Below are 267356 nucleotides of genomic sequence, written 5' to 3'. Positions count from 1 at the left end.
TCTATTATTTGTTTACATTCCATCTATCTGGCTGTCATATCATCAGGGTGCAGCAAGTTGTTCTTGGCTAAATATGAAATGGGACATGTATGAAAGTGTCTATCAATCTTATACTGTAACCAAAATATGTACCATCAGGGTACGTTTTATTTGATTGGTTGGGTAAGGGCTAAAATTATTTCTGGAAAGTAACTTTGTTAAAAAAAATACCTTTCTTGACCACATCAAATGTGTTAATGCCTGTGGAAGTAAGCCCAGTGGAATCCAGGATCCTTGGGACATCCCTACCTGAAAAACCTAACCTTAACCCCTGCCCTAATCTGAACCATAACCATAACCCTTACCTAGCCCTAACCTTAACCTTTTTAAATGTCAACTTCAATGGGGTAGGGGCGTCCCAAGGATCCATTTGGCACGCACCCAAGTTAAGATACTATTAACTTAGAACATATAGCAGCAACCTTAGTACAACCTAGCAACTGCTTCAAGAGGTTTGGACCTATTGGAATAATGGTTAAGGTGTTGAACTGATGGTCAGAGTCCCTGGCAGGTTACCCCCGAATTTGCCACATTGGTGTTATGAGTAGGATGGCACTCCAGTGCAGCCTAAACATTTTTTTATGAATATCCAATCAAGTTTAATGTTTCACACAATTCATGTTTTTATTAAATGGTTCCAAACACACTGTCCATTGATGAATGAGGAGTAGTTTGGTGTGAGATGGTCTAATCAAAACAGCTATCCCGAAGTTTCTCAAATAAGTTAAAAATATATATATTTTTCAACAGCAATGGCTGTTTTTGCTGTTGAATTTTATTTACATTTTTTTACTTATTTGAGTAACTTCGGGATAGCTGTTTTGATTAGACCATCTCACATCAAACTACTGCTCATTCATCAATGGACAGTTAACACGTCATTGACTTAAGGATGACTGAATGCAGTACAGTTAGCATGGGTAACCCCATGCAGTCTTAGGCTACGCACCTTTCCCAGTTGGCCCAATGTCAAATGTTTCTCTATAAGCACAGAGGGGTAGTTAGGAATGCCATGTTTTAGGTATAGTCATGACAGCAAGGTCATGGTCATGACAGAGGTGATAAAGAATAATATTTATAATAATCCCCCCACTAGATGGAGTTTGAAATAGCTCACTATTTCTGCCCTTGACACATGCCCTGACCCATCTAAAGAGCATGCTATGCTACTGCACTTAAACCCTTGAGCCCTTAGCCCCTGTAATGCCCTCAAGAGAGATATCTTAACCTACATTTCCTACACTAACTGGCGCGAAGCTGGATATGTTTGTATCCCTCTATTACTCTGTAGTGATAGCAGCCCTAAAATTAATGCGGGGAAATAGCTTGTAGTTTGTTATTGGCCATGTACTCTTATAATCTCCACTGGGCACAGCCAGAAGAGGACTGGCCACCCCTCACCCCTCAGAAGCTGGTTCCCCTCTAGGTATCTTCCTAGGTTCCTGCCTTTCTAGAGAGTTTTTTTCTAGCCACAGTGCTTCTACATCTGCATTGTTTACTCTTTTGGGTTTTAGCCTGGGTTTCTGTATAAGCTCTTTGTGACATAAGCTGATGTAAAAAGGGCTTTATAAATAAATGTGATCGATTAATTGTAATATTATTGTGGCAGATGTGACATCAAACAAACATGATGACAAAACAAAAAAACATATTAAAGTACTGAAAAAGCCTGTTAAAGAGATTTGGATATTCATTCAATGAGATCCAATTTGCGAATATGAGTTGTATATGTGGTACATACTGCCACCTGGTGGTCAGAGTCATGTATAATCTATGGCTCTGTTTACGTTGTTGAATGTTGTTCCTTATACTATAGTTCATTATGTAATCTATGATATTATAGCACCATGCTCTCATTGACCAGATATTATGTCCACTTAATCTATGAATGCCAATGTGATCCTGTCGATCTTGATCTTCAAGGTCATTTCTTATTTTATTGCAGTTTAAAGTACCTGTCATGGTTCAATACATGCTGTTACTTTATTGCCATTAGATTGAAGCAGAGTAAAAATTCTAGCCATAATCTTGATGTAGCTAAAATAATTTGCTTCATTTGATGTGATTCCTTTTTTTTAATAAGATTATAAAATGTATTATTTGCAAGTGATGAATTATATCATAAACATTGATACATTGAAATACACATTTGCTAATATTTTGAATTGAATTACTTTATTTTATTAATTCATTGGCTAATTGAAATATTTACACACTAATCAAACACTAACACAAATGTAGATACTCCTTGCTGGCCTGCCTGCACTAATACCCTCTAAAGATCAGTTGATCATAGCAAATGTATAGGGTCCGGCTACAGTGTATGGCTATATACAAGTACACATCCTTTAGTGCTTTTGGTCCTTCATACCTTATGTTGGACCATGTGATCATGCATTACACTTGAAGTATTCTACAAAATGCACAATATCACTGCTATAACCTATCTATTTCACTTTGACATAATACATTCATTTGTTGTTTTAAAAAAAAGAAGGATTAACATATTGATAGGCTACTACTGACTGATTATTTTAACTTTTGTCAGTATTGTGGATTTCCAAAAACATTGCAATGGAATCAGATTTGTTTTAATTTGATTTGAGAAACCGAGATGACATTCAAGCCTTTTTATGCAGCTAGGCAGTATGTGGTCTGCAGTTTGACAGTATTGTGCTATTTCCAGGCCAATATAAGTAGAATGTTTAAATTGCTCCTGCTACCAAACTTAAGAATTCAATGCCAAACATATTCAAAGCAAAATACCAAGCTAATTCAACAAAACAACTTATATTTAAAAACACCTCTGCCATGTCAGAAAGCATGGAGTTGTTTACAATATGTGCCACATCACTTATCAACAACACCCTAAATACTAGTCTTTCTAGGAAGGAACCCTCTATTGGAGCATAGGAGGGAGTGGATGGAAAAGCAAACAGCAGGGGATGAGTAGGCAATGAGTAGGCGAACAGGTCAAAAGTCTAAACCGCCTCAAGAGAACAAAAGCACAAGCTGGAACCATGTTAACCACGGAACACTGGTCAGTCTTGGACTGATGATGTAAACACACGTCTTCACAGTGGGGCCCATCAGGTTTCTGTGGGGTCGCTGTTTCTGTGACCCTCGTCTCAGGTCGATGATGTAGCTAAGTCCATTTGGCTCCATATCAAGGTCATAAGGTTTCTATGGATTTATTTGGGCCAATACAGTCCACATTCTTACTCTACGTTTCCCGCGCCAAGAGCCAATGGGTGACTGAGACCTTAAATTGACTGTAACCGAATACAATACAACCTCATCCTCAACAATCAGACTCCTCCATAATCTCCATGACCACGGTTCGTTTTCCAGTGAGGATGAGGTTTCTGACCATCTTGTAGTCCAGAGACAGGACGTTCAGACCATTGACAGAGACCACAAACTGGCGCACCTGGAAAACAGACTTTGGTCAAATATTGTACGTACTGAATATAATTTATGAGAGCTGCATATAGCAGAGGAAGACGTTTATTGCGTACCCATCTAACAATATTGATTTGACAAAGCTATCAACCTGGAGGTTCTGGAGCTGCTCTTTACACTACATGTCCCACAATGCCATGGTACTCACCTTCACTCCTACTGCTGCTGCAGGCCCACTGGGGTCCACTGCCTGGATGTGACATGGCCTACTCCCCCTGACCACAAATCCCCAACCCACCGCATCACCCACAATCTGGAGATAGATTGATCAGATTACTTAAAAAGAAAATAGTCAGTAAAATCACAAATATAATGTACTCATGAAAAAGGTTATGGATTTGAATGATATTTGGTTGAGTTTCATGCTTTTGGCATGAATAAGAGATAACACTGTGGTAACGTACTGTAAATGTCCTCTTTATGTATGGGCCTCCTGGTCTCTGCAGCTCCTCTGGACTCACTTGTCTCTTCAGCACTGTCAATGGAACAAACACTTAATCAGCAGGTTCTCAGTGTAATCATGAACAGTGGTGTTTATATTGAATCTGTACAGTAGATAGGACGTGATAGAGCTTTAGATGAAGACCAAAGAGACTCTTACCTGATTTGGGGTTTGACAGCACAGGTGAGGTAGGGGTAAGCGTGGGGCCTCTGTTATAATACCCACTGTTGCCACTACTAAGACTGTTATCATGCGCCCCAGACACCATCTTTCTTTCCTTGGATGGAGTGACTGAGAAGAAAAGAAGAATATATAGAGATATCGCACAGAGAGAACATATACATGTTGTATAATTGCGAGTGATTGACAAAGTGTACTGAGAGGAAAAAGCACTAATAACGAAAGGAAGCCATGTTATTCATTCTGAAATTTCATACACACATTCAGAACTGTTTACTGTGCTGTAGTATCTATAGTAGAACACATCAAATACACACCACACACCCCCCCTCCCCCCGCCTCCCATTTCATATTTGAGTGTTTTGAAAGAACTAAGCGTCTGCTGTTAATCAAATATAGCCACACAATGTGCTGTATCAACACTCCCTGACCTGATTGATATCACAATAACACTTCCTGACAAGCTAATATTTATGTACCAGCCTATCCATGTAGCTATGGATACTGCACTTAGCTACATAACAATCACCAGCATACCATTATGATGGCACATAAAGTAAAGGTAGAATTCACCCCCCGTCAAACTCAATGCGATAATGCTTTCATCTATGTTCTGCATCTCTTCTACATTATAGTTTAATATAATCTATCATTTGTCATCAATAAAATTGTTCTCAATCTCTCCAAAATAACAAATAAATGTGATCATTTAAAAATACTTAGTAGAGCCCAAGTACAAGTGAAAACAGTTCCACATTTACTTGTGGACAAATTCAATATGCCTAAAATCAACACTTTTCACATATTTGCCTCACATAATAAAAGTAGCCCTTACCAGCTGTCCGAGGTCCCATAATACAATTAAATTCACTTCAAAGGTTTGCCAGCCAAAGTGCCAAGTAACTTGGAAAGTTGCTGTCTAATATTTCTGATGCTGCAGTCAGCTATGGTGCTCCGGTGTAAATGTTAAATGTTAACCCCCAGAAAGAGTAAACAGTCTAGGCTTGCTGGGAGGGAGGGAGAGGGAGGGAGGAGTTGAGGGATGCCTTGTTGCCAGGCTATCCCAGGGTAGGAGATAAGAGCTGAGAAAGGCATTGGGATCACTAATGCTCTAATGGAGGTAGGGACAGACACAGTGGAGTTTTCCACTGGTCACTGTGGTCAGGCAAGATGGAGTGGAATGACTGGACATTCTCTGTTACACATACGCACACATAAACACACACATTCTCTGTCATGGTATATGGATGAGAGACGTGGACAGCAGGAAGGTTCAACATTATCAACAACAACAACATCCACAATGACAAATAGACAAACAAACTGCTGATAATGGCCTAGTGATAATGGCATTCTGTGAGATAAATCAAGAACATTCCTAGCTGTTGTCAGCATGAGGTATTTGCTTCTACAAATACAACATTCAACATATTTACCCAATTATATAAAAGGCCTATATAATAGCATTGGTCATTTGAAAACAAAGAAGCTATCAGAAATTTAAGAGCAGTAGCAAATAGAACATAATAGGATCAAACATACTTGTTTCTAGAAACAAAAGTGTCCATGAGTTTGCTGGCTGTCATTGAGGACAATGACCCTGTTCAACCCCTTTTAAAACAATATGATACAGTGATTTTACTGTATAGTTTACTATCACTGTCCTAGATTATGTGAACTATATCCAAGAGAAAGTTTATTGTATAATTCAATGACAAACCAAGATGATCATCAAACCAAGATGATCATTGACCACACACCAACACTGAGTGCACCCTAATCCGTAGTATAACATTAATGACCTCTATCCTGCAATAGCAATGTCTCTTTCCTCTCACATTGCTAAAAGGTAGAGACATACATCAAATCAAATGTCATTTGTCACATGCGCCGAATACAACATGCTTACTTACAAGCCCTTAACCAACAATGCAGTTCAAGAAATAGAGTTAAGAAAATATTTATTAAATTAAAAAAAAAAAGTTTTTTAAATATCAAATCAAAAAGTAACACAATAAAATGACATCAAAATAACGAGGCTATATACCAAGTAAATGTGCGTGGGTACAGGTTAATCTGTAAAGTGACTATACATAGATAATAAACAGTGAGTAACAACAGTGTAAAAACAAAGGGGGGGGGGGGGGGGGGGGGGGGGGGGGTCATTTGAGTAATTGTTCAGCAGTCTTATGGTTTGGGGGTAGAAGCTGTTAAGGAGCCTTTTTGGTCTTAGACTTGGCGCTCCGGTACCGCTTGCCGTGTGGTAGCAGAGAGAACAGTCTATGACTTGGGTGACTGGAGTCTTTGACAATTTTTTGGGCCTTCCTCTGACATTGCCTAGTATATAGGTCCTGGATGTCTGGAAGCTTGGCCACAGTGATGTACTGGGTCGTACGCACTACCCTCTGTAGCGCTTTACGGTCAGATGCCGAGCAGTTGCCATACCAGGTGGTGATGCAACCGGTCAGGATGCTCTTGATCAGGCCTGGGCAACTCCAATCATCGGGGGCCTGATTGGTGTCACACTTTTTCCCCAGCCCCAGCTAACACACCTGATTCCAATAATCAACTAACCATGATCTTCAGTTAAAAATTCTATAAGTTTAAAGCAGGTGTGTTTGCTAGGGATGGGGGAAAAGTATGACACCAATCAAGCCCCCAATGACTGTAATTGCCCAGGCCTGCTCTTGATGGTGCAGTTGTAGAACTTTTTGAGGATCTGGGGACCCATACCAAATATTTTCAGTCTCCCGAAGGGGAAAAGGTGTTGTCGTGCCCTCTTCACAACTGTCTTGGTGTGTTTGGACCATGATAGTTTGTTGGTGATGTGGACACCAAGGAACTTGAAACTCTCAATCAGCTCCACTTCAGCCCCGTCAATGTTAATGGGGCCTATTCGGCCCTCCTTTCCTATAGAACACAATCAGCTCCTTTGTCTTGCTCACATTGAGGGAGAGGTTGTTGTCCTGGCACCCCACTGTTTAGAGATGAGTCATGATCAATAGGCTGATAAAGTCTGATATGGATGACACACTGCCTCTGGTATTTAGAAAACATACAGCTCAATAACTTTATATAGGCCTTATCTTACATACAGATGTACGATCTTCATTTGATCACTATTCTGTTGCCTCAGTAGAAAATGCAAACTTGTAGGCTATTCAAGATTTCAAAAAGCTTCTAAAGTTTGCAATTTCCACTTTAAAATGTCAGACTTGATTTGTCCTAATGAAAAATGCATCAACCCCTACAAAAACCTGTCCATGAATTATAATCCACATAATGATTGACATTTCTTGTTGCTGCAGGATTATTTTCCTTCTGTAACAAACTAGCACAAATTAAGCTCCTACATCTGTAGACTTAGGGCTCAATTCAATAAAACCCACATGTAGCGCAAAGCTCTTTCCCATATGTCTACAAATAAAATAACAGCATATTCCTGGATATTATACTACTAATACTAACAGTTAGGCTCTGTTCAAAGATAGATGCCTCCGGAATTCCAGAAAAGGTAGTGTGTGAGTCACATAAGGCCACTGTTATATAAAGTGCAGTAAGCTGTAAAGTATGTACTATGCTGTATGTGGACTAACGTCCTTCAAGGCATGTCACCGCATGTCAAGATGACCATAAAAGCCTGCACTGAACAGTGACAAAAATATAGACGATAAGCTAAGTTTAGAGAATTGCAAGATGACAGTACAGTCAACATGATAGTATTACCACGACTGTTTATCAGCACATGTAATACATTTGAACCACAAATGTAGTTTAATTTGTCCTTGCTTTGTATCATGTGTAACAGAGTCCACCCTTTCTATTGGCCCACATGATAGCAATAGCAGGCACACAGTGTCATTTCAGTCCTTTTTTTTTTACATTTGCCATTTAAAGTCAGTTGACAGATGGTTGAAGGAATGAGACACTTTCCAAGAGACAATGGTTGGTCAGCTGGATGTAGTGTTGCAGTGCAGGGCTTGAGCAAAAGTGTTAACAATACCAGGGTTGGTGACCACTGTTACGGTGCTTTTTGTATTAGCCCCATGTGGCTCACTTGGTAGAGCATGGTACTTGCAATGCCAGGGTTGTGGGTTTGATTCCCATGGGGGACCAGTAGAAAAATGTATGCACACAAGTAAGTTTCTCTGGATAAGTGTCTGCTAAATTACTAAAATGGACATGTATTATAGATAACATTGCCATCTACTGGCCATAGACAGACTAACAGTGACTACCAAACCACAACCATTTTGTTGATCATGATTATCGAGGACATCTAAATTTGTTTCTAACAATGGACAAGTTAAATAACAAGCAGTCCTGATCCAGCCAGACGTATATTTGTAGTCGTACAGCAACAGTGCTGTAACAAAGAGCATATGACCGACCGTAGGTTACACAGAAGTAGAAATTACGACAGTACCACTATTCACCAGCAGAGACAGTAGGTTTCAGCATGAGGAGTTCAAGAGTCCCAATGCAGATGGTAGTAGATCATACTGTATTTTTCTTTAAATTCAAATCAATGTCAGATTTGACTTGGTAAATTAGTTTCAAAAATACCTATTTTTAATCAAGCTGTCGACGCTACAGCACCAAAGTGCAAATTTGTTTAAAACGGCAATTTGCAGTTCCTACATTTTTTGACTTAAAAATTGATGATACAGTTGAAATCAGAAGTTTACATACACCTTAGCCAAATACATTTAAACTCAGTTTTTCACAATTCCTGACATTTAATCCTAGTAAAAATTCCCTGTCTTAGGTCAATTAGGATCACCACTTTATCTTAAGAATGTGAAATGTCAAAATAATAGTACAGAGAATAATTTATTTAAGCTTTTATTTCTTTCATCACATTCCAGTGGGTCAGAAGTTTACATACACTTAATTAGAATTTGGTAGCATTGCCTTTAAATTGTTTAACTAAATTGTTTTGGGTAGCCTTCCACAAGCTTCCCACAATACGTTGGGTGTCACGCCCTGACCATAGTTTGCTTTGTATGTTTCTATTTTTTATTTGGTCAGGGTGTGATCTGAGTGGGCATTCTATGTTGTATGTCTAGCTTGTCTGTTTCTGTGTTTGGCCTGATATGGTTCTCAATCAGAGGCAGGTGTTAGTCGTTGTCTCTGATTGGGAACCATATTTAGGTAGCCTGTTTTGTCATTGTGGGTGATTGTCTATGTTAGTTGCTTGTGTTAGCACATTTTGGTATACAGCTTCACGGTCGGTTTTTCGTTTATTGGTTTGTGTTCAGTGCTTTCTTTAATTAAAATATCATCATGAACACATACCATGCTGCATTTTGGTCCGCTTCTTAAGACGTTCGTGACATTGGGTGAATTTTGGCCCATTCCTCATGACAGAGCTGGTGTAAATGAGTCAGGTTTGTAGGCCTCCTTGATTGCACACTTTTTCAGATCTGCCCACAAATTTTCTATGGGATTGAGGCCAGGGCTTTGTGATGGCCACTCCAATACTTTGTTGTCTTTAAGCCATTTTGCCACACCTTTGGAAGTATGCTTGGGGTCATTGTCCATTTGATGGCATAGCAGTCAGATGTCTTTTGTCCTTGTTTCCTGTATATATATTTATAACTTTCTTCCCATACCTTTTTATATATATTTTTTTCTTTTCCGTAAACTCATCTTCAAAACACTCTCCTGCAACCCGTCTCACCAATTTATATAAAAAAGAAAAAATATTATTTACCTCATCTGTAATCCTCCACAGAAGCTAGCCAGAAGCTAGTTAGTTTCTTTACTGGCTAATCATTACTATTCCGCTAACCACGGTTTGGTCATCAGCTATCCTTTAGCTTAAATCTATCGCCAGTTTTGTGCGGCGCAGCTCGGACCGGAACTTACCGGACCTATTTTTCTCTCCATGTCCCCGGATTTCAACCGCAAGCTCTGGACATTTATATCTGGATCTCGCAGCTAGCTAGCTGCTATCCGTGTTCCGATTCCGGAGCAAACATCAATTATTCTGGAGCTAGCCAGCTGAAGTGTTCCATCAGTCACTCCTGGGTTACAATCACCTATCCGGACCTGTTTTACTGCCAACGCGGAGCCCCACCGGGCCTTCACAACTGGACTACGGATGTTATTATGCAGCTGGCTCCTCCATCACGACGTTACCTGAACGCACATCTGCGGTCCGCTAATCGTTAGTTGTCTTAGCAGCCGATAGCAGCCGATATCTGAATACACCTATCGGACAATTATTTAATTTTTTTCTTCTTGGGCCTCTTTTTTTTTTTTTTGTGAATTGGATTGATCCCCTCTACCACACGGAACCACACTAATCCTACCGACGGAAACGCATGAGGTGGCAAAAAACAGACCTCCATCCTATGCTAGCTTGCTACCGATGGCCCGGCTAGCTGTCTGAATCACTGTGACCCCAACCAACCTCACTACTCACTGGACCCTTTTGATCACTCGACTAGGCATGTGTAACGGATGTGAAACGGCTAGCTTAGTTAGCGTGGGCGCTAAATAGCGTTTCAATCAGTGACGTCACTTGCTCTGAGACCTTGAAGTAGTAGTTCCCCTTGCTCTGCAAGAGCCGCGGCTTTTGTGGAGCGATGGGTAACGATGCTTCGAGGGTGACTGTTGATGTGTGCAGAAGGTCCCTGGTTCGCGCCCGGGTATGGGCGAGGGGACGGTTTAAATTTGTACTGTTACACATGCCTCTCCTTAATGTCAATATGCCTTGTCCATTGCTGTTCTGGTTAGTGTTTATTGGCTTATTTCACTGTAGAGCCTCTAGTCCTGCCCACTATACCTTATCCAACCTATTAGTTCCACCACCCACACATGCGATGACATCTCCTGGTTTCAATGATGTTTCTAGAGATAATATCTCATCACTCAATACCTAGGTTTACCTCCACTGTATTCACAACCTACCATACCTTTGTCTGTACATTATACCTTGAAGCTATTTTATTGCCCCCAGAAACCTCCTTTTACGCTCTGTTCCAGACGTTCTAGACGACCAATTCTCATTGCTTTTAGCCGTACTCTTATCCTACTCCTCCTCTTTTCCTCTGATGTAGAGGTGAATCCAGGTCCTGCAGTGCCTAGCTCCACTCCTATTCCCCAGGACTTCTGTAACTGTAATAGCCTTGGTTTCATGCATGTTAACATTAGAAGCCTCTTCCCTAAGTTTGTTTTATTCACTGCTTTAGCACACTCTGCCAACCCGGATGTTCTAGCTGTTTCTGAATCCTGGCTTAGGAAGACCACAAAATTCTGACATTTTCATCCCTAATTACAACATTTTCAGACAATATAGAACTGCCAAAGGGGGCGGTGTTAGCCTGAAGAGTTCTGTCCTACTATCCAGGTCTGTACCCAAACAATTTGAACTTCTACTTTTAAAAATCCACCTCTCTAAAAACAAGTCTCTCACTGTTGCCGTCTGCTATAGACCACCCTCTGCCCCCAGCTGTGCTCTGGACACCATATGTGAACTGATTGCCCCCATCTATCTTCAGAGCTCGTGCTGCTAGGCGACCTAAACTGGAACATGCTTAACACCCCAGCAAACCTACAATCTAAGCTTGATGCCCTCAATCTCACACAAATGATCAATGAACCTACCAGGTACCTCCCCAAAGCCATAAACACGGGCACCCTCATAGATATCATCCTAACCAACTTGCCCTCTAAATACACCTCTGTCTTCAACCAAGATCTCAGCGATCACTGCCTCATTGCCTGCATCCGTAATGGGTCAGCGGTCAAACGACCTCCACTCATCACTGTCAAACGCTCCCTGAAACACTTCAGCGAGCAGGCCTTTCTAATCGACCTGGCCGGGGTATCCTGGAAAGATATTGATCTCATCCCGTCAGTAGAGGATGCCTGGTTATTTTTTTAAATGCCTTCCTAACCATCTTAAATAAGCATGTCCCATTCAAGAAATTTAGAACCAGGAACAGATATAGCCCTTGGTTCTCCCCAGACCTGACTGCCCTTAACCAACACAAAAACATCCTATGGCATTCTGCATTAGCATCGAACAGCCCCCGTGATATGCAGCATTTCAGGGAAGCTAGAAACCATTATACACAGGCAGTTAGAAAAGCCAAGGCTAGCTTTTCAAGCAGAAATTTGCTTCCTGCAACACTAACTAACTGTAAAGTGTCCCAGAACTTGGAGAATAAGAACTTCTCCTCCCTGCTGCCCACTGCACTGAAGATAGGAAACACTGTCACCACTGATAAATCCGCTATAATTGAGAATTTCAATAAGCAGTTTTCTACGGCTGGCCATGCTTTCCACCTGGCTATCCCTACCCCGGTCAACAGCACTGCACCCTGAAAGAGCGGCAAAATCTGGACCCCTACAAATCACCCGGGCTAGACAATCTGGACCCTTTATTTCTAAAATGATCTGCCAAAATTGTTGCCCCCCCTATTACTAGCCTGTTCAACCTCTCTTTCGTGTCGTCTGAGATTCCCAAAGATTGGAAAGCAGCTGCGGTCATCCCCCTCTTCAAAGGAGGGGAAACTCTTGACCCAAACTGCTACAGACCTATATCTATCCTACCCTGCCTTTCTAAGGTCTTCGAAAGCCAAGTCAACAAACAGATTACAGGCCATTTCGAATCTCACCATACCCTCTCTGCTATGCAATCTGGTTTCAGAGCTGGTCATGGGTGCACCTCAGCCACACTCAAGGTCCTAAACGATATCTTAACCGCCATCGATAAGAAACATTACTGTGCAGCTGTATTCATTGATCTGGCCAAGGCTTTCGACTCGGTCAATCACCACATCCTCATCGGCAGACTGGACAGCCTTGGTTTCTCAAATGATTGCCTCGCCTGGTTCACCAACTACTTCTCTGATAGATTTCAGTGTGTCAAATCGGAGGGTCTGCTGTCCGGACCTCTGGCAGTCTATGTGGGTGCCACAGGGTTCAATTCTTGGACCGACTATTCTCTGTATACATCAATGATGTCGCTCTTGCTGCTGGTGAGTCTGATGCACCTCTACGCAGACGACACCATTCTGTATACTTCTGGCCCTTCTTTGGACACTGTTAACAACCCTCCAGGCAAGCTTCAATGCCATACGACTCTCCTTCTGTGGCCTCCAATTGCTCTTAAATACAAGTAAAACTAAATGCATGCTCTTCAACCGATCGCTGCCTGCACCTGCCCGCCTGTCCAACATCACTACTCTAGACGGCTCTGACTTAGAATACGTGGACAACTACAAATACCTAGGTGTCTGGTTAGACTGTAAACTCTCCTTCCAGACCCACATCAAACATCTCCAATCCAAAGTTACATCTAGAATTGGCTTCCTATTTCGCAACAAAGCCTCCTTCACTTATGCTGCCAAACATACCCTTGTAAAACCGACTATCCTACCGATCCTTGACTTCGGCGATATCATTTACAAAATAGTCTCCAACACTCTACTCAACAAATTGGATGCAGTCTATCACAGTGCCATCCATTTTGTCACCAAAGCCCCATATACTACCCACCATTGCGACCTGTACGCTCTCGTTGGCTGGCCCTAGCTTCATACTCGTCGCCAAACCCACTGGCTCCATGTCATGCGAACGTGTTTCCACTGCTCCAGATGGCAGCGAGTTTTACACCACTCCAGCCGGCTCTTGGCATTGCCTATGGTGATCTTAGGTTTGTGTGGGGCTGCTCGGCCATGGAAACCCATTTCATTAAGCTCCCGACAAACAGTTATTGTGCTGACATTGCTTCCAGAAGCAGTTTGGAACTCGGTAGTGAGTGTTGCAACCGAGGACAGACCATTTTTATGTGCTACACGCTCTTGGTGGTCCCATTCTGTGAGCTTGTGTGGACTATCACCTTATGGCTGAGCCATTGTTGCTCCTAGACGTTTCCACTTCAAAATAATAGCATTTACAGTTGACCGGTGCTGCTCGAGCAGGACACAATATTGACGAACAGACTTGTTGGAAAAGTGGCATCCTATTACGGTGCCACATTGAAAGTTACTGAGCGAGTCAGTAAGGCCATTCTACTGCCAATGTTTGTCTATGGAGATTGCATGGCTGTGTGCTCAATTTTATTCACTTATCATCAACGGGTTTGGCTAAAATAGCCGAATACACTCATTTGAGAAAGTGTCCACCTACACTATACTGTCTATACAAAAGTATGTATCAGATTGTGTTTGCTTGCTGACTAACATTAAATGTTAACATATTGATGCGAACTCGTCATCAGCTATTTAAATGAACAGTTAAACCTAGAGAGGTTTCAAACTCTTTGGCTTAACAAACTAATTGGGAATTCAGGAATGTGTAAATTATAAAGCCATGAACCATTTTTAAATACTGAATAGGAACCTAGAGGAGGACAGAAAATAGGGTGTGCTGTTTCCTTAAATACAGATACTGTATTGCAAAACAGTGTTTTTATCCAGATACTGTATTTAAGGAAAGGGTGAATACCTAGTCAGTTGTACAACTGAAATGTGTTATCTGCATTTAACCCAACCCCTTTGAATTAGAGAGGTGCGGGGGGCTGCCTTTATCGACATCCACGTCTTCGGCGCCCAGGGAACAGGTTAACTGCCTTGCTCCAGGGCAGAACAACAGATTTTTACCTTGTCAGCTCAGGAACTCAATCCAGCAAACTTTCAGTTATTGGCCCAATGCTCTAACGACTAGGCTACCATATTTAGTGACAAGACATGATATTTATTCAGTATAGATTCATATTTTTCCATATGGGAAAAACATCAGTTTAGATTAATCTATACTGAATAAATATCATGTCTCATCACTAAATATGGTAGCCTAGTGGTTAGAGTGAATATATGTGTGTTTTATTCCATTTAAATAGAGGAATGTTCCTCCCCTTCCTCCAATGACATTCAAGTTCCTAAAAACTGATACAGTATAACATATTTTTTAATCCCACAAATGGTTAAGATTAGAATTGGCAGTAGGGTTATGTGATTTTAGATATGTGGTTAAGGGACCCTCTTCTACTATGTACCTTGAGCATCACAAAGCACAAAAGTGCAAACATATCCCATGGCATCATGAATGTGGTAGTTTTGAAGGGCATTAGAGGACAAACCTTACGTACAGTAGTTCTTGTGCTTTTACCCATTACCAATCCATAGAAAGGTCATTTGGGGGAAGCATGTTTGGCATACCTTTGAAGTCTGTATCCAAAATGACTACTGAGAAATAATTAATTCAATTGGGGAAATTAGTAACATTTTGGCCTTCGTTGTAGTGTCTAAAGGAAGGACTGGGTAAGGCCAAAATGTAACAAATTTCCCAAATTCAATAATTATTTGGGAAACAGATTTCAAAGGTACACCAAACATCCTTCCCCAAAATGACCTTTCTATGGATTTCATTTCTTGAATATCCAAAACAAAGTAAAAATCTTTGGGCCAATCTCATATGGAATCACCTGATGAACAATACTAATTCCATGCTGAAACATGTCTTTTGAAGCTGCTTATTGTGCAGAGCATAGAGACAGCCTCAAACCTGTCAGCCTTTCAAGGAGCAAACTGCCAACGCTCACAATTCTCAAACTTGTGAACTATGGCTTGGCTTTCAAAATACAATACATGAATAATACCCCTCAACTGGCCTCTCAGCATGCAGTACAAGAAGTTCAAATATGTTTTTTTTAGTTACATTACATCGTTTGAACTACAGTTGAAGTTGGAAGTTTACATACACCTTAGCCAAATACATTTAAAATCAAATAAAATTTATTTATATAGCCCTTCGTACATCAGCTGATATCTCAAAGTGCTGTACAGAAACCCAGCCTAAAACCCCAAACAGCAAGCAATGCAGGTGTAGAAGCACGGTGGCTAGGAAAAACTCCCTAGAAAGGCCAAAACCTAGGAAGAAACCTAGAGAGGAACCAGGCTATCTGGGGTGGCCAGTCCTCTTCTGGCTGTGCCAGGTGGAGATTATAACAGAACATGGCCAAGATGTTCAAATGTTCAAAAATGACCAGCATGGTCGAATAATAATAAGGCAGAACAGTTGAAACTGGAGCAGCAGCACGGCCAGGTGGACTGGGGACAGCAAGAAGTCATCATGTCAGGTAGTCCTGAGGCATGGTCCTAGGGCTCAGGTCCTCCGAGAGAGAGAAAGAAAGAGAGAAGGAGAGAATTAGAGAACGCACACTTAGATTCACACAGGACACCGAATAGGACAGGAGAAGTACTCCAGATATAACAAACTGACCCAAGCCCCCCGACACATAAACTACTGCAGCATAAATACTGGAGGCTGAGACAGGAGGGGTCAGGAGACACTGTGGCCCCATCCGAGGACACCCCCGGACAGGGCCAAACAGGAAGGATATAACCCCACCCACTTTGCCAAAGCACAGCCCCCACACCACTAGAGGGATATCTTCAACCACCAACCTACCATCCTGAGACAAGGCTGAGTATAGCCCACAAAGATCTCCGCCACGGCACAACCCAAGGGGGGCGCCAACCCAGACAGGATGACCACATCAGTGAATCAACCCACTCAGGTGACGCACCCCTTCCAGGGACGGCATGAGAGAGCCCCAGTAAGCCAGTGACTCAGCCCCTGTAGTAGGGTAGAGGCAGAGAATCCCAGTGGAAAGAGGGGAACCGGCCAGGCAGAGACAGCAAGGGCGGTTCGTTGCTCCAGAGCCTTTCCGTTCACCTTCCCACTCCTGGGCCAGACTACACTCAATCATATGACCCACTGAAGAGATGAGTCTTCAGTAAAGACTTAAAGGTTGAGACCGAGTTTGCGTCTCTGACATGGGTAGGCAGACCGTTCCATAAAAATGGAGCTCTATAGGAGAAAGCCCTGCCTCCAGCTGTTTGCTTAGAAATTCTAGGGACAATTAGGAGGCCTGCGTCTTGTGACCGTAGCGTACGTGTAGGTATGTACGGCAGGACCAAATTAGAGAGATAGGTAGGAGCAAGCCCATGTAATGCTTTGTAGGTTAGCAGTAAAACCTTGAAATCATCCCTTGCTTTGACAGGAAGCCAGTGTAGGGAGGCTAGCACTGGAGTAATATGATCACATTTTTTGGTTCTAGTCAGGATTCTAGCAGCCGTATTTAGCACTAACTGAAGTTTATTTAGTGCTTTATCCGGGTAGCCGGAAAGTAGAGCATTGCAGCAGTCTAACCTAGAAGTGACAAAAGCATGGATACATTTTTCTGCATCATTTTTGGACAGAAATTTTCTGATTTTTGCAATGTTACGTAGATGGAAAAAAGCTGTCCTTGAAATGGTCTTGATATGTTCTTCAAAAGAGAGATCAGGGTCCAGAGTAACGCCGAGGTCCTTCACAGTTTTATTTGAGACGACTGTACAACCATTAAGACTAATTGTCAGATCCAACAGAATATCTCTTTGTTTCTTGGGACCTAGAACAAGCATCTCTGTTTTGTCCGAATTTAAAAGTAGAAAGTTTGCAGCCTTATGTCTGAAACACAGGCTTCCAGGAAGGGCAATTTTGGGGCTTCACCATGTTTCATCGAACTGTACAGCTGTGTGTCATCTGCATAGCAGTGAAAGTTAACATTATGTTTCCGAATGACATCACCAAGAGGTAAAATATATAGTGAAAACAATAGTGGTCCCAAATCGTAACCTTGAGGAACACCAAAATGTACAGTTGATTTGTCAGAGGACAAACCATCCACAGAGACAAACTGATATGATACTGATGAGACTGATACTTATATTTTTCTTTCATCAGACCAGAGGACATTTCTCCAAAAAATATGATCTTTGTCCCCATGTGCAGTTGCAAACCGTAGTCTGGCTTTTTTATGGCAGTTTTGGAGCAGTGGCTTCTTCCTTGCCTTTCAGGTTCTGTCGATATGGGACTTGTTTTACTGTGGATATAGATACTTTTGTACCTGTTTCCTCCAGCATCTTCACAAGGTCCTTTGCTGTTGTTCTGAGATTGATTTGCATTTTTTGCACCAGAGTACGTTCATCTCTAGGAGACAGAACGCACTTCCTTCCTGAGCGGTATGAAGACTGCGTGGTCCCATGGTCTTCATACTTGCGTACTATTGTTTGTACAGATGAGCGTGGTACATTCAGACGTTTGGAAATTGTTCCCAAGGATGAACCAGAATGGTGGAGGTCTACAATTTTTTTCTAAGGTTTTGGCTGATTTCTTTTGATTTTCCCATGATGTCAAGCAAAGAGGCACTGATTTTGAAGGTAGGCCTTGAAATACATCCACAGATACACCTGCAATTGACTCAAATGATGTCAATTAGCCTATCAAAAGCTTCTAAAACCATGACATAATTTTCAGGAATTCTCCAAGCTGTTTAAAGGCACAATTAACTTAGTGTATGTAAACTTCTGACCCACTGGAATTGTGATACAGTGAATTATAAGTGAAATAATTTATCTGTAAACAATTGTTGGAAAAATTACTTGTGTCATGCACAAAGTAGATGTCCTAACTGACTTGCCAAAACTATAGTTTGTTAACAAGAAATTTGCGGAGTGGTTGAAAAACGAGTTTTAATGACTCCAACCTAAGTGTATGTAAACTTCTGACTTCAACTGTAGGTCAATGGTCTTACATTAGTGGGCTGTGTGGTCAAAATTCTACACAACTCGCCACTACACACTGAGCAATAAACAACATGAATAAGGTAAAACAGTCAAATATTACATCTGTCCATAGGCTATGTGATATTAGTATTATGAGGAACAACTCTACTGGCGCTCTGGTTTTTGTGTCACTGTTTCTTTGGACGAATCACAATTTTGTATGAGTGTACCTACACCTGGCTGGCATCTTTTGGATTTTGGAAAAAGGAGAGGTTCATTTGGCTCTTAGACTTGGCCGAGGCTTTAAGAAGGGAGGGGATGTTGATTTGTCTGCTACCGACTTGTCCACCGTGGTTCTGCCACTTGTACTAGGCGAAACATCTCAGCCTTTCCCCGCAGGCCCAAATCTAGAAGCTGGCGGGAAGCTAGCAGTCAAGCAAGATTTGGTTCTTTTATATGATTAGTCTCCTGTAAAATTTACATGGAATATATATTCCAAGAAAAGGGTAACATACACAAATATACAATGCTGTCTTTAAAGGGACAGTCCACTTCGAAATCATAACGTTTGCAGACCTCAAAAGTAGTCTCATTATGATTCCAATGTTTGCGTAGATCCAGCTACATTCCCCCCAAAAAATAGATGGATAAGCACCAAATAAAATCATATATTTTCCATTCACTTTAACTGAGGCATTTGGACTTAGCTGAACTGTCTGGTTGACCTTTGCTGGGATTAGCTGACAGACACCATCATTGTCAGAAAGAAACCCAATGGCATCAATAAGGTACACTGGCTAATAAAGATCAGAGAAATGCCTCATAGACTGACAAGGAATCTTTACGTTGTTACAGGTGAACACTGTGTGTGTGTGTGGTAGGGCAAATATTTACAAACTTTGTCCAAAGTGCAGTGGTGTGCTCTTGCACATTGTTTGAGAGCAATGTCAGCACAAGCTTATTTGAGTATACTCTTGACCTGACTTCCTATAACCATATTACTTTCAATTTTATTCCTGGGCAATTCTTAATATGTTCAATTAATCTAGAGTAGCAACAATGTTTCCTTTTAGGTCTGTCATAGTGGGTGACACTTTTGACTGTACAAAGACTGAAGCACGGTGGGTCTTGAGCAATACTGCATGTTGAGCAGTGATAAACTCACAAATTCATAATATTCTTCTTTGTCTAATGTATTTTCTTTAACCATTTCAACTTGTGGTGTGTATCTGGAGTTAGACAAAATAAACTCCAGGGCTCTTACATGCAGGATTCTCTGGTCAAAAATTGCAAGATAGCGTTGTTAGAAACCATATCCAATAAGTGTCCTTATAGTAAAGTTAACCAACCAGAGCCTGAGGGGGAACGAGACTGTGTCCAATCCAAGACAGTCTGTCATTTTAGTCCGTGTCGGAAGTTGAATGAAGCCCTTTTTCAGAGAGAGAGAGAGAAAGAGAGAGAGAGAAAGAAAGAAAATTTTTAATTAATCTGGTTCCCAGGTGACATGGAAGTTGAAACCCTATCCAATCCAACTTCCTGTAGGATCAGAGAGGTAAGCATAGCTCCATGTAGCAGAGGTTCACGGTCCAATCAAATTGTTCCATGGCCATGCCAGATAATGCTCCAGAGGCCTAATAGCTTAATTAGACAGGACAAGCTTTAAGTCTTAATGCTGTGTCATTCAACAGCTACCCATGACTCCCTAAGCCTCCAACGGCTGAATAAAAAAACATTGATTCATAAATATTTCAGAACATCAGTGTACATTTTAGGGAGTGGATGCCCTCAAGCAAAGGTTGTCCTGATTAGTTTCAAAACAGTAAAGCAGTGACAGAGAGGCTCCTGTAAAGAGCTTGACTGCCATAAAAATACAGATTTCAGAGTATTGGTAACATTGCCGTCTTTATAATTCTGTGAATCAGAGCCCCTGCGAAATGAATGGAATATAACATTGTGTACTGTACTGTATATCAGCATGCACTGAAAGATGCCCCTGTGGGCGGGTTGAACCCTCTATACTTCTGGGACAGCCTTGAGAGGAGCATTGAGTAACTGTTCCCTTTGCATTGTGACATCCCCCTTTGACTCAGTAAACAGAACAGAATGATCGGTAAACTATACAGAATGGGGAGTATTTGTTGTAGTAAATGAAATCAGGGCCTCATACCTAAAAAGGTATGTGTTACCCTGTCAACATCACACAGGCAATTACAAAGGGCAAGTGAAGTTCTTTTCCATGCATTTTCAAAACATATTTCAATAAGGTGTCAATTTCAAGTCAAATCCCTAGCATCACAAGTAGAGGTCGACAAGGGGACACATGCCATATCTGACATATAGTAGAGGCCTAGCTGTTATCTGAATCACTCTGTGCGATCACCTCCCATGCAAGGGTGTAGATATTTTGAGGGTTATATGGAGAGGTATTTTGAAAACACAGTATAAGTGGAAGGATAAGTGAAAGGCCCCCCATCATGAAAACAGCTTACTTCCTGCATTTCAACACATTTTGCCATGGGGCAGTTTAATAATGCTATTCTACACATTGTGTCATGAATCTGAGAGACAATTTTGCAGTTTTAAAGCAAATTCTGGGGCAGGGATTAAAATCTTCTGTTTTATAGCTCATCTCATGCTATTCTTCCCATGTTGCCAAGAGGATGAGGGGAAATGTTGCAGTTTTAAAGTAACTGTCCAGTGAAAATCTCACTTTTAGAAGTTAATATTCTATAACTCATACCCAAGTAATGTTGTTGACTCATCCTATACTCATATTTGTGGCCACAGCATAAATAGGAGAAAAAAACTCTTTAAAAAACCCACCTCAAACTTGTATCTCAAACATGCTGTTAAAAAATACTTGCTATTTCCTTATAGAGGAGGATGATCTGGCCAATCACCGTTCTACTCGCAGGAATATTTTGTATGACCGGTATACGCTCACACCATTCTGTTGTTGGGATACGCCCACACCATTCCAACACAGAAAAGCTGCTGTAATTAATTATAGGTCATATTTCATAGAAATCTGCAAACACTGGACAGTTACTTTAAAGGTTGACAAAAACGCAAAAATAACCGCTTTAAACTGTATAACTGATCAATGCACCACCATACCAGGTAATTTAATGCTTAAAAATCTAAATAAATGAATGAATAAGATATTTGGCAACAGAAGTGCCATTTCTTACCAATCTCTACAGCTTCCGTCCAAAAACAAATCCTGTGAAATGACATCAAGACATACTGGAGGAGTTACTGGCTAGCTACAAGTTGCTAGCTTAGTTAACAAACTAGCTACGTTGGAGCCCAAAGTAAACTGTTAAAGCAAATTTCCCGCAATTCTATAAATGTTGACATTGCTAATGACATGTCCCTATACTATCTGGGTTGTTCTGACCTCCAAGGGGCTCCCAACCCCCCCCCCCCCCCCCCCCCCCCCCCCCCCCCTAAATAATGTAGGATATATCATTGGGGGGAGGGGGGGGGGCAGTCGACCTTTTCAGAATATTGGGGGGGGGAGCACCTTGGAGGTCAGAACAACCCAGATAGTATAGGGACATGTCATTGTCAACATGTATGGCAATTTCATCTATGCTCCCAAGGCCTTTTCCAAGCAAGTTCTTGGGGTGGTGTTTTCTCAAATTTGGCAGCTACATGATTTTACAGCTGTCATTTCAACATAAACTGTAGTAGAGAAAGTTGTTTTTATAAAAACCCACCCCCTTCTCTCTCTGAGCGCCTCTCTCTACCCTCTCCCTCTGTCATTGCGCGAGTCGAGTGAACCCACAGTTTAGTGCTGACTATGGTTTACAGAACATCTGCCAGCAGCACCCTTGTACCACAGTGCAGCTGTCACCATTTCTTAATCCGCTGTGGTTTGCAGCAAAAAGCAAATTGAGCAAGACAACTCAACAGCGCTGAACCCCTGTGCCCTGGTCATCGATTCAGAACGGTCAGGGGTGGACTTTGCCCACAATTTTTGGACTCTTTTGGGGAATGCTAAAGAGGAGGATACGCTATTTGGAACATGTTACTGGGAAAATTGGTACGGTAAAGTTGTTGCATAATTGTTGTATTCTGAAATGTAGTCTTGAAATTCTTGGATTTCTTTTGGACAACCTGACAAAATGCAAAATGCGTCCTTGCAACATATTGATAGGTGTAGGGAAGAAATTGTACTTTGAATCTTATTGACAGGCGTCCAGATCTTGCAAGATGGCTATTAGTAAACGTATGTAATTATTCATCCTATTCATTAATATATTGTCTTCAACGAAAATAAACAATTAATTAATAGCCTAATTGTCGGTAGGCTACGCCTAATTGTCGATAGGCTACAGTCTGTAAATAGTGGCACACGCACTTGTTTACCCGGGCAAGTAAACAAGCTAATTGGCTAATGATTAATATTTTGAACAGTCATGTACTGTAAGGCTCCATTCTGTTCTGTGACGAATTGTTCTTCATTCCTTTTAAATGGTGCCAGCTATTATTTGAACGTTTCAACGTTTCAACGGAATAGGCAGGCCTGTGTCAGATGTATCAGTTTAACTGCAACAGTTCGGATGAACTTGAAACAATATTATCGCAAATGAGTGACAGGAATCGTCAGTTCAGATTGATTAACCTATAATTAATCACATTCATTTAAGTCTTCTCTTAATTTACTTAAATATCAGCATCTTATTTATTTATCCCCACCAGAAAATGTCACAGATAAAAATATTTGTTTCAATAGCCCAGTAAAAAATAAATAATAATCTAAATAAATACACCTGGTGGTCTACACGGGGATCAAAGTGCCTCGTTCAAAATACAAGAACATGGGGGTAGTTTTTAAAAAGCAACATTTGTGTAGGAAATATTTTGCCATGATAATTAAGTTTTTATACGTAAATTCAGATTTTCTGTTCTCCATTAGGAAAACAAACCTCTCTTCAAACTGCGTCAATCCGTGGGCTGTTTATGGAATAACAAAAGACAACCACTTGTTGTGATGAATTTAAAGGAGTATTTCAAGCTAAAAAAATATTATGTTCCTCTCTTCAATGATTGTTGAATCACATTTCAAGCTGAACACATACAGTACATACTCTAGTAACAAAATATTTGTCAAAATGATGGTGCTATGGTTAGACAAGAATCAAATATAGGCTGTAGGTCAAATAGTTATTAGCCTATTTGAGGTGCACTTGATTTTGCTGTAAATGTGCACTTTTGGGACTATTCCATTGGTTACATTTTACAGTGTAAGATAAATCATGCTCAGCTTGAGTATTTGAATGTAGTTGACATCGACCAGTATACAAATATCTAAGTTGTCACAGTACCTACCTATAACTGGTACTTTCGCACTAGTAGAACATTATTTTTGGAACTGTTTGAATTCATCAGGTGGAATACCTCATGGTCTAGGCTTGACTCCTTGATTCTGATGTTGAATGAACAGCTTTAGGATGACATCTATCTCTTCTTCTCAGTTAGTTGTTCTCTTCGCACTCCTTACCGGATCCGGTGTTAGTGTGGCATATGTCTTTCAAGCAAGTCGACCTGGAGAAGATGCAGGATCTCCGCCACAAACCAAAAGTGAGAAATTCATCTCTGTGTTGACATCTGGCCTGTCCTGCCCTGACACTCAATTGGCTAATAATGCTTTTATTACAGTGGAGTAAAATAGAGAATAATATAACTGTTTTGTCCCTTCAAAGATGGAAACTGTTCTTTGGCATCACCACTGTTCATTTTCTTCCATATTGCACCTTTTTTCTGGAACTGTAGTAACCCAATATTTAAGATTGACGTTTCATTTTCTGCAGCTTGATCGCCTTTAGCCTTTGTCTTGTCATAATTCCATAGCTTATTATGTGCAACACACAAGCTGTGTTTACCAGGCTACATTTTCAATGCACTGACTTATTTTCTAGTGAATGTGGTATCCATACGAGGACACGTCCATGGAAGTTGAGTCAGAGTCACTTGGAGTTGGCGTGTCTCTTTAGCATTGTGTAATGGTGTTCTCTTGTCCCAGCTATCTCAGACTCCCTGTGGGTTAGCTCAGCAGGATCATGTAAGGGCAGATGTTTCGAATTGGAAGAAGCTTTACCGCCAGGTTGCAGATGTGACAACTTGTGCAAAACCTACTACAGCTGCTGCTCAGATTTCGATGAGCACTGTTTAAAAACAGGTTTGTGTACCAGCTTGTCTTTGAACTATTTTCTCTTACGGTGTCTCTTACTGTGGTGCCATGGTATAATTGCACAATAGGCCCGAGGGGTTGTGCTATATGGCCGTATACCACTAACACCCAAAGTGCATTATTGCTATTATACCATGGCTACGGGCTGTTCTTAAGCGTCACGCAACAAAGAGTGCCTGTTTACAGCCCTTAGCCGTGGTATATTGGCCGTATACCACAAACACCCGAGGTGCCTTAATGCTATTATAAACTGGTTACCAACGTAATTATAGCAGTACAAATGCATGTTTACCCATGGTATACGGTCTGATGTAGCATGGCTTTTAGCCAATCAGCATTCAGGGCTCGAACCACCAAGTTTACAATCCCCAATATGAACAGATTATAACCATCCACTACTGTTGAAAATAATTCAACCAAATTAAACAATGGCTGATATTGAATTTGCTTTCTGATTGATTTGTGTCCATGAGTCATGACTAGTCCTGTTGTAGCTAGTTGTTGATGCTGAATACAGACTCTTATGTCCCTTCCCTGGTGCAGCGGGTGGCTTTGAGTGCAGTGAAGATCGCTGTGGGGAGATGAGGAATGATGAACATGCATGCCACTGCTCAGAAGATTGTCTGAAGAAAGGAGACTGCTGCACCAACTACAAAGCCCTCTGCAAAGGTACACACTCAAACTTGGGATGTCTGAAAGGCTGTTGAAGAAAGTTAATTTAGGTCAGTTCATTCCATATTGAGACCCAAATGGGAAGGCAGTTGGTTAGAAGGTGACATAGGATGTGGGCTTTGGGTTCTTGTCTTGCATCTTCCTTTGGACAGAAGTGCATTAGCTTCACATATGTTGTTTGCTCTAAAATGAATCGATAAAAAGTGCAAACTGTGAGTAACTTTCACATTCTTCATGGTATACATGTATTATATGTATCATCCTCATACTCTGACAACCCTTGCTAATCTGCATACTTTCGAAATGAAGAAGTGAAACTTTGCAACAAGCAGTGTGAAGAAAATTCTTATTTTGAATCAAATTCCAATGTACCAGTAACAGACTTTTACTAGATCATGTGTTAGACTTTTCAAATTCTCCTGTTGCAGGAGACACTAAATGGGTGGATGGTGAATGTGAGGACATCACAGGCCCTGAATGTCCTGCAGGGTAAGTTTGAATCAAAAACTCAAGAATGTTTTCTTATTAGTTATGATTTTATCCTCAGAAACAGCGACAATGGCTTCATTATCTGGGGAAAGTGGCAGCAGTTGAGCAGTCACCTCCAACTTGGACTGGAACCAGTAGCCCTGTTGGCACTTTTTGACCTAACACTGCTAGGCCATATGGTTCCCATATAATTTGTGTAAACTAAAGAAGTGACATCTTATCAACATTTAATTTTCCATGACAGCTTTTGAGTATTTGATCATTCTTCACAGTTTTATCCGTCCTCCTCTGATCATGCTGTCGGTGGATGGGTTCCGGGCATCCTATATGAAGAAGGGCAAAGCGGTGATCCCCAACATGGAGAAACTGAGTAAGTCACTCCCACTCACATCCTGACACTAGATAGGCCATACTGTAGCTAATGGCATTGAAGGCAGAAAGGCATTTTAATTAAAATTAAAATGTTTTAAAAAAAGTTTCATTTGGTAGCCACTAGCAACTTGCATGTCAATCACATTTAATTTGTAAAGTCGTTTTTACGTTAGCAGTTGTCACAAAGTACCTTACAGTACCCAGTCTAAAACCCCAAAGAACAAGCCATGCAGAGGCAGAAGCACAGTGGCTAGGAAAAACTCCCTAGAAGGCAATAGGGTCTCTAGGGGGGAAAAAACCAGCTACTCTACTCTATTATGTTTTAGATCAGAATGGATGTGTTTAGTTATCATGCAGTGTGATGAAATATTATAGGCTACTGATCATTGGCTAATTTATTTCCATATAGGAACATGTGGCACTCATGCACCCTACATGCGACCAGTGTACCCCTCCAAAACTTTCCCCAATTTGTATACTCTTGCCACGGTATGTTTACTTATTCCGATGCATGTCCATATGAATTTACACTGTTTTATTGAAACTTGAAATAAAATAGGTTTTCAATTAGATGGTTTCCAATACATGTCCATGTACAGTGTAAAAACATGTAACGACATTATAATAACACTGCAACAACTTTTAAACCGATCAATGATGTTTCTCTCATAACTCTGTGAGTTGTGATGTTTTCAAGGGGCTTTATCCTGAGTCTCATGGAATAGTGGGAAACTCGATGCACGACCCCGTGTTTGACGCCAACTTCCACTTGAGGGGGAGGGAGAAACTGAACCACCGCTGGTGGGGTGGCCAACCTGTGAGTGTATAGATACTGTCCAATTCTTCACACTTACACGTTTTTTTAAACTTAGGGAAATACACCATTACGTTTGCAGGAGCACAATGACATTTATAGTGTAAGAAAGCAACTTGGAGCAGTATCAAGTGGTTAGGAATGGATAAGATAATAAGTGAATGGATTTGTTGCATACTGTATGCCTCATGTTTTATATCTGTGCTTGGAACAATGCTTGTTTCCCTGTATGTCTGTAGATCTGGATCACTGCAGAGAAGCAAGGGGTGAAGGCAGGCACCTTCTTCTGGCCATGGTGTGTTAACTCTCTTAGTCAATTACTTTATGTTTTTTTGACTGTCAGTTTTGCCATTTATGAATGTGTTATTCAGTGCGTTTCTATGGGCTATAGCAGTAAAGGCCAAATTCGATATTGTATCAAATCATTTTTATATATATTTTTTATACCTAAAGGAGTCCTAATATTCCAAATCAAATAGCTAAAGGATCCATGGTATTACCATCTTTAAACAATCCCCCCCCGCCCACATTGAGTGGTGAAACTTAGTATAAAGATGATGATAAGGGTCAATATAAATACAAATAAGTTGTGATTTTACTTGTGAAATGACGCAAATCATTTGCATATCTATGACCTAATAAGCACGAGGGAGCTGGTCCTTCCTACAGCACATCTTTACAAACAATACCCCCCATTCAAGCAGACACATTGGCCATTGAGCTCTCAAAGCATGGTAGTGTAGAGCCCAGCTGGTTTTGCTAGCAAGTTTCGCTAATTAGTATACACACATGAGAGCCACGTTAGACTGCCAGACGAACACTTTGGTTGATATTTCTATGTTTTGGCACCCTTTTGGATTTTTTCTAAAATGTTTTACCCCCATAACATGCAGTTATTCTAGAACTAAACCATGAGATACCTGCAAGTATACTTGACTGACATGTCTGTGTCGTTGCAGGGTGATTCCACTGGAGAGGAGAATCCTGACCATCTTGCGTTGGCTAAGTCTTCCTGACGATGAGAGGTTAGATATTCATCCCCAGTGCTCATTTCATGTTAACATCAACCTGTGCCAACCTCACTTCCACCAATTTGTCCAACCAAATTTCCCCAAGACACTCAGATGGACTAATTTGGGAGGGGGCGGGGGCATTAATATATATAAGAGTATTAATAGATACTGAATAGAGAAGCAAGTTACTGTACTAATTATGGGTCAGTGGTTGAGCAGTGTGTCTGCACTGAGGTCAGTGGTTGAGCTGTGTGTCTGTACTGGGGTCAGTGGTTGAGCTGTGTGTCTGTACTGGGGTCAGTGGTTGAGCTGTGTGTCTGTACTGAGGTCAGAGGTTGAGCTGTGTGTCTGTACTGGGGTCAGTGGTTGAGCTGTGTGTCTGTACTGGGGTCAGTGGTTGAGCTGTGTGTCTGTACTGGGGTCAGTGGTTGAGCTGTGTGTCTGTACTGGGGTCAGTGGTTGAGCTGTGTGTCTGTACTGAGGTCAGTGGTTGAGCTGTGTGTCTGTACTGAGGTCAGTGGTTGAGCTGTGTGTCTGTACTGAGTATTGGTCAGTGGTTGAGATGTGTGTCTGTGTGCTATTTCTAGGCCCTATGTGTACGCTGTCCACTCAGAGCAGCCAGACACCTTCGGACACAGACTGGGGCCCTTCAGCAATGAGGTGAGCTCCTCTGATTGGACCAGAAATAACCTCATCCCCAGGCTCAAATTGGTTCGACAGAGAGAGCGAGAACTGGCTGGTGGACGAAATTAGGCCAAAGATGGTTAATGGTTGCTATGGGAAGGTGTGGGGGATGTTTCACGTAAGAGCAACTCATTTTAAGCGGCTAAATAATGCTGTGCTCTCTAACTACGGTGATATTTACGCATCGATACTGTAAATACAGGTCAAATGTTATCATGAACCATAATTGACAAATTCTAGAGATTGTTCTTGAGGCATGACTTGTAGTAACCTTGGTATGTTTTGTGTGCTGTAGTTGGACAACCCCCTGAGGGAGATTGATAATGTCATTGGACAGCTGATGAACGGCCTGAAGCAGATGAACCTACACCGCTGTGTCAACATCATCGTCGTTGGAGACCATGGTATGGAAGAATAGACCACAATTTTGAATTGTATCTGCACTAGCCTGTCTACTCTGGTTAACTGACTTAATATTTTGTTAATTTAACTAGGCAAGTCAGTTAAGAACAAATTCTTATTTACAATGAGGCCCTACCGGGGAACAGTGGGCTAACTGCCTTGTTCAGGGGTAGAACAACAGATTTTTACATTGTCAGCTCAGAGATTCAATCCAGCAACCTTTTGGTTACTGGCCCAACACTCTAACCACTTGGCTACCTGCCACCCCTGAATAACACCCAAACCAGATGTCTTTCCCTGATGTCTTGATAACATTGTGAAAATATCCATATGTACCTTGTTGTAATCTGGTTATTTGATGTCTCTACAACCAGAAAACCATTTTACAAGCATAAAGTCATGTTTATTTTGTCTTATGTTAACTTGTCTCTTTCCCCCCCTAGGAATGGAGGAGGCCCACTGTGATAGGACTGAGTTCCTCAGTACCTATCCTGTGAACGTGGATGAGATCAATCTGATCCCTGGATCTCTTGGGAGAATCCGGGCCAGGGATCCCAAATCAACCACCTGTGAGTTACACAGTACTGTAAGAGAATGGATGTAGCAGGCTAGATGTGTGAACTAGAATGTGTTCACACACATTTCTTTCTTTCTAGTTTATTTTCCTATGTATCTGTTTTACTTTTTTATGTTTACTTTTTTCAGATGACCCAAAAGTAGTTGTGGCAAATCTTACAGTAAGTGCACATGAAAAAAACGAACAAAACTAAACAATTATTATGTTTTTGTTAGATATTTTGCTGGCTGTGTAGAACTTACAGTAAGTCATCTACATGTGTGGTCACAGAGTCCATCTAATGACCTTGTTTTTCAGTGTAAAATGCCAACCCAGCACTTTAAGCCTTACTTGAAACAACACCTCCCGAAACGGCTTCACTACGCCAACAACCGCAGAATTGAGGCTGTCCACTTACTCATGGAGAGAAAGTGGCACGTTGCTTGGTATTGTATTTTTCTACACTACTAGTACTATCAACTCAACTAGAATAAGTTAAAAGCATTATATGGAATTTCGGGACTAATTGGTATTTGTGTAATGCTTTTTATTTTGTATATTCTTTCTATGTGATGCAGGAAAGTACCTGAAAACAGGAGGCATCCTGGGAGATGTGGTTTCTTTGGTGACCACGGATTTGACAATAAGATCACCAGTATGCGGGTAACCACTTAAATTAACATTCTATCAGTGCAACATTTTTCACATACTGTATTCTATTCTTAGCTGTTTGTGCTTACATTGTTTCCAATGTTTGTTCCCAATATAGACAATCTTTTTGGGCTATGGACCAAGCTTTATGTTCCAGACCAAAGTGGCAGAATTTGAAAATATTGAGTTGTACAATGTCATGTGCGGTACGATTTCTTTCTGTACTTATTAAGTGCTAGTACGAGCTTATTTGTTGGCACCCCTGATTACTCTGAAACCAATATTTACAAGAGTTATTTCATAACCAGGAAATATAAAGTCTCTGTGGAAACTTTGTTGCATCCATCTCATATGCCCTTCTTTCCCAGACCTCCTGGGCTTAGTCCCTGCCCCTAACAATGGAACCCATGGCAGTCTGAATGACATGCTGAAAGCTCCTCCTTTCACACCGATCATGCCAGAGGAAGTGACCGCACCCACCACCTCCGACACCACCTCTGCCACAACCTACGATTTGGGATGTAGCTGTGACAATGAGGTCAGTGGTGAGGTCATGACTGGAAACCAACTCAAAGAGTTTCATAGAGTAACAGGGTTGGGGGTCCATTCCATTTTCATTTCAGGTCATTTGGGAGCTACATTAAAATTGCAATTCCTTTCCATTTATTTCAACTTAATGACACATAAATTCTTGAAATCACTTCTTAAAGGTAACAATTAAGTACCTTACTGTTGTTTTCAATTAAAATGGTCAAAAAGAAACAAAAATAGCTTCTTATCAAAGAGCAATTTCTCAAGCAAGAATTTAGCTAGGACTGTCTGGGACTGGTCTGATTAGGGAAGGTAAACCTAAAAACTAGCTGGTATTGGCAGAGAGGTTTGGAACTTTCTTTCTTATAATGGCGCCGGAGGGGATGGCTGCCGTTTTACGGGCTCCTAACCAACTGTTCTATTTTGTTTGTTTTTTCGCATTGTTTGTAACTAATTTTGTACATAATGTTGCTGCTACCGTCTCTTATGACCGAAAAGAGCTTCTGGACATCAGAATAGCGATTACTCAACTCGAACTGGACAAAGACTTTATTTTAATGAATCCGACGCGAAGGATATACTGCTTTGTCAAGACAAGGCCCAAAACCCCATCATCTGCGGAAGAAAACACAGAGGAAAAGGTGGAGGAGGCCGGGGTGCCTTGTAAGAATTTGCAGACGAGTAGGTAAACCACCACTTCCCTCCGTACTATTGGCCAACGTGCAATAATTGGAAACAAACTGGACGATCTACGATTGAGACCATCCTACCAACGGGACATTAAAAACTGTAATATCTTATGTTTCACCGAGATGTGGTTGAATAACGACACAGATAATATAGAGCTGGCTGGCTTCTCCGTACATCGGCAGGGCAGAGCAGCTACGTCTTGTAAGAAGAGGGCAGAGGTGTGTGTCTATTTGTCAATAACTGCTGATGCGCGATGTCTAATATCAAAGAAGTCTCAAGGTATTGCTTGCCTGAGGTAGAATACCTCATGATAAACATTAGACCACACTGTCTACCAAGAGAGTTCTCCTCTACAGTGGGGCAAAAAAGTATTTAGTCAGCCACCAATTGTGCAAGTTCTCCCACTTAAAAATATGAGAGAGGCCTGTAATTTTCATCATAGGTACACTTCAACTATGACAGACAAAATGAGAAAAAAATCCAGAAAATCACATTGTAGGATTTTTTATGAATTTATTTGCAAATTATGGTGGAAAATAAGTATTTGGTCAATAGCAAAAGTTTATCTCAATACTTTGTTATATACCCTTTGTTGGCAATGACAGAGGTCAAACGTTTTCTGTAAGTCTTCACAATTACTTAAAAATCATACAATGTGATTTTCTGGATTTTTGTTTTAGATTGTTTTAGATTCCGTCTCTCACAGTTGAAGTGTACCTATGATAAAAAAAATTACAGCCCTCTACAAGCTTTGTAAGTAGGAATACCTGCAAAATCGGCAGTCTATCAAATACTTGTTCTCCCCACTGTGTATACTAGGAGGTGTCAGGGGAAGGCCCGATAAATTGTCAAAGACTCCAGTCACCCAAGTCATAGACTGTTCTCTCTGCTACAGCATGGCAAGCGGTACTGGAGCGCCAAGTTTAAAACCAAAAGGCTCCTTTAACAGCTTCAGCCCTAAGCCATAAGACTGCTGAACAATTGATCAAATGGCCACTCGGAATATTTACATTGAACTCCCCCCGCTTTGTTTTTACATTGCTGCTACTCGCTGTTTATTTACTATGCATAGTCACTTTACAAATTACCCCGACTAACCTGTAACACCACACATTGACTCGGTACCGGTACCCCCTGTATATAGCCTCATTATTGTTATGTAATATTCTTGTGTTACTATTTTTATTTTTTAATTTAGTTTATTTTGTAGATATTTCCTTAACTCTATTTCTTGAACTGCATTGTTGGTTAAGGGCTTTAAAGTAAGCATTTCACGGTAAGGCCTACGCATGTGACAAATAACATTTGATTTGATTTGATGAACTAATTTACCGCCTGGTGATGTCACCGGGCAGGCCAAAACTCCATCCCACTAAAACAGGCTGAAATTTCAGGTGTTTTTTTTTAAACAGCACTAAAAGTGCATTATCATAATTTTCACAATTTCACTGTATTATTCCAACCTCGTAGTGTGGAAATATATATAAACTCAGCAAAAAAAGAAACGTCCCTTTTCAGGTCCCGGAATTTCAAAGATAATTCGTAAAAATCCAAATAACTTCACAGATCTTCATTGTAAAGGGTTTCCCATGTTCGTTCAATGTACCAAAAACAATTAATGAACATGCACCTGTGGAACGGTCTCTAAGACACTAACAGCTTACAGACGGAAGGCAATTAAGGTCACCATTATGAAAACCTAGGACACTATAGAGGCCTTTATACTGACTCTGAAAAACACCAAAAGAAAGATGCCCAGTGTCCCATGCCTTAGGCATGCTGCAAGGAGGCATGAGGACTGCAGATGTGGTCAGGGAAATAAATTACAATGTCCGTACTGTGAGACGCCTAAGATACGCTAGAGGGAGACAGGACGGACAGCTGATTGTTCTCGCAGTGGCAGACCACATGTAACAACACCTGCACAGGATCGGTACATCTGAACATCACACCTGCGGGACAGGTACAAGGTGGCAACAACAACTGCTCAAGTTACACCAGGAACGCACAATCCCTCCATCAGTGCTCAGACTGTCCGCAATAGGCTGGGAGAGGCTGGACTGAGGTCTTGTAGGCCTGTTGTATGGCATGTCCTCAACAGACATCACCGGCAACAACGTCGCCTATGGGCACAATCCCACCGTTGCTGGACCAGACAGGACTGGCAAAAAGTACCGGTTTTGTCTCACTAGGGGTGATGGTCAGATTCGCGTTTATCGTCGAAGGAATGAGCGTTACACCGAGGCCTGTACTCTGGAGCGGAGTCGATTTGGAGGTGGGGGGTCTGTCATGGTCTGGGGCGGTGTGTCACAGCATCATCGGACTGAGCTTGTTGACATTGCAGGCAATCCCAACGCTGTGCGTTACAGGGAAGACATCCTCCTCCCTCATGTGGTACCCTTCCTGCAGGCACATCCTGACATGACCCTCCAGCATGACAATGCCACCAGCCATACTGCTCGTTCTGTACTGCTCGTTCAGTGTTCTGCCATGGCCAGCGAAGAGCCCGGATCTCAATCCCATTGAGCACGTCCGGGACCTGTTGGATTGGAGGGTGAGGGCTAGGGCCATTCTCCCCAGAAATGTCCCGGGAACTTGCAGGTGCCTTGGTGGAAGAGTGTGGTAACATCTCACAGCAAGAACGGGCAAATCTGGTGCAGTCAATGAGGAGGAGATGCACTGCAGTACTTAATGCAGCTGGTGGCCACATCAGATACTGCCCGTTACTTTTGACCCCCACTTTGTTCAGGGAAACAGTATTCCATTTCTGTTAGTCACATGTCTGTGGAAATTGTTCAGTTTGTCTCAGTTGTTGAATCTTGTTATGTTCATACAAATATTTACACATGTTAAGTTTGCTGAAAATAAACGCAGTTGGCAGTGAGAGGACGTTTATTTTCACATTTGTGACTGCACTGGGCCTTTAAATATACAAGTCAGTTAAGACAAAATTCTTATTTACAATGATGGCCTACCCCAGCCAAACATGCACTGCCCAATTGGACTCCCAATCACTGCCAGATGTGATACAGCCTGGATTTGAACCAGGGACTGTAGTGCCTTAGACCACTGTGCCACTCAGGAACCCTGAAGGTCACTGTCTTCTGTTACAGAACAAAGTAGAGGAGAACAATCAGAGATTCAGCCCAGCAGCAGATGGTAAGTGTCTATCTTTTAGAGTGTGGTCGGTTACAGTTTACTTGAAGTGATAGTTCTCTTTTTTTGACGTTTTAGCTTATTTTCCACTTACCTAGGGTGTTGTGGAATCATCAAAACCATTTTAAAGTTTGTTAGCAGGTTATTTATCAACTTCCAGAATCTCCTGGCTAACAGTTTTTATGAAATATTGTATCAGTTAGAGGTGCATTGAAAGTATTATAACTGGCTTAGTCTCTCTTGACAAGGTGTGACATGAAATGTGACAAATGCTAATATGGGGAGATTAACTTGCATTGGATTTTGGACACAAATGTCCAGATAAACAAAACCAAAGCATGGATTGCTGTCTTACCTTGTCCATAAACTGTTCACAGGGTAAGGAAACTACGTCATTTTGTAATTTGAGTGAACTATCCCTTTAACTATTCTGAAACTCATACTCCGACATTCCCGTTTTACTGAGTGACTAAGAGCTTAGCAACCACCTGACATGTAACCGGTGGCATTGTGTGGCTTAACAGCTCTGCGTCCTCGCTCACACGTCCGCAACTGGGATTGATCTTATGTCTTCTGTATCCCAAACACGTGACCGCCCTCTTGTATCACATCCATGACGCTGGTGGGGGTATTTCAAGCTGAGGTGTGAGCTTTATCAACTCAACGTGGTTACACTCGCTCCTCTCAGTCCACAGCAACCCCAGCCTTTGAGCTGAGTGCAACTGCAGATCCGGTTCACGACACCACTTTAACCGACGGCATGCTACTTGCTTAACAGCTTTGCTTCCTCATTCACAAGTCCACTGCTGAGAGGGATTGATCTTGCGTCCTCTGTCTCGCAAATACACGTGACCGTCCTCTTGAAACACCTTAGTCAGCTTAGCCACGAAAAGCAATTAAATGGCACAGGTGGTGGTATTTCAAGCTGAAGAGTGAGCTTTACCAACTCAACTCGGTTACAGACAACCCATGACAATGTGAATGTGATTGGTCGAGAACCCGTAGTGCAGAGCGTTTACACATTGTACGCACATGTTCATTTTCCACTCCTGAGTGTCTCTAGCCAACTCCAACACATTTTCCCCATGGTTTTGAATGCGTTAACTAATGCAAATGCTAATGCTAACCCCAATGCTAATGATAACCCTAACATAAATGCTAATGCTAACCCTAATACTAATGCTAATGTGATAATTGCATTTATTATCGTGAGCATCATATCAGTGTCTACATGTGAAAACATATTTTTTTACATTCTGTAATTTAAAAGATGACAACAACCAGAAAATCGTAGTATGCATGAAACATGCAATATTCAGACCATATAACATGAAAAGAGTGCTACACTGTAGAATTCAAATACAAAGTGACTCATTTCGAACCCAGGTTTACTACTGCCCTCCTTGCTTGATTAACTGGTGTTTTCACAGAAGCCACACACCTCCCCTTCGGTCGACCAGCGGTTCTTTTCCAAACGACGTACAGCCTCCTCCTCCACAGTGATTTCATCAGTGGATACAGCCAGGAGCTCTCCATGCCCCTATGGACGTCATTCACAGTGCCCAAACAAGTAGGCTATTCATCACATGGAACACAACAAATGTAACTGACCTCAAGTCATTTAATGACTCGATCCATATGATTTGAGAGTTTGTCCTCAGACCTGTCATGTTTGTTTAGTTGATTAGTGGTTTCCGAATGTTGTTTTTTTACTTGTGACCCACATTCTTGTTACCCATAGAATAGACACACAAAAAAAATGTTATAGCCCCAGGGCTATACATTTTTTTTTGCACCAGTATGTCTGGAGTCACCATTTTGGAAACATTGCATTAGGTCATATCTTTCCAAAGCTCTTTTGAAATGTATCTGTTTACTTGAATGGTTGCAGTGAGTAGCATGCATGAAAACAATTAGTAGTCCTGTTAGGAGATCGTAAATGTAATTTTGGTCTTTGACTCAACTGGTTAATTGCATTTTGTATAAGAATGAGCCTGGTTTTGATTTATTGGGGGGAGAGAGCCTGGATAGGGACTTGCGTAACACTAACCTAACAGAACCCTATACAGATTTAGAAACGATACAGCACACAAATCAACTAATGGCCCCAATCACATACAGAAACACTGTATTGGGTGTTTGTAAACAATGGGTGTTTGCAATTTCTATCTCATTTTACGATGGGATTTCACAATGTGTTACCAATGACAACATGTTCCCTTCCAGGAAGAAGTCACACCCCTCCCTGAGCCTGAGCCAGTGAGTGAGTGTGTGAGAGCAGACCTGCGGGTTCCTCCTGAACACAGCCAGGCCTGCACCACCTACAGCCAGGATACAGACGTCTCCTATGGCTTCCTCTATCCACCAGGTGAGTTGCACACTAGTCCACCCTGGGTCATGTTCATTAAGGCACACTGAAGCAAAACGTTTTGCAATGCATAATAAAAACAAACGTATGTTATTGGACAAGTTCAGACAGTATCTCCTGTTTCACTCAGTTTGGTACCTAATGAAGATGACCCTGGTCTTGGTGGTGTGCAGGCTTTTTTCCAGGCCTAAATGGGAGGTAAATTAAAGTATATATTTACATGTTTTATGCTAGAGCTGGCCCTGTCTCCTGAATCAAAATATGATGCATCACTGATCACAAACACCGTTCCCATGTACCCTGCATTCAAAAGTGAGTATTCATTTATTTATATTTACATATTACATTTTTATTTGTATATTTCCAACCCATTTGAAAATGCTGGTTCGAATGCTTTATAAATCTGCCACTGTGTTTTGTTAAGCAGGTTGTTGTTATCGGTTCTCTAAGGAGATCCTTGTTTCTCAATATTAGTTTTTCTCTGGTAGATGCTTCCCTCCAAAGCTATTACAGTTACCAATCACATAGTTTATAGTACATGTGGCCCTCTGTGAGTGTTGTGCTGTATCTTTGCATGGACTGGCCATGCTAATGTGTGGAGGGAGAGGTAGGAGGGGGAGTGAGGAGGGAGGCTAGTCTGATGACCTCAGGTCTGGGAGAGAAGGGACAGGCTGACACCCATTGTCCTCTCACTGGAGAGAGACGTCCAGTACCCACCCACGCACTCACTCACTCACACACGCACTCACGCACACACACGGGCTTGCACACGCACACACACACACACACACACACACACACACACACACACACAAAGAGAGAGCCTCAGTGAAGCCTGGTGTGGTGAATGATTGTAGAGATGGATGTGAAGAGCAGTTCCCTTGTCTGGGTACTTTTAGAGCAGGGCATCACTTCTTCTTGAAGGAATGTGCATCCAAAATAAACCAGACTTTGGCTTTTGAAATGCTTACAAGGTGCCCTGCTATAATTTAAATGGTGTGAGACCACATTAATAACATGTATTCACAAAACGCTATACTCAGATGCAGTCTAGAGAGTATTTTTCAAGGCTGGCTATAAGAATTCATTTCAGTTCATGAGTCCTTATAACGTCCCAAATGCATTCATGCAACAGGTGTTTTACAGACAATGTTAGAAAGCATTTGTTTTGGTTATTTGTTTTGCTGTACCAAAACAAAACCACATTTGCTTGTACCTTTTTCTCTTTTCCCTTCAACTCTGCAGAAATATGGAGCTACCTCCAGGGGACTCTTCTCAAGCGCTACGCAGAGGAGAATAACGGCATCAATGTGGTCACCGGTCCCATCTTTGACAACAACTATGATGGCCTCCGGGACACCACCGTGAAGATCAAAGAGTAAGAGCTCAGAACAATAGCCTTTGCTGGCCGAGAGCGCTTAGCACCTCTGAACGTAATTTGCGAACCGAGTGCATACCGATTTTACATGTTGAATCCCATGAAAAATGTCGGCAGTCAAACATCTACAGTAGATTCACTTTACTGCAGTGAGCTAAATCAGGGTCACACAGAGTGATTCTTTGAAACAAAAGTATACACCTCACACACATGGCTATGGGCTCTATACCATGTCAGATATAGAGTTGAAATGTATTCAATTTTGAGTTTACATCCCAAAATTACACTTTATTAACAGTACCCGTCAAACGTTTGGACACACCTACTCATTCAAGGGTTTTTCTTTATTTTTACCATTTCTACATTTTAGAAATAGTAACTATAAAATAACAAATATAGAATCATGTAGTGTTAAAATTCTTCAAAGTATTTGGGGTGGCAGGTTGCCTAGTGGTTAGAGCATTGGACCAGTAACCGAAAGGTTGCTAGATCGAGTCCCTGAGCTGACATGGTAAAAATCTGTCATTCTACCCCTGAACAAGGTAATCAGCCCACTTTTCCTAGGCTGTCATTGTAAATAAGAATTTGTTCTTAACTGACTTGCCTGGTTAAATAACTAAAAATATTTAATAAAGTCACCCTTTCCCTTGATGACAGCTTTGCACACTCTTGGCATTCTCTCAACCAAACCATCTCAATTGGGTTGAGGTCAGGTGATTGTGGTGGCCAGGTCATCTGATGTCAGCCCTCCATCACTCTCCTTCTTGGTCAAATGGCCCTTACACAGCCTTGAGGTGTGTTGGGTCATTTTCCTGTTGAAAAACAAATGATAGTCCCACTAAGTGAAAACCAGATGGGATGGTGTATCGCTGCAGAATGCTATGGTAGCCATGCTGGTTAAGTGTGCCTTGAATTCTAAATAAATAACTGACAGTGTCACCAGCAAAGCACCCCCACACCGTCACAACTCCTCCTCCATGCTTCATGGTGGGAACCACACATGCGGAGATCATCCGTTCATCTACTCTGCATCTCACAAAGACATGGCGGTTGGAACTAAAAATCTCAAATTTTGACTCATCAGACCAAAGCACAGATTTCCACTGGTCCAATGTCAATTGCTCGTGTTTCTTGGCCTAAGCAAGTCTCTTCTTCTTCTTCTTGGTGTGTTTTAGCGTTTGCTGTCATTACTGTAATATCACGGGAAAATGTTTTTTTTTATTTCCTGAATATAACGCTTCAGATATTTTATTATCTTATCAATTAGTCTTCTGTTAATGTATTGTTACCTCATCAGGCTAATTTCTGAACATCGCAAACCCTTGGATATTTGCACGAACCCTAGCATCAAATCATGAATCAGCGATATACAAATTGGCTTTATTTATTTCCTAACTAACTAATCAATCCCAAAATTACATAAACACACACACAATTAGTTATACAATGGGTACTAACATGACACATGGAAAAGTCCCTAGTGGACGAAACTGATATGACGGCTTGGTAGACAAAGGAAAAGGGTGGGGACAGCTCAAGAGCGGGAAACTCAGAGTGGACCCACTGTATTACAGTTCATAACTACACTCATGTAAATGCTAATACTTGGAACATGAACAGCCGCTCATTAGAAAATAAATATCAATTTACATATTTGCGAGTGTATGCCTTTGTTGTCCCTTTCTGTGATCGCCGGTCCGTCTGCTAGATAATAGTTCATCAGAGAGTCTCTGGTTGCGTTCCCCAGAAGTCCCAAGATCTTTCGTGGTTGTAGGTTGTTAGAGAGGATACGTCAGAATACCATTCGGAAATGTTCTTAAATCGGATGCATTTATCAGACTAAAGTATTTAAACAGCTGCAGCCTGAATAATCTATCTTTAGTTTGTAGATTTCTTTACCATTTCAGCGTGGGGATGATCTCCATGTTCTCCGGTATTGTGCTTTTGTAGAGTTGTAGTTTAAACCACTTCACACACCAGCATCACCCGGCGTTTTGGTCTAAAGTAGTAGCCATTTCAACGTGGGGACCCTGTTATCTTGACTAAATGTACATTTTGTCACAAGCCATTGTATTCTGGAGTAGAAAAGGGGGCGTTCCATGATGCTGATGTAAATGTCTGTGCTCACGGTGTGTGGTCACTGACTAGTTATAACTTTATATTAGAAGTTTATATTCATTTAGAAGGCTAACATCATCTTCTCACAAATAGTTTCTTATTTTATCATATATTCAGAAGCAAACCCCAAAATTGAGAAGTGTACAATCGTGGCCAAACATTTTGAGAATGACACAAATATACATTTTCACAAAGTCTGATGCCTCAGTTTGTATGATGTGTTACATCCGTGGTTAGAAGGAGACCAAGGTGCAGCGTGGTAAGCGTACAATATACTTTTATTTTAAATGAAAAAACAACAAAATATACATCGAACGTAAAGCTATATGCAGTGCAGAAAGCAACTCCACACAAACAAGATCCCACAAACTCAGGTGGAAAACAGGTTGCCTAAGTATGATTCCCAATCAGAGACAACGATAGACAGCTAGCTGCCTCTGATTGGGAACCATACCCGGCCAACAAAGAAATAGAAAACAACTAGAATGCCCACCCAAATCACACCCTGACCTAACCAAATAGAGAAATAAACTAAAATCTCTCTAAGGTGAGGGCGTGACAGTATTCCCCCCCCCCAAAAAAAAACCTGACTCTATGAGCGAGGATCCGGGTGGGCATCTAGCCACGGTGGCGGCTCCGGTTCGGGGCGTAGACCCCGCTCCGCTTGCTGATCGCTCCGCTTCCGTGGAACCGGACCGTGGATCGCTGCCGGAGGAACTGGACCGTGGATCGTCGCAGGAGGAACCGGACTGTGGATCGTCGCCGGGGGCTCCGGACCGTGGATCGTCGCCGGAGGCTCCGGACCATAGATCGTTGCCGGGGACTCCGGACCGTAGATCATCGCTGGGGACTCCGGACAGTGGATCATTGCCGGAGGAACCGGACCGTGGATCGTCGCCGAGGACTCCGAACCGTGGACCGCCTCAAGAGGTTCCGGACTGTGGACCGTCTCAAGAGGTTCTGGACTTTTGACCATCGTTGGAGGTTCCGGACTGTGAAACGTCGCCGGAAACTCTGGACTGGGAACTGTCGCCAGAAGCTCTGGACTGGGAAATGTCGCCGGAAGCTCTGGACTGTGGAGGCGTACTGGAGGCCTGATGGGTGGGACCCGTACAGGTGGCACCGGGCTGATGACACGCACCTCAGGGCAAGTGTGGGGTGCTGGCACAGGACGCACTGGGCTGTGAAGGCGCACTGGAGACACGGTGCGTAGAACCGCATAACATGGTGCCTGAATGGCGATACACACCCCAGGGCGAGTGCACGGAGGAGACACAGGTCGCACCGGACTGGTGAGGCACATCGGAGGCCAGATGCGTGACACCGGTGCACATAACACCGAACTTGTGTCACGCTCCTCAGCACGCCCGCTCTGCAGCGCTCTCAACGCCAGCACCTCTCTCCGGAATCTTGCGTTGAGCTCCTCACTCGACTTCCTGACTGGCTCTGGTTCAACCCTCGGCTCCGTCGACCACTCCGTGTGCCCCCCAAATTTTTTTTGGGGGGGCTGCCTCTCGTTCTTGCGTCGTGTCCAAGATTCCTGATCTCTTCACCGTTCCTCTCTTTCTGCTTCCGCCTGCTTCCATGGCAGGGTCTTGTCCCCTGCCATTACCTCCTCTCAGGTCCATGATGTCCTCCACTCCAGGGCACGCTGCTTGGTCACTTGGTGGTGGGATCTTCTGTTACGTCCGTCGTCGGAATGAGACCAAAGCGCAGCGTGGAAAGTGAACATCTTTCTTTAGGTGGAAAACAGGCTGCCCAAGTATGATTTCCAGTCAGAGACAACGATAGACAGCTGCCTCTGATTGGGAACCATACCTGGCCAACAAAGAAATAGAAAACTAGAATGCCCACCCAAATCACACCCTGACCTAACCAAATAGAGAAATAAACAGGCTCTCTTAGGTCAGGGCGTGACATGATGGCAATTTGCATATAATCCAGAATGTTATGAAGAGTGATCAGATGAATTGCAATTAATTGCAAAGTCCCTCTTTGCCATGCAAATGAACTGAATCCCCCAAAAAACATTTCCACTGCATTTCAGCCCTGCCATAAAAGGACCAGCTGACATCATGTCAGTGATTCTGTCGTTAACACAGGTGTTAGTGTTGACGAGGACAAGGCTGGAGATCACTCTGTCATGCTGATTGAGTTCCAGTAACAGACTGGAAGCTTCAAAAGGAGGGTGGTGCTTGGAATTATTGTTCTTCCTCTGTCATCCATGGTTACCTGCAAGGATACACATGCCGTCATCATTGCTTTGTACAAAAAGGGCTTCACAGGCAAGGATATTGCTGCCAGTAAGATTGCACCTAAATCAACCATTTATCGGCTCATCAAGAACTTCAAGGAAAGCGGTTCAATTGTTGTGAAGAAGGCTTCAGGGCACCCAAGAAAGTCCAGTAAGCGCCAGGACCGTCTCCTAAAGTTGATTCAGCAGCGGGATCAGAGCTTGCTCAGGAATGGCAGCAGGCAGGTGTGTGTGCATCTGCACACACAGTGAGGCGAAGACTTTTGGAGGATGCCTGGTGTCAAGAAGGGCAGCAAAGAAGCCACTTCTCTCCAGGAAAAACATCAAGGACAGACTGATATTCTGCAAAAGGTATAGGGATTGGACTGCTGAGGACTGGGGTAAAGTCATTATCTCTGATGAATCCCCTTTCCGATTGTTTGGAGCATCCGGAAAAAAGCTTGTCCTACAATGTGATTTTCTGGAGAAAAAAAAATCTCATTTTGTCTGTCATAGTTGAAGTGTACCTATGATAAAAATTACAGGCCTCTCTCATCTTTTTAAGTGGGAGAACTTGCACAATTGGTGGCTGACTAAATACTTTTTTGCCCCACTGTATGCTTTTCCTGCTGAGACGGCCGCAGTGCTTGCGGAAGTGTCCGTAGGGCAAGAGAAGTTCATCTCAACCACAGTATTGCATGACTTCAAGGAGAAGGGAAGTTGCTCATTCACAGAGACTGCTGGCTCAAAATCATGAAAAGAATGGTCAATCAGGTTTGCTATTTGAATGTGTTGAGCTATCGTAATATCCACTTGGATTGGATTCTGCACCAAGAGGTTTCGAGGTCTTTTTCCCAAGGGGTGCTTTCGACAGACACCCCTCGTGGATGACTGCATTGCAGTGGAGAAGATACTGTGACCTGTGACCATGGTTGGTTTTCCATCAAGTCAGCTCCTAGTAGCAGGGTTCAAATTTGAGGATGGTCACATACAAGCGAACAAGCAATACGTCCTAGAAGTGTAGCTTCAGCATGATTCTCAATGTGAGAGGCGAGGTAGTCTGAGTGAAACCTCGAAGTGTAGTGTCGCATCGTTCCGCTTTTAACCCACGTTTAGTTGGCTTCAAAGCCATTTTGAGATCATTGAACAATGTTTGAGAGATGAGCGATATTGTCGTGTCCGAATCAATTAGCACATGACAAGTTAAGCAGTCCTCCAGGACTGTTTCCACGTATGGCCGTTTAGAGTGGCTATTAGTGGACATATTCCCCACAAAGTGGAGTGGTCATCTGCAACGACATGATTTGCCATTTTAGTTCAAGGTGAAAGGAGATCGACTTTTCGGATTTTGAGTGGGCTTGGCTTTAGCGAAGCTTTAGACCTTTTTCTTTGCAGCCTTTGTATCGGAGTCTATAGACAAAGCCTGTGGGCTTGTTTCTTGAGCGAGCAGGCCCTGGATAGGGTCTCATGTGAGAGTGGGAGAAATTCGATTTTTAACGTCCTTGCTAAGGGTGTTAATTCCTGCGGACCTGGTGTCCAGCAATTCCCCGTCTAGTCCTTGTGACTTATCTTTCACCCTTTTCTCCAAATTTTCTCGCTTTAGTTCATCACGTAGCGGAACTTCTAGAGGACATTGGTCTATGTTTTGATTGTCCTTTAACTCTTTGTTACCTTTGTGCTCTGACACTTTGTGTGGGTTGGGTGCAGTTACGTACCGAAAAGGTTGATTGTAGTGGTAGTCATTTCGATGGAGACGTACTGTACAGTTATTTTGACCGAGGTGGTTATTGGAGTCGTGGTTTCATGGTAGAAACCGTTGTTGTGCGTCATTTCTCAACACTCCAATACCTGATAATTTACCCTCTAACTGGATTTAGTGCTCCTGGTCAGGGCTCTTAGCGTTGCGTTTGTTTGAATGGTAACAGCTCTTCCATTCCTGTTTCAGTGAGTAGGCCAAAGTAAGCTGAATGAAGCCTATGATAGTAAGCTTGTGGGTGTTCATTCCGAGCTTATTTGACAGTGTTAGCCAGTGAGCTATTGTGTTTGTGAGTCGCAGAACCACTGAATTCTAATTTCAAAGCTGTGGCAAGTTTAGCGTAGTCATCTAGCATTTGTTGCTGTTGTAGACTAATGAACTTCGTCACGTGTCTCTATTCAACGTTCGCTTCGACTGGTAAAGCCTGTTATAACCCGTAGCATTCGGGTAGCCATCCAATGCGTCCTCTATGTCAGCTAGGAATTTCTCTGTGTCGTTTGGCTGACCTGGAACGAGGTGGGAAAATTTTGGACGAGTTTGTCAAGGCATTCCGCGCCAAGTGGGCAAAGAGGGTTGGCTTCATCCTGTGGGGATGAAAAAAGAGGAGAAGCCAAGCTTTGGCTTTGTTGGCAAAGATGCGCCATATTACTCAGTGCCGAAATTCCAAGAGGAGAAGACTGGGGGACACATGAGGGAGGTAAAGTCTGAAACCTTCTATGGTCTTCACTCCTTTGAGTACTGGGCTCCGGTTGCTTGGTTGGGTAGTCAAGCTGTAGTGTGTGACCATTCTGGAATTCCTCCAGATGGTACCTAAGGGTGATATTCTGCTTCATTGCAGATTTTGGACACGTGAGTGTAGCACTTGTTCCCTTCGGTCTCATACTTATCTGTCATTGTTTGCACATAGAGGTCTTGAGTAAGTAGCGAGAGATTCAGTGATGAGATTTCCCCCAATTCCTTAGAAATCAATATTTCCATCTTCATCATCTGAGTTCTCTCATCATTCATTTGGTCAGCGACTTTAATGAGTTATGCTGATTTGTCATCCAACTTAGTCATTGTGTTCATTAACTAATTGTCTTTGGTCTGCAGCATTTGGAGTAGAACATTGTTACTTTGAGTACCGTTCAACAAAACGGTACTGTTTGTAGATAACTCGTCAGATTAATCTAGTTTTGGCTTGGACATCGTCCTATTTAGTTTTGGCTAAATCGAGTTGTTCCTGTAGAAGACGATTTTGTTCCTGTAGAAGACGATTTTGCTGAAGAGTTTGCTCGATCATCATCATACGTTTTTGCAATTGCATTTAATTGTTCAGTTTTCAACCGCAGTTCTATAGCTAGCATAATATTTTGTCTACCATTTCCTGCTCGTGCTTCAGCTGTGCACTGCAGTATTGGACCGATGCCAATCTCGGATGGCAAAACATCAGGGCTAAACTGGAGAGACCCTTTACAAGGCCTGCGCCCGATGGTTGATTTTGGAGAGCATTTGTCGCGATTTCTACTGTTTTTCCTCTAATGGCGTAGTTAAGGTTGGTACCGCTGATGTCAGAAATCAATCCTTTTATGGGTGAGGGTTCATATAGTATTGTGAGAATCGCAATACAGATAATATTGGCACCTAAGTATCTTGATAATATCATGTTGTGAGGACACTGGCAATTCCCAGCCTTAGTGACAGGTCAAGATGTTGCCCTTTCACTCAGGTTTGTAAGATGCCTCAAAGGGGATCTTGTTTTGTGTTATTGTATTTTTATGTTCATATGGTTATGGCTGTTCCAATGGAGTAATCTGGATTCATTTGTTTGTTTTTTAAATAATTTTTATTTAACCTTTATATAACTAGGCAAGTCAATTAACAACAAATTCTTATTTACAATGACAGCGTACCCCGGCCAAATCCTAATCCGGACGATGCGGAGCAAATTGTGCACCGCCCTATGGGACTCCCAATCACAGCCAGTTGTGATACAGCCTGGAATCAAACCAGGGTCTGTAGCGACACTGAGATGCAGTGCCTCAGACCACTGTGCCACTCAGGAGCCCGAAATACATAATTAATCAAGGGTCTCCAACAGGTCGATTGCGAGCTACCAGTAGCTTGCAGACCTATGAGTAGCCACCAAACAATCATAAAAGTACCGTAATTTCTAGACTATTAAGTGCACCTGAATTTAAGCCGCACCCACTGAATTATTTAAAAAACATGTATTTTGTACATAAATAAGCCGCACATGTCTATAAGCCGCAGGTGCATACCGGTACATTGAAACAAATGAACTTTACACAGCCTTTAAACAAAACACGGCTTGTAACATAAATAAATAGGCTTTTAAACGAAACACGGCTTGTAACAAAAATAAATAGGCTTTTAAACGAAACACGGCTTGTAACAAAAATAAATAGGCTTTAACGAAACACGGCTTGTAACAACAACAAAAAAATAGCAGTAAACAGTAGCCTACCAAGAAAGTCATTGGTCACTATCTTCCTCCTCCTGTGCACTGATTGAAGTCATCTCCTTCGGTGTCGGCGTTGAATAGCCTCAGAATTGCTTCATCCGATGTTGGATCGTTTTCATTGTCGCCTCGTCACTTTCATCCGGAGGCAAATTCCCCGCTGAGCTCATGCTGCCCTCTTCAACATGCAGCAGTCCAGCCTTTCGAAACCCGTTGATGATAGTGGATTTTTTGACAATGCTCCACGCTGTCAGGACCCACTGGCAGACTTGACCATAAGTTGCTCTTCGCATGCGGCCCGTTTTAGTGAATGATTTCTCCCTACTTGTCATCCAAGCCTCCCACTGAACACGGAGCGCCACCTTAAATGCACGATTTACACTGATGTCGAGTGGCTGCAAATACTTTGGGCCATCTGCTTTTCTTCCCTCTGAAAGCTTTTGTTGTCTTTTTGCACTGAGTCAGTTCCTCACGCTGCTGTTTCCAACGTCTTATCATCGACTCACTAAGGCCAAGCTCCCGTGCAGCAGCTCTATTTCTTTTTCCAACAGCCAGATCGATCGCCTTCAACTTGAAAGCTGCATCATATGCATTTCTCTGTGTCTTTGCCATGATGAGGGTGACAAAATGACTACCGTAATCAGAATGATGGGAAGTTTGAGCGCGCTCGATTTACGTCACATTATGTGACGGTGCTTAGTTTTTTGGCGGCATGAATCTTGTGAAAGCGGGAAAAATCCATAAATTAGCCGCGTCATTGTATAAATCGCGAGGTTCAAAGCGTGGGAATAAAGTAGCGGTTTATAGTCCGGAAATTACGGCAATGCATATTTGAACAAGCCTTCATCTGGCTCCCTAAATTGCAAATTTTTACTACTGAGCTCCAGACATCAATTATCTGCAGATTGTCTGAAGATGGTAATTCCTTAGTTAATTAACAATATAGTGAGGAGAGAGCCTCATTCTGGTTCACGCAAATTGTAACTGGAATGCTGTTTATTTACTACTGTTTTTTTTATCGCTTTGGTGCAATTTTCACAAGTATGTGGTACATTTGTTACAACTCTTAGTACAAAACTAAAAATTATAATTAAGAAGGCAGTTGTTTCAAAACTCTGAACAGTACAAGTATAACACAAAATCATACAGTCACCTTTTCACCAAATTTGATCATTGTTTCATCTAGAAATACATTTTAAGATGGCAATACATGTTCTTATAAAGTAATTACTTGTCACAATTCAAAGCTCACATTACTTTTGATACATTGTACTATTACAGAGGACACAGGTATAAATACACAGGGGATAATGGGGAAGATGGGCGACACCTGGAGGGGGGTGGAGACAATCACAAAGACAGGTGAAACAGACCAGGGTGTGACATTTTACATGTAAACTGGTTTGTCTACCACAGATTTTGAAAATGTCTATAAAGTAGAAACATAAAAGTATAATGTATAATGATATTTTGATTCAAAAATACAAATCAAGATCAGAAATGTACTGTATGTAACAAATCAAATGATCTGAAAGTTTATTGTTCGGGTACACAGATTAGCAGATGCTACAGCAGGTGCAGCAAAATGCTTGTGTTTGTAGCTCCTAAAGTGGAGTAATACAATATCAATACAATACCAATACGAAATAATCCAATAAGTTCAAAACAAGAAAGAAATGCATCCACTATACATTAAACATCCACAGTGCCTTCAGAAAGTATTCATACCCCTTGACTTAATCCACATTTTCTTGTGTTACAGCCTGAATTCAAATGGATTAAATAGATTTTTTGTTCATCCATCTACACACAATATTTCATAATGGCAAAGTGAAAACATGTTTTTAGAAATGTTTGCAAATTTATTGAAAATGGAATACAGAAATATCTTATTTGCAAAACTATTCACACCCCTGAGTCCATACTTTGTAGAAGCAACTTTGGGCGGCGATTACAGCTTTGAGTCATCTTGGATATGTCTGTATCAGCTTTGCACATCAGGATTTCTTCCCTGTAGATTTTCTCAAGCTCTGTTAACTTAGATGGGGAGTGGCTGTGAACAACAATCTTCAAGTCTTTCCAAAGATTTTCAATGGGATTCAAGTCTTCACACTGCTTTACTAAAATTGCATTGGCCTATACAGTACTGTAATACCATAATATATGCCATTTATATAGCACACACTTATATCCAAAGTGACAACAGTCCATACATTTTGGTATGTGACCACAGTGGGAATCAAACACAAAACTCTAGTTGCTTGACCCATGCTCTTATGAACTGAACCACATACAGGACCACTACAATACAGAAGTACAATACAATACTGTAAAATACAATACACGATTACAATACAGGTGGAAGGCCATGGATGAGGCATGCAATGATTTCAATCCAGACCTACAGTATGTCAGGCTTGGATTCGCCAGGTTTTTCCGCAGCTGCATGAACAATGAGGATATTTACTGTGATTTCGATGACAACTTATGGCCAAATACTCCAGACAGGCTTGATGCAAACTAGTGCTGCTAAATATTACGTTTTTTTTCTTTCATTTCTTTCAATTCATTACATTGTGAAAGATGTCTTCAATGATCACACCTTTGATCACACATGGGATAGAAATTATGGACCTTTGATGATCAGTACATTTTTATGGATAGTGCAAGTATACTGCCTAATGTGAAAACAGTGTAATGTACTGTAGTTTACAGTACTGTAGCATACTGCATTTAAAGGACCATTTTGGAACATGTATCTTACATATTTTTCTATTGGATTAACTTTGTTAAAATTACTAAATTGCAAAGATATCGTTATGTTTTTGTGATTAAACCAATGTACTCATTATATTTCACAGTAAACATTTTTGGATCAATGGCTGTGTGGTGAAAGATGTCTAGAAACAAAATTAATGCACAATAAAAAAAAAAGTGTTGGATGTAAAACTGGCTGTGTTACAAGTGTTACCAATTTGGAGTTTTGTTCTAAGGTTTAGAAAATTTACCACATATTTGTGAAAATGGTAGCAATGATCAGGTTCCTCTGATCATGTTTGTTTTTGTGTCTGCAATAGTGCGTCTTTCTGTGTAAAAGAAAAGGGTAATAACTAGTCATTCGCACAACTCAGTGCATTTAATCGAAATGTGTCTCCCGTTGAATCAGAGAGTTGCAAAGGGCTGCCTAAATGAACACTTCAGCAGTTCTTGTTGCGGGTTATTTGCTTTGTTCATGAACGGCAGATTTTTCCACCTTGCTGACTCAGGGAATTGAACCAGCAACCTTTTGGTTACCCAATGCTCTTAACAACTAGGCTACATGCCACCCTTCCATGTGTGTGTGTGTGTGTGTGTGCGTGTGTGTGTGTGTGTGCTTGCCTGTATCTTCATTAACGTGACTACTTATGACTGTGGCCCACATATGACCCCCAGATACGCCGCAGTCTCGGCTCCAGTCCCTACACACTACTATGTAGTGATCACCAGCTGTCAGGATGTCAACCAGACGGCCGGGGTGTGTGACGGCCCCCTCAATGTCTTCTCCTTCCTCCTACCCCACCGCTCAGACAACGACGAGAGCTGCAAGGTAATTCTCTCACCACATGGGGGCACTATGTCTATGGCTGTCTCTCTGCTTGAAGAAGCCTACTCAAGAAATGGCTATGGCTTTCCAGATCGCCCAACACTGCTATTTGTAAGGTTAATTTTGTTGTTGTGATGTTGTGATTTTTTAACCATTTCTGAACCTGTGACCAGAAACAAACTAAATAGGGGCAATACTAGAATAAGTGATCTATTGATTCTGTCTCTTCGCAACAAAATCTACAAACTTGAGATTGTTGTATGCCCCATATATATTGCATTCTGTTGGTGGCAAGAATTTGATAGAATCATTTAAATAGAAAAACTCATTGTTGAGTCAAGTGTATTTTTTTGTACCAGTTCATAAACCATGTGCCATGGAATTGGTACATTAAAAATCTCCGCCCATTTACTTTGCAAGCTGTATGGCGCAGCTGTCAACATTTCTGTCCTCGGGTGAAACTGGTATATTTTTCTATTTATGCCAGTTCCTTTCAGCCAATTTGTATCTTTAATATATGGCAGGCAAACAAGTTCCCTTCCTTCTGCCTTTTCCACTTGTGGTAGTGCTGCAATCAGTTGGTTGTAAGTTTGGATTGAGCAGAAATTCCCATATATTTTCAATAACTGCATATGTGACATAACTCCTCCATTTCTATTCATTATATCATTAATAAATATAATTTTTAAACATTTCTTCCATAAAGAATGTTTTTTTATTAATCAATATATTTGAGTTTAACCATAGCATTTGTGGTAATATTTGTTCTTTCATTTCTGGAGGATAAAACTGAAATTGTAACCAGCTTTGTATGGCTTGTTTAAGATGGGGCGATACTTTATAAAAAAAAATAATTTTCAATTAGTCGGAAATTAGAAGTTATAATCTATATACATGAATGCGTGACCAGTCCTTTTTTATGTCCATTACATGCAAGACATATTTCATGGAGTCTTCATTATATCATGTTATATTCCGACAGTAAAAGGAACAAGGAACGTAGATTCTAACGGCCGCTAATGACTGTCAGTAAAAATGTGTCTTAGGCAAGAACTTATATCCTGTTGTATCATACAATGGCTGTGCCAGAGGCAACTGCAAGCCAACACCGGGCACTCTCTTATGGGAAGGCATACTCAAGTTCAAACTCACAATGGATTCCGACACAGCAACGGCACGACAGCCAAGAACACATGCAGTACTGACAATTCGGAGTGAGTAAACCTGTAAAACCAACCCTCTCTCCACCCTACACATGATGTTTTTTATTCCAGAGTCATTGCTCTATCACAGCTGTTTTACACCTAGGTCTATATCATTAGGATCAAGAATATAAAATATAGCATAAATAGCTTATATAGAAATATATAATATACCTTTCTCTCGCTTAGAGAAGTGCTTCCATAAGCCAATTATTGTATTAGTTATACCGTTAACTTTAATCACTATATCCCAGTGTTAACCAGCCCACACACACACTAGAGACAACAACCCTGTTGACAATACCTAATCCATCCATTTGCCAGTGTGTATCGGAAGAATAATCATCCTTTATATTTTTTATACTTACTGTAATTGATGGATTATGTACTGAACTTACTGTAATTGCTCGTCTGAGGCTACATGACCATGACCACTTATCGGTCTGTAACTTTTACTGAACGTACTGTAATTAATCGTCTGAGGCTACATGACCATGACCACTCATCCCACGATGTCAGTGGTGCTGCATTGTGCCCTTCTCCCTGAGTGTGCTGCGCAATCCGAAGCGTCTTTCACTCGCATTGCTCTCCATCACGTGAACGGGTCTTTCTCACAGGCTACAAGTGAAGACAGACACATCTGGGACGCAACTGCGCACGTCCTTATCCAATTCCAAGGTGCATATTGAAGATATTGGAAGAACTGTCCACATTTACCAACAAGATGAGTAGGCCTAACGAACAGCAAAAGCACTAGCCTATGTCAATCTACTATGCCCCCTAGTACAAAAGTCAACCTATTCTGTGTGAGAAATGAATGTTCCAAACATAGTCTGGGACAGTTGTGGAATGTGATAGATCCCAAATTAATAGAACCACTAGCATCAAAAAACTTTTTTATGCAATGTGGCTGAAGCAACAGATCAGAAAGTGTAGCGTAAAATGTTGGTAAACTATTAGGCTATTTTTTTCACATTATAAGCGCAGCAATGTGCACATGGTAGTAGGCTGTAAGCGTGAATGTTCCATTAGCAGAAAACACCATTATCAAAAGTGACTGCAAATGAAAATATGCATGTAATGCTTTAATTATAAAGGTTTTTATGGTGAAATGTATCTTCTCCAAACTTGAAACTCACGTACTGCTTATATATGCCAGTTAGGCTCTACACCCCTTGTAAAGCGGATTCATGTGCTTAATTTTAAGAAGTTATTTGGCCACTTTAGTTGTGCTACTAATCTTATTACATCATATAGGCCTATGGGCTGGGCTACATGAGGTGTAGACTACCACTATGATAGGAAAAAAGTTTTCAAAAAAGGCCATTGCATCATTCACAAGTGATAATATATCATTCACAAGTGATAGGCTAATATTGTCACCAATCACTCTATTCTTGATTTAATCCTGTCTTTACATATACTAAATAATATATGTGTGACATTTGTATTGATTTAGAATGGACCATTATCTTGCACCTGTATCAAAACAGGGGCAGCGGCAAATCTTTTATTTAAAATATGCACTTAAATAGTAAAAAGGATGCTTTTCCCTGTGGTTTATTTTCATGGCAATCAGGTAGGCTATACTCCTGTTGTAAATAGAAGTAATATGCTTAATATTAGGAAAGTTGAGAAATAAATAGAGTAGGCCTAGCCTATAGAATGCTGATGAGATCCTCCTCTTTTATTTTGCGGCCATCACTCTGTTTTCTCCCGCAATTGTATAGCCTATAGAAAAGTTGCACAACATGAGCTCATGGGCTCCCATGAAGTGTTTGATTAAATTTTCGAACACATTTGCATTGATGTCAGAGTGATTACAGGGACAATAGAGTGCTGAGTACCAGACAGTTAGCAAGTTTAGTAGGCTACTAATGACCAGCAGCAGCATCAGAGTTTGGAGAAGGCTAAATACCATGACTAAATGGTCATGTGGAATTTGACTGCCTTCATGACTCGTGACCCGCCGGTGTGGTGATAATACCGTCACTGCAACAGCCCTACTTGTGACAGTCATATAGTGGGTTTCCTATGAGTGCAGCTGTTTTTTTCCGTAATTTCCCCTCTATCAATATTGATGACCTTGTAACGCTGTGTGTAGTCTTTTGAAATGCTTTCTATAAATAATACAGAGATTGAATGAGCCAGCTGATAATGCCCAAATTACATATGATTTATATGTAACACACATACAAAATATGTTCACCTCGTCTTGTGGTGGTCCTGCAGAGCTCAGAGGACGAGTCGCAGTGGGTGGAGGAGCTGCTGAAGCTGCACACAGCGCGGCTCAGAGACGTGGAGATCCTCACAGGGCTGGACATGTACCGCTCCACCACCCTGAACTACACCCAGACCCTCTCCCTCAAGACCTACCTGCACACCTTCGAGAGTGACACCTAAAACAGACACACACAAACTCACTCTCACTGTATCTCTGTATCGTTTTCTCTTTCTTCTCAAATTTCATACTGTGTTTCACTTCCACTCTTTGTCTCTCCCCTCTTTGTCCCACTGGGCACAGATGTAAATTCAACGTCTATTACACGTTGGTTCAATGTAATTTCATTGAAATGACGTGAAAAACAACTTTGATTCAAACCGTGTGTGCTCAGTGGGGTCTCTCTCTTTCTCTTTCTCTCTCCCCAGTACATGTCTGATCCTTAGGTGTATATTTTTTATAGTATTTGTCATATTTATTATGTAGAGGATAATAATGCTGCCACTTCGTCACACTAATCCAGAGAGCTCTTGTGTTCGAAATAGGAGTGGAGTTAGACTTTTGTTGTGTATGGTTTGAGAGAAAGTGTTGTGTTGTGAATTAAGTGTTTGTTTGGGGAAGTGGAGGAATGGGTTGGATTAGGTTAATGGAAGCTTTCGGTTGCAGGAAGATGATGTCATATCCAGTGGTGGAAAAAGTACCCAATTGTCATACTTGAGTAAAAGTAAAGTTATCTTTAATAGAAAATTGAAAGTCCCCTAGTGAAATACTACTTGAGTAAAAGTCTAAAAGTATTTGGTTTTAAATAATTGTTAAAATATACTTAAATATCAAAAGTAAAAGTATAAATAATTTCAAATTCTTTATATTAAGCAAACCAGATGGCACCATTTTCTTGGGGTACACCAACACTCAGACATCATTTACAAATGAAGCATGTATGATTAGTGAGTACGCCAGATCAGAGGCAGTAGGGAGGACCAGGGACGTTCTCTTGATAAGTGCGTGAATTTGACCATTTTCCTGTCCTGCTAAGTATTCAAAATGCAACCAGTACTTTTGGGTGTCAGGGAAAATATATGGAGTAAAAAAGTACATTATTTTCTTTAGGATTGTAGTGAAGAAAGAGTAAAAGTTGTCAAAAATATTAATAGTGAATTAAAGCACAGGTACCCCAAAAAACGACTTAAGTAGTAATTTGAAGTATTTTTACTTAAGTACTTTACACCACTGGTCATATCTATTAATACTGCAGAGTGATGATCTACTATAGCCTGACGTGTCTTTGTAATTGGTGTGAAGACTTTATTGCCACCTCCTACACTTACATAAGGTTTACATAAGGATGACATAGCAAATGTTAAAAACAGTCGAGACACCAATGACAATTTTCTGTAATACTTTATTGGTGACATAAAGTGTTGTTCAGGTTAGCTAACAGGCTAGTGGTGTGCATTGGTATTATGGGTGTTAAAAGTGCTCTTATAACTGTGTTATAACGTAACTTTAGCAACTGGTATATGATGTTTATGACAGTGGAGTCAAGTGCAGTGTTTGGCTGTTTGGCTTTGAGCGTACTGTACTAAATCTACTACTGATAACGGCCCTGCTTGCAGAACACTTGACTCATTGAATGTCCTACAGATTCAGCACAATTAACAAACATTTTCATGTCACTTAATACAACCTCCATTGATGGCCTCAGATGTTATGTTGATGGTATCTGGTTATGTTTTTACCTTCTAAATGGTGTATTATTAACATGTGGCAGGGTTCTGATCAGAATAAATTCTTAAAATGTTGCAGATGAGCATTTGAGTCATTTTTGTTTCAATAACCATGAAATTAAAATAACTGGTTATACAGTAGGAAGCCTGGCACGCCAAAAATAGTTCAGAACTTATGTTATGCATAGAGACATTTGAGAGCACCATCTAGTCAATATTTGAACCCTGGGGGTGTGGTATATGGCTAATATACCACACCCCCTCGTGCTTTATTGCTATTATAAACTGGTTACCAATGTAATTAGTATTCAGGGCTGTTTATAATTGGCTGTTTATCCATGAGAAATGATTGTGCAAGCTACCCACTAAAATCTGGGTGGTTGTTATTTCAGATTTCGATGACTGGCTTTGCAAAGTCCAGATAATGTACGAAGCGCCGTTCCCTCCTTCAGTGGAAGTGTTGATTTCCTTCAAAGAGCCGTTAGGCTTTGTATTTGGTGCCAGTAAATCGTGGTAGTCCTGGTTCATAAATTAATTTGTGGATGATATCGACACTAGTTCGCCGGATGTCAAAGTGTGGCCCTTTTTATTGTATAAAGCACTCAGGCCCGTCCGATAATGTCTGGGTTGTCTTCCACAAAATGCTACAAACAGTCAGGGAGTCAGGGCCGCGGTCACCCCCCTCTTCAAAGGGGGAGACACTCTAGACCCAAACTGTTACAGACCTATATTCATCCTGCCCTGCCTTTCTAAAGTCTTCGAAAGCCAAATGACCAAACAGATCACAGACCATTTCGAATCCCATCGTACCTTCTTCGCTATGCAATCTGGTTTCCGAGCTGGTCATGGTCCTAAACAATATCATAACCGCCATCGATAAAATATAGTACTGTGCAGCCGTCTTCATTGAACTGGCCAAGGTTTTTGACTCTGTCAATCACCGTATTCTTATCGGCAGACTCAACAGCCTTGGTTGTCAAATCGGAGGGCCTGTTGTCTGGACCTCTAGCATTCTCTATGGGGCTGCCACAGGGTTCAATTCTCGGGCCGACTTTCTTCTCTGTGTACATCAATGATGTCGATCTTGCTGTTGGTGATTCTCTGATCCACCTCTACGCAGACGATACCATTCTGTATACTTCTGGCCCCTCTTTGGACACTGTGTTAATTAACCTTCAGACGAGCTTCAATGCCATACAACACTCCTTCCATGGCCTCCAACTGCTCTTAAATGCTAGTAAAACCAAATGCATGCTCTTCAACCGATCGCTGCCCGCACCTGCCTGCCCGACTAGCATCACTACTCTGGACGGTTCTGACTTTCTGAAAACTATACATACCTAGGTGTCTGGCTAGACTGTAAACTCCTTCCAGACTCATGTTAAGCATCTCCAATCCAAAGTTAAATCTAGAATCAGCTTCCTATTTCGCAAACAAAGCATCCTTCACTCATGCTGTCAAACATACCCATCGTAAAACTCACTATCCTACCGATCCTTGACTTCGGCGATGTCATTTACAAAGTAGCCTCCAACACTCTACTCAGCAAATTGGATGCGGTCTATCACAGTGTCATCTGTTTTGTCACCAAAGCCCCATATACTACCCTCCACTGCAACCTGTATGCTCTCGTTGGCTGGTCCTCACTACATATTCGTAGCCAAACCCAATGGCTCCAGGTCACCTATAAGTCTTGGCTAGGTAAAGCTCCCCCTTATCTCAGCTCACTGTTCACCATAGCAACACCCACCCGTAGCACGCGCTCCAGCAAGTATATTTCACTGGTCATCCCCAAAGCCAACACCCCCTTTGGCTGCCTTTCCTTCCAGTTCTCTGCTGCCTATGACTAGAACGAATTGCAAAAATCACTGAAGTTGGAGACATATCTCCCTTACTAACTTTAAGCATCAGCTGTCAGAGCAGCTTACTGATCGCTGCAGCTGTACACAGCTGTTAGTTGAGAATTATCTGTTAACTGAATGATTCGAAAATTCCGCCCTGAAACATTTGACCAGGATCTTACAAATTCTGGTTTTCAGACTAAGAGTAATATAATTAAATTGGGTTATGTACCCTGAGAACATAATTTTCTTATCAACAGCCCATCTGTAAATATCCCATCCAACCAACAACCTCATCCCCATATTTATTTTTGTATTTCTGCTCTTTTGCACACCAGTATTTCTACTTGCACATCCTCATCTGCACAAATATAATTCCAGTGTAAATTGCTCAATTGTAATTACCCCCGCCACTATTGGCCTATTTATTGCCTTACCTCCTTACTTCCTTTGCACACACTGTATACAGATTTTTCTATTGTGTTATTGACTGTACGTTTGTTTATCCCATGTGTAACTCTGTATTGTTGTATTTGTCGAACTGCTTTGCTTTATCTTGGCCAGGTCGCAGTTGTAAATGAGAACTTGTTCTCAACTGGCCTACCTGGTTAAATAAAGTATATACAGTGCGGCAAAAAAGTATTTAGTCAGCCACCAATTGTGCAAGTTCTCCCACTTAAAAAGATGAGAGAGGCCTGTAATTTTAATCATAGGTACACTTCAACTATGACAGACAAAATGAGGGAAAAAAATCCAGAAAATCACATTGTAGGATTTTTTACTTTGCTGGAATTGTGATACAGTGAATTATAAGTGAAATAATCTGTCTGTAAACAATTGTTGGAACAAGTCCTAACCGACTTGCCAAAACAATAGTTTGTTTAACAAGAAATTTGTGGAGTGGTTGAAAAACGAGTTTTAATGACTCTAACCTAAGTGTATGTAAACTCCCGAATTCAACTGTAAGTCTTACAATACATTATGACTGCATCATGATAAATATCTCCTGCAGGCTTTAAGTTTAGTGTTACCCATATCTCATTATACGCCATTTCCATTCGTGAAACATTCAAAAGAAGCTGGATGTTGGATGCACTTACGACAATCGTTTTCCTTCTCTGCAACTCCTTGCTTATCTCCATACTGTACTTGAGAGCTGTCCAGTTCACAGCCTACACAGGGTACTGCTACACACACATTATCAGAGGAATCACCACAACAGTGAACTCTGGAAGGCCGTGAGAGAGAGGAAGTAACTTATTGTCAGAAGAGAGGACCTCATGTTTCTGCCCTGGTAAAATGCAAGATATCAATTGACAGCTTTGGGAACCTGTCCAGATCTCACCTGATATGAATTATAGTTTTAATGATGTTTTGAAGCTACATTGTTTGTTTACAAACATTGGCGCAAAACAAGCTCATATGTTGGGTTATGATGGGGTACAACAGTTGAACTCAGTGCATGAGGCATTTATAATGTAAGTTACATTCTTTCAGAATCAATAGGTACATATCCTTCATTAATACTTAAAAAAAAGTACATGTAGCAACTACCGATTGTCCATATAACAGCATGACTATATAAGATCTGAGAAAGATAATAATACAACGATGGGTATTAAAGTATAAGAGCCTATAAATAGTTCATAACCACTGACTTTTGAACTTAAAGAAAACTTTGAGTCTCTGAATGTTAGATAAGTGTAAAGACTGAATGAACTTTTTTATTTCAAAGCATAATGGAAACAGTAGCCTAATCCAGTAGTGATAACAAAACCCGATATATTACATATTCTCTTTGTCTTTTTCAGTTCACTGTGTCTGAGTGCTATTTTTTCTTAGTGGTATTTCTTAAATTAAAACTCACTCCCTCCTCCACTATCTCCTTATCCGATTATATCCCTGGTACACTGTCTGCTTATATCCCTGACTCCCTGACTGTTGATTATATCTCTGACTTCCTGACTGTTGATTATATCCCTGACTCCCTGACTGTTTGATTATATCCCTGACTCCCTGACTGTTGATTATATCCCTGACTTCCTGACTGTTTGATTATATCCCTGACTCCCTGACTGTTTGATTATATCCCTGACTCCCTGGCTGTTTGATTATATCCCTGACTCCCTGACTGTTTGATTATATCCCTGACTCCCTGACTGTTGATTATATCCCTGACTCCCTGACTGTTTGATTATATCCCTGACTCCCTGACTGTTGATTATATCCCTGACTTCCTGACTGTTTGATTATATCCCTGACTTCCTGACTCCCTGACTGTTGATTATATCCCTGACTCCCTGACTGTTGATTATATCCCTGACTTCCTGACTCCCTGACTGTTTGACTATATCCCTGACTCCCTGACTGTTTGATTATATCTCTGACTTCCTGACTACCTGACTGTTTGACTATATCCCTGTCTCCCTGACTCCCTGACTATATCCCTGACTCCCTGACTGTTTGATTATATCCCTGACTCCCTGACTGTCTGACTATATCCCTGACTCCCTGACTGTTTGATTATATCCCTGACTTCCTGACTACCTGACTGTTTGACTATATCCCTGTCTCCCTGACTCCCTGACTGTTTGATTATATCCCTGACTCCCTGACTGTCTGACTATATCCCTGACTCCCTGACTGTTTGATTATATCCCTGACTCCCTGACTGTCTAACTATATCCCTGACTCCCTGACTGTTTGATTATATCCCTGACTCCCTGACTGTCTGACTATATCCCTGACTGTTTGATTATATCCCTGACTTCCTGTCTCCCTGACTGTTTGATTATATCCCTGACTCCCTGACTGTTGATTATATCCCTGACTTCCTGACTCCCTGACTGTTTGACTATATCCCTGACTCCCTGACTGTTTGATTATATCCCTGACTCCCTGACTGTCTGACTATATCCCTGACTCCCTGACTGTCTGACTATATCCCTGACTGTTTGATTATATCCCTGACTTCCTGACTCCCTGACTGTTTGACTATATCCCTGACTCCCTGACTGTTTGATTATATCCCTGACTCCCTGACTGTCTGACTATATCCCTGACTCCCTGACTGTCTGACTATATCCCTGACTGTTTGATTATATCCCTGACTTCCTGACTCCCTGACTGTTTGACTATATCCCTGACTCCCTGACTGTTTGATTATATCCCTGACTCCCTGACTGTCTGACTATATCCCTGACTCCCTGACTGTCTGACTATATCCCTGACTCCCTGACTGTTTGATTATATCCCTGACTTCCTGTCTCCCTAACTTCCTGTCTCCCTGACTGTTTGATTATATCCCTGACTCCCTGACTGTCTGACTATATCCCTGACTGTTTGATTATATCCCTGACTTCCTGTCTCCCTGACTGTTTGATTATATCCCTGACTCCCTGACTGTTGATTATATCCATGACTTCCTGACTCCCTGACTGTTTGACTATATCCCTGACTCCCTGACTATATCCCTGACTCCCTGACTGTTTGATTATATCCCTGACTCCCTGACTGTCTGACTATATCCCTGACTCCCTGACTGTTTGATTATATCCCTGACTTCCTGACTACCTGACTGTTTGACTATATCCCTGTCTCCCTGACTCCCTGACTGTTTGATTATATCCCTGACTCCCTGACTGTCTGACTATATCCCTGACTCCCTGACTGTTTGATTATATCCCTGACTCCCTGACTGTCTAACTATATCCCTGACTCCCTGACTGTTTGATTATATCCCTGACTCCCTGACTGTCTGACTATATCCCTGACTGTTTGATTATATCCCTGACTTCCTGTCTCCCTGACTGTTTGATTATATCCCTGACTCCCTGACTGTTGATTATATCCCTGACTTCCTGACTCCCTGACTGTTTGACTATATCCCTGACTCCCTGACTGTTTGATTATATCCCTGACTCCCTGACTGTCTGACTATATCCCTGACTCCCTGACTGTCTGACTATATCCCTGACTGTTTGATTATATCCCTGACTTCCTGACTCCCTGACTGTTTGACTATATCCCTGACTCCCTGACTGTTTGATTATATCCCTGACTCCCTGACTGTCTGACTATATCCCTGACTCCCTGACTGTCTGACTATATCCCTGACTGTTTGATTATATCCCTGACTTCCTGACTCCCTGACTGTTTGACTATATCCCTGACTCCCTGACTGTTTGATTATATCCCTGACTCCCTGACTGTCTGACTATATCCCTGACTCCCTGACTGTCTGACTATATCCCTGACTCCCTGACTGTTTGATTATATCCCTGACTTCCTGTCTCCCTAACTTCCTGTCTCCCTGACTGTTTGATTATATCCCTGACTCCCTGACTGTCTGACTATATCCCTGACTGTTTGATTATATCCCTGACTTCCTGTCTCCCTGACTGTTTGATTATATCCCTGACTCCCTGACTGTTGATTATATCCATGACTTCCTGACTCCCTGACTGTTTGACTATATCCCTGACTCCCTGACTGTTTGATTATATCCCTGACTGTTTGATTATATCCCTGACTCCCTGACTGTTTGATTATATCCCTGACTCCCTGACTGTTTGATTATATCCCTGACTCCCTGACTGTTTGATTATATCCCTGACTCCCTGGCTGTTTGATTATATCCCTGACTCCCTGACTGTTGATTATATCCCTGACTTCCTGACTCCCTGACTGTTGATTATATCCCTGACTCCCTGACTGTTTGATTATATCCCTGACTCCCTGACTGTTTGATTATATCCCTGACTCCCTGACTGTTTGATTATATCCCTGACTCCCTGGCTGTTTGATTATATCCCTGACTCCCTGACTGTTGATTATATCCCTGACTTCCTGACTCCCTGACTGTTGATTATATCCCTGACTGTTTGACTATATCCCTGACTCCCTGACTATTTGATTATATCCCTGACTCCCTGACTGTTGATTATATCCCTGACTTCCTGACTCCCTGACTGTTTGACTATATCCCTGACTCCCTGACTGTTTGATTATATCCCTGACTCCCTGACTGTTTGACTATATCCCTGACTCCCTGACTGTTTGATTATATCCCTGACTCCCTGGCTGTTTGATTATATCCCTGACTCCCTGACTGTTGATTATATCCCTGACTTCCTGACTCCCTGACTGTTGATTATATCCCTGACTGTTTGACTATATCCCTGACTCCCTGACTATTTGATTATATCCCTGACTCCCTGACTGTTAATTATATCCCTGACTTCCTGACTCCCTGACTGTTTGACTATATCCCTGACTCCCTGACTGTTTGATTACAGTGCCTTGCGAAAGTATTCGGCTCCCTTGAACTTTGTGAACTTTTGCCACATTTCAGGCTTCAAACATAAAGATATAAAACTGTATTTTTTTGTGAAGAATCAACAACAAGTGGGACACAATCATGAAGTGGAACGACATTTATTGGATATTTCAAACTTTTTTAACAAATCAAAAACTGAAAAATTGGGCGTGCAAAATTATTCAGCCCCCTTAAGTTAATACTTTGTAGCGCCACCTTTTGCTGCGATTACAGCTGTAAGTCGCTTGGGGTATGTCTCTATCAGTTTTGCACATAGAGACTGACATTTTTTCCCATTCCTCCTTGCAAAACAGCTCGAGCTCAGTGAGGTTGGATAGAGAGCATTTGTGAACAGCAGTTTTCAGTTCTTTCCACAGATTCTCGATTGGATTCAGGTCTGGACTTTGACTTGGCCATTCTAACACCTGGATATGTTCATTTTTGAACCATTCCATTGTAGATTTTGCTTTATGTTTTGGATCATTGTCTTGTTGGAAGACAAATCTCCGTCCCAGTCTCAGGTCTTTTGCAGACTCCATCAGGTTTTCTTCCAGAATGGTCCTGTATTTGGCTCCATCCATCTTCCCATCAATTTTAACCATCTTCCCTGTCCCTGCTGAAGAAAAGCAGGCCCAAACCATGATGCTGCCACCACCATGTTTGACAGTGGGGATGGTGTGTTCAGCTGTGTTGCTTTTACGCCAAACATAACGTTTTGCATTGTTGCCAAAAAGTTCAATTTTGGTTTCATCTGACCAGAGCACCTTCTTCCACATGTTTGGTGTGTCTCCCAGGTGGCTTGTGGCAAACTTTAAACAACACTTTTTATGGATATCTTTAAGAAATGGCTTTCTTTTTGCCACTCTTCCATAAAGGCCAGATTTGTGCAATATACAACTGATTGTTGTCCTATGGACAGAGTCTCTCACCTCAGCTGTAGATCTCTGCAGTTCATCCAGAGTGATCATGGGCCTCTTGGCTGCATCTCTGATCAGTCTTCTCCTTGTATGAGCTGAAAGTTTAGAGGGACGGCCAGGTCTTGGTAGATTTGCAGTGGTCTGATACTCCTTCCATTTCAATATTATCGCTTGCACAGTGCTCCTTGGGATGTTTAAAGCTTGGGAAATCTTTTTGTATCCAAATCCGGCTTTAAACTTCTTCACAACAGTATCTCGGACCTGCCTGGTGTGTTCCTTGTTCTTCATGATGCTCTCTGCGCTTTTAACGGACCTCTGAGACTATCACAGTGCAGGTGCATTTATACGGAGACTTGATTACACACAGGTGGATTGTATTTATCATCATTAGTCATTTAGGTCAACATTGGATCATTCAGAGATCCTCACTGAACTTCTGGAGAGAGTTTGCTGCACTGAAAGTAAAGGGGCTGAATAATTTTGCACGCCCAATTTTTCAGTTTTTGATTTGTTAAAAAAGTTTGAAATATCCAATAAATGGTGTTCCACTTCATGATTGTGTCCCACTTGTTGTTGATTCTTCACAAAAAACTACAGTTTTATATCTTTATGTTTGAAGCCTGAAATGTGGCAAAAGGTCGCAAAGTTCAAGGGGGCCGAATACTTTCGCAAGGCACTGTATATCCCTGACTCCCTGACTGTTTGACTATATCCCTGACTCCCTGACTGTTTGATTATATCCCTGACTCCCTGACTGTTGATTATATCCCTGACTTCCTGACTCCCTGACTGTCTGACTATATCCCTGACTCCCTGACTGTTTGATTATATCCCTGACTTCCTGACTACCTGACTGTTTGACTATATCCCTGTCTCCCTGACTCCCTGACTATATCCCTGACTCCCTGACTGTTTGATTATATCCCTGACTCCCTGACTGTCTGACTATATCCCTGACTCCGTGACTGTTTGATTATATCCCTGACTCCCTGACTGTCTGACTATATCCCTGACTCCCTGACTGTTTGATTATATCCCTGACTTCCTGACTACCTGACTGTTTGACTATATCCCTGTCTCCCTGACTCCCTGACTATATCCCTGACTGTTTGATTATATCCCTGACTCCCTGACTGTTTGATTATATCCCTGACTCCCTGGCTGTTTGATTATATCCCTGACTTCCTGACTCCCTGACTGTTGATTATATCCCTGACTCCCTGACTGTTTTATTATATGCCTGACTCCCTGACTGTTGATTATATCCCTGACTTCCTGACTCCCTGACTGTTTGACTATATCCCTGACTCCCTGACTGTTTGATTATATCCCTGACTCCCTGACTGTTTGATTATATCCCTGACTGTTGACTATATCCCTGACTTCCTAACTCCCTGACTGTTTGATTATATCCCTGACTCCCTGACTGTTGATTATATCCCTGACTCCCTGACTGTTTGATTATATCCCTGACTCCCTGGCTGTTTGATTATATCCCTGACTCCCTGACTGTTGATTATATCCCTGACTTCCTGACTCCCTGACTGTTGATTATATCCCTGACTGTTTGACTATATCCCTGACTCCCTGACTGTTTGATTATATCCCTGACTCCCTGACTGTTGATTATATCCCTGACTTCCTGACTCCCTGACTGTTTGACTATATCCCTGACTCCCTGACTGTTTGATTATATCCCTGACTCCCTGACTGTTTGATTATATCCCTGACTTCCTGACTCCCTGACTGTTTGATTATATCCCTGACTCCCTGACTGTTGATTATATCCCTGACTTCCTGACTCCCTGACTGTTTGATTATATCCCTGACTGTTGATTATATCCCTGACTTCCTGACTGTTTGACTATATCCCTGACTCCCTGACTGTTTGATTATATCCCTGACTTCCTGATTATATCCCTGACTTCCTGACTGTTTGATTATATCCCTGACTCCCTGACTGTCTGACTATATCCCTGACTCCCTGACTGTTTGATTATATCCCTGACTTCCTGTCTCCCTGACTGCTTGATTATATCCCGTGACTTCCTGTCTCCCTGACTGTTTGATTATATCCCTGACTTCCTGTCTCCCTGACTGTTTGATTATATCCCTGACTTCCTGTCTCCCTGACTGTTTGATTATATCCCTGACTCCCTGACTATATCCCTGACTCCCTGACTGTTTGATTATATCCCTGACTCCCTGACTGTTTGATTATATCCCCGACTTCCTGTCTCCCTGACTGTTTGATTATATCCCTGACTCCCTGACTGTTGATTATATCCCTGACTTCCTGACTCCCTGACTGTCTGACTATATCCCTGACTCCCTGACTGTTTGATTATATCCCTGACTTCCTGACTCCCTGACTGTTTGACTATATCCCTGACTCCCTGACTGTCTGACTATATCCCTGACTCCCTGACTGTTTGATTATATCCTTGACTTCCTGTCTCCCTGACTGTTTTATCATATACCTGACTCCCTGACTGTTGATTTACAGTACGTACAAAATGTGTATTTCTCTCAAATTTGGTGCACAAATTTGTTTACATGCCTGTTAGTGAGCATTCCTCCTTTGCCAAGATAATCCATCCACCTGACCTGTTTGGCATATCAAGAAGCTGAATTAAAAGCATGCTCATTACACAGGTGCACCTTGTGCTTGGGGAAATTAAATGCCATTCTAAAATGTGCAGTTTTGTCACAAAACACAATGCCATAGATGTCTCAAGTTTTGAGGGAGAAGAGCCTTGGTCTGGGAGGTGACCAAAAACCCGATGGTCACACTGTTAGAGCTCCAAAATTCCTCTGTGGAGATTGGAGAACCTTCCAGAAGGACACACATCTCTGCAGCACTCCACCAACCAGGCCTTTATGGTAGAGCGGCCAGACGGAAGCCACACCTCAGTAAAAGGCACATGACAGCCAGGTTGTAGTTTGCCAAAAGGCACCTAAAGGACTCTCAGACCATGACAAACAAGATTCTCTGGTCAAATGAAACCAAGATTGGTTTCAACTATTCGGCCTGATTTCCAAGCGTCACATCGGGAGGAAACTGGGAGACTAGTCAGAATCGTGGGAAATATGAACAGAGCAAAGTACAGAGAGATCCTTGATGAAAACCTACTCCAGAGCGCACGGACCTCAGACTGGGGCAAAGATTCACCTTCCAACATGACAACGACCCTAAGCACACAGCCAAGACAACGCAGGAGTGGCTTCGGGACAAGCCTCTGAATTTCCTTGAATGGCCCAGCCAGAGTCAGGACTTGAACTCGATCAAATATCTCTGGAGACACCTTAAATTAGCTGTGCAGCGACACTCAGCATCCAACTTGACAGAGCTTGAGAGGATTTGCAGAGAAGAATTGAAGAAACTCCACAAATATAGGTGTGCCAAGCTTGTAGCGTCATACTCAAGAAGACTTGGGGCTATAATCGCTGGCAAAGGTGCTTCAACAAAGTACTGAGTAAAGAGTCTGAATATTTATGTAAATGTGAATTTATAATAACCTTTTTTTGCTTTGTCATTACGGGGTATTGTCTGTAGATTGATGAGGGGGGAAAAACAATTGAATCAATTTTAGATTAAGGCTGTAATGTAACAAAATGTGGAAAAAAGTGAAGGGGTCTGAATACTTTCCGTATGCACTGTATGTGAGCTTTTTTCTATCATACAAGAAAATCTTAGAAATCTCACAAAGGGGAATCATAAAACACGTAGTGTAGCAGAGCGCTTTGAGTGGGGCATAGCTGATTGCTGTGAAGTCAGATTGTTCAGTCTTAACCCGTGTTTTATTTCTTGCTTTCATTAAGGTCTGTAACAGGTACACATATTCCAATCCCAACCCATTAATCTGTGCTCAAGAGCTGTAAGGCAACCAGTAAGCAGCTGTAACAGTGAGCTACAGACCCGTTTCCTTCATGATACCACACAAAGCAGACAACTCAGAGAGCTGTATTGTAAAGCAACCATATCACTTCCAAAGCACTGGACTATTTATTTGTAAAAACAACAGCAAAATACAAGAAAAAATGTACAGGTCTAAGAATTGAAAGTACCGAGAGCTTTGGAATGATTCTGTACTCTCTTTCTCCTACCACTGACAAACACATAGGGAAATACAAAAAAAGTGTTATAACATTGAGAAAACACCTATATTTTAATGTGTTTTGAAGACAGAATCACCATTTGCATGACCCTTTCCCAACACTTGTCAACAATTTTGGTGGAAACCCCTGGTTCACACCTTGATGTGGATTGTGTTTAGTCTGTACTGCAGATTGGATTAGATTTAGGCCGGTGACGCCGTTACGGTTTGTTGTTCCTAGTTCATTGTGCTAATCAGACTCAGACATGAGTAACACCATAGCTGCATCCATTATTTAGTTGTGCCTTAGACAATATGGGAGACATTTGTATTATCTACGAACTAACTTGCAAATCCAACTTGTAGGCTAACATCACCTAGCTTGTAATTAGCTAGCCTGCCTCGCTAGCCTCATCAAATGATAACTGTGCATAACCAGAAGTATCTAGAAAATACACAATACACTTGTATTAACTACGACGACCTAACTAAGTTGTAATGAGGTAGCTACGCAAACATTAGCTAAAAAAAAGTGTTATATAGTTGAGAAAACATCTATACTTTCATGTGTTTTGAAGACAGAGTCACATTTTGGCATGACCCTTTCCTAATACCTGTCAACTATCATGATATTTTGGTGGAAACCCCTGGTTCGTAACTTGTTTAGTCTGTACTCGCATTGTTTTTGTCTGTACCTCAGTCTTGTTGAGTCAAAACCTCTGTAGTCATAATTAGGGTCTGTGTCACTGATCTGTTCTTATACGTCCATAGAATGGTGACACCGCATCTCTAGGGGTTGAACACCACCTGTGGTTCCACCAATCACGTGTCAGAGATGTAGAGTGGATCACAGGACTGGATTTCTATCACGGTAACACCTATTCCGGAACTTCTAAGAATAAAGACTCGCCCAACTGCTGCCATTCACAGAAAGCCTTGAAATGAATGATCTTTTGAAATATACCTATATTTATAAAGGCATTTGATAATTATGATGGAAATGTTTTGTATAATATATGTATATACAGTGAGTGTACAAAACATTAAAAACTCTTTCCATGACAGACTGACAGGTGAATCCAGGTGAAAGCTATGATCCCTTATTGATGTCACTTGTTAAATCCACTTCAATCAGTGTAGATGAAGGGGAGGAGACAGGTTAAAGAAGGATTTTTATGGTAACAACGACTGAGATATCTGTCCTGTTCTGTACAGGACAATGGAACCCTCTGTGCTTCTGTATTCTTCTTTCAGGTGGAATATGAACTTTAAATATATACACTGAGTGTACAGAACATTAAGAACACCTGCTCATTCCATGACATAGACTGACTAGGTGAATGCCATGATCCCTTATTGATGTCACCTGTTAAATCCACTTCAATCAGTGTCGTTGAAGGGGACGAGACAGGTTTAAGAATGATTTTTAAGCCTTGAGACAATTGAAACATGGATTGTGTATGTGTTCCATTCACAGTGTGAATGGGCAGGACAAAATCATTATATAAGTGCCTTTGAACGAGTTATGGTAGTAGGTGTCAGGCGCATTGGTTTGAGGGTGTCAAGAACTGCAATACTGCTGGGTTTCACACACTAAACAATTTCCTGTGTGTATCAGAATGGTCCGCCAATTTTCTGTCATGGACAAAGGAACTCAACGGGTGTGATGATATTAACAAAAATGTTGATCTGAATGTGCAAATAGTCAGGAATGATTCGCAAGGAAGGTGGATACTTTTGAATAGTCGTCTTGACTACTTCCTTGTCTCTTTCTCTCTTGCATCAAAGGTTCAAAAACGTTTTAATAGGAGACAGAATGCCATTGGATCATCATCGAATTGGCATTCACATATTGGAAATTTAATCAAAGTTTACTGGAGGACAACTTATTTTTAACTAAGACAAAATCATTTATAACTGAATCTTTCCAGTATAATATAGGTTCAGCAAATTCACTTATTGTTTGGGATACCTTTAAATGTACCTTCAGGTGTCATTCAATTCAATATTCATCAATAATAAAAAAGCAGTTTCTGGCTAAAGAGACAAGACTAACAAGGGAAATCCATGAACTAATAGTACAGATAGATAGCAATACAAATGATACTACAGAGATACAAAATAAGTTGGAGGAAAAACAAAAAGAACTTGAGGAACTTATTCAAGAACGATCTAATGTAATCTATTACAAAAATAAAGCAAATTGGATGGAATATGCAGAAAAATTCACAAAATTCTTCCTGAATCTCCAATACAGGAACGCTAACAAAAATAATTTGCAGAAACTCATTACTGAAGACGGAGTCATCTATGATTCTCCGAATGATATTTTAAAAGAGGAAGCTAATTATTTTAGGCAGATGTTCTCTTTTCCGTCTCATCCTCTCCCACTGAATGAATATTATGGTAAGAAATTATTTCCATATAATATAAAAAATGGAAAATTAACACATTTACAGAAAGACCCATCAACGCTCATAATGATAAAGTGAAAACATGTTTTATATATTTTTTTGCAATTTTATTGAAAAGGAAATACAGAAATATCTCATTTACATACGTTTTCACACCTTTGGCAGCAATTACAGCTGTGTCTTTCTGTGTACATCTCTAAGAGCTTTCCACACCTGGATCATTCTTTTATTCAAGCTTGGTCAAATTGGTTGTTGATCATTGCTAGACAACCATTTTCAGGTCATGCCATAGATTTTTAAGTAGATTTAAAACTAACTTGGACACTCAGGAACATCCACTGTCTTCTTGGTAAGCAACTCCAGTGTAGATTTGGCCTTGAGTTTTAGGTTGTTGTCCTGATGAAAGGTGAATTCATGTAATTCAAAAATCATGTTAAACACTTATTGCATGCAATTTATTATGTGACTTGTTAAGCACATTTTTACTCCTGAACTTTATTAGGCTTTCCATAACAAAGGGTTTGAATACTTGACTCAAGACATTAGAGCTTTTATTTTTTTTACATTTCTAAAAACATAATTCCACTTTGACATTATGGTATACTGTGTAGGCCAGTGACCAAAACATCTTAATTCAATTCATTTTAAATTCATGCTTTAACACCGCAAAAATCTGAAAAAGTAAAATGGTGTCATCTGTCTGTCAACTCACTTTCAGTGACCGCTGTTGAGGAGAAGCACACATTGTTGGGGAGACCAAAAATGCTGTAACCCAGCAATGACTACTGCCTACTGTATCATCCAGTCTTTGTCAATGCAATAGCAAGAGATCCCTCATGCCAGTGTGGAACTCATTCACTGTGGACAAACCTGTAAGAGTTCCATGTCATTTCATCTAAAGGCCATCATTTTTACAAATCAAGACACATTCATTTGAACTCTCGGTTAGAAGGTCTAACTTTATGTGAATGTCATGATATTTGTGCACCCACAAGTGTTTACATGATCTATTCTTTACCATTAGCTATGATGAGTAAACAACGCCTCTCAGAAATCAACTTTGATTGAAGTCTCTCACAGCTGTTTCCCCCCACTCAATTACAACAAAAACCTCCCGCAGGTTGAGTTCAATAACTAGAGGTAGCTGTATGGTGAGATGCCAGAGGTTTCTGGTGGTAATGGGGTTACCTTGGAAAAAATGTCGGCGTGGTCATACCTTCCGGTGTGGTGTCTTGTATACAACAGCAGTTCCCGGATCCTGGTGCATAATACACAGGGTTTCTCCCTCCCAATATTGGCTGATACCATTCAATAATAAAGAAACACTTTACAAGTAAAAGTTGCGTCTAGTAAAATGTTAATGCCGAGTGGCAGGTCTCTCTCCATTTAGAGACATCAGTATAAAGCCTGTCTGTCGTTCAGGACTCCATCACATCATCTTGCAATTCTCCAAGTGCCGGCTCCATAGATGCATCTATGAACACATACACAGTCACTGTTCCACTGTTCTATTACCAATGGTAGTTAAAATAGGTTAAACAGTATCTGACAAAGAAACATATATGTTGAAGTTTGAACAGGTGAGACTAAACTTACTTTATTCTGGTCTCCCCATCGACGACCGTTGGTGTGCAGGCAAGAGGTGAGGCTGGGCGTGAGGTTTTAGCCTGTGCGCCTTTGATGGGCACGGCAGCATAGATCAGCTCTTGGCCCCATATCAAAGATACTGGTCGATCACACACAGAGCACAGATTACCTTATCAATGGTGGTTATGAATAGTATGGTGGAACCAGCATGATCACTGCATTCACCTTTATATTTCACTTCAGATATCACAAAATGTGAAGTGAAATAGAATGGTAAATGTAGTGATCAGGCTAGTTCCACTAGCCTGGTTATGAAGGTGAATTGGGACAAAACTCAAAACTGTTTTGAACTTAGACCAGGTCAAATGTCACCAATCTGATTCAAGTGTCCTCCCTGTTCCATTTAAAGAAATTCTCACAGCGAGGCATGTCTGCTTGATGCTAAGGGTCCCCTTGCTGGTCTTCTCTATGTTGCATGTTTAGCTTCAAACTGGACATCTCTCGAACAACTGCAGCAGGCAATCCTCATAAACAATTTACTTCCTCATCAGGTGGTGTTGGGTGAGGCTGTGACAGGGTGATACAATTTTATTATAAAAAGGACAAAGCTTTTTGATAATGCACTTCACAACCAAAATGACTACCACTTGTATCTGCTTGTCTGGGTAATTAACCTACTAGTTTATCAAACCAGGTATTTTTTTATACAACTTTTCACATTACACACATTACCGTTGTCGATGAAGACGTCTGTGTCATTCAGGTAGTAACTCGAGTCAAGCTAATTCTAGGTCGTCACTAGTTACCACAGAAACAAAGTCACAAAGGCTGCCAATTTCTACAATTTCCCTACTTAAAATGGGATTATAAACATAACCTTAACCACACTGCTAACCTTATGCCTAACACCTAAATTAAGTACATGTTTGTTTTCATACATTTTCATAATACACTGCTCAAAAAAATAAAGGGAACACTTAAACAACACAATGTAACTCCAAGTCAATCATACTTCTGTGAAATCAAACTGTCCACTTAGGAAGCAACACTGATTGACAATAAATGTCACATGCTGTTGTGCAAATGGAATAGACAACAGGTGGAAATTATAGGCAATTAGCAAGACACCCCCAATAAAGGAGTGGTTCTGCAGGTGGTGACCACAGACCACTTCTCAGTTCCTATGCTTCCTGGCTGATGTTTTGGTCACTTTTGAATGCTGGCGGTGCTTTCACTCTAGTGGTAGCATGAGACGGAGTCTACAACCCACACAAGTGGCTCAGGTAGTGCAGCTCATTCAGGATGGCACATTAATGCGAGCTGTGGCAAGAAGGTCTGCTGTGTCTGTCAGCGTAGTGTCCAGAGCATGGAGGCGCTACCAGGAGACAGGCCAGTACATCAGGAGACAGGCCAGTACATCAGGAGACGTGGAGGAGGCCGTAGGGAGGTAACAACCCAGCAGCAGGACCGCTACCTCCGCCTTTGTGCAAGAGGAGCCCTGCAAAATGACCTCCAGCAGGCCACAAATGTGCATGTGTCTGCTCAAACGGTCAGAAACAAACTCCATGAGGGTGGTATGAGGGCCCGACGTCCACAGGTGGGGGTTGTGCTTACAGCCCAAAACCGTGCAGGATGTTTGGCATTTGCCAGAGAACACCAAGATAGGCAAATTCGCCACTGGCGCCCTGTGCTCTTCACAGATGAAAGCAGGTTCACACTGAGCACATGTGACAGACGTGGCAGAGTCTGAAGACACCGTGGAAAACATTCTGCTGCCTGCAACATCCTCCAGCATGACCGGTTTGGCGGTGGGTCAGTCATGGTGTGGGGTGTCATTTCTTTAGGGGGCCGCACAGCCCTCCATGTGCTCGCCAGAGGTAGCCTGACTGCCATTAGGTACCAAGGTGAGATCCTCAGACCCCTTGTGAGACCATATGCTGGTGCGGTTGGCCCTGGGTTCCTCCTAATGCAAGACGATGCTAAACCTCATGTGGCTGGAGAGTGTCAGCAGTTCCTGCAAGAGGAAGGCATTGATGCTATGGACTGGCACATCTGGGACATCATGTCTCGCTCCATCCACCAACGCCACGTTGCACCACAGACTGTCCAGGAGTTGGCGGATGCTTTAGTCCAGGTCTGGGAGGAGATCCCTCAGGAGACCTTTCGCCACCTCATCAGGAGCATGCCCAGGCGTTGTAGGGAGGTCATACAGGCACGTGGAGGCCACACACACTACTGAGCCTCATTTTGACTTGTTTTAAGGACATTACATCAAAGTTGGATCAGCCTGTAGTGTGGTTTTCCACTTTCATTTTGAGTGTGACTTCAAATCCAGACCTCCATGGGTTGATAAATTTGATTTCCATTGATAATTTGTGTGATTTTGTTGTCAGCACATTCAACTATGTAAAGAAAAAATGTAATAAGAACATTCATTCAGATCTAGGATGTGTTATTTTAGTGTTCCCTTTATTTTTTTGAGCAGTGTATAACCAAGTATGACTTTGTGGCTGTGGAAAACAACTAGTGGAAACCCCTAATTCTATGTTTTACAGATGAAGACTGACTGTGGCTCCAGATTGGATTAGATCTAGGCCGATGACGCCGTTACATTTTGTTGCTCATAGTTCACTGTATTAGTCAGACATAAATTAGCTGCCACCATATCTGCATCTATTATTTAGTTTTGCCCTAGACCAATGGTTCCTAACTCCGGTCCTCGAGTACCCTCAACAGTACACATTTTAATTGTAGCCCCAGACAAGTACCCCTAATTCAGTTTGTTAGCTAATGATCAGGCCCTCAGTTTAATCAGGATTGTTTGTCTGAGACTACAACAAAAATGTGTGCTGTTGAGTGTACTTGAGGACCGGAGTTGGGAACCATTGCCCTAGACAATACTTGTATGAGCTTTGAACTAATATTAACTTGCAAATTCGACATGTAAACTAAAGTTAGTTAGCCAGTATCTGGCTAGCCTGCCTCGCTAGCATTATCTAATTAGAATGTTACATAACCAGCAGTATCTTTGTCATTATCTAGGGAGCAAACTACGCAAACGTTAGCTAAAATATTAGCTAGCCTGCCTCGCTTTGTGAAAACATAGCTACCTAGCTAACGTAAATAACCACATCGTTAGCTAAATTATACCAGAGGTCAATATATCAGGTTATACTCACCACCACCGGTTGTTGCAAACACACAATGCTAGCGTTGCTGGTACAAACTTGGGGACCGACAAACTCCAAGCGCCTATTACGATCATATACCAGGGTCCTTCGACAGTGCATGCAAACAGCCGAATTTTGGCTCAGGGGGCATGGTCAATCCATATAGGGCCATGATCCTTCTTTGAAAGCATTGGGGGCGAAGTTCCATTCAATGAAGGGAAGCAAAGAGGTCGAAAGAATTTGCACGTGGAGTTTGTCAAAACGGAGCCTGATTTGTTGACATGATTGTAATCCAAACCCAACCTTGATTTACTGAGGTTCCAAACTTAGTTTTAGACGAGACTGACTTTATGACCAACGTTATCCTATTTACACTTTGTGGTCAATTGTGACACTAGAATAAATGTTTCAGATTTATATCGATGCCACATCGGCCGGTTTCAAAGGGATTAGCTGCTTTTTTGGACAGTCGCTCTATAAAGGAAGGGTAGAGTGTAATTTGACACATACAAAGTACACGGGCCATCCTTATCAAAACGCATTTAGGAAGATCCGAGGTTCCTCTTGTCTACTCCAATGCTCTCCTTGGATATTTTTAAAAGGATGTGGAGAGAGGACACGAGGAATTCACGAAGGACTAATAATATAATGTAGGTCAAAAATAAATTGTTGCTTTTCTAGTCTTACCCCCTCACTAAAATAACAATCTACTTCTTCCAGGCATCCCAACTGTCAAAATAATGAGGAATATAGTCTTACGGACGGACATACGTCATTGTTTGTGTTATTTCAGATCTCATCAATACATCAGAGGAGTATTGCACTCTGTTGATGAGCAATGTTGTACCCATGTATCCTGAGTTTAAGAGTGCTTACACACTTCAGTCCGAGACAACTCCCTCTTGCTTCCTTTTAAACATTTTTTTCCTCTCTAGGACGCTCACTGCATTCTTAATTTAGCTCGTCTTTGTATATTGTACATTCGGAAAGTATTCAGATCCCCTTCCCCTTTTCCACATTTTGTTACGTTACAGCCTTATTTATATAAGTATTCAGACCCTTTGTTATGAGACTCGAAGTTGTGCTCAGGTGCATCCCTGTTTCCATTGATCATCTTTGAGATGCTTCTACATCTTGATTGGAGTCCACTTGTGGTAAATTAAATTGATTGGGCATGATTTAGAAAGGCACACACCCGTCTATATAAGGTCCCACAGTTGACAGTGCATGTCAGAGCAAAAACCAAACCATGAGGTCGAAGGAATTGTCCGTAGAGCTCCAAGACATGATTGTGTCGAGGCACAGATCTGGGAAAGGGTACCAAAACATTTATGACGCATTGAGGTCCTGAAGAACACAGTGGCCTCCATCATTCTTAAATGGAAGAAGTTTGGAACCACCAAGGCTCTTCCTAGAGCTGGCTGCCCAGCCAAACTAAACAATCTGAGGAGAAAAGCCTTGGTCTGGGAGGTGACCAAAAACCCGATGGTCACTCTGACAGAGCTCCAGAATTCCTCTGTGGAGATGGGAGAACCTTCCAGAAGAACAAACATCTCTGCAGCACTCCACCAACCAGGCCTTTATGGTAGAGCGGCCAGACGGAAGCCACACCTCAGTAAAAGGCTCATGACAGCCCGGTTGGAGTTTGCCAAAAGCCACCTAAAGGACTCTCAGACCATGACAAACAAGATTCTCTGGTCAAATGAAACCAAGATTGAACTATTTGGCCTGATTTCCAAGCGTCTGGAGGAAACTGGGAGACTAGTCAGAATCGAGGGAAATATGAACAGAGCAAAGTACAGAGAGATCCTTGATGAAAACCTACTCCAGAGCACACAGACCTCAAACTGGGGCAAAGATTCACCTTCCAACATGACAACGACCCTAAGCACACAGCCAAGACAACGCAGGAGTGGCTTCGGGACAAGCCTCTGAATTTCTTTGAATGGCCCAGCCAGAGCCAGGACTTGAACTCGCTCGAACACACCTTAAATTAGCTGTGCAGCGACCCTCCCCATCCAACCTGACAGAGCTTGAGAGGATCTGCAGAGAAGAATTGTAAACTCCCCAAATATAGGTGTGCCAAGCTTGCAGCGTCATACTCAAGAAGACTTGGGGCTATAATCACTGGCAAAGGTGCTTCAACAAAGTACTGAGTAAAAAGTCTGAATATTTATGTAAATGTGAATCTATAATAACCTGTTTTTCTTTGTCATTATGGGGTATTGTCTGTAGATTGAGGGGGAAAAACAATTGAATCAATTTTAGATTAAGGCTGTAATGTAACAAAATGTGGAAAAAAGTGAAGGGGTCTGAATACTTTCCTCACTGTATACATACAAGAAAATCTGAGAAATCTCACAAAAGGGAATCATGAAACACGTAGTGTAGCAGAGCGCTTTGAGTGGGGCATAGCTGATTGCAGTGAAGTCAGATTGTTCAGTCTTAACCCGTGTTTTATTTCTTGCTTTCATTAAGGTCTGTAACAGGTACACAGATTCCAATCCCAACCCATTAATCTGTGCTCAAGAGCTGTAAGGCAACCAGTGAGCAGCTGTAACAATGAGCTACAGACCGTTTCCTTCATGATACCACACAAAGCAGACAACTCAGAGAGCTGTATTGTAAAGCAACCATATCACTTCCAAAGCACTGGACTATTTATTTGTAAAAACAACAGCAAAATACAAGAAAAACTGTACAGGTCTAAGAATTGAAAGTACCGAGAGCTTTGGAATGATTCTGTACTCTCTTTCTCCTACCACTGACAAACACATAGGGAAATACAAAAAAAGTGTTATAACATTGAGAAAACACCTATATTTTAATGTGTTTTGAAGACAGAATCACCTTTTGCATGAAACTTTCCCAACACTTGTCAACAATTTTGGTGGAAACCCCTGGTTCACACCTTGATGTGGATTGTGTTTAGTCTGTACTGCAGATTGGATTAGATTTAGGCCGGTGACGCCGTTACGGTTTGTTGTTCCTAGTTCATTGTGCTAATCAGACTCAGACATGAGTAACACCATAGCTGCATCCATTATTTAGTTGTGCCTTAGACAATACGGGAGACATTTGTATTATCTACGAACTAACTTGCAAATCCAACTTGTAGGCTAACATCACCTAGCTTGTAATTAGCTAGCCTGCCTCACTAGCCTCATCAAATGATAACTTTGCATAACCAGAAGTATCTAGAAAATACACTTGTATGAACTACGACGAACTAACTAAGTTGTAATGAGGTAGCTACGCTAACGTTAGCTAAAAAAGTGTTATATAGTTGAGAAAACATCTACACTTTCATGTGTTTTGAAGACATTTTGGCATGACCCTTTCCTAATACCTGTCAACTATCATGATATTTTGGTGGAAATCCCCTGGTTCGTAACTTGTTTAGTCTGTACTCGTATTGTTTTTGTCTGTACCTCAGTCTTGTTGAGTCAACACCTCTGTAGTCATAATTAGGGTCTGTATCACTGATCTATTCTTATACCTCCATAGAATGGTGACACCGCATCTCTACGGGTTGAACACCACCTGTGGTTCCACCAATCACGTGTCAGAGATGTAGAGTGGATCACAGGACTGGATTTCTATCACGGTAACACCTATTCCGGAGCTTCTACGAATAAAGACTCGCCCAACTGCTGCCATTCACAGAAAGCCTTGAAATGAATGATCTTTTGAAATATACCTATATTGATAAAGGCATTTGATAATTATGATGGAAATGTTTTGTATAATATATGTATATACAGTGAATGTACAAAACATTAAAAACTCTTTCCATGACAGACTGACCAGGTAAATCCAGGTGAAAGCTATGATCCCTTATTGATGTCACTTGTTAAATCCACTTCAATCAGTGTAGATGAAGGGGAGGAGACATGTTAAAGAAGGATTTTTAAGCCTTGAGACAATTGAGACATGGATTGTGTACAGTGGGGAGAACAAGTATTTGATACACTACCGATTTTGCAGGTTTTCCTACTTACAAAGCATGTAGAGGTCTGTAATTTTTATCATCATTTTTATCACTTCAACTGTGAGAGACGGAATCTAAAACAAAAATCCAGAAAATCACATTGTATGATTTTTAAGTAATTCATTTTCATTGTATTGCATGACATAAGTATTTGATCACCTACCAACCAGTAAGAATTCCAGCTCTCACAGACATGTTAGTTTTTCTTTAAGAATCCCTCCTGTTCTCCACTCATTACCTGTATTAACTGCACCTGTTTGAACTCGTTACCTGTATAAAAAGACACCTGTCCACACACTCAATCAAACAGACTCCAACCTCTCCACAATGGCCAAGACCAGAGAGCTGTGTAAGGACATCAGGGTTAAATTGTAGACCTGCACAAGGCTGGGATGGGCTACAGGACAATAGGCAAGCAGCTTGGTGAGAAGGCAACAACTGTTGGCGCAATTATTAGAAAATGGAAGAAGTTCAAGATGAAGGTCAATCACCCTCGGTCTGGGGCTCCATGCAAGATCTCCCCTCGTGGGGCATCAATGATCATGAGGAAGGTGAGGGATCAGCCCAGAACTACACGGCAGGACCTGGTCAATGACCTGAAGAGTGCTGGGACCACAGTCTCAAAGAAAACAATTAGTAACACACTACGCCGTCATGGATTAAAATCCTGCAGGGCACATAAGGTCCCCCTGCTCAAGCCAGCGCATGTCCAGGCCCGTCTGAAGTTTGCCAATGACCATCTGGATGATCCAGAGGAGGAATGGGAGAAGGTCATGTAGTCTGATGAGACAAAAATAGAGCTTTTTGGTCTAAACTCCACTCACCGTGTTTGGGGGAAGAAGAAGGATGAGTACAACCCCAAGAACACCATCACAACCGTGAAGCATGGAGGTGGAAACATCATTCTTTGGGGATGCTTTTCTGCAAAGGGGACAGGACGACTGCGCCGTATTGAGGGGAGGATGGATGGGGCTATGTATCGCGAGATCTTGGCCAACAACCTCCTTCCCTCAGTAAGAGCATTGAAGATGGGTCGTGGCACCTGGTAACCTTGGTTAGCGCGCACTGCGCCCGGCCCGCCACAGGAGTCGCTGGTGCGCGATGAGACAAGGATATCCCTACCGGCCAAGCCTATGATTAAATGAGATGACAGGCTATTTTATCAAATTGATTACCTACTGTTTAATTGATTACGTGATTGAATTAAACTAGGAAACAATTAACTCATTAGTAACCTGGGGCACCAAGGAAGAGTGTTCATAGAGCTGCTGTCTTCTGAGAGACTGCCATTGTCCTTTGAATAATCTTTCTGGTCGTAGTGTTGTAGAGCGGACATGTTTAAGTACCCTCAGTTCTTAGGAGATTGTCTGTCCTTTCCTAGGCCACATACGTTTACAGCTGCAGCTGATAACTCGACGTGTAGGATGTATCACTTCTTCTTTAGTGAATAATAGTTAAAAGTTCATACCAAGTTACCAAAATCAACTTGTGCTGTATTCTGGCTAGTGTTGTCGAAATTCACCATTCCAGCATGGTGATCATCACCTGCATGTTGAAATTCACCCTTCTAAACATTAGGACAGTAGTCCTCACATTTCTGGAACTATGTGTTAATGATTGTTACACAAGCTTTTGTACTAGGGAGGAGAAGGGGTGTGTATCATCCTTCTAACCAATGTCTGTGCTCCTGTGGGTGGGGTAACTGATTGAGCATAAGTTTACTTTTGAAACAATTATTTTATTTAGGAGGCTTAAATTACATTTCATCTTTTCTCAAATAGTTTCATATTTAGACATTAACGATATCTCCACTCCCGCTGATCCAAAACAAAATCCCCACAAGGGTGTGTTCTCAGCCCTCTCCTGTACTCCCTGTTCACCTACGACTGTGTGGCCATGCACGCCTGATTACCAACAACGACGAGACAGCCTACAGGGAGGAGGTGAGGGCCCTCGGAGTGTGGTGTCAGGAAAATAACCTCTCACTCAATGTCAGCAAAACAAAAGAGATTATTGTGGACTTCAGGAAACAGCAGAGGGCGCACCCCCCTATCCACATCGAAGGGACAGCAGTGGAGAAGTAGAAAGTTTTAAGTTCCTCGATGTACATATCACTGACAAACGGAAATGGTCCATGCCCCCTCTTCAACCTCAAGAGGCTGAAAAAATGTGTCTTGTCACCGGAAACCCTTAGTAACTTTTACAGGTGCACAATTGAGAGCACCCGGTACGGCAACTGCACCACCATCAACCGCAAAGCTCTCTAGAGGGTGGTGCGGTCTGCACAACGCATCGCCAGGGGCAAACTACCTGCCCTTCAGGACACCTACAACACCCGATGTCACAGTAAGGCAAAAAAGATCATCGCATTACTCATCTCATGTATATACTGTATCCTACACTATCTATTCTATACTATCTATTGCATCTCAGCCGCTCTGTCACTGCTCATCCAAATATTTTATACTTATATATATATATTCTCATCTCATTCCTTTACTAGATTGTGTGTATTAGGTTTTGTTAGATATTAGGTTTTGTTGTGGAATTGTTATATATTACCTGTTAGATACCGCTGCACTTTCGGATCTAGAACCATAAGCATTTCGCTACACTCGCAATAACATCTGCTAACCATGTGTGTGACAAATAAAATGTGATTTTTGATTTGAAGGAAAGTTAAGCTGCAGCTGGCCCAGAACAGAGCGACATGTCTTGCTCTTCATTGTAATCAGAGGGATGATATAAGTACTATGCATGCCAGTCTCTCTTGGCTAAGAGTTGAGGAGAGACTGACTGCATCACTTCTTCTTTTTATAAGAAACATTAACGTGTTAAATTCCAAATTGTTTGCATATTCAACATACACACAGCTCTGATACACACACTTACCCCACCAGACATGCCACTAGGGGTCTTTTCACAGTCCCCAAATCCAGAACAAATTCAAGAAAGCATTCAGTATTATATAGAGCCATTATTGCATGGAACTCCGTTCCATCTCATATTGTATTGCACAAATAAACAGCAAACCTGGTTTCAAAAAACAGTAAAGCAACACCTCACGGCACAACACCTCTCCCCTATTTGACCTAGATAGCCTACGTATAAATGCATACACACAAACTATGTGTGCATTTAAAATAAAATGTATGTAGTTCTGTCTTTGAGCTGTTCTTGTCTATTAATGTTTTGTATTGTGTCATGTTTCATGTTAAGTGTGGACCCCAGCAAGAGTAGCTGCTGCTTTTCAACAAATCAAATTGTATTAGTCACATGCCCCAAATACAACAGGTGTAGTAGACCTTAGAGTGAAATGTTTACTTACGAGCCCCTAACCAACAATGCAGTTTAAAAGAAAATACAGATAAAAGTAACAAGTAATTAAAGAGCAGCAGTGAAATACCAATAGCGAGACTATATACAGGGGGGTACCGATACAGAGTCAATGTGCAGGGCACCGGTTATTTGAGGTAGTATGTACATGTAGGTAGAGTTATTAAAGTGACTATGCATAGATGACAACAGAGAGTAGCAGTGGTGTAAAGAGGGGGGGGGCATTGAAAATAGCCTGGGTAGTCATTAGACTAGATGTTCAGGAGTCTTATGGTTTGGGGGTAGAAGCTGTTTAGAAGCCCCTTGGACCTAGACTTAGTAGCAGAGAGAACAGTAAATGACTAGGGTGGCTGGAGTCTGAGAATTTTTAGGGCCTTCGTCTGACACCGCCTGGTGTAGAGGTCCTGGATGGCAGGAAGCTTGGCCCCAGTGATGTACTGTGCTGTTCGCATTACCCTCTGTAGTGCCTTGCGGTCGGAGGCCGAGCAGTTGCCATACCAGGCAGTGGTGCGCTCAATGGTGCAGCTGTAGATCTGAGGATCTAGATCTGAGGGGGAATAGGTTTTGTTGTGTCCTCTTCTCAACTGTCTTGGTGTGCTTGGACCATGTGAGTTTGTTGGTGATGTGGACACCAAGGAACTTGAAGCTCTCAAACTGCTCCACTGCAGCCCAGTCGATGAGAATTGGGGCATGCTTGGTCCTTCTTTTCCTGTAGTCCACAATCATCTCCTTTGTCTTGATTACGTTGAGGAAGAGGTTGTTGTCCTAGCACCACATGGCCAGGTCTCTGACCTCCTCCCTATAGGCTGTCTCATCGTTGTCGGTGATCGGGCCTACCACTGTTGCGTCATCGGCAAATTTAATGATGGTGTTGGAGTCGTGCCTGGCCGTGCAGTCATGAGTGGACAGGGAGTACAGGAGGGGACTGAGCACGCACCCCTGAGGGGCTCCTGTGTTGAGGATCAGAGTGATGAGTGTGTTGTTACCTACCCTTGCCGCCTGGGGGTGGTCCGTCAGGAAGTCCATGATACAGTTGCAGAGGGAGGTGTTCCGTCCCAGAGACCTTAGCTTATTGATGAGTCTTGAGGGCGCTATGGTGTTGAATGCTGAGCTGTAGTCAATGAATAACATTCTCACATAGGTGTTCCTTTTGTCCAGGTGGGAAAGGGCAGTGTGGAGTACAACGGCGATTGCATCATCTGTGGATCTGTTGGGGCGGTATGCAAATTGGAGTGGGTCTAGGGTTTCTGGGAAGATGGTGTTAATTGGAGTCATGACCAGCTTTTCAAGGCACTTCATGGCTACAGACGTGAGTGCTATGGGTCAGTAGTCGTTAAGGCAGGTTACCATTAAGGCACAAGGACAATGGTGGTCTGCTTGAAACATGTATTACAGACTCGGACAGGGAGAGGTTGAAAATGTAAGTGAAGACACTTGCCAGTTGGTCAGTGCATGCTCACAGTACACGTCCTGGTAATCCATCTGGCCCCGTGGCCTTGTGAATGTTGAGTTGTTTAAAGGTCTTACTCACATTGGCTGCGGAAAACGTGATCACACAGTCTTCCGGAACAGCTGGTGCTTTCATGAATGTTTCAGTGTTATTTGCCTCGAAGCGAGCATATAAGTAGTTTTGCTCGTCTTGGAGGCTAGTTTCACTGGGCAGCCCTTTGTAGTCTGTAATGGTTTGCAAGCCCTGCCACATCCGACGAGCGTCAGAGCCAGTGTAGTACGATTCGATCTTAGCCTTGTACTGACGCTTTGCCTGTTTGATGGTTCGTCAGAGGTCATATCAGGATTTCTTATAAGCTTCCGGGTTAGAGTCCCGCTCCTTGAAAGCGGCAGCTCTAGGTTTTAGCTCAGTGCGGATGCTGCCCTTAATCCATGGCTTCTAGTTAGGGTATGTACGTACAGTCACTGTGGGGATGACATCATCAATGCACTTATTGATGAAGCAAATGACTGATGTGGTGTACTCCTCAATGCCATAGGAAGAGTCCCCGAACATATTCCAGTCTGTGCTAGCAAAACAGTCCTGTAGCGTAGCATCTGCTTCCTCTGACCACTTTTTTATCGATCTAGTCACTGGTGCTTCCTGCTTGTAAGCAGGATTCAGGAGGATATAATTATGGTCAGATTTGCCAAATGGAGGGCGAGAGAGAGCTTTGTATGCGACTCTGTGTTTGGAGTATAGGTGGTCCAGAGTTCTTTTTCCTCTGTTTGCACATGTAACATGCTGATAGAAATTTGGTAAAACTGATTTAAGTTTCCCTGCATTAAAGTCCCCGGCTACTAGGAACGCTGCCTCAGTCAGCGTTTTCTTGTTTGCTTATGGCGGAATACAGCTCATTCAATGCTTTCTTAGTGCCAGCCTCCAGTCTGTGGTGGTATATAAACAGCTACAAAGAATACAGATGAAAACTCTGTGTCACACTGCTTTGCTTTATCTTGGCCAGGTCACAGTTGCAAATGAGAACTAAAATACAAATATTTTAAAAATATCGTGCACCAGCTGTTGTTTACAAAAATACATAGACCGCCACCACTTGTCTTACCAGACGCCGCTGTTCTATCCTGCCGGTACATCGTATAATCGTATAACCAGCCAGCTGTATGTTGATGTTGTTGTCGTTTAGCCACAACTCCATGAAGCATAAGATGTTACAGTTTTTGATGTCCCGTTGGTAGTTTAATCTTCCGCGTAACTCAGCAATTTTATTGTTCAAGGTTTGCAAGTTTACTAGCAGAATGGAGGGAAGTGGGTGTTTATTCGATCACCTACGAATTCTCAGAAGGCAGCCCGACCTTCTCCCCCTCTTTCTCTGCCTATTCTTCACACAGATCATGGGGATCGGGGCCTGTTCCGGAGGAAACAGTGTATCTTTCGTGTCGGGCTCAACAGAGTCCTGAAAGGAAAAATAGGGATTCTGTTAATCCGTGGTGAGTAATCGCAGTCCTGATGTCTAGAAGTTATTTTCAGTCATAAGAGACGGTAGCGGCAAAATTATGTACAAAATAAGTTAAAAAATAAGTTGGCTGGGGGCACGTAAAACGTCTGCCATCCCCTCTGGCACCATCTATCTTTTGCAATAGCTAATGGGGATCCTAATAAAATACCAAACCCTTATGGTCGGTCGCAAAGCAACAGAAACCTCACAAAGCACAAAAGTTTGGGTACACCTGTCTTAGGCTCTTCACTCTCCTGGTTTGCTGCCCTAGATGACAGATAGCTCCTGCCATATGACATGGAGAGGGGTCAATGTCGGTACCCCAGGGCTTGGTACTAGGTCGTTCTTTTGTTCATGCCAAGAGAGGTACACCGCTTGGCAGAGATTGGTGTGCTTCTTTCAGGCAGGTTCCCAACAACTTTAAAGCTGGGTGTGATGTATCATCAGTAAATGGTTCTAATGTACTGGAATGAACTGATGTCAGGTCAGTGGAATGGGTTTTCTAACTCATTCCACTTGTGAATGATCCTAACCATAACATTCTTAGATTGGCAGTTCACTCCCAGTTTTTATCAGGGTTATCTAAATGTTGATAAAACCGTAAGTTTATGCGGGGGTCAGTTCCTTGGCCCTGTCTCCAAATGCTGATTAGAGAAACTCCATGTGATAACTTCCATCTAGTCATGCTGAGCAGATGGGAAATTGTGGCATTGTGGATGCTTGCCATATGTCAACTTGACACATTGCGCTTGAAAGAGCTGGATTGCAGTGCTCTCATTTAGACTAGACACAATCATTCAGATAAACAACTGGTGAAATGATGTACTTAAAATCAAAATGTGTACTTACTTAGTCATGCAATTTCTAAAATCATACACTTGAAGTTAATATATGTCGTAATTCTGTTATTGGTATTATTACGACATAGGACTAATATGATAATCTATTTAAAAAATGAGCAAAAAATAAGCTTTTATGAACTTTGTCAATTTGGATAAGTAGCCTGTAGTTTGGATAAGTGCTGCAGAGAAGGATACTGTAGAGCAGTATCAAGCAGGGTCCTGTCTACCAAACAACATGACCTTGACTTCAGTGGTGTTTAGTATGTACTTAGTATTTGTGCTCCGTGACTGGATATATTTAGCATTTAATAAGTGAGTATTACAGTATCAGGACACTGATGGACAACAGGCCTAAATAGGCTGGATTTCTAATGGGTTCATGTTCAGTCAATACCGTTATGGCATGTGTATGGAGTTGTCATGGTACAAAGAGGCTTCTGTATTAACAAATCCACCATTTTTTTTTAAATAAATGTTCTGAATTTGAGCTAAACGGTAGCTGTCATAACTGTCATACCTATCATAAGGTAGAGGAAAGGAAATTGTGTCCCTGATCTAAGCACATTACCCCAGAATGTCAAAGTGAAATGTAGTTTTTAGAATCTTTTACAAATGAAGTATTTAACCGCGTTGTTATGGCAAGCCTAAATAAGTAACAATGTGCTTAACAAATCACATAATAAGTTGCATGGACTCATCCGGAGTTCAATAATAGTGGTTAACATTATTTTTTAATGACTGCCCCATCTCTGTACCCCACATTTACAATTATCTGTAAGGTCCTTCAATCAAGTAATGAATTTCAAGCACCGATTCAACCACAAAGACCAGGGAGGTTTTCCAACGCCTTGCAAAGGGCACCAATTGTTAGATGTGTACAACAACAAAATATCAGACACTGAATATCCCTTTGAGCATGGTTGAAGTTATTAGACTTTGGAATGCAGTGGAGGCTGCTGAGGGGAAGACAGCTCATAATAATGCCTGGAACGGAGTGAATGGAATGTCATCAAACACATGGAAACCATGAAACCATGTTTCAATATTAGGCTACATATAATTCAATGAAAGAAAGAGAAAGAGACCTTAATGTCTGTGCTGTAAAATACAGTCAATTGCTACATTAAGGAACTGGCAGTCTCCCTCTCTCTGTTTTCTTCTATTGAATTCAGTATACAACCTTTTGTGTTGGTCAAAGAATGATGCTGGGACTAGTTTATGTGGATGCGGATAGATTTACAGTGTTGTGCTTCGTTTGACAATGCTGCTCCCGTATCTTTCTGCCAAGAAGTGAATAGGCCCTTCAGAGAATGAAATAAACAGGAGATATGCGGGACTTTCCAGCCTTCAGTGGCAGTGACTATGTACTGTAATCCAACACCTGAATCACTTGTTACTGCAGCTCATAAATCCCTGAATTGAAATACATGATGACTTGTGTTTAGTAAAACTCCCTGTATAAATATCTAGTAGATGTCTATTGCCTTAGCTATGTGTTATTAAAGCAAATCTAACATCTTGTTAGGCTATATTGGAAGTAGCCTAGTGTCTAAATGTTTCCCCGAATCCCCCTTCCCTAATTAGCCTACTGTGGTAGGTATGAAATACATTTCATACAATATACAGCTTCCATTGGCATCCATGAATACACGCCACTGGTATGCTACATGACCTGTGTCAGTGTGTGTGAGTGTGTCTTTCTCTGTTTACTTCCTACCTCAACAGCACCACAGCAGCTGATCTGTCATTTATCACAGACACAGCACTTGGACCAGCAGAACCAGAACTTTTAGAAAATAAGTAGGTTAATTTCACACATTTAACAGCGTAGCCCTCAAGAGCCCTTTTTAATGGCATCACCTTTCTGCTTTTCTGTTTCGACAGGGGTGACTGACAGAGAGTAAGAGGGGGTCACATGCCACGTTCAAATCAACTGGGAACTGGGAAATCTCCGACTTCCAACGCAGTGCGTTCAAGACTCCTGGGAACTCGGAAATAAACAAGGTCCGACTAGGTTATCCAACTCAGAATTCCAACTCGGAATCTCGGGCCTCTTTCTAGAGGTCCGACTTTCCGACCTGAAGATCACTGATGTCATGATTTGACCTTGTATTTTTCAGAGTTCCCATTTGTATTGAAAGCACCATCACTCTTGCTGATAATGTGCATTTGACTTTGAATGTGAATTTGCACCACCTCAGCTCAACCAATCAAAAAACCGTCCTCCTATGGCTAAACTGACCAAGACACACCTCCAACAGCACATAAAATAAAATCTTGCATAATTCTGGCCATAAACAAGGACAATTTCTCTCAAACAGTGGCATTATTATGGGCTTTTTAGGTGAGCGCTGATGCCGCTTTGTCAAAGGCAGGGACACAAAATATTTATCTTGTCCATTGATCTCAGCACGCTTCTCCAGAGAATACCATGAGTACAAAGCTGTCATCAAGACAAAGCGTGGCTACTTTGAAGAATCTAAAATCTAAAATATATTTTGATTTGTTTAACACTGTTTTGGTTACTACATGATTCCATGTTTTATTTCATAGTTTTGACATCTTCACTATTATTCTACAATGTAGAAAATATTTTCAAGCATGGTGGTGGCTTCATCGTGTTATGGGGATGCTTGTCATCGGCAAGGACTAGGGCGTTTTTTAGGATAAAAATAAATGGAATACAGCTAAGCACAGGTAAAATCTTGCAAGAAAACCTGGTTCAGTCTGCTTTCCAACAGACACTGGGAGACGAATTCAACTTTGAGCTGGACAATAATCTAAATCACAAGGCCAAATCTACACTGGAGTTGCTAACCACAACAACATTTAATGAGTGGCCTACTTAGTTTTGATTTAAATCGACTTGACAAGCTATGGCAAGACCTGAAAATGGCAGTCTATTAATGATCAACAACCAAATTGTCGCCAATTTATTAATGCACAATTAATTTGCCCAAATGGATAATAGAAACATTAAACCATTTCATTTTTATCCTACACTGTTTTTTTTTGGTGTGACATTATTACGTCCAGGCGTTTTTATTGACACAAGACAGTTTAATGGGAATGCACCGTAGCAGGCAATTATTGCATCTATTTCTATGCCACATTTTCAAATGCCCCCCCCCAAAAAAATCACTGGACAAGTTCATGGAAACATAGCTAGTGACAACCTCTGAGGAAAACAACAAGCACTTTTAGCACCTTCAAGGCCAGTGTTTCCCTACTCTGGTCCTCGAGTACTGTCACGCCCTGACCTTAGAGCTTTTTAAGTCTCTATTTTGGTTTGGTCAGGGTGTGATTTGGGTGGGCATTCTATGTTCTTTTTTCTATGTTTTTGTATTTCTTTGTTTTGGCCGGGTATGGTCCTCAATCAGGGACAGCTGTCTATCGTTGTCTCAGATTGGGAACCATACTTAGGTAGCTTTTTCCCACATGGTTTTTGTGGGTAGTTATTTTCTGTTTAGTGTTTTCTCCACCTGACAGGACTGTTTCAGTTTTGTTTATTTCTCTTTGTTATTTTGTTATAGTGTTCAGTTACAATAAAAAGGCATGAACACATGCCATGCTGCGCTTTGGTCCGATTCCTCTTCTTCAGAAGATGACTCCCGTGACAAGTACCCTCAACAGCACACATTTTAGTTGTAGCTCGGGATAAAAAAAACCTGGTTGAGGGCTTGATAATTATTTGACAAGTAGAATCATGTGTGCTTGTCTGGAGCTACAACAAAAATGTGTTCTGTTGGGGGTACTCGAGGACTGGAGTTGGGTAACTGTGTCACCAGTTCTTATGACTGTTTCTTTATATTCTTGACAACTTTGCAACAGCTTTCTTGTGAATTTCTCAATTAATGTTTTGAGGTAAAGTGATTCAGTCAGTTGATTATGCAACAGGTAAACCATAAAGTCCTTTGCCATCCTCCATTATTGTAAAGTGGACACGTGTGGATTCAATTTGTTCAGGGACAGAAGTTCAAGGTAATACATGTGGATAGATACAACTAACAGGTGAAGATTGAGTTGTATTCCGTAAATAGAAAGTCACAGGAGTGAACTGACCTGTGGTGGAGGTGCAGTGATTACAAATGGTTGACTGTGCTCTCTTTACAAAACCTAAAAACACCACAATAACTGAAATCTAGGCAAATGTCCTATGCGTGTATACACAGTTCTGTACCATTCCTTGTCATGATTTGTATTTCTTACATACGGGCACATAGCTAAGTGACAGTGTGTGAAGGAAGAGTGTACAGGGGGCTATTTTCTCCAGCTTGACTTCCCCACAATAATTGTACCAGATTGGGACAGACAACTGTCCGTAATGGGGCCACCAACCAGAACGCACTGTGTAGGAGAATGGGCAGAAGCCTCACCTCGGATTTTCTCAAGCCTCATCAATGGTGTCAGACAGGTAAATGTGTACCAACATTATCCAGAGTACATTAGCTCATACTCTAAACGTCATGTGTAGGTATTTCCTTAGTTCCTCTGATGAAGAACATCTTGAATAAAGTAATTACAAAACAATTGGGTTGTATCAGACTGAACTCCCAAACACCATGTCATTGAATACATGACTAATGTCATAGTCACATAAATCAGTTGTTTATCCATGTATAATCATGAATCATTTTGGTCAATCGACCCACTAGGCACAGATATCAATGCAACGCAATTTAATTGAAATGACGTGGAAACAAAATTGATTCAACCAATGTGTTAACCTGGAAAGTTAGTTAGTGCATCATCATTTGTTCCCTCTAGGGTGTACCATTGCATGTGTTATATCCACAACTAGAGTGACTGAAGATAATGTAATTCAAATGGCACAGAGAAAGGAAGTAGGCTCAATATCTTCGAGGCATTCATGAGAATGAGGTGAATCTGTTGTCAAGTGACACATCTTTGTGTCAAAAGCTCTGAAGAAGTCCATTATAATGTGGGAAAACTGAGTAGAGGGAATGTTAATACATTGAGAACAGATGTGGGGATGTGACTCGGCCTGTGCTTGAAATACAATGACCGAATTCTGTGGTATTCTGGTTACCTAAAATGGGGAAGGTGTCACGCCAAACATTCCCTCTATAGGGTAAAAGGATAGTCAAGAAGTAGGTTGAACAGTTTGATTAGTTTGTAGATGTCCTAACTGACTTGCCAAAACTATAGTTTGTTAACAAGAAATGTGTGGAGTGGTTGAAAAATGAGTTTTAATGATTACAACCGAAGTGCATGTAAACTTCTGACTTCAACTGTATCTCCCTGGCATATTACAGAATTTATCCAGCAGCATACAATACATTTTTGGACTCACCTTGTTGTGCTGTGCTCACTTGAACAGGAAGGTGGCGCGGCGGTCCAAATTTTGTCATCAAAGTCTGGCATTCTCTGGATTTATGGTGCTTTCAAAACAACTGGAGGCCGAATTTACAATTCCTAGTTGGATGACTGTTCAAAACCTATTTTCCCAGTCGGAGCTTGTTTATTCCCAATTTCCCAGTTGTCTTGAACTCATTGAAGTCAAGTTTTCGCAGTTCCGAGTTAACAGTTGTTTTGAGCGCGGTACAAATCATGCTTCATCTACAGCATGGCCAATGTTGAATGTTTATCATTTTAAACTTGGAAAAGAGCCCCTTAATGCCAGATTTGAGACCACACAGCCACTGTCACGGATTCCTTCAAAACCCCTCGTTGAATTTGAGATTTCCAACTTGTGTAACGTTTATGTCCAATGGCTGATGAGCACTGATCTATAATTTCTCTTCATATGACAAGGATTAAAAAGGATTTGCCAGTAGATTGTCGACTTGATTCATGATAATGACTGCTAGCTAAGATTTTGAAAGAATGATGTTGATATAATCAGTCCAATCAAAGCTACTGTACATACAGTATAATGTGATTTGAAGTCATTTTCTGTGGCCAATGACCTTTATCCTTCTTGGATGGGCAAGTACACTGGGGAAAAACCAACAAATGCTAACTCTCAAACTCACTCAGAAACCAAACACACACAGTAAACAATTCAAGCATCAGCATTTGTAGGTTAGCAGTAAAACCTTGAAATCAGCCCTAGCCTTAACAGGAAGCCAGTGTAGAGCACTGGAGTAACATGATCCAATTTTTTGGTTCTAGTCAAGATTCTAGCAGCCGTGTTTAGCACTAACTGAAGTTTATTTAGTGCTTTATCCGAGTCTAACCTCGAAGTGACAAAAGCATGGATTCATTTTTCTGTATCCTTTTTGGACAGAAAGTTTCAGATTTTTGCAATGTTACGTAGATGGAAAAAAGCTGTCTTTGAAACAGTCTTGATATGTCAAAAGAGAGATCAGGGTCCAGAGTAACGCCGAGGTCCTTCACAGTTTTATTTGAGACGACTGTACAACCTTCAAGATTAATTGTCAGATTCAACAGAAGATCTCTTTGTTTCTTGGGACCTTTAAAAGAGTTTAAAAGTAGAACATTTGACGGCATCCACTTCCTTATGCCTGAAACACAGGCTTCCAGGAATGGCAATTTTGGGGATTCACCATGTTTTATCAAAAGGAACACCGACATTTACAGTTGATTTGTCAGAGGATAAACCATCCACAGAGACAAACCAATATCTTACAGGTAAGATCTAAACCAGGCTAGAACTTGTCCATGTAGACCAATTTGGGTTTCCAATCTCTCCAAAAGAATGTGGTGATCGATGGTATCAAAAGCAGCATTAAGGTCTAGGAGCACGAGGAGAGATGCAGAGCCTTGGTCTGATGCCATTAAAAGGTAATTTACCACCTTCACAAGTGCAGTCTCAATTCTATGATGGGGTCTAAACCAGACTGAAGCGTTTCGTATACATTGTTTGTCTTCAGGAAGGCAGTGAGTTGCTGCACAACAGCTTTTCTAACATTTGAGAGGAATGGGAGATTCGATACGGGCTGATTCGTTTTTTATATTTTCTGGGTCAAGGTTTGGCATTTTCAATAGAGGCTTTATTACTGCCACTTTTAGTGAGATTGGTACACATCCGGTGGATAGAGAGACATTTATTATGTTCAACATAGGAGGGCCAAGCACAGGAAGCAGCTCTTTCAGTAGTTTAGTTGGAATAGGGTACAGTATGCAGCTTGAAGGTTTAGAGGCCATGATTATTTTCATCAATGTGTCAAGAGATATAGTATTTAAAAAAAGCTTGATTGTCTCCCTTGATCCTAGGTCCTGTCAGAGTTGTGCAGACTCAGGACAACTGAGCTTTGGAGGAATATGCAGATTTAAAGAGGAGTCCGAAATTTGCTTTCTAATGATCATGATCTTTTCGTCAAAGAAGTTCATGAATTTATCACTGCTGAAGTGAAAGCCATCCTCTCTTGGGGAATGCTTATTTTTAGTTAACTTTGTGACAGTATCAAAAATAAATGTGGGATTGTTCTTATTTATCTCAATTAAGTTGGAAAAATAGGATGATCGAGCAGCAGTGAGGGCTCTTCGATACTGAACGGTACTGTCTTTCCAAGCTAGTCGGAACCTCCAGTTTGGTGTAGTGCCATTTCAGTTCCAATTTTCTGGAAGCTTGCTTCAGAGCTCGGGTATTTTCTGTATACCAGGGAGCTAGTTTCTTATTACAAATGTTTTTTGTTTTTAGGGTATTACGCAAGGTTAAAATGAGTTCCTCAGTTAGGTGGTTAACTGACTTTTGTACTCTGACGTCCTTGTGTAGGTGGAGGGAGTCTGGAAGGGCATCTATGAATCTTTGGGTTGTCCGAGAATTTATAGCACGGCTTTTGATGCTCCTTGGTTGGTGTCTGAGCAGATAATTTGTTGTGATTGCAAACGTAATAAAATGGTGGTCCGATAGTCCAGGATTATGAAGAAAAACATGAAGATCCACAACATATATTCCACGGGACAACTAGGTCCAGAGTATGACTTTGGCAGTGAGTAGGTCCAGAGACATGTTGGACAAAACCCACTGAGTCGATGATGGCTCCGAAATCATTTTGGAGTAGGTCTGTGGACTTTTCCATGTGAATATTAAAGTCACCAAAAATCTGAATATTATCTGCCATGACCTCAAGGTCCGATAGGAATTCACGAAACTCAGTGAGGAATGCTGTATATGGCTCAGGAGGCCTGCAAACAGTAGCAATAAAAAGTGATTGAGTAGGCTGCATAGATTTCATGACTAGAAGTTCAAAAGACAAAAATGCAGCAGTTTTTTTGTCAATTGAAATGTTCTATCATGAATGCTAGCAACTCCTCCGCTTTTGCAGGATGTGCGGGGGAGATACAATGCAATGCAAATGAATTACTTAAAAATCATACAATGTGATTTTCTGGATTTTTGTTTAAGATTCCGTCTCTCACAGTTGAAGTGTACCTATGATAAAAAAATTACAGACCTCTACAAGCTTTGTAGGTAGGAAAACCTGCAAAATCGGCAGTGTATCAAATACTTGTTCTCCCCACTGTATAGTCCGATAACCAGGAGGGGAGGCTCATTTAACACAGTAGTAAATTCATCAGGCTTAAGCCATGTTTCAGTCAGGCCAATCACATCAAGATTATGATCAGTGATTAGTTAATTGACAATAACTGCCTTGGAAGTGAGGGATCTAACATTAAATATCCCTATTTTGACATGTGAGATATCACAAACTCTTTCAATAATGACAATAATTCGGTTTAAGTGTAATACAATGGAGTCGTCAATGACTAGGGTTTCAATTTGTCAGAGCTAATGGTGGGAGGCTTCGGCGTCTCAGACCCCGTAACGGGAGGAGGAGAGACCAGAAAAGGCTCCGCCTCTGCCTCCGATATATTGCTTAATGGGGAGAACTGGTAAAAAGTTTCTGTCGGCTGAATGAGTGACACCGGTTGAGCATTCCTACAACATTTCCTTCCAGAAGCCATGAGAAAATTGTCTGGCTTCGGGGACTGTGCAAGGGGATCTATACTACTATCTGTACTTATTGGTGGCAGAGACGCTGTTTCATCCTTTCCTACACTTAAATTCCCCTTGCCTAACGATTGCGTCTGAAGCTGGGCTTGCAGCACAGCTATCCTCGCCATAAGGCGATCGTTCTCCTGTATAGTATGAGTACAGCGACTGCAATTAGAAGGCATGATGTTAATGTTACTACTTAGCTTCGGCTGGTGGAGGTCCTCACAACTACATCCAGATAAAGTGCCCGGGGTGAAAAAGTTGAGGGACAAACAAAAAATATAAACGGTAATTAAAAAGTAAAAAACGTAAAGTTGGCAGGTAGCAAAGTAAGGTTAGCAACAAGCAGCATGTTAACAAGTCTACAAATTGTTACCGGAAATGACGAGACTGAGAGATGCCACAGGGATGAGACTGAAAATACTAATGGTATTTTCACCAGCCGTGCTTACAGAGGTTCTTCATAAACCTTCCAGCACCTTCCAGGTTTCTTGTAAACCTCGTTTTACCGGCGTCTTATTTAATTGGTCAGTTTGTTATCCAAATGCACATGCGGGTGTAATCAAATCATTTTAACGGTTAAGTACCTAAGAAGGTCTTCTCCTGAGTCACCAATGGAATCAAATATAGTTGCCTACACAAGCGTATTTTTGCAATAAGAAAGTCTGTTGGGCATACTTGAGGAATGATTTGTTAATTATCCCATGCCAAAGGAATGAGCGAATAATTGTTTCCATTTACAGGGGAAATGTACATCAGCACTTTGTTAAATATATACAGCAACAGATTTTTTAAAACAATTTCAATAAGAGAACTTCTCACATACTTAGTCATACTGTCTGGTACTTCTAATGGTCAGGCATTGCCATTGAAAGATTAGTGGAATCTGTGTATGTAGCTGGACAGGTAGGATGACTGACAGTGAAGGTGAACAGGTGGTCACGTGTCAGGTGACAGAGGAATGGATGAGACTGAGGCAGGAATTCCTTTAACCATGAAGTGGTATATTTACTGAGTAGTCTGTGGTGGATTCATGGACGCACAGAACTTCTGGATCAGATGGAGTTAAGGGAGAGAAAGCAGCGAGATCAGGCGATGGCAATTTCCTCCTTTTATGGTGTTGAGATCTGTCGGACATTTCCACCTGACCTAATTAAAGTGCCCCTGGCCCAGCTGAGTAAATGGCAATGAATTAAAGGAGTATTCCACCAACTCCATGGGCCTTTTCTACAGCCATGGTATTTGTATTGTTTTGCCAAATATGGAATTGTTTTAAGATGGTCATACTATGGATCATTTAGCTATTTGATTTAGAATTTTAGGACAGTTGGAATTTTAGGACAGAGGAAGACATCCACATGGGATTTTCATATTGTCATGCTGGTCATTGGCTTTGAGATTGAATTGAACATACATTTACACATTGACATCTTAAAAGGTAGAAATTTTGCATATGGGTGTATAATTATTTTGGTGAGTAATTTACACGTTTGGTGAGTAACTGATCAGTTGTTACCAGCTAAAATATTGTAATCAGATGAACGATACTTTTAAAAAAACTAGATGATTACTTATTGGATTACTTTTAAATCAGAAAGGATGTTTGTGAAAAAATACATTGACACCTTTCTGTTTTCTCAATGACATTCAATTTAGCACTGAAAAAAGTTGCAGTTTTAACTTTGTTCCACCTGAGCAAGTCTGACCACAAGTCACAGACCATTATTATGACGCACCAAATGTCCTTGATGGATCCATTTTGTCTTCTTCGAATGCTTCTTAAGGGGTAAAGTAATCAGATGATGTAATTAGGAACTGTAACATGATTACATTTAGAAAGTAACCTACCCAACCCTGTTTGTAGGCTAATAGCAATTATGCATGGTGAGAGGTTCAGGAAGTTCATTAATATATTATTTGATATGTCCTTCCCCAAGGGTTCCTAGTATCTTATAGTGACATTTCCTCCTATGAATAGACTAACAAGAACAATAACTAGTATTTATTATCAGTGCAATTAATGTATGATTCCATGACTAGCCTAACATCTCAGGCATTTCTAACAGTAAATTAATATGAGAAGAACTCTGCATAAAATGCATATACTATTGAAGGATGGAAATGGTCAATTCAGTAGAATAGGGTCTCTATTCAATCTGCAGAGGCTAATGCTCCTGCTTTAGCAGAGACTGCATTCACAGTAAACGCTGCATATGTCGGCTCAATCGGAAATGATCTTTATAGGAATTTGTAACGTTTCAGCTTGGTTAAAATTGGTTACTCATACCAACGTCAACACGTTTAACTGACTAATAGGCTATGTTAAAATCAACCTCAGTGACGCTTGCATGGGCGCGTCCTTAAATAGGCGGTCTTGTTTCTGGACCAAAGAAATCAAGCATCTATTTGAATCCAAGGAGAGGTGCATTAGCCTACATAATGACGGTATGTAGAAACATATGCTTAGTCTGTATGAAAACTGTATTTTTAGTTCATTGCAATTAATTGAATATGAATTTGTGAACCAAATGATGTATAAACAAAGTGAATGACAACCTGTCTGTTCTATCTCTACAGCTTTTTTTTATGTTGATGCTAGTTAGTGGTGATGGCAGTATGGCACTACACGCCCGAACTTTCAAGAACGATGATCGTTACTCTGGTCTTTCGTTAGTGTGTGACCGCTGTCCACCTGGAACGTACCTCCGCACGCCCTGCAGTGCAACGCGAAAGAGCGACTGTGCGGAATGTCCCAATGGGGCATACACTGAATTTTGGAACCACATCTCCAAGTGCCTGCGCTGCAGCATGTGCGCCGAGAACCAGGTTGTCAAGCAGGCGTGTTCTCCATCCAACAACTGCGAGTGCGAGTGCAAGGAGGATTACTACTTCAACAAGAGATACGAAGCATGCATCAAACATAAAGAATGTCCCCCCGGGTATGGAGCGAATACTACAGGTATGGCTAAAATAGAGGCCGCGTTTTACATACAGAAAATGTTATACGCCAAATGACTATTTCCACTTAATCTATTTGATTTAAACACTTTCTTATCATCACCGTTTACAGTCTATAGTTCCATATGCATAGGTTGCATGTTCAGATGTCTCAGTCTCTCCTGATTGTGTTTGTCTTGGTTTGGATTGTAAAAATGACATTTGGCATCAATAACAAATCTGCGAATTAAGGTGAATTAAAGGGATACTTCAATTATTTCATTTATGTAGATATGGTTCATTACCACGAAAGCAGTCTATAGACATGTAGTGACTGCAATACACACTATGGTTTAGTTAAACTAGCTACGCAAACAATTAGCAAACATGCAAATCAATCCCCCCGTTTAGCATGTATCGAATGTCAAACCCAAATCAAATCTTAAATGGATTGTGTTCCTCATTTAATTGGTAAAACATGATTTTGAGATAAATAACGTGGCACACATTCCAAAATATTTCCTCAGGTACACCACAACAAGATACAGAATGTGTGCAGTGCCAGGCCGGATTCTATTCTGAAGTTTCCTCCGCAAAAGCGACCTGTCAAGCGCAATCAAACTGCAAAGTTGGTGGACTGCGCGTGGTTCTGAAAGGCCAGGACTGGCACGATACACTGTGCGCCTCATGCCATGACCTCAAAACTCGTGGTAAAACACATTTTGAATAACAATATTTATAATGAACTAATCCTTTGTGGCCTCAACTGAGTTTAAGTTTCCCAACCATGTTTTTTTAATTTTCAGATGGAGCTGAATATCTGCATGAAATCCTTCCTACGTTCTTCATTCAACTTCACCAGACGATGGGAATCAAAAGAATGCGTCGGTTAGCAACGAGACTGCCACAAGAGGGAGGCAAGAAACCGCTCATAGGAACGGTCATGAAGCTTAATAGAAGGGGTCTTCACGACTTTATGAACAGTTGGGACCTAAGTGCAGGGAACGATCAGGTTAGGAAACTTCCTGAGGTGTTGAGGAAGATAGGGGCCTTCAACATGGGAGACAAACTAGAGCGTAAACTGGCATATATCGACCAGCAATCCAAACTCTGTGAAGAGTTAGTTGAAGTAGCCCAAAATGAGTTCAAGTAGCCTGTCATCCCCATCTTCTGAATAACATCTTGAGCAGGACAGCAAAAAGTTATTCAGTTCAACAGGTGTCCATTCATTTTAAATGGTCCATATAGGGTATGTGGGCTATACAGTCTAGACCAGGGTTCTCCAATAGGTGGAGGCCAAATTCTGCGCTTGTGTTTTTTATTTGACCACACAAGTTTTCTGGGCAAAAAGAAGATGTTTTTTATAGGCCTATATAATTTTCTTTGTTGGACATAAAATACTGTAAAATCACCAGGAAATCAGCTCAAAGTCATTTTAATTTAGGAAATCTGTTCCCAAGTATTCCTACACATACATAGGGGTATACTGTATGTGATCGTATCCCAATGTGATCAAGGATATTTCAACTGGTGACTATCTGGCAGAATAAAGAAAACAATGTGCTCTCAGTTTCTGCATAAATCTGATAGATTTCTTGATGGGACAAACCAGCTTTTTCTGTTAAGCTGGGCTGAATCGCATTTGGGTATACCTTTTTTTCCATTATTTATAACTGTGTTGCGGCCCTCCGACCATGCACTCAAGGAAAAATCGTCCCAAGGCTGAATGTAACTGGGGACCCCATGTCTAGATATATTGTTTCATTGATTGTTTCATTAAATGTATCATGTTCCTACCTCTGTTGCAATCAATGGTTACGCCTTCAAACACACACACACACACACACACAAAATGTTGCTGTTATGCAAACATGTTTTGTGATTTTGTTGCATTTTAGGAAAGATTTCAAGATTTAAGAAATATATTTTTATTTATTTAAGGCACACTTTTTGGATATGGAAAATGTTCTAATATAGCATAAGATAGAATCCATAAAGCTGTCCTTAAATGCTTTTTGCAATAATGTTTCTTCCTTTTCATGTAATTGTTCATGTGAGACACAAGGACTTTGGGCTACTCTTACATAAATGTCTCTCTACACTTCAAAGTATCATTTTTTTTAATTTGTGAAAAGTTGTCTTTTATATTTTGCTTTAAACTTTACACGGCACATATGTTTGCAGTAATCTCGGCACCCATAACCAAATAGACTATCTTTCGCACACGTAGATATACTATACAGTACAAGTTTCTGATCTGCTAAAGCCATTTTTCACTGAGTGTTACCCATGGAATGTGTAATCAGTTCAATAGTCAATAAAAACAATTCAACATACACGCTTGACTTCCTTGCCCTGCATCGTGAAGAGTTTTCATTATTATTTCAGCTGAAAGATTTCAATTTAATAACTTGACATAAGCATTGCTGTATCCACTCAAATAAAATAAACTCTCAATTTACACAAATAATCTGCAATGAAATAATCCAGTCAATAGCCCAACTATTGTGTGATCTAAATCATCGCTTACTTTTAGGCTACAGACAATAAACTGACATCTAGATCTAAAGACGTTTGCTTCTGAATGTTTTAAAGAAGTGCTCCTCTGTGTTCTCCCCAGTCATCATCACCTAGGAAATATCATCAAATCAAATGTATTTTTATAGCCCTTCGTACATCAGCTGATATCTCAAAGTGCTGTACAGAAACCCAGCCTAAAACTCCAAACAGCAAGCAATGCAGGTGTAGAAGCACGGTGGCTAGGAAAAACTCCCTAGAAAGGCCAAAACCTAGGAAGAAACCTAGAGAGGAACCAGGCTATGAGGCGTGGCCAGTCCTCTTCTGGCTGTGCCGAGTGGAGATTATAACAGAACATGGCCAAGATGTTGAAATGTTCATAAATGAGCGGCATGTTCAAATAATAATAATCACAGGCAGAACAGTTGAAACTGGAGCAGCAGCACGGCCAGGTGGACTGGGGACAGCAAGGAGTCATCATGCCAGGTAGTCCTGAGGCATGGTCCTAGGGCTCAGGTCCTCCAAGAGAGAGCAAGAAAGAGAGAATTAGAGAGAGCATGCTTAAATTCACACAAGACCCCGGATAAGATAGGAGAAGTACTCCAGATATAACAAACTGACCCTAGCCCCCCCAGTGTCTCCTGACCCCTCCTGTCTCAGCCTCCAGTATTTATGCTGCAGTATATATCTATTAACAGCAGTTGATATCAGTGCAATTGGTGAGTTGTAGCATACGTGTTAGAATCAAAAGTGCACAGTCTGATTGTGCAATGTTGGTTAAAATGGTCTGACAAGCTGAAGGCTTTGATATACTGGACATCAGGGGACTTTATGGTTCTTATTCCAGTTTAAAATGGCCAAGTAACTTTTTTGTTTGTTACTTGGGGATATAACCCCACCCACTTCGCCAAAGCACAGCCCCCACACCACTAGAGGGATATCTTCAACCACCAACTTACCATCCTGAGACAAGGCCGAGTATAGCCCACAAAGATCTCCGCCACGGCACAACCCAAGGGGGGGCGCCAACCCAGACAGGAAGATCACATCAGTGACTCAACCCACTCAAGTGACGCATACTCAACACAGTGTTGTACTATTTGCTTAGTCATCACATGCTCATCAGTACATTTGACGTTTTATCAGGCTTCATCACAACCCCTTTTCGTGTGATATACCACATACAGTACGTGCCCACACTTAAGGATTCTCACCCCACATTTTCACCCCTTAAATGCGCAGTCATGGCCATCATTATCACTGACTGTGCACAATGCCATCCACATTACACAGCCTTTTTGTCTGGTTATCTCAGTAATACGGACAGACGCTGCTGGAGGACATACTTTTCCGATGAACGATTAGGGAGTGTGTGTTAGGCAAGCAGTGTGTCACACCACCCTTGTTTTTAGAGGCAGATGGCCTTCAGATGCTTTCTCATTATGTAAACACAGCAAAACACTGAAGGCTTTTTATGAGTAGAAGGAAAAAGGAAATAGTAGCTGAAGGGGAATTTGAGCATAGTAGTATTCACTTCAATGCATAGCAGCTGGCTCTGGGAAAGTACAGTAAAACTGGATTATACCCTGCTGAGAAGTGACAAAACAGCTGTTGTGTTTCAGGATACATACCTTGTAGGGACCCGGGATCCGTATTGGCCCCGTTCTGAGTACGAATTCGGACCATGGCTCGCATGGAAGTTAGAGAGGCGGACCAGTAGCTGGAAGGTTCAAGCCCAGGGCCTGGCGATAAAAGTTTGGTCTCTGCTCCCAGGCACCATTCACTGCCGTTGTGCCCTTGAGCAAGGAACTTAATAACCCAGCCACACTGATCTGCAACTGACACTATGCTACTCCTATCCTTGTGTGTGTATGTAATGGAGGTTGGGTATTGTGACAATGAATCAAGCAATTTCAATTGTAAAAAAGAGAATGTATTTTGATGTGTTTCTACTTTTTTTTACAATGACAACAACAGCACAGTGACAACAAACATCACAACATGACAATAAACAATAGAAGGGGAGGGGGTACCTTTCATAAATACCGACAATTGATATATTAGGCTATGCTCTATGGTTTACCAATCAAATCAAACTTGATTTCTCACATGCACCGAATACAACAAGTGTGGACCTTACCGTGAAATGCTTACTTAAAGCCCTTAACTCTTCCTAAACTGCACTGTTGGGTAAGAAAATATTTACTAATATTTATTTAAACTAAAGTAAAAAGTGATAAAAAGTAACACAATTAAATAGCAATACGAGGCTGTATACAGGGGGCACCGGTACCGAGTCAATATGCGGGGGTACAGGTTAGTCGAGGTAATTTGTACATGTAGGTAGGGGTGAAGTGACTATGTATAGATAATAAACAGCGAGTAGCAGTAGTGTACAAAACAAATGGAGGGGTTGGTCAATGTATCGCTTGCCGTGCGGTACCGCCATGCGGTAACAGAGAAAACAGTCTATGGGTGACTGGAGTCTCTGACTATTTTAGGGCATTCCTCTGGCATTCCTCTGGCACTGCCTATTATATACAGTTGAAGTTGGAAGTTTACATAAATCTTAGCCAATTACATTTAAACTCAGTTTTTTTTTTTACAATTCCTGACATTTAATCCTAGTAAGAATTCACTGTTTTAGGTCAGTTAGGATCACCACTTTATTTTAAGAATGTGAAATGTAAGAATAAGAGTAGAGACAATGATTTATTTCAGCTTTTATTTCTTTCATCACATTCCCAGTGGATCCGAAGTTTACATAAACTCAATTAGTATTTGGTAGCATTGCCTTTAAATTGTTTAACTTGGGTCAAACGTTTTGGGTAGCCTTCCACAAGCTTCCCACAATAAGTTGGGTGCATTTTGGTTCATTCCTCCTGACAGAGCTGGTGTAACTGAGTCAGGTTTGTAGGCCTCCTTGCTTGCACACGCCTTTTCAGTTCTGCCCACAAATTTTCTTTAGGATTGAGGTCAGGGCTTTGTGATTGCCACTCCAATACCTTGACTTTGTTGTCCTTAAGCCATTTTACCACAACTTTGGAAGTATACTTGTGACCATTGTCCATTTGGAAGATCTATTTGTGACCAAGCTTTAACTTCCTGACTGATGTCTGAGATGTTGCTTCAATATATCCACATAATTTGCCACATAATCCACCTCTACGCAGACGACACATTTCTGTATACATCTGGCCCTTCTTTGGACACTGTGTTAACTAACATCCAAACAAGCTTCAATGCCATACAACACTCCTTCCGTGGCTTCCAACTGCTCTTAAACGCTAATAAAACCAAATGCATGCTTTTCAACAGTTCGCTGCCGCACCTTCCCACCTGACTAGCATCATTACTCTGGATGGTTCTGACCTAGACAACGACAAATACCTTGGTGTCTGGCTAGACTGTAAACTCTCCTTTCAGACTCATATCAAACATCTCCAATCCAAAATTAAATCTAGAATCGGCTTCCTATTTTTCAACAAAGCCTCCTTCACTCACGCCGCCAAACATACCCTCGTAAAACTGACTATCCTACCGATCCTCGACTTCGGCGATGTCATTTACAAAATCGCTTCCAATACTCTACTCAGCAAACTGGATTCAGTCTATCACTGTGCCATCCGTTTTGTCACCAAAGCCCCTTATACCACCCACCACTGCGACCTGTATACTCTAGTCAGCTGGCCCTCGCTACATATTCGTCGCCAAACCCACTGGCTCCAGGTCATCTATAAGTCTTTGCTGGGTAAAGTGGCGCCTTATCTCAGCTCACTGGTCACGATAACAACACCCTCCCGTAGCAAGTGCTCCAGCAGGTATATCTCACTGGTCATCCCCAAAGCCAACACCTCATTTGGCCACCTTTCCTTCCAGTTCTCTGCTGCCAGTGACTGGAACGAATTGCAAACATTGCTGAAACTGGAGACTTACATTTCCTTCACTAACTTTAAACATCAGCTATCTGAGCAGCTAACCGATCACTGCAGCTGTACAGTCCATCTGTAAATAGCCCACCCAATCTACATATCTCATCCCCATATTGTTTTTGTTTACTTTGCTGCTCTTTTGCACACCAGTATCACTACTTACACACCATCATCTGCTCATCATCATCTGCTCATCTATCACTCCAGTGTTAATCTGCTAAATTATAAATTACTTTGCTACTATCGCCTATTTATTGCCTTACCTCCTCACGCCATTTGCACACACTGTATGTAGACTTTCTTTTTCTAATGTGTTATTGACTGTACGCTTGTTTATTCCATGTGTAACTCTGTGTTGTGGTTTCTGTTGCACTGCTTTATCTTGGCCAGGTCGCAATTGTAAATGAAAACTTGTTCTCAACTAGGTTACCTGGTTAAATAAAGGTGAAAATTAAAAATAAATAAAAAAATGTAAAATAAAGCTAACTGGATGGAATATGGGGGAAAATGCACCAAATTCTTGTATAATCTTCAACATAGAAATGCTACCAAAAATTATTTACTGAAACTTGTTACAAATTATGTAGTCACCCATAATTCACCAAATTATATTTGGAAAGAGGTAGCAAAGTACTTTAAGTATATGTTTTCGTTTCGGTCTCCTCCATCTCCACTAACCAAAGTTAATTTTAAGGATTTATTTCTATTCATTTTATTTTTTGTTTTAAAACTTCTCTAGGATAGGTGGGACGGAAGCTGGAAAACATCCAGTGAAAATGCAGAGCGCCAAATTCAAATAAATTACTATAAAAATGTAACTTTCCTGAAATCAGCCAACATGTCAGATTTGAAAAAGGTTTTACAGCGAAAGCATACAATGCTATTATCTGAGTATAGCACCTCAGCAAACAAACACAGGCAATCATATTTCAACCCGCTAGGCGCGACACAAAACGCAGAAATAAAGATATATTTCATACCTTACCTTTGAAGATCTTCCTCTGTTGGCACTCCAATATGTCCCATAAACATCACAAATGGTCCTTTTGTTTGATTAATTCCGTTGATATATATCCAAAATGTCCATTTATTTGGCGCGTTTGATTCAGAAAAACACCGGTTCCATCGCGTGCGATGGAGCCGTGAATACTTATTTTTCACCATAATTTGCAAATAAATTCATTAAAAATCCTACAAAGTGATTTTCTGGATTTTTTTTTCTCTCATTTTGTCTGTCATAGTTGAAGTGTAACTATGATGAAAATGACAGGCCTCTCTCATCTTTTTAAGTGGGAGAACTTGCACAATTGGTGGCTGACTAAATACTTTTTTGCCCCACTGTTCTTCTCAGAGAGTATTAAACTGTTAAGAGGAGTAAAACAAGGTTGTCCACTATCGGCATATCTATCTATTATGGCCATCGAAATGCTAGCTATTAAAATCAGATCCAACAATAATATCAAGGGTTTAAAAATCCAGGGTTTAAAACCAAAGGTGTCATTGTACACTGATGATTCATGTTTTCTTTTAAATCCACAATTTGGATCCCTCCACTGCCTCATAGAGGATCTAGATAATTGTTCTAACCTCTCTGGATTACAACCAAATTATGATGTAATTAAGTGTACTATATTACGTATTGGATCACAAAAAAATACAACTTTTACATTACCGTGTATAGTTTACCAATAAAATGGTCTGACGGTGAAGTGGATATACTTGGGATTCATATCCCAAAAGAAAGAAATTCTCGCTACAATGCATTTTAATAGAAAGTTTGCAAAAATAGATAAAATCTTGCTACCATAGAAAATAAAATATCTGTCTATTTGTGGAAAAATAACCCGGGTTAACTCTTTAGATATATCCCAGATTACCTATTTGTTTATGGCCTTGCTTACACCTAGGAACTTGTTTTAAAAATTATATGAGCAAAAAATATTACATTTAATTTGGAACGACAAGTCAGAGAAAATTAAACTGGCCTATTTATATAATGAATATGAATTCGGAGGGCAGAAATCATTAAATATTAAAGCATTAGGCCACTCACTAAAGGCTTCAGGCATACAAAAGTTATACTTAAATCCGAACCGGTTCTCTAGAAGATTAGTACGAATGTCTCACTCATGTTAAAGAATGGCGTTTTCCCCTTTATTCAGAATACATTTTATCACTTTTGGCTATTTGAAAACGAAAACATCTCCAAAATATCGCTATTTTTAAAACAAGCCATAGAAAGTTGGTTGCAATTTCAGTTTAATCCACCAGAAAAGACAAAACAAATATTGTTTCTATTCCTATTCATGAAAATCACAAGTGAAATATATTGAAACACAGCTTAGCATTTTGTTAATCACCCTGTCATCTCAGATTTTCAAAATATGCTTTACAGCCAAAGCAAGACAAACATTTGTGTAAGTTTATCGATAGCCTAGCATAGCATTATGTCCAGCTAGCAGCAGGTAACTTGGTCACGAAAATCAGAAAAGCAATCAAATTAAATTGATTACTTTTGATGAGCTTTGGATGTTTTCACTCACGAGACTCCCAGTTAGATAGCAAATGTTCCTTTTTTCCAAAAATATTATTTTTGTAGGCGAAATAGCTCAGTTTGTTCTTTACGTTTGGCTGAGAAATCGACCGGAAATTGCGGTCAAGACAACACCGAAAAATATTCCAAATTTGCTCCATAATATCGACAGAAACATGGCAAACGTTGTTTATAATCAATCCTCAATGTGTTTTTTAAATATCTATTCGATTTATTTATCCACCAGGACAATTGGTTTTTCAGAAGGAGCGAGAGGAAAAATGGCTACCTCTGAGAGCCATCAGGTGACCACTTGCGCAATGTAGCCGCTTACGGGTATTCTTCAACATAAAGGCGTGAAACTACGTCACAATGCTGTAGACTCCTTGGGGAATACGTAGAAAAAAAGGAATCTGATTGATAGCCCATTCACTGCTCAATAGGGATGCATCGGAACGCAGAGCATTCAAAACATGAGTCACTTCCGGATTGGATTTTTCTCAGGCTTTCGCCTGCAATATCAGTTCTGGTATACTCACAGACAATATTTTTGCAGTTTTGGAAACTTTAGAGTGTTTTATATCCTAAGATGTCAATTATATGCATATTCTAGCATCTTGTCCTGACAAAATATCCCGTTTACTTTGGGAACGTTATTTTTCCAAAAATGAAAATACTGCCCCCTAGTCACAACAGGTTTTAAGGGCTTGTAAGTAAGCATTTCATTGTTAGGTCTACACCTGTTTAATTCGGTGCATGTGACAAATATAATTTGATTTGATATAAGCCCTGTGCAATTGAATAATTGTATACCTTACAAAGTTGTGTTTTTACATATTGCATCCCATCCCACTAAACTGTGGTGAGAGATACACCCATGTCCTCTTCCAATTTCCTGTTCCCAACATAACTGAGTAGGGATGTTGCTGTTTGGGGAAGAGGCCAACCAGCTTGTATAAGGTGGAAACCATTCCTTTCCAAATATCAAATCAAATGTATTTATATAGCCCTTCATACATCAGCTGATATCTCAAAGTGCTGTACAGAAACCCAGCCTAAAACCCCAAACAGCAAGCAATGCAGGTGTAGAAGCACGGTGGCTAGGAAAAATTCCCTAAATAGCAGCATTCCTCAGTTTGATGTCTAGCTCACTTTTAGATCCCACATCAATACCTTTTGAAGAAATACACTTGAATATAGGTTATAATTTAGGCATGTAAAACTAATGGCATCCTACAAGGGTTGGGGTTGATTATATTTCATTACAGTAAATGAAAGGGTCAATTTTTATGAGGATATTCATTCATTCATTCATTTATTCGTCTGTTCCTAAAATTGAGTTTCACTCCAAGAATTGACTGCACTGATATGGAATTGACTCCATACTGAGTGCCTTAAAGTGCTGCAAAGTGTGTGTCCAGAAAAAACACACAAGTGTATCATGCAGTGTTCTATTTTGCATTTTGTTAATGCAGCTATTACATAGCCTAGTGCAATTTTGCTATGTGTAGTTCTAGTTCTGAAAACAGACACAGCACACATACATTTGTTTTGTAAATATATGATGAGGATGTTTTCACTATATGTACACAGATAGTACAGTATAACATGCACGCTGCTATCACGAAAGCTTTTTCCTTGAATAGGGTTGTCTGGTTTCTCAGTGTATAACTGACAGTGCATTCAGTCTATGCAAATGACTTTATAAAATGAAATTTGACTCGAGGTACGTGCTGAGTAGAGCGACATGCTGACTAGACGTCAACTCAAAAATAGAAAGCATTATATTATACCAATGAGATCTAAATACAGCATCAACTCACCTGCAGCCCATACAAATGCACAAATCATACCCTTCTAAGCAAATAGCATGCTTTGCCTGGCTTTGTTTACGTAGAAATTCTATAAAACCATGAAAAACTCAGTCCTTTTACCATCTTGGGTTTCTCAATTTGAAGATGCTGTACTAAACAAAAAAATATTGAAAAAAGTGTTATTCTGCATGTGAATTGATTGTCTGATCCTACAATCTGGTGGTCAATGATCTTTGAGAAACTCAAGACCACCTTGGCCTAGCAGGAAATAGAGTTATTCGGTTGTGTACAGTACTACAGTCTTGTGTATTGTGCCAATTTGAATAGAAAAATCATATGGGCTAAAATTATCCCATCTAATTTGACTGTTGCGTATGCTTATGTCAATGGCTATTCAACCAACCAAAGCCCTAGAGATACAGTGCCTTCTGAAAGTATTTACATTTTCCACATTTTTTCATGTTACAGCCTGAATTTAGAATGGATAAAGTTTAGATTTTTGGTCACTGTCCTACACACAATAACCCATAATGTCGAAGCAAATTATGTTTTTAGAACTTTTTACAAATGAATTAAAAATGAGAAGCTGAAATGTCTTGAGTCAGTAAGTATTCAACCCTTTTGTTATGGCAAGTCTAAATAAGTTCAATATGTAACGGCCGATTCCGGACAGGAGAGGAAACAAGACAGGACAGACGGGTAAACGGACATGAGACAAATAATCCTGAAGCAGGGAAAAGAGCTTGGGAACAGACAGATATAGGGAAGGTAATGACACAAGTAATTAAGTCCAAGTGAGTACAATGATCGCTGATGCGCGTGACGGGGAGAAGGCATGTGTGCATACTGATGGTGGTTTGAGTGCGTAATGCTGGGGATCCTGGCACCAGGGGGAGGAAGAGCGGGAGCAGGCGTGACGTAAGAAGTATTAAACTCCTTTGTTATGACAAGCTTAAATAAGTTCAGGAGTAAAATTTGCTAAACACGTCACATAATAAGTTGCATGGACTCACTCTGTGTACAATAATAATGTTTAACGTGATTTTTGAATGACTACCTCATCTCTGTACCCCACACATACAATTATGGAGATGGGTAAGACATTGAAAATCCCTTTGAATATGGTGAAGTTATTAATTACATTTTGGATGGTGTATCAATACACCCAGTCACTACAAAGATACAGGCATTGTTCCTAACTCAGTTGCCGAAGAGGAAGGAAACCGCTCAGGGATTTCACCATGTGGCCAGTGGTAGCTTGAAAACAGTTACAGAGCTTAATGGCTGTGGTAGGAGAAAGCTGAGGATGGATCAACAACATTGTAGTTACTCCACAATACTAGAAAAGTTCAAGGAAAGCCGCACACTCTAGGAGCTCACCCTCCTAGGGAGGGTGACATGTTTGATGCTGAAGTAACGTAGGGACGATATCGAGTGGTTTGCTCAAAAAAATGGGATACAATACTAACCTAATTGACAGAGTGACTAGAAGAAAGCCTGTACAGAATAAAAAATATTCCAAAACATGCACCCTGTTTGCAACAAGGCACTAAAGTAATACTGCAAAAAATGTGGCAAAGCAATTCACTTTTTGTCCTGTATACAAAGTGTTGTGTTTGGGGTAAATCCAATACAACACATTACTGAGTACCACTCTCCATGTGTTCAAGCACAGTAGTGGCTGCATCATGTTATCGGTATGTTTGTAATCGTTAAGGACTGGGAAGTTTTTCAGGATACAAAATAAACAGAATGTAGCTAAGTACAGGCAAAATCCTAGAGGAAAACCTGGTTCAGTCTGCTTTCCACCAGACACTGGGAGATTAATTCACCTTTCTGTAGGAGAAAATGCTAAAACACAAGGCCAAATCTACACTGGAGTTGTTTACCGAGAAGACAGTGAATGTTCCTGAGTGGCCGAGTTACAGTTTTGACTTAAATCTACTTGAAAATCTATGGAAAGACCTGAAAATGGTTGCCTAGCAATGATCAACTACCAATTTGACAGCTTAAAGAATTTTGAAAAGAATAATGAGCAGTTGTTGCACAATCCAGGTGTGAATTAGAGACTTACCCAGTAAGCCTCAAAGCTGTAATCGCTACCAAAGGTGCACCTAGAAAGTATTGACTCATGAGTGTGAATAATTATGTAAATGACATATTTCTGTATTTAATTTTCAATACATTTGCACACAAAAATACATGTTTTCACTTTGTCATTATGGGCTATTGCGTGTACATGGGTGAGAATAAAAAATATATCTATTTTGAATTCAGGATGTAACACAACAAATGTGGAATAAGTCAACGGTATGAATACTTTCTGAAGGCACTGTACATGGCTCTCAGTCCAAAAAGTATTACATCATATTACAATCACCTTGTACATCAAGGAGACGGACTCATAGTCATTTATAATAATTGATATGTTCGTTCACCTCAATATTGACTCTGTCTGTAAGTCAGAGGCCTGGGTGCCATATCTTGGGCAATATGAGGCGCTGAACATTCATTTATTGTATAAAACTTTTCGTCTTCACGTTTAAAAAAAAAAAACTCTCTTCTAATGTTAGCAGAGTAAAATATAAAAAATATTCTGACATGCTAAACTGAGTGAACTCAACTGTGAAAGGTCCTGGCGTACCAAAACATGTGTTAAGGGAAGCCTGTTTGGATTCTCCCCTATCACATCGCATCAGGAGAATTACGTCATTGACAGAAACAACTTGAATTGTTGCATCTCATTGTGTTGTTGTCTTCCGGTGGCTAGCTAGCTAAAATTGTCCCTTTCCTAAATTAGCCATGGATGGAAATAGGGATTTGGACTGGTGGTTTTACTTAATTCTCAGTACTGGCCAGTGACGGCGATTCTGACCTAACCATAAATGAATACCACCATACAGAATACATTGTGCCCCTGGCCTGAGGGAATGGAAGTTCAATAGAAGGCGAATGTTAAATAGCTAAAGTTGCCCATTAAAAGAAATTAGGCTAGAGAGCAAGGATTTCTATTCTGCCACTGTGCCCAGGTTTTTTGTCTCGGATTTAGGCCTACAGTTGCAAGGTCCATGAACTAATAGGTTTATAGAGCAAACAACACAATTATTTTTTTATTTAAACAGGCAAGTCAGTTAAGAAGAAATTCTTATTTTCAATGACGGCCTAGGAACAGTGGGCTAACTGCCTGTTCAGGGGCAGAACGACCTTGTCAGCTCAGGGGTTTGAACTTGCAACCTTCCGGCTACTAGTCCAATGCTCTAACCACTAGGCTACCCTGCCGCCCAAACACATAGGCTTTTTTTTCAGGCTTGGATTCCTCAGTAATTTTACCCGCTACTGTTTAAGTACGTCATCGTGGTCCTGAGCAATGTCTTTGGGTCAAGGCTGACTTAGTCACTTTAGTTAATGCGTAGGCTGCTACACATAAACTTACCCATATAGAAAAAGTTCAAGAACATTGTATCTTAACCAGCAATGTTTGCCATGTCAAATACCATTGTAATGACTGTTCATTTTGGTGGTCTACAAAGGAAAGTATTTTCTGGGAAAAAGCACAGGATACCTTCACTTCTATGTGCTGAATCAGACCACTGTCTGTTCCAGAGAGTTGTTCATTAAAACCAGACCAGGAAAGGTCATGTGCCAAATGATGTTAATTATTAACAAACTACAAAGTAAACTTCAAATCCACTGTAATTCTTCAAACCACATGGGCCTCCTGTCATCAAATCTACAGAGCTGTTCATTTGCGCACCAGAAAGTATCAAGAATGTTGTAATGAGACCCACTGTGTCAATTCACTTTTGGTCTCCCAAGTGGTGCAGCAGTCTAAGGCACTGCATCTCAGTGGTAAAGGCATCACTACAGACACCCTAGTTCAAATCCAAGCTGTATCACAACTGGGTGTGATTGGGAATCCCATAGGGTGGTACACAATTTGCATTGGCCGGTGTAGGCCGTGAATAAGAATTTGTTCTTAACTGACTTGCCTCGTTAAGTAAAAAAGATCTATATATTGAATACTCCTAAATGCTGATACTCATGTATGGCTTTTGGGGGGAGTGCCAGGAAATTGACTGCAGTGAAATTTGATTATCTTAAAACACTATAAGGATCTGTTGCCATCTTGTGGCCACAAAATGAACAACAATCAAATGACCTATTTGAGTGTGTAAGCAAGCACAAAACAGTCAACGGGATGACAATAGTAAAAAGTTGTTCAAAGCAAGGAAGCGCTTGCTTGTCCGAGCAAAGGCAAATTGCTTCCTCCCTCCCTTCTGCCCTCGTTCACTTCCCTTTATGAACATGAACGAAGGGTCGAACAAAAAAAATTGGTGGGGCAATTCTAACATTAGTAACTTCTTTGTCAGAAAGGATGTTTGATTTTAAGAAAATCATGATGAACGTGGCCATTTTAGGCCCTTTTAGACCTACGTATGACCCTATTATCAGTGAACTGTAGATGATTCAGACATCTTGGTGTCATTTTACTTCTTATATTTTTCTCTCAAATATGGAGTATGTCTAGATTCTGAAATAAAATGTTTCTCATTCATTTATTCAAAATAAAAAATACATTCATATTTAAAAAATGACCCTTTCAGATTTTCCTTCTTTAAAAAAAATATTGTTTGTAACTATATACTCTTCAAACACATAACATTTCCAGAGTGGGCTCTCTGGTACTTTTAATAATATGACCCATTGTATACATAGAAATATAGGTAAATATAGGTAATTAACCAATCACAGCCTTCCTTTAGGATTGCACATTCAGCAAATCACCAGCAGAGGGAGTTCCCTTTGAATACATTTTCCGATTCCCAGTGTTGGTGGTGCTCAAAATATGGAACACTGGAGCTCTGTCAGAGTGGCCATCGGGTTCTTGGTCACCTCTCTTACCAAGGCCCTTCTCCCCTGATTGCTAAGTTTGGCCGGGCAGCCAGCTCTAGGAAGACTCTTGGTGGTTCCAAACTTCTTCCATTTAAGGCCACTGTGTTCTTCGGGATAAAGCTGTAACGTAACAAAATGTGGAAAAAGTCAACTGGTCTGAATACTTTCCGAATGCACTGTAAGTCTAAAAAGGGCCTAAAATGGCCACTTACATGAATCAAAATCAAATAAATTTGTATTTGTTACAGGCTTCATAAACAACAGGTGTAGACTAACAGTGAAATGCTAACCTGTGCGGCCTTCCCAACAATGCACAGAGAAAAAAAGAGAAATCATAGAAAAAAAGGAATAAATACAGAATGAGTAATGTTAACTTGGCTATATATGCATGGTACCTGTACCGAGTCGATGTGCAGGAGTACGAGGTACAGTGGCAAGAAAAAGTATGTGAACTCTTTGGAAATACCTGGATTTCTGCATAAATTGATCATAAAATGTTGATCTGACCTTCATCTAGGCCACAACAGTCTGCTTAAACTAATAACACAAACAATTATACGTTTTCATGTCTTTATTGAACACACCATGTAAACATTCACAGTGCAGGGTGGGAAAAGTATGTGAACCCTTGGATTTAATAACTGGTTGACCATCCTTTGGCAGCAATAACCTCAACCAAACGTTTTCTGTAGTTGCGGATCAGACTTGCACAACGGTCAGGAGGAATTTTGGACCATTCCTCTTTACAAACCTGTTTCAGTTCAGTAATATTATTGGGATGTCTGATGTGAACTGCTCTCTTGAGGTCATGCCACAGCATCTGAATCAGGTTGAGGTCAGGACTCTGACTGGGCCACTCGAGAAGGCGTATTTTCTTCTGTTGAAGCCATTCTGTTGTTGATTTACTTCTGTGTTTTGGGTCATTGTCCTCTTGCATCACCCAACTTCTGTTGAGCTTCAATTGGCAGACAGACAGCCTAACATTCTCCTGCAAAATAGCTTGATAAACTTGGGAATGCATTTTTCTGTCGATGATAGCAAGCTGTCCAGACCCTGAGGCAGAAAAGCAGCCCCAAACCATGATGCTCCCTCCACCATACTTTACAGTTGGGATGAGGTTGATGTTGGTGTGCTGTGTGTTTTTTTCTTCACACAGTGGTGTGTGTTCCTTCCAAACAACTCAACTGGGGCGGCAGGTAGCCTAGTGGTTAGAGTGTTGGGCCAGTAACTGAAAGGTTGCTAGATTGAATCCCTGAGCTGACAAGGTAAAAATCTGTCGTTCTGCCCCTAAACAAGGCACTTAACCCACTGTTCCTAGGCCATCATTATAAACAAGAATTTGTTCTTAACTGACTTGCCTGGTTAAATAAAAAACTGTAGGTTCATCTGTCCACAGAATATTTTGCCAGTAGCGTTGTGGAACATCAAGGTGCACTTTTTCAAACTTCAGACATGCAGCAATGTTTCTTTTGGACACCAGTGGCTTCTTCCGTGGTGTCCTCCCATGAACACCACTCTTATTTAGTGTTTTACGTATTGTAGACTCGTCAACAAAGATGTTAGCATGTTCCAGAGATTTTTGTAAGTCTTTAGCGGACACCCTAGGATTCTTCTTAACCTCATTGAGCCTTCTGCGCTGTGCTCTTGCAGTCATCTTTGCAGGACAGCCACTCCTAAGGAGAGTAGCAACAGTGCTGAACTTTCTCCATTTATAGGCAATTTGTCTTACCGTGGACTGTTGAACATCAAGGCTTTTAGAGATACTTTTATAACCCTTTCCAGCTTTATGCAAGTCAACAATTCTTAATCTTAGGTCTTCTGAGATCTATTTTGTTCAAGGCATGTTCACATCAGGCAATGCTTCTTGTGAATAGCAAACTCAAATTTTGTGAGTGTTTTTTATAGGGCAAGGCAGCTCTAACCAACATCTCCAATCTCGTCTCATTGATTAGACTCCAGGTTAACTGACTCCTGACTCCAATTAGCTTTAGCCTAGTTCACATACTTTTTCCAACTTACAGTGTGAATGTTTAAATGACGTATTCAATATAAACAAGAAAAATACAATAATTAGTTTCGTTTAAACAAAGTATTGAGAAACTTTTGTTATTGACCAAATACTTATTTTCCACCATAATTTGCAAATAAATTCATTAAAAATCCTACAATATGATTTTCTGGATTTTTTCCCCTCATTTTGTCTGCCATAGTTGAAGTGTACCTATGAGGAAAATTACAGGCCTCTCTCATCTTTTTAAGTGGGAGAACTTGCACAATTGGTGGCTGACTAAATACTTTTTTGCCCCACTGTATATATTGTGTTTTGAGAATTATTGCCAGCTTAATAACTAAACTTAGGAAACCATTAATTTAAGTTGTTGAAGTAGTAATCAGCAGTTGTATTAAACTACTGTAATGACTTTGCTGTACTTATGGTAGCCTAGGTCTACTCTTTAGTGGTTGCCTGCACAAAGTGAGAAAGATGTTGCATAATGCCACCAGGCAGGACCTGGCCATTCTGCCACCCTAGGCTAGACACAAAAAAATGCTGCCCCTACTAGAAGTCCCAGTAAGCAAAACGACGTTGAAAAGATGTCTAAAATACTTATTTTCCAGACGTTGAAATCAGGTTCATTTTAGGCTCTGAATTAAAGTTGAAACTACATTTCTAGACATCTATGTTTTGGCCAAATCAAGGCTGGTCCAGACCGGTCAAAATCTGAACAAACATAGACGTCTGCACCAAAAAAACATGTCCAAAAGTGTCGTCCCGTGCTTACTGAAATATAGCCTACAGTGGCACCTGAAATGTAATTTTATGAATGCCCATCCATGTGGGCTTCCAAGTTGCGCAGCGGTCTTAGGCACTGCATCTCAGTGCAAGAGGCATCACTACAGTACAGTCCCACTACAGTGGTTTGATTCCAGGCTTTATCACATCTGGCTGTGATTGGGAGTCCCATAGAGCAGCGCCAAGTGTAGTCTGGGGTAGGCCATCATTGTAAATAAGAATTTGTTCTTTACTGACATGCCTAGTTAAATAAAAAATGTGCTAGGCCCACTGTTTTTAACACTTGCTGTTGCATTGGCTTTATTAATCCTGATTTCTGCAATGAATAGATTTGTCTATTTAAACTCAGAAGATCAGCTACCCAACTATATCAGGAGTTATCCTGAGCCTATTTGCAATGTGTTTACACAGCCGGAAATGCAGAAGTATTTTATTTTTTCGTTATGATCAGGATACAAATTTGAAACACTGATCATGAACAGGCAGTTAACCCACTGTTCCTGGGCCGTCATTGAAAATAAGAATTTGTTCTTAACTGACTTGCCTAGTTAAATAAAGGTTTTTAAAAAATTATTAAAATGACAATTTAGCCCACTGGATTAAACTCCTGGATAGCAGTTGTAGCCTGATTGTCCATTCCATATTGTCCACTTTACTTTGACATGTCCTATTTTTAGGATATTTGGTTTGTTAACATGACGACGCATTTTGTATTTGATTGGGCGCCATTTAGGTGAGGCTATTTGTCGGAGAGACATGCACGATTTAAAAACTTTCCATCTCATTAAGTGTAAAACGTATCATCACTGTCATACATTTTATATCCAGCGTGTATGCTACAGAAAAGGCCACACACTATTTCTACTACATGATTTATTTTGGAGGATACATTTTTTTACAGAATGTTGGTGGAGTGCCGCTGCGAATGTACAAGAGATATATCTTGCATCCCTGCCTTTGGCAAAGCTTATCACAGGGCGGTATCAGCAGTCACCTAAAAAGCCCATATTCCAATGGTTGAGAGAGAAATTGTCATTGTTTTGGGGCAGTATTATGTGAGGTTTTGTGTTGTTGGAGGTGCGCCTTGGACAGTAGCTCAGAAAATGCCGCACTCGTCAATCTGCGGTGATAGGCAGCCGCCTCCTGCCTAATGAGCAGGCCGGCCCTACCACCAGGTGTCACATTTTCCCTACTTGACTTCGGTGAGTAGCCTACCTTTTGTTGAGGAGGGAGGGATCATTCACGAGTTTACTGAAAGTATGTTATAATTTTTTTGCAACAGACTCGCAGAGTAGGCTAGTCCAAGCATAACGTTGTCTTCAATTTTTCTCATGTCATTGTATTCGTTAATTTCGGCTCTTGAGCTCCAAAAGGTACATTGCTCTGACCGCACTCGAGGATGAATGGAGAAAGTAAGCAAAACGACCCCAGGTACTCAAGAAACTGGACTAGGCTACTCGTCGGTGGATAACTTTACATTTTAATCCATGTCGTGCTTAGTCTTTGTGCTTTTTTAACTGCACATAACTGTCCTAATTCTTAAACATGTCTGAAGAAGATACGGGTATTCCTAAGGAGTTGCTGGGTAAGAAACTTTTTAACAGTAATGTCATTTATTTGGCCTAAAATGAACGTTACTACTCTTGCATTGAAAATGTTCATTTTAAATTGCTCAACGACTATGGGGGGGATAAACATGATATGTCAGCTGTTTCTCAAAGTTTCGAGCTCCACCTGATTGCCACATACATTTGTACACAAAGTTGGAGAGAAGAAATGGAGCTGTTCTTCTCTTCTCTTGAGAAATTCCCCCAGAGTGTGATGACACCATTGGGATGACACATGCCTCCTCTAGGATAGACCAATGTATGGATAAACCATTGTCATACTACGCAAAGCACAGGACATACAACAAGCACAGACAGCCATATGAGATTTCTTCCTCAGTTTTCCTCACAGTTCTTTCAAAATGTTACATTTTTCTTTTGAGAATGGACACTGATCAAGTTATGGAACCATCATGAAAACAACTGCAAAAACTGTTTTCAGACATTAGTTTCAGAGAACTGTGGATGCATAAATAGATGTCCAAAAATGGCAGTCTGGGCCATGTTTGGAAATCTCCCTGTCTGTAAATGTTCTGATCTGAGTTGATGACCTCATGTCCAGAGAGTGATGTAATCCAGAGTTTCCCCCACTCTTGCCAGGATTCCCTGAAGAAAAACAAGACTACAAAAAATTTGAGGTGCCTCACCTAAACAGATCAGTCCCTCCCTCAGCTGGTTGGCATCTGGCTTCCCTTTTTAATATAAATTTGACAACGGAATCATGAAACCTGTAAGAGGCAGACGCTGGTTAAAGCTGTGTTTGGTACAAAATTAAGCAATAAAATGACTCTGACTGCTATTACATGGGAGAAGAAAGTGCACCAATGTTGAATTGCTAACCTCCCTAGCACTACCATATGGCCTGGGGGGAACCCACTACCATATGGCCTGGGGGGAACCCACTACCATATGGCCTGGGGGGAACCCACTACCATATGGCCTGGGGGGAACCCACTACCATATGGCCTGGGGGAAAGCCACTACCATATGGCCTGGGGGGAACCCACTACCATATGGCCTGGGGGAAACCCACTGTCTATGGACTGTGGTATTTTCAATACTTATGAGTTTCTTTTTGAGTGTAGTGGTTACGAAACTGGCATTAGGTCCACTGTTGATACAACTGTTAAAAAACAGCTCAATGCAGGCAAAGTGAATCCTAAGTTGGGTTTTTATTTCCTATCAAAAAGCTTTTCTGCTTCTGTTATTAATGATTTCCCAGGCCAAGCATGAGTTATTTAGGATTTTATAAAGGCCTCCAATAAGCCTACATGCAGTAGAGGAAACGATAGCGTGATCATATCAATCTTCCCATTTGTTCCTCCTAGAGAGTCTGAGAGATGCCGTGGGAAGGAAGATCAAGCTCACCCTGAAGAAGAGGTTGAAACTGGAGGTCAAAGGTGACAAACTGGAGAACCGAGTTCTGGTAAGACATCAGGCCTGCATTCTAGGCCCCCATATAATTGGTTTCTCATTGTGCAGTTCTCTAAATGCAGCGTTAAATATGCAGACACAACACAACCCTTCTATGTAGGAGAACTACAACTTGTCATTCTGAACAACCCAGTGTTTGTAATTTAAAATGTTACAGGATGAGCCTCCACAACTGTCAGAGCACTTTCAAAAGAGCGCCAAAACTTAGTGTTTCAATTGGAATATCAGTTGCCTCCATCAAACCCAAGGAAGACCAGAGACCCTTCGGCCTCTTTCCAAACAAAATTCTTTATAAGGTGTTGCAAGCTGATCTTCTTTATCCCTAAGCCCTGGGCCATGTTCATTAGGCATCGAATGGAAGAAAACAGACTAATACATTTTATTTGCGCCTTTCAAAATGCCCAAGAACATTTACAGGGCCTCCCAGGTGGCGCAGTGGTTAAGGGCGCTGTACTGCAGTGCCAGCTGTGCCATCAGAGTCCCTGGGTTCGCGCCCAGGCTCTGTCGTAACCGGCCGCGACCGGGAGGTCCGTGGGGCGACGCACAATTGGCCTAGCGTCGTCCGGGTTAGGGAGGGCTTGGTCGGTAGGGATGTCCTTGTCTCATCGCGCACCTGCGACTCCTGTGGCGGGCCTGGCGCAGGGCGCGCCAACCAAGGTTGCCAGGTGCATGGTGTAGCCTCCGACACATTGGTGCGGCTGGCTTCCGGGTTGGATGCGCGCTGTGTTAAGAAGCAGTGTGGGTTGTGTATCGGAGGACGCATGACATTCAACCTTCGTGTCTCCCGAGCCCGTACGGGAGTTGTAGCGATGAGACAAGATAGTAGCTACTACAACAATTGGATACCATGAAATTGGGGAGAAAAAGGGGTAAAAAAAAAAAAGAACATTTACAGAATAAGAAACTCTTTTTCATTTTCCATTGAAAAAGGTTTTCCATTGCATGCCCTAATGAACACAGACCTGTATAGACACTATTCAGTCTCACCTCATACTTAGCAACTTCATCATCCTTTAACCCTTTCCTCTAAGCCGTGGGCCAGCAAAGACATGAAAAGTATCAGACTCAACTTTTAAAAGACATTTGAGTCCTCAGTCTCAGTGTATTATTGTGTAAGAGGAAGAACAATGGATAAAGTGGTGTGGGAGTAGGCCTACTATTGGATATGGGCCTATCTTGTTTCATGTAACTGCATGTCTCTAAACCCCGTGTGTGTGTGTGGAATATTACTCAGCAGACAACGTATAACAGTGTGTGTGGATTTAAAAAACTAAGCTTCTTGGACACTCTTGGCATGGTAATGTTTGCTGCACCACCCTCAAGAGTAAACGGACAAGAACAAGGTTCTGTTTTAATTGTAAAACATGTGCAGCTGACTAGCTTTGGGAGATACTCTGAAACACCTATGTGTTTCCTAGTTCATAAAAAGGACAAATGTTGGCAACTGATTTTAAACACATAGTATAATGAGGATATAACTGACTTGTTACTCTAAATACACATCCTCAACTCATGAAACTCTATGCCATTTTCACATTTGAAGGCATATCATTTCTGGAAAGTTGTCCTTCCTTAGAGTTCAGTGTGAAATGGGCACATTGTTGGTTCTGGGGGCCTATTGGACACGGTGTAGGCTCTGGGGGCCTATTGGACACGGTGTAGGCTCTGGGGGCCTATTGGACACGGTGTAGGCTCTGGGGGCCTATTGGACACGGTGTAGGCTCTGGGGGCCTATTGGACACGGTGTAGGCTCTGGGGGCCTATTGGACACGGTGTAGGCTCTGGGGGCCTATTGGACACGGTGTAGGCTCTGGGTGCTTATTTTCTTTGTTAAGTTCCACAATTTGGTGGCATGTATGTTCACTGTCTCCTGTCTTGACTTGACACAGCACTTCCCCACAGGACACTGACTGAGCGCATCAGACACTGATTAACACCGCCCACCACATTGGCACATTCCTAGGCCTTGCTAGAATTGGGATTGTAAATTAATCTGCCAAACTCAGTGGTCAAAATTGGGTTGAGCTGTCTTTATTTTTTAAGACACAATGGATAAGTGGGTCTTACCTGTAATAATTATTATGGTATTGTGAAATGTATGTGTGTCTACGTGTGCATGATTAGTGTGTGTGTGAACATGCAATACCCCTCCTCCTTTTTACACCTGAGATACTTGAAAATAAAAAACAAATCTGAAACAGGTTGTCCAGAGCAGAGGGGCGGGGTCTCCTGCCTCACACCCAGCCATTGGCTCACTAAGCCACTATCAATGCTCATATTTGGCCTTGAGTGAATTCACTCCAAAAACCCACATACCACAGCTATCTGATCCACAGACAGTTCTCTCTTTCTCCTCTTGACTATAACTGTGTATTCACCTGTAGCATGATACTTTTGCATGTCTCTAGAAATGAGTTCGCTACCACAGTGTGATTTCAATTTGCTCCAGTGTCTTTAAGAATAGAAAGGTTTAACACAGAATCTATAGTAAAAACAAGAGACCATGTTCTTTACGTGTGTCCCAACTCTAGGTCTCTTTCACTTGGCTCTACAGTTGATATTTAAATTTCTTCTAGACAATAACAGCTGCAAACCGCTGGTGGAAAGGCTTAGTACTGTAACTGTCCAGTTCTAGTTGTACAGTTGTTGACTTCCGTTACGTCTCTGATCTGTCTCGCTCTCCTACAGGCTTTGGCATCCCATCGGGTCTTTCTGCTTACTGCAAGGGTCCCTGCCAAGGTAAGGAGAAGTGTGCTGTGTGTGCGAGGTGAGACGGCGTACATGCACATGTGAGACACTGTGAGTGTTTGAATGTGTGTTACTGTATATCCTGATCTTCCTATGTCTCAAAAAGCTGCGTCCCACAAGCTTAAACATTAGTTTACTAGTGTGCTACATTTGTGCATAGTGCTACGGGAGTTAACATCGATATTACTCAAGGCCATTTAAGTTCTTGTAAAGTTGAAATCGCTGCAACTCCCTTTTATGTACTACGTAATGACAGACAGGGAATTCACTCCATTACGACACATAGTGAGTGGGATGACTTCTGTCTGGATGAATTGAGGATACCTCAATTAGACTGACTGTCTTCCTCCCGCCCCCAGTCATCCATGATGGTCCTACTTGGGAATGTTTGGTTAGTCTATCTCCGAGCGTGCTCCTGCTTGTTTTGGAGGAGCGTTTCTGGAATTTTCTCTGGTACAGTTGCTGGCCCAAGGAGCAAGTCTCTGCAGATCTCTCCCCTATTTCTGTTAAATTTTTTTGACTCTCTCCGTTTTTAGGTTTTTCAGAAAGCATTGACTGTTTTTCTTTCCCACAGGCTGTGTTCACAGCTGCATTGTGGGTAAACATATCAGATGTCATGGCATATGGTGGGACCTGCTCACTTGTGCCAGGCGGTAATGTGCTGGTTAACGAATACCAGTAACTGCAATCTTTGGACTGTGCATTTCATGAATGTGGTTAATTACAAATACAGTGCCTTCAGAAAGTATTCACACCCCTTGACTTTTCCCACATTTTGTTGTGTACAAAGTGGGATTAAAATAGTTTTTTGTCAATGATATACACACAATTCTCAGTCATGTGAAAGTGGATGAAAATTTTTAAAATTTGTTAGTTTTATTTTTCAGAAATTCATTATCTTGATTTAGATAAGTATTCAAACCCCTGAGTCAACACATGTTAGAATCACCTTTGGCAGCAATTACAGCTGTGAGTCTTTCTGGGTAAGTATAGGAGCTTTGCACAACTGGATTGTACAATATTTGCACAACTGGATTGTACAATATTTGCACATGATTCTTAAAATAATTCTTCAAGCTCTGTGAAGTTACTTGTTTTATCATTGCTAGACAGCCATTTTCAAGTCTTGCCATAGATTTTCAAGCCAGTTTAAATCCAAACTGTAACTAGGCCACTCAGGAACAGTCCATGTCATCTTGGTAAGCAGTACTGTTATTGACCTGCTGAAAGATTAATTTGTCTTCCAGTGTCTGTTGGAAAGCAGACTGAACCAGGATTTCCTCTTGAATTTTGCCTGTGCTTAGCTCTCATCTCCATTTATTTTTATCGTTAAAAAAACTCCCTAGTCCTTGTCGTTGACAAGCATACCCATAACATGATGCAGTCACCACCATGCTTGAAAATATGAATTGGTACTCCGTGACGTGTTGGATTTGACACAAACATAATGCTTTGTATTCAGGACATAAAGTTTTTAAAAAATTGCCACATTTATTTTTATTCTGTATAGTAGTGGTCACCAACCTTTTCTGGGTCAAGATCACTTTCTGATCAAAATGCAAGCCAAGATCTACCACTCAGATTTTTTTTGAGCATGACTTAAAAAGCGTAAGCCTATGCAACATTAACCTTTTGAAAACAGTACTGTAGCAATGAGGTTTGTGCAGTGGGCTATAGGACCAATACATTATCACTGCATATTAGCTTTGCATGAAATGCCTTGCCAATGCATTGTTGTTCAGGCCATTTAAAACATATATATTTACGTGTAGGCTATAATATGACCACACTGGTAATAGATCAGTTGTTGTATTACTTGCGAGACACAGCTGAGTGAGCATGCATTTAAATAATTAGCTTTTTATTTTACTGTGCTAATGGCGCCTGCATCTGATGCTCAGTCTCATCGGAGGGAGAGAGCAGCAGACTGAGGGTCCGCCTCTCAACGTCCCGCCGATCCCTTTCCTCCGCTGACCAAAAAGGGACATCGTCTTCCAGCTAATGGCAAAAAAAAATATGGGGTAGTGTGTGTGTGTGTAGGCCATTGACAAATCTAAATGTAATCCATTTTCAATTCAGGCAGTGTAACAACAAAATGTGGAAAAACTCAAGGGGTGTGAATACTTTCTGAAGCTACTTCTTCAATTACTAGTCAAACCCATGCACTTAAACATTTTTTTAAGTTACACTATTTGCAGAGCCCTACAAGTATTCATGCTAATTACTCTTTCGGGTGTATTTTAGTCTTATACTCGTAACATCTGGAAAGGTGAAACCCCTGAGGGGATTTTTGGTAACACTGGGCTACATGCTTATTACAAGTTATACATAAAGTAATATAGCTGCAGGCTAAAGTTTTAGCATTTAGTTTTCCTGAATCCTGGAAAGAATTCATTGTATGATGGTGTTTGGATTATTATACGCTCTGTGTACGACAGAGGCTCAGTTTTTCCTGGGAGTAAAATCTTGCCCATGGAGTTTTGTGTGCCGAGCAAAGACATTGGAGGGATTTAACAGCTGGAGAGGGGAGGTTTTTCTTTCCTCCTTCAGCCTGGGCCTCTAGCGTCAGAAAGATAGCAGCTCTGGATTAGTTTGACCTCCTCTCTCTCTCCCGTGTCATCCTGCCAGTTGTGTGTGGGTGGGTGGGGCTGCTTTGGGGTTTGTCCATCTACACTATATATACAAAAGTTTGTGGACACCCCTTCAAATGATTGGATTTGGCTATTTCAGCCACAGCCATTGCTGATGTGTATAAAATTGAGCACACAGCCATGCAATCTCCATAGAAAAACATTGTCAGTAGAATATCCTTACTGAAGTGCTCAGTGACTTTTAACATGGCACCATCCTAGGATGAGTTCCAAACTGCCTCTGGAAGCAACATCAGCACAAGAACTGTTCGTCGGGAGCTTCATGAAATGGGTTTCCAAGGCCGAGCAGCCGCACACAAGCCTAAGATCACCATGCGCAATGACAGGCGATGGCTGGACTGGTGTAATGCTCGCCGCCATTGGACTCTGGAGCAGTGGGAACGTGTTCTCTGGAGTGATGAATCATGCTTCGCCATCTGGCAGTCCGACGGACGAATCTGGGTTTGGCGGATGCCAGGAGAATCTCCCCCAATGCATAGTGCCCACTGTAAAGTTTGGTGGAGGAGAAATAATGGTCTGGGCTGTTTTTCATGGTTCTGAGTAGGCCACCTAGTTCCAGTGAAAGAAAATCTTAATGCTACAGCATAAAAGACATTCTAGACGATTCTGTGCTTCCAACTTTGCAACAGCTTAGCAACAGCTTGGGGAACGCCTTTTCCTGTTTCAGCATGACAATGCCCCCGTGCACGAAGCCGAGGTCCATCCGGAAATGGTTTGTCGAGATCAGTGTAGAAGAACTTGACTGGCCTGCACAGAGCCCTGACCTCAATGCCATCGAACCCCTTTGGGATGAATTTGAACACTGACTGTGAGCCAGGCCTAATCACCCAACATCAGTGCCCGACCTCAGTAATGCTCTTGTGGCTAAATGCTGTGGAGACTTGCTTCCATTGTTCCAACATCTAGTGGAAAACCTTCCCAGAAGAGTGGAGTCTGTTATAGCAGCAAAACTCCATATTAATGGTCATGCTTTTGGAATGAGATGTCCACATACTTTTGATAATGTTGTGTATCTCAGTGCCTGTTTATGACTTTGTGTCTCTTTTTTTTGTCTGTGTTGGCCTTTTTATAGCTGTGAAAGAGAAAGTGGACACGTGTGCTTCACATGTTTTTGATTTTATCAATGTGTTTTCCAACATTTTGATTCCATACCTTTTTTCATTTTTAGAGTATAGTACAGATTTTTGTTGTTGTGTGGTTTCAGATTGAACAGACCTTCAATTACCTAGATATACAGGGGATCATTAGTAACAAGCCCACTCAGGTAAGATAGTCCTGGCTTTAAACATTAAACAACTTCTGTTGAAACCAAACATGTTACAGACAGTATCAGTTGACACTGTGTTGCGCCCCCTACAGTTGTTGTTGGAGTATGACCGAGGCCAGCTGTCCCTGAAGCTTGGCTCTGTGGATGATGTGGATGAGGTGGTGGCCCACATTGGGAGCTGTCTACACAGAATCTGTCCAGGCCTCTCCCCAGCGTAGGTCCCCTCTACTTTGTCACGCTCTCTTTTTTTACTTTCTTTATTGTCACTTCAATATTCTTTTACTCATACAAGCACTTACATTAGTGAGTCACTCATTCACTCGCTTGCGTGCTCATTCACTCGCTTGCGTGCTCATTCACTCGCTTGCGTGCTCATTCACTCGCTTGCGTGCTCATTCACTCGCTTGCGTGCTCATTCACTTCCTCAGTCAGACTGTCACCCACTCTCACTTTACTCATGTCCGACATGCTAAAGTGACAGTGTGTGTTTTGTCCTCTGGGCTGACATGATAGAGTGACAGAAGTCGACATGGTAAAGTGACCGTTTGTGGTGTGTCCCCTGCACTGTGAAAGGAAGGCGATGAAGAAGTTGACCCTGAAGCCTCCTGAGAGGACGGCCGCCCTACAGTCTCTCTGGGAGGACCAGGCCACCACAGACCTAGGGCCGTGTGGTAACGTTATAATATAGAACATATTTCACAAAAATCCCAACTGTAACGTAGTTGACTTTCTGTATTCACCTCTCTCATTCTCTCCTAGGTGGTTTCTCCCACATGTACTGGTGTCTCTGTGACCAGCTGGGTCTGCCATTCAGAGAGGAGGTGCAGTGGGTTAGTAGATTTCTCTTTCCATTTCATTTAATATTGCTAATTGATCATAGTGGAACGGGGGCAATTTATGGAGGTCCAGTAGCCTGAATATCCTGTTCATGTAGATGGGCATCTGTGCTAAAGTTTCTAACATTGTATTTCTTGAAATACATGTATACTGACCTGGCTTGACATCCTGTGGGTTATTTTAGCTATATCAGTTCAAATGTTGCCGTTGTTTGAGTTATTCCCATCTTGGTCAAGTCTCTCCATGTTGCCCAACAGGATGTGGACACAATCTATCAGACCCAGGACACCAGGGAACTGAACCTGCAGGATTTCGTACATCTTGATAACCGGTAACTTCACTGCTGTCAAATGTACACATAGCGTGAACAACCGTGTCTTTTATACCATTCTGTTTTTGATAATCAATGCTATTTACTTCTCCTCTAGAGATTTGGTGGCCATCATTGTGGTCCTGGAGTATAACCAATGGTTCACCAAGCTCTCCATAAAGGACTACAAACTGGTACATTTCATTCTGAACCGTGCTGGTGACCATTTTCCATTTTCTGTTACACTTATGAAGGGAAAAACGATTTGCCATCGTACAGTTCAACATAGGTAAATACATTGGAGAAACAAGCATCATGCCACTCTTGAAGCGAGGTGGAAGTTAAATAAATTGTGAACACTTTACATTAAGCCTGTACTGAAGGTATATGCATTATGATTAGTGCTGGGCGATTAACTGACATTTCAGTTAATATAATTTAAAAAAACGAATTGACCAACGTCGGTTCAATTATTTGAATTCCATTTTGTTCTGTTTTTTTTTTTTTTTTTCAAAGTTTCTCTAGAGATAAATCAGATCAAGCCCGAACTGTGCGATGTAGAAGGGAGTTGTAGTTTTTAACAGGCCAATATTCTAGGTAGTTTCCCACAGAAAACGTCATAATTAACTACTCTGGTCTGTGTGGGGTTGTTTGGGGTTTCTTTTACGCCTGCTATGTTAGGTTAGTATGGGGTAGACATGGAGAGGGAGAAGAAACTGAGAAATGGTTGCTTCACAAGGGATCTCTATCTCTAGGGATCTCTACTATCTCAGTGATTTGATAGTTTGTATTCAGCAGTCATAAAAGTGTCAAAACTGCACATTTTAGAGTGGCCTTTTATTATCCCCTGCAGATGGTGCAACCTGTGCAATGACCATACTGTTTAATCAGCTTCTTGGTATGCCATGCCTGTCAGGTGGATGGATTATCTTGGCAAAGGAGAAATGCACACAAACAAGGATGTAAACAAATGTTGCACAAATGTGAAAGAACTAAGCTTTTGGTGCATATTGAAAATGTTGTGCATCTTTTATGGATCTTTTTATTTCAGCTCATGGAACATGTGACCAACACTTTACATGTTGCATTTTTTTTCCTTCTGTTTTTGAAGAACTACTAAAATAGGGATTTTGTCAGACAGCATAGAGATGAGATGATGACTTGGAATTAAAATAAGTCATCAAAAATAAAACAAATGTAATATATACAACAAATTAAATATTTTATTAAGGTGATAAATGATGGTTAATAAGTGGTAAGCAGTAATGGGCAGTCACTACCATCATGGGACTTTTATCAATTGTTTTATTCTGTGTTACAGCATTCAACCCACATAAAGCAGGCTGTAGTGCGTTTGTTTAAAAAATGATTGAAATCGAAAACCCTAAATGTTTAATAATCATGCCGAAATGACCTCAAACACTAATAGCTCAGCACTAATTTAGGATGCGGTTAAAATGCATTGTAAGACTTTCATTAAGTGCTTATTTTGTATTGAAACCATTCTTTATTATGTAACTTCCACTGTCCTCTGAGAGTGGCTGAACACGCAATTGTAAAGGGGACACTGTCCACAGCAGGAAGAGGACAGCTGTGTGTGTATAAAGGAGTGTGTGTTCTGGTGGTGGCAGGCAGAGAGGAGGCATGCGGATGAGATGTCAGCAAGCGCTTATTAGTCAGGGATGGTGTGACTGCTGCTGATACTTAGTCATAGGAGGTGTGTGTGTGTTTGCTCGCACACTGTGTGTGTTTTGGTGAATGTGTCCTTGTGTGTGTTTGCATTTGCGTTCTTGTGTGTTTTATGCATTTGAAAGGTTTTACGTTTTTGTACAGTAAGTTATGCATGTGTTTACACAAGCCTGAGCGTGTTACTTTTCACACTGAAGTGTTTGCTTGCAGTCCACAGATGTGTGTGAACAAATTCTGCGAGTTGTGGCCCGCTCCAGTCGCTTAGAGGAGCTGGTTTTAGAGAATGCAGGTCTCAGAAGGTGAGCACTAAGCACTGGTAATAAGCTCTACTGGCTTTATTTTATCCCATATACAAACACACACAGATGCGGGTGCAAACACAAAACGCACACACAGTTTCAGAATGAATCATGCTCTCGAACGCAGCCACCTTCCATGCATGCTGTTCAATGGGAAGCTAAGGGAGCAAGCTCACACACTAGTTAAATACATGACTCACTATTATCAGAAATATACTTCATGTAGAAAATACTGAGAGAACTTATGTAGAGCTGTGGGAAAAAGTATACCCAATTGAGCTTCAGCCCAGCCCAAACGAAAAAGGGGGAATCGGGTGCTCGACTGAGGGACTTGAAAATCCCCAAAACATTCCTTACCCCTGGATACTTCAACTGGTGACTATCCAGAAAAATAAAGAGCGCTCTGTTTCTGCGTCAATCTGATAGATTTATTGACGGGAAAAACAAACATTAGGCTCTGATGAAGGCGATTCATGCCGAAACGTAAGCATGTTTTTCTTTATTCTCCCAGATAGGCACCGGTATCCTGGGGTAAGGAATGTTTTTGAGATTATGTAGAGCTGTGTCTTTTCTTGATATTTTCAGTGATTTCGTGCAGAAGCTAGCCAATGCTCTGACCTGCAACCCTGCCTCTGCACTTCACACCCTCAACCTTACAAACAACTCTCTGGAGGACAAGGGTACAACAAACTCCCTGCTTTCATTTTTTTTATTATGATATTCAATGATTTAGATATATAGGAAACTGCACAGATCTAGAATTCTAGCTTCTATTATTCTGTCCTACATTGGCATGGATCGTCTCAATGGCCAAATGTGTGTCTCAAAGCTTTAAGTTCATGAAAGGTTTAAGTCTGTTCATAAGTTTGTAATGCACTACATTTTTTTCTAGGCATATCTGCTCTCAGTGCACAGCTTGCCAAACTCCCAATGGGTCTCAAGCATTTGAACCTTTCAAAGACCTCCATATCGCAAAAAGGTATTGAAATCCCTAACCAATTTGCTTGACAAATATCATGTGTTATGTCATTTCCTCTGAACTTCCTGTGTATGTGTTGTCAGGGGTTAACAGTCTGTCCCAGGCGCTGAGTGCCAACCCTGCTGTCCCCACTACCCTCACACACCTGGACCTCTGTGGGAACTCACTCCGAGGAGACGACCTCTCAGTATGTACATCTCCTGGTAGAAGTTGCTAGCACAGATCAAGGATCAGCTAATACTCCACAAAGCCTAATCTTAATCATAAGGGGAGGGAGTGCAGAACTGATCTTAGGTTAGTGTTGTATTGGCAACATAATCAAAAGCATAAATGTTCTGTCCTGGCTTGGTTCCCCCTTCATTGTACTCAGTGTTTTGTTGTTTTCTTCATAATTTCTCTGACTCTTTTCACAGAATCTGTACAATTTCCTGGGTCAACATAACAGTCTAGTAACTCTGGATCTGTCCAGCAGTGACTGCTGTCTGGACCAAGTAAGTGAACCCCCATCCAATTCTAAAAATAATTCACACTGCTATAGTTAGGCAATGATTGGACAATTGGACTAACCCTTTTTATGGGCACATTACATACAGTGGGGCAAAAAAGTATTTAGTCAGCCACCAATTGTGCAACTTCTCCCACTTAAAAATATGAGAGAGGCCTGTAATTTTCATCATAGGTACACTTCAACTATGACAGACAAAATGAGAAAAACAAATCCAGAAAATCACATTGTAGGATTTTTAATGAATTGATTTGCAAATTATGGTGGAAAATAAGTATTTGGTCAATAACAAAAGTTTATCATACTTTGTTATATACCCTTTGTTGGCAATGACAGAGGGCAAACGTTTTCTGTAAGTCTTCACAAAGTTTTCACCCACTGTTGCTGGTATTATGGCCCATTCCTCCATGCAGATCTCCTCTAGAGCAGTGATGTTTTGGGGGTGTTGCTGGGCAACACGGACTTTCAACTCCCTCCAAAGATTTTCTATGGGGTTGAGATCTTGCTGATGGAAGGAGGTTTTCACTCAAAATCTCACGATACATGGCCCCATTCATTCTTTCCTTTACACGGATCAGTCGTCCTGGTCCCTTTGCAGAAAAACAGCCCCAAAGCATGATGTTTCCACCCCCATGCTTCACAGTAGGTATGGTGTTCTTTGGATGCAACTCAGCATTCTTTGTCCTCCAAACACGACGAGTTGAGTTTTTACCAAAAAGTTCTATTTTGGTTTCATCTGACCATATGACATTCTCCCAATCTTCTTCTGGATCATCCAAATGCTCTCTAGCAAACTTCAGATGGGCCTGGACATGTACTGGCTTAAGCAGGGGGACACGTCTGGCACTGCAGGATTTGAGCCCCTGGCAGCGTAGTGTGTTACTGATGGTAGGCTTTGTTACTTTAGTCCCAGCTCTCTGCAGGTCATTCACTAGGTCCCCCCGTGTGGTTCTGGGATTTTTTGCTCATCGTTCTTGTGATCATTTTGACCCCACGGTTGTGAGAACTTGCGTGGAGACCCAGATCGAGGGAGATTATCAGTGGTCTTGTATGTCTTCCATTTCCTAATAATTGCTCCCACAGTGGATTTCTTCAAACCAAGCTGCTTACCTATTGCAGATTGTCTTCCCAGCCTGGTGTCCTTTGACAGCTCTTTGGTCTTGGCCATAGTGTAGTTTGTAGTGTGACTGTTTGAGGTTGTGGACAAGTGTCTTTTATACTGATAACAATTTCAAACAGGTTCCATTAATACAGGTAATGAGTGGAGGACAAAGGAGCCTCTTAAAGAAGTTGTTACAGGTCTGTGAGAGCCAGAAGTCTTGCTTGTTTGTAGGTGACCAAATACTTATTTTCCACCATAATTTGCAAATAAATTAAAAATCCTACAATGTGATTTTCTGGATTGTTTTTTTCTCATTTTGTCTGTCATAGTTGAAGTGTACCTATGATGAAAATGACAGGCCTCTCTCATATTTTTAAGTGGGAGAAGTTGCACAATTGGTGGCTGACTAAATACTTTTTTGCCCCACTGTATGTAATGTGCCCATAAAAAGGGTTAGTCCAATTGTCCAATCATTGCCTAACTATAGCAGTGTGAATTATTATATTCTAAACCGAATCAATAATCTATATTAAGTAGATTAGTTTAATTGTAATAATATGCAATTGGCCTCCCGAGTGCCGCAGTTGTCTAAGGCACTGTGTCGCAGTACTAGAGGCGTCACTACAGACCTGGGTCTGATCCCAGGCTGTGTCGCAGCTGACTGCGACCGGGAGACCCATGAGGTGGCGCACAATTGGCCCAGTCCAGGTTAGGGGAGGGTTTGGCTGGCCGGTATGTCCTTGTCCCATCGCGCTCTAGCGACTCCTTGTGGTGGGCCGGGTGCATGCATGCTGACTATGTTTTGTACAGTTTTTCCTCCGACACATTGGTGCGACTGGCTTCCGGGTTAAGCGAGTAGTGTGTCAAGAAGCAGTGCGGCTTGGCAGGGTGTTTCGTAAGACTCATGGCTTTTGACCTCTGCCTCTCCCGAGTCCATACGGGAGTTGCAGCAATGAGTCAAGACTGTAACTACCAATTGGATATCACAAAATTGGAGAGAAAAAGTACAACAAAAAATTATAGTATGCAATGACAGTGAACATATTTGGATATCATGTGAGCACTGTTTATAAGTAGTGTGCTGTCTGCTTTTGATATCACTTATAGTTATATTTATGGATCTTGTTGTTATATTTGTTGCTATGCAAATGGCCAGTCCATTTTGTAAAATACTGTCTGTAGTTCCCTAGACTGTGAGCTTGGATAAAAGCTGTGATGTCACTTGACTAGTCCATGTTGTTCAGATGCTCAACACCTGTCTTCCAGGTCTGCACTTCACTTCTACGAGGTTCTCTCAAGCACCTCTCAGTGCTCAACATGTCGAAGAGTGTTTTCTCTCACAGGTGAGCCATACAACAACAGAATCACTTGCTTATGCTAAAATAAGCCTGTCCCTCAATAGTTGCTGTTGTCTTCTATGTCCATGTGTCGTATACTGCTCAGTTTGTCAAAGTGAGAACACCTGAGAACTTCAGAACAAATAACTAAAGTGTGTTGGCCTTCTTTTTAACCCACAGGAGAAGTAAAGATGTCCCGCATTCCTTCAAGCAGTTCTTTGGCACTGCACTGGCGCTGAGCAGTGTCAACCTGTCTGGAACCAAGCTCCCCCTGGAGGCACTCAAGTGAGCTTGCAGTCTGCTCCATTTAACTGTATTACACCAATAATTAAAATATGATCTAGAAAACTGGAGAATATTCCTGGAGAAACTGTGCATGTCTATAAATGGTTAGTGATGTATCTTTTAGACAGGATGTCATAGTTATTTTGCTTTTTAAATGTTTTTATGTTAAAGTAAGTAGTATGGAAACATTACTTAAAGTTGCAGTGAACAAGAAAGCAATCTAATCACACCAATTATTTCAATCCTGCATACTTCAGTCTGCTTTGATGATTTAACTGAATAGAAAAGGAACCGTTGAGTTTGAATTAGTTTCTTTCTCTTCAGAGCACTTTTACTAGGTCTTGGTTGCAATCCTAATCTCAGTGAAGTATCACTGGATCTCAGCAGCTCTGAGGTAAGAGGCTGAACTACTGCCTTGGCCCTGGCACAGTTACCTGAATCTCCTGAGGGAGAAATTAAAGGGGAAGTCTACTCTGAAATAAAATTCTAAAATTAAATGTTGTCTTGACACCCCTTTATTATTTGGGCTGATGCTCTGCATATTCTGAATTTGAATTACTTAGCTTTATTTACTTGTGTACCCTGAATGACAATCAAATACATCACCAAAATACACTTGTTATCCTTTCTCTTAATGTTTTGTTTGTGTTACTTCAGCTAAGATCTGGAGGCTCTCAGATTCTGGAGGGCTGCATAGCTGAGATTCCCAACATCTCCAGCCTGGACATCTCAGACAACGGTGAGGCCTGAGTAGACACTGTATGTACATTGATTGTGAATGTACCTTGATTTTTTTACTTGATATTGTGTTAAATGTGATGCTCAGGTTTGGATTCAGACCTGACCACTCTCTTGGTGTGGCTGGCCAAAAATCGCTCCATCCGCCACCTCTCACTGGGCAAGAACTTCAATAACATCAAATCCAAGTACGAGACTTACTTACCTTGGAATTAGATTTTTTTATTTTAATTTTAATTAGCCTGTCACTTAATATCCTCCTGTTTGTATTGTCCTCTCTGTCTGGAATGTAACGAAGTATGCATGTCTTCCCACAGAAATTTGTCTCAAGTCTTGGACAACCTGGTGCACATGATACAGGAGGAGGAATCGGTGAGTCGACTCTTATGGTGACACTTAGCCATAACAGCTTAGCATAAAAATGTGTCTTAACCATTCATTACCATCGTTCAACTAACCTCTTTGTCACTTAGCCACTGACGTCCCTCTCCCTGGCCGACTCCAAGCTGAAGGGAGATCTGTCCATCGTGCTGAACGCTCTGGGCAGCAACACCAGCCTGATCCGGGTGGACATCAGTGGCAACGGCATGGGAGACATGGGGGCCAAGATGCTGGCCAAGGCCCTACAGATCAACACCAAGCTCCGGTAAGAGGTCAAGGCTCAAGAAGAGGTCCACAAGGGTCAACTGTGCCAAGTTCCAATACTGCATAATATGGATTCTACTATGTTATATTCTTTGTTATCTCTTATGCGTTTTGTACAGGACAGTTATGTGGGACAAAAACAATGTCAGCCTACAAGGCCTCCAGGATGTGGCAGCTGCTTTAGAAAAGTATGTATTTCTGTGTGTCACAATTGTATATTTATTTATACTCCTCTGCACATCTTCCCATGGATATTTTGGTTAGGATATATGAGTAGGCATACACTTAGTTACATATACAGTACTGTTACCCTCTCTTTCTTTCAGGAACCACACCATTCGCTTCATGCCTATCCCCATCATCGATGCTGCCCAGGCCCTCAAGGCCAGCCCTGAGAAAACAGAGGACGCCCTACTAAAGGTCAAAGTTCACATTTGTCTGCATGGTGGATATGAACTCATAACAGAATTGTTGTCAATTGTCATTGATAAGAAGGCATCGATAGCAGTGTTGAATGCAAAAATGGTCACATTTCCATCAACATGAATATTATTATATTTTTTAAACGTTTTATTTTTGATATCGATCTCTACAAATCAATTCCCCTGCAGATGGAGCAGTATCTCCTAAGGAACCATGAGACTCGAAAATACCTCCAAGAGCAAGCTTACCGGCTTCAGCAAGGCATTGTCACGACAACCACACAACAGGTGACCCCTCTGTTTATATGTTTGATATGCAACTTTGGTATTTTATTTGAATCCCCATCAGCTGTTGCAAAAGCAGCAGCTACTCTTCCTGGGGTCCACACAAAACATGAAACATACAGAGCATCAATAGACAAGAACGGCTCAAGGACAGAACTACATACATTATTTAAAAAGGTACACACAGCCTACATATCAATGCATACACACAAACTATCTATGTCAAATAGGGCGTTGTGCCGCCAGGTGTTGCTTTATCTGTTTTTTGAAACCAGGTTTGCTGTTTATTTGAGCAATATGAGATGGACGGAAGTTTCATGCAATAAGGGCTCTATATAATACTGAATGCTTTCTTGAATTTGTTCTGGATTTGGGCACTGTGAAAAGACCCCTGGTGGCATGTCTGTTAGGATAAGTGTGTGTCAGAGCTGTGTGTAAGTTGAATATGCAAACAATTTGGGACTTTCAATACATTGACTGCATCACTTTTTATAAGAAACATTAGTCTCTACACAACTCTTAGCCAAGAGAGACTGGCATGCATAGTATTTATATCAGCCCTCTGATTACAATGAAGCGCAAAACATGCCGCTCTGTTCTGGACCAGCTGCAGCTTAACTAGGTCTCTCCTTGCAGCACTGGACCACACGACTAGACAATAATCAAAATGAGACAAAACCAAGTAATTTAGTCTTCTCAACTTGTACAACAGCCATACCATTCATTACCAGATTCAGCTGAGGTCTAGAACTTAAGGAATGATTTGTACCAAATACAATGCTCTTAGTTTTAGAGATGTTCAGGGCCAGTTTATTACTGGCCACCCATTCCAAAACAAACTCTTAAGGGTTTCAGTGACTTCATTAGCTGTGGTTGCTGATGCGTGTGTGGTTAAGTCCTCAGCATACATGGACACACATGCTTTGTTTTAATGCCAGTGGCAGGTCATTGATAAACTTACAGAAGAGTAGAGGGCCTAGAGAGCTGCCCTGCGGTACACCACACTTTACATGTTTGACATTAGAGAAGCTTCCATTTAATGAAAACCCTTTGAGTTCTATTAAATAGCTTTGAATACACAAAATGGCAGAGGTGGAAAAGCCATAACGCGTCCGTTTTTTTCAACAAAAGGTTATCTACAATAATATCAAAGGCTGCACTGAAATCTAAAAGTACAGCTTCCACAATCTTATTATTATCATTTTCTTTAATTTGTCTCTGCACTTTTTGGATAAATGTTAGTAGTACATTGAGTTTCCACTGGAGAAATTTAAAGTTACATAATACATTAAGTGTTGAATGCCCATAAACCATTACATCCTCTAATAACCTCTGAACCCTCCTGCCTTCTGCTGCTCCAGATGATGGACATGATCTGTGTAAAGGTGCAGGACCACCTGAACTCCCTGAGGTATACAGAGACCGATGTCGTCCAGGAGGACATGAAGGTGGCCAAGAACCTCATGAAGGACGCCAGGAACTCCAAAAGAGTGAGCTGAGAACCAGACATATTGCTCTCATAGAATCGGTAGAACATACAGTATGAACGCAGAAGTGATAGAGCGTGGATTTCAACCTTTGATCTAGAGAGACAAAAATGACAGGGTAAACATTAACCTCAAACTCTACATGGGACATCCTGGTTAAATAACATTTAGAAAAACGAGGATACAAGAAAAGAGAGCCTCAAACTCAAATGTTTTTATTTTTGTCTCTTCCCCTCTTTCCCTGTCTGCCCCTCCTTCCAAACCCTGCTCATCTACCTAGCTGCTGCCCAACCTGTACCACATGAGGGGATCTCCTGGTGGCATGGGCAGCCCCATTCAGGACAAGCTAGAGTCCATGGCCGGAGAGATAGCCAGGGTCATGGATGGACAGCTACAGGTACGCAACAGTCAACACAGCAGTAAATGAAAAATCTATTTTATTTTTCGAGACAGATATTTTGGGTGTTGATTTATCTTAGTGAATAACATAGTCCAGTCCTCGAAGTTGGATGTTTTTGTTCGGCACAAGTGGTCATGTGCTTGATGATTTAATGATTAATTGAGTAGTTGGCTTGAACAAAACTATGCAACCTGAGACACTGCCCTAGTCCTTGCAGCAACTGAATCCTGATTAAGGATTTTGAGACTGATTCCCTGACCTGTCAATGTTTTTAGTTTGCTGTTTTATGATTTTGTTATACTCTTGTGAATTCTATATTTTTTTACTAGATTACTTGTAGTTTTTCATGTCTGTCTGTAATTGTGTAATTACTTGGTGCTGCCTATCTTGGCCAGGACGCTTTTAAAAAAGAGATTTCAAACCTCAATGAGCCCTTCCTGGTTAAATTTTTTTTTTAAATAAATGGAATAACAACGTAAGCTAGCACAATTAACTTGCCAACCCCGCTTCTCTCTCTCCCCCACTCCCAGACGTTGTTGCAGTCTATGGTTGACACCGCTGAGGGCCTCTGTCCCCATGTGATGAAGAGGAGCAACCTGCACCAGGAGCTGATGAAGGCAGGTGCAGGCAGGATGACCATCCCCCATAGCTTCATCACCACCACACTACTGGAACAGTCAGGAGTCGACATCATCAACAAGATCAGGTGATCACCACATGGCCTGGTCAAGATCGCTAGCAGATGTTCTCATACAAAGTGACTAACAACAAGTGCATTCAGCTAAGGAGAGGAAAACAACAAAACAATAGTATCTCCAAAAGCAGTTTGAAGAGTCATGCTGGGGTCTGGTCCAATGGTAGTCCTGCTGAACCCGGACTACGCATTGCCTGCTTTGTGCCCATCACAAGTGACCTTCAACAGATAAACGCTGGGGGGGCTGGATTGGAGGAGCCCTTTTGAGACCTAATCAGTAAATCATTTCAAGTGTAGATGGTATCAGTTAATGTGAATTCAAACTGAATCAGTTCCTTGTGATCTGATCTGTGTATGACATCATAGACCTAGTGAAATAATTATGATTATGTCACATAGCCTTAGCTGATAACCTTGCAATGTATGTAAACGTCACTCTCAGAAAACTACTGTAACATAGTCTGTAACTATATGCAGCCCAGTCTTGATACATTGCAGGTAGTAGAGAGGTAGTATCTGCCTCATGTTCTCCTCTCTGTCACACAGTGAAGTGAAGCTCAGTATGGCTTCCTTTCTCTCAGACCGTATCGTGGATGAGATCTTGGAATCTCTGTCCCGTTCCCAAAACACTCTGGTCAGTACTGTATATTAAAATAGATTATTTCTCTTCCGCACACATGCATGCACGCACACACAGAGAGACACAATAATGCACTTTTGCTTAAATGACTTGTAATCCTGATTTAGGGTGCTTCTGCACCACATCAAAGCAAATACCGGTGAAGAAACACTGACCGTGTATGCCTTTTCCTCCCTTCCCACCCCAGGCAGAACACCTGACCAGGAAACCTCAACCTCTTCTCCACCAGGAGCCCAACAAGATGGAGGTGCTGGAGGAGACAGTCCTCCAACCTGAGGCCCAGACCCAGGAGCAGAGTCCTCACCATGCTGAGAGGCTGGAGGAGATGGACACATGTGTGGTAACTAAGACTAGTCCATGTGAAGTTTTGTGATCCATATCTGCTGTACTGAAGCATGACTCACCTGCTGACTGTTTTTTTTTCTCAACTGTGTTTGTGACCTGCGGATGACACCCAAGTCCAAGAGGAAGAGCATTCTCTGCAGGATGCTGCGGCCTGTATCTGTGGCCTTTGGTGAGTTTATGTTCTACATCCCAGGTACAGTAGATCTGGTCAAATACATTTAGATTAGAGTAGTAATGTACTATTTACGCAACTTGGAATGAGAGAGGTTTGGTTTTGCCTCGTCTATTGATGGTTGGTTGTTCATCAGAAATGGAGTTTGACTTGGACAAGGCCCTGGAAGAAGTGCCTATATATGAGGAGGATCCGCCCCCTCCTGCCCCATCGGACAAGAAGCCGACTTACTTTGGCGAGCTGCCCACTATGGAGGCCCGAAAGCTAGAGCACCACACCAAGCTCCGCCCCAAACCGAAAAAGAGGACCAAACCTAGCCGAGCACCAGTAAGAGGCCTTCCACCTGCCCCCTCTTTCCACCTGCCCCCTCTCTTTCTCCCTCTTCCACTCTTTCTATGTCTACCTACTATTCTGTATTGCTTGATGTAGGCCTAAATATTTTTGGGGTTTTCAGCGGGAACCAATCTGCACCTCTCCACCACCAGAAGTGGAGCAGAATGACCTCCTGGGGAAAGTGGATGAGGGTGTTGATGAATTCTTCTACAAGAAAATCACCAAACTTAGTTTTAAGTGAGTCTTAATTCCTATTAGGCTGAACTCTTCCCAAAAAGTAAATGACATTACTCAACGTTTTAGAATAAATTATTCTAGTTTCCGTAAGATTGAAATAACTCTGTGTTTTGTGTTAAAGCATGCAGCAGTAAGCCATCAATGGCTAGATTGTTTGCAGGCTAACTAGCTATGGGTAAATGCCAAAATAAAGGAAACACCAAAGTGTCTTAAGGCGTTGGGCCAGAACAGCTTCAGTGAACTTTGGCATAGATTCTACAAGTGTCTGGAACTCTATTGGAGTTGTTGATGGTGGCGCAAAACCCCGTGTCAGGAGCCGCTCCACAATCTCACATCATTTAAAGAAAAATGTATTTAACCTTTTATTTATCTAGCCAAGTCAGTTAAGAACAAATTCTTATTTACAATGACTGCCTACCGGGGGACAGTGGGTTAAATGCCTTGTTCAGGGGCAGAATGACAGATTTTTCCTTTTGTCAGCTCTGGGATTCAATCCAGCAAACTTTGGGTTACAGGCCCAACGCTCTAACCACTAGGATACGTACTGTCCCCATAAGTGTTCAGGAGGATCTGGTGACTGAGACACACACACACACACCCTTTAAATCCCCTATGCTCATTTGAGACCCCCTTTTCAAAGTCGCTGAGATCTCTAGCTATGGTAGCCAAAATAATGGGCAACTGGGAATTTGTATACATGACCCTAAGCACGATGGGATAATAATTGCTTAATTAACTGAGGAGCCACACCTGTTTGGAAGCACCTGCTTTCAATATACTTTGTGTCCCTCATTTACTCAAGTGTTTGCTTTATTTTGGCTTGTTTACCTGTACCTTTTTAATACCTGTATTTAGAAGTTGTTAATTATAGAAGTTGTGAGTGTGTACTGTTCAGCAAAAGCCTTCTTTAACATTTCCAGACGACCCACCCTGAGGGGCTCCTCCAACATCCAGGAGGGGTCGGAGAAGAAACGGGAATCCCGTAAAAGCGGCTTCCTTAACCTCATCAAGTCTCGCACCTCAAAGTCCGAGAAGAGCCATGGAACAGCTGCCATCACCACCCAAGCTGCTGCGACTGTCAGCACTGTGACAGAGAAGCCCTTGTCCCCCAATGCTCCGTTGTGGGACCACTCTGAAATCTCCCCTGACCACTCACGAAAGCCGCCAACCCCTGAACCCACTGAGGAACAGCACTCTGAGAGTGACAGTAAGGGTAGTCCTCATGGTGGCCGGCACTTTGGGGTCCCCGTAATGGGCCCCCTAATGGGAATGGACCTCCTGGCGGAGATGAGAAAAATGCATGAGAAAATAGTCGCTCATAAGGTGGGTAAACTGACCAGATTTAGCTCCTTTTGACTCTTAAGTGTATGAGTCAGTAGCACCCCTTAGCACAGCGGTTTGGTTTTAGCCTTAACACTACACAGCATTTTGGTTTTAGCCTTAACACTACACAGCTGATTCAAAGGAGCAAAGCTTGATGATTTGTTGATTATTTTAATCAGATGTGTAGTGCTAGGGCAACGTGAACCCCTTGGGAGTCCCGAGGATCGAGTTTGGGAAACCCTGCCGTAGCATCATTGAACTACTGAATAATGACCTTCTTTACAGGGTAACACACAACCTCTTCTGAAAAAGTCCCAGAGAGTAAGGAATAAACAGTTCTTGTTCTTTTAAAGTTTTCCTGTCTTCAACTGTAGATCTACCAGTCACTTGGAAAACTACAGATTGTCATGAGTTTATAACTGTGAAGGTGCCGCCCTGTAGTGGCTTTATATGGAACATCCATGTCTCAGCTTGGTTCAGACTGTTGAATACAGAACCATGCAGTGGAAAAAACAATTGTGCCTCTAGAATCAGGTTTAGGACTAAAGACATTGGACATACTGAAAGACGTTTGTTTGTTATTTTTTACAGTCGGACTCTTCAGACAAGGCAGATGATAAAAAAGGTGAGTTGGCATCTATATCCCAATCAGGTAATTAGATTTGAATTTGAATTACATTTAGTGATATCTTAATCTTTATGTACAGAAGGATGGCTCAACTTAATTATGCTACGTCTGTCTTGCCATGCAGCTTGCCAGCTGCCATGTGGTACAATAAAAGTGAACAGAATGTTTAATTAAAATGGAGCCCTAGCTAAGACTTTCTTTAGACAGTCCCTTGTAGAAGCTCTACGAACCATACCCACTGTTGCTGTGTCCAATATGGGTCTTCTTTGTTATGTCTCTCTGTAGGAAAGCCAAAGGGTCAAACATTGTCAATAGCGCCCAGGTCTAAACCCACCGGTGTTACACCCAGATCCCCAGCACCCCAGAGCATCAAGCCCCACATGGGACCACACACTTTGGGACCCCTGAGCCCTCGTGCCAGCAGCAGCCACAGCCCAGGTGGGCATATGACGAAGTATACTTTATTGATGGTGATACTCAGATGGCAAATAAGGGCACCAGAAGCAAAAAATAGATGATTACTTAGTTTATTGTGATTTTATCTTGCCTTAATTTGTCCTATTGTCTATAACCATTCTTTATTTTGTATATTTTTCACCCTCAGATGACACCCCTGACTCCTGTCTTGGAAATGTATCCCCAAAAGGACCACTGCCCGCCCCTCACCTGAAGAGAGAGCCCTCAGACTATGAGAGGGAGGAGGAGAGTAGCCACATTAATGGTAGGTATATCTATTACCTGTGTGTCCTCCATCCAGAAGAATTGATTTAGGATCAGCTCACCACAGTCCAAAGTGTTCATATTGAGAGTAAATCGAATAAACAAAGCTGTTTTGCTTCATGTAAAGACAAAGAGATTTATTTCAATTCACTGAGAACATAGTATGATTTAGAAATAGTCATTATGTGAGTTTGATGGAATTGAATAGACACCTGGTGTGATTGAAGAATAAAAGCATCTTTCATCCTCATCACTCTCTCCGTCAGTTGAACTCACAGGAGACTCCAGCCCATTTGACTTGGACCAAGAGATGGACAGGTCTGCAATTGGTGGGAGACAGTGGTCCTCCCTGAAGCGCTCCACTTCTGTGGTACAGGAAGTAGAAGGTCGAGAACGCACCAAGTCCCTCCCTGCATCTGGTTAGACCAATTACCTTCTCTCCTTCAGCTCTTTAAAAAAAATATATTTAAACTTAAGACTCGTACAGTGTTGTAGTGTTGGGTGTATCAACTAATAGTAGTAAAGTAGGTTGCAGCAGTTTTGGCAGGTCCAATAGTTGCCGTACCTTTTGAATAACATGCAGTGTTACTGGCTGTTCACAGTAATCGTAGTTGTAGGGGGTTGCTCCAGTAGCTATTTGTGTTGGTTTATAAGTACTCACACAGCTGTGACATTGTTTGTAGTACCAGTAGTTATGGTTGTAGGCCACCAGTTGTAGCTTCCTCATTGCTTAGTACCATATCAGCTCACACACCACTCTCTTGCAGTGAGACCTTCATCCACGGTGGACCTTGTCCACTGCCAAAGCCCTGGGGTGTTTGCTAAAGACAACACCGAAGAGGACTTCTCTCCTACCCCTGACACGGACCAAAGACAGGATCTCAGGCCTGACAACATGGAGGACACGATGACGACATCCCAGTTTAGAAAGAAAAGCTACATCTAGATTCTCTCTACTTTCTCTAAAGTGTTTCAAGTAGTGTCCAAGTGTGGAGAACTGTAATGCAGCCAAAGAGGAAAGAACCAAAAAAAAAGCTTATGGACAAAACCATGCCAATACCTTACTCTGAATTCTCTTACTTTAAACAAAGACTGTTGATTGGCTTATTCAATCAACCAATAAGCACTGCTGTGTTTCTATGTCTACTTTGCATGTTATGTATTTATGTAATAACACACTGAAAGCGACATGCATGTGTTGAAAAGTACACTACATGACCAAAAGTATGTGGACACCTGCTCATTGTAACATCTCATTCCAAAATCATGGGCATTAATATGGAGTTGGTCCTCCCTTTGCTGCTATAACAGCCTCCACTCTTCTGGGAAGGCTTTCCACTAGATGTTGGAACGTTGCTGTGGGGACTTGCTTCCATTCAGCCACGAAAGCATTAGTGAGGTCGGGCACTGATGTTGGGCGATTAGGCCTGGCTCGCAGTCAGCGTTCCAATTCATCCCAAAGGTGTTCGATAGTCAAGTTCTTCCACACCGATCTCGACAAACCATTTCTGTCTGGACCTCGCTTTGCACACGGGGGCATTGTCATGCTGAAACAGGAAAGGGCCTTCCCCCAAAGTGTTGCCACAAGGTTGAAAGCACACAATAATTTAGGATATCATTGTATGCTGTCACATTAAGATTTCCCTCCACTGGAACTAAGGGGCCTAGCCTGAACCATGAAAAACAGCCCCAGTCCATTGTTTCTCCTCCTCCAAATTCTACAGTTAACACTATGCATTGGGGCAGGAAGCGTTCTCCTGGCATCCGCCAATCCCAGATTTATCCATCGGACTGACAGATAGTGAAGCGTGATTCACCACTACAGAGAATGTGTTTCCACTGCTTCAGAGTCCAATGGCATGGTGATCTTAGGCTTGTGTGCGGCAGCTCGGCCATGGAAACCCATTTCATGAAGCTCCCGACGAACAGTTCTTGTGCTGATGTTGCTTGCAGAGGCAGTTTGGAACTCAGTAGTGACTGTTGCAACCGAGAACAGACTATTTTTACACGCTTAGGCAGTCTGGTTCTGTGAGCTTGTGTGGCCTACCACTTTGCAACTGAGCCGTTGTTTCACCTAGACGTTTCCACTTCACCATAACAGCACTTACAGTTGCCCGGGGCAGCTCCAGCAGGACAGAAATTTGACGAACTGACTTGTTGGAAAGGTAGAATCCTATGACGGTGCTACGTTGAAAGACGCTGAGCTCTTCAGTTGGGCCATTCTACTGCCAATGTTTTTCCTATGGAGATTGCATGGCGGTGTGCTCGATTTTATACACCTGTCAGCAAAGGTGTGGCTGAAATAACCAAATCCACTAATTTAAAGGGAACTCCACATACGTGTGTGTATGTATGTACAGTACCAGTCACACCTACTCATTGGACACACCTACTCATTCCAGGGTTTTTCTTTATTTTTACTATTTTCTACATTGTAGAATAATAGTAAAGACATCAAAACTATGAAATGACACCTATGGAATCATGTGTTAAACAAATCAAAATATATTTAATATATTAGATTCTTCAAAGTAGCTGCCCTTTGCCGTGATGACAGCTTTGCACACTCTTGGCATTCTCCTAACCAGCTTCACCTGGAATGCTTTTCCAACAGTCTTGAAGGAGCTCCCACATATGCTGAGAACATGTTGACTGCTTTTCCTTCACTCTGCGGTCCAACTCATCCCAAATGATCTCAATTGGGTTGAGGTTGGGTGATTTTTGGAGGCCAGGTCATCTGATGCAGCACTCCATCACTCTTGTTCTTGGTCAAATAACCCTTACACAGCCTGGAGGTCTGTTGGGTCATTGTCCTGTTGGAAAACAAATGAAAGTCCCACAGCGCAAACCAAATGAGATGGTGTATCGCTACAGAATTCTGTGGTAGCCATGCTGGTTAAGTGTGCCTTGAATTCTAAATGAATCACAACAGTGTTACCAGCAAAGCACCATCACACCACCTTCATGCTTCACGATGGGAACCACACATGTGGAGATCATCCGTTCACCTACTCTGCGTCTCACAAAGACACAGCAGTTGGAACCAAAAATCTAAATTTTTGGACTCATCAGACCAAAGGACAGATTTCCACTGGTCTAATGTCCATTGTTCATGTTTCTTGGCTCAAGCAAGTTTCTTTTTGTATTGGTGTCCTTTAGTAGGGGTTTCTTTGCAGCAATTGGACCATGAAGGCCTGATTCACGCAGTCTCCTCTGAACAGTTAATGTTGATGTGTCTTGCTTGAATTCTGTGAAGAGTTTATTTGGGCTGCAATTTCGGAGGATGGTAACTCTAATGAACTTATCCTCTGCAGCAGGTAACTCTGGGTCTTCCTTTCCTGTGGCGGTCCTCATGAGAGCCAGTTTCATCATAGCGCTTGATGATTTTTGCAACTGCACTTGAAGAAACGTTCAAAGTTCTTGAAATTTTCCAGATTGACTGCCCTTGTCTTAAAGTAATGATGGGCTGCAATTTCTCTTTGCTTATTTGAACTGTTCTTGCCATAATATGGACTTGGTCTTTTACCAAATAGGGCTATCTTCTGTATACCTTGACACAACACTGATTGGCTCAAATGCATTAAGAAGGAAATTCCACAAACAACCTTTTAACACGGCACACCTGTTATTTGGAAATGCATTCCATTTGACTACCTTGTGAATCTGGTTGAGAGAATGCCAAGTGTGTACAAAGCTGTCAAGGTAAAAGGTGGGTTACATTGAAGAATCTCAAATATAAAATATATTTTGATTTGTTTAACACTTTTTGGTTACCACATGATTCCATATGTGTTATTTCATAGTTGTGATGTCTTCATTATTATTACAATGTAGAAAATAGTAAAAATATAGAAAACCCCTTGAATGAGTAGGTGTGTCCAGAATTTTGACTGGTAGTGTGTGTGTGTGTGTGTGTGTGTGTGTGTGGGGGGGGGGGGGGGGGGGGGGTTACATTGTGCCACGGGCACATTGATCTAGTAAACCTTTATTAATGACAGGCATAATATAACTTTGATTTATCGTGATTTATATGAAATACATTTATTGTGGGACTTGGTGATGGTTTCCAGTTTAATTGGTTAAATTGATTTGTGCTAAATACATTAAAAAAAACAATGCTTTGTAACAAAAACCTTTTAATGTGGTTGCCAATACTCCTGCATATTTGTACCAATAAATCATATGTATACTGCCACGTAGACTTGCATTAACTTGCATCGTATTGCCTAATATAACTAACCATTTAATTGTATTCATTTTGCCACGCTTTCCTTGCGGACGTTGTCTCCAATTGTTTGGGGGCAATCCCTATTGCGCACATAGTTGAATGTCGTAGTTAAGTTCCCTCGTTTGCATTTGGTGGCGTTTAGAATGAACTGCAGCGAAGGAAACATAATCAATAGTATAGAACACCTCATCAGTCTCATTTCAAATCCACACAGTCAAAACTTCCATTTAATTTCACAATTTTAACATTTTGGATTTGCGCCGGTGTATTGGGCACGAGCTACCATGGACAATGCTTTTGACAACCTGGATGCTGTGGGCTTCCTACAAATTTGGCAACATTTCGATGTTGACGGTAAGATCTTACTCTTCAATAATTGGAACTGTATGTCGTCTTTTAAATTACTATTGATATTCATCTGTACGCTTATCAGGCAATGTTTTTAATCGAAAGTCCGTGCGCAAACTCAATCTGAACTTTACACCATGTCGTGGAGATAAAACAATACAGAAATAGGGTTTAATTCATCTTATGTTATACCTTTATTTGTTTTTAGATAATGGTTATATTGAAGGAAAGGAATTGGACGACTTTTTTCGACACATGATGAAAAAACTTGGGATGAGCGTAAGTAGGCAATTGTAGGACTCCACGGTTTCTTTTCCTTGTCATATGCATACTGTGTACAGACAAATAACTACAGTAAGATTTGGCTACTAACATCCTAGAATACCCTAATTAGAACTACTTTGCTCTGTTTTGTTGGGGGCATTCAAGCGATGTCAACAGTAGATAATCTCAGAATCCAATCATTAGTCCACGTTTTGTCTTTCAATGAAATTACATGAATTCTGTCAGTGATATTGTACAGGTAACACTGAAAGAAATACTCAAACAAGTGCAACTACTTAATTGGGGAGCCCATATGTGGAATGTGTTCAAATGTCTCGGTGTTGTTCCTAAAGGATGAAATAACAGATGACAAAATTAGACGAGTGAAAGAAAGGTTCATGTCAGCTTATGACACCACAGCGGATGGTCGCCTGCAAATCCAAGAGGTATGTTTACTTGTATTTATTCATACATAAATTCTTCCCCTTTATTTGTCTATGGGTCATTTATTATTAAGTATACTTACAATCCAGAGAAGGGGGGGGGGGGGGGGGGTAATTGGATTGTGATCAAAATGTCCTCACAGCACCTTTTTGTGTGAAGCAGCCTTGAAACTACCTAATTGCTCCTTCGTTTGCACCATGTTATTGCCTTGCTTCGTCTTTGCATTGTCTTGTTGTCATTGACCACATGCAATTAATTATGAGTTTATGTCAAATTAAATTGTCTAATCATTTCGGCTTTGACATTTAGTTTTCCTTGTCCATAGCCTGTATTTCCATACATTTTTATGTTGAAAGAGGAGTTATGCCTGTTGAAGCTGAGGGGACACTTACCCCTTAAATTGTAGGAAGAAAATACAGAAGATTTAGTTTATTTTACACAAAATTAGCCATCCGGGATTGAATAATGCCTGCCTGTGATTGTTAACTAATTTGATTGAACATAAATGTTCCAGTTGGCCACCATGATGCTACCGGAGGAGGAGAACTTCCTCCTACTGTTCCGCAGAGAGACGCCATTGGACAACAGTGTGGAGTTCATGAGGGTAAGATCAAAGATCCCATACAGTACGAAGTGTTGCGGTCCAAAAGCATTTGACATATGCATAAAAAATACAATCCTATTATTGGTTGGGTAGTGTGTCCTATATTCTCTTGAGCACTTTCATCACAGCTAAATGTGCCTCTCACTCCCCAACAGATCTGGAGAAACTATGATGCTGACAGCAGTGGATACATATCAGCTATAGAGCTCAAGGTACATTCAAAGAATGCCCTTCTACTAATTTCCATGCTTTCAGTGAGACCACTGCCATGGCCCTCTCAGAGACATTGTCTTAGCTAGTTGTTGTCTACTTTCTAAGTAAGAATCAATGAGTGGCCAGAGTTGTTCTTGTTTACATAGTTGATCTAGGTCTCTGACACGTGTTGCTTTAAGGGTCTTTTGGAAGGATGCCCATTATCCTCTTATGTGGATAGATCAATAGGGTTGGGCCGATTATATGATTAAACCGAATATCGTGATATTTGACATTATCATGACGTGCAAAACGATATATCATGATGTGCAAGGCTATACTCTATTTGAACTTTTCAAACCCAAACTGCCGTTTTCAGGCTGTATCAATATGTTGAAAATTAAGTCTCTAAATTAATTAAATAAGCCTTATTGTTTTGCCATGCTAAGAATAATTTATTAGAATGCGGCTATAATATTGTAAATAAGCAAAAAAATTGCACTGTCTGGAATGATGTAGTCATTAACGGCGCAAAATGATTATATCGGCTGTCGCGATATTTGGAGTAACATATCATAGTGATCCCAAATTTCAACCAACCCTACAAGGCAAGACGGAAGTACTTTTCTTTGAATTTCCAAACACTTGATGGTTTCTCGTTTTATAGTTCACCCACAGTACATTTACTGAAGAGGAATTGTACAGGATGTACAGTACATTATACTATTTATGAACACTTTGATTCAGAATGAGGGACAAAAGTGTTATGACTTCTCCGGACTCCTCCCTCTTCCTGACAGCTAAAGGTCCAAAGCTTCTGCACATGTGCAGGATTCTCTACTTTGCGCATAATCTCTGCTCTGCTCATTTAATAAAGTTAGATCAAAGCTGAATCAATGTCTGCAAGATCACATAATGATAGTATTCTACATAACAGAACCGAATATAATAGCTTAGTATAATGTTACTATAAGACAAAAAAACACCTAATTTGTTTAAGAGATTTTAGGATGGTTGTGTGAATTGTCGCATGTGGCCAAAACTCAAGTGTGCGCCACCAGGCAAAATACACTGAGTGTACAGTACAAAACATTAAGAACACCTGCTCTTTCCATGACATAGGAAGGTGTTCTTAATGTTTTGTACACAGTGTATGCGCTTTAATTGAAACTAAGCACAAGTATGCTACAGTTTAACACCACCGGCTCTAAAATTCACTCACTGTACATAATTCAAAACTGAAGGCTAGTACAAAACAACACTGTATAACTCAAAAAGATCTAATGCATATCCCCATGAAACGTATTGAGATCAAATGGTTGGCCTGCAGATGCTGCATGGGCGTTTCACCGGTAAAACTTGAGCAATTATCATTCACGTTTGACAGTGAGAAATGTGAAGGGAGGGTGCCAACCAACATTTGTGTGTAAAGTAGAGGTAAAGAAACAGATGAACAAAATGTGATTCAGATCTTCAGCTCTGGGGACTAGGGATCCAAGGGGGCGGGACAAGAGCGGTTGCCTACAGATTTGCAGTCTATGCCTTTTTTATTATGTATGTATTTATCCTTTATTTGACCAGGGATGTCACATTAAGAGACCACCTTTTTTCACTCGAGACCAAGGCCCATGTTTATCAAGTGTCTGAGAGTAGTAGGAGTACTGATCTAGGATCAGTTTTAGATTATAATAAATGGATCCTAGATCAAGATATTAAACCTAATCTTAGGTCAGCACTCCTACTCTGAGACACTTGATAAATATGGGCCCAGATCATCAAGTTGGCCGTCTTCCTCTGTGTAACAGGGTTTCCTGCAGGACCTGTTTCTCCAGCACAAGAAGACCATCTCCCCCAACAAACTGGAGGAGTACACCAACACCTTGGTAACAACGAGCCCCAGCTCCTTTATTCTATGTCTCCATTTGAGGGCTCTTGGTCAAGAAGTGTTAAAAGTAGTCAACCTATACAGCCAATCGTCCTCCTCTCCTGGGTCTGATGTGTGTGTGTGTGACCCATCACAGATTGTCTTTGAAGAGGTTGAAAATAATCAAAAGGATGTAGGAGACGGTTATCTATTGTCTCTTAAATAAGTATGATACCCTGTTCAATGGGCAATTCAATTTGGATGATTGGGGGAGAGCTATACATAGAAATGCTACTATGCCATTCAATGTAATAAGGAGTGCACTAAAGGAGTTATTTCTCATTGATGTATGTAATTGGCGGTAATACCCTTGGTAATCACTCCCCTCTATAGTATTAGTAATTGGATGGTACTGTGATGGAGGGTGATCAGCTCTTTAAAGATATTCAGAGGTGATATGATTTTCACTGTTTAGCCATTGTCATTGTGGACCATTTAATTAATTACTGTGTGTGTGCGTGCGCATGTGTTTTTATACATCAGTGTTGAGTAAAATATGGTGTGCACAACATGGGAAATACACTGGCATCATTTGAATTAGGTTCTCTTTGGTATTGTTGTAGAGTGTTACACATGACATGTCACCAAGTCAAATTCTGAGTGTGCAGTGGTGATTTTAGCATGTAAATCTTGGTGGGGCAAAGCCACAACACTAAACAATACATTCATTGCACTATAACGGTGACAAACGGTGCCCACAAACTGTTAGGGCCTACAGTACATAAAGTTGTCCCAACATCTTACCACTGCTTGTCTGGCAGCGAAACAGTTCATTCAGCCTCATTTTCCAGCCTGTTAAAAAAAACATACGGTGGCTGACTTGCATAAACAAATATGTTTTTTACTGACAATTGAGATGTACAAACTATGACATAAGAGGATGACATAAGAGGCAATTCATAATTTCAATTAAGACATTAATGAGCGAGCTAGGATGGACGTTGTCAATATAACTATTCGTTCAGCACTTTTGAAATGTACAGCGACAGAATTCAGAACATGGGCCATTCTTACAGTATTCTCATTGTCTGTACACCAAGTCAGAACAGTATGCTAAGTTATGAGGGAGGGACGGGACCAAATTATTAGGGTGAGGCACATGGGCTAACAGCTTACTACACAACATACACTTAGTGTTACTTTCTTGGCTACAGTATACATATCTCCCTGGCATATTACGTATTTTATGCAGCAGCATACAATACATTTTTGGAGTCACTTTGTTGTGCTTTGCTCACTCGAACAGGAAGGTGGTGCGGTGCGGTGGTCCATCTTGTGGGCTCTAGAAAGAAGCCTGACATCCCAACTTCGAATTCTGAGTTGGATGACCATTTAAATTATTTTCTGTGTTTTCCCAGTCACAGCTAGTTCGCAGTGGTCTTGAACTACCTGATGTCTGAGATTTCCCAGTTTCCAGTTGTTTTGAACACGGCAGAATTCATGCTGCATTGAAAGCATGGCCAATGTATTCAAACTTATCTGGCCCTTGTCGTTACCCTCCTTTTCGTGATACCCAATGGGTAGTTTTGATCTTGTCTCATTGCTGCAACTCCCATACGGACTCTGCAAAGTTGAGTGTCAAGCCACACCTCTTCTTGACACACTGCCCACTTAACCCGGAAGCCAGCCGCAACAATGTGCCGGAGGAAACACTCAACCTGATGACCAAGGTCAGTTTGCAGGAGCCCGGGCCCGCCTCAAGGAGTCGCTAGAGCAAGATGAGACAAGAACATCCCGGCCGGCCAAACCCTCCCCTAACCGGACGCCGCTGGGACAATTGTGCGCCGTCCCATGGGTCTTCTGGTTAAGGCCGGCTGTGACACAGCCTGGGATTGAACCCGAGGCTGCAGTGGCACCTTAGCACTCATTGTTGAATTTGCGATTTCCGACTTGTTGTGTAATGTTTATGTCCAATGATGAGCACCGATTCGTTTTATCTATAATTTCTCTTCAAATGACAAGGATTGAAAAATATTTGCCAGTAGTTTGTCGACTTTGAAAGTATGATGTTGATATGATCAGTCCAATCACAGCTACTGTAGATAAAATGTGATTTGACGTCACTTTATCTGTGGCCAATGATCTTGAGCCTTCTTGGATGGGCACTTCTAATGTAAGTCGATGGCAGCACCCAAGGGACTGGAATTTTCGAACTCTACCTGTAGATGTAGCTGTTACGTAGTGTCTCCATGAGGGACAGAACACTGAACCAATCATGATGCAACTAGAGAACATTACCAACCCCTACACTCCATATTTTCCGCTGGCTGCCCCACCCCCACAGAAAGCACTGAGCTAGGCTGAAACACCTGCATTTTGGAGCTGCCCTACTCAAGAAAGTATTTTGTTTGCAGCTGTATAGCTCAATTATTATTATTTTAGAGTTTGCAAACTGATATGTGACATGTATTAATGCCAAAACAATAACATGCTAAACAGGTGGGGCACTGCCCCACCTGCCCTGAATGATGCGTCGCCACTGTGAGTGTGTAAATGTTCTTGGCGAATAAAGGTGATTCTGATGTGTATGTACTTAGTTTGTCCATCTAATGATTCTGATGCTTTATTCTGTTTATATTCCCAACAGATGAAGATGTTTGACAAAAACAATGATGGCAGGCTGGATTTGAATGACCTAGCCAGGTACTAATTATTTATCAAATGTTCTCCTACAATGCTAGGTGGCTCTTATTGTGCCTAACTGTTTTCCTTCTCCCAGAATCCTTGCTCTGAAAGAGAACTTCTTGCTGAAGTTTGACATGAATGTAAGTATAACATTTGTTGATGAATTTTGCTGATAACTTGCAGTCAGATAAGACTTAAGACATTGTCAATACATGCTCCATCTTCAATTAATTACTGTAGTCATCATTGGCTTGAATTAGAGGAACAAAATTGTGGGTGTTGCGGTACCACTCTGTTTCAGGCTTGCAGTCAAGAAGACCGGAAGAGGGATTTTGAGAAGATATTTGCCCACTATGATGTTGTAAGTCATTATACGTTTAGCCACAACATAATTGTCTTCAACTTCAATTGGGATTGTAAGGTTGATGGTGATAAGCATATTAAATAAAATTACAGTGTTGCTTATGATGATTTGTTGTGATTTTACTGATGCTTCATTGGCCTAAATTATAAAAAAAATATATAATATCAGTATAAATGGGCTAGAACACACAGCTTTATTGGAAGTGGATCAGTACTGGGGCGTAGGCACAGGTGGGCCTGGGGAACCAAGCCTAAACACACACAACCAAAGCACAATGTTTTTGTTTTCTTTATAATCGTTTATGCTCTTTACTTGTCAGTGTTCCAATTTGTCTTTTTACCTAAACATGCAAACACCATCAGATAGAATTCATAGCAAGCAGTCACTGGGTTAGTCAGATTTGCTTAAATATAACTGGCTAGATGACCTGTAATGACATTCACTCTCACTGGATGGGTTGCCAAAAATAACTAATTGAAAGCCACACCCCCAATAAGCAATGAATATAACTGCATTGAGGCATATGCCACTGTTCTTCTATGGCTATATGCACCATGCCACTGCCTATTTCATATGTTCATTTAGCAAACAAGACGCCCTCTGGCAAAATGTGTAGAATAGCATTATATGAGCTATAAAACTGCACATTTTCCTCTGCCCCATGGCAAAATGTGTAGAATAGCATGGGATTAGCTGCAAAACTAAAATTCTTCTGGCAAAATATGTAAAACTGCAGGATGTTGGCTGCTTTTTTGGGATAGGGGCACCCACATTTCTGCAGGCCCAGTACAAAGATGTATTCACAGAACGTAATGCCTATTAAAGATCTAGTGCCAGGAATGTATTTCATCATTAAGCTTCTAATGCCATTATTAACTGAAGTGGTAGTCCTGTTGCAGTGTCATGCTCCTCCGTGCTGCATGATTGTGGATGTGTGATGTAGTTATACATTATCCCATTAAGCAGAATTTAGATGCTGTCCTCTTTTATAATCTCCTAAGGCACATCAGGTGGTCGTCTTCATCTCTTTTTCTGAAGACAGCCATTTTTGTTGTTGTTGTTAACAGAGTAAGACGGGTGCTTTGGAGGGTCCGGAGGTGGATGGCTTTGTCAAAGACATGATGGAACTGGTCACGGTAAAAAAAAAAAATGTTTTGCTATACCTTAATCTACAAATGTACTTATGTTATTTAACTTATTATGTATTAACTTAGATATATGATGCTCCTATATTGATTCTGCGTTATTGTAAGTTATGGTTTCCGAATGTAGGCGTGGGTTACTTTATATTTATATGGATGAAGCAAAGAGAATTGAGTCAAGTTAACAGAACGTCCAACTGTAGTAGACTGTGAAGGGCTTGAGCTGTGATTGGTCTTGAGCTAATGGTTTGAATGTGCTTCCTTTATACCCAACAGCCTACCATTAGTGGAACGGACCTGGACAAATTCCGCAAGGTCCTGCTGGGCCACTGTGACATGAACGGTGATGGAAAGATCCAGAAGAATGAACTGGCCCTGTGCCTCGGCCTGAAATACTCCAGTTAATAGCGCTAATTACCCTAGTTAGCAGCACAGGCTAACCGCTAACTCATTGATAGCATGCCGCAATGCAATAGCTCATAGCTTTTAGACAACCAAAGAGCATTGCATGATGGTTGGTTGAAAGGAAGTTGTTGCATAGAGTAGACCCATTGGGGAATTTGTTTTGTGATCCTTCATTTTGTTTGACTGTATCTGTTGATGACAATTCTGAGTACCTTTTGAGAACGTTGTGTGTGTGTTCTATTTCATTTGCACGTTGCATACGCCTGCCTATAACTTGCAAAAAATATAGTGGTGAAATAAGTATTTTGAGATTTAAGTTGTTTTGGTTGTATTGATTTAATTACCATGATGGCTGCATTTACTTGTCAGAACTGTGTTGTTTTTTATGTGCAAATAATATGGTGAAAGTAAGTGCCATTTAATGGTTTGACATTTCACCTTCTACTTTAAATGGTATTTGTAGAGATGTACTATCAAAGTAAACATGTAATACAATGTAACGTAATGCAATACAGTATGACAATCTCTGTGTCCCTGGGCATCTGTATGTTTCTCCAGTCTGTAACAGCAGTCTGCAAACACAAGCTAATGCAGTTCTATTATTGAACTAATCATCACTATTTTCATAACCACAACTTGATTAATAGTACGTGTCTGGTGTATACCCATTGTATCAGTGCAGACAATGTTGTGAGCCTTGGGCACAAAGGAAAATATTGACACATGATGATGTCTGGGCTTCCATTCTCCATGATCTGCCCTTTTGTGCAATAATGGATTTTCAGAGTTTCATTGCTTTAATGCTTGGTAACCAGAGCTTTTCAAAGGCACAACAGCCAAAATGCTATGGAAACAGATTGAACAGCAACTCAAAGCACCCATTAAAGAGATATACAAAGCAAATATGGTTGATAGAAAGTAGACCAGAATGGCTTTAAAAGCTTTTCATAGGTCCATTGGGCACTGTGTAATTCTGTGAAGCCAAGGCTCATAGTGCACTGTCACTGTTGTCTCTAGTTGGAGGCTGATGTCATTGCTAAAAGCCCCACCAGATGCCTGCCTGACTAAGGCAAGTGAAGTGTCTCTAACCTAACAGCAGCTCACAAGCAGGAAAATTACAGAGGACAGCAGTCAAGAGTCATTATTGTGTCACTTGCTGTGCCCTCTTTGAAACTTGCTGTGCCTTCAAATTCCTGACCACAGTATAGGTGTTTCAATATCCATACGGTATATTACTTACTTAATGAGTATATACTACATACTATTAGTTCAATTTAGCATACTGTAAACGAACAGTGTCCTTTCAGCTGAGCATACTAGCGCTTCACCTTCTACCCGAAGTTGATGCTGTTGCTTTGCAACCTCTTGCTAGTTTATTAGCATAACAAATTACTAGCCAGACTTCGGGTGTGCTCGTAAATTCAATCTGGAGTGCCAGAGTGCCGTCTGGGCGTCGTCAGATTGTCCATTCGTAAATTCAGAGCGTTTCGCTCTCGGGGCGTACACTGGAGGCTGCTCGGGCTGAGGATCAGGGTTGATCCGAGCGTTCTGGCCTCACAACGGCTGTCAAACACCCAAACTAACTGGCTAACTACTTCCAGACACATGAGAGAACACCTCACTCTGGTCATTTTACTCACCCAAGCAGAGCTGGTTAGGTAGTTTAATGATGTTTTTTGTGGCTGAAATTGACTGACATTGGTCACATTCAACAGGTGTTGAGTGTTTCTAAATTCATCAGTTATTTGCTCTGTGTTGAGTGTGTAAATCCATCCGTTTTTCGCACTCTGCCTCTAGCAGTCAGACGAGCGTGCTCTGAAGTTGGAGTCGATAGCCCAGAGCAAATTTAAGAACGGACCTGAACGACTATACCACGTAGCTAAACGATGAATGACAATCAAGTCAATAAACGTTGGGTAGTTAGTTAAATAGAATAAAGTAAATATACTGGGACGTTTGTTGTACTAGTAGCCAACTAACATTACAGTAGGTAGCTAAAATACCCGGCTGTTACATACCAAGGTAAAGACAGTTTCAGGTTAGATATTCGATGGCTTGGGCCCCTCTTGGGGCGAACCCATTCCAGGGCGCCCTGTCCTTGACAAAGAAAAGATAACTCTAGCCCGGGGCTCCCGCCAACTTCTCCAGGATCGGTCGCGTTACCACATTGGATGCCTCGTGGCGCCCGTCTCCGCCAGTCCGTGGACTTTCTGAAAGTAGTTTGAGGTCAGTAGGTCACATTACCAAGGAGCTTTTGAGGTTTGAAAGTTTGAAAAATTAATCAATTAATCATTGAAAATTCATGTAAATTGCTTGCTATGAAAATGGACAAACTAAAGGGTGTGCAATGTGTAGGCTAGCTGAGTGTAGATTCTGAACCTTGTTTGAAGTCAGTAGATCACATGACCAAGGAGCTTTTGAAGTTTGAAAAATTAATGTAAAAAACGTGTGAGATTAAAATGGACCAACTAAAGGATGTGCAATGTGTAGGCCCACTGAGTGTACATTCTGAACTTTGTTTGAAGTCAGTAGGTCACATGACCAAGGAGCCATTGAAATTCAAAAATGTTAATAAATAATTTAAAATAGTGCTAGATGTAAATCGACGCAGGGAAAAGTGTGTGCAATGTGTGTCTATGCCATCGGGTTAGCTAGAACCAGTATTTTTTTTTCTCCCCAATTTCATGGTGTCCAATTGTTTTAGTAGCTACTATCTTGTCTCATCGCTACAACTCCCGTACGGGCTCGGGAGAGACGAAGGTTGAAAGTCATGCGCCCTCCGATACACAACCCAACCAAGCCGCACTGCTTCTTAACACAGCGCGCATCCAACCCGGATGCCAGCCGCACCAATGTGTCGGAGGAAACACCGTGCACCTGGCAACCTTGGTTGGCGCGCACACAAGGATATCTCTACTGGCCAAACCCTCCCTAACACGGACGACGCTAGGCCAATTGTGCGTCGCCCCACGGATCTCCTGGTTGCGGCCGGTTACAACAGAGTCTGGGCGTGACACCCTAGACCCACTCCAATTTGCTTACCGCCCAAATAGGTCCACAGACGATGCAATCTCAACCACATTGCACACTGCCCTAACCCATCTGGACAAGAGGAATACCTATGTGAGAATGCTGTTCATCGACTACAGCTCGGCATTCAACACCATAGTACCCTCCAAGCTCGTCATCAAGCTCGAGACCCTGGGTCTCGACCCCGACCTGTGCAACTGGGTACTGGACTTCCTGACGGGCCGCCCCCAGGTGGTGAGGGTAGGCAACAACATCTCCTCCCCGCTGATCCTCAACACTGGGGCCCCACAAGGGTGCGTTCTGAGCCCTCTCCTGTACTCCCTGTTCACCCACGACTGCGTGGCCACGCACGCCTCCAACTCAATCATCAAGTTTGCGGACGACACAACAGTGGTAGGCTTGATTACCAACAACGACGAGACGACCTACAGGGAGGAGGTGAGGGCCCTCGGAGTGTGGTGTCAGGAAAATAACCTCACACTCAACGTCAACAAAACTAAGGAGATGATTGTGGACTTCAGGAAACAGCAGAGGGAACACCCCCCTATCGCATCACCGGGGGCAAACTACCTGCCCTCCAGGACACCTACACCACCCGATGTCACAGGAAGGCCATAAAGATCATCAAGGACATCAACCACCTGAGCCACTGCCTGTTCACCCCGCTATCATCCAGAAGGCGAGGTCAGTACAGGTGCATCAAAGCTGGGACCGAGAGACTGAAAAACAGCTTCTATCTCAAGGCCATCAGACTGTTAAACAGCCACCACTAACATTGACTGGCTGCTGCCAACACACTGACACTGACTCAACTCCAGCCACTTTAATAATGGGAATTGATGGGAAATGATGTAAATATATCACTAGCCACTTTAAACAATGCTACCTTATATAATGTTACTTACCCTACATTATTCATCTCATATGCATATGTATATACTGTACTCTATATCATCGACTGTATCCTTATGTAATACATGTATCACTAGCCACTTTAACTATGCCACTTTGTTTACATACTCATCTCATATGTATATACTGTACTCGATACCATCTACTGTATCTTGCCTATGCTGCTCTGTACCATCACTCATTCATATATCCTTATGTACATATTCTTTATCCCCTTACACTGTGTACAAGACAGTAGTTTTGGAATTGTTAGTTAGATTACTTGTTGGTTATTACTGCATTGTCGGAACTAGAAGCACAAGCATTTCGCTACACTCGCATTAACATCTGCTAACCATGTGTATGTGACAAATAAAATATGATTTGATTTGATTTGATTTGAACCCGTGAACAGTACAGCGCCCTTAACCACTGTGCCATCCAGGAGACCAGTTAAACCAGTTTTGAAAGTTTTAGGAGTAATAATTAAAGAACTATTTAAATTTGAAAATGTTGATTTGTCAACATGTTGACGGTTCCGAACTGCTGTTGGTGGATGTAAGGAAAACTACAGGTGAATATCCGTCGAATATCCAACCTGAATCTGTCTTTACCTCGGTGCGGTACATATTACTGTAATGAAATGCTATGCGGTTGAAAAGTTGCATGTCATGGGGGCTATTCGATGCTAATGCAGTACGACACAAGATGTTTTTGTGCTGGTCAAGGGCAGTCAGGTCTGGAGTGAACCAAGGGCTATATCTGTTCTTAGTTCTACATTTTTGGAATGGGGCATGCTTATTTAAGATGGTGAGGAAAGCACTTTTAAAGAATAACCAGGCATCCTCTACTGACAGAATGAGGTCAATATCCTTCCAGGATACCCGGGCCAGGTCGATTAGAAAGGCCTGCTCGCTGAAGTGTTTTAGGTAGCGCTTGACAGTGATGAGGGGTGGTTGTTTGACCGCGGACCCATTACGGACGCAGGCAGTGAGGCAGTGATCGCTGAGATCCTGGTTGATGCCAGCAGAGATGTATTTAGAGGGCAGGTTGGTCAGGATGATATCTATGAGGGTGCCCGTGTTTACGGATTTAGGGTTGTACTTGGTAGGTTCCATGATAATTTGTGTGAGTTACCTGGCCCTGACATTGTTAGAGAAGAGGCCATCAAGTGAACACAAAAAAATCAATTTCAGATATTTGAGATGTATTCATTCATTACCTCCTGGTTAATCAAATTGTGGTTATGCCCTGTTCTTTAGGTGACCCATAGCGGTTTGGCATGTGCAACCAAAGATTGAAACCTGAAAATAACATGTCACAATCCATTCCCTGGATGGATCTTCCACCACACTGCTAGACAAGATTTGAATAGATTGTAGTGGGTGAAATGTAATGAATGGGATGGTAGCAAACACATACAACCAAAAGTTATGTTTATAATTGTTTTTCCCAACTAAAAAAATGTACGGACAACATTAATTTGCATGTTTTTGATACTGTCACGTTCATTTAATTCCAGCCATTGCAATGAGCCTGTCCTCCCCATTGATCCCTCCACCACCAGCCACAGTGAGTCTATTTTCTCTCCCCCGTTGCCGTTACAGGTGGGTTCCCCCATACCAGTGGTGTAAAGTACTTAAGTAAACGTTTTTTTGGGGTATCTGTACTTTACTATTTATAATTTTGGCCACTTTTACTTCACTACATTCCTAAAGACAAAAATGTAGCGTTTTCTCCATACATTTTCCCTGACACCCAAAAGTAGCTTAGTTTGTAAATGATGTCGGAGTGTTGGAGCGTGCCCCTGTCTATCCATATATTTTTTTAAACAATATATTTTTTTATACAATATTGTTTGTTTAGTACTGTATAAGGAATGTGAAATCATTTATACTTTAATTTGGACTTTTAATACTTAAATATATTTTTTGCAATTACATTTACTTTTAATACTTAAGTATATTTAAAACCAAATACTTTTAGACTGTTACTAAAGTATTATTTAACTGGGTGACTTTCACTTTTACTTGAGTCATTTTCTTTTAAGGTATCTTTACTTTTACTCAAGTATGACAATTGGGTACTTTTTCCACCACTGGCCCATACAAACGTCTGATTCCTGTTATTCCATCCAGCCCAGCCGGAACTGACCGTAATGACGCTGTGTGCTCTTTGTCATTAACTCCACCGGCTCTGTATTTAAGGTGCCAATCCAGGGCCTCTTTTGGTTTTGCACGCCTCCCTTTCGGACTAAGCCATTCTCAAATGCATCAGAGAAGCCTGTGCCAACACAGAACAGCCATAGAGGAAATGAAGACAGCCTCTAATCAAGATGTCTGTACCAAGGGATGATGGGAGGATTATTAGCACGGATTTGGAGTTGGGAGGAAAGAGGGGGATGCCAATATAGGGGTGCTGTTTGGGGGCTCTGCAGCTGTGCCACATAATAAGAAATAGAGCTGGTGGAGTCTGATGGCTAAATTAAAGACTATGTAATGCTCGCTGATAGCCTGGAGCTAATGATGTGCCTTTCGATTCTCTATGGTTGTTGACCTATTGCCAGGGTCCTCCAAATAACAAATGTTTCATGTTGCAAAACATTTTTACCACAGTGTGTGTTAATGAACAGAACCCTATGTTGGGATACTGACTTCCAAGGGGGAAGCTTGAGTGTACATTGATAACACATTTCCTGCTGTGAGAGAAGTTGAGTTTTCTGTCTCAGTCATACACTATAGTTATGATACCTGTGTGTACTAATAATACTTTTTAAAAGCTGGGAGTGAAAGTTTCATCAGATACAAAATGTAGTAAATGTTATTACACCTGGCTTGATGGTACAAAACATGGGACCTCCAGTAAGAAATTAAATATGTTATTTTCTAGTCATAGAATATTCAACAGGCCTTGTGGGGCTGAGATGCAGTAAATGGCAGACTACTTTGTGGATGGTGTGAGATTTTCCACAAGTGTTAATTTCATTAAATGACATATTCCTAAGGGAACAAGCTACATTCAATTTGATCCCACAAAAATCTGATATCTCAGTCTCAATGTGTTTTTACTGTCAATATTTCATGCCTAATGTGATTGATTGTGATGAAAATACAGTAGCTCTTGTAGCCTATGCCACTTTTGCAATCATGTGAGGACCTCTTGTGGTAGTCTGTGGTACACTACAATTCGTAGCTGCCCTCATTCATAACCAATTACAACCAGAATCCAAACCTATACCTTAACTCTAGCTTCATGTCCACATCCCGGTTCAACCCTAACCCTAGCCTCAACTACAACCCTAACATTAACACTAGCTTCATGTCCACATTCCAGTTCAACCTTAACAGTTCAACCCTAACCCTAGCCTCAACGACAACTACAACCCTTTCCTCAATCACAACCCAAACCCTAGCTTCATGTTCACACTCCAGTTCAACCTTAACCCTCAACCCCAACCCAACCATAACCTTGGTTTATCTTACTCTAACCTACTTTGTACTCTACTTTCCTCTTTGGTGCTGCAGCTCAGCTCTACCTGGCTTTCCCTTTGACATGTGGTACAGGAGGTTGGCTCTGGGTAGCTCTGGCTCAGTTTAACAACTGATCCTCATCCCATTGATGTCATGGCAACATGGCACTGTCCACACCTTAGCACACATGCACTCACTCTCGCAAACACACACACACACACACACACACACACACACACACACACACACACACACACACACACACACACACACATTCATATGCTACATACACATCACAACTCTACCAGAATCATATTATTATTGCTAAATACTGCACAATTTTAACACTTGCCTGCCAATCCCCCCTTCCCAAAAACAACTGTAAATATTAGACAAATTGTGCTTCCCTGTATTATACTTACATGTATGCTAAACATTTTATTATATTTTACTGAACCATTTCCTTTATGTTCGTATTTTATTATTTATTTGTATTCTTGCATTGTCGAGAAGGAACCTGCAAGTAAGCATTTCATTGGCCAGTGTGTATCTTGTACATACCATGTGTATCTTGTACATACAGTACAACTAATACAACTTGAAACTTGATGGAGATAGTGTTACTAGAATAACCACTAGGTGGCCATAGCTGCATTGGTTATACAGTACTGTTCATTTGAACATAAACAAATAGGATAGTGAAAACATTGCCCATTTTGGCTTACCACTGTATTATGTTAATAAGACTTGGTTTAGCTTTGTGTCAATTTACTATGACAAAGAATTATGGCTAGAAAGGAGATGGAATTCTATTTATTTACATACTTTCTCTCCCTGTCCCTAGCCTGTAGCTATCCCTTCTATCCCTAACCTGTAGCTATTCCTTCTCTCCTTGTCCCTAACCTGTAGCTATCCCTTCTCTCCCTGTCCCTAACCTGTAGCTATCACATCTATCCCTGTCCCTAACCTGTAGCTATCACATCTATCCCTGTCCCTAACCTGTAGCTATCACATCTATCCCTGTCCCTAACCTGTAGCTATCACATCTATCCCTGTCCCTAACCTGTAGCTATCACATCTATCCCTGTCCCTAACCTGTAGCTATCATATCTATCCCTGTCCCTAACCTGTAGCTATCCCTTCTCTCCCTGTCCCTAACCTGTAGCTATCCCTTCTCTCCCTGTTCCCAACTTGTAGCTGTCCCTTCTGTCCCTAACCTGTAGCTATCCCTTCTCTCCCTGTTCCCAACCTGTAGCTATCCCTTCTCTCCCTGTCCCTAACCTGTAACTATCCCTTCTCTCCTTGTCCCTAACCTGTAGCTATCACATCTATCCCTGTCCCTAACCTGTAGCTCTCACATCTATCCCTGTCCCTAAACTGTAGCTATCACATCTATCCCTGTCCCTAACCTGTAGCTATCCCTTCTCTCCCTGTTCCTAACCTGTAGGTAGGGGTAGGTTGACCTCAGGTCTTCCCACTGGAAGCCCGGGGTAGGGGGAGCGGGGGAAAAATAAAAAATCTATCAAATAGCGCACCTCTAACTTTTTACAGTACTAATGCAATTAGTAATGCAATTAGTTGTGCAATTGAGTTTATGCGTTTCTTGTTTGAAGTACAATAGTGTAATAATCAGGTTCTCTTCTTTATATGTGTGTTATTGTATTTGTTTATTTGTGTGATTTAGGATTTGTGCAATTTAGTTTTATTTGTCTGATTTTTGTTGGCATTGGGGTAATAGTGCAATAATTTGATTCTCCTTTTTATTGTCACTTCTTTTTTATATTTATTAGTCTTATTTTTGTATATATATTTATATTTATATCGTTTTAAATGTTATGATTACTTATTTGTTTTGTTCCAAATATCTGAATAAAAATTAGTTAGTGCAGAATAATGCTTTTTTGTGGGGCTGAAGGGGAGTTCGCCCAGGGAGCCATACAAGCTAGAACTGCCACTGATTACAAGTATAAGTGATCACATATTTCAAATGAGCCTACTAGTTTGACAAATTAGCCTGCTGATGACTATATCTAGAGGTTTATGGCTCTGTCTGACAGAGTTGTCCCTGGTTCAATCACAATACACATAGTTGTTGGACATGATGTAGGCCAGGATTCCCCCAAAGTTTTCTGAGAACCCCCCCCCCCCCCCCCCCCCCCCAAAAAGGTTGTATAAATACTGAACAAAAATATAAACGCAACATGCAACAATTTCGAAGATTTTACTGAGTTACAGTTCATATTAGGATGTCAGTCAATTGAAATAAATAAATTAGGCCCTAATCTTTCGATTTTACATGACTGGAAGGGGCGCAGCCTATGTTGGGCCTAGGAGGGCGTAGGCCCACCCACTTGGGAGCTAGACCCACCCACTGCGGAGCCAGGCCCAGCCAATCAGAATGAGTTTTTCCCCACAAATGGCTTTATTACAGACATAAGTATTCCTCAGTGTCATCAGCTGTCCAGGTGGCTGGTCTCAGATGATACTGCAGTTGAAGAAGCCAAAAGTGGGCTGGTGTGGTTGCACGTGGTCTGCTGGTTGGACGTAATGCCAAATTGTCTAAAACAATATTGGAGGTGGCTTATGGTAGAGAAATTAACATTTCATTCTCTGGCAATGGCTCTTGTGGACATTCCTGCTGTCAGTATGCCAAATGCAGGCTCCTTCAAAACTTGAGACATCTGTGACTTTGTGTTGAGTGACAAAACTGCACATTATAGAATTACCTTTTATTGTCCCCAGCACAAGGTGCAACTGTGTAATGAATGATCATGCTGTTTAATCACTTTCTTGATATGCCACACCTGTCAGGTAGATGGATAATTTTGGGCCCAACACTTTACATGTTGCGTTTATATTTTTTGTTCAGTATATATCTGTTTTTGTTGGACATAAAAGACTGTAAAAACACCAGCAAATCAGCTCCAAGTGATTTTAATTTTGGAAATATTCCCACGCATAACAAGGGAAATATAATTGATGTGATTTCATACAAATGTAAGCAAGGTTAAAATTATTATGTTTTAGTCAAATATTATATCTATCGGTGTTTATTGCGGTCAATTTGCAGTCTACAAATTATTTGTAATTATGTTCTGGCACCTGAACATCCGCTGAAGAAAAAATCGGCGCACGACTTAATCTACTGTATTTCAGGATCCCTGATGTAGACAGGCCTACTATGCGTTTATGACATGTGAAATCTAAATCTCACATGACATCTAAGGATTACTGACTGTATTAGATGTGATATAAAACATATACTGTTTATTTTTTTCCACACCCTTTGTATTTTATTATGATCCACTCACCACCATGCATGGAAGTACAGTAGCCTAGTAGACTGCTAGCCTCAAAAGGAGGGGCGACGCGGACGCGCGCCCAAGTTTCGCATGCTCACGCGCATGGGTAAAACACTTGCAATTCGTATGTCAGCTGTGGCAAGAAACTTCACGAACCCTCGACTATGCCGTGATAATCCTCGAATTGTTTTCGTTTTTATCTCACGTTTTTCAACACCTGGTGTTTTCTCTATGAGTTCATATTTTCTTCTTCTTTCAGTATGGTTTTAAACGCAAAAACATGGAATTTATCTCTGTGTGGAAACTAACGTGGGGTTTATATCTCACCGCTGTTTTGCTTTCCATCGTTCGGGAGTGCGGCATACAGGATACTGCAGCAAGTCTTTGAAAGGATATTTGCCATTAAAATATACTTTACCATTGAGTTTCTTTTTCAGCCAGTATTGGAGAACAGAAAACACATTTTCACTACAGTTTTGGCAAGATAAACAGTCCATACAGTGCTGAAAATGGAGACTGTCATTGAAAGAGAATGCAGTGCACTCGGAGGACTTTTTCAAACAGTGATAGGCGACATGAAGGTAACACCTTGGGGACTAATTCATGAATTGTGTATTTTAATATTTATTTAGGCTTCGTATTGTATTGTTTGTCTTTTTTATGTTCTATAGAAAAATACGTTTTTGTTGTTATGGCAATACGTGCCCTTATATGTTGGCACCTACTGTAATCGGTGTGACATTGACTGTGATAGATAAATGGCATGCAATTACATTTGATGTTGCAGATAACCATATAAATTCAAAGAGTGGCAGTCTGGAAAATTATTGTGCACATTGTACATTTAGGCTAGCTATTAAATTGCGCTCACTGAGGGACTGCATAGAATATAGGTCCGTCCGCATGGTGGGTGTGTTCTGATTCATTGACATTGAGCGGGTGCATATAAACGGCTAAATGATCCAGGATATGGATTAGAATAGAACGCTCTAATCCACGTCAAGCAAGTAGCAGAAAATGCATGTCCTACGAAGGTTTGTTTCCCCTTGACTCTTGTTCTGGGGAAAGCAAGAAAATATGTATCACTGATGAGATCAGGAACTCATTTAGGCTACGCACCTCTTTTATTTAGCTTCCTCATAAACTCAACAGTTAGAAATTAAATACGTAATATTTTTGTCACAATGTCATCTCAGAAGGAAGCATGACCATTTGTATTTTCTATGCTTAGCCTATTAATCAGTGATAAAAATAAATAAATTAATGAGCAGATTGGCGATTGTGCCCCCAGTCTGCCCCAAAGTGGCAGAGTGCCTATTCACACCTGTTCCCACCTGTTCCTCTGATAACGGGATGCGGGGAAATGGTGGCAGATGACTTCAAAAGGGTGTGAACTGTGAAGTTTTGCTGAGTACAACAGAGAGCCACCATTTGGGTTTGTGGTAGATACATGTTTGATGTAGGAGAATAGAGTTTTAGATTGGGAATCCAACCAACTGAAAACCATGATGTCCATGATCTGGTTTGAGACATTTTTGCAAAGCCATGTAATCAAGTCCGCTTAACAAAAAATGACTTCTGAGAAATTAAGGGCAGACCATTTGAGAAATAGGCTACTTTTGTAGATTTTGATGCCAACAAATGTTTTTCAATTGTCTAACATTAGGTTGAAATACAGTGCATTCGGAAAGTATTCAGACCTTATTCTAAAATGGATTAAAGTCATGTTTTTCCTCATCAATCTACACACAATACCCATAATGACAAAGCAAAAACAGGTTTTTAGAATTTTTTTCAGATATATAAAAATACAAAACAGAAATACCTTATTTACATAAGTATTCAGACCCTTTGCTATGAGACTCGAAATTGAGCTCAGATGCATCCGGTTTCAATTGATCATCCTTGAGATATTTCTACAACTTGATTGGAGTCCACCTGTTGTAAATGTAATTGATTGGACAGGATTTTGTAGAAGCACACACCTGTCTATATAAGGTCCCACAGTTGACAGTGCATGTCAGAGCAAAGACCACGCTATGAGGTCAAAGGAATTGTCAGTAGAGCTTCGAGACAGGATTGTGCCGAGGCACAGATCTGTGGAAGGTTACCAAAAAATGTCTGCGGCATTTAAGGTCCCTAAGAACACAGTGGCCTCCATCATTCTTAAATTTAAGAAGTTTGGAACCACCAAGACTCTTCCTAGAGATGGTCGCCCAGCCAAACTGAGCAAAAGGGAGAACCTTCCAGAAGGACAACCATCTCTGCAGCACTCCACCAATCAGGCCTTTATGGTAGATTGGCCAGACGGGAGCCACAGCTCAGTAAAAGGCACATGACAGACCACTTGGAGTTTGCCAAAAAGGACCTAAAGGACTCTCAGACCATGAAAAACAAGATTCTCTAGTCTGAATGAATCCCAGATGTAACTCTTTGGCCTGAATGCCAAGCGTCACGTCTGGAGGAAACATGGCACCATCCCCACGGTGAAGCATGGTGGTGGCAGCATCATGCTGTGGGGATGTTTTTCAGCAGCAGGGACTGGGAGACTAGTCAGGATCGAGGCAAAGATGAACAAAGAAAATTAGAGAGAGAGCCTTGATGAAAACCTGCTCCAGAGCGCTCAAGACCTCAGACTGGGGTGAGGTTCACCTTCCAACAGGACAACGACCCTAAGCACACAGACAAGATGACGCAGGATTTGCTTCGGGACAAGTCTCTAAATGTCCTTGAGTGGCCCAGCCAGAGCCCGGACTTGAACCCAGTTTACCAAATGTATTTCTGAATACATCAATGATGTTGCTCTTGCTGCTGGTGATTCTCTGATCCACCTCTATGCAGACGACACCATTCTGTATACTTCTGGCCCCTCCTTGGACACTGTGTTTAACCTCCAGACAAGCTTCAATGCCATACAACTCTCCTTCCATGGCCTCCAACTGCTCTTAAACGCAAGTAAAACTAAATGCATGCTATTCAATCAATCACTGCCCGCACCTGCTCGCCCGTCCAGCATCACTACTTTGGACGGCTATGACTTAGAATACGTGGACAACTACAAATACCTGAGTGTCTGGTTAGACTGTAAACTCTCCTTCCAGACTCACATCAAGCATCTCCAATCCAAAATTAAATCTAGAATCGGCTTCCTATATCGCAACAAAGCATCCTTCACTCATGCTGCCAAACATACCCTCGTAAAACTGACCGTCCTACCGATCCTTGACTTCGGTGATGTCATCTATAAAATAGCCTCCAACACTCTACTCAACAAACTGGATGCAGTCTATCACAGTGCCATCCGTTTTGTTACCAAAGCCCCATTCACTACCCACCATTGCGACCTGTACGCTCTCGTTGGTTGGCCCTCGCTTCATACTCGTCGCCAAACCCACTGGCTACAGGTTATCTACAAGTCTCTGCTAGGGAAAGCCCCGCCTTATCTCAGCTCACTGGTCACCATAGCAGCACCCACTCGTAGCACGCGCTCCAGCAGGTATATCTCACTGGTCACCCCCAAAGCCAATTCCTCCTTTGGTCGTCTTTCCTTCCAGTTCTCTGCTGCCCATGACTGGAACGAACTTTAAAAATCTCTGAAGCTAGAGACTCACATCTCCCTCACTAGCTTTAAGGACCAGCTGTCAGAGCAGCTTACAGATCACTGCACCTGTACATAGCCCATCTGTAAACAGCCCATCTATCTACCTACCTCATCCCCATACTGGTATTTATTTATTTATTTTGCTCCTTTGCACCCCAGTATCTCTACCTGCACATTCACCTTCTGCCGATCTACCATTCCAGTGTTTAATTGCTATATTGTAATTACTTCACCACCATGGCCTATTTCCTTAATTTACCTCATTTGCACTCACTGTATATAGACTTTTTGTTTTCTTTTGTTCTACTGTATTATTGACTGTATGTTTTGTTTATTCCATGTGTAACTCTGTGTTGTTGTATGTGTCGAATGCTACGCTTTATCTTGGCCAGGTCGCAGTTGCAAATGAGAACTTGTTCTCAACTAGCCTATCTGGTTAAATAAAGGTGAAATAAAAATAATAAAAATAATAAAAAAACAGATCGAACATCTCTGGAGAGACCTGAAAATAGGTGTGCAGCGACGCTCCCCATCCAACCTGACAGAGCTTGAGAGGATCTGCAGAGAAGAATGGGAGAAACTCCCCAAATACAGGTGTGCCAAGCTTGTAGCGTCATACCCAAGATGACTCAAGGCTGTAATCACTGCCGAAGGTGCTTCAACAAAGTACAGAGTAAAGGGTCTGAATACTTATGTAAATGTGATATTTCAGTTTGACATTTTTTATAAATTTGCTCTAATAAAAGAAACTGTTTTTGCTTTGTCCTTATTGGGTATTGTGTGTAGATTGGGGGGGGAAAAAACAATTGAAACCATTTTAGAATAAGAATATGTAACAAAATGTGTAAAAAGGTGTCTGAATACTTTTCCTTAATGCACTGCATGTTCATTCATGATAGCCTTATACAGCCATTTCAGACATGTTTCTCTGGACCTGTGTAATAAACCATTTTCGTAGGTGGAGGGCTTTTCCAAAGGGCACCATGAATTACACTCTTGTCTACTGGCTCATGTTTACATGCGTGGGTGGGGATTGTCTGTGTGCCTATATTTGCTCGCCAATATTTGTGCTTAAATTGAATCAGCGTGCTGGTTGGTGTGTGTGTGAGTGTTAATACATAATTTAGATACTGTTAACACATCTCTTTGTGTAAGCAGACATATTACCATTCATTTGGTAAACTGGAAGCAATTATCCATGCTTTTTCTGAGCTCCAAACGTATTTTAAACAGAGTATAAAAACTGCAGTATGAATGACAAAAATCATGGAATTCAGTGCTAATTGAATAATGTCAGAATATAAAGGTTCTATAAAGGTTGACATTTATGTTTTATTCGTGAGTTATATGAACATGGGCTTGTTTCTGGTCACAAATTAAGCCTATTCCATGACTAAAATACATAAGCTACTCAATGGAGAGTCTATTTTTAGTCTCGGACTAGATTTAAAACGTGTCTGAGAAACCAGTCCATAATATGATATGATACAATATACTTTATTGTCCATTTACATGGAAATTTATTTTTTGACGTCAGAGTACAAATACACTTGCAAATACGTACATGCAGTATGGAAAATTAGAAAGTTAATACACCAGTCACACACGACAATTTCCACATATTCAAAGTCTCTGCAGCGTACTGTCCAACTGTGCATTGGGTCAACATCTGTCCTATGTCCCACTGTTCAGCAGCCTGATGGAATGAAACTTGCCCTGCTCCTATTCTTACTGAACAGTGGGGACCCTTAATCTCCTTCCGGAGGGCAGCAGCTCAAAATGTTTTATTCTCTATTACCCATTCAGTGTATACATGTTTGAGCACCATTACATTATTAATCTGTTGGCTCGAGGTTGAAGGTAATGCTATTGAAAGCATTGGATGAAGGCCTACTTTGGTTTATTAATCAGTATTTGACGGGTCATCATAATCACTCTGGCTAAAATAATCCTCTCACTGGGGGGGGGGGGGGGGGACACCATAGAACGGAAATGGATAGAACAGATACAAAGCAGAGCTCTAGGGTTTATGACCATAAGTTGATGGATCCATGAGAAGTCTTGTTGAATATGGAGCCATGTTCTTTCTACCCATTTCTGAGATGAGCACCATGCATCAGAAGTGCCTGAATCAAAGCCTGATCTTTTTGTTTGCATGATTCATGCGTTTAAATTCACTGCGTTTATACAGTCATTGCATTGAATCTGAAATGTCATAAGCGATGCTAAAATGATCTCTCAGTAGGAAATCAACACATACTGTAGAAGCCATATTAAGTGGGTGGCATGGTGAATTCATGCAGTGCGTATTTCATGGTATTCCTCGCCCGGTGATGTAAATGATGTCGGCGGGTGCCAGGGAGATTGAAGTGCAGCGTCATTGCCTCCGTCATGTTGCCACGGTAACCACAGTGGAGGGCTAATGCTGTGGAGGAACAAAAGGGGCCCGAGTGGGGTGCACGTCACACGTATTACTCCTCTCCGGGGGGTTGGGCTCGGGCACTAATCAATCACTCAAGAAATATCACCTTGACAATGACAAGTCTGACGGTGTTCTATCTGGTTAACCCCACCGCCCCATAATCTGATTGTTCGGCCCCATTATCAACTCATGTTTGCTATCCTGTCCGATCACAGTAAAAAGGCCTATAGTAAGCATTACCTACTGTGTTTTCTATGTTTAAAACAGTAGGGTTGGGGGCAGTTATTTGAATAATTCAGAAAATGAATTGAAATGCTGATCTTGAATGTAAAATTCGCCATGTTCATGTATTACTCAAAGAGTGGAGGAAATTGAGCTGGAATTGAATTAACCCACCTAAGTGGTTTAACCCCTGTCGTCCTGTGCAGATCTCTTCATCAGTCATGGACACACATACGTGCGTGCGCACGCACACACACACACACCTAAGAAGACACTTGTGTTTGCCCACTCAGCGAGCATGTCACTTCCAGATAGAGGTCGTTCGTTACCTGTTGACCTCCACAGCCTCTAGCCTTCCAGCTGTAGTGAGGCCTTGTTTACCTAGACCCAGACTGCCCTGGTGAGATGTTTTCTACATGGCCCCCCAGACCATATCTGGCTAGCGACCGCTCTGGCCTTTAACCACCACAGCCCTGCATTTAGATGTTAGAGGCCTGGGAAGAGAGGACTATGCGCTTCAACCGGAGGCCAACATGTCTTTAAACAGGCAGGCTAACCTACTGTCAACCTCTGTGATGATGAAAAACTAAGAGAAGCGTCTTGAAGGCTTCTTATGATGTTTGAAGTCTATTCCACTTTTTAGAACTCTTAGGTTTACAGTAGTTCAACTTCGCTCATGGTAGCCTACATTCTCAACAGAGATACCGCAATGCAGTACTGGGACTTTCAATTGAACCCAATTGGATCCTTACTGTATCATATGCATGTGGGCTATTGTTTACGTGGAGTGAGAGTGGGGTCTACAATCTCAGTATGGGTCTATGGATTCACTTTATTGATCTCTCCCATTGTTGCTCTTTTATCTGAGATTTGATCAGATATGAGCTTGCAGACATGTTGCATTATAAGTGTGTTTGTGTGTGTACGCTTCATCCTCACACTTTCTCCTTTTATCTCCTCAGAGCAGTTACCCAGTGTGGGATGACTTCATCAGCAAGGCCGGGAAGCTACAATCACAGCTCAGGTAAACAAACAAACAAACACACACATACTGTGTGTCTCTATTTTTCCGAATACACACACGCATGCACACACACCCTCCATTTACCCAACCTCCTCATAAAAAACCCAATCCCTCTTCAAATGTTCTTCGTTATCTGTCTAGAAGATTGTCACACACACCCCGGCCTGGTCTTGTCTGCGTGTTTCTGGATCATTGGGCTTGGCACCGGCTTACAGTTGTGCACAGTCACAGCTGAAGGTCATGCGAGAGAAAAAATAAATTAACCTTTCATCAACTTAGATTAATGATCAAATCATAAAGTCATTATCTCGGCACGCTAGATCAGCACAGCGCGCCAGAAGCTTTTATTACAACCCAGGGTTACACTGGGTTAACCCGCTGAAAAACGTCTCTACTTCGTCGTCCCGCTGAGGTGTTGTGGGAAAAAAGTGTTCCTGAGAAATCCTACCATTTACTCTCCACAGGTTGAGCAAAATATTACAAACGGTACATGCATTTTTCTAGTTGAATATTCTTAACCACATGGTACACTTTTATTTGTTATTTTTTAATTTAACATTTATTTAACTAGGCAAGGCAGTTAAGAACAAATTCTTATTTACAATGACCCTGGACAAACCCGGACGACGCTGGGCCAATTGTACTCCGCTCTATGGGACTCCGAATCACGGCCAGGTGTGTACAGCCTGGATTCGAACCAGTGACTGTAGTGACGCCTCTTGCAGTTGCGCCACTCGGGAGCCCAAAAATGGTGTGTCTAAAATAGCTTGTGTGTGAAGCAATTTCTTTGCATCGTGCATGTACGTGCTTACGTGACACCCACCAATCTAAAACAGTAGCAGTGCACCAACTGCATGTGAAAGGAAGTGAGTTCCGGTGTGCCAAAGGGCAGATGTCCAAACCCTCTGCAGTTCCAATTGTGTGCGATCTAGTCTAGGTGTTTTCCTAACATCGCTTTAAAGGAGAATTTAGCTTTTTTACATGGCATCTTATAAAAGGGTCCAGACCCTTTTTTAAGCGATTCACTTCCTCATCCTCGTTGTGCAGTACGGGGGTTCTGAAAAAAACATGAATAAATGCTCCAAAAACACCCACATATGTCCTTTTTAGTTTCTCAAAAACAAGTGCCTGGACCTTTCTACAACTTGCCATTTACATCAACAATTTTAATTGGGTGTAAATAAAACCTTTTTAAGTACCTCATCTGAATGTAGAATATACAAGCCTACACTTTAGGTTACCGTGCTCTGCTTTAAATAACTAAGAATGCATGCCTCCACTTAGCCTTGTGTTTTTCTGAGCTCAAATGAGTCATTACTTCATTAAGAATGAGAGAAAAGCAACCTTTCGATTGCACATTGTACAAAAGAGTACCATCCTGCAGCATGTGGCTCAGTTGCATTTCCTGAAATGATTTATGACATCAAATTGGATGATGATACCTTGCCTACCTACTGAATTCAATTTCTTGTCAACAAAGGTCAGTCTCTACTTGATACAATTTCAAGGTCTGGAACAGACAATTTACTCATGGATTTGTTTCTCTGGCTGCATGATAATCTCAAAATGCAGAAATGCAAGAGCATAGAGGTAAAAAGGCCCCAAAAATAATCTAGGTTAAATCTATCGTGACCCCTTTATCCACACTTTTGTACCCCCATGCAGTGTGGTTGCTTTTGGTTAGGGGGTTTTAAATTGTGTAAATATGGGGATGGTTGAAAGTTAACATTTTCATATTGTTGGATGGTGAATACTCATAAAAGGTAAAGCAAGAAAGGGGAATCTAGTTGGATTCAACCCCAGTCTTTCCCCTAGTTCATTTTCCAGACGGGGCGCAAAGACCCCCAAAGCAACATCCGTCCCCCCATCCTGGCCCTCTGGCATCAAATTGTAAATTGAAACCAATAGAAACCCATACTCTTTTAAGTGGGGGGGTGGGGGGGCAACAGAGCTAGATGGAAGGACCCACCCCACCTATACAATTATAGGGGAAACACTGACCCAACCATGACCAGCTTACTAACCCTTTCCCTGAGCATATGGGGCTACTAGTGAAGTGATTCAAACCGTGGTAAATATGAGTGTTGTATGGTTGTTGGCCTATATTGTACATATGGTATGTTCTGCTGTCAATAACAATCAGAATGGTGACCAGCTGTGTCTATGTCATCTTCCAGGACGACAGTTGTCGCGGTAGCCGCCTTCCTGGACGCCTTTCAGAAAGTGGCTGATCTGGCAACCGGCAGCAGAGGTAAGCAGATGTGCATCATAGCCGGGGGGCAATGAAGTGTGTGTGGTTTGGAGGGCGAATGGCAGTGAGGTATTGTGGGGGCTGGTTGTGATGCTAAGGACACGTGTTGCCAGAGGAAATTGTGTTTTCTCCGTGTTGCTGTTGTAGTCTTTCATGTTCTATACATGAGTCTGGTTGTCTTGATCATTTAGAATGATTTCCAAAGATCCACATCACAAGATCCATGTCCCTCTTTAGCCAGCTCTCTACTTAGCCTTTCATTTGGACTTCAAAGAGCCACTAAGAGTCATGCTCACTCACCCTCCTGTTAACCTCTTAACCTCTAACCTGACATGCTGGCAGACACTTGAACCCTGAGGCATCCACATCATTGATGGATGCATGTACAGTATATCCTGGTCTTGGAAACAGATGTGTACATACCCAGTATCCTAATACACTATGGAAGCGTTTTGGTCAACAAACAGCTAAATGTCAACATAACTGGAGCTGCCTTGTCATTTCTGAAGACATGATACTACCTAACTGACGATGTGGTGAATATTTTGGCCATACACACTTTTATGTGGTAATAGTGAGCGTATTACATTTATGACAGCCTTACGAATGTTTATGAATGTCTTCTTAAGGAGTAGCCTCGCTCACCTTCAACAATCTGAACTGTCAAGCTTCCATCAGCAGGAATGGTGGTTAAAAGGTGGTTGACAGAGTGGTTGTAACATGCAGGAAGGGGTGGTTTGTGGCTAGGTCAGGGTTGGTCTGTCTGCCCACAACAGAGCCCTGTCATGATCACTGACTGTCACAGTGACAAAGCGAGCCACAATCAGCCAGTCACTCATCACTTAGCTAATTTAAGGGCCAGTAGGTCAGTGGAGCGTTGTCATGTAATGTGAAGGGTGTCACATTTTAAAGTGGTGCCTAGAACTGTCATGTTCCCTCAAACACTTTAACTTTTTCCAGTGTAAACACGAGGAGATGGTTCAAAAACACGACCGCACCTTCCTGGGCGGTTGAACCGCGAACTGTGGTTGTCGTCGCTTCTGTGACGGTGCAGGTTTGAGACCACTTTTATGTGTTGATACTGAGCGCCTCAAGAGAGGGTTTACAGTTGAAGTCGACAGAGAGTGCATGTCCTGAATAGAATGGACATCCTTTGGAGACTTTTGTCACTTTAAGTGGTAAGGTGGGATACACGACAATGGACAGAGTGAAGTGTGAATGGTGACCTCCTTTTTCTACCTCCTTTCTCTGTCAGAGTCCAGGCTGTTTCAATAACATGTAGACAAACCCCTCTGATTCTTCTCTAATATGATCTCATCCCTTCCGATCCAAATACATGCTTTTCAATACCTCACTCACTTTATTCAGTCCTATAATGTTTATTGGTTCTGGCTGCCATAGATTTTGTTTAATCCTACATAAGCTACATAACCCTATTTATACATGTCCACGTATTTATATCCTCTACTGTGTATTATCACAGCCAGTCAGTCAGACGCTCACAAGTCAAAAGCCACAGTTGGAGGCCTTTCAACACAAAGGATGAAAGGTCAACATCTGACAATACCTTTCAACTGTGTAGGTGTACGGGGATATCAACCCAGCGCAGGGAGGAGTCACAGCGGAAATAGCCAGCAGTAATGAATAAAGCATTTTCTTATACGGAGCACCTCAATCCAGTTTGTCTATGTGATTTCTTTCAAAACCATTTTTTTAATAGGCTATTGTAAGTCTATTATGTAGTATTGCCTAGGAGAGAGATTCTGAACTGGTGGCTCAAAAAAAGGTTTTGAACGTGTCATGGTTGTCTGAGTAAAGAAATGACATAAACTAGGTAGGACGTGTGTAGGAATGTAACTTACGTTTTTTAAATAATTTAATCTCTGAACAATTTCTCTTCAATCACAGTATTTTCAAAATAGAGCTATTGTATTAGCAGCACTGTTTTGGGTGATTTTGTGGTCTTTGTGGTTTATTAACGTTCTTCGCCAAGAATATGGGCAAAATTGTATTATTGACAATGAGAGGTGGGGATGTTGTTCCCTTGTCATATAATACCAATATAGCATAAAGAATTGTTTTCCAGAATGCATTTAGGCGATTCTTTTTCGCGACGCGAACTTTGGGTCGCGACTGAGACAACCTGGTTCAATTTGGGTCCCGAGGCAAAACCACTGGAGAACCACTGGCCTAGGAGAGTAGGTTGAAGAATGAGATTGTCTGCCACAGCGTAGTCCAAATGTGTAGTCGGCATGTGTATGTTGACAGATGTCTTTGTTGTGCGATAGGTCCGTCTTTGCTCCATGTCAACAGGCATTGTCATATAGACATGAAAACGTCATTATGGCAGGTTCCATAGATGCGTCACACTGCACCGTGATTAACCATTGGCTGTCTTTGTGTGTGAGTCCCTAGACGGGGGAGATAGACTGAGTGTAGGGAGGGCCATTTTTCAATCTAAAGTGGAGTACACCTAAAATAGCAGAGCCTTGCCCTCCTTCTTTTTTTATTACTCGGTCTGACTGCCTGGGTGTGGTGTGAGACAGGCCGTATTATGACCACGTACGGTCAGGGTGGTGACCGCGGTCAGGGCCCAACACAACGTCCAGTCACGGCTTTGTTGATGGGACACACAGGGCCACTAATGTTTGTCTTCTTTGTGCCCTTTGTTTGTGCCTTATGCGTCTTACAGGGTCATTTGCTCCAATGCGTGTTACCTATTATCCACTTATGCAGTCACACAGCCTTTGAGTAACTATAAGGTTCCTAAAGGATAGGCCTACAATTGTCAGTGCCCAGCCCAGATGGTCTAAACTACCATTTTAAACAGTCACACTACTCAAGTCCACACCTCTATTCTTTATCCTTAATCCAGGATGAACACTCCTTTAGTAAGCTACGCTATGCCCCAAACTCATTTTCACATCTATCTGCGTCTCAAAGAGGCCGTCACGAGTGGGTGGCCATATCTGCTTGGCTCCTGTCCTGTCCATCCACACAGCAGCTAGTCACAGCCAGACCGGTGCTCATGGCAACAAGTATGGAAATCAGGAGGGCTGGTCCCACCTCTGGAGCCATGCTGCAGGAGTACTTAGCTGCTCAGCAGTGGGATGCAGCATAAGCAATATAAGTAGACCATTATGAAGTGTAGTGTATGACATAAGTGTGTTATGACACCTGACATAGGACTTTGTTTATGTTGATGAGCCCTTCAGTGTGATGGAAATGTGATTTCAATTTCCAATGGATCTGAACACCAATGTTTGTGAAGGTGATGATTTCTTGCACCAGATCATGTGATAAGCCCTTTGTGTTATTTAATGGACATTTGGCACTCAAATCGAATGCTAAGTGCACCATAGAACTAGAAGTTACAGAACAGTCATCACTTCCAAAAGCAAGTATTAAACACATGTTTGCTACTCTAGCACACTCACATTTGAAATTTCAGTTTGCATGCAACAAGCATTCAACAGCTAAATCTATCCTACTTCCTCTGACGCAGCACTGCTAATGCCTTTATATGAAAATCTGGAGACACAGTCATTCTGCCTGCTCTATTTCTATATCCACCTATTTGCTATGTACTGTGTGGGTGTGGTTGCCATGGCGCCCCACTGCCAGGAAGGATTCCTTTCTTGAAAGGCTCGGGGTGTTGTGGCAGCAGCCGCGCCAGATGTCAGCAACCATTCTGTGTTGCCTTTGAGAGGTTTAGATCATGCAGGTAAAAAGGCTAGCCTGGTCCCAGATCTGTTTCTGCTGCCTTGACAGCTCATACATGTGAAAAAAACTAGGAGTGACCAAGACAGCACAAAGACAGTGGCATAGCGCAGTTTCGCACGGCTCCCTGCAAGGTCCGAGCAAGGCCCCCCATGGGGCAGAGAAAAAACTGTGAAGTATTATAGATTATTTCATGCTATTTTACACATTTTGCCCTGAGGCTGAGAGAAAATGTTGCTGTTTTAGAGCTTAGAGATCCTTGAAAGATGGAACAATCTCAATTTTTTCCCCACAAATATTAGTCTTAGTATTAACAAAATGTTAAATTATATATTTTGATAGCTTATACTTTGGTCTATCACACCATGTAAAGGAACAACCTCCTAATTATTATACATTTTTCATCAAACGCAACTAACTGGATTTTTGTCAACTCCGGCAGACACCATGAAAGTCATTTCATTTTGACAATAATGGTCCAACAAGTGTTTAAAGGTCTTGATTGTTTAATTCTAAAATTAGATGATTGAAATAAGTAATAGAAATCTCCAAACATATTTTTATTTTATAGCACTCTTAAATGTTCCAGGGCTAGTTACATTTAGAACATAAAACAACATTTATAAAGCAAACATTATCCCTTAGGTCTAGCATAGCAAATTGTTTAAGCATATGTTGCAGGACAGTGGTTACAATATTTTGAGTCCATCAGAGTTGACAACAGATACGGAAAACATACATTTTTTACTCCAAAAATAAAAGTTCAATACAAACATTTGTAAAATATGGGAAATTATTCACCAATTATTAATTTGAAAATCCCCAATAAAAACACAACCATTTTATCAAATCTTTCAGCACTCTGACAGAGTTTATGTTTTACGGAGACAAAAATGTCTGTTTTCTTCTTCATTCAAGTGGTATACACAGTAGCAGTTGAATTGCTTTGTGGCTCTAAAACGTAATTAAAAGTAACATATCTTAACCAAAATTAATATTATATCAGGCAGATAGTTTAGGATTGTGACCATGGTGATTTCAAAATTGTTTGTTTAAATCTATCAAAGCTAGAGAACTTTACAGAATGAGGACATGAATAAGGGGTCCTTATGGTATAGCTGACCCTGTTCATTCCTGATTCATTTAGGATTTTAGACAAATCTGACAGACTTGACCAAATCTCGGGACACATCTTTTAGGAATCACAGTTTTGAGAAATATTCTTTCAAGTCACAGAGGGCTATTGCAAGAAACTACATAAGATCATTTTCAGTTAATATCCATTATTGCCACTTTTTAGAATTTTAGTGAGAGAGGTGAAAGGGTTTGATGATTCACTAAGATATGTACTGTAAGATGGGGGGTGTGGAGAAATTACTGTTGCAGCAGGACTTGCATCAACGTCACATGCAGTGGTTAAATTTGAAGGGAATGGAGTTCCACCTCCTTAGGTTTAGAGACAACCCTCAAAAATGGTAATTGAAAAACAAGGCCTACTGAGAATATGAAAATGTGAATATCCACATCAAACCATATGCTAGGCCCTAATTGATGATTGTAAAATGTACTACAACATACATAAAACCTTCAGACAGATGATATGTAGTTATTATGTAGATTAATTGGTGGACCACAGTTTCAACACCGGCCCATAAGCTGATTTGATGTGGCCGGCCAAGGCCTTTTTGTTTATGTCCCCTATGGGACATGCAAGTGGGCAGATCACCGGAGGATGCACAGTGAGTGGTCCCCACACAGACAGAAGGACAGGCATGCCAGTCAGTACGAAAGGCCTCGGTGTCATCAACAGTACAGATGGAATCCTTTGGCAGCTTCTGCTTTTATGATTTCATCTCTGCAAAAGAGAGAGATCAAATTCACTGCATCGCGAAAGACAAAGCATTGTTATAATCTCAAGAGATTTCCATTGCAAATGTTCACTGTAAAGGGGTAGATTTGTTGAATTGTTTGTGCTAGTGCAAAGGTAGAACCAATTATTTTCCAAAGGGTTAATCAAAGGGTTTACGATAATATCAGAGGCTTACTAAGGGAATGCCGGAGACCTAAAGGTAAAATGTAAGTAGAGGCAACCTCATGTTTTAGCTTTGTGCTTTGTTTTTGGTTGTCTTTTTTAGGCCCTTTTGAAAATATCAGTGCAAATTTTGACCAGGTAAATCACATACTAAACTTAGCAAAAAAAGAAACGTCCTCTCACTGTCAACTGCGTTTATTTTCAGCAAACTTAACATGTGTAAATATTTGTATGAACATAACAAGATTCAACAACTGAGACATAAACTGAACAAGTTCCACAGACGTGACTAACTGAAATTGAATAGTGTGTCCCTGAACAAAGGGGGGTCAAAATCAAAAGTAACAGTCAGTATCTGGTGTGGCCATCAGCTGCATTAAGTACTGCAGTGCATCTCCTCCTCATAGACTGCACCAGATTTGCCAGGTCTTGCTGTGAGATGCTACCCCACTCTTCCACCAAGGCACCTGCAAGTTCCCGGACATTTCTAGAGGGAATGGCCCTAGCCCTCACCCTCCGATCCAACAGGTCCCAGATGTGCTCAATGGTATTGAGATCAGGGCTCTTCGCTGGCCATGGTAGAACACTGGCATTCTTGTCGTGCAAGAAATCACGCACAGAATGAGCAGTATGGCTGGTGGCATTGTCATGCTGGAGGGTCATGTCAGGATGAGCCTGCAGGAAGGGTACCACTTGAGGGAGGAGGATGTCTTCCCTGTAACGCACAGCGTTGAGATTGCCTGCAATGACAACAAGCTCAGTCCGATGATGCTGTGACACACCGCCCCAGACCATGACGGACCCTCCACCTCCAAATCGATTCCGCTCCAGAGTACAGGCCTCGGTGTAATGCTCATTCCTTCGACGATAAATGCGAATCCGACCATCACCCCTGGTGAGACAAAACCGCGACTCGTCAGTGAAGAGCACTTCTTGCCATTCCAGTCTGGTCCATTGACCGTGGGTTTGTTGCCGGTGATGTCTGGTGAGGACCTGCCTTACAACAGGCCTATAAGCCCTCAGCCTCTCAGCCTATTGCAGACATTCTGAGCACTGATGGAGGGATTGTGCATTCCTGGTGTAACTCGAGCAGTTGTTGTTGCCATCCTGTACCTGTCCCGCAGGTGTGATGTTCGGATGTGCCAATCCTGTGCAGGTGTTGTTACACGTGGTCTGCCCCGCGAGGACGATCAGCTGTCCCTCCTGTCTCCCTGTAGCACTGTCTTAGGCGTCTCACAGTACGGACATTGCAATTTATTGCCCTGGCCACATCTGCAGTCCTCATGACTCCTTGCAGCATGCCTAAGGCATGTTCACGCAGATGAGCAGGGACCCTGGGCATCTATCTTTTGGTGTTTTTCAGAGTCAGTAGAAAGGCCTCTTTAGTGTCCTAAGTTTTCATAACTGTGACCTTAATTACCTACCGTCTGATAACTGTTAGTGTCTTAAGGTGCATGTTCATTAATTGTTTATGGTTCATTGAACAAGCATGGGAAACAGTGTTTAAACACCCTTTACAATGAAGATCTGTGAAGTTATTTGGATTTTTACTAATTATCTTTGAAAGACAGGGTCCTGAAGAAGGGACATTTCTTTTTTTGCTGAGTTTAGTAAATCACATTTTGTTAATGAATTCAATTTTTGGGTTGCTTTTGCTGAATCTACTTTCCTTAGTAGCTAAGCCTGACAGACTTACCTGGCAGTTTTGGCCACTGTCCAATTTGAACAACATTCAACCTAGCAGCTCACCCTCAAAGTAAACCTCCCTGTAGTCCCTGCCGTCTCTCTTTCTAAGCCCACAGCTTCACCTCAAATCTTTGTAGCTCTATGAAGCTCTACTCCCGACCCACCCACCGCTACCCCGTGGGTGAAATCTACAGCAAAGGGTATGTTTCTTCCCAAATCATTTTACATGAGTTGTTTGCCACAAGATCATAAATGATTCAATTAGAGAAACCTCAGTAGATTCCATTAGATAATGAAGTAATGGTTGAGGGATAAATCCTAGGCGTTGCACTCAACCTAAAAGTGTATTCTCCCTGCAGTTCACGGAAAAGTCGGTTTGTGGCAATGGTGTGGCCAGGTCTCTTCCTGTTGCGTGCCTAAACTGCCCTATAGTGTCATGGCAGGCTCGTTCCCCCCTGAACCCATGTCCCATAATGTACTCTGGGAAACAGGAGACCGCTATGTATCTACTCTACTCTCAACTCAGTGGCCACGTTACAACAATCTCATATCCTCCTAACCTCATCTCTTCTTCTTCAGTGCCACTGATCTGAAAGGACTTGTTCCGAACGGTCTCAAATGTCCTCCTACCCTTGTCTCCTTTCCTCTACTTCCACTGACCTGAAAGGACTTGTCTCAAATATCCTCCTTCCGTCATCTCCCATCCTTCACACCTACTGGTCTGAAAGGACTTCATAGGGGAATGTATCAAGGCAAAATCATATTCCATGCATTCACATGTCGGAGGCCACGAATGAAAGGACATGAGGAAAGGAAAGTCGAATGTGTTCCAATGTGTGTGGTCTGGCAGAGTTGATAGGGCAACAAGCCCCACCTGTCCCCCTCCATATAGATTATACAGGCATTAATTGAGTGTGTAATAATATAAATACAAGCAGGCTGATGTGTTCTGTAGCATAGCAACAGCAGGCGGAGTTCCTGACGTCACTGGGCACTTGATCAACTGTCAGTATGTTTGGAGGGGAGGGAATGTGCTCTGCTTCTCTAGATGCATACATGAAATGCCTCCCGCAGATTCAGTGCTATGTGTGTGATGCAATTTACATGGTTGTCTAGGCTAGTAGAAGGATCTGAGGCATAAATGACAAGTATTCTCAGACTGCCTGTGATGTGTGAAGTGGTCAGTGGTAGCCTGTATGAAAGATAGAAGTGTTGACATAAACCCATAGCTTATGGCACCATATGATATACTGTAAGAAGGTGGTATAACGACTCCTTTCACTCTCTCTCTCTCTCTCTCTCTCTCTCTCTCTCTCTCTCTCTCTCTTTCTCTCTCTCTCTCACACACACACACACACTTTCTCTCTCTCTCATCCATGCATGCATTTTGTTTAATCCAGTTGTTATCATTCAACACCCTCAATTGTGGCATCCTCAAACATTTTGCTATCTAATTCTCATGCAAGCAGTGTGTGGTAGCTGGCGAAGCACGCTCAATCGATGTAATAAAACAGCGACTGTCATTTTTTGTTACCAAGATGATCGTGAAAATAGCTGAATACCTGCATCCAACTATCCACGTTGTCCTTTCTCCTGTAGCGTGTTTGGCTATGTTCTCCCCCAGCTGACCGTACAGCCAGAGTACATGCTTGAATTATTAACTAGGATCACCCAGCAGGTGAGTCTCTGTGTTCTTTCATGTACTTCACATCACCCCCACCCCCGTTTAATTAGTTATGAAGCCCTGCTCTCCTCTGCTCGTTAGTGTGAATCAAACAGCATAATTTACCAACCTTACGTCTGTTGATATCTACTATAAAAATGTATTTGCTATGAATGTGATGTGGTTGTCTCACTTAGCTATCTTCAGATAGAATAAGAGCATCTGGTAAATGACTAAAATGTAAATGTAAAAATGTTGGTCTGTTACCAAGGCCCAGTATAGCCCGGTAGTTGTAGCCACAATGGAGTAGATGGTAGAAGTTGGTGATAGAACTGGTCCAGGGTCAGATATTGTATTTAGCTTCCTAATGGTTAAGGTTGGTGTAGGGGAATCTGATGTGTGGTTAGAGGTGTAGATGTATGAGGAGCTCCATGGTAAAAACCTCCAAATAAAAAAATCAAATTTTATTTGTCACATACACATGATTTGCAGGTGTTATTGTGAGTGTAGTGAAATGCTTGTGCTTCTAGTTCCAACAGTGCAGTAATATGTAACAGTAATCTAACAATTCCACAACAACTAATACAGACAAATCTAAGTAAGGGGATAGAATAAGAATATATACATATAAAGATATGGATGAGAGATGACTGGGCGGCATAGGCAAGATGCAATAGATCGTATAAAACACAGTATATATATGAGTAATGCAAGATATGTAAACATTATTAAAGTGGCAATATTAAAGTGACTAGTGATCCATTTATTAAAGGGGCAAATTATTTCATGTCTGTATGTAGGCAGCAGCCTCTCTGTGCTGGTGACGGCTGTTTCACAGTCTGATGGCCTTGAGATGTTTTTCAGTCCCTCGGTCCCAGCTTTGATGCACCTGTACTGACCTTGACTTCCGGATGGTAGCGGGGTGAACAGGCAGTGGCTCGGGTGGTTGTTGTCCTTGATGATATTTTTGGCCTTCCTGTGACATCTGGTGCTGTAGGTGTCCTGGAGGGCAGGTAATTTGTCCCCGGGGACGGCTTGTGCATACCGCACCACCCTCTGGAGAGCCTTGCGGTTGTGGGCGGTGCAGTTGCCGTACCAGGCGGTGATACAGCCCAACAGGATGCTCTCAACTCTCTACAAGATCTTTCAATCGCCAAGGGCACTTGTCATTGTCATGAAATGTGAAGCCCACGTTATGAGATACTACTCTACTTGTTTATACACTATTGCCCATTGTCTGAAGCATGTCGTCACACAAATCAGCAGTCGACTGGTGGAGTCCAACTGTGAGAGCCCACAAGGAGAAGAGATGCCAGGGAGAGTTTAGTGGTCACCAGGGGAGCAGAGCATCTAGTAAAGGTTGAACAGCTCTTCAATAATTCACACTCAATAATTCAATAATTCACACTTGGTTGTGACTTTTGAGTTGCGGGATTAAAAATAAAAAAGAACGTTGAATTTAGGTCAAAACAAAGTTGATAGGTCACTGATCTCTTGATCGACTCCCAGTTTCACCTATCTTTTTGCCAAAACATGTTGTCATTGAACATAAACCGGATGCTCGGCTAGCCAATGCTGGTAGCAACAGAACATAGTGTTTGGGTGGAGTGTAAAAGAGAGCAGCTACCCTCTTCTACCTCAGAAACACTATGTTCCATTTAGAATATGTGGGATTCGAATCCTGCATTGTGACAGTTTACAGTAAACTCGGTAGTGTTTGTGTTAACTCTCACGGTGTACCATTTCCATAAATCCACTGTTGTTGTCTCACATTAGCCTAAATATACAATGTTCCTAGAACACTGCAGCATATGAGAGTACCTCAGGAAGGGACACGGTTACTGTATGGAAGGGGGTAGGGTTGTCTGACAACCTTTTCTCAGTGCTTTGTTGCATACCCCAGTTAGAATACATCCATCACTGCTTTTGTGGTACTTGGTGCACAAACAACACACACCTCGTCCGACACAATTTCCACAAACAGCGCCACTCACATGTTTGCAAGCCTTCAGGCAGCTAGCTAGAGAGAGCATGATTCTATAGATACTGCAGATTGCCCTAGATCCAATATATACTAGATAGATAGATCGCTATACTAGATGCTATCGTCAGATCAAAGCCACAGGTTAGGCAGCGGAGGCCCAAACATAGAGTGGGGCTGTGCCTGAAGCAGGCTCTGTGTGGTAAACATGATGGAACGGTAATATGAATCACAGTGTGCACATTCTGGGACAGTCAATGAAGACGTGTGCGTTAGTATTATATTAAGTGCTTTCTTTGGTTGCTGGGAATTCAGAAATCAGTTGAGTTACTTTGTATGCATTTAGTTTTCTTCTTTGATGGGACTACATATAGGGAAACATGTTCTATTGCTTCAGAAAGACTGTAGTGGGATGAATTGGGTACTTCTAAAGAGGAGTAACTGAGTTCATTTGATCCTGGGAGTAGCCGTACCTATCAGGGCGTAGATGTTGCACTGTCATACTCCCAATGTTCTTCATTTCCAAGTTTTATCCACTGTTTATTAAAGTGTTATAGAGCATGGCCTCAACAGGCTTCAACCATGCAGACCACGCACACTTTGGCTGTGGCCCAACTCTCTTAATAGACATAAAATAACTTGAATACAAAACACCCCTCTCTCTCTCTCTGGTCTGATATGATGAATTCATGGCTGGTTTGTTTAGTAGGCGTTTTGCTTTCGAGGCTAGCCAGGGATCCAGAAGCCAGCCGGTCAGAAGAGTTCAGTCCCGCTCCGGAAATTGGGCCTCATTAAATCCATGCTACCCTGAGGGCACGATCACAATGCACGATCAACCCCGATGCGCTAGCCTGATATTTCCATATCAGACACACATGCGTACATGCATGTGTATGGGAAAAGACATGACGATAGCGCAGGAACTGATTAGGAATCTATCAGGGCTGAGTGAGAGTGAGAGTGAGTGAGTGAGAGTGAGTGAGTGAGTGAGAGTGAGTGAGTGAGCACAAGCAAGCACACTGGATAGCAGGATGTGACCTACATCCTCCTCCATCCTGCTTCTCTGTCTAATTTCAAAGCCCCAACAGAATTAATGAAACAGACAGGATGATATCTTGCTGCACTAGAGGATGAAGGAGGGAACTAGGAGGACGAGGACAGTGCCACATTCAAAGGATCCTCTAATAGAACCGTTTCCATTGGGATCATTTTTGGCGTGAAACGAGTTGGCTGTTGTCTTCATTGTGTCGGAGGGCCTTTTCATTTCTACCTCTCTAAGAATTACCTCAATGTTTTTTCAATAAATGAAAGCTAATTAAAGGCGAGTGGGATACGGGAAGCGGTCCCGTCGGTAACGTTACCCCCACCGCCTCACTCGCGTCTCAAAGTGAATAAACACCAATTAACCGTCTACCCAAAATAAGCGCGCCACCCACCAGCCCCTCGCATGGGGAGATAAGGTGGGTAACAAAGCGAGCGGCGCCTCACCAAATAACTATGCTAATCACAGCTGATTACGAAGGCTAGGTACAGTACAGTGGAATTGTCTAGGTTTTAAGAAGAACAACCTACGTTTTAAGCGCTCTCCTTTCAAACCTCCATTACTCCCTGGTCGTCAAGGTTGTAGACGCTTTATTTTGTCCTTCATTTCATCATGGTTCTGTTTTCTCCTGCCCATTAACTTTTACCTGACTATAGCTCAACATAGGCTTATCATCATAACGGTGTCCCTTCTTGTTCAGATTTGGCCTGGTTATGTGGGTAGGCCATAAAAGACTTGAGTAAAATGGGGATTAGGACCACATTTATTTTAGCCCTAGATGTCTTTCAGCCGCGGTCCGGGTCATCTCGCAACTAGGACTAGACGGTGTCACACTGTCGCTCATTAAATCCGGTGAATAATCCCAGACCCGGACCCAGATATGTGTGTCAGACTGAGGGATGAAAAGAAGAGAACTAGGCCTCTGTGGCAGGGGGCTGGAAGACGACAAATGGAGTGAGAACCAAATGAAGAGATTGAAGAGAGAGGTGTGTGTGTGTGTGTGTGTGTGTGTGTGTGTGTGTGTGTGTAGAGGTAGTTTACTGTGTGTGTGTGTGTGTGTGTGTGTGTGTGTGTGTGTGTGTGTGTGTGTGTGTGATGGATACTCTGGGGCTTATTCTTTTAGCATTCAGCTGCAGTACACACACAGGAAACAGAGCCATGAGTGTAATGCCAATGGGTAGTAGTGACTGAGGCTGCCAGTGGAAAAGTGTTTTCCTTTCCTCACTGGTGGCTTTAGCTACAGATTACTGCTCCAATGAGGGAATTGATTTTGGTTAGAGACTAGTGACAAGAACTGGGTCATATTCATCTGGCCACACCGTAGCAAAACATTTTTGCAACAGAAAACAAAACAAAAACTAGTCTTTCTTATTGGGCAAGTTCAGGTAGTCCCTCCCTGTTTCAGTCTGTTTTCTTCTATTTGATGCGTAGTTAATACAACCCTGGAGTGGAATACAATGATGGGAGGGATGTACTGGATTAATACATAATGTTGTCTTGATTGATTGACCTGCATAGTTATACTGCAATTAAGAAAAAGAAAACAGAATCCTGTCAAACTGAATGTTATTTGAAACCACACCCTAACTGCTGCACTTAACATCAGTTGAATTTCATATTAGTCCCACAGTCTTCCATGTGGCCTGCTTTGGTTTTCACAAGATGTGCCCTCAGTTTGTCTTACCCTCACAGTTTGCGAGACACTTTCTCTCTCCCAGTCTCTTAGTAAATAGAGCCATCCTCAAAAGCCCTTATGAGGAAATACCAAGAGGCTGTGATGTCTCTTCGAACTCCTTGGCCCAGCCAGCCCTACCCGTCCTCTAGGGCTTTATGTCTGCCTGCATTCCTATAGCCGTCCTGTCTACCATCCCTACTCTCAGCTGTCAGTAAGTAGTCCAGTCTCCATGCCCCCCCCCCCCCCCCCCCCCCCCCCCAGCCCCAGGCAGCTACAGGACCACCAGGTGCCAATGTACCTAATATAGAAGGGAGAGCCTTCTTCAATCTGATAGTCTGCACAGTTGCATAGAGACCAAAACCTGGGTTCAAATAGCCTAATATTTGTTTTCTTTTCAAATACGTTCAGGATTTGATTGAACCTGCGGGCAGGGTTTGCAATTTTGCACTTTTGGGACTAAGTACCATTGGTTCCCTTGTGCCACCTTAAAAGCTCAGCTTAAGTATTTGAAAGAATATTTATATTATTTGAACCCAGGTCTGATACAGACTGCACTGCAGTCTATCTTGTAGAGTCTGCACAGTCATACAGGCACCACCTGCTATGGTATGAAGGTTGACTGGGCTCTACAGGGCTATAAACTGGGCTAATGGAGTGATAGGATGAGTGGGAGGGAAGGAGGTTAGGGGGTTCTTTGGGATCTTATTTAAAGAATCTTGGAGGAATGTGAAGACTGTACCCCCACCCTTGAAGCTATTCGGAATGTGCGGTTCATTAGTTTCCGCCCTCACTGTCTTGATGAGGAACACCACGGGTGAGGAATTTTTAAAAGGAGTTAAGATGACCTTGTCGCCTGTAACGAACTGACGTAACACCATCCAAGACTGTCAGAGGGATTTGATATTGACAGCTTTCAGATATTCCACAGTGTCATGATTGGACCTGGCCATCGTCTCTCAGCCAATCAGAGCTTCCTCAGCAGTAATTGTGACATGATCACAATTAGGTGTTTTTGTTGACGTCACAGGTTATCACGACTGTTAGCATAGTGGTGTTGCTGGCGATTTTGCAGTAGAATTTGCAAACTTTAACCACAACCTTTTCCTCAAATGTGAGCTTCTTTTGGAAAAATAGTTCTGTTTAGCTAAAAACATCGGACGTTGGGTGACTTTTCTCTATTTCAAGGCAGCGGCTTATACTCCTTACTTTCTAAATAAAGTTAATAAAAGGTCAGATTTGGTGGAGGAAGGGATTAGTACCACATTGCTCTATCCATTTCCCTGGCTACAATAGGCCTCATGACAATTGCCTCGATTTAAAAAACAAAGTCAAAGCCCAGACACATCAAATCTAAAAGAGTTAGCTTCATGGTGGTGCACTGAATGAAACCACTGCCACATTGTACCATCCTCATCATTCCCATTGTAAGCATGGGGTCTATGGCTCCGTCTGGCCCCATCCCTCAGCCTCGGCCATGTCCTCATCTGCTCCAATTCCCCGTCCCAGTTCTCTGCCTCCGCTATAGTCGCTAGCACTAGCGTAGCGTCACACGTTAACACAGGCTAACACAGAGGGACAGGGACAGTTCCGCCTGCCTTCCCAGACTCCCGTCTTATGAAAGGGCCATTGTAGGACACTGCTGTATCTAAGCAGATATATAGGCAGTGTTGTGTTTCACGATCAAGAAAAGCTGGGTTGTTGGTAGCTTAAATATGGTGCTCAGCCGCCGAGCTAGGGTTAATTTAGTCTCAGTTTCAGTTTCCCTCCCATCAGGGCCTTCCCACGTTTACACCCACAACAATCCATTCAAAACAAACCACAGACAAAACAAAGTCTACACGACTGTTTCTCATCTCCCGTTTGTATTTTCCTCCCTGAGTAGGCGTCTGACTACCAGTAGCAGTGTGGTGAGTCTTCATGCCTGCGGTCTGTGCTTGTTTGCGGCCCTGCCTTGCCTATCCCAGGCCACACACACACACACACTCCACACCACAGCATCCTTGAGAGACACCACACATTCCTCATGCCCTGTCACGTTGTGTGAGCGTCAGTGGGAGAGGGAAAGAACAGCTCCGTGTCTGTTAGCTACTCAGGAGGAGGCTGATGCACTGAAATATAGAGGCAGGTGGTTGAATGGGCTTTCAGAGTAACCTAAGGAAATACACAGCAGATAGAACAACATTCGAAATAGCTAGAAGAAGAATGTGCCGTAAAGCATCACTCTCTGATTGTCCCACTGATCTTGATATAGTAGTCAGTGACATACTATGTAGATTTTGTTCAATAATTTTTTATTTTTTCCCTCACATTACCACCCATCCCCTAATTGTAGTGAACAATAACACTTAGGCTCCTACTTCCAGCTATACATACTATATATATTTTACGGACACAATGCCTTTTACTATAGTTATCTTTTGTTTGTTTTTAATCCCATTCTTCAGCTACCCTCAACCCCTCCCATCTATCTCTGAAGACCGTCCAGTTTTGATTTGTCATATATTTGTAACTCAGCTGTTTCACAAAAGTTCTGAATCTCTATACATATCTTTACGGACACAGTTAGCTAACTATTGCGCTTAACAACTTTGGTCCCTGGGCCAAAAACATACATTGACATCTACATTTGGCTGTCTTGTCTGGACCAGACAGAATTATGGCGACACAGGTTGGTAAACACACTAAACTGTTGGCTCTGGTCTGGACAAAGAGGTGAATCGATCAGGCTGATTGTCAATAAAATGCCACCAACTCTGCTGTGATCAATACGTGTGTGTCAGATGTGGCCTGTTTGGCCAGAGGGCGTTGGCCAGCCTGCAAAGTCAGCACAGGGCGGCAGCACTAAACTACATCCTAAATGGCACCCTATTCCCTATATAGTGCACTACTTTCCACAGGGCTCTGGTCAAAAGTAGTGCACTATATAGAGAATAGGGTGCCATTTCACACAAACCCTACCAGCTTCCATTGCTCTGTATATTTCAAGCACTCTGAGAGCCTATGCTGTAGCTAGCTATGTAGGTTCCTTTCTGGTTTGTAGTATATTGGAGTCATGCTTTCTGTAGGTCCCTTTCAAACTATTCTGGGCCGATTGTTCCGCAACTAGATCCAAACCCTTGTAGATATTTTACGACAAAGCTCATAAAAAAGATTTGTGTTAGTGTTGTTAGTGTCTGTCGATCAAGTTCATTAGCACTCAGTGAATAATTTGTCATCTACAAATCATACATCAGCATAGACAGGTACTAGTTGTCTTCAATATGAATAGGCTATGTCTATGTTTCTACTGAAATGCTCTGTCATACTACAACGACCATACTGACAGATAGAGACATCAGAGGCAATCTTCCTCCTGCATCAAAGAGGAGGAGAGGAGGAGAGAAGAGGTAACTCACTGAAGGTGAGAGAAGGGGAGAGGGAGGGGGGGGGTGTGAGAGGGCGTGAGGAGAGGGTGAGAAAGAAGGAAGGTGTTGCTGCAATGCAGTGCTCATCATGCCACAGGGCCCCCATGTCACAGCTATTAATAAGGAGTGCTATTCCATACATCAGCTATTCAGGAGGGATCCTGGCAACCAGAGCCCCCGCGCCAACCAACCAGGTTATTTATAGATTTGGGGGTCAGGAGATTTTTCTGAGACTGGGAGTGTAGGGGCAGGACTTCACATACTAGGAGTAGGAGACAGTATGTGCGTGTGTGGAGGGGATGTGAGGAGATGGGGGGTGCGTGTGTGTGCCTGCATGCCCATGTGTGTGTGTGTTTTGTGTGCGTGGAGCAGGAAATATGTCCGGAATTTTCCAAAGGTCTTCTGGATTTCAATTAGATGTAAACACACCACCACCAAAGTACTGTAGCATATAAACACTGCTCACTATGTAAGATTGTGAGCGAAAGACTGTGTTGAGAAAGAGTTGAATTGTCAGAACTGTGGTATAATGCATTAGGGAGGAGCTGGAGCTTTATTACAGATGGATGCCGCTCAGCAGAGGAAGTCCGATACATTTGTTCTGTATGTAGAGAGAGATAAGGAGTGAGATGGAGAGAGATTTATGATTTATATATTTACTGCCGCGGTCTCCATAGCAACCCTCGAGCATCCTGGGGTGGAAAAATTGTATTTTCCCAGCCGTTGCTGTCTGGCCTTTTGCTGGAGACCTGTCATGTTGACAAGGCACTGAAGAGCTTACGCTAGAAAAACATAACTTTTCACTGCTTCTACTGAAATGCAGAGATTTGAATGGCAGTGGAGCGAGTGATAGGATAGGATACAACTGTATTAATCCATCTGCAGCTAACTTCTGAGTTTGGCAGCATAAGCTCCTATAAGAGACAAACCTTACAGTTATAGATCTGGATGTCCAGTGGGTACTTGAAAATAAAGAGCTCCATGTTACACACAGATACATAATAGGACAGGAGTCATTATCCCCTGAAGGAGCAACAAGGAGCACTTTACAGATGTAGGATCCTAATTTGAGCCAGTTTGTTACAGCAGGAAAATAATCCTGCAGCAACAAGAAATGTAAATTATTATGTGGATCATAATTCATTTTTATAGGCGTTGATCCATTCTTTCGTAAGGGGAAATCAAGTCTGACATTTCGAAGTGGAAATTACAAACTTCAGAAGTGGTTTAAACCTCAAATACACTACATGTTTTAAAAGTTCTCCTGCAACAGGGGGATCAAATTAAGATCCTATCTTTACATAATACTGTAACATCTGCTTCCAACTCACACCCACACACACGCAGATCCCCGGAACGCAGTTCACACTCTCAAACACCCAGATCCCCTGAACTCAGCTCACTCTCCAGATCCTAATCACCTGAATTCTAATCACCTGTTCACACACCTGTATGTCATTATATCACACTTTTTTGTTCTTCACACCCCATCACTGTGAGGTATTGTTTGTTTTGTGACACGTCTTTCGGAGCTCTGTTTTTCCTGTGATGTACTCCTCCCGTGTATGATGTTTTTTGCCTGCCTCGCTAACTACGCCTTTTGCCTATTCCCTGCCTGTACTTTAGCCTGTCGGATTTCCTGTTGTCTAGCTATTGCCTGATCTCCCGGACTATGTTACTAGCCTATTCCCTGCCTGTACTTTAGCCTGTCGGATTTCCTGTTATCTACCTATTGCCTGATCTCCCGGACTATGTTACTAGCCTTTTCCCTGCCTGTACTGTTGCCCTTTTGGACCCCATGTGTATGACCTTCTGCCTGCCCTTAGACCCAGCTACCTGCCTCCTCCTGTTGTCCTTTGCAATAAACACCTGCTGCGCCCTGCTGCGCCCTGCTGCGCCCTGCGCTTGAAACCAGCTCTCTGTCTCCCCTCGTGTTCATTACAGTAACACAATACCCCAACCCCCTTAAAACATGTAACTCCCCCATTCATTTTTAATAGCTTTACATGGCCAATCTCGGCAGATGGAAATATTGGTAAGAAATACCACACCATACAATAACATATGGAAATATCAAACCACAGCACATTATTACAGTTCTGTTAATGCAATAGTAGATGGATGATGGAGTGGTCATGCAAACAGAGTGACGACAGTCAGACAACCAATACACAGAAACCTACTGAATGATAGATGAGGAAGATATGGAAAGGAGCTTAGAATGTGAACCATGGCCACTAATGATTGTGAGCATCAGTTCATGGTTGGATGAATTGACATGAATGGTATTTTAATAATTCATCGACTTAAACCCCAGCTATGGATATTGAAATATATCACGGTACTTCCTAGGCGATCAGTGACAGTCCGCTGAAATGTATTTTGAGTATGAAATGGATTTGGTTTGAGAAACATCATAAGAGCATGTACTGAATTGGGTAAAATACTGTTGAAAAACTATTTTCTTTTACAGTAATGACTAAATGCACAAGCTATTTTCTGCATTGCCCACGGTTTGAAATTATGTTCATCAGCAAGTGCAGCAATACAATGCAGAACTCAATAAATTAGCTACAGTGTATCTGGCCATTCCATTGTCCACTGCACCATTGAATCACACACCCACTTGTTATAATGGAATGTTTTTGAAGAACTTCCTCCTCCCATAGAGCAGCCTGGGTAAGGCCTGAAGTCTGTGGAACAATAACCCAGGAGGGAGTCTCTGTCTGGGGGAGAGAGTGGCCATCTGTCCCATGGTGCCTGTATAGCTATTAGCTACTACTAGTCTGCTACTGTTGTGTCCTAGTTAGTCAGTACAGGGGGGGTTGGGAGGAGGTGGGGCTTTTTTTACTGTCAAGGGAAACCAGAGGGGCTTTGTGGAAGATGACATTACTTTTTCTTCTGGCGAGGAATCTTTCAACACTTCACACCCTCCTCCTCTACTCTCTCCTTTTTATCCAGAGAGGTGAGGTCATAGGCTTTGTTTGCTTTTCACAAAAAACACGAACGGTCACACTTAAGTGATTAGGGCTCTGTGTGTGTGTCAGTGAGTGACGCAATGAACAGTGTCCTACCTTTTCCCCCAGCAAGCTCCTCCTGATAGTCCTAGACTTAGACAGACCAGGCCAAATGGGACGGGTGTGTTAAAAGTAGTAGCATTTTGAGAAACCACCATGTCAGCTAAGTGATGTGCTCTGCCTGTCTTTTGACCCCTGTCAAAAGGACCTCTGTTGCTTCAGCCCTCCACTGTGAAACTAACTCTCCTGTTCATTTACATATAAGGACACTATGAGTCATAGATGTTGTCCTCAGGGATAAAGCATATGAGATACTTGTAGTATTTTGCTTACTGCCGTTTTCACTGTTGCGCTCTTACTTCTCTATCAGTTCTTTGAAGCTGTAACACAAAGTGATTGACAATGGAATCGGCTGTAAAATGTTCATATCAGTGACTAAGCTTGAAATAAATGGTGATATCATAGTTTAATATGAAAGCACTTCTACGCATCCTCTGAATGTTTGTGATTTTGCTCATGGATACATTTGTGAACCTGTTCAATAACGACAACAACCTTCAATCATTTGTCTAGGGAATAGCAAATTGTTACAAAACATAACGTGAGATGAGATCCCTCTTCAACCATCTCTGTCTGACAGATTGTGTTGTTGGTCTGGTTTCAGGCGGCACCAGAGACATCGGTTCAGCCCTCACCAGGATGTGTATGAGGCACCGGAGCATCGAGGCCAAGCTCAGGCAGTTCTCCATGTGAGTCACCGTCATCTCCGCCTCTCCGTTCTGCCTTTTCTCTCTCTATTCCATCCTTCTATCTGTCTGAATGCGCTCATTAGCTCATATTGTGCAGAGAGAGAAATAAGATAAGCAGAGTGAAATGAGGAGATTAAATTGCCTTACAGTGCCTACACACACACACCAGACGCCTAGAGGAACACAACCCCAAAAATGTATTTTGTACATTATCTCTGCTAAGGATCGTTATTCTCCACTCTGTTTGATTTGAGTTGTAATCCCCACCCAAGGGTTTTCATCGACTGCTTGATTAACCCTCTGCAAGACCAGATGGAGGAGTGGAAGAGAGTGGCCAACACACTGGACAAGGACCACGCCAAAGGTAGGGTCTACACACACACACACACACACACACACACACACACACACACACACAATAAACTACCTCTACCACATACACTTTCTCAAACCTCTCCACACTACACTCTACTCCTTCACCCCATTATTGCCTGCAGTCGTACAGTATAATTCGCATACACTCATCACCTCCATCTACTGCAGTAGCACTCTGGTTAGCTAGATATCGCACTTCATACTCCCTTGTGTTTAAAGGAATTACTTTACTTAGTCTGTAGTTCAACAGTGCTTTTATGTGCTTCGACTAACCACTTCAAACCCAATCCCCCTCTCCGCTCAATAATACCCAACCTGGGAGTTCAGTTCTCCCCCGTAGAGAAAAAAAAGAGCAGTCCCTCGTTGCAGGGTTTGATTCCAACCACCACTTGTCATACTGATGTTACGACAGGAAGCGAGTCCCTCAGAACAAAGATCAATGAGATGTTTTTTTTTTTAGGAGTCGCCCTCGTTTCGGTTGTTCGCCGCACTTCAAAGCACTCACAATGGCAATGTGCGACACGTTGTGTCCACTGTGTTTCCCTTCCTTCCGCAGAGTACAAGAAAGCCCGTCAGGAGATCAAAAAGAAATCCTCCGACACTCTCAAGCTGCAGAAGAAGGCAAAGAAAGGTAGGGTGACTGAGGATGCCTGGTGTCTGGTTTGGACTGCTTATGGTGACTGAGGATGCCTGGTGTCTGGTTTGGACTGCTTATGGTGACTGAGGATGCCTGGTGTCTGGTTTAGACTGATTATGGTGACTGAGGATGCCTGGTGTCTGGTTTGGACTGCTTATGGTGACAATGAGGATGCCTGGTGTCTGGTTTAGACTGATTATGGTGACTGAGGATGCCTGGTGTCTGGTTTGGACTGCTTATGGTGACAATGAGGATGCCTGGTGTCGGGTTTGGACTGCTTATGGTGACTGAGGATGCCTGGTGTCTGGTTTAGACTGATTATGGTGACTGAGGATGCCTGGTGTCTGGTTTGGACTGCTTATGGTGACAATGAGGATGCCTGGTGTCGGGTTTGGACTGCTTATGGTGACTGAGGATGCCTGGTGTCTGGTTTGGACTGTTTATGGTGACAATGAGGATGCCTGGTGTCTGGTTTAGACTGATTATGGTGACTGAGGATGCCTGGTGTCTAGTTTGGACTGCTTATGGTGACAATGAGGATGCCTGGTGTCGGGTTTGGACTGCTTATGGTGACTGAGGATGCCTGGTGTCTGGTTTAGACTGATTATGGTGACTGAGGATGCCTGGTGTCTGGTTTGGACTGCTTATGGTGACAATGAGGATGCCTGGTGTCGGGTTTGGACTGTTTATGGTGACTGAGGATGTCTGGTGTCTGGTTTGGACTGTTTATGGTGACTGAGGATGCCTGGTGTCTGGTTTGGACTGCTTATGGTGACTGAGGATGCCTGGTGTCTGGTTTGGACTGCTTATGGTGACTGAGGATGCCTGGTGTCTGGTTTGGACTGCTTATGGTGACTATGAGGATGCCTGGTGTCTGGTTTGGACTGCTTATGGTGACTGAGGATGCCTGGTGTCTGGTTTGGACTGCTTATGGTGACTGTGGATGCCTGGTGTCTGCTTTGGACTGCTTATGATGACTAAGGATGCCTGGTGTCTGGTTTGGACTGCTGATGGTGACTGTGGATGCCTGGTGTCTGGTTTGGACTGCTCTTGGTGACTGAGGATGCCTGGTGTCTGGTTTGGACTGCTTATGGTGACAATGATGATGCCTGGTTTGGACTTCTTATGATGACTATAAGGATGCCTGGTGTCTGGTTTGGACTGCTTATGGTGACAATGAGGATGCCTGGTGTCTGGTTTGGACTCCTTATGGTGACTGAGGATGCCTGGTGTCTGGTTTGGACTGCTTATGATGACTAAGGATGCCTGGCGTCTGGTTTGGACTGCTTATGGTGACTGAGAATGCCTGGTGTCTGGTTTGGACTGCTTATGGTGACAATGATGATGCCTGGTGTCTGGTTTGGACTGCTTATGATGACTATAAGGATGCCTGGTGTCTGGTTTGGACTGTTTATGGTGACTGAGGATGCCTGGTGTCTGGTTTGGACTGCTTATGGTGACTGAGGATGCCTGGTGTCTGGTTTGGACTGCTTATGGTGACTGAGGATGCCTGGTGTCTGGTTTGGACTGCTTATGGTGACTATGAGGATGCCTGGTGTCTGGTTTGGACTGCTTATGGTGACTGAGGATGCCTGGTGTCTGGTTTGGACTGCTTATGGTGACTGTGGATGCCTGGTGTCTGCTTTGGACTGCTTATGATGACTAAGGATGCCTGGTGTCTGGTTTGGACTGCTTATGGTGACTGTGGATGCCTGGTGTCTGGTTTGGACTGCTCTTGGTGACTGAGGATGCCTGGTGTCTGGTTTGGACTGCTTATGGTGACAATGATGATGCCTGGTTTGGACTTCTTATGATGACTATAAGGATGCCTGGTGTCTGGTTTGGACTGCTTATGGTGACGATGAGGATGCCTGGTGTCTGGTTTGGACTCCTTATGGTGACTGAGGATGCCTGGTGTCTGGTTTGGACTGCTTATGATGACTAAGGATGCCTGGCGTCTGGTTTGGACTGCTTATGGTGACTGAGAATGCCTGGTGTCTGGTTTGGACTGTTTATGGTGACTGAGGATGCCTGGTGTCTGGTTTGGACTGCTTATGGTGACTGTGGATGCCTGGTGTCTGCTTTGGACTGCTTATGATGACTAAGGATGCCTGGTGTCTGGTTTGGACTGCTTATGGTGACTGTGGATGCATGGTGTCTGGTTTGGACTGCTCTTGGTGACTGAGGATGCCTGGTGTCTGGTTTGGACTGCTTATGGTGACAATGATGATGCCTGGTTTGGACTTCTTATGATGACTATAAGGATGCCTGGTGTCTGGTTTGGACTGCTTATGGTGACGATGAGGATGCCTGGTGTCTGGTTTGGACTCCTTATGGTGACTGAGGATGCCTGGTGTCTGGTTTGGACTGCTTATGATGACTAAGGATGCCTGGCGTCTGGTTTGGACTGCTTATGGTGACTGAGAATGCCTGGTGTCTGGTTTGGACTGCTTATGGTGACAATGATGATGCCTGGTGTCTGGTTTGGACTGCTTATGATGACTATAAGGATGCCTGGTGTCTGGTTTGGACTGCTTATGGTGACTGAGGATGCCTGGTGTCTGGTTTGGACTGCTTATGGTGACTGAGGATGCCTGGTGTCTGGTTTGGACTGCTTATGGTGACTATGAGGATGCCTGGTGTCTGGTTTGGAATGCTTATGGTGACTGAGAATGCCTAGTGTCTGGTTTGGACTGCTTATGGTGACTGAGGATGCCTGGTGTCTGGTTTGGACTGCTTATGGTGACAATGAGGATGCCTGGTGTCGGGTTTGGACTGCTTATGGTGACTGAGGATGCCTGGTGTCTGGTTTGGACTGTTTATGGTGACAATGAGGATGCCTGGTGTCTGGTTTAGACTGATTATGGTGACTGAGGATGCCTGGTGTCTAGTTTGGACTGCTTATGGTGACAATGAGGATGCCTGGTGTCGGGTTTGGACTGCTTATGGTGACTGAGGATGCCTGGTGTCTGGTTTAGACTGATTATGGTGACTGAGGATGCCTGGTGTCTGGTTTGGACTGCTTATGGTGACAATGAGGATGCCTGGTGTCGGGTTTGGACTGTTTATGGTGACTGAGGATGTCTGGTGTCTGGTTTGGACTGTTTATGGTGACTGAGGATGCCTGGTGTCTGGTTTGGACTGCTTATGGTGACTGAGGATGCCTGGTGTCTGGTTTGGACTGCTTATGGTGACTGAGGATGCCTGGTGTCTGGTTTGGACTGCTTATGGTGACTATGAGGATGCCTGGTGTCTGGTTTGGACTGCTTATGGTGACTGAGGATGCCTGGTGTCTGGTTTGGACTGCTTATGGTGACTGTGGATGCCTGGTGTCTGCTTTGGACTGCTTATGATGACTAAGGATGCCTGGTGTCTGGTTTGGACTGCTGATGGTGACTGTGGATGCCTGGTGTCTGGTTTGGACTGCTCTTGGTGACTGAGGATGCCTGGTGTCTGGTTTGGACTGCTTATGGTGACAATGATGATGCCTGGTTTGGACTTCTTATGATGACTATAAGGATGCCTGGTGTCTGGTTTGGACTGCTTATGGTGACAATGAGGATGCCTGGTGTCTGGTTTGGACTCCTTATGGTGACTGAGGATGCCTGGTGTCTGGTTTGGACTGCTTATGATGACTAAGGATGCCTGGCGTCTGGTTTGGACTGCTTATGGTGACTGAGAATGCCTGGTGTCTGGTTTGGACTGCTTATGGTGACAATGATGATGCCTGGTGTCTGGTTTGGACTGCTTATGATGACTATAAGGATGCCTGGTGTCTGGTTTGGACTGTTTATGGTGACTGAGGATGCCTGGTGTCTGGTTTGGACTGCTTATGGTGACTGAGGATGCCTGGTGTCTGGTTTGGACTGCTTATGGTGACTGAGGATGCCTGGTGTCTGGTTTGGACTGCTTATGGTGACTATGAGGATGCCTGGTGTCTGGTTTGGACTGCTTATGGTGACTGAGGATGCCTGGTGTCTGGTTTGGACTGCTTATGGTGACTGTGGATGCCTGGTGTCTGCTTTGGACTGCTTATGATGACTAAGGATGCCTGGTGTCTGGTTTGGACTGCTTATGGTGACTGTGGATGCCTGGTGTCTGGTTTGGACTGCTCTTGGTGACTGAGGATGCCTGGTGTCTGGTTTGGACTGCTTATGGTGACAATGATGATGCCTGGTTTGGACTTCTTATGATGACTATAAGGATGCCTGGTGTCTGGTTTGGACTGCTTATGGTGACGATGAGGATGCCTGGTGTCTGGTTTGGACTCCTTATGGTGACTGAGGATGCCTGGTGTCTGGTTTGGACTGCTTATGATGACTAAGGATGCCTGGCGTCTGGTTTGGACTGCTTATGGTGACTGAGAATGCCTGGTGTCTGGTTTGGACTGTTTATGGTGACTGAGGATGCCTGGTGTCTGGTTTGGACTGCTTATGGTGACTGTGGATGCCTGGTGTCTGCTTTGGACTGCTTATGATGACTAAGGATGCCTGGTGTCTGGTTTGGACTGCTTATGGTGACTGTGGATGCATGGTGTCTGGTTTGGACTGCTCTTGGTGACTGAGGATGCCTGGTGTCTGGTTTGGACTGCTTATGGTGACAATGATGATGCCTGGTTTGGACTTCTTATGATGACTATAAGGATGCCTGGTGTCTGGTTTGGACTGCTTATGGTGACGATGAGGATGCCTGGTGTCTGGTTTGGACTCCTTATGGTGACTGAGGATGCCTGGTGTCTGGTTTGGACTGCTTATGATGACTAAGGATGCCTGGCGTCTGGTTTGGACTGCTTATGGTGACTGAGAATGCCTGGTGTCTGGTTTGGACTGCTTATGGTGACAATGATGATGCCTGGTGTCTGGTTTGGACTGCTTATGATGACTATAAGGATGCCTGGTGTCTGGTTTGGACTGCTTATGGTGACTGAGGATGCCTGGTGTCTGGTTTGGACTGCTTATGGTGACTGAGGATGCCTGGTGTCTGGTTTGGACTGCTTATGGTGACTATGAGGATGCCTGGTGTCTGGTTTGGAATGCTTATGGTGACTGAGAATGCCTAGTGTCTGGTTTGGACTGCTTATGGTGACTGAGGATGCCTGGTGTCTGGTTTGGACTGCTTATGGTGACTGACAATGCCTGGTGTCTGGTTTGGACTGCTTATGGTGACAATGAGGATGCCTGGTGTCTGGTTTAGACTGATTATGGTGACTGAGGATGCCTGGTGTCTGGTTTGGACTGCTTATGGTGACAATGAGGATGCCTGGTGTCGGGTTTGGACTGCTTATGGTGACTGAGGATGCCTGGTGTCTGGTTTAGACTGATTATGGTGACTGAGGATGCCTGGTGTCTGGTTTGGACTGCTTATGGTGACAATGAGGATGCCTGGTGTCGGGTTTGGACTGCTTATGGTGACTGAGGATGCCTGGTGTCTGGTTTGGACTGCTTATGGTGAGTATGAGGATGCCTGGTGTCTGGTTTGGACTGCTTATGGTGACTGAGAATGCCTGGTGTCTGGTTTGGACTGATTATGATGACTAAGGATGCCTGGCGTCTGGTTTGGACTGCTTATGGTGACTGAGGATGCCTGGTGTCTGGTTTGGACTGCTTATGATGACTGAGGATGCCTGGCGTCTGGTTTGGACTGCTTATGGTGACTGAGGATGCCTGGTGTCTGGTTTGGACTGCTTATGGTGACTGAGAATGCCTGGTGTCTGGTTTGGACTGATTATGATGACTAAGGATGCCTGGCATCTGGTTTGGACTGCTTATGGTGACTGAGGATGCCTGGTGTCTGGTTTGGACTGCTTATGGGGACTGAGGATGCCTGGTGTCTGGTTTGGACTGCTTATGGTGACAATGAGGATGCCTGGTGTCTGGTTTAGACTGATTATGGTGACTGAGGATGCCTGGTGTCTGGTTTGGACTGCTTATGGTGACAATGAGGGTGCCTGGTGTCTGGTTTGGACTGCTTATGGGGACTGAGGATGCCTGGTGTCTGGTTTGGACTGCTTATGGTGACTGAGGATGCCTGGTGTCTGGTTTGGACTGCTTATGGTGACTATGAGGATGCCTGGTGTCTGGTTTGGACTGCTTATGGTGACTGAGCATGCCTGGTGTCTGGTTTGGACTGCTTATGGTGACTGTGGATGCCTGGTGTCTGCTTTGGACTGCTTATGATGACTAAGGATGCCTGGTGTCTGGTTTGGACTGCTTATGGTGACTGTGGATGCCTGGTGTCTGGTTTGGACTGCTCTTGGTGACTGAGGATGCCTGGTGTCTGGTTTGGACTGCTTATGGTGACAATGATGATGCCTGGTTTGGACTTCTTATGATGACTATAAGGATGCCTGGTGTCTGGTTTGGACTGCTTATGGTGACGATGAGGATGCCTGGTGTCTGGTTTGGACTCCTTATGGTGACTGAGGATGCCTGGTGTCTGGTTTGGACTGCTTATGATGACTAAGGATGCCTGGCGTCTGGTTTGGACTGCTTATGGTGACTGAGAATGCCTGGTGTCTGGTTTGGACTGCTTATGGTAACAATGATGATGCCTGGTGTCTGGTTTGGACTGCTTATGATGACTATAAGGATGCCTGGTGTCTGGTTTGGACTGCTTATGGTGACTGAGGATGCCTGGTGTCTGGTTTGGACTGCTTATGGTGACTGACAATGCCTGGTGTCTGGTTTGGACTGCTTATGGTGACAATGAGGATGCCTGGTGTCTGGTTTAGACTGATTATGGTGACTGAGGATGCCTGGTGTCTGGTTTGGACTGCTTATGGTGACAATGAGGATGCCTGGTGTCGGGTTTGGACTGCTTATGGTGACTGAGGATGCCTGGTGTCTGGTTTAGACTGATTATGGTGACTGAGGATGCCTGGTGTCTGGTTTGGACTGCTTATGGTGACAATGAGGATGCCTGGTTTCGGGTTTGGACTGCTTATGGTGACTGAGGATGCCTGGTGTCTGGTTTGGACTGCTTATGGTGACTATGAGGATGCCTGGTGTCTGGTTTGGACTGCTTATGGTGACTGAGAATGCCTGGTGTCTGGTTTGGACTGATTATGATGACTAAGGATGCCTGGCGTCTGGTTTGGACTGCTTATGGTGACTGAGGATGCCTGGTGTCTGGTTTGGACTGCTTATGGTGACTATGAGGATGCCTGGTGTCTGGTTTGGACTGCTTATGGTGACTGAGAATTACTGGTGTCTGGTTTGGACTGATTATGATGACTAAGGATGCCTGGCGTCTGGTTTGGACTGCTTATGTTGACTGAGGATGCCTGGTGTCTGGTTTGGACTGCTTATGGGGACTGAGGATGCCTGGTGTCTGGTTTGGACTGCTTATGATGACTGAGGATGCCTGGCGTCTGGTTTGGACTGCTTATGGTGACTGAGGATGCCTGGTGTCTGGTTTGGACTGCTTATGGTGACTGAGAATGCCTGGTGTCTGGTTTGGACTGATTATGATGACTAAGGATGCCTGGCATCTGGTTTGGACTGCTTATGGTGACTGAGGATGCCTGGTGTCTGGTTTGGACTGCTTATGGGGACTGAGGATGCCTGGTGTCTGGTTTGGACTGCTTATGATGACTGAGGATGCCTGGCGTCTGGTTTGGACTGCTTATGGTGACTGAGGATGCCTGGTGTCTGGTTTGGACTGCTTATGGGGACTGAGGATGCCTGGTGTCTGGTTTGGACTGCTTATGATGACTGAGGATGCCTGGCGTCTGGTTTGGACTGCTTATGGTGACTGAGGATGCCTGGTGTCTGGTTTGGACTGCTTATGGTGACAATGAGGATGCCTGGTGTCTGGTTTGGACTGCTTATGGTGACTCTGAGGATGCCTGGTGTCTGGTTTGGACTGCTTATGGTGACTGGGTATGCCTGGTGTCTGGTTTGGACTACTTATGGTGACTGTGAGGATGCCTGGTGTCTGGTTTGGACTGCTTATGGTGACTGTGAGGATGCCTGGTGTCTGGTTTGGACTGCTTATGGTGACTATGAGGATGCCTGGTGTCTGGTTTGGACTGCTTATGGTGACTGAGGATGCCTGGTTTCTGGTTTGGACTGCTTATGGTGACTGTGGATGCCTTGTGTCTGGTTTGGACTGCTCTTGGTGACTGAGGAAGCCTGGTGTCTGGTTTGGACTGCTTATGGTGATAATGATGATGCCTGGTTTGGACTGCTTATGATGACTATAAGGATGCCTGGTGTCTGGTTTGGACTGCTTATAGTGACTATGAGGATGCCTGGTGTCTGGTTTGGACTGCTTATGGTGACGATGAGGATGCCTGGTGTCTGGTTTGGACTTCTTATGGTGACTCTGAGGATGCCTGGTGTCTGGTTTGGACTGCTTATGGTGACTCTGAGGATGCCTGGTGTCGGATTTGGACTGCTTATGGTGACTGAGGATGCCTAGTGTCTGGTTTGGACTGCTTTTGGTGACTGAGGATGCCTGGTGTCTGGTTTGGACTGCTTATGGTGACTGAGAATGCCTGGTGTCTGGTTTGGGCTGCTTATGGGGACTGAGGATGCCTGGTGTCTGGTTTGGACTGCTTATGATGACTGAGGATGCCTGGCGTCTGGTTTGGACTGCTTATGGTGACTGAGGATGCCTGGTGTCTGGTTTGGACTGCTTATGGTGACAATGAGGATGCCTGGTGTCTGGTTTGGACTGCTTATGGTGACTCTGAGGATGCCTGGTGTCTGGTTTGGACTGCTTATGGTGACTGGGTATGCCTGGTGTCTGGTTTGGACTACTTATGGTGACTCTGAGGATGCCTGGTGTCTGGTTTGGACTGCTTATGGTGACTGTGAGGATGCCTGGTGTCTGGTTTGGACTGCTTATGGTGACTATGAGGATGCCTGGTGTCTGGTTTGGACTGCTTATGGTGACTGAGGATGCCTGGTTTCTGGTTTGGACTGCTTATGGTGACTGTGGATGCCTGGTGTCTGGTTTGGACTGCTCTTGGTGACTGAGGAAGCCTGGTGTCTGGTTTGGACTGCTTATGGTGACAATGATGATGCCTGGTTTGGACTGCTTATGGTGACAATGATGATGCCTGGTTTGGACTGCTTATGATGACTATAAGGATGCCTGGTGTCTGGTTTGGACTGCTTATAGTGACTATGAGGATGCCTGGTGTCTGGTTTGGACTGCTTATGGTGACGATGAGGATGCCTGGTGTCTGGTTTGGACTTCTTATGGTGACTCTGAGGATGCCTGGTGTCTGGTTTGGACTGCTTATGGTGACTCTGAGGATGCCTGGTGTCGGATTTGGACTGCTTATGGTGACTGAGGATGCCTGGTGTCTGGTTTGGACTGTTTATGGTGACTGAGGATGCCTGGTGTCTGGTTTGGACTGCTTATGGTGACTGAGGATGCCTGGTGTCTGGTTTGGACTGCTTATGGTGACTGTGAGGATGCCTGGTGTCTGGTTTGGACTGCTTATGGTGACTGAGGATTCCTGGTGTCTGTTTTGGACTGCTTATGGTGACTGAGGATGCCTGGTGTCTGATTTGGAATGCTTATGGTGACTGAGAATGCCTAGTGTCTGGTTTGGACTGCTTATGGTGACTGAGGATGCCTGGTGTCTGGTTTGGACTGCTTATGGTGACTGAGAATGCCTGGTGTCTGGTTTGGGCTGCTTATGGTGACTGAGGATGCCTGGTGTCTGGTTTGGACTGCTTATGGTGACTGAGCATGCCTGGTGTCTGGTTTGGACTGCTTATGGTGACTGAGGATGCCTGGTGTCTGGTTTGGACTGCTTATGGTGACTGAGAATGCCTGGTGTCTGGTTTGGACTGCTTATGGTGACCGAGGATGCCTGGTGTCTGTTTTGGACTGCTTATGGTGACTGAGGATGCCTGGTGTCTGGTTTGGACTGCTTATGGTGACTGAGGATGCCTGGTGTCTGGTTTGGACTGCTTATGGTGACAATGAGGATGCCTGGTGTCTGGTTTGGACTGCTTATGGTGACAATGAGGATGCCTGGTGTCTTGTTTGGACTGCTTATGGTGACGATGAGGATGCCTGGTGTCTGGTTTGGACTGCTTATGGTGACTGAGGATGCCTGGTGTCTGGTTTGGACTGTTTATTGTGACTGAGGATGCCTGGTGTCTGGTTTAGACTGCTTATGGTGACTGAGGATGCCTGGTGTATGGTTTGGACTGCTTATGGTGACTATGAGGATTCCTGGTGTCTGGTTTGGACTGCTTATGGTGACTGAGGATGCCTGGTGTCTGGTTTGGACTGCTTATGGTGACTCTGAGGATGCTTGGTGTCTGGTTTGGACTTCTTATGGTGACTCTGAGGATGCCTGGTGTCTGGTTTGGACTTCTTATGGTGACTCTGAGAATGCCTGGTGTCTGTTTTGGACTGCTTATGGTGACTGAGGATGCCTGGTGTCTGGTTTGGACTGCTTATGGTGACTGCGGATGCCTGGTGTCTGGTTTGGACTGCTTATGGTGACTCTGAGGATGCCTGGTGTCTGGTTTGGACTGCTTTTGGTGACTATGAGGATGCCTGTTGTCTGGTTTGGACTGCTTATGGTGACTGAGAATGCCTGGTGTCTGGTTTGGACTGCTTATGGTGACTGAGGATGCCTGGTGTCTGGTTTGGACTGCTTATGGTGACTGAGGATGCCTGGTGTCTGGTTTGGACTGCTTATGGTGACAATGAGTATGCCTGGTATCTGGTTTGGACTGCTTTTGGTGACAATGATGATGCCTGGTGTCTTGTTTGGACTGCTTATGATGACTATAAGGATGCCTGGTGTCTGGTTTGAAGTGCTTATGGTGACTATGAGGTAGACTGGTGTCTGGTTTGGACTGCTTATGGTGACTATGAGGATGCCTGGTGTCTGGTTTTGACTGCTTATGACTGGAACCAGGCTCTCTGTGACTTTGACTTTGAAGGTAAATCCGATTTTGTGGTGGAGGGAGGAGACAAAAGTGTTGATACTGAATTCTACCAAGACACATCTCATACTGTCCCAGGTGACAGGGCAAAGGGTCAGAATAGTTATGGGATGAGAGGCAGAAGAGACAGTTATTTTTGGGAAGTTATCTGTCTGGATTTAAGGAGGGACTATATTGTGCAAATAACAATCCATTGGATTTTATTACAGACCTTATATCTTTACTATGGGGCCAAACATCTAATATATTCTGCAATGCATAAGTTAGTAAGGATATGTGTCAATTCTGCAACCTGTAGCTATTTAAGAACAGGTCTCCTTTTCCTGGGTCTAAACTGACTGAGATTTTTCCTTTCTACTCCAACTGCCATTGTTGCATCTGATCACGCCCCTGTTCTTTCCAGCTGACGTGTTCGGTAAGTCGCTGCCCCCTGTAGCTCCCTTTGTGTCACGGTTCTCTGTTGACCTGTTGACCGCCGTTGACCTTTCCCACCTGTGTGTGGTCTCGTCACCGTTCCCTGTCACATTGTCTACTGGTTTGTTTCATATTGTGAGGTCACATTCCTCACTCAAGGGTTAAAAATCTCCTGAATGCCCAAAATAGTTCCTCGTCCCTACTTCTCTTCTTCTTCCGGTCTCCCCTGAGGTCCCCTCCCCCCACCCACAACCCTCACTGTGTCATGAGTTTGGTCTGCTTCCAAATATACCTCACTGACTCCCTTTGGCTTTTCGCTGCAGCTTAATTTTGTATCATCAGGGGAGATCAGGAATGGGGCAGCATCACTAAATAATTGTGGAATTCATTATCTGTCTGGCTCCAATATACAGGTAACTGCCAAAATAAAGGAAACACCAACATGGTGTCTTAATAGGGTGTTGGGCCACAACAAGCTGCCTAAACAGCGTCAATGCACATTGGCAAAGACTCTACAAGTGTCTGGAACTCTATTGGAGGGATGCGACACCATTCTTTCATGAGAAATTCCATAATTTGGGGTTTTGTTGATGGAAAAAATGTCTAAGGCACAGCTCCAGAATATTGCATAAGGGTTCAATTGGGTTGAGATCTGGTGACTGACACACACACACACACATTCTCAAAACTGGCCTTCGCTCACTATCTTACATAGTGAGCAGTGTTTATATGCTACAGTACTTTGGTGGTGGTTTGTTTACATCTAATTGAAATCCAGAAGTCCTTTGGAAAATTCCAGACATATTTCCTGCTACGCACGCACACACCGTATGCTTCTTTGAGACCCCTCTTTCAAAGTCTCTGAGATCTCTTCTTCTAGCCATGCTAGCCAAAATAATGGGCAACTGAGCATTTTTATACACTCTAAGCATGATGGGATGTTAATTGCTTAATTAACTCAGGAGCCACACCTGTTTGGGAGCACCTGCTTTCAATATACTTTGTGTCCCTCATTTACTCAAGTGTTTATTTTGGAAGTTACCTGTAGATCTCCACTAAAACCACTTTTAAAAGGAGCCATTTCTGTATTGCACAGTCACAGCCAACAATCAGGGTCTCTTCTCTGACAGCTCTGATATGATATAGACTTGTGAGCACTTTTCAACCTCTTGTTGTTTAGAGTTATGTTTTGATCTGACTCCTGCACTATGTCTCACCCTCACCATGTTCTGCCTGTTATGAAACCAAGTACAGCTTGTATTGTGATATACCTGTTTACAGAATTTGTAGATTTTAGACAAATATTGTTCATGTTTGTAGAGGTTTCCAATGTTATATTCAATGTGATAGAATGCTAAAACATTATGAATGGTACTCCCTGGCATGCATTCACCATACACATGAAAAAACGAGACATCTGCCTCATGAACCAGTCTGTTTTAGTTGCATAAAATGCCTGTTATGATTGTATACAAGACCATATTATCCTGACCGTCAAAATAGTTTGATTTCCACCTTCAAACCCGCCCGTAAGACAAAACAAACAGGACCGAGAACTGACCCCTGAGGAACCTCAAATGTGGTCAGAGCACTCTGGTCCAATAGTCTCCTTCGCCTATTATATAGTGCAGGGAAACTCCCCCAGTGCATTCCTATGAGTGTAATGAGAGCAATGGAGAGCATCAACATGCCGAATGTGATCCAAATGTTGGTTCTGTGTCCCTTTAAGGAATTCCGTTGCAGTGCTTTCCCTGGAAAATAAGAAGGGCCTCCATCTATCTAGCCTTAACCACATAACTAGTACTGGCTCTTATGAAAATTTGTAATTGCATGTTTACGTCCCTAAAAACCTACAGAGGAGATTACTGAACGTTTCTTTACCAGTTCAGACAACAGTTGTATTCTTTTAGCACACCATGATACTTAATCTACTTTGATTGTGCGTTGTACATTAGTTAATAGACCAATAAGAAAGAGAATTCCAACACTTTTTTTTTTTATTCATTGTTATGACTCATCTAGATTTTAGAATGTCAGTAAAACCAAAGACAGTTTTAATACAATTAAGTCGTTGATTTTGAGAGGGTAAAATGCCCAAACTCAGAACAATGCACTGTTTTGCGTTACATAAGTGCACTTCAATGGGGGGGGACAATATCCTGCTTTAACTCTGTGTACCTTGCCTAGGGCTGTGGTTCTTCACTGTGTTCCTGAATGCTGAGCTTGTGTAATATTGTGAGGGTGTGACCCTGATGTAAACACCAACCGGTTCCACAGCATGATTTGATTGGTGCTTGAGATAGTACTGTGAGGATTGCGCTCATAGATATAAATTAGTGATCAAAAGATTAAGCGTGATGTAGTACAAGGGATTGGTTGGAATTGTAATTACAAAGATGGTTGGGACTGTGGTGATGGTTATATCTATATAACTATATATCTGAGGATGATGGTGACAACTGAAAACCACAACAATTGAATTAAAACATATCTATAAGAGACATTGGTGACTTTTCGTCCTGTTTTCACCTCAGAATTATTTCGGTCATAAACATCTGGCTTGAGACTGAAAATAGTTTATTTTGCTGTGTACTCAGATAAACCTTGTCTTAACCCAAAATTAGGATCAAACTAACAAAGGTGGTGTGTGTGTGTGTGTGTGTGTGTGTGTGTGTGTGTGTGTGTGTGTGTGTGTGTGTGTGTGTGTGTGTGTGTGTGTGTGTGTGCCGCAGGCCGGGGGGACATCCAGCCCCAGCTGGACAATGCCATGCAGGACATCAGTGATAAGTACCTGCTTCTGGAGGAGACAGAGAAGCAGGCGGTCAGGAAGGCCCTGGTGGAGGAGCGGAGCCGCTTCTGCACCTTCGTCTCCATGCTGAGGCCCGTCGTGGTGAGTCCCCACCAACAGCCTGTGTTGTCAAACACAGGTCGTTTGTTTGGGTTTGCTGGGCCGAAGAAAATATGTAGAAATTAAGTAGAATCTGCGAACACAATTGCTTCAACATATTCTAACCAATCATGTTGTTCTAACAAATGAGTTCCAGCAAATAGCGTCTTTGTTATGGATGTTAATATACAGTGCACTTCGACGGTCCAAACAACCATCTCATCCTTTTAAAGTGAACTATTTGGAGATTTTTTTTTAATGAAGGTGTTTGTGTACCCAAGTGTTGCATTTGTTAGTAAATGTTTATTCTGTAAGTATACACAATCTGTGCTAGTCCATGCTGGTCAGTTTACTTCTCCTCTGCACCTGTGAACGTGATTAATGTAATCTATTTTAAGTTGTTCTATTGCCATTGAATATTGCTCTCCAAAGAGATTCAGAAAAATCCCATTAGAGGGATGACCTGCTTCAAATCACTGAAGTCTAAAAGTAGAACTATTGAGTCGATGGAGAACAAGCTCAAATTTGAAGTGTATACCACAATTATAAGTTAGCACAAGCCCTTACACCAACCCGCCTTTCTTGTTCATCAGGAAGAGGAGATGTCCATGCTGGGGGAGATCACTCACCTGCAGACCCTCACTGACGACCTGAAGGCTCTGACCATGGACCCGCACAAGCTGCCCCCCGCCAGCGAGCAGGTCAGTGATTTGGTCCGCACTCTCAGGACAGGGCTAATAGTCCTCTTTTTGCATGTTACACTCGTGTTCTGGATATCTGTAAGTGTTCCTGTGTTACTGATTCACATGATTGGAGGTGCATTGGTAAATACCTCTATTTCCCTGTAGAAATAGGGCTGCCAATTGCTTTTTTTTTTACAAGATGTCTGGTTTAAAAATTGTCTTGTTGTGACGTTCTTCCTCCCAGGTCATTCTGGACCTGAAGGGATCTGAGAGCAGCTGGTCCTACCATACCCCTCCTTCCTCCCCCAGCACCATAGCATCCAGGAAGTCCAGCATGTGCAGGTTAGTGAGCATGCCTAATAATCACCACTACACCAAAAACCTCTCCGCTGATAGTAGTGACTGGGAGTGACGCATCAGCCTAGCATCAGTCCTCCTCCGTCATCTGAAGGATCGGAGCTGGAACTGAAGCTTTGGCATTATTGCCATAATTGGGATGTTTACAAATGTGAGGCCGCAGTGGCCTCTCCGAAATGAACGAGTTAATGATCAATGATTTTCGAGGTGGCCTGTTGTGTGAGGCACTAGGGCCAGAGAGACCATCCAATTTGTTTCCCAGGCAAGCTTGTTAGCAACCTCTGCTTGTGACTGGTGCTGTAATATATTCAAACGGTAGCTGTTTGCAATGTGCCTAGTAACAGTCTTTCAGTAGAAAACCATTGGCTCTCCTGGAAGGTTGGATACATTTTAGCTGGTTTGTAAACCGATAAAAAATCGGAAAGCCGTAAATATTGTTTTGACTCAATATTTATTTATCTATTTACTTAGTTAAGACAGTTGAGAACCAGTTACCAATATCCGTAGTAACCAAATGACTGTGTTCTCTCCTCATCTCTCGCAGTAGTCTGAACAGCGTCAACAGCAGCGACTCTCGCTCCAGCGGCTCTCACTGCCACTCCCCCACCTCCCACTACCGCTACCGGAGCTCCGCCCTCCCTCAGCAAGGCCCCGCCCGCCTCTCCAGTGTCTCCTCCCATGACTCTGGCTTCATCTCCCAGGATGCCTATCAGTCCAAGTCTCCCTCGCCCATGCCCTCTGACACCAACCCACAGGTACTACAGAGAGACGAGCCTGAGAACAGGAACTTATGGTGACAATAATTATGGCTCTGGTCATATTCAAATCAAATCAAATTGTATTTGTCTACAGGTGTAGAACATACCGTGAAAAGCTTACTTACAAGCCCTTAACCTTTCTAGGGCGGAACCCCTCGACAACATTCCGCTGAAAAGGCAGTGCGCGAAATTCAAAAATATTTTTCAGAAATATGTAACTTTCACACATTAACAAGTCCAATACAGCAAATGAAAGATAAACATCTTGTTAATCTACCCATCGTGTCTGATTTAAAAAATGCTTTACAGCAAAAGCACAACATATGATTATGTTAGGTCATAGCCAAGTCGAAAAAACACACATCCATTTTCCCAGCCAAAGATAGAAGTCACAAAAAGCAGAAATATAGATAAAATGAATCACTAACCTTTGATGATCTTCATCAGATGACACTCATAGGACATCATGTTACATAATACATGTATGTTTTGTTCGATAATGTGCATATTTATATAAAAAAATATCAGTTTACATTGGCGACTTACGTGCAGTAATGTTTTGATTCCAAAACATCTGGTGATTTTGCAGAAATACTCATAATAAACATTGATAAAAGATACAAGTGTTATTCACAGAATTAAAGATAGACTTCTCCTTAATGCAACCGCTGTGTCAGATTTAAAAAAAACATTACGGAAAAAGCATAATCTGAGAACGGCGCTCAGAACCCAAAACAGCCAGAGGAATATCCGCCATTTTGGAGTCAACAAAGTTAGAAACAACACCATAAATATTCACTTACCTTTGATGATCTTCATCAGAATGCACTCCCAGGAATCCCAGTTCGACAATAAATGACTGATTTGTTCCATAAAGTTCCATCATTTATGTCCAAATAGTCACTTGTTGTTAGCGTGTTCAGACCAGTAATCCATCTTCATGATGCGCAGGCACTTCGTCCAGACAAAAACTTGAAATGTTCCATTACAGTCCTTTAGAAACATGTCAAATGATGTATGGAATCAATCTTTAGGATGTGTTAAACATAAAACATCAATAATGTTCCAGCCGGAGAATTCCTTTGTCTTCAGAAAAGCACTGGAACGAGAGGTAACTCTTGTCGGGAGCGCGCGTCATGAGACCAAGGCTCTCTGCCAGACCACTGACTCAAAAAGGTCTCATGAGCACCTCCTTTATAGTAGAATCCTCATTCAAGTTTCTAAAGACGGTTGACATCTAGTGGAAGCCGTAGGAAGTGCAACTTTATCCATATCTCAATGTGTATTCGGTAGGCCAAGCTTTGAAAAACTACAAACCTCAGATGTCCCACTTCCTGGTTGGATTTTTCTCAGGTTTTCACCTGCCATATGAGTTCTGTTATATTCACAGACATCATTCAAACAGTTTTAGAAACTTCAGAGTGTTTTCTATCCAATACTAATAATAACATGCATATATTAGCATCTGGGACAGAGTAGGAGGCAGTTCACTCAGGGCCCGCTATTCATCCAAAAGTGAAAATGCTGCCCCCTATCCCAAAAAGGTTAACCAACAATGCAAGAAATAGAGTAAAGAAAAGATTTACTCATTACATGTTTTATTTATTTAAGTAACACAATAAAATAACAATAACGAGGTTATATACAGGGGGTACTGGTTAGTCGAGGTAATCTGTTCATGTAGGTAGGGGTAAAGTAACCATGGGGGAATAGGCGTTGTCATGCGCTCTTCACAACTTTCTTGGTGTTTTTGGACCATGATAGTTTGTTGGTGAGGTGGACACCAAGGAACTTGAAACTCTCGACCCGTTCCACTTCAGCCCCGTCGATGTGAATGGGGGTGTGGTCGACCCTACTTTTGATGTTATGACTGCTTTATCTACACCCCTCAAACAGACATATTACAGAAACCCTAAACTCACTCTGAAGAAGTAACATATGAACTAAAACATATGCACACACACACAGACGGTAACAGAGACATTGTATTCCAACCGACACTTCACTCTCTCCACCTGGGCTTTGTTACTGGTCAGAGAGAATCCTCCCAGGTTGCTAGGTAACGGGGATCATTAGAGACAGCAGTGATGGCGTCGCTGTGGGAGACTGTGCAGATAGATCTCGATGAGTCATCCTCAGTCACACCCCCATTACATTACATTAGACCAGTAGAGCCACAGGGGTGAGCAGCTGGGAGCTAGCCCAACAGACAGCTGGGTCTGATTGATTACACACACACACACACACACACACACACACACACACACACACACACACACACACACACACAAAGTGTGTTTAGTCACTGTTTAGTCAATGTACTGTATACCTGTATGACAACTACAGTGTTAGGTCAGGCTTGTGTGGTCTCAGGTGGCTGGAGATATGCCTGCTTTGTAGCTGCTCAACTCAAACAATGCCCTATGTAGATCTAATTACCATTAAAATGCTGTGCTATGTGTAAGGCTTTTAATGGCTGAAAAGCGCAGTTGTTGTTTTAAGTGACAGTTTAAACAGTGGCCAAGTCGAATACTGTGGCTATTTTATTATAATGTAGGCCTATCAGAGTGGCCTGCCATCAAAAACAATGGAGAAAATGCATCCCATAACATTTTGAAAAATCCCTCCTGCAGCAAATCACCCGCACAACATGATGCTGCCACCCCTGTGCTTCACGGATGGGATGGTGTTCTTTGGCTTGCAAGCCTCCCCTTTTTCCTCCAAACATAACGATGGTCATTATGGCCAAACAGTTCTATTTTTGTTTCATCAGACCAGAGGACATTTCTCCAAAAAGTTGGATCTTTGTCCCCATGTGCAGTTGCAAACCGTAGTCTGGCTTTTTTATGGTGGTTTTGGAGCAGTGGCTTCTTCCTTGCTGAGCGGACTTTCAGGTTATTTTGATACAGGACTTGTTTTACTGTGGATATAGATAATTTTGTACCTGTTTCCTCCAGCAACTTAGTGTATGTAAACTTCCACTGGAATTGTCATACAGTGAATTATAAGTAAAATAATCTGTCTGTAAACAATTGTTGGAATAATTACTTGTGTCATGCACAAAGTAGATGTCCTAACCGACTAGCCAAAACTGTAGTTTGTTAACAAGAAATTTGTGGAGTGGTTGAAAAACGAGTGTTAATGACTCCAACCTAAGTGTATGTAAACTTCCGACTTCAACTGTGTGGCAATGGTCTATTTGCATATAGGTCTACTGCAGCTCTGATAGCTTATGCTGTCAATGTAATAGAATCCTACTCCGATGTGTTCTGCCTACAACATCTCTTGCATAGTTTGTTTTGTTTCGGTATGTTTTATTGAAAGTGGCAAATATTGCGTTCATTCGATCACAATTGCCATAGTAAAGGGAACCGTTGATAGTGTTAACTAACAGGGGAAAAGTTCTGTGAAGTTCAGTCACGTGCTTCTCTCCTGTGCAGCAGTCCTGGGGAAGCTGCTCGGGAGTCTCGGCGCTACTGTGCTCAGCTTGGAGGGAACATTGCTAAGCACCTATGACTATACAATGGACTTTATTAATAATAGTAATCTCTGCATCTGCATATTGTTAGCCGTTTAGTGTGTAACAAGTCACACTTATATGCAGAACTTTCATGCTTTGCTGTAGTGCTTATAGTTTTTATATGATACAGTATGATATGTTTTCCTTCTTGTCGAGGTTGCAAATCCATAACGTTTTTCTTCTGTTCTTTTTTTCTCTGTCCTTCCGTCTGTGCATCTTGTCTTTTTTACGCGTCTCTTCGTGGCCGGTCTGTTTTGAACTGCTTCTTTATATATTTGTGTGTGTGTGTGTGTCCCTCTCTGTCCTGCTGCACGGCTTTACTGTAGACCTCTGGCTCTTCATCCTCGGCTGCCTCTGAGACTTGCCAGCCTGTCAGTGAGGGCAGCTGCTCCTCCTCCTCGTCCTCCTCCTCACCTGCCTCCTCTAAGGAGACCTGCTCCAGCACTAGGGTGGAACAGGTGAACACACACACACGCTTAGACACTCAGATATGTACATACTCCCCTATACATGAGCAGTATTATAAAGTACACTGTTTTGCTGGTTGATCAAACCTCCCTCATTCCTGTCACATAGACAACAGGATCATGTTCAGTCGGCCTTAAACACGGGAGCATTCTTATTGGTTAAGTTCAGGTAGTAGCCTACCTTCTCCATTTCACTTGGGTTCAAAATGTGCCTACTGAACGTGACACAGGTGTCTGCTACCATGATTTGATATTATAATTAGATTCCATCTGATTTCAGACGTGTGCATTATTTTCACCTTATTGTTTAATTCCCAGCAGCCGCCCCTTTGAATTATCATTTCTCATTGTTGTGTCACTTTGTCCTCCATTCACATTCAGCTGTCAAACGGGCACGATCATCAACATCACGGGCCATCCACCGCCCTCTATCTGTCAGGCGGGGGCATGCAGGAGGTCTACCCCGACCTCCCTCCATCCTCCCCCTCCACCCCCCTCGCCTCGCCCTCCTACTCTCCCACCTCCCCCGTGTGGGCATGGTCGAGACCAGGTTCTGCCCTCCTGGTGGACTACCCCCCCTATTGCGCCCTGGGTCCGGGCATGATCCCCTCCTCCAAGGTCCCCACCTGGAAGGTGCGTCCATTCTGTCATCAACCGCCTCCTCTTTCTCCTTCTTTTTCTCCTCTTCCAGTCTCCCCTGTGGGTGATCAGACACTGATACACGTTTCGAATCACAGAGAGATTGCAAACACTCTGGTAACATTATGCTAGTATTTATATGTGGAGTCAGTCATGCAGCATAAAGTCATATGTCATTCATAAAGGCATGAATGCTATACAATCAGTTTGTCCTTTTTCTTCAGTTTCCTGCTTAATGAACACAACAGAGCAGAGCTATTCTTTGTAGGCTTTGCTCAAGAGCTTTGTCTTTCTGTGTTGTGCAGGACTGGGCCAAGCCAGGGCCCTATGACCAGCCCATGGTGAACACCCTGAGGAGGACCAAGGAGAAGAGGGAGACTCCAAATCCCAGCAGCCCCCAGGCCACCACACCAGGGGACGAGCCCCAGAGAGCCAAGGGAACCAACGCAGTCACAACAGCCAAGGTAAAATATACAAAGATATAGCTACACCCATAATTTCAGATACATGTGGATACTAATACCAATACCCCAAATGTAGAGCTGTACAGTATATATGACCATGTTTCATTAGAATGCGATGTATGTGTTTATATTGTACAACAGACCTGGGCTCTATACATGTCAAATACAGTGCCCTGCGAAAGTATTCGGCCCCCTTGAACTTTGCGACCTTTTGCCACATTTCAGGCTTCAAACATAAAGATATAAAACTGTATTTTTTTGTGAAGAATCAACAACAAGTGGGACACAATCATGAAGTGGAACGACAATTATTGGATATTTCAAACTTTTTTAACAAATCAAAAACTGAAAAATTGGCCGTGCAAAATTATTCAGCCCCCTTAAGTTAATACTTTGTAGCGCCACCTTTTGCTGCGATCACAGCTGTAAGTCGCTTGGGGTATGTCTCTATCAGTTTTGCACATCGAGAGACAGACATTTTTTCCCATTCCTCCTTGCAAAACAGCTCGAGCTCAGTGAGGTTGGATGGAGAGCATTTGTGAACAGCAGTTTTCAGTTCTTTCCACAGATTCTCGATTGGATTCAGGTCTGGACTTTGATTTGGCCATTCTAACACCTGGATATGTTTATTTTTGAACCATTCCATTGTAGATTTTGCTTGATGTTTTGGATCATTGTCTTGTTGGAAGACAAATCTCCGTCCCAGTCTCAGGTCTTTTGCAGACTCCATCAGGTTTTCTTCCAGAATGGTCCTGTATTTGGCTCCATCCATCTTCCCATCAATTTTAACCATCTTCCCTGTCCCTGCTGAAGAAAAGCAGGCTCAAACCATGATGCTGCCACCACCATGTTTGACAGTGGGGATGGTGTGTTCAGCTGTGTTGCTTTTACGCCAAACATAACGTTTTGCATTGTTGCCAAAAAGTTCAATTTTGGTTTCATCTGACCAGAGCACCATCTGACCAGAGCACATGTTTGGTGTGTCTCCCAGGTGGCTTGTGGCAAACTTTAAACAACACTTTTTATGGATATCTTTAAGAAATGGCTTTCTTCTTGCCACTCTTCCATAAAGGCCAGATTTGTGCAAAATACAACTGATTGTTGTCCTATGGACAGAGTCTCCCACCTCAGCTGTAGATCTCTGCAGTTCATCCAGAGTGATCATGGGCCTCTTGGCTGCATCTCTGATCAGTCTTCTCCTTGTATGAGCTGAAAGTTTAGAGGGACGGCCAGGTCTTGGTAGATTTGCAGTGGTCTGATACTCCTTCCATTTCAATATTATCGCTTGCACAGTGCTCCTTGGGATGTTTAAAGCTTGGGAAATCTTTTTGTATCCAAATCCGGCTTTAAACTTCTTCACAACAGTATCTCGGACCTGCCTGGTGTGTTCCTTGTTCTTCATGATGCTCTCTGCGCTTTTAACGGACCTCTGAGACTATCACAGTGCAGGTGCATTTATACGGAGACTTGATTACACACAGGTGGATTGTATTTATCATCATTAGTCATTTAGGTCAACATTGGATCATTCAGAGATCCTCACTGAACATCTGGAGAGAGTTTGCTTTTTCCACATTTTGTTGCATTACAGCCTTATTCTAAAATGTATTATATAGTTTTTTTCCCTCATCAATTTACACACAATACTCCATAATGACAAAGCAAAAACAGATTTTTAGACATTTTTGCAAATGTATTAAAAATAAAACATAGATATATCACATTTACATAAGTATTCATACCCTTTACTCAGTACTTTGTTGAAGCATATTTGGCAGCGATTACAGCCTTGAGTCTTCTTTGGTATGAAGCTACAAGCTTGGCACACCTGTATTTTGAGAGTTGCTCCCATTCTTCTCTACAAATCTTCTCAAGCTCTGTCAGGTTGGATGGGAAGAGTCGCTGCGCAGCTATTTTCAGGTCTCTCCAGAGATGTTTGATCGGTTTCAAGTCCGGGCTCTGGTTGGGCCACTCAAGGACATTCAGAGACTTGTCCCAATGCCACACCTGCATCGTCTTGGCTGTGTGCTTAGTGTCATTGTCCTTTTGGAAGGTGAACCTTCGCCCCGAGTCTGAGGTCTTTAGCGTTCTGGAGCAGGTTTTCATCAATGATTTCTCTGTACTCTGTGCTCCGTTCATCTTTCCCTCGATCCTGACTAGTCTCCCAGTCCCTGCCGCTGTAAAACATCCCCACAGCATGATGCTGCCACCACCATGCTTCACCGTAGGGATGGTAGTGTCTGTTGATTTTAGGTCCTGATTTTTGCTTTGTAATGATCAGGATCTTTTCGTCAAAGAAGTTCATGACTTCATCACTGCTGAAGTGAAGACCATCCTCTCTTGGGGAATGCTGCTTTTTAGTTAGCTTTGCAATGTTGGATTGTTTTTATAATCCTCAATCAGGTTAGGAAAGTAGGCTGATCGAGCAGCAGTGAGGGCTTTTCGATATTGCAAGGTACTGTCTTTCCAAGCTAGTCGGAAGACTTCCAGTTTGGTGGAGCGCCATTTCCATTCCAATGTTCTGGAAGCTTGCTTCAGGGCTCGGGTAGGGAGCTAGGTAGGGAGATAATTTCTTGTGACAAATGTTTTTGGTTTTTAGAGGTGCGACTACATCTTGGGTATTACGCAAGGTTCAATTTAGATCCTCAGGTGGTTAACAGATTTCTGTACTCCAACGTCCTTGGGTAGGTGGAGGGAGTCTGGAAGGGCATCTAGGAAACTTTGGGTTGTCTGAGAATTTATAACGCGGCTTTTGATAATCCTTGGTTGGGGTCTGAGCAGATTACTTGTTGTGATTGCAAACATAATAAAATGGTGTTCCAATAGTCCAGGATTGTGAGGAAAAACATTTAGATCCACAGTTTTTATTCCAGGGGATAGAACCAGATCCTGGGTATGACTGTGGCAATGCATAGGTCTGGAGACACGTTGGACAAAACCCACTGAGTCAATGATAGCTCAGAAAGCCTTTTGGAGTGGGTCTGTGAACTTCTCCATGTGGATAGTCACCAAAAATTATAATATTATCTGCCATGACTACAAGGTCCGGTAGAAATTCAGGGAACGCCGTATACGGCCCAGGAGGCCTGTAAACAGTAGCTATAAAGTGCTTGATTAGGCTGCATAGTCTTCATGACTAGAAACTCAAAATATTAAAAAATATATATTTTTAGTTTTTATATACATTTAAATTTGCAGCAAAACATTTTTAGAATCCTTCAGAGATGACGCTTGGCATTCAGGCCAAAGAGTTCAATCTTGTTTCTCATGGTCTGAGAGTATTTAGGTGCCTTTTGGCAAACTCAAAGCGGGCTGTCATGTGCCTTTTACTGAGGAGTGGCTTATGTCTGGCCACTCTAACATGACAGCCTGATTGGTGGAGTGCTGCAGAGACGGTTGTCCTTCTGGAAGGTTCTCCCATCTCCACAGAAGAACTCTGGAGGTCTGTCAGAGTGACCAATGGGTTCTTGGTCACCTCCCTGACCAAGGCCCTTTCCCCCGATTGCTCAGTTTGGCTGGGCGGCCAGCTGTAGGAAGAGTCTTGGTGGTTACAAACTTCTTCCATTTAAGAATGATGGAGCCACTGTTCTTGGGGACCTTCATTGCTGCAGACATTTTTTGATACCCTTCGACAGGTCTGTGCCTCGACACAATCCTGTCTCGGTTTTTGCTCTGACATGCTCTAATAAGGCTGTAACCGAACAAAATGTGGATAAGTCAAGGGCTCTGAATACTTTCCGAATGCACTGTATATTGCTGTATGCTTGCTGTTTTGTGAATTTATTTAGGGTTTAATTCTGACATGAGTAGTAGATTTAACATGGACTTAAGTCAATAAAAAATGGACTTACTGTACATCATTTAAATTATTACTATATATATATATATATATTTTTTTAAAGTCTGTTATCTCCTGCAAAATACCATTGTCTACATATGTGAAAATGGCATATTTCTAAGTTTGAAGTTAAAAAGTTATATCCGATGACATCATTAAAAGTTAAACTTTTTAACCACAGATCATAGAAACACGCTGTTTTCAGACATGTAGACAGTGGTATGGTGTTATGAACATGAGGTTGAAAAGTGGCGGAATTGTTATTTTAAGGCAACTTATCTCAAGTCTGAATAGGGCCCATATTGCATGTATAAGCTATATGTCTTAATGTATGTGTGTCAGCAGGAGGAGGCGGAGGCCCATGAGGAGCTGGCCCTGGCTCTGGCCCGCGGGTTGCAGCTGGATATCCAGCACTCCAGCAGGGACTCCCTGCAGTGCTCCAGTGGCTACAGCACCCAGAACACCACACCCTGCTGCTCTGAGGACACCATACCCTCACAAGGTACTGTAGTGTGTATGTTAGGGGTAATCAACATCAGTTCTTAATATATACAGTATAAAGTCAATGTATGGGATATTTGATAGGGATCCACTCACTTTGAATTATAGTGAGCAATAGTAGGTAATAGTCATGTTTTGACTTCAGGATCTGAACCTCTGTCTAATGGCATTTTGTTATCAGCGTCTATACAGAGGAAAAATGTGCATTTGAAGTGTACTGCATGTTAAAAGTGTAAGTGACAATGATCCTCATATCATCTCACCAGTGTCCGACTATGACTACTTCTCCGTGGGTGGCGACCAGGAGACGGACCAGCCCGACTTCAACAAGTTCTCCACCATCCCCCGCAACAGTGACATCAGCCAGTCCTATCGCCGCATGTTCCAGGCCAAGCGGCCAGCCTCCACAGCGGGCATCCCCCCCACAGCCCCCTCCCCCGGCAGTATTGTCACCCCCGGGGTGGCTACCATCCGCCGCACGCCCTCCTCCAAGCCCAACCTGCGGCGTTCCTCCGGAGGCCTGGGTCTGGGCCCCATCCCCATCAAGCCCCCCATGATCCCTGTCAAGACGCCCACTGTTCCCGAGCACCCCGGGTTGTTCTTCAGAGGAGAGAGCGAGGGAGGGGGACCGCTGAGCCCACTCTCTTCAGCGGGGGACAACGGCTTGGTGTCTCCCAAGGCACCCTGGGATGCTCAGGCCTCCTCCGATCCACCCACTCCCCCACCTCAGCCTGGTAGCAGGTTGTCAGAGTGGGACCGTGAGGCCCTGCCGGAGGTTCAGGAGGAGGAGCCTGGCTGCGGTGAGGGGGAAGATGTGCTCTTGGCCATACGGCGAGGGGTCAAGCTGAAGAAGACTATGTCCAACGACCGGTCAGCGCCGCGAATAGTGTGAGAGTGCGAGGTCGGGCTTCCGCTCAATGTAGCAGATTGAATCACCTACATACAGTAACTCAGTGTCTTCACCCTATAGGTTTAAGAAAAGGGTGGAAGTCTGGATGCGTGAAAATATGCACGAAAGGAAGGGAGGAGGGAACGGACTGACAACTGCTTTGACTATTTTCAAATGACGAAAAATATCAAATATTTTATTTGTATGTACATATTTATATTTTGATGCGTTTGTATGTTTTGCGTTTGATGCTCCTCTTAGTACTTTCTCCTTTTGCCTGTACATTGTCATGAAAGGTGCCAAAAGGCTTCGAGCTGAATTAACTTAAATGACTTTATTTTACTGAATAGGATTAATAATTTCTGTGAAAACACATAGAAGGTATAGCAACAACAACAAACATTCATGGAGATAAAAATACATACAAAAGGTAAGATTGTGTGCAGAAAAGGAGTACATAAGAAAATAACCACAATGGAAAGCGGTATTTTACTTTTCTGTAATAGATCAAATATTTGCTATTTTCTATTACCAATGACAAATGTATAAATGTGCATGTTCTACCGCAATTAATTGCACACCAATAAATTAGACTCCAAAAAGAATGAGAACAAATACGTTTAAATACATCCCACTATCAATAGGAAGCTTCTTAGTCAACAAAGGACACAAGGACCTGCAATCCTTAATCTACTCAGTGGTTGTCAACGGGTGTGACATCATTTGTCAATAGTAATATGTTGCACAGGTTTCTACCTTGAATGCAACTCAGGTGTCAGTGGAAGCACTCATTGATTGGTGGCTATAGAATGTCTTTAATTTCATGTTTTTCTCTATAATTAGAGAAGAAAGTTCCCATTACGGAGAGATTGATCATTTATTTCAATATAAGTGATGCTGTGCTAAATGTCATACAGAGGATTCATACGCAAATGTAAATGGAAAACGTAAAAAGTGCTCGTCCTGCTGTGAAAATACTAGTACTCTGTGAAAGCTATTCTAGTGGTGATCACTGGTAACTACAACTCATTCGATCACAATAAACTAATCGTATTAGTAAATGTAAAAAAAAAAAAGAGTTGGAAAGGTTACAAAGTCGAGTTTGTGTTAGCTTGTGTTCAGCACCGTCAGCTGAATGAAGTCAGAATTCACTTTTGCGACTACCTAAAGTATTTCACAAGATGACATGGCCTAATGTGTAGACATCCAAAACGTTATTTTTCCCACTATTTTTCACGAACGCCATACTTTAGTTAGTGGTGTGTAAGCTGTAGCACAGGGGTATTGTCAAACATAATTTCAAGACAACCCATTAAACTAAATAGAGTAATGCATGTTATTTTACATTTTTTACTCTTAAGTGTCAAAGCTCGTTTTTATACTGAACCTATTTATCCCAACACATTTCCCCCATTTAAGAGCAGTTGGACTTTCTGCATAACGACTGAAGCCTGACTATTATTCCATTCAAGACAGGGGAAACTAAAGATAGGTAACAGGGGAAACTAAAGTGTGGCCGATGCAACAATATGCTAAAAATCCTGTATAGCCCCTGACTCAATTATTCTATACAATGGTCTGATAGTCCATGTAATATACTGTAGTTCCCCCGTTGATGTAGCGATACGTTGCTAAATGGTTAAAAAAAGTAATATGTTTGTTTTTGGTCATGGTAAAAGACTCACTCCTTGTAAATACAAGGTGTTGTCCCAATGGTCTGCAACAGTTTCCTTTCCTTCATGGCCAGATGCAAGAGGTCTTGGTCTACTTATTACTTTTACCTGTCATATATATGATGTAAACTGTTCATCTTGAAGTTCATTGACACGAGGGAAAAGAGGCAATGAAAGGAAGGAGCATTGGGACGCAGATTGGGATAGATTGACATACACTTTAGTACTCTAGCCTTGCAAGTCTGTTGTTGACCTAGAGACATATTTGGACAGAGTTGACCTCTTTCTGTGCCACTGGCGTTCTAAGATAATTGTTCAGTTCCTGAATTCTGTCTCCTATTTTCTATGTAACAGTTGTTTCAGCTAAAAATAAAGATGTAGCAGAATGTAAGTCTGTTGAAAAAGGTTCTAAAAGTGTTTGTGATTTTCTGCTTTCTAAATGTCTTATTTGTTGTCGTACGATTTCCTGAAAATGAATGGAGATCATAAAATCGGTATCACTTGCTCAAGATACGCCACAATGCATAAAGAGACATCAAGCATTTCCCAATAATTATACTAATTTATTTAAACAGATGTCCTTGTACAGGGAAAATAACAGCTACAGTACATTTGAAAGTCACCTGCTTATACAACCAAATAATTACTGTCAATTCAGGCAGGGTGGAATACCTTTTGACAAAGCTTACTGCAACCTCTTCCAAAACTATTCCATTATATCAATATCTTTACAGAGGGACAGTAATTCACAAGGAGGTGAATCTGCATTCTGTTGTGTGGTAGAAGGTACTGTGGTGAGCTGCCATGTGCTGTTATCACCAGGTAGTGTCATCCGGGGGCTCAAAGACGGGGCGCTCCCTGGGGCAGGTGACGTACTGCCACCACAGAGGGGGCAGGTCGCAGTTCTTGCGGACTGGGGGTAGGGCCTCCGACTTGGGCGCAATGGCAGGGGTCACTCCCTGCAGCTCCTGGACCTGAACGAGATGACACCACCAACAGTGCAAATTTCAACAATTCATGTAGATTGATTAATAAGGCAATCTGACGTGAGTATACTCAATTGATTCATTGGGTTATTTCAATAATATGAACATTGTTAATCTGTCATATTTCTAATCCAACAGGAAGGGAGTAATTGAAGAACTTCAAAAGAAAATATGCCAAGAGCCTGATTATGCCTTGAAAGAACATTGCATAAAATCAAAATGTTCCCAGACTTCCCACTCAGGCCCTTTTTGGAGGATGTAGGTTGTTGGTGAGTGTACTTGTCACCATATACAAAGATATATGAATGCACTAAGTCCCGCTGTATAAGAGCTTCTGCTAAATGACTAAAATGTAAATGTTTTTAAAAATTGTGAACATCAAACCATGCATTATTTAACTTTGATGCTTGGTTTAGCACAGAAAATGTTACTTTCACAAGAACAAGAATAAGAATGGACAGAATTCCGTTTATGGAAAAAGGACTGTAGCCTGACCTACCTCTCTGTCCCAGCTCTGTTCTCGCAGGTTCTTCCACTGCTCCCTCTTGGCAAAGTAGGATACATGGCCGTCTGAGGGATGCCAGTGATCTAGACACCATTCAGGGACCTGCAAAAACAATACAAGAAATCAGAAACAGACAATGCATGGCTTCACTATTGTAGCATTTGAGGGTCAACAGCAAAGAGGATTGAATCAGCAGCCCAGTAATTAGAGCAAGCACACTACCTCCTGTGCCATAAGGTCCAGACCTTTGGCAGAAATCATAGTATGGTACTATACTAGGCACTTGTGAAGACCTTACTTGATTTTTTTTAAAGTATAAGCAAAGATCGTACCGTATGAAGAACACAGACACTACTTCTCCAACAGAAATCCCAGTTCACGCTGGTAGGCAATGTCATGGGGACGTTGGCTAGCAAACTAATTTACACAAACACATCCTCGGGTCTAACGGTCTCTCGCACCGAACTGCGCATGTGCAGGCCGTCCAATCAAAGGCACTCCTTCAATATAAAGTTGTTTTTGACAAAAATTAAAACGTGCCTGTCACTTTCACGAGGTTGGTGCAATAACATGCTGGGGGTATATTTGAGAATCAGTTGTATGTATCCGCAACGTATAATGGACATCCTAATTTAGTTAGCTACCTTGTACATTTCATATCTTTCATAGGAAGTTCCTCCTGGAGAGTCAGGGAAGAGGTAAGGCTGCGGGTGTTGGTTAGACCAGATTTCCTTCTCTCCTGCATCATAGTGGCTTTGACCATGTCCTTCTCATCCCTGGCCTTGTCGAAGCGTGCCCTTCACAATCTCGCGTAGAAGCGTTTTTTATCTCTGTAAACCAAATAAGTAAGGGTAGTACCGCGGTTAGTGTCAACAATAACAGGCTACTACACTCAGTCAGTTGTGTATACTAACGTTAGACACACTATCAAGAGTACCGTTACAGAGCACCGATTTGAACAGATAGTTGGCCTACGACTAGCTAGCTACTTTTGTTTGTCCAGCAGCTGGATAGCATGTCAGCGAGTGTAACATTAATCACACAGGAAAACAGAGGGTGACCTACCTAGTTAGCTATTGTAGTTAGGTTAAGGTGACCAGATTTCTGAAATGAAAACCTGGGACATTTCCAGTTCGGCGGTCAATATATAATTAAAATATCCAATGTTATCATCTATGAAATAAAAAAAAGGGGACAATTCCGGTTTCGTGTATTTAGTCTAACAGGCACACTGTGATAGAGAAAACAACTATATTAGAGAAACACTACAGACAACACAGAAGTGTCCGATCTGAACAGCCATTCAGTGGTCCTGGTAGTCTGGGAAGACTAAGAGCAGAAAAACAGACAATAGTCTATGTGAAATGCTTTACAATGTAATAAAGAAATAAGATGCTGATGAGATTGGTAACTACATAATATACTTATACCAACCTAATATGTATATTTCTCAGAAGAATGCATTTTCATCAGGATTGCTCTGTCTTTGGCCAGCTTCTCCATGAACTCCTGGCAGGGGAGGTTGAAGTTTGTCTTCACAATAAGCATGGCTTGATGGTAGGAACAGTGAACCTATTTCTTGCTGCTGTCCATAGAGCATTTATTTGGGAGAACACTCTCTCGACTGGTGCATTACTTCCAGCACATGTCAACAGACGCTAATCTAGCCAGGTTAGGGTGTGGGATGTCGTTCTCTTTGAAGTGGGTAACCACCGCGCTCCATCTCTGACTAAGCGGTGTCTCAGACGTTTTCCATTCTTCAAGCGATCCCCCCTTTAGGAACTCTTGCAGGCCAGTAACCTCGTCACACAAGGCCTCCTCATTGATGGTCACATTGGGGTATTTTTCCTGCAGTGTGCCTGCTGCCTTCTGGATCTCTTCACGCTGAGGTTGCCTTTTTAAAAGGAGACGATGTAAATCTTTTAGATTATCTGTGTGCTTTCCCCATGCTTGCAAGTAGTTCACAGCCATAGTGAAGAACAATTGGGATGTTTTGAGAAAGCTCTCTTTAGACATGGCTCCATTTTCCTCTAGCTCTCAGAAGTCCTCTGACAAACTGGATTGAAGTTGTCATCACGTCTTGCAGTCAATTTTGCCTCAACGTTTCTCCGAATTGTAGCTGACTCCACCGCACAGTGGTCCTGGCCTTCAAGCATCTTGATTGTGCCACTGAATACGGTCAGATTTCCATGGACAAAGGCCAGCCAAAGTTCAGTCAGTGGTTCTTCGAACATTGTTCGCAGGACAACAGGGCATTTGTCTTCAGAAAGAAAAAAGGATTTCAATGGCACATACATTTTCAGCACTCTTTCTAGAGCAGGGAGCATGGACAGCCAGCGAACATTGCTGTGTCCTAAAATGTTATGGTACTCCTGGCCAACAAACTCACAAAAGGCTTTCAGTCTCTCTACTCTGACAGTGAAAATATGAACATATCCAAATATCTTTGTGAGCAGGTACTCAACATCATATCCAAAGCTGTTCTGGCCGTGTTATGAATGATGTGGGCAGGACAACCTAAGCCAATCACCTCCCGCTGCAGAGCATTTTTAACTTTGGTATGAACATTGATCCTCCCCAGCCTATTCAGTCCTCCAAAGTTGGTATTTGTTGTCGGCAGAGAAGAATGTTTTCCAGGTTACATTTTGGGATGACTTTACACTGCCGTTCTTCTCCGGCTGCCAATTGAAAGAGAGGAATTACAAAGGGTGCAGTGAACCATTCTATCGTCTTGACCTGAGCGTATAAATGGAAATTCTCATGTTTTTCATGAGTGCATTTCCGTTTCTTGGAAAGAGTCATTGTACCTCCTCTGTCTGCTCTTCTTCACTCTCCTTGTGTCACTCTTCTTACTCTCAACTTTTTCTTCTCCTCCAATCGTCTTCCTGATCCGTCTCCTCTTTTCTTCACTCGTCTTCCTTCTCTTCACCTTTCCACCTCACTCTTCTACACTCTCCTTGCTTCAATCTTTTTACTCCCTTAATTTTTCCTTCTCCTTCCTCTCCAATCTGTATTAATAAATAGCATACTATTAGATAAAATATTTTGGTTAACAGATTCCCATTACTTGCCTCATTTTTGTATTTCATCTTAAAAACATTGTTTGGAATAATACATTGGCAGGCTCTGTAACCATATCCTTACCTTTCCTCCTATCTCCACTCTCCTTCCTCTCCACTGCTAATGTTATCCATGAACATTTCTAAATATATTTTCACAGTACTTATTATAATGCCAAACCATTAAAATTGTAATCTACAAACAATATTCTCGTAATTAATTGTGCATTCATTTAATATCATATTTTCAAAATAGCCCGTCCACTGAATGTTTACATGTGAACGTTTTTTTTAACCTAGCAACCATAACAGTAGCTAGCTAACCTAGTATACATAGCTAACGTTAGCTAGCATAACCCGTATAAAACCTTCTAGAGCAGATCATCTATCTATATAATAAATTGTGACATTATAACATCACTAGCTAGTATCTCAAACGAGTGTAATTTGCCTGGCTTGAAAAGACGTGTGTGGTGATGTTGTGGATTCACTTGACACTTGCTAGCTTCTGGACGAGTTTTCCACAGCAGTTTTCTCTAAAACTTTCTCGAGCACGTAGTTAGTAGAAGGGTGAATGAAGATGCTATAGCGAGCAGCCCCCTCTGCTGGACAAAACAAACACAATGCGATTGAGACGTCACCGGTAGGCTCTGCTGCCCGGTCTTTCTTGCCAAGTAAAATATTTCACAATGAGGTCTGTTTTTAACGCACAGTTAAAAACGGGGACATTTCCGGGGACGGCCCCAGCCGGGGACTGTTCCCGGAAAACGGGGACGTCTCGTAAATTAGGTTCTAGTTGGTTCCATGCAGTCGATACGAGCATTGAACATCATCCCAACGACGACAACTTCGGTTTACCTAAAAATACACCATGATTTTAAGTGCCTCAAGACTTTTTGATTGTGAGTAAGGTAAGCAGTGGCCATTTTTTATGTCCCCTGTCACTATAATTTTTAAACTGTCTGCTGTCACCTTCGGCGGTGAGAAGGATTGTGGGACATTGGATGTCTGCGATTTGGCATTTGCTGACCAGGCCGGACACGTCGCATGCGCGAGCGTCGCAAAATAAATTTAGAAATCCATGTTATTCAATTATTGCACCCACACTGCTCGCGCGCGCCAACGAGCGTCTGACACGCCAAGGGCTAAAAATGGCCTATTTCCGACGCAGATCGCGCTGAAAGGCCTGCCTCTCCCATCTCCTCATTGGTTTATAGAAGCAGGTACTCACGTGCCATCTCCTCATTGGTTATACCTACGTGGGTGACTGAAAGTCAAACTGTAAATCAAACTGTTTTGCCGGTAGTCGTGGTAATACAATGAAAGTTTAGATGCGATCTATCACCATATAAATTAAACGATGAAAAAGGCTGGAAGGAGGAGAGATGACTAGAAACGATTCGGTTGGCCGTTTAATGTGTGGATTAATTGTCGGGGTAGAGGTCCTTGTGCATTTCAGGTAAAATAACAACTTAATTAACTCAATTCAATCAACATAATTAAAAATAAGATGTCAAATTGAAGGCAAGAAGCACACAACGTACATTTGTACACGACCATGTCTCTATTATGCGTGGGAATAATTGGGAACAGATGTTCTAAATTAAAATCACTTGGAGCTGATTTCCTGGTGTTTGTACAGTCTTATGTTCAAAAATGAAAATGTAAAAAACGAAATACCTATTTTTTTGGTTCAGAAAAGTTTGGGGGCCAAATAAAATTGGGGAACCCTGGCATGCAATATGTTATAGTGATGACTCAAACTAGATTTATTCATTCATTCATGCTAATCTGAGCATTACCAGCTGCATTGATTTGATTAACCCTGTGATAACTGAATGTATGGTTGTTGTTCAGGATATCTTTTGTTTTATATATATCAGTCCCTCCTTTACCTTTCTGTTCCAGACAAGTGCTTGAGGTCATGGCTGCTGCAAGGAATGAGGATTATGTGGAGAGGGCAAACACCATTTACAACAACACTATTAAAGTGTTCTTACTGGAAGCTGATTACATTTCCTGAAATATATTTTCCTTGACCTCATTTGAAAATGCCCTTTTCCCCTAGGGAAGAGCATTTCATGCTACTCTTCAAAAGTAGTTTATGTTTACACCATCTTCCAACTGGTTCCAACTGCTCATAATAGCACTGGCTGGTGTCAATCAGTAAAGTCCTAGAAAAATGCTTTATCGCCAACTTTGCATGGAGAATTAAGTTAGCATGGCATAAGAAAGTTCCTTCAATTGGAGTCAAACCAAAAATATGATACTCATAATTAAATACACTTTTTCCCACAATGAATTTAAGTCATCCCTCAAATCCAGTATGGGTGGAATTCTGACCCGGGTTAAGCGGTTGTAAATGAAATGTAATTCCCTTTTTATGCACTTTTCTCTCCATGCGTATTCTGAGAATAGCATGCTATTCACCCACTAGTCGTTTGGGGTGGAGATCAAATAAATTAAGGTGTGGGGGAGGTGTGTCTACAGATACGGCATATTCTAACCTTGACTTAATTCCCTAATAATTCCACCACCTTTATACGCAAGGAAACCATGAATAAGGTCTAGTGAGCCTACCAGTTCCAAGTGGAAAAAGCATCTATACTGAACAAAAATATAAACACAACATGTAAAGTGTTGGTCCCATGTTTCATGATTTTAAATACAAGTTCCCAGAAATGTTCAATTAGCGCAGAAAACATATTCCTCTCAAAAAAAAGGAAAACATATTCCTTTTTTGCCTTTACCTCCCTTATCTCACCTCATTTGCTCACATCGTATATAGACTTGTTTATACTGTATGTATGTTTTACTCCATGTGTAACTCTGTGTCGTTGTGTGTCGAACTGCTTTGCTTTATCTTGGCCAGGTCGCAATTGTAAATGTGAACTTGTTCTCAACTTGCCTACCTGGTTAAATAAAGGTGAAATAAAAAAAATAAAAACAAATGTTGTGCACAAATTTGTTTACATCCCTGTTAGTGAGCATTTCTCATTTTCCCAGATAATCCATCCACCTGACAGATATGGCAAATGCTTAAACACCATGATCATTACACAGGTGCACCTTGTGCTGGAGATAATAAAAGTACACTCTAAAATGTGCAGTTTTGTCACACAACACAATGCCACAGATGTCTTAAGTTTTGAGGAAGCATGCAATTGGCATGCTTACTGCAAGAATGTCCAACAGAGCTGTTGCCAAAGAATGTAATGTTAATTTCTTTACCATGTGCCTCCTCCAATGTTGTTTTAGAGAATTTGGCAGTACATCCAACCGGCCTTACAACCACAGAACACATGTAACCACGCCAACCCAGAACCGCCACATCTGGCTTTTTCACCTGCGCGGTAGTCTGAGACCAGCTACTTGGACAGCTGATGAAACTGAGGAGTATTTCTGTGGGGAAAATCTCATTCGGATTTGCTGGGCTTGGCTTCCAAATGGGTGGGCCTATATCCTCCCAGGCCCACCTGTGGTTGTGCCCCTGCCCAGTCATGTGAAATCCATAGATTAGGGTCTAATTCACTTATTTCAGTTGAGTGATTTCCTTACAGTATGAACTGTAATTCCTGCAGTATGAACTGTAATTCAGTAACATTGTTGAAATTGTTGCATTTACATTTTTGTTCAGAATACTTTACTTTTTCCAAGAGAAATAACATCATTCTCCATGCACTGTAATTTACAACTTGATAAGAAATTAGTAATCTGTTTGGGTAAGTGAATTGTAAATATAATTTACACTTGTTTAAGATCTATTTGACCTTATAATCGCTGGACACGGATGTGAAACAGTCACATGGCAGTAAACTGACGCATATCAACTTTCCCACAGTAAAGTTTATGAAATGCTGTGCCATTATGCAGAATTTTAATTGTACGGCCTTTTAACATGCAGGGATGGGCACATTCGAATGTCTTAATTACAGTATAGGCTACCCCGACTTTCTCTGTTTACTATTTCTATTATATTAAATATTAGCCGCGATCAGTATTGACCATCAGTAGGCCTAATAACCACACATATTCAACTGCCAATTTACTGTTAGTTCCCTTCTGTTAGTAAAGTTTACACTATCATTACATTTAATTACATTGTTTAATTTACCTTAATTTGCTTCCTCTGTAAATGCTGTCATGGCTGTGTGGTTGTTGCTGAGGATCATTAGTAACTAGTTGATAATACACTGCTCCAAAAAATAAAGGGAACACTAAAATAACACATCCTAGATCTGAATGAATGAAATATTCTTATTAAATACTTTTTTCTTTACATAGTTGAATGTGCTGACAACAAAATCACACAAAAATTATCAATGGAAATCAAATTTATCAACCCATGGAGGTCTGGATTTGGAGTCACACTCAAAATTAAAGTGGAAAACCACACTACCGGCGGATCCAACTTTGATGTAATGTCCTTAAAACAAGTCAAAATTAGGCTCAGTAGTGTGTGTAGCCTCCACGTGCCTGTATGACCTCCCTACAACGCCTGGGCATGCTCCTGATGAAATGGTGAATGGTTTCCTGAGGGATCTCCTCCCAGACCTGGACTTAAGCATCCGCCAACTCCTGGACAGTCTGTGTTGCAACGTGGCGTTGGTGGATGGAGCGAGACATGATGTCCCTGATGTGCTCGGTTTCTGACCGTTTGAGCAGACACATGCACATTTGTGAACTGCTGGAGGTCATTTTGCAGGGCTCTGGCAGTGCTCCTCCTGCTCCTCCTTGCACGAAGGCGGAGGTAGCGGTCCTGCTGCTGGGTTGGTGCCCTCCTACGGCCTCCTCCACGCCTCCTGATGTACTGGCCTGTCTCCTGGAAGAGCCTCCATGCTCTGGACACTACGCTGACAGACACAGCAAACCTTCTTGCCACAGCTCGCATTGATGTTCCATCCTGGATGAGCTGCACTAACTGAGCCACCTGTGTGGGTTGTAGACGCCGTCTCATGCTACCACTAGAGTGAAAGCACCGCCAGCATTCAAAAGTGACCAAAACATCAGCCAGGAAGCATAAGAACTGAGAAGTGGTCTGTGGTCACCACCTGCAGAACCACTCCTTTATTGGGGGTGTCTTGCTAATTGCCTATAATTTCCACCTGTTGTCTATTCCATTTGCACAACAGCATGTGAAATGTATTGTCAATCAGTGTTGCTTCCTAAGTGGACAGTTTGATTTCACAGAAGTATGATTGACTTGGAGTTACATTGTGTAGTTTAAGTGTTCCCTTTATTTTTTTGAGCAGTGTATAAAAAAAGACATAGGCTAATTAAATCGCTATGGAGCGAAGACAGTTTCAACCCGACGCATGGCGCAATACTTGGCTGTGTTATCACACAGTTCCATGGTTAGTGCAGGCAATAGACAAGGGTATAGCCTACTATTGTACATTATTATATGTACACTAACCTTCCAACATAACCATGGGTTGAAGAACTGAATGTGGTAATTTTTAGAATTAATCAAACCACTGGTTTCTTTATTTTCGCAACAGGCCGTCCAAACCTGTTTTTTTATGATTCATAAATACTTTCCTAAACAATCTACAAGATGAGTATTTTTAAATTTGATGAAACAGAGACGAACATGCATATAGATGGATGGCTTTCTTTCATTGATCCCTAATATGAACCCCGTTCTCTCAATATATTCTAGTGAGCGTGTCGACAACATTTTTACTAAAAGGTACAATGTATTTAAAAGGGATGGCTTAAGATACAGTGGGGAGAACAAGTATTTTATACACTGCCGTTTTTGCAGGTTTTCCTACTTACAAAGCATGTCTGTAATTTTTATCATAGGTACACTTCAACTGTGAGAGACGGAATCTAAAACAACTATCCAGAAAATCACATTGTATGATTTTTAAGTAATTAATTTGCATGTTATTGCATGACATAAGTATTTGATACATCAGAAAAGCAGAACTTAATATTTGGTACAGAAACCTTTGTTTGCAATTACAGAGATCATACGTTTCCTGTAGTTCTTGACCAGGTTTGCACACACTGCAGCAGGGATTTTGGCCCACTCCTGTCGCTGGGCAATATGGACTTTCAGCTCCCTCCAAAGGTTTTCTATTGGGTTCAGGTCTGGAGACTGGCTAGGCCACTCCAGGACCTTGAGATGTTTCTTACGGAGCAACTCCTTAGTTGCCCTGGCTGTGTGTTTCGGGTCGTTGTCATGCTGGAAGACCCAGCTACGACTATCTTCAATGCTCTTACTGAGGGAAGGAGGTTGTTGGCCAAGATCTCGCGATACATGGCCCCATCCATCCTCCCCTCAATACGGTGCAGTCATCCTGTCCCCTTTGCAGAAAAGCATCCCCAAAGAATGATGTTTTCACCTTCATGCTTCACAGTTGGGATGGTGTTCTTGGGGTTGTACTCATCCTTTTTCTTCCTCCAAACACGGCGAGTGGAGTTTAGACCAAAAGGCTCTATTTTTGTCTCATCAGACCACATGACCTTCTCCCATTCCTCCTCTGGATCATCCAGATGATCACTGGCAAACTTCAGACGGACCTGGACATGTGCTGGCTTGAGCAGGGGGACCTTGCGTGCGCTGCAGGATTTTAATCCATGACGGCGTAGTGTGTTACTAATTGTTTTCTTCGAGACTGTGGTCCCAGCTCTCTTCAGGTCATTGACCAGGTCCTGCCGTGTAGTTCTGGGCTGATCCCTCACCTTCCTCATGATCATTGATGCCCCACGAGGTGAGATCTTGCATGGAGCCCCAGACCGAGGGTGATTGACCGTCATCTTGAACCTCTTCCATTTTCTAATAATTGCGCCAACAGTTGTTGCCTACTCACCAAGCTGCTTGCCTGTTGTCCTGTAGCCCATCCTAGCCTTGTGCAGGTCTACAATTGTATCCATGATGTCCTTACACAGCCTTCTGGCCCTGGCCTTGGCCTTTGTGGAGAGGTTAGAGTCTGTTTGAATGAGTGTGTGGACAGGTGTCTTTTATACAGGTAACGAGTTCAAACGGGTGCAGTTAATACAGGTAATGAGTGGAGAACAAGAGGGATTCTTAAAGAAAAACTAACAGGTCTTTGAGAGCCGATTTCTTACTGGTTGTAGGTGATCAAATACTTATGTCATGCAATAAAATTCAAATTAATTACTTAAAAAATCATACAATGTGATTTTCTGGATTTTTGTTTTAGATTCCGTCTCTCACAGTTGAAGTGTACCTATGATAAAAATTACAGACCTATACATGCTTTGTAAATAGGAAAACCTGCAAAATCGGCAGTGTGTCAAATACTTGTTCTCCCCACTGTAAATGTGCTGAAACCCCTATTGAATGAAAACTCCACGCGAAAATCTGTTGGCCAGTAAGTGGGAGGGTTTTCAGTGGTTGAATGAAATTGATCAGAGCTCGCAAGGTAGCCACACCTGCAAAGCACATTATGTGACTGCATAAGGTAGTCTGAATATCAAATACTGAGAGGTGTGTAGGAAAGGTGTACATTTCCTAAGTCTGAATCGGTCCCTAAATTAATCAACATGCCAGGTGTCATTTGACTGATCTGTGCGTGTTTAGATTGAGCAAGAACCCCCTCATGCATTTAATTATGTTCCAGGGAGAGTTGGAAGTGAACCATCATCGATTGCAAAAACATACATTCAAATGTTTTTAGTGATTTACTGAAAGCTGCTGAAAGCCAGTTATTCAACAGCTGTAATATCTTATTCAAAACATCTGGGAACTCAGAAATCTCCAACTTGTGTTTTTTTTTTTTTTAACTAGGCAAGTAAGTTAAGAACAAATTCTTATTTACAATGACGGCCTAGGAACAGTGGGTTAACTGCCTTGTTCATGGGCAGAACGACAGATCTTTCTAGATCTCCAACGTTCAGACCTGAATATCACTGACGTTATGATTTGACCTCGGTTTTTCCCCGAGTTCCCTGTTGTCTTGAAAGTGCCATAACGGCATGTCGACAATATCACAGGCCACACCTTTTTACGTCCGAGGCAAAGATGTTTTATAACTAACGCAAGATAGGCCACGGCCTGTCGTTTCAAATGGGATAAATGAATCCTAGTGGGAAGAACAAGCAATGAGGTGGGCAGAGCACATTTCCGTTAGGGAACGCCTACTCTGTGAAGTTCGTGTGTGCAATAACTCAATTTGCCCTTTGCACCCCTTCTAAAAAACGCAACTTTTAGAAACTTTGGCAAAGGATAAAATCTACAACACTTAGTCCACTCTGTTCTTAACATATTATAGTTTTGAAAACAGAAAACTGTACTGAGATCAAATGTTTCATATATGAGAAAATTCGCTACTTGTTCGCCAAATCCATCTTGCTCCATCTTTCCCACAGCCTGCCACTGGGCTTCTTCTCACCACCATATTTGGTAGGGAAAGGAAATGACAACCGGATGCTTCACATTTGTACATCCGGTGAAATATGTGTCTCATTGTTCTATCTGTGTCCGAGGGGGTTCAAAAAAGATTAGCAACTTCCGCGTTCTTTGCATAGCAACAGGCGAAGATGGCGGATTGTACGGACCCCGTTAAATAACGTGTGGGAAGTTGAAACTGAAAGAAGCCAGAAGTTGGGGTTTTTAAACTCTAAAACGGAGTGACAGAGTCCTCCAAGGACTTACATCGTAAGCCATGGCATCAGCTAATGTCCGGATCGGCCAACAAGCCTTGACCGTGCTGGATGTGGCACTTCGCGTCCCTTGCATCTTTATTATCGACGCCATTTTTAACTCTTACTATGATCCTGGGTCAGGATGGGCCGGGACAGCGGGGAAGATTTTAATCCGAGTCATGGGTAAGATAATTATTCGTTTTGGACACCTACATGCGAGCCATTACCACCCTCTTGACAGCTAGTTAGTTACTATTGTACACATCAGGGTGGCTGAGCCGCGTCACGTAAATGGCGAAGGGCCTCGACTACAGTCCACTCCTTCCAAAGCCGATTTACCAGCGATAACAACTCGAAGACCTTGTTTTGCGCAGTTGTTAGCCAGCTAGGTAGCTAATAACTCTACCCCAACGAATTGTATGCTTCCTAGTACAGTTAGCTAGCCAACTAACGCTTTAACTAATATTTTGGTCATATGCCTGTCTATCTAACAAATGAATGCCAGCCAGGTGTCTTAAGATATTTTACTTAGGGCCAAGTAGTTAGTAAACTTGTGAAGAATAAGCTAAACCAGTTGTCCATAAAGGACAAATAGTTCACGGTGTGGCCTTCATTTTGTCTTGTCAATACTGTCAGACAAACATGTTTAGATGTCAAACAAACGTCTAACTAGCTTACAGAACTCAATGTGCCTTTTTTCCCAACACAATGTTTGCGTGACAAACAGCCTACCTACCTAGTATACAAGTTACACTATATATAGAAAAGTATGTGGACACTCCTTCAAATTAGTGGATTTAGCTATTTCAGCCATACCCGTTGCTGACAGGTGTATAAAGTCGAGCACACATGCATGTAGTCTCCGTAGACTATGGAACGTCGCTTGGGGTTTTAGATGCATGTCAAATAACACTCGTTGACGCGTTAAATAAGCTTTTAATTTGACACGTCAAATAACACAATTCTGTTGTATGTTCTGAATTTGCACGTGCAAGCCAAGCGCCACCACTGTCAAACTGTACTAAAAAGTCTGCAAACAAGCACACACTGGCCACGAACAATGTGTTTACAATACCGCGTTGGTAATAAGGCATTATTTGTTCGACCGCCAAACGCTAACGTTATAAGCAAGCAGCCAGCTAGCTTCATCTGGCTAGTGAGGCTCGACCTGACCGGGTTATGTGTTATGAAGCTAGCCAATAAGGATTAGCCACATTAGTGGAATTTGCGGTTTGCCTTCAAAATAAAAGTACCTCTTTTGAAAGCGATGCAGAAGGTTACAATTGGTGAAATCATGCCATGATGTTAAACAAGGTTGGAACGTGAAGCAATGAAATGGGGTATCAGTCTAGTCTGTGACACCCTCAGAACACAACTGTGAAGAGTTTACACAAATATTAGCGTTGTAGTTCTTATCGCGGGACTGTGACTGTGTGAAATCGGCTCCCCAGTCAGCATATGGTGTGTATTGACATTCATATTGCACTGTACAGCTTTACCTAAGGATTGGGGATCAATGAAATGTCAGTCTACTCAACACCCAACATTTTTTTCCCAACGTCCTCAGAGTTATTAGACTTCAAAACATCAACACAGTATTGTTTTTCCTCTGAATTAGTGTTCAATACACAATAAATGTGCCTCAATTAAGTTGTTTCAGAGTCCTGCACTAAGAGCTACTCTACTAATGTTCTCTGGGTGTCACTGAGTAGACTAATACCCCATTTCATTGATCCACAATCCATAGGTAAGGCTGGACCAGTGAAATAAGTATGCCCCAGTGTAATTCTAATAGTGATTTTTGTCAAATTAACAAATTATCTTTTGATTTCAAATAACATTCCAACCTCATTTAACATGATCTATTCAATTATGATGTCAATTCTATTTGTATTCAATTGCATCACTGTCAATTTTGAAGGCTAACCACAAAGTCCACTATTGTGGCTAGCTTCACATAGATGGGTCCGACCACCATTAATCAAATAAGAACTGTCTTGTAAATTAGGGTTATTTTAGATGACTAGCTAACTATATAGCTACTGAAACAGATTGTCGTTTTTGGGGAAGAACATTGTTTGCATCCTACAGCTAGCTAGCTTTTTTACGACCAGCACTGTCCAGAGCTTGGGGAAGGGCAGGTGCGCGAGACAACTTTACCAGCATCATAGCATACATATCGATGAATCGTTGTGACATATGAAATACGAGTGAGTGTAATCACTGTGTAATAACTATGTACAAAATTAATTAACGTGTTAAATTATTATGACATGCAGTCATACCCAGGTCCTGATTGTCAAATAGTGCACGTGCAAGCCAAGCGCCACCACTGTCAAACTGTATTAAAAAAATCTGCAAACAAGCACACACTGGCCATGAACAATGTGTTTACAATACCGCGTTGGTAATAAGGCATTATTTGTTCGACCGCCTAACGTTATAAGCAGCCAGCTAGCTTTATCCAAACGCCATTCCATAATAGACAAACATTGGCAGTAGAATGGCCTTACTGAAGAGCTCAGTGACTTTCAATGTGGCATCGTCATAGGATGCCACCTTTCCATCAAGTCAGTTCTTTGAATTTCTGCCCTGCTAGAGCTGCCTGGTCAACTGTAAGTTCTGTTATTGTAAAGTGCAAACGTTTAGGAGTAACAATGGCTCAGCCGTGAAGTGGTAGGCCACACAAGCTCATAGAACGGGACTGCCAAGTGCTGTACAGTAAAAATCGTCTTTCCTTGGTTGCAACACTCACTACTGAGTTCCAAACTGCCTCTGGAAGCAACGTGAGCACAATAACTGTTCATTGGGAGCTTCATTAAATGGGTTTCTAGGCCAAGCAGCCGCATTGCCAAGTGTCGACTGGAGTGGTGTAAAGCTCGCCGCCATTGGAGCAGTGGAAATGCGTTCTCTGGAGTAATGAATACCCTTCACAATCTGGCAGTCCCATGGACAAATATGGGTTTGATGGATGCCAGGAGAACGCTACCTGCCCCAATGCGCACAGTGCCAGCTGTGACGTTTGGTAGAGTAGGAATAATGGTCTGGTGCTTTTTTTCATGGTTCGGGCTAGGCCACTTAGTTTCAGTGAAGGGAAATCTTAACGCTACAGCATTCTAAATTATTGTGTGCTTTCAACCTTGTGGCAAAAGTTTGGGGAAGACCCTTTCATGTTTCAGCAATGACAATGCCCCTCGTGCACAAAGCGAGGTCCATACAGAAATAATTTGTTGAGATCGGTGTGGAAGAACTTGACTGGCCTGCACAGAGCCCTGAACTCAACCCCATCGAACACCTTTGGGATGAATTGGAACACCGACTGCGAGCCGGCCTAATCGCCCTATATCGATGCCTGACCTCACTAATGCTCTTGTAGCTGAATGGAAGCAAGTCTCCACAGCAATGTTCTAACTTCTAGTGGAAAGCCTTCCCAGAAGAGTGGAGTCAGTTATAGCAGCTAGTGTTCTAGTAGGTGTCCACATACCTTTGGCCATGTAGTGTACCATACTACTCCCTCCTTGCAAACATGTCATTTAGACCTATGTAATGTTTTTCAGACACATTTTTAGTTTGCCTTGCCAGAAGAATCCGACCCTACTGTTGTGGTTGTTTACACTGAGCTGCACTGGGGTAGGAACGCAATCATGGTTACATTAAGACACCATGGAGCCGGCGTGAGATATGGGTCGGAAAACATACCTCGATGCATTGATGGGATATGCCATTATACTCCATTAGACCTTTATGCACACGGATACATAGAAGAGTAATGGTAGGGTCGGTATTTTCTGGCAAATAGTTTGCCTAAACAGTAAGATATTGCCAAATGACTGATTCCTCTCCAGCTAACTGTAGATCTAAACCTTATCATAAATCAATACTTGTTATACAGTACGGGGTTTATTTCTTGTGATGGCATGAAGGTAAAACATTTTTGTTGTTGCATGCACTGCAGAAACAATTTGTATGTTGACAATATGGTTTCAATTTGTTTCAGGTATCACGGTCTCCAGTGTGGTCCTGGTGTTATCACAGAAGGCCCTATTCAAGGTCTACACACTATTCTTCGCTGTGCTCCTGGGAGTGGCGGCCGTTCTTATCAACTACTACGCCACATCTCACATAGACTTCTACAGCGCCTACTACAAAGCAGCGCTGGGCTTCAGACTCCTCCCACGAAATGGGCCCACCCTATGGCTGGGCATGGCTGTGGTGCAACTCCTTTTTGGCATGGGCTATGTGGTGCTGCTAAACCTTCAGTCTGTGTTTGCTGCTCTTATGGTCCTGGATATCATGATTCCGCTGTTGGGACTCATAATCGAGCTTCCCGTGGATGTACGGCAACTGGTAGCGGTGGCCTCTGGCCTGGCACTGGCTCTGAACACAGCTGTGTGCCTGGCCCTTAAGCTCAAGTGGTTCTATTACTCCTGCCGCTATGTCTACCTGCTGGTGCGTCACATGTACCGCATCTACGGGCTGCAGCTTCTGGTGGAGGACACCTGGAAGAGGATCCGCTTCCCGGATGTGCTGCGTGTCTTCTGGCTCACACGCATGACAGTGCAGGCCATCATCCTAGTCTACGTGGTCAAGGTGGTGCGGCACGAGAGTGGCGACCACAGCTACCTGACGTGGGACGTTTTCTGGGACCTGTTCAGCAACCTCATCATCAGCGGCTGTGACTCTATGCTGACTGTGTTGGGCATGAGCGCCGTCATCTCCTCCATCGCGCACTACCTGGGGCTTAGCATCCTAGCATTCATCGGCTCCACCGAGGAGGAGGACAAGCGGCTGGGCTTCGTGGCACCCGTTCTCTTCTTCATCCTGGCCCTGCAAACGGGCCTGAGTGGTCTGGACCCTGAGGAACGGCTGGTACGGCTCAGCCGCAACATGTGCCTTCTGCTGACTGCCATCCTGCACTTCATCCATGGCATGACGGACCCCGTGCTCATGTCGCTGAGTGCCTCGCACGTCTCCTCCTTCCGCCGCCACTTTCCGGTTCTGCTGGTGTCGCTCTGTCTCTTTGTGCTGCCTGTTGTGCTCAGCTACGCCCTGTGGCACCACTATGCCCTCAACACCTGGCTGTTCGCCGTCACTGCCTTCTGCGTGGAGCTCTGCCTCAAGGTGGTGGTGTCGCTGACGGTCTACGGCCTCTTTATGGTGGATGGCTACTACAACGTGTTGTGGGAGAAGCTGGACGACTACGTCTACTACGTGCGCTCCATGGGCAGCGTCATCGAGTTTGTCTTTGGCGTCATCATGTTTGGCAACGGCGCCTACACCATGATGTTTGAGGCGGGCAGCAAGATCCGCGCCTGCATGATGTGCCTCCACGCCTACTTCAACATCTACCTGCAGGCTAAGAACGGCTGGAAGACCTTCATCAACCGGCGTACGGCCGTCAAGAAGATAAACTCCCTGCCGGAGGTGAAGGGCGACCAGCTGCGCGACATTGAGGACGTCTGCGCTATATGCTACCAGGAGTTTGCCACGTCTGCGCGCATCACCCCATGCCAACACTACTTCCACGCACTCTGCCTCCGTAAGTGGCTCTACATCCAGGACACATGTCCCATGTGCCATCAGAAGGTGTATATTGAGGAGGAGGTCCGGGACAAGGCACCCTTCTCCAACAACAACGGCTACGTGGCGCCAGGCGGGGATGTAGGCCAGTTTGCAGCGCCCGGCGGGGCAGAGGACGAAGCAGCCGCAGGTGGGGCTGAGCCTGAGAATGAACTACTGGAGGATAATGACAGTATTGAGTATGACGAGGATGAGTGGGGGACACAGAACAGGGAAACGCCTATAGAGGAAGACTATATTAATGATGACACAGACTCTAATGGGGACTGATCAGAATATAGAGAGAAATATATTATATATATATTTAAGTTAAAAACAATTTTCTCAATATCAGGGATGTCATTTATTTTCTCTTTTTAGATTTGTTTCCTTTCTTGTTTGTCTTTGGGCTAGCTGCAGAGGTGTAATTGCTATGACTGAGTGTGCCTAGGTGGTTGGGTGTCCCAAGAGGTGCAGTTCAGTGTGAGACCCACATTCCTCGTGTTTTGTAGGGATGCCGTTGGTCATGTGTTTGCTGTTTTGCTGAAAGAAGGTAAGCTGGGAGCCGAGAGGGGTTCCGCAACGCCGCGCTAAGAAGAGGTTTAATTAAAACGTGACGTGCTACTGTAATCACTGATATACCTCTTATCATTACTACTGGTCTCTTGTGTGACCTTGGTTAAATTGTGTACGTTATTGTACATGTAATAAAAACACGTTCCCTTAGAAAAGATGTTGTATTCAAATGAGTGTTTTGACTGTACTTTACTCGATTTCAACAGATGTTTGAGTCATACCTTGAAACTGAAATTGCACCATGTTTTGATCAGACCATGTGTTAATTAAATGATCTCTGCATTTCAACTAGCTCACTTCAAATAGTTGTAGCCATAGCCGCGGGAAGTAGGGGTGCTGAGGGTGCTACAGCACCGCCTGAAAATATGAATATAAACCATTTTAAAACAATATTTTTGGGGCATTTTTTTTCTTCTTACAAAAGCAGTGCACCGCACCTTTAAAGTTGAACTGACAGCGTTTTAACTACTTTGCAGATATGAAACAGAAAAACCTTAATATCAGTAAAACAATATCAAATTCCCAGTTCATGCTATAAAACCAACTAAGAGGTTTTAAAAATGTACACTTAGGCATTGTTGGCAGAATAGATGGATGGAGGTGACTGCCAGATTAATATAATTCACCAATACATTTCTTGATAGTCCACAAAATATTGCTATCAGGTTGTAAATCACAGCTGGCCTGGTACATTGTTTGCTACCTCCATTCGGGATGCACTTTCTGTTTCAATGACTCAATATTTTGGACAAAAACGGACGAATGTAACGAAGGGCAATGATCACAGGTCAGTCATTACCATTACCAGTACCAATAAACTAGTATCAATTGATGTACCAAGTTAAAAACACTGAGCCTAACTAGCTGCTAGGAGGATGTCATGTCATTGGAGGAGTGGGTGAGTGACTGACTTTTCCCCCTCATATCGTTTTTCGATGGCTAGAGATGCAGATGTCATTTGGTTAGCTAGCAAAAACTTGAACAACTGTTATCCAGTTAGCCTGAGTGAATTTGCGAATGCAAGAAATGTACTATCTATCTACATTGATTTTCAGAGCGCTCTCGTCTGTGTGTCAGGGCGCAGAATAACCGAATTTATGAACGCACAACACCTGCTAGATATGACCGGTGTCAGTAAACATAACTATTACTTTTTTTGCCTAACATGTAAACAGCCAAACCAGCTCTATTAGGGCGATTAAAATGGTCAGAGTAAGGCGTTCTTTCATTTGTGTCTGGAAGTAGCTAGAAAGTTAGCCAACTTTAGACAGTTAGCGTGGGAGTTTGGTTGGGACAAGAATTAATGCATTGGCAGGCAAGCTGCAGAAGGACGAGTAGGCTACAAGTCCCCATTTATCAGTGCAATTTTAACGGGCAACTTGCTGAAAGTTTGAGATGGTTTAGCTAATGTCCCTTATCTTGTTGTTGATGTGCATAACTGAGGGAGAGAGAGACTACGTGTTCATGGTTGTTTGATCAGTAAGACTGTAAAGTTCCTAAATCTAAGAGGACTCCCGTGGTATTTACATATTTTCAGAAATCCATTCAGGTGTATTTGTGGCTTCTGGTGAATGCATTCTAATCTAAAGGCTGCGTTGTTGCAACTGCCTGTAAACACATAGTCCAGTTCAAAGTGAATGATGGCAGGCCTGTGTGGCAAATAGCTTGTTTACGTAAATGCCTATTGTAGCTCTGATTTGCTATGGTGGACCGGTCTGCGTAGACTTCTGGACGAGACAGATGTTTTATTCACTGAACTGTCTATTAATTGTACAAACGCAGGGCCGCATTCCCGCTCTATATTGCTGTATAATTTTCACAAATGCCTTACTATACGTCATTCCCAAACATTCTAAGAATTTATGAAAATGACCATATGCTTGCTTGTCAGAAAATGTTTTAAAAGGTGTCATTCTTCCTGGGGGTGTGAACAGATTTTAATATAAAATGCTGTCAGTTCACTTTAAGAGTGCTGATGGACCGATATAGTGTCCGTAACTCAGGCAAGAATATTTTTCTGCACCCCTTCACTTCTTGCGTTTAGCGGATGAGAGCTATTGTCAAGGAAGAGAGTTTGTGTTTATACAGGACATATCGGTCAACCAATCATGTCAACACGGAGCCCTCCGCATTGTTACAAAATTTGAGAGGTGTCTGACGATGCGGTACAGAGCTTAATTTGGCCTCTGCATGCCTCCAGATGATTGCCTATTGCGTAACACCCTCCATACCAGGCTTCCGAACACATGGTCGGATCAAACATAAATGGGCTTTAATCCACTCTATTTCAGTTTTAAAACACAACTAAAATTACATTATTTAAAAATGGCAACAGCTTCCAGAGAAACTAAAGTTTACAATGTTATTTTCAATATAGCTTTAAAGTGGTTTGGTCAGTAAGTACCCAAGAATACATTCAAACACTAGTAAATGCACCCTTTTCATCACAGCATGATGATATGATGAGCAGTGATGAACTTTGAGCTGTTTTGACAAGTACCTAGGAGGAACTAGCAGGGATAAGGGATCGACATTTTCCAACTCTGCCTACAACACACAAACCAAATTAAAACCTTACAAACCAAATGCTGAATCCTCACATAGATACTTGACAATGCAGCCATTTTTACACATTCTTTGGCAAAACAAAGGTACTACTGATCACACATGGCTACTCATGTAATAATGCCTCGAAATAAATTGAGTAGCGCATCCTGTTTTAAACCACAAGGTGGTAACATTACAGCATTTTTATAAACTTTGTTTTACAAACAGACAGCATGTGATGATTCCGTAGTTGTTGGATATTTTATTACCCATTTAGCCGAATGTATGTACATTGGACATATACATTTTGTAATGACTGATTCAGTTAAATTTGATACGTTTTGTGTTGCATTTTGGGAGATGTGGTTTACTACTACTCGAGGCGGAGCTCAGTCATGATGAAACTTGGACCAACAAATATCTCTGGAGACGTGGTAGCAAGAATAATTAATCTAGCTAGATGAATATATCTATGATATGTGAAAATGTCAGCTCAATGTAGTAAATGATGATCGAGGAAGAACACGAGAAGAGAAACCATACGGTATTTGGGAGAAAAACAACTACATGGGTCGCAAGTGGAAGTAATCGAGGAAGGTTTCCAGTCGATGACTCGGCTCATAACATTGAGATCAGTTTTTTGGGCCATATCAAGACTTTCTGAGGAATTGCACGGACGTTTGCAGTGAAATTGCTTTTTTTCTCAAGCCCAAAATTGTGGACCCGACGCCACAATATTATTTTCTTACGGATCGTCGACTCATATTGGCAGGCATGCCAGAGTCTTTGGTGACATGCGGTTTTGTGCAATTAGCTTAAGTTGGCTAGCTAGCTATTGTTTTCCTTTCGCGAACTGCTCTGTCTTGCCAAGCACATTTAGTAATCTATTATTCCAGAAATGCAACAGGAGTCGACTGCAGTTTGCTAACTACATTAGTATTTCCAAAATAATAGAAGAGTGGCCTTTCACTTTGCATGGGCATTACTTTATCTACAAAGTAACGTTGCAATTTGGCAATAATAGCTAGCTAGTTTAACTTTACTTGCTAGTGTGGTTTAGCTAGTTTGACTGCTCTCAAATGATTACGCTAACGCGTTCAATGTTGGCTACTTACGTTACTACAGCAAACACCTTGGTACAGTAAGCTAGCTAGTTTTTCGAATTGGCTGGTTGGCAGTGCTGTTCAATGTCAAACTGGAGGAGAACCTATCCATCTTATTTGAAGGCTTTTGGGATACACCATTTTTTATTTGTACGAACAACACATTTGCCCCTTTTGCCACAATGTTCAAGCTTTGTCTTCAGAGAACTCTAGGATACACAGTCTCCGCAAGAGCAATGCTGGAAAGTGTCACTGCCGGAAAGGTTTTGAAGGTGTCCCGCGTGCAAAGCTGTTGGATGGGAACGCTCGGACTCAACGAGCAGCGGGAGCACCTGAACTCTCCAAAAAGAGCAAAAGAATTCATCTACAGCCTTCACCCCAAAGAAAGAACATGTTTACTCAAAGAACTGCAGAGCTTTGAGTCCATAGCTATAGCACAAGGTAAGATAAAAAAAACAGTTATTGTAATCAAGTTATGTCCAATTTCAAGGGTCACTAATGGATATGGTTTCAGATAAATTATAGTCCAAATTTTTCAGAGATGAGTAGAAATAAGTGGAGGGCGCCCAACCAAAGTGAGTAGGGGTGCAGCCAAAAAATGCAATCATTGAAAGGGAATAGGCGCAACGCTCGCCCACCATTGAACATGATTTGTTTTATTTAAAGCAAGGTTAAAAGAAGGCCATTGAAGTCAAAACGTTAATCTTTCAAGCATGCTTAAAATATATATAGAATCATGGTGGGCGTGTTGCTCCTTTTCAAATAGAAAGCAACATTTTCACAAGGCGTTTGGGTGGGGTTAGGAGACACCAGCATGGAGGCCACTTATGATTCATACCTCTTTCCAAGGCGTTGCCTGTAACCTGCCCCCTCTCCCATTTCTATAGCCAGAATAGATTCAGACCCCTTGCTTACAGCTGCACTGGGGATGAATAGGATTCCAGATTTAGATTAAGATGCGGTAGAGCTGCGGTATGGCTTGGAAAACGTACCCCAACTGTGAAACAGATAAGATTGATGGTACTTCTCTGTGTAATATTTGGTATATTGTATTGTGACTATTCAGAATACAATGCATTTCTCATGCCTGGATTGAGGTATGTTTTCTGAGTGTTATCTCTCGGCCGGCTCCGCAGTGTCACAACCAAAACAAAAGCAAATGCATCCAACAAGGTTGGAGAATTATTGCGTGATAAGAATTTGGGACCATATACCAAACTTTTGACCAATTCAATACTAGGGCTGTCTCCGACTTAAAAAAACAAACAAAAAAAACTTTTTTGACCGACAGTCGTCTATTCTTTCAACCAATCGATTGCAAAACAAATGTACTCATATTTTTCCACATAGACACACCCTATGTGTTTTAATAAAATCAACTATATCCATTGAGCTTGTCTGATGCTTTAAGCTTATAGTTTGATGCCTTGAGGGCGTCAGAGATCTAGATAAGCAGAAGAGAAAAAAAACTTAACCAGAACCCAACTATTCTCCTCCCGCCCCTGCTGGCTTTCGCAGTTTCTGCCATTACTCTCCTGAAGATATCGGTAATATGCTACATGTGGAGTCTGCAAACTTTCTCATGTGGAATGCCAATTTATCTTACCATTTCTACTAGGGATGCATGATATATCGGTGAACATATCGGAATCGGCTGATTTTAGCTAAAAATGCCAACATCGGTTTCGGCCCAATGTCTAGTTTAACTGCAAAGATAAAATGTCAAAGCTACTGTGCATACCTATATGACGTAATGACGCCACATAACATTTTGCGCTACATGTGCAACACAGCATTCCTAACCTAGCCCACACAATGTCTGCAGTGTGAATCGAGCAGTCATTTGAAAGAGTAAGAACATTTCTGGTTGGTCAGGATGATATCTAAGAGGGTGCCCATAGTTAGAGATTCAGGGTTGTACCTGATAGGTTCCTTGATAATTTGTGTGAGATTGAGGGCATCTAGCTTAGATTGTAGGACGGCCGGGGCGTTAAGCATATCCCAGTTTAGGTCACCTAACAGTACGATCTCTGAAGATAGATGGGGGGTGATCAATTCACATATGGTGTCCAGGACACAGCTGGGGACTGAAGGGGGTCTATAACAAGCGGCAACGGTGAGAGACTTGTTTCTGGAAAGGTGGATTTTTAAAAGTAGAAACTCGTTTTTTTGGGGGGGGGGCACAGACCTGGATAGTATGACAACTCTGCAGGCTATCTTTGCATTAGATTGCAACTCCGCCCCCTTTGGCAGTTCTATCTTGTCAGAAAATGTTATAGTTAGGAATTGAAATTTCAGGGTTTTTGGTGGTCTTCCTAAGCCACGATTCAGACATGGCTAGGACATCCGGGTTGGCGGATTGTGCTAAAGCAGTGAATAAAACCATCTTAGGGAGGAGGCTTCTGATGTTAACATGCATGAAACCAATGCTTTTACGGTTACAGAAGTCAACAAATGAGAGCGCCTGGTGAATGGGAGGGATGCAGGAGGCTGCAGGACCTGGGTTTACCTCTACATCAGAGGCGGAGTAGGATAAGAGTATGGCTAAAATAACTGGTCGTCTAGAGCTTTCGGAACAGAGAGTAAAAGGAGCAGATTTCTGGGTGTGGAAGAATAGATTCAAGGCATAATGTACAGACAAGGGTATGGTAGGATGTGAGTACAGTGGAGGTAAGCCTAGGCATTGAGTGACGATGAGAGGTTTTGTCTCTAGAGGCACCATTTAAGCCCGTTGAGGTCACCGCATGTGTGGGGGGTGGAACAAAAGGGCTAGCTTAGGCATATTGAGCAGGGCTAGAGGCTCTACAGTGAAATAAGGGGGGAAAAAATCACTAACCAAACAGCAATAGACAAGGCATATTGACATTAGGGAGAGGCATGTGTAGCCGAGTGATCATAGGGTCCAGTGAGTAGCTAGGCGAGCTGGTGACACGGCGATTGACAGCTAGCAGATGGGCCTCAGGGGTACATCGCAACGGGAGAGCCTGTGGACCCCCTCGGACAGTTACGTCGGCAGACCAGTCGTGATGGCTCGGCGGGGCTCCGTGTCGGCAGCAAAGGGTCCAGGCCAATTTGCAAAAGTTATTGAGGCCCAGGAATTGTCTCATGGCTCTCTTCGGGTCGTCAAGGAGATGGGCCTAGCTCCAGGCTTACTGGTGCTTGCTTCGGGATAGAGACGTTAGCCAGGAGTAGCCACTTGGATAGCAGCTAGCTAGCTGCGATGATCCAGAGGAAAGGTTCAGAGCTTGCGGTAGGAATCCGGAGATGTGGTAGAGAAAAGCAGTCCGATATGCTCTGGATTGATATCGTGCTGTGCAGACTGGCAGGAATTGACCGGGCTGAGGCTGGCAGAATGTCGGATACTGCTGCCTTGTTCCATGTCACTCTGTCTTCATGTTCAACAAGAAATCCCCAGGAGAGTCGCTTAGTGATTCAAATAACTTCCTAGTAATTTTTTTGACAATCTTGTCACTATTTGTAAGCCTTGTGATTACGACATCAGCTTGAACAGCTTTTAACACAGAAATTGCATTGAATATCAAGGCAGTATGGCGTTGTAGTAATGGGCTCTTTGAAATGATAACCCTGTTATCCAAACAAGAATGCAACTATGTGCCAAGCATCATAATGAACAGATCAAGGGATGATTGTCTGTTCACCCAGCACCAAATCTGTAATGGCAAGACCATGTCTCAGCATTTTATGCCAATATACCAATAATAAGTTGATTTTTAATTTGGAGTGGTTAGAAGTGTGTTGAATAAATGCAGTTTCCCTCCCGTAGAAGCCATTAAAAAGCAATTAACAGTCTTGTCTGCAACTCCAATTTCAGTCAAATCGTTTTAGCAGATTTCAGGCTTTTTTGAGCTATGTAGTCATTTTACAATCTATGGCATCTGGCTGCATTGCCCATTGTTCACTGGCAAACAAAACATCTTGGCACATATTTCCTTTTTTCCTCTCCAATTTAGTTTAGGATATATTTACTTTCACTGCTTTTATGGAGATTAAATTGGCCATCAGAGACTAGACACAAACACACCTCTTCTCCAATTTGCTTCCTAGCAGCAGGTACAGCTACTCTTATCTGATGTGTTGGCTGCTGGAGAAGTGCCAGTTCCTCAGAACTGTGACAGCTGGCAGATGGTGACGATTGCCACAGACGAGATGAATAGACAGCTCTGTAATTAGGCAGAGGCAGATGCACCACTCCAGCTAAGCTCTGAGGGAAACAACCTATCATCGCAGCACTGCTGCCTGCTGTGCCAGTTGTTCAGAAAGGCAATTTAGAATGCAGTGTTGATATCGCTCTAAAATTATGTTGTCTAGGTCTCACTGATTCCTCTGAAATGAATGAAGTGGAGGACATTGGAGTGGCAGATGACATATGTAGCCTTATGTTATTTCTCATTGAACATCTACTGGCTGCAGATTGCACAGATATCAATTTTGGAGTCATAGAAGTTTTGGGATATTTTCCCATCCGCCCAGTCTTTTCCCCCCATGAGTCAACAGAAATTAAATCAAACCATAAGCCTTTGTTGTGCCAGATGGTGTTGTTTCCTCAGCCACTACCAACATGTTTATTATTGGTTTTAGAGCGACAAAGGTAAAAAGCTCTGGACATTCACGTCCCATTTTTCACTCTCCCTCAAGCACTTTTCTTTCAGTCGCAACATAAGTTTGTGGCTTCTATAGTCCACACTGAAAACCTATTCTCTTTTATGAGCGGCTGTGCACTCATGAGCAGTCTGGCCTGCTGCTTTTGATTTAATAAGTAGGCTATTTCATGACATCAATTGTATTTCCATCCCCATTTAACTGCGTCAGTTGGGGGTCACCTCACCCTAGTCTTGGGTTACCCCTCCAGAAATAGCGCCCCAACCCCTCTGTCCGAAGGGAGCATCTTTGACCTATTCCAACCATGGTCACATTTAGAGTTGTGAATCTGCTTAGCGCTGTGCTGGGGTTTGTGTGTTTGTTTTTAAAACTGAACTCTTAATGAAGGACCCAATTGGGGCTAAAGGCATTTGTCTCCCATAATTCACCCAGGATGCACCTGGCCACCGTCCCAGAGTGCAACCCGCTCTAGTGACCAAATGCATCTAAAACTGGAATTGCAAACTCAATCTCTTTTATGAGACATGGAAATAAATCACCTTTCCATTCTGGACCCATGCTGCTACTATCACAACCAGGGGTTGGAACCAAAAATAATTTTCCAATCGCTTTGTTCTGAACAGTACCATTATTTATTTTTTTGTTTCTGTTCCACTGTTCCGACCTGCAAAATAAAGTTCTGAACCAGTTGGAACCCCCAAAAAGTACCCGATTTATGTCGTTCCTTTTTAACCTGAAAGTCTAAGCCTTTAGGGGGGACGGGACTTTAATTTACAGTTTTGATTCTGTTCCTCTAATAATTTGTATTTTCTGTTCCCTAAACTGGTTCCAACACCTGACTACTACTAATGAATGGGGGGAAAAAACTACCGTTATATGATGAGTAATGGGAGACGTGCATGCCTGTCCACATTCACTCCCACAAAACAGTTGACTGACTAGTAGTACAATAACTTAACACAGAAACACATTTACTGAATATCCTACCCAAGATTTTTTTCTCCCATTGAATATTGGCACCTCTTGGCTAGAGCGGAGTAGTTCATTCAACGTTAGGCCTATACAGTGAATAATATGCTGGAATGTTTGCAGAAACACATCTGTGCCAAGCTTTCTGGGAGAGAAAAAATGAGGGTGGATTAGGATCTTAAAGATCTCCCCAAGTGCACATAATTTTGCAAATATAAATGTTTGTTTTTGATGTTCTTGCCTTTCAGAGACGCAAGAGACTTCACCGCTTACTCAAGCTCAGATCAGATACGGTAAGATGAAAACTGTCACTCAAATTATGAATAAAATGTTTTTTGTACCATAGAGATATTTATAGCTCAAAAGTTTTCACAGTGGGGATCAAAAAGGTCGTCCCTTCCGTAGCCACATTATACACCTTGGAAAAGAGTCTAATTGTCTCATCAGCTTTGTTTCCCAGTCGCTCTACTCTAGTGCTATTTATCTCAAAATAACCAACAATATAGTGTGTGTGTAGGGAGATGTTCGAGTCAGCCATTGAAAATGACAGTGTCAGCTTTCGAACAGTGGTACTGAGCTAGTTTTTGCCAAGCTGTTTGACAGTATAGAAATTGTCAGTAGTACATTGCCCCCATAAACATATAGTACAGGCAGGCAGGCACAAACAAGCATGTGTGAGTCACTTAGTGACAGGGTAAGTGTCAGTCACTCGCATCACTCAACAGGAACATTCCTATTCATATGATGGAGACAACTCCCAAGACAGATTGATTTTAGCAGCAAACTATAAGAAATGTTTTATTTGTAATATTCTTTACAATTTTGCTTGCAGTGCTCCTACACAATGCAATCCCCTTCATTGGTTTTGGCTTCCTGGACAATGCCATCATGATTGCGGCGGTAAGTGGTATTACTTTTTTAGGTGGTTGAATTTACATATCGTTTAGTTTTAAATTAGCATTTGAAATGTATTTTACATTGTAGATGTTCTATGGGAGGATGAATTGAGATTTGTTTTGTTTTTGGAAGTCAACATGAATATCTAACACCAAGAAACAATTGTAATATTTCTGCTTTTGACTTTTAGGGAACCCAGATTGAGTTGTCTATAGGGGTCACCTTTGGACTATCGACCATGGCAGGTAAGATTGATTGTGATCTGAAACATTCAAATGTAGCAGCAGCTCCCTCAATGGACATTGGTCGACTTGGAATACTTCAACATTCTGAGTGGTGCAGCGGTCTAAGGCATTACATCTCAGTGCAGGAAGCGTCCCTGGTTCGAATCCAGGCTGTATCACATCCGGACGTGATTGGGAATCCCATAGGGCGGCGCACAATTGGCCCAGCATCGTCCGGGTTTGGCCGGTGTAGGCGTCATTGTAAATAAGAATTTGTTTTAAACTGACTTGCCTAGTTAAATAAAGGTTAAATAACATTTTAAAAAGCACCCTTACAGGGGTCAATTATCTTACAGTATAACCAAAAGAGCAAAATAAACAGTCTAGATAGCCTCTTACCAATGGGGTACATTAACTGTTGCTATGGATACCACATCAAAAGATACCCCAGTCCTGATTTCAGAGTGAAACCAAAAGTACATATTGGGACGACCATCTGATTTGGAAGGTAATGATGGTATACCCAGTCGAGTATATTCCACATCCTGTGACAGATGGCATTCATTTTACCCTCCACTATGGGGCCTGATGGATTTTGTAGGCTACTTTTTTGGAAGCATGTAGGCTACTGTCCCTGAATGGAATTCAACTGACAAATACTTTTGTTTATTTGATATCTGCTTTTTCCATTGATGGCTACGGCAGCTATTACAATTGGGCTAAAGCATCTCCCGAGAATTGTGGGATGCTTTTGTTTAGAATAGACTGTTTCCCTCATGCCAAATTAATCTGTATTTAACTGATTGACCACTGAGCACATCGGATCAGTCCCAAACAACTGCTTTTGCAAGGTTTTGGATTCGTTAGACTGCGATACTCACATTCTGCTTATGCTCCCCAAAATACTTTTTAGTGCACTAAAACAAAAACGCATTTTGGGATGCAACACTAGTGTGTGGAACTGAATTCTTGGACCACTCTAGCACCTTGGGGTTCACTTTTGCATTATCACCACTATCCAAGAAATAATGGTTTAATCAGTGAGTACAAGAACATATAGATGCTTGCCAAATCCAATTCTCATAGTCAGCGCTGTCTAATGCTGGCTCATGTTAATACACATCGATCTACTTGAATTCATTGTGCTTGAAATTGGCTCATCTCATCCATAATTTACCAAGTGCTATTATATAGTGCCACTACACATCCTCACCCCAGTGCAATTTATGGTTGCTCCTTATCCCAGTGTGATGCACAAGCAGCGTTTTCACGACGCTATCAGGGTTTAAAGCAGCCAGATCTAAGTAGTTCCTTGGGCTGGTCAATATTGTGGCTGACTTTTGAGAGCTCCCTGATGCTAATGAAATGGAGTGATAATACAATTCAGTACACTGATCTAATTGCAATCTGTAGAGACAGTGGCTGAACTTTAATTTTATTTTTTAGGTATCAACAGCCTTTCAGCATTGTTACATGTTTAAACAAAGATCAGAAGAACAGGAGCAGTTGTATTGAAACTTTTTGAACTGATTTTGAGAATCGTTTGGTTGAAAGACTATGCATAAATCCCTGTTATTCCCCTTCTGTTACAGCTGCAGCTCTTGGGAACCTGGTTTCAGACCTGGCTGGACTTGGGTAAGAGGACCAACCACTCCTCCATTAGGTCTAATATTTAGACCGTGATAGAACTATCAAAGCTGTGCAAGTACTTCGGGGGTGGGGGGGTATGATTATGAAATGAGTGTGTGAATTTCTTTTCTGTGAAAATTCAAATTTGACCTTGAAATGGAAGGGTAATAAAAAATGTACATGACTACCATAGCTGGGTTTCTTATATTGTCCTTCTGTGGGCAGTCTTGCAGGATACGTGGAAATCCTAGCTTCCAGGCTAGGGATGCAGGTTCCTGACTTGACCCCCAAGCAGGCAGACATGTGGCAGACCAGGGTTAGCTCGCACATGGTGAGTGTTTAGAAATGATCTTTATGGGCTGGCTTAGTACTGGACTAAAAATCTTCATCTGGTTATGAGAAACTGGCCGTATATAAATTGAGATATTTAGAGGATGGCTGGGTTACTAGTTATCCATGTTCAAAGAGTTATGATAACCTAATAGTACATTATTCTCAGGGAAAAGGCATTGGAGTCACAATCGGATGCATTCTCGGAATGTTCCCCCTGCTATTCCTAGGGGATGATGAAGATGAGCACAAGAAAAAAGAAGCACAAACAAACACCCCAAACTCTTAACAGCTTGTAAACTATTTTTTTGATCTCGAGTCAATTGCAACAAGCATCAGCAGCATGATTTTAGTTGATCTCTATCTCTGAAAACCTTCTCTATTTTATTATATATGCCATTTACCAGACGCTTTTATCCAATGACTTAGTCATGGGTGCATACATTTTACGTACAGATGGTCCCGGTAATCAAACCCACTATTCTGGCACTGCAAGCGTCATGCTCTACCAACTGAGCTACCAGATAATCTTCTGAAAATGTATTATGAGCTTATAAAAGTAGTTGCATTTGATGGCAAGGTATTTTCGCAGGATGGATTTCGTTGATGGGTTGAACATTTGTTTGAGATGAAGTTAAACCAATGTACACTTCCGGTCGAAAGTATTTTCTACATTGTAGAATAATAGTGAAGACAAAAACTATGAAATAACACATATGGAATCATGTGGTAACCAAAAAAGTGTTATATATTTTACATTTGAGATTCTTCAAAGTAGCCACCCTTTGCCTTGATGACAGCTTTGCACACTCTTGGCATTCTCTCAACTTCAGTCTCGAAGGAGTTCCCACATGTGCTGAGCACTTGTTGGCTGCTTTTCCTTCACTCTGCAGTCCGACTCATCCCAAACCATCTCAATGTGGTTTAGGTCGGGGGATTGTGGAGGCCTGGTCATCTGATGCAGCACCACATCACTCTCGTTCTTGGTCAAATAACCCTTACACAGCCTAGAGGTGTGTTGGGTCATTGTCCTGTTGGAAAAACAAATGATAGTCCCACTAAGCCCAAACCCGATGGAATGCTGTGGTAGCCATGCTGATTTAGTGTGCCTTGAATTGTAAATAAATCACCAGCAAAGCCCCCCCCACACAATATAACACCTCATCCTCCATGCTTTACAGTGGGAAATACACATGCGGAGATCATCCATTCACCCAAACCGCATCTCACAAAGACACAGCGGTTGGAACCAAAAATTTCAAATTTAGACTCCAGACTAAAAGACAAATTTCCACCGGTCTAATGTCCATTGCTTGTGTTTCTTCGCCCAAGCAAGTCTTCTTCTTATTGATGTCCTTTAGTAGTGGTTTCTTTGCAGCAATTTGACCATGAAGGCTTGATTCACACAGTTTCCTCTGAATAGTTGATGTTGATGTCTGTTACTTGAACACCGTGAAGCATTTATTTGGGCTGCAATTTCTGAGGCTGGTAACTCTAATGAACTTATCCTCTGCAGCAGAGGTAACTCTGGGTCTTCCATTCCTGTGGTGGTCCTCATGAGAGCCAGTTTCATGATGGCTCTTGATGGGTTTTTGCGACTGCACTTGATGAAACATTCCGTTCTGGACATTTTCTGTATTGACTGACCATGTCTTAAAGTAATTGACTGTTGTTTCTCTTTGTTTATTTGAGCTGTTTTTGCCATAATATGGACTTGGTCTTTTACCAAATAATCTTCTGTATACCCACCTACCTTGTCACAACACAAGTGATTGGCTCAAACGCATTAAGGAAAGAAATTCCACAAATTAACTTTTAATAAGGCACACCTGTTAATTTAAATGCATTCCAGGTGACAACCTCATGAAGCTGGTTGAGAGAATGCCAAAAGTGTGCAAATCTGTCATCAAGGAAAAGGGTGGCTACTTTGAAGAATTGATTTGTTTAATTAACTTTTTTTTTGTTACATATTCCATATGTATTATTTCATAGTGTTGATGTCTTCACTATTATTCTACAATGTAGAAAATAGTCAAAATAAAGAAAAACCCTTGAATGAGTAGGTGTTCTAAAACTTTTGACAGGTAGTGTATGTGATTCACATGAGTTATTGCAAGTTACTCATAGACTCATCCCTGTTGGCCCACTGATGGACTACACTGCAGTCAATTGGTTTACATTTATCATGGAGTTGTTGGAAGCTGAAATGAAAACACAAATCATGTTGTCAGTCTTCAAGTTTCACAATTTTGGCAAAAGATAAAACCAAGGAAAATGTAAACTGTTACCTCGATGGTATTTTATTTTTGTTCTGATTGAAACATCAACCGGTTGAACTAGCTTGTACATTATAGAATATTTTCAAAGGATACGTCTTTTGTTGAGGAATTTCTGTACAATATATGATTTGATTTTTTTTTGTCAACAAGGAAAAGGGGATTACTTTATCATTTGACAATCAGGTCACGAATGCTGTTTATAGCACTACCAACCCAGTTTTTCAGAAGTTACAAACATACCTGTACTATACACACACTACATTGAGTATGCATAATGCCGTGGGTTCCTAGGATGTCAACATCTTGAATTGGCTAACTGTTGCTAACTAGCCTTCACAATTATTTTAGCAAAGCCTATTTTCACAGTCCATACCATTGAAGTGCCTCAAGTTGTATTTTTATTAATTTTTTTGACCTTTTTAAAAACAAGCACACAGATTTTTATTTTGTGAAAAAGTATTTAACTTCATGTTTGAAAGCGTCATTTTTAGTATGTAAATGTTTGTTAATCTGCTTTATTTTGGAGAAATTAAGGAAATAAGCTGAACAATTAAGCGTAAAACTGCACTCACTACAGTATGTGTTCTAAAACAGGTTGGATTTATGTGCACAGAAGACGAGCAATACAATGTTTCTTAAAATGCAATTACTGCACCTATTATTTTGTTGCCAATATTGTATACGTTTTGTAGGATAGCTACGAATTTGTTTATCTGAGACAACCATTTACTTATGGTGGCCTAAAATCAGATTTTTTTTAAGATGTAATCAAACTAGTCATTTGTGTGAAAGGAAATTATTTGTTTTCTGTCTATTTGAATATCGGTATTCGTTTTCTCAGTTTGCCTTTTTTAATTTCAATAAATGCGGAACTTAAACTGGAATGCGCCTCACAACACTGCTGTATTTCCTCATGAATTGTAATGAATGTTCATAATGACCCTCATATTTAAACTATTACTGCTAAATGCAGTTTTGTTGTCAGCAATGTACTTGGATGTAAAAACACCATTGCAGCACAACCAGACTAATAAGAAAGTGTGCACCAAGGTGTAACAAATGGTTTGATAGTTTTGTTTGAAAGCAATGAATAATGTTGTGGGTGAGTAGTATTTCTGCAGTTTGGTCTTGATCTCTCTACATCCTTCTCTTTAGCACTAATCGCCATGCACAATTTCCTCACCTCTGCCCTCTGGTGGCTGAAACATTTGTATCTGCCTCGGCTCATTCCCCTTACTCATTCCCCTTCCCCTTACTGCTATTCCTCCTGGCGTTCTCTGGTCTTGCTTGTTGCACCAATTTCCCCTCCCGTGGAATCTTTGTTTTTGCCTGATTTCCATCAATTATCTGAACAGCCATCTCCCCGTCCTTGCTATCCAACTCTTCACTCTCCCTTATTGGTAATTGCTCCACCATGATATCTCAGACCTCTCCATCTCTCCTCCTTGTGTCATGTTTTTTCTTTGTCCCCATTAATGAACATGCAAGAAAGTCTCATGCTAATGAGAAAGCTACCGGCATTCATTTAAACAAATATGGACTTATCGTCCAATGCTCTTCCCCACTACCATGTGCATAAAATGTATCTATGCTGCCATGTTTGCATTTTAAAATGTATACTTATACCATTGAAGAGAAAATACTTGTGTAAAAAGACTGACTACTCTTGTATTTTGCAACAATGATTTAATAAAACATGCAAACAATGTTTTACGGTTCTAATACTTTTTATAAAACTGTTCTGTCCTGCCTCCCCATCCCTCCTTTGTGCCTGTGGCCTGTGCAAATGCAGGCTAAAGGGGTATGCTTACCTTAATCCAACACCTTGTGATCTTGTTACGGAACATTTGGCGTATTGGCTAAGGGGTTGGGTTGAGAGTTGCTGGACCTAAGTTTTAGTCCTGGTTGGGGCCACCTTAGTCAATACAAATTACAGATAATAAAAATACGAAATTCTGTAATATTTTAATTGAACAGTTCGCTAGACACGTGTCCTTTCAATAATAATACCTTTGCTAACCAAGTTTCTTAACTAGTATTTTGTTTTTACTAACCGTTCCTAACAATCTTTAGTTCTTTGTACAGCTAGACAAGAGTTACTTAATTTTTTCCCCTTGTGTCACCAGGTTTTTCTTTCAACTAGTATTTTTATTATTAATTGATTAAACATTTCATCGAGTGTCTGCGTTGCCAAGGGCTAAAATAGAACTCCTTTCTATTTCTGATGCAGATCGCACTGAAAGTCCTGCCTCTCCCATCTCCTCATTGGTTAACACCCACGTGGGTGATTGAAAGACTAACTGTTTTCCCGGTAATACTATGAAAGTTTAGATGCCGGTCACCATATAAGTTCAACGATGGAAAGGCCTGGAAGGAGAGATGACTAGAAACGATTCGGTTGGCTGTTTAATGTGTGGATTAATTTGTCGGAGTAGAGGACTTTGCAGTTCAGGTAAAATAACAACTGTTTATATCCCAGGACAAATTAGCTAGCAACAGCAAGCAAGCTAAATAGGACAAATTAGCTAGCAAGTGCAAGCTAACTAGCTAAATTGCCATACATGTTAATTTTTTCGACCTGTCCCCAAATTAATGTCATTGGTTCAGAGTTTGTTTTGATATTTTAACTTGCGTGTCGTGATCGCGTTTGGTGTGGGGGGACAAAGTACATCTATGCACGATGGCACACGTGCTCAGCCCGGTTTGAGTTCGGTGTGATGCGACTAGTCTTGATGCTCCTCCCTCTTTTTCTCCTGCCCCGCTACACAGCTTCTCCCTGCAGGCGGTCACTGAGTCTGAAGTGCAAAAGGAGCTTCTTAAACTTTACCCTAATAAAAACATCTGGGTCAGATGGTTTAGATATTTTCTTCTTTAAGGTTGCAGCCCATGTCACCACCGAGCCTCTCTCTCCTCTCTGAGGAGGTTCCCAGTATTTCGAAGGCAGCCACAGTGCGTCCTTTATTTAAAGGGGAGATCAAGCTTTGATCCTAATTGTTATAGGCCAATTTCTATCTTGCCCTGTTTATCAAAAGTGTTGGAAAAACTCAAACAACTGACTGGCTTTCTTGGTGTCTATAGTATTCTCTCTGATGTGCAATCTGGTTTCTGCTCTGGTTATGGATGTGTCACTGCAACTTTAAAGATCCTAAATTATGTCACAACTGCCCTTGACTTTAAGGAATGTTGTGCTGCTATCTTTATTGACTAGGTCAAAGCTTTTGATAAGGTAAACCATTCCATTCTTGTGGATTGGTTAAGGAGGATTGGTGTCTGAGGGGTCTTTGGCCTGGTTTGCTAACTACCTCTAAAAGAGTGCAATGTGTAAAGTCACAATCAATCAATCAAATGTATTTATAAAGCCCTTCTTACATCAGCCTATGTTACAGAGCGCTACACAGAAACTGCCTAAAACCCCAAGCAGCAAGCAATGCAGATGTAGAAGCATGGTGGCTAGGAAAAACTCCCTAGAAAGGAAGGGAACCAGGCTTTGAGGGGTGGCCAATCCTCTTCTGGCTGTGCTGGGTGGAGATTATAACAGTACATGGGGCGGCAGGGTAACCTAGTGGTTAGAGTGTTGGACTAGTAACCGAAAGGTTGCAAGTTCAAATCCCCGAGCTGACAAGGTACAAATCTGCCGTTCTGCCCCTGTACAGGCAGTTAACCCACTGTTCCTAGGCCGTCATTGAAAATAAGAATTTGTTCTTAACTGACTTGTTAAATAAAGGTACAATTTTTTTTTAAACATGGCCAAGATGTTCAAAAGGTTGCAAGTTCAAATCCCCGAGCTGACAAGGTACAAATCTGCCGTTCTGCCCCTGTACAGGCAGTTAACCCACTGTTCCTAGGCCGTCATTGAAAATAAGAATTTGTTCTTAACTGACTTGTTAAATAAAGGTACAATTTTTTTTTAAACATGGCCAAGACTGTTATAATCATTTATAGATGACCAGCAGGGTCAAATAATAATAATCACAGTGGTTGTAGAGGGTGAAACAGGCCAGCACCAGTAGTTAGGAGATACCTACTACAACCCTCACCCAAAACACACACATTCCTGGGTCGCTCATCTTTTCTGTTCGCTGCAGCTAGCGACTGGAACAAGCTGCAAAAAACACTCAAACTTTTATCTCCATCTATCTCTACATTCATAGACACATCATGGACACTCTTACTGACACTATCGCTCTTTGTAAAGATTTATTTCCCCAAACCACCAGATTTCATACAATAAACCCAGCCCAGTCTTAACGTATGGTGGGTTGCAACGTGTCAAAGTAAATGTATAATTATTTCATGAATTACTGGAATTGATTTGGCCAAGTTCATCTGCGCTCTGTTTAGTACGCTCTCTGCTTAGCTGCGGTCTCATCAGTTTGTTAGCGGTGCGGGTATGAGGGAGATGCCCGTGTGCTTCCCGGTTTACCGGATCTTTTTCTGGAAGATCACTCTGCCGACTTAGTCGCTATATTTAGCGAGTATTAGCGACACATTTTCAAAAAACCGACTAGCGACTTTTTCTGGTGTTGTTGGAGACCTTTAGAGACTCTGACGTGCTCACGTATCGTTATTTTCTCAACGAGCAGCGCGTGCTGCCGTGGGTCCCACCTCCTTCCCAAAGCACTCACAGGCGGCCCAGTCCTCGCACAGCAGTCCCTCCCAGCTGCAGTCAGAGCAGGAGATGTTCACCCCTCCACATCCAGACTGCAAATGAATCGCACATGCGGGAAGCTGCCACTGGCTGATCCCGCCTTGGTTTAAATTCAGGGCGGGATGTAGATGTAAAATGTTCTTTGTCTAAAATAAATCACTGCACAAAAACAAATCACTTACTCACCTTGTCCACTGTGTGTGTGCCTGAGTTCATTTGTAGTTCTAAACGTATTTAGGGTGTTTTTTACTCACTTTTTGTCTCTCCCACGACGTTATTCCTCTACAGCGTCCATCACAATTACATGCACATGGGCAATTATGCAAATTAGGCAATGTCATTTAGCAACTTTTAGGACAGCCAATAGCTACTTTCCTTACTGAGAAGTTGGCAACACTGGGCTTGACATTCCCACTTGACGCTGTCATCAAATTGAGTCATGTTAGACAAGTTCTGACTGAGCTCAATTGTCATGAAACGGATATACAGCGATGAGTTCCTCTCTTTCATACAAACTTATAATGAGGAGTGCCAACAATGTGTTTTGTGTGTGGAAGTGCTTAGTAATGAGTCTCTCATAACGAACAAATTAATTAAACGACACGTCCTGACCAAACATCCACAAACATCCACGTTCTTTCAGAACAGGGCAGAATGCTTCAGGAAACAGTGCTTCGACAGTGGAAAATACGTATGTTCTGGTCCAGTTTGGCACCACATACCTATGCGAGTCAGGGTTCTCAACTCTGGCATACTTAAAAAACAAGTACAGAAACAGTTTCAAGGCTGAGCATGACCTCAGTGTTACACTGTCAAAAACAGAGTCAAGACTAAACATGCTCTCATTAGGACTGTGTGTGTTTCCTGGTGTAACTCGGGCAGTTGTTGTTGCCATCCTGTACTTGTCCCGCAGGTGTGATGTTCGGATGTACCGATCCTGTGCGGGAGTTGTTACACATGGTCTGCCACAGCGAGGATGATCAGCTGTCCTTCCTGTCTCCCTGTAGGGCTGTCTTAGGCGTCTCACAGTACGGACATTGCAATTTATTGCCCTGGCCACATCAACAGTCCTCATGCCTCCTTGCAGCATGCCTAAGGCACGTTCACGCAGATGAGCAGGGACCCTGGGCATCTTTCTTTTAGTGTTTTCCCAGAGTCAGTAGAAAGGCCTCTTTAGTGTCCTAAGTTGTCATAACTGTGACATTAATTGCCTACCGTCTGTAAGCTGTTAGTGTCTTATAGACCGTTCCACAGGTGCATGTTCATTAATTGTTTATGGTTCATTGAACAAGCATGGGAAACAGTGTTTAAACCCTTTACAATGAAGATCTGTGAAGTTATTTGGGTTTGATGAGGTCATACATGTTCTCCTGGGATTATTTAATACGATTTGGAGTGAGAGGGTTATACCTTCGGGTTGGAAATGTGCAGTAATATTACCTTTAGTGAAGCCTGGTAAGGACCCTTCATGTGCTGATAGTTATAGACCAATACCACTGACCTGTAACTTGTGTAAACTGATGGAAAAGATGATTGTCATATTTCCTGGAACATGGAGATTTATTGAGTCAATGTCAAAGTGGATTCCCTAAAGGTAGATATACTTTGGATGCATTATATTTGAAAAAAACTTCATGAAAGAATGAATGGTTACTGTCTTTTTTTTGCCTTTGAAAAGGCTTATCAGGCTTCTCTATGTCGAGAGAAGGTCTAGTGATTAAGATGGAAAGACTTGGTATTGGAGGGAGATTATATAACTGGGTTTTGGCCTTCATATTTAAATCACTCTTTTCGAGTTAAAATAGAACCCATTTTATCTGATGCCTATGGAGTTAACAATGTTATTCCTCAAGGCAGTGCTATCAGTCCTATTTTGTTCGACATTATGATTAATGATGTGTTTTCGAATGTAGGTAGGGGTATTGGGGCTTCCCTATGGAGCTATTTGGAAGAGGGGAAGGAATGTCATGTGATTATATATATTCAACAAGCTATAGTGGATGTTGAAAGATGGTTAATTGACTGGGGTTTTAAATTGTCAGTGGCGAAGTCTTCTTGTTATGTTCTTCTCGAAGAAGAAAGTCGCTACACGGAAACATCATGTCATAAATGTTGAAACAAAGTAAGAAGGTGGTGGATGTTATACGCTCAGTCTCTGGATATGTATGGGGTGCTGACAGACAATCGTTGATGGATATTTATAGAGCTCTGATCAGGATGACAATTGATTATGAGTGTATGGTTTATGGAACAACAGCGAAGACTTGGCTTCAGAGGCTGGACAGCATCCAGTATACAGCTTTAAGGATATGTATTGGTGCATTTAAATCAACATCTGTATGTGCCTTACTAGTGGAGGCAGCTGAGATGCCTTTGGATATACAGTACCAGTCATGTTTGGACACACCTACTCATTCAAGGGTTTTTCTTTACTTTTACTATTTTCTACATTGTAGGATGCCAAAAGTGTGCAAAGCTGTCATCAAAGCAAAGGATGGCTACTTTGAAAAAACTCAAATCTAAAATATATTTTGATTTATTTAACACTTTTTTGGTTACTACATGATTGCATATGTGTTATTTCATAGCTTTGATGTCTTCACTATTAATCTACAATGTAGAAAATAGTAAAAATAAAGAAAAACCCTGGAATGAGTTGGTGTGTCCAAACTTTTGACTGGTACTGTACGGCATAAAAACATTGTCATTAGCTTATTGGGTTAGGTTGAAAGGATGTGAGGTTGTGCATCCCACTGCTACTGTTCTAGATGACTGTTGGGAATATACTAGTAGGCAAAGCAGTGGTTTTGGTTGGACAGTTGGAAAGCTTGCTGATGAGAAGTGGTTTGAGGGAGTTGGAAGATGGCCCTTCTGTGGTGATAGGGGACATTCCTCCATGGTTACTCTCAGATCCTGTTGTTGATCTAACCTCGGTAGACCAAAATAAAGATAGGTCAGAAGTCAGTTATATAGGGAAACAGGTTGACAATTACATTGGTAGAAGTTATGTTTTTTTTACTGCTTTTCCAGATAGTGGGCGCATATTTACATTCCTTGATTTGATGTTAATATATGTTGAAGAGTAACAGATTAACTTTCAGTATACTCAGTTGAACTGTTGGTGATAGTAGTTGCCCTCCAGTGGGTGGAGGATGTACAACATGTTGGAATT

At 42.2% G+C, this 267356-nt stretch overlaps 9 protein-coding genes and 2 long non-coding RNA genes across 23 annotated transcripts; 8 read left to right on the top strand and 3 right to left on the bottom strand.

The window, feature by feature from the left end:
• Window positions 1-1948: 1948 nt before the first annotated feature.
• LOC110488322 (DEP domain-containing mTOR-interacting protein) lies at window positions 1949-24232 on the bottom strand. Of its 5 annotated transcripts, none has more exons than XM_021560521.2 (6): window positions 24100-24231; window positions 20043-20122; window positions 4103-4234; window positions 3906-3976; window positions 3650-3754; window positions 1949-3469 (listed from the first exon to the last, which is right to left on the bottom strand). In XM_021560521.2, the coding sequence occupies exons 3-6, from the start codon at window positions 4209-4211 to the stop codon at window positions 3341-3343; spliced, it is 414 nt and encodes a 137-aa protein (XP_021416196.1). In that variant the 5' UTR covers window positions 4212-4234; window positions 20043-20122; window positions 24100-24231; the 3' UTR covers window positions 1949-3340. The 5 variants fall into 5 exon arrangements, with proteins under 5 accessions (XP_021416196.1, XP_021416197.1, XP_021416199.1 ...); XM_021560522.2 differs by having other exon boundaries at window positions 24031-24160; XM_021560524.2 differs by lacking the exon at window positions 24100-24231 and adding an exon at window positions 21885-22019.
• LOC110488321 (ectonucleotide pyrophosphatase/phosphodiesterase family member 2) lies at window positions 22440-56050 on the top strand. 3 transcript variants are annotated; one of them, XM_036970677.1, is made up of 26 exons: window positions 22440-22741; window positions 24177-24282; window positions 24725-24880; window positions 25436-25561; window positions 25993-26053; window positions 26326-26423; window positions 26835-26914; window positions 27123-27242; window positions 27479-27534; window positions 28199-28264; window positions 28840-28912; window positions 29232-29340; window positions 29782-29907; window positions 30044-30075; window positions 30213-30340; window positions 30473-30557; window positions 30664-30751; window positions 30914-31083; window positions 34880-34925; window positions 35244-35300; window positions 36353-36492; window positions 37149-37290; window positions 37525-37602; window positions 38536-38668; window positions 50669-50822; window positions 54254-56050. In XM_036970677.1, exons 1-26 carry the CDS (start codon window positions 22724-22726, stop codon window positions 54422-54424), a joined length of 2619 nt encoding a protein of 872 aa, XP_036826572.1. In that variant the 5' UTR covers window positions 22440-22723; the 3' UTR covers window positions 54425-56050. The 3 variants fall into 3 exon arrangements, with proteins under 3 accessions (XP_036826572.1, XP_036826571.1, XP_036826573.1); XM_036970676.1 differs by lacking the exon at window positions 22440-22741 and having other exon boundaries at window positions 24112-24282; window positions 54254-56047; XM_036970678.1 differs by lacking the exons at window positions 22440-22741; window positions 35244-35300 and having other exon boundaries at window positions 24112-24282; window positions 54254-56047.
• A 15014-nt stretch (window positions 56051-71064) lies between these two features.
• Window positions 71065-75964, bottom strand: LOC110488320. The gene is made up of 4 exons (XR_005041389.1): window positions 75322-75964; window positions 72562-72709; window positions 72152-72281; window positions 71065-72029 (listed from the first exon to the last, which is right to left on the bottom strand). It is a non-coding gene; the product is annotated as an uncharacterized LOC110488320 (long non-coding RNA).
• Window positions 75965-97731: 21767 nt separating this feature from the next.
• On the top strand, window positions 97732-100625 carry LOC110488319 (tumor necrosis factor receptor superfamily member 11B). The gene is made up of 4 exons (XM_021560518.2): window positions 97732-97797; window positions 97930-98311; window positions 98817-98999; window positions 99096-100625. The coding sequence occupies exons 1-4, from the start codon at window positions 97792-97794 to the stop codon at window positions 99440-99442; spliced, it is 918 nt and encodes a 305-aa protein (XP_021416193.2). The 5' UTR covers window positions 97732-97791; the 3' UTR covers window positions 99443-100625.
• A 17340-nt stretch (window positions 100626-117965) lies between these two features.
• Window positions 117966-144239, top strand: LOC110488318 (F-actin-uncapping protein LRRC16A). 3 transcript variants are annotated; one of them, XM_021560516.2, is made up of 39 exons: window positions 117966-118354; window positions 119705-119802; window positions 122499-122549; window positions 126414-126473; window positions 126569-126690; window positions 127050-127147; window positions 127236-127306; window positions 127571-127644; window positions 127742-127817; window positions 129523-129611; window positions 130197-130291; window positions 130504-130590; window positions 130674-130777; window positions 131004-131081; window positions 133464-133540; window positions 133715-133819; window positions 134144-134213; window positions 134477-134558; window positions 134646-134745; window positions 134875-134929; window positions 135031-135203; window positions 135322-135390; window positions 135529-135622; window positions 135814-135912; window positions 137271-137399; window positions 137677-137793; window positions 138327-138502; window positions 139037-139124; window positions 139318-139470; window positions 139590-139668; window positions 139784-139974; window positions 140102-140217; window positions 141138-141540; window positions 142132-142165; window positions 142454-142606; window positions 142773-142889; window positions 143155-143307; window positions 143656-143718; window positions 143749-144239. In XM_021560516.2, exons 1-39 carry the CDS (start codon window positions 118315-118317, stop codon window positions 143832-143834), a joined length of 4125 nt encoding a protein of 1374 aa, XP_021416191.2. In that variant the 5' UTR covers window positions 117966-118314; the 3' UTR covers window positions 143835-144239. The 3 variants fall into 3 exon arrangements, with proteins under 3 accessions (XP_021416191.2, XP_021416190.2, XP_021416189.2); XM_021560515.2 differs by having other exon boundaries at window positions 139590-139644; window positions 143656-144238; XM_021560514.2 differs by having other exon boundaries at window positions 143656-144238.
• Window positions 144240-146789: 2550 nt separating this feature from the next.
• LOC110488317 (secretagogin) lies at window positions 146790-155967 on the top strand. The gene is made up of 11 exons (XM_036970877.1): window positions 146790-147470; window positions 147673-147743; window positions 148082-148174; window positions 148687-148776; window positions 148932-148988; window positions 150774-150851; window positions 153480-153535; window positions 153612-153657; window positions 153819-153878; window positions 154949-155017; window positions 155300-155967. The coding sequence occupies exons 1-11, from the start codon at window positions 147401-147403 to the stop codon at window positions 155426-155428; spliced, it is 819 nt and encodes a 272-aa protein (XP_036826772.1). The 5' UTR covers window positions 146790-147400; the 3' UTR covers window positions 155429-155967.
• Window positions 155968-156939: 972 nt separating this feature from the next.
• On the top strand, window positions 156940-164688 carry LOC118946530. Its single transcript, XR_005041403.1, has 3 exons — window positions 156940-157654; window positions 160872-160921; window positions 161557-164688. It is a non-coding gene; the product is annotated as an uncharacterized LOC118946530 (long non-coding RNA).
• A 1534-nt stretch (window positions 164689-166222) lies between these two features.
• LOC110488314 (protein MTSS 1) lies at window positions 166223-226042 on the top strand. 5 transcript variants are annotated; one of them, XM_036970918.1, is made up of 16 exons: window positions 166223-166702; window positions 173329-173390; window positions 175568-175641; window positions 196526-196610; window positions 196883-196974; window positions 197542-197616; window positions 208948-208959; window positions 211691-211848; window positions 212439-212546; window positions 212773-212870; window positions 213430-213640; window positions 217490-217621; window positions 218012-218263; window positions 218575-218733; window positions 222917-223073; window positions 223339-226042. In XM_036970918.1, the coding sequence occupies exons 1-16, from the start codon at window positions 166631-166633 to the stop codon at window positions 223962-223964; spliced, it is 2373 nt and encodes a 790-aa protein (XP_036826813.1). In that variant the 5' UTR covers window positions 166223-166630; the 3' UTR covers window positions 223965-226042. The 5 variants fall into 5 exon arrangements, with proteins under 5 accessions (XP_036826813.1, XP_036826812.1, XP_036826814.1 ...); XM_036970917.1 differs by having other exon boundaries at window positions 222914-223073; XM_036970919.1 differs by lacking the exon at window positions 208948-208959 and having other exon boundaries at window positions 222914-223073.
• Window positions 226043-226176: 134 nt separating this feature from the next.
• On the bottom strand, window positions 226177-231342 carry LOC110488315 (NADH dehydrogenase [ubiquinone] 1 beta subcomplex subunit 9). Its single transcript, XM_021560512.2, is given in 5 exon segments — window positions 226177-226608; window positions 227120-227227; window positions 227770-227867; window positions 227870-227955; window positions 231043-231342. Coding segments are annotated over 5 exon segments (519 nt in total). The 5' UTR covers window positions 231111-231342; the 3' UTR covers window positions 226177-226449.
• A 7307-nt stretch (window positions 231343-238649) lies between these two features.
• On the top strand, window positions 238650-245095 carry LOC110488313 (E3 ubiquitin-protein ligase RNF139). Its single transcript, XM_021560504.2, has 2 exons — window positions 238650-238986; window positions 242801-245095. Exons 1-2 carry the CDS (start codon window positions 238824-238826, stop codon window positions 244651-244653), a joined length of 2016 nt encoding a protein of 671 aa, XP_021416179.1. The 5' UTR covers window positions 238650-238823; the 3' UTR covers window positions 244654-245095.
• Window positions 245096-247815: 2720 nt separating this feature from the next.
• Window positions 247816-258045, top strand: LOC110488312 (transmembrane protein 65). Its single transcript, XM_021560502.2, has 7 exons — window positions 247816-249029; window positions 254426-254470; window positions 255010-255077; window positions 255265-255319; window positions 256891-256933; window positions 257153-257258; window positions 257427-258045. The coding sequence occupies exons 1-7, from the start codon at window positions 248771-248773 to the stop codon at window positions 257544-257546; spliced, it is 696 nt and encodes a 231-aa protein (XP_021416177.1). The 5' UTR covers window positions 247816-248770; the 3' UTR covers window positions 257547-258045.
• Window positions 258046-267356: the final 9311 nt, after the last annotated feature.

Source organism: Oncorhynchus mykiss, chromosome 32 (genome assembly GCF_013265735.2).
Source record: "Oncorhynchus mykiss isolate Arlee chromosome 32, USDA_OmykA_1.1, whole genome shotgun sequence".
In the NCBI taxonomy this organism is placed as follows: Eukaryota; Metazoa; Chordata; class Actinopteri; order Salmoniformes; family Salmonidae; genus Oncorhynchus; species Oncorhynchus mykiss.
The sequence above is the reverse complement of the archived record's forward strand: the minus strand, read 5'-3'. Positions and strand labels throughout refer to the sequence as shown.

What these genes read in the sequence shown, in the direction of transcription:
- LOC110488317 (XM_036970877.1), top strand. Translation starts at nt 147,401, where the DNA reads ATGGACAATGCTTTTGACAACCTGGATGCTGTGGGCTTCCTACAAATT. An exon ending in TGAAAAAACTTGGGATGAGC is followed by an intron (nt 147,744 to 148,081) that starts GTAAGTAGGCAA and finishes TTGTTCCTAAAG; the next exon opens with GATGAAATAACAGATGACAA. An exon ending in TATCAGCTATAGAGCTCAAG is followed by an intron (nt 148,989 to 150,773) that starts GTACATTCAAAG and finishes TCTGTGTAACAG; the next exon opens with GGTTTCCTGCAGGACCTGTT.
- LOC110488321 (XM_036970676.1), top strand. Translation starts at nt 24,138, where the DNA reads ATGAACAGCTTTAGGATGACATCTATCTCTTCTTCTCAGTTAGTTGTT. An exon ending in GGCCCTGAATGTCCTGCAGG is followed by an intron (nt 26,054 to 26,325) that starts GTAAGTTTGAAT and finishes CATTCTTCACAG; the next exon opens with TTTTATCCGTCCTCCTCTGA. An exon ending in TAGTTGTGGCAAATCTTACA is followed by an intron (nt 30,076 to 30,212) that starts GTAAGTGCACAT and finishes CTTGTTTTTCAG; the next exon opens with TGTAAAATGCCAACCCAGCA.
- LOC110488313 (XM_021560504.2), top strand. Translation starts at nt 238,824, where the DNA reads ATGGCATCAGCTAATGTCCGGATCGGCCAACAAGCCTTGACCGTGCTG. An exon ending in GATTTTAATCCGAGTCATGG is followed by an intron (nt 238,987 to 242,800) that starts GTAAGATAATTA and finishes AATTTGTTTCAG; the next exon opens with GTATCACGGTCTCCAGTGTG.
- LOC110488314 (XM_036970917.1), top strand. Translation starts at nt 166,631, where the DNA reads ATGGAGACTGTCATTGAAAGAGAATGCAGTGCACTCGGAGGACTTTTT. An exon ending in CCATGCTGAGGCCCGTCGTG is followed by an intron (nt 211,849 to 212,438) that starts GTGAGTCCCCAC and finishes CTTGTTCATCAG; the next exon opens with GAAGAGGAGATGTCCATGCT. An exon ending in GGACACCATACCCTCACAAG is followed by an intron (nt 223,074 to 223,338) that starts GTACTGTAGTGT and finishes TCATCTCACCAG; the next exon opens with TGTCCGACTATGACTACTTC.
- LOC110488322 (XM_021560520.2), bottom strand. An exon ending in GCTGTCAAACCCCAAATCAG is followed by an intron (nt 3,977 to 4,102) that starts GTAAGAGTCTCT and finishes TTCCATTGACAG; the next exon opens with TGCTGAAGAGACAAGTGAGT. An exon ending in ACATAAAGAGGACATTTACA is followed by an intron (nt 3,755 to 3,905) that starts GTACGTTACCAC and finishes ATCTATCTCCAG; the next exon opens with ATTGTGGGTGATGCGGTGGG.
- LOC110488312 (XM_021560502.2), top strand. Translation starts at nt 248,771, where the DNA reads ATGTTCAAGCTTTGTCTTCAGAGAACTCTAGGATACACAGTCTCCGCA. An exon ending in GTCCATAGCTATAGCACAAG is followed by an intron (nt 249,030 to 254,425) that starts GTAAGATAAAAA and finishes CTTGCCTTTCAG; the next exon opens with AGACGCAAGAGACTTCACCG. An exon ending in CCAGGGTTAGCTCGCACATG is followed by an intron (nt 257,259 to 257,426) that starts GTGAGTGTTTAG and finishes CATTATTCTCAG; the next exon opens with GGAAAAGGCATTGGAGTCAC.
- LOC110488318 (XM_021560514.2), top strand. Translation starts at nt 118,315, where the DNA reads ATGTCTGAAGAAGATACGGGTATTCCTAAGGAGTTGCTGG. An exon ending in TCCGAGGAGACGACCTCTCA is followed by an intron (nt 130,778 to 131,003) that starts GTATGTACATCT and finishes CTCTTTTCACAG; the next exon opens with AATCTGTACAATTTCCTGGG. An exon ending in CAGAGGACGCCCTACTAAAG is followed by an intron (nt 135,623 to 135,813) that starts GTCAAAGTTCAC and finishes ATTCCCCTGCAG; the next exon opens with ATGGAGCAGTATCTCCTAAG.
- LOC110488319 (XM_021560518.2), top strand. An exon ending in GTATGGAGCGAATACTACAG is followed by an intron (nt 98,312 to 98,816) that starts GTATGGCTAAAA and finishes ATATTTCCTCAG; the next exon opens with GTACACCACAACAAGATACA. An exon ending in CCATGACCTCAAAACTCGTG is followed by an intron (nt 99,000 to 99,095) that starts GTAAAACACATT and finishes TTTAATTTTCAG; the next exon opens with ATGGAGCTGAATATCTGCAT.